This window comes from Rhinolophus sinicus, linkage group LG01 (assembly GCF_036562045.2).
Source record: "Rhinolophus sinicus isolate RSC01 linkage group LG01, ASM3656204v1, whole genome shotgun sequence".
NCBI classification, from domain to species: Eukaryota; Metazoa; Chordata; class Mammalia; order Chiroptera; family Rhinolophidae; genus Rhinolophus; species Rhinolophus sinicus.
In genome coordinates, this window is record NC_133751.1 from 109,188,768 (window position 1) to 109,432,560 (window position 243,793).

Sequence of the window (243,793 nt, forward strand, 5' to 3'; positions counted from 1 at the left end):
AGGAAATATTTTATAATTTTCTAAATTTTTGATCTATGAACACATATTATGTTTATTAAATAAATCCAATTTGGTTATGCCCTCAGTTATTTTTTTTAATGTATTGGGGTGACAATTGTTAGTAAAATTACGTAGATTTCAGGTGTACAATTCTGTATTACATCATCTACAGCTACCGTTGTGTGTTCAGGACCCAGAGTCAGTTCTCCTTCCATCACCATGTATTTGATCCCCCTTACCCTCATCTCCCACCCCGCTCCCCCTTACCCTCTGGTAACCACTAAACTATTGTCTGTGTCTATGAGTTTTTGTTTCTCATTTGTTTGTCTTGTTCTTTTGTTGCTTTTGGTTTATATACCACATATCAGTGAAATCATATGGTTCTCTGCTTTTTCTGTCTGACTTGTTTCACTTAGCATTATACTCTCAAGATCCGTCCATGTTGTCACAAATGTTCCTATATCATCTTCTCTTACCGCCGAATAGTATTCCATTGTGTATATATACCACAACCTCTTCATCCATTCATCTATAGAAGGACATTTTGGTTGTTTCCATGTCTTGGTCACCGTAAACAAAGCAGCAATGAACATTGGAGCACACGTGTCTTTATGTATAAATGTTTTCAGATTTTTTGGGTAGATACCCAGGAGAGGGATTGCTGGGTCATATGGCAATTCTATTCGTAATTCTTTGAGGAACCTCCACACTGCCTTCCATAACGGCTGCACCAGTCTGCATTCCCACCAACAGTGTAAGAGGGTTCCTTTTTCTCCACAGCCTCTCCAACATTTGATACTATTTGTCTTGATGATAGCCATTCTGACTGGGGTGAGGTGATATCTCATTGTGGTTTTTATTTGCATTTCTCTGATGATTAGTGATGTTGAGCACTTTTTCATATGTCTATTTGCCATTTGTGTGTCCTCTTTGGAGAAATGTCTCTTCAGGTCGTCTGCCCATTTTTCAATTCGGTTTCTTTTGGTTGTTGAGTTGCATGAGTTCCTTGTATATCCTGGATATTAGCCCCTTATCGAGGCACTGTCTGCAAAAATCTTCACCCATTCAGTTGGTGGCCTCTTTATTTTGTCCATGGTTTCTTTTGCTGTGCAGAAGCTTTCAAGTTTCATATAGTCCCATTCGTTTATTTTAGCTTTTACTTCCATTGCCTTTGGAGTCAAATTCATAAAATGCTCTTTGAACCCAAGGTCCATAAGTTTAGTACCTATGTTTTCTTCTATGCAGTTTATTGTGTCAGGTCTTATGCTTAAGTCTTTGATCCATTTTGAATTAATTTTGGTACATGGTGACAGATAGCAGTCCAGTTTCATTCTTTTGCACGTGGCTATCCAATTCTCCCAGCACCATTTATTGAAGAGGCTGTCTATCCTCCATTGTATGTTTTTGCTTCTTTGTCAAAAATTATCTGTCCATATTTATGTGGTTTTATTTCTGGGTTCTCAATTCTATTCCATTGGTCTATATGTCTGTTTTTCTGCCAATACCATGCTGTTTTGATTATTGTAGGCCTGTAGTACAAGCTAACGTCAGGGAGTGTGATACCTCCATTATTGTTCTTTTTTCTTAAGATTGCTTTGGCTATTCGGGGTCTTTTGTGGTTCCAAACAAATCTGATGATTTTTTGTTCTATTTCTTTAAAATATGCCATTGGGATTTTGATGGGGATTGCATTAAATCTGTATATTGCTTTGGGTAATATGGCCATTTTAACTATGTTGATTCTTCCAATCCATGAGCACGGAATGTCTTTCCATTTCTTTGTGTCTTCTTCAATTTCTTTCAAAAATGTCTTATACGTTTCAGCATATAGGTCTTTCACATTCTTGGTTAAGTTTATTCCTAGGTATTTTATCCTTTTTGCCGCAATTGCAAAAGGAATTGTTTTTTTTTTTATTATTTCTTTTTCTGAGATTTCATTGTTAGTATATAGGAATGCAATGGACTTTTGTACGTTGATTTTGCAGCCGGCAAATTTACTGTATTCGTTGATTATTTCTAATAGCTTTTTGGTGGAGTCTTTAGGGTTTTCTATATATAGCATCATGTCATCTGCAAAGAGTGACAAGTTAACTTCTTCATTCCCAATTTGGATGCCTTTTATTTCTTTCTCTTGCCTCATTGCTCTGGCAAGGACTTCCAACACTGTGTTGAAAAGCAGAGGTGATGGGGACATCCCTGTCGTGTTCCTGAACGTAGAGCAAAGGGCTTCAGTTTTTCTCCATTAATTATGAGATTAGCTGAGGGTTTGTCATATATGGCCTTTATTATGTTGAGGTATTTTCCTTCTATACCCATTTTATTAAGTGTTTTAATCATAAATGGATGCTGTATTTTGTCAAATGCTTTTTCTGCATCAATTGATATAATCATATGATTTTTGTCCTTTATTTTGTTTATGTGGTGTATCACATTGATGGATTTGCGTATGTTGAACCATCCTTGTGCCCCGGGGATGAACCCCACTTGGTCGTGATGAATAATCTTTTTAATGCATTGTTGTACTCAATTTGCTAAAATTTTGTTTAGGATTTTTGCATCGGTATTCATCAGAGATATTGGTCTGTAGTTTTTTTTTTTTTGTGCTGTGCTTACCAGGTTTTGGTATCAGGGTAATGTTGGCCTCATAAAATGAGTTAGGGAGTACTGTCTCTTCTTCAATTTTTTGGAAGAGTTTGAGCAGGATTGGTATTAGATCCTCTTTGAAGGTTTGGTAGAATTCACTAGTGAAGCCATCTGGTCCCGGACTTTTGCTTTTGGGAAGGTTTTGGATGACTGATTCAATTTCGTTACTGGTGATCGGTCTGTTTAGATTTTCCAGTTCTTCATGGTTCAGCCTTGGAAGGCTGTATGTTTCTAAGAACTTGTCCATTTCTTCTAGGTTGTTGAATTTGGTGGAATATAGTCCTTCATAGCATATTTGGATGATCCTTTGTATTTCTGTGGTGTCCGTGATAACTTCCCCTTTTTCGTTTCTGATTTTGTTAATTAGCATCTTCTTTCTTTTTATCTTAGTGAGTCTAGCCAAGGGTTTCTTAATTTTTTTTAATCTTTCAAAGAACCAGCTCTTTGTCACATTAATTTTTTCTATTGTCTTTTTGTTCTCTACTTCGTTTAGTTCTGCTCTAATTTTTTATTTCCTTTCTTCTTCTGACTTGTTTTTCATTTGTTCTTCTTTTTCTAGTTCTTTAAGGTGTAACATGAGGTTATGTTTTGGAATTTTTCTTGTTTCTTGAGATAGGCCTGTAATGATATAAATTTTCCTCTTAAAACTACTTTTGCTGCATCCCAAAAATTTTGGTAGGATGTATTTTCATTGTCATTTGTTTCTATGTATCTTTTGATTTCTCCCATAATTTCTTCTTTGACCTGGTCAATCTTTGCAGTTTAATCTCCATGTATTTGTGTTTTTTCCTGCTTTCCTTTTGCAGTTGATATCCAATTTCAAAGTCTTGTGATCAGAGAATATGCTTCGTATGATTTCAATCTTCTTAAATTTGCTGAGGCTGATTTTATGTCCCAATATATGGTCTATCCTTGAAATATTCTATGTACACTAGAAAAAAATGTATAGTCTGATGTTTTAGGATGAAGTGCTCTATATATATCAATTATGTCCATTTCATCTAATGTGTCATTTAGGGCTACTATTTCGTTATTTATTTTCTGTTTGGATGATCTATCCATAGCTGTCAATGATGTATTTAAGTCCCCTGGTATAATTGTGTTTTGGTCAATTTCTCCCTTTAGTTCTGTTAGTAGTTGCTTGGTATATTTCGGTGCTCCCCAATTGGGGGCATAAATATTGATGACTGTTATGTCTTCTTATTGTATAGTCCCCTTTACCATTATGAAATGTCCATCTTTGTCTCTTGTTACCTTTTTCACACTGAAGTTTGTTTCATCTGATATCAGTATGGCTACACCTGATTTTTTCTCTGGATACCGTTTGCTTGGAGTGTCAATTTCCACCCTTTCACTTTGAGTCTATGCTTGTCCTTGTAGCTGAGATGTGTGTCTTGGAGACAGCATATGGTTGGGTTTAGTTTTTTATCTAATCTGCTACTCTGCGACTTTTTATTGGTGAGTTCAGTCCATTTACGTTTAGGGTGATTATTGATATCTGAGGATTTCCTGCCATTCTATCTTTAGTTTTCTGGTAAGATTGTGTCTCCATTGTTTCTTTGCCTTTTTGTTGTTGTCTATTATTTCTGTGTGGTGGTATTCTATGCTGTTTCCCTCTGTTTCTTCTTTTATTACAATATATATTTCAGTTCTGGATTTTATTTTTTTGAGTGGTTACCCTTACTTACCCTTAAGTTTATGTAAAAGAAAGTTTGATATTTAGAGTATTCCATTTTCTTCAGCATGCTTACTTTCTCCATTCCCATATTCCGGTTCAGGCCTCTACTCTCCCCCTTTTTATGTTTTGGTTGCCACAAATTGTCCCTGTTGATGGTGGTCGAATAGCCTCCTTTAATATTTCTTGTAGTGCAGGTCGTGTATTAGAAAATTCCTGCAGCTTCTGTATGTCTGGAAAGGTCTTTATTCCTCCTTCATATCTAAAGGATATCTTTGCTGGATATATTATTCTTGCCTCATATGTTCTCTCTTTCAGTAGTTTGAATATTTGTTTCCACTCCCTCCTGGCTTGTAGAGTTTCTGCTGAGAAATCTGGTGATAATCTAATGGGCTTTTCTCTGTAGGTTACCGTCTTCTTTTCCCTGGCTGCCTTGAGCATTCTTTCTTTGTCCTGATTTTAGACAGCTTCAATACAATATGCCTTGGAGAAGGCCTGTTGGGGTTGAGGTAATTAGGTGTTCTATTTGCTTCTTGGATTCGAGGATCCAGTTCTTTCCACAAGGTTGGGAAGTTATCATCAACGATTTGTTTGAATATATTCTCTGTTCCCTTCCCTCTTTCTTCTCCTTCTGGTATACCCATTATTCTTATGTTGCTCTTTCTGATGGAGTCAGAAAGTTCTTGTAGAGTTCTTTCATTTCTTTTAAGTCTCAAGTCTCTTTCTTCTTCCATCTGTGTCATTTCCAGGTTTCTATCTTCGATGTCACTGATTCTTTCCTCCATCTGGTCAACTCTACTACCTAAGCTGGATATTTCATTCTTAATTTCTTCTATTGAGTTCTTAATCTCCAGAAATTCTATTTGGTTCTTTTTTAAAATTTCATTGTCTTTTGTAAAATGTTCATGTTGTTCTTTGATTGTGTTTTTGAGTTCATTAAACTGCCTGTCTGTGTTTTCTTGCATCTCATTGAGTTGTTTCAGAACTGCAATCTAGAGTTCTCTGTCATTTAAGGCACATATTGCCATATCTTTAAGTTCATTTTGTGGAGATTTTTCACTTTCTTTCTGAGCTGTCTTGTTGCCTTGGTTATTCATGGCAATTACTGATTTATTATTTCTCTTCCTAGACATCTACAGGAGTGGCTTCTGCAACAGGTTGATAGGAAGAGGTCTTTCTTTTGTTTTCCAGTACTTGTTGGTAGAATATTTTAGTTTGTCTCCAACTGCAGCCCTTTTTTTTCTCTCACACTGTAGTGCTATGTTTTCTCTGCACTATTCCAGCTTCTCACACAATGGGGGGATTCCCTGGGAGATGGCGTTCTCCTCTGTTAACAATTCTCCTGGGTCACAGGGTGCAGTGTCTGTGTGGGTATGCGGAGAGCTTTTGAAGTTTCAAAGCTCTTCCTGCACCAGATTCAGAGCCCATGTGTTTCAATACTTCTGTTTACTCTGCAGGGATCCGCCCAGATAGGTGGGGCCAGGGGTGGGGTGAATTGTGAGAGGTGGCCCAGAGCAATGGCACCGCCCACCACCACAGCCAGTCCTGCTTCCACAGCTCCCTCCCCTTTGCCAGAACTAGTTGGGCTGTGAATCTGTTTGCCCTCAGTTATTTTAATGTGTGCTTTCCTTTCTGTTTTTTTAATGTCGGGCTGTTAGGTGAATAAAAGTTCATAATTGTTATATCATTATGAAAATTTTTTCTTTATCTCTTTAAATGTTTGTTTACCTTGAATTCCATTTCTTTCTGACATTAATATCGTTCGACTTTCCTCCTTTTTTGTTAGCATATATTCAATATATCTTTTTCCACGCCTTCATTTTCAACTTTTCCATCATTTTGTTTTAGCTTTCTCTCTTAGAAACAGCAAGTAGTTAGATTTTGGAGATTTCCCTCTCCTTCTGATTTGCTGTCTTTCCATAAAGCAACTTAACCTGCTCACATTTATTGTGATTACTGATATGTGAAAGCTTGTTACTGCCATCTTATCTTGTGTTGTAAATTTACCATGCTTTCCATTTTCTCCCACCTTTTCCCTTTATGTCAATTGATTAGGTCTTCTTGATTTAATTTCTGATGTTCAACTGCTTACTTTTAAATTTTAGTTCCAATATCTGATTATTATCTTTATTTCCTTTCATAGCCTACACAAGTATAGTGCCTCTCATGATCACTCACTCAGCAAAGCATTGACCTTGGTCTACTTGCACTTCCTTCCTCTCCCTCTCTCCCCACCTGCAATGTTAATATTGTTTGGGATTTCAGTTCCAGATAGCAGATTTTTTCTTCACTTAACACTTATTTAGATATCAACAAATTCTACTGATTTCTTTATTCACCATTGTTTCTTGAATCCTGTAGATTTTTCTTTTGAATTTATTTTGATTGTGTTGGAATATATCCTCTTACAGGTACGATTGAACATGACTTATTTTATTATGTTTGATACCTGAAATTGTCTATATATTTTGCCCTCACACTTAAATGATAATTGTCTCATTCAAAATATTTTCCCTTGGATCTCTGAAGATACTTCAGCATGCAGTATTACAGTCAAATTTGATATTAATGTGCTTTCCTTTACGAGTAATCTGTTTTCCTTTTTTCTATACTTCATGTTCTAAATTTCACCATGGTATGCTTATTCATTTTCTTTTTTTCTTTTCCACTTGTCATGTGGTGGGCCCTTTCACTATAAGGACTTTTATCTTTCGTCACCTTGAGAAATTTTCTTCCCTATTTATTTCAGTATTCTTCACTTTCGTTCTCTTTATTTTCTTTCTGGAATTTTTATTTGGTAGATGTTGAAATCTATTCTTCATATATCCTAACTTTTATTTTATGCTTTCTATTTCTTTCTTTTCTTTTTTACTTTTGCAATGATTCCTAGAAGAAGTCCTCAATTTGATTTTCCAGCTCACTTACATGCTATTATTCATCTGTGTCCCATCTGTCCATAACCCATTTATTGAGGATGCTTTTGAGAATCTTATTTTTTATTTCTGAGATTTCAGACTGTTTCTTCTAAAAACTCTCTGAGGATGTTTATACTTATTCTAAATGTCTAGTCCATCTGCTCTGCTAATTCTCTTTCTTAAGTATCAGTGCTTCTGTTTATTGTACCCTGTGCCACTTTCATGTTAATGGTTTTTCTCAGTGCTTAATGACTCTTGGTTGTGTGCTCATCTTCAATTTGAGATTCCTAGTTATTCAATCTATGGATGATGTCTCCAGTCCTTGCATGGGAGGGATGATAGTGGGTAAGAAACAAACCAGTGGAAAAGGTGTGCCAATATCCACTATCCATTCTTCTTGGATGTTGTCTTTCCTATGTAACATACGTGCCCACATTTGCATGACAGAAGCAGGTATCCCTGCTTCTGCCATTTGGCTAAGCAGGGAAGGTGGGGTGGAGGAGTAGGTAGCTGATTGTCTCCAGTGTTCCTACTGCAATATCCCAACCCTTTGTCCTGTCAATTACTACCACCCCATCTACCGTCTTCAAGCTTGAAGCACCTTCAAAGTCACTCTCACTTTTCTCTGCAGGTCTCTCCTGCACACACTTAGGCAGTGGTTTCTTTCTTTCAACTCCACCTCCTTTCTTCTTTCAGGAATTCCTCACAATTTCAATTCACTGAGGTTACCCCTTTTTGTTTGCCAGAACATTTATGGAATGTTATAAATGTGTGTGTGTGTGTGTGTGTGTGTGTGTGTGTGTGTGTGTGTGTACACACACTGCAGGCACCAAGAACCAAGAAAGTTTAGGAAGCTCTGCTCTAGGATAAATTCCTATAATTGCATTTGCTGTATCAAACGGTAGGAGGACAGAAAAAGTTGAGAACTGTTTCACTGACATGTGGTATATAAAACTGAAAACAACAAAGGAACAAGACAAACAAATGAAGAAACAAAAACTCATAGACACAGACTACAGTTTAGTGGTTACCAGAGGGTAAGGGGGGTGGTAGATGAGGGTAAGGAGGATCAAATATATGGTGATGGAAGGAGAACTGACTCAGGGTGGTGAACATACAATGTGATATATATAGATGATGTAATACAGAATTGTACACCTGAAATCTATGTAACTTTACTAACAATTGTCACCCCAATAAACTTTTAAAAAAAGTAATAAATAAATAAACAAACAAAGGGTAGGCAGGCTTGGTTTTTTTGTGCATAAGTCCAAGTTGCCTTCCAGAAGGTTTTCATTTATAATGTAAACAACAGACTGAAAGTGAAAGACAGTTTAAAAACAACATTGATGTAGAGACACCAAATATCTTACTTCTTCCCTCCAGAAGACTGTACTGTAAAAAGAATCCAAGGACTTTCCCGGATTTACCACTTATTTCCATATATGCAAATTATGCATTTAAAAAAAAATCTGTGGATTTAAGGATTTGTTAAAAAGCATTATGATGATGGAAGGAGAACTGACTCTGGGTGGTGAACACACAATGGGATTTATAGATGATGTAATACAGAATTGTACACCTGAAATCTATGTAATTTTACTAACAATTGTCACCCCAATAAATTTTTTTAAAAAAGCATTAGAAGGAAATGCACCAACCTGCAAGTATTTCTCTTGGAATGAGTGATTTCCAGCAATTATTGCTTTCAGTATCATCTCATCTTTTTACAATGATTATATTCAAACCTTTTAATCAGAAAAAAACCTCAAATTAAAAAGCTTTGAATATTTGGATTAAATTTGTACCTAAATTCCATTAATAAGAACTAAGGACACAGTATTAAAATATCTGCCGCCTGTCATCCTCCTTTTGAGAAATGAAACCCCAGGCCATAAAAATAACCTTTGTGTGCAGTTAGAAGGGAGAGAGTCTAAAATGAAAAGGAAAGGAAAAGCAGAAGGAAATGGTCTGTTAGCAAGTCTAAATTCAAACAAACATCTGAGGGGCTGAAAGATGGAGATGGTCCAGGCCCAGCTCCCCCAGGTTCCCAAATCCTATGTGGGGTAAGGAGGGGCTGGTGACTTTATGCAAGGTGCTGATTTTAGATGTGGCTGCAGATTAATTTTAGAATTCTAGCTGAGTCATCCTGAGGTGGCCTGATTGGAACTAACTGGTCCGTCTTCTCAAGTGTCCCAGACCTTTGGGGCTCTGCCAGCTCCTGGAATTGGAAGGCCTTGTTCCCATCAGCAAGTGCCATCTCACCAATAGTGAGGTCGTGGATCACCAACTGAAAGAGCGGGACTATCTCAAAACACACACAGAGTCCTGGCAGCTCTATTTCTTTGTGGGTTTTTTTTTTTTTAATTAAAATTTATTGTGGTGACAATGGTCAACAAAACTACATAGGTTTCAAGTGTAAATTCTGTAATGCATCATCTATACATTGCATTATGTGTTTACCACCCAGTCAGTTTTCCTTCCATCGCCATATATTTGACCACTTTTACCCTCTTCTACCATCCCACCCTTACCCTCTGGTAACCACTAAACTGTTGTCTGTGTCTGTGAGTTTTTGTTTCTTTATTTGCTTATTTTACTGTTGCCTTCAGTTTTATATCCCACATATGAGTGAAGATATATGGTTCTCAACTTTTTCTGTCTGACTTATTTCACTTAGTATAATGTTCTCAAGATCCATCCATGTTGTCACAAATGGAACTATTTCATCCTTTTTTATGGCACAACATTCCATTGTGTATATATACCACATCTTCTTTATAAAATCACCTATGGAAGGACACTTTGGTTGTTTCCATGTCTTGGCCACCATATATAAAGCGGCAATGAACATTGGGGCACATATATCTTTGCGGATAAATGTTTTCAGATTTTTGGGGTATATACCCAGGAGAAGGATTGCTAGGTCATATGGTAATTCTATTCTTGATTTTTTGAGGAACCTCCATGCTGTTTTCCATAGCAGTATGTACCAATTTATATTCCCACCAACAGAGGGTTCCTTTTTCTCCTCAGCCTCTCCAACACTTGTTATTATTTGTCTTGGTTTTTTTGGTTATTTTTTTACTGAAAATATTTATAATGTATTTGTCTTGTTGATGGTAGCCATTCTAACCAGTGTGAGGTGAACATTTCCCTAATAGCTAATATTTGAGCATTTTTTCATATATCTGTTGGCCATTTGTATGTCTTCCTGGGAGAAGTTTCTGTTGGTGGCCTCTAACCGTTTTTTAATTGGATTTTTGTCTTTTTGTTGTTGAGTTGTGTGAGTTCCTTATGTTTTTCAGATATTAGTCCCTTATCAGAGGTGTTGTTTGCAAATATCTCCTCCCGTTAGGGTGTTTGCTTTTTTTGTTTTGTCAATGGTTGCTTTTGCTGACCAGAAGCTTTTTACTTTAATATAGTACATTCATTTATTTTAGCTTTCACTTTCCTTGATTTGAAGTCAAATTCCTAAAACCCTCTTTGAACCCAAGGTCGATAAATTTAGTATCTATGCTTTCTTCTATGCAGTTTATTGTTTCAGGTCTTATGTTTAGGTCTTTGATCTATTTGGGGTTCATTTTGGTGTATGGTGACAGACACCAGTTTAGTTTCATTCGTTTGCACGTGGCTTTCCAAATTTCCCAGCACAATTTATTGAAGCAGCTGTCTTTTCTTCATTGTACCTTTGTGGATCCTTTGTCGAAAATTATCTGTCCATATTTATGTGGGTTCATTTGTGGGTTTTCAATTCTATTCCATTGGTCTATGTGTCTGTTTTTCTACCCATACCATGCTGCTTTGATTATTACTGCGCTGTAGTACAAGCTGAAGTCAAGTAGTGTGATACCGTCAGCATTATTCTTTTTTCTGGGATTGCTTTCACCATTCTGGCTCTTTTGTGATACCATACAAAACTGATGAGTTTTTTCTTCTATTTCTTTCTTTTAAAAATGCCGATAAAAATGGCACATGAGATGAGCCTTTAAAATCTCCCCTGGAATTTACAACAAATTGAACAACTATAATTCCCAGCGCAGCAGACAGGCAAGACTAACAGGCACACTACAGAAATAACCTAAGGGTGGGCAAATTGCATGAGCGGGGGAGGAGGGAAGGGAGAAGTGCCAGGACAGGGTCGCTCAGGAGCAAGACTGCAGACCTAGCTCAGTGCTCCAAGCTTGCTGCATCCCGGAACTACCGTAGCTGTGCGAGAGGGAAGAAATCAGACAGCTAAGACTCCACTTACAGCCAACAGGGCTGAGGGGACAGCATATAACACGGCTGAACCCAACGCTCACGGCAGAGACCTCGGAGAAAAGTCTGAGGGAAGAAGGCTGAAAACGGTGGTCTAAGCACTCACTGCTGCAGAGAACGGAAGCCTTAGGCACTGAAACTAGCCACCCCCTCCCTACCCTCCCAGAGCTCGCCCCACCCCACCTGCCCAGTGCTAGAAGCAGAATTGTAGCAGTGTCAGATCAAAAGAACAGAATATTTGCAGTTCTGAGAACTGTGGACCGCAGACACAGATTTGCAGCCCAACTAGTTCCCGCAGAGGGGAGGGAGCTGTGGAAGCAGGACTGGTTGTGGTGGTGGTCGCCACCATCTCTCTGGGCTACTTTTCACAAACCACCCGCCCCTGTCCCCACCTATCTGGGCAGATCCCTGCAGGAGTGAACAGAACTGTTGAAACATACGGGCACTGAATCTGGTGCAGGAATAGCTTTGGAACTTCAAAAGCTCTTCGCATCCCCACACAAATGCAGCGCCCCAGATGAACTGTTAACAGACGAGAAACCTGTCTTCCAGGGAATCCCCCCATTGTGTGAGAAGTTGGACTAGTACAGAGAAAACATAAGACTACAGTGTGAAAGAGAAAAAAAGGCTGCAGTCAGAGAGAAAATAAAACACTCTACCAACACATACTGGAAAACAAAAGAAAGAACTCTTCCTGTCAACCTGTTGCAAAACCCACTCTGGAAATGTCTAGGAAGACAAATAATAAATCAGTAATTGCCATGAATAACCAAGGCAACAAGACAGCTCAGAAAGTGAAAAGTCTCCAGAAAATGAACTTAAAGATATGGCAATATGTGACTTAAATGACAGAGAACTCAAGATTGCAGTTCTGAAAAAACTCAACAAGATGCAAGAAAACACAGACAGGCAGTTTAATGAACTCAGAAACACAATCAAAGAACAACATGAATATTTTACAAAAAACATTGAATTTTTAAAAAGAACCAAATAGAATTTCTGGAGATTAAGAACTCAATAGTGAAATCACATGGTTCTCTGCTTTTTCTGTCTGACTTATTTCGCTCAGCATTACACTCTCAAGATCCATCCATGTTGTCACAAATGTTCCTATATCATCTTTTCTTACCGCCAAATAGTATTCCATTGTGTATATATACCACAACTTCTTCATCCATTCATCTATCGAAGGACATTTTGGTTGTTTCCATGTCTTGGCCACTGTAAACAAAGCTGCAATGAACATTGGAGCACATGTGTCTTTACTCTAAATGTTTTCAGATTTTTTGGGTAGATATCCAGGAGAGGGATTGCTGGGTCATATGGCATATAAACCAAAAGCAACAAAAGAACAAGACAAACAAATGAGAAACAGAAACTCATAGACACAGACAATGGTTTGGTGGTTGCCAGAGGGTAAGGGGGGTGGGGGGTGGGGGGTGGGAGATGAGGGTAAGGGGGATCGAATATATGGTGATGGAAGGAGAACTGACTCTGGGTGATGAACACACAATGGGATTTATAGATGATGTAATACAGAATTGTACACCTGAAATCTATGTAATTTTACTAACAATTGTCACCCCAATAAATTTAATAAAATAAAATTAAAAAAAAAAAATACATCCTACCAAAATGTTTGGGATGTAGCAAAAGCAGTTTTAAGAGGGAAATTTATGTCATTACAGGCCTATCTCAAGAAACGAGAAAACTCCCAAATAAATAACCTCATGTTACACCTTAAAGAACTAGAAAAAGGAGAACAAGTGAAACCCAAGGTCAGCAGAAGAAAGGAAATAACAAAAATTAGAGCAGAACTAAATGAAATAGAGAACAAAAAGACAATAGAAAAAATTAATGTGACAAAGAGCTGGTTCTTTGAAAAGATTAACAAAATTGACAAACCCTTGGCTAGACTTACTAAGATAAAAAGAGAGAAGACACTGATTAACAAAATCAGAAACGTAAAAGGGGAAGTTATCACGGACACCACAGAAATACAAAGGATCATCCAAGAATACTATGAAGGACTATATGCCACCAAATTCAACAACCTAGAAGAAATGGATAAGTTCTTACAAACATATAGCCTTCCAAGGCTGAACAATGAAGAACTGGAAAATCTAAACAGACCGATCACCAGTAACGAAATTGATTCAGTCATCCAAAACCTTCCAAAAAGCAAAAGTCCGGGACCAGATGGCTTCACTAGTGAATTTTACCAAACCTTCAAAGAGGATCTAATGCCAATCCTGCTCAAACTCTTCCAAAAAATTGAAGAAGAAACAGTACTCCCTAACTCATTTTATGAGGCCAACATTACCCTGATACCAAAACCTGGTAAGGACAGCACAAAAAAAGAAAAGTACAGACCAATATCTCTGATGAATACCGATGCAAAAATCCTAAATAAAATTCTAGCAAATCGAATACAACAAGGCATTAAAAAGATTATTCATCACGACCAAGTGGGGTTCATCCCCGGGACACAAGGATGGTTCAACATACGCAAATCCATCAATGTGATACATCACATAAACAAAATAAAGGACAAAAATCATATGATTATATCAATTGATGCAGAAAAAGCATTTGACAAGATACAACATCCATTTATGATTAAAACACTTAATAAAATGGGTATAGAAGGAAAATACCTTAACATAATAAAGGCCATATATGACAAGCCCTCTGCTAATCTCATAATTAATGGAGAAAAACTGAAGCCCTTTGCTCTACGTTCAGGAACACGACAGGGATGTCCCTATCACCTCTGCTTTTCAATATCGTGTTGGAAGTCCTTGCCAGAGCAATCAGGCAAGAGAAAGAAATAAAAGGCATCCAAATTGGGAATGAAGAAGTTAAATTATCACTCTTTGCAGATGACATGATGCTATATATAGAAAACCCTAAAGACTCCACCAAAAAGCTATTAGAAACAATCAATGAATACAGTAAAGTTACTGGCTACAAAATCAACGCACAAAAGTCCATTGCCTTCCTATATACTAACAATGAAATCTCAGAAAAAGAAATACAAAAAACAATTCCTTTTGCAATTGCAGCAAAAAGAATAAAATACCTAGGAATAAACTTAACCAAGGATGTGAAAGACCTATATGCTGAAAACTATAAGACATTTTAGAAAGAAATTGAAGAAGACACAAAGAAATGGAAAGACATTCCGTGCTCATGGATTGGAAGAATCAACATAGTTAAAATGGCCATATTACTCAAAGCAATATACAGATTCAATGCAATCCCCATCAAAATCCCAATGGCATATTTTAAAGAAATAGAACAAAAAATCATCAGATTTGTTTGGAACCACAAAAGACCCTGAATAGCCAAAGCAATCTTAAGAAAAAAGAACAATAATGGAGGTATCACACTTCCTGACTTTGGCTTGTACTACAGGGCTACAATAATCAAAACAGCATGGTATAGGCAGAAAAACAGACACATAGACCAATGGAACAGAATTGAGAACCCAGAAATAAAACCACAGAAATATGGACAGATAATTTTTGACAAAGAAGCTAAAAACATACAATGGAGCAAAGACAGCCTCTTCAATAAATGGTGCTGGGAGAATTGGATAGCCACGTGCAAAAGAATGAAACTGGACTGCTATTTGTCACCATGTACCAAAGTTAATTAAAATGGATCAAAGACTTAAGCATAAGACCTGACACAATAAACTGCATAGAAGAAAACATAGGTACTAAACTTATAGACCTTGAGTTCAAAGAACATTTTATGAACTTGACTCCAAAGGCAATGGAAGTAAAAGCTAAAATAAACGAATGGGTCTATATGATACTTAAAAGCTTCTGCACAGCAAAAGAAACCATTGACAAAATAAAGAGTCCACCAACTGAATGGGAGAAGATTTTTGCAAACAGTGCCTCCAATAAGGGGCTAGTATCCAGAATATACAAGGAACTCATGCAACTCAACAACAAAAAAACAAACAACCCAATTGAAAAATGGGCAGAGGACTTGAAGAGACATTTCTCCAAAGAGGACATACAAATGGCAAATAGACATATGAAAAAATGCTCAACATCACTAATCATCAGAGAAATGCAAATCAAAACCACAATGAGATATCACCTCACCCCAGTTAGAATGGCTATCATCAACAAGACAAATAGTAACAAGTGTTGGACAGGCTGTGGAGAAAAAGGAACCCTCATACACTGTTGGTGGGAATGCAGACTGGTGCAGCCGTTATGGAAGGCAGTGTGGAGGTTCCTCAAAAAATTAAGAATAGGATTAACATATGACCGAGCAATCCCTCTCCTGGGTATCTACCCAAAAAATCTGAAAACATTTATCTGTAAAGATATATGTGCTCCAATGTTCATTGCAGCTTTATTTACAATGACCAAGACATGGAAACAACCAAAGTGTCCTTTGATAGATGATTGGATGAAGATGTGGTATATATACACAATGGAATACTATTATGTCATAAGAAAAGGTGAAATAGTGCCATTTGTGACAACATGGATGGATCTTGAGATTATTATGCTAAACGAAATAAGTCAGACAGAAAAACTCGAGAACCATATGATTTCACTGATATGTGGTATATAAAACTGAAAACAACAAAGAAACAAGACAAATGAAGAAACAAAAACTCATAGACACAGACAATAGTTTAGTGGTTACCAGAGGGTAAGGGGGGAGGAGGGTGGGAGATGACGGTAAAGGGGATCAAATATATGGTGATGGAGGGAGAACTGATTCTAGGTGGTGAGCACACAATATGACATATGGATGACGTATTACAGATTTGTACACCTGAAATCTATGTAACTTTACTAACAATTGTCACCCCAATAAATTTTAATTTAAAAAAATTAAAATTAAATTAAATAAATGTTAATTTTTCTGATGTATAGCCACTCCATCTTTCTTTTCTTTACTGTTTGTATCATATATCTTTTGCCATTCTTTTACATTTGATCAGCTTGTATCTTTGAATCTACTTGAATCTACTCTGTTTTTATATTTTTATTAGTTTCAGGTGTACAAAACAATGTAATAATTAGACATTTATACCCCTCATAAAGTGGTAAACCCCCACAATCTAATACCCCTCTGACATTGTATATAGCTGTGTATAGCGCAGTGGTCAGGCATCTACACAGTCTATGACGTGATCCCCCTGATAAGTCCAGTGCCCATCTGGCACCTTACATAATCTTTACAGCATTGTTGATTATATTCCTCATATTGTATTTCACATCTCGATGACTATTATGTGACTACCAATTTGTACTTCTTAATCCCTTGACCTTCTCACTCATTGTCACCCCCTTCTCATCTAGCAACCATCAGGTTTTTTTTCTCTATATCTCTGCATCTATTTCTGTTGTGGTTGCTTATTTATTCTGTTCTTTCGATTCCATATATAAGTGAGATCATATGGTATTTGTCTTTCTCAGTCTGACTTATTTCACTTAATATAATATTCTCTAGGTCCATCCATGTTGTTGCAAATGGTAAGATTTCATTCTTCTTTATAGCCAAGTAATCCTCCACTGCATAAATGTACCACAGTTTCTTTATCCAGTTGTCTATTGATGGGCATTTCGGCTGCTTCCGTATCTTGGCTATTGTGAATAGCACTATAATAAACATAGGGGTGTGTATATTTTTTAGAATTAGTCTTTGGATAAATACCCAGGAGTGGAATTGCTGGGTCATAAGATAGTTCTATTTTTAACTTTTTGAGGTACTTCCATACTGTTTTCCATAGTGGCTGCACCAATATTCAATCTTACCAACAATACATGAGGGTTCCCTTTTCTCCACATCCTCACCAGCACTTGTTGTTTGTTGATTTATTAATGATAGCATTGTGACAGGAGTGAGGTGGTATATCATTGTGGTTTTTATTTTCATTTCTCTAATGATTAATGACATTGGGCATTTTTTCATGTCTGTTTGTCATCTGTATGTTCTCTAGAGAAATGTCTCTTCATGTCCTCTGCCCATTTTTTATTGGGTAGTTTGTTATTTTGGTGTTAAGTTGTATGAGTTTTTAAATAAATTTTGGATATTAACTCCTGATCAGATGTATCATTGGCAAATATCTTCTCCCATTCAGTAGGATGTCTTTTTGTTTTATTGATGGTTTCCTTTGCTGTGAAAAAAACATTTTAGTTTGATGTAGTTCCACATGTTTATTATTTCATTTGCTTCCCTTCTCTGAGGGGATATATCAGTAAAAATATTACTAAGGGTAATGTCTGAGAATTTATTTCCTATATTTTCTTCTAGGAGTTTTATGGTTTCAGGTCTTACATTTAAGTCTTCAATCCATTTTGAGTTTCTTCTTGTATATGGTGTAAAAAGGTGGTCCAGTTTCATTTTTTTGCATGTATCTGTCCAGTTTTCCCAGCACCCAGCATTTATTAAAAAGACTGTCTTTACTCCACTATAAATTCTTGCTTCCTTTGTCACACATTAAAAAACCATATAGGCTTGGATTTATTTCTTGGCTCTCTATTCTGTTCCATTGATCTGTGTGTCTGTTTTTATGCCAATACCATGCTGTTTTGATTACTGTAGCCTTGTAGTATGATTTGATGTCAGGTAACATTATACCTCACACTTTGTTCTTATTTCTCAAGGTTGCCATGGTTATTCGGGGTCTTTTATGGTTCCATATAAATTTTAGGATTATTTGTTCTAGTTCTGTGAAAAATGTCATTGGCAATTTGATAGGGCTTGCATTGAATCTATATATTGCATTAGGTAGTATGGTTATTTTAACTATATTAATTCTTCCTATCCATGAGTGTGGTATATGTTTCCATTTATTTGTATCTTCTTTAATTTCTCCCTTCAATGTCTTATAATTTTCTAAGTATAGGTCTTTTACTTCCTTGGTTAAATTCATTCCTAAGTATTTTATTGTTTTTCAAGCAATTGTCAATGGGATTGTTTTCTTAATTTCTCCTTCTGATAGTTTGTTATTGGTGTATAAAAATGCAATTGATTTCTGAATATTAATTTTGCATCCTGCTACTTTTCTAAATTGATTTATCAGTTCTAATAATTTTTTTGGTGGAATCTCTGTGAGTCCCTATATATAGTATCATGTCATCTGCAAATAACGACAATTATACTTCTTCCTTTCCAATTTGGATGCCTTGTATGTCTTTTTCTTGTCTGATTGGTGTTGCTAGAACTTCCAGCACTATGTTGAATAAAAGTGCTGAAAGTGTTCGTCCTTGTCTAGCTCCTGATCTTAAGGGGAATACTTTTAGCTTTTCCCCATTGAGTATGATGTTAGCTGTGGGTTTGTCACATATGGTCTTTATTATGTTGAGATATGTTCCCTGTATTCCCACTGTGCTGAGTTTTTATCATAAATGGACGTTAGATTTTGTCAAATGCTTTTTCTGCATCTGATGATATGACCATATGATTTTTATGTTTCATTTTGTTAATGTGGTGTATTTGATTTGTGGATATTGAACCTCATGAATTGAAATCTTGCATGAATCTCACTTGATCATGGTGTATGATCTTTTTAATGTATTGCTGAATTCGGTTTGCTAATACTTTGTTGAGGATTTTTGTGTCTATGTTTATTAGGGATATCGGCCTATAGTTTTCTTTTTTTGTAATGTCTTTGTCTGGTTTGGGGATCAGGGTAATAGTGGCCTCATAAAATGGGTTTGGGAGCCTTCCCTCTTTTTGGATTTTTTGAAATAGTTTAAGGAGAATAGGTATTAATTCTTTTTTGAATGTCTGGTAAAATTCACTGGTGAAGCCATCTGGTCCAGGACTTTTGTTTATTTGGAGCTTGTTGATTACTGATTCAATTTCGTTGGTAGAAATTGGTCTGTTCAGATTTCCTGTTTCTTCTTGATTTAGCTCTGGAAGAATTGTATGCTTCTGGGAAATTATCCATTTCTTCCAGATTGTCTAATTTGTTAGCATATAGTTGTTCATAGTATTTTCTTAAATTTGTTTGTATCTCTGTGGTGTCTGTTGTCACTTCTCCTCTTTCATTTCTGATATTGTTTATTTGATTCCTCTCTCTTTTTCTGATGAATGTGGATAAAGGTTAGTCAATTTTATCTTTTCAAAAAAAAAACCGCTCTTAGTTTCATTGATCTTTTGTATTTTTTTTTTTTTGTCTCTATTTTATTTCCTCTCTGACCTTTATTATTTTCTTCCTTGTACTCACTTTGGGCTTATTTTGCTGTTCTTTTTCCAGATCCCTTAGGTGTAAAGATAAACTGTTGATGAGAACTTTTTTGGTTGTTGTTCCTTTAAGTAGGCCTGCATTGCTATGAATTTCCCTCTTAGGACTACATTTGCTGCATCCATAGATTTTGGGTTGTTGTGTTTTTATTTTTGGTTGTCTCTAGATATCTTTTGATTTCTTCCTTGGTCTCATTGTTGACCGTGTCCTTATTTAGTAATATGTTATTCAGTTTCCATGTGTTTGTGTGTTTTTCAGTTTTTTTCTTGTAATTGATTTCTAGTTTCATAGCACTGTGGTCAGAGAAGATATTTGATGATTTCAATCTTCTTAAATTTATTGAGACTTGTTTTGTGGCCTAACATGTAATCTATCTTGGAAAATGTTTTATGTGCACCTCAAAAGAATATACAGAGGGTGCCAAAAAATGTATACACATTTTAAGAAAGGAAATACTGTGTTAAAATTGTAATACTCAATGTATACCAAGAACAAAAGATGAATACAAGTTACATTTGACTTCTGAAATTACAAGAGGTGCTCAAAGCTGTTACCATCAGCATAATTTTAATAGTTTTTTTTTCCTTTCTTAAAATGTGTATACATTTTTCTGGCACCCTCTGTATATTCTGTTGCTTTAGGGTTAAATGCTTTAAAAATGTTGATTAAATCTGTCTGGTCTAATGCGACATTTAAGGCCACTGTTTCTGTATTGATTTTCTGTCTGGAAGATCTGTCCATTGCTGTCAGTGGGGTGTTGAAGTCCCCTACTATGAATATGTTACTGTTGATCACTGTCTTTATGTCAGTCAGTATTTTTATGTATGTAGGTGCTCCTGTGTTGGGTGCATAGATGTCTACTAGGGTTATGTCCTCTTGTTGGATTGATCCCTTTATTATTGTATAATTTGTTTTTTATTATAATCTTCATTTTGAAGTCTATTTTGTCTGATATAAGTACTGCTACCTCAAATTTTTTTCTCATTTCCTTTACTTTCTATCCCTTTACTTTCAATCTTTGTGTGTCTTGATCTGAATTGGGTCTCTTGTAGATAGCATATGCATGGGTATTGTTTCTTATCCATTCAGCTACCCTATGTCTTTTGATTGGAGCATTTAATCCATTTACATTTAAAGTGATTATTGATAGGTACGTAGTTACTGCCATTTTATTACTCATATTTCTAGTCTTCATTAGTTAGTTTTCTCCTTTCTTCAGCTTAAAAAAATCCCTTTTAACATTTCCTGCAATACTGGCTTGGTGAAAATGAATGCCTTTAGCTCTTTCTTTGCTGGGAAGCTCCTTATCTCTCCTTCAATTTTAAATGACAGCCTTGCTGGGTAGATTCATTTTGTTTGTAGTCTCTTGTTTTTTATCACTTTGAATATTCCGTGCCAATCTCTTCAGGCCTGCAAATTTTCCATTGAGAAATTAGCTTATAGTCTTATGGGAGCTCCCTTGTAAGTAACTAGCTGTCTTTCTCTTGATGCTTTTAGGATTCTCTCTCTGTCTTTAACCTTTGCCATTTTAACTATGATGTGTCTTGGTGTGGTCCTGTTTGGGTTCATTTTGTTTGGGACTCTCTGTACTTCCGGGTCTTGTATGTCAATTTTCTTCATCAGGTTAGGGAAGTTTTTTGTCATTATTTCTTCACGTAGATCTTCAATCCCTTTGCTCCCTCTCTTCTCATTCTGGTATTCCTATGTATCGAATGTTATTGCCCTTGATGTCTCAGAGGTCTCGTAAATTATCTTTACTGGTTTTTATTCCTTTTTCTTTTTGTTGTTCCGATTGGATTTATTCTGCTGCTTTATCTTCTAAATCACTGATTTGATCCTCTGCTTCATCTAATCCACTGTTGATTCCTTCTAGTGTATTCTTCCTTTCAGTTATTGTATTCTTTATTTCTGACTGAGGTTTTTTTCATGGTTTTTATGTCCTTCTTTATGCTTACTATCTCTTTGTTGAAATTCTCACTAAGTTCCTTAAGCCTTCTTATAATCTGTGTTTTAAACTCTGTCTCTGGTAGGTTGGTTGCCTCCATTTCATTACTTCCATCTCTGGAGGTTTCTCCTGTTCTTTTATTTGGGACATGTTTCTTTCTTTCCTCATTCTGGTTGCCTCTGTGTGTTTGCTTCTACGTATTAGGTAAATTTCCTAAGTCGCTCAGTCTTTGCTAGGTGAACTTATGTAGTATGTGTCCTATGTAGTCAAATTACACAGTCTCCTTAGTCTCCTGTGTGTGTATTCCAGGAGTGTCTCTCTGTGTTGTGCATGTTCTTCTGTTGTAGTTGAGCCTTGATTGCTTTTGGTGTGTCAGTGGGTGGAATTGACTCCCAGGCTGACTGAGAACTGGTTATGCCCACAGTGTATGAGCTGCTGTGTGTTGGCTGACCCCTCCCTCAGAGGGGGCTTCACCTCTGTGTGCTCTTGTGCCTATTGAGACCCCCCTTAAGGTGTGTTGCTTGTGGTGCTAACCAGGTAGTTCTCTGGTGTGGTCTGAAGCTGGCCTCTGGGTGTGTTTTTTCTGGTGTCTTGTGGGTTGCGCTCCCATGCAGGGCAATTTCAGCCTTGCCTGTTATCATCCTGTGGCTACCTGGTAGAAGCCTTAAGGCTATATGTGGTTGGCTGCTGTGTGTTGGACCTAGAGGCATATGAGGGTGGCCTCGCTGTGTACTGTGGCTAGCTTCCACCACTAGTGGACCTGAGACTGCTTAGCAAAAGGCCCAGGGTCCCCTAAGCCCATTGTCACCCACCAGCTGCCTCTTTCAATGCTCAGGCATTGACAGAGGCTCCTCTTGTGTGTGTGTCTGGCTGGTTGACCCAGTGCTGAGAGTGCCAGTGGTGATGCCGCAACAGCTGGATGGGGTGGAGTTCAAGGGAGTCACAAGATGTGACTGGTGGTTTTTACAATGTTAATGCAGATTCAGTTTTTATACCAGTACCTCACCTGTGACCACCTTGCACAGCAACCCGAGAATACCGTAGTGAACCACCACCTCAGGCTTGTAAGTTCTCGAGAACTGCCTCTGACTGGGTGTGGTGCTGCTTTGGGGTCACTGGCCACCACCAAAATATCCTCAGGCTTTGTGGGGGTGGGGTCAGCCATCAGACACCCAGAGTGCCCCTGGCAAGGTAGCTCTAGGTGGGCTGGGCAGGTTTCCTAAGGTGTGGTCAGTGGTTTCTGCCAAATCAGTGCAGTTTCTGCTTCAGCACCAATAACCAGCCTGCAAAAAGGTGCTGAGAACTGCCTATCTACATTGCAGTGCAGGTCTTGGCCTAACGGCCTCCAGCAAACACCACCACAGGCCCTCCACCTCCCACCCACCCCCACCCCTCACCCCTCCACCCCTTGCTGCAATCCATAGCCCGTAGGGTGGGGCCAGCCGCCCAGCAGTAAAGAGTTTCCGGGCGAGATAGCACCAGCTGTGCAGAGGGTGGGGACCCAGGGAGTCACTGAGGCAGTGCATATGCGTGAATTCCACCAGACCAATGCACTCCCAGACTTTGCCCTGTGGGGGAGGGCTTAACACTGAAAAGATGGCCTCCCCTGTAGGCCACACGTGTGCAGACTCCACAGGGACAACAATGGCCCCAGTCCCTCCAGGTCCCATGCCAAACGCACTCAGTTCAGTCCTTCCCCACACATCCTTGGGCCTCCCGAGCTGCCACTCCCTCTGCCGGAGACCAGGTGGGTGCCCGCCAACGAGCAACTCCATGTGCCAGCTCTACAAGGGGGTGTCTGGGTTTCCAGCCACCTTCGGCCCCACCAGGAAGGGCAGACAGAGTCCTTGCTGATTTTCACTACCAGATGCTGTGGAAATTCCTCTTCCCAGCACAGGACCCCTGGGCTGGGGAGCCTGGCGTGGGGCTGGTGGGTCCCGCCCTCTTCAGGGGTGGTGTCTGCCACCGAGGTGTCCCTCCCAGCATTCAACCTCTCTCTGTGGGTTTGGGGTCAGCCTGTTTCGGTTCTCTGCCCCTCCTGCCACTCTCAACATGGCCTCTTCTTTAAATTGTTAGTATAGGGGCTCTGTTCAGCTAGTGTTCAGATGCATCTTGAGGTTGATTTTTCTATCATTTATTTGAAATTTTGGTGTGATCCTGGGATGCAGCAGGCATAGTATTTACCTAATCTGCCATCTTCCCTGTATACCTCCTGACATCTTTTCTGTTTTTAAATCCAGTCTGATAATCTGTCTTTTGATTGGATTACTTAATCCATTTAATATGATTAAATAATTAAATAATGTTATCATTGATATGGTTGGAATTACATCTGCCCTTTAATTCTTTGTTTCCAATATTTTTGCTCCTCTATCCTCTGCTACAGCCTTCTTTTGTATTTAATAGATATTTCCTAGTGTGCTATTTTTATTTTCTTAGTGTTCTTTTACTATATATTTTCAAAGTTTTTTCTTAATGGTTATCGGAGAGTTACAATCAAATTTATATCAATTTAGTTCAGATTAATATCAACTTAGTTTCAATAGTATACTTATACTTTATTTTAGTGTGATATGGTTTTCTTTAGTTCTTTGAACATATTTAAAATTGTTAATATAAACTCTTTGTCTAGTATGTCCAATTTCTGGGCTAACTTGGAGACAGTTTTTATGGATTGCTTTTTTTCCTGTGATGGGCTGTACTTTCTTGTTTTTCCAGTGTCTCACACTTTTATATTGAAAAGTGGACATTTCAAATAATATGCTGTGGCAATTCTGAAAATCATATTTTTCCTCTCCCCATGTTTTTTTGTGTTTGCTGTAGTTGGTTTTTGTTTTGTTTGTTTAGTGTCGTCTTTGAACTAATCCTACATAGCTGGTGTTCTTTGTCAGCTGTGGCCACTGAAGTCTCTGATCAGTCAGCCTAGTGGTCAGTTAATCATTGGACGGAGACTTCTTTAAACACCTTTGAACAAATAAGTCTCCCAGTCTTTGCTGAGGAGGGGTGTGTGTGTGTCTGTGTGTGTGTGTTGGGCGTGCATTCAACACTCAGCCAGGTTCTTCCTTAGCCTTCACTTCCTGTTTGCACAGAGCCTCAAGTTCAGACAGAGGTGAGATCTTAAGGCCCTCTCAGATCTTTCTAGAGTATGCATACACTCTGAGCATGCTCATAGCTCTATGCCTGAGCATGGCCTTCTAGAGTCCCAAGAATATTTCAGAGCTTTTTAATGCCCCTATGGACATATCGTTTCCCAGCTTTTCCTCTTAAGCTTTTTGATTAGTCTATTATTTGACCCAGCTCCTATTAATTGCCTATAATTTTTCTCAATAAACGCTCCCTGGGATATGGCTTTTCACACTACATGTGCTCAGAGTCTGGTCAAATATAGACAGCCTTGCAAGTAGGGTCTTCCAGGGAAACACCAGCAGTCAAATAATGACAGTTCTCTGGCAACAGGGCTTTGAAAGAACTCCAGGCCAGTTCTGCTCCCTTAAATAGCTACCAGGCTGCTGATTTTCACTGCAAATGTGAGTTGTTATTTTTCAAGTCTACCATGACTAGAACAAGATAAAATACTACCAAGCTCATCATTCTTACCAAGATTCAGCTGTTTCTCTTGAATAAGCCTTCCCCGGATTTCTGCAAGTCTTTGGTTAATTTCCAGAGTTCTAAAAAAGTTCATTCTGACAATATTTGCCAATTTTTTCATTGCTTTTATAGAGAGAAATTTCAGAAGTCCTTATGCTACCATTTTCACCAACAGCCACTTCATATTTTGCATTCTACTCCACAGTATATCCAAGTGTTTTAATATAACATTATTTGATTTTTAATTATTTAACATGGAATGAAATAGACTCTCTATGAAGATACACTGAGTCTATTCTGGGACTTCACACCCATCAGCATACTCCTAAGAAGCATAGCTCATTATAACATTCTAATTATATGTCTCCAGACTGTAACCTCCCTGGGTGTAGAACCAAGTAGCCTTCATGTCTGTCAACTATGCCTAGGGCAACGTTGAAGTAGAGTGATTGCAAATATGGAGCCAAATGAATGGTCCGTGTTCTTATTATTTATCTCAATGTCCCAACATTGGGAAGGATAGCCCAATAACACCTGAAGAGAATGCCCACATAACGCAACTAGACTCTGTTCAGTACTTATTCCAAGATCTGACATAAACCTCAGTCATTCCCAAAATGCACGTTCTCTGCCATGTGCTCAAGAGGCTTCCTAGTGGGAAACATCATCCTGAAATTCTAGGTTAACAGCCTCTGATGACACTAGAATGAATAAAAGCTTTCAAAATAAATAAAATTCAGTAGATTAGAGAATGACTATTTCCATAGGCATTTCTGTTACAGTATCATAGCTTCTTTCTCTGATCTCAAATAGAAACTGCTCAAAAGAACAATATGAATGGTGAACTCCAATGGCTTACCACAATGCAAATACATGTGTTTTTAAAGATTATAAAACCAGTGAGAACTGATCCTTTATGTTCAGCTTTGATGTTGTTGAACATTATACATATATATTAAATATATATAGTGCATATACATTATATATTATGCTATATATGCGGTGTGATAAAAAATACAGTGAATGGGTAGATACCCAGGAGAGGGATTGCTGGGTCATATGGCAATTCTATTTGTAATTTTTTGAGGAACCTCCACACAGCCTTCTATAGCGGCTGCACCAGTCTGCATTCCCACCAACAGTGTATAAGGGTTCCTTTTTCTCCACAGCCTCTCCAACACTTGTTACTATTTGTCTTGTTGATGATAGCCATTCTGACTGGGGTGAGGTGATAGCTCATTTTGGTTTACATTTGCATTTCTCTGATGATTAGTGATGTTGAGCATTTTTTCATATGTCTGTTGGCCATCTGTATGTCCAACAGAGAAATGTTTATTCAGGTCCTCTGCCCATTTTTTTAATTGGGTTGTTTGTGTTTTTGTTGTTGAGTTGTATGATTTTCTTATATGTTTTGGATATTAGCCCCTTATCAGAGGTGTTGTTTGCATAAATCTTCTCCCATTTGGTTGGTTGCCTCTTTATTTTGTCGATGGTTTCTTTTGCCATGCAGGAGCTTTCTAGTTTGATATAGTCACATTCATTTATTTTAGCTTTTACTTCCCTTGCCTTTGGAGTCAAATTCATAAAATGCTTTCTGAACCCAAGGTCCATAAGTTTAATACCTATGCTTTCTTCTATGCAGTTTATTGTTTCAGGTCTTATGTTTAGGTTTTTGATCCATTTTTATTTAATTCTGGTACACAGTGTCTAGTTTCTTTTTTTTTTTTCAGGTGGTTTTCCAATTCTCCCAGCACCATTTATTGAAGAGGCTGTCTATTCTCCATTGCATGTTTTGGCTCCTTTGTCGAAAATTATCTGTCCATATGTATGTGGGGTTATTTCTGGGTTCTCAATTCTATTCCTCTGGTCTGTGAGTCTGTTTTTCTGCCAACACCATGCTGTTTTGATTATTGTTGCCCAATAGCTGAAGTCAGGGAGTGTGATACCTCCAGCATTGTTCTTTTTTCTTAAGATTGCTTTGGCTATTTGAGGTCTTTTATGGTTCCCCCCTTGTTTCAGACACACTTATCCCATCATTCTTGTCACTTTCTGAAGCAGTTCTGGAAGTCTTCTTTCGTGAGTGTCTTTAGTTGTGCTGTCGTGGCTGCTTCGATGTCCTGAATTGATTCAAAATGTTTACCTTTCATGGTCATTTTGACTTTGGGGCAGAGCCAGAAGTCTCACAGTGCCAGATCCAGTGAACAAAGTGGATGAGGACACACCAAATGTTTTTATTTGACACAAATTTCTGTACCAGAAGCAATGTGTGACAGGGAGCCTTTCCATTGTGATCGCTAAATATGGTGAATGCTGCTGCTGAGTGCCATCCAACAGAAAGGCAGGGATATTCAATACGGGAAGCAGCATGTCAAACCTTAGTAACAGTGTGTGATAAGTTTCAACTTGTTTGGTGCTGTCCATCAGGTGTGAGCAATGGTTGAGATAAGGTGTGTTTTAAAGTGTGCCGTAAATCATCCTTCACCATGACAATGCTCTGTGTCACACATCGCTTCTGGTACAGCAATTTCTGTCGAATAAAAACATTATGATGTGTCCTCATCCACCTTATTCACCAGATCTGGCACCGTGTGACTTCTGGCTCCTCCCCAAAGTCAAAATGACCATGAAAGGTAAACGTTTTGAATCAATTCAGGACATTGATGCAGCCACGACAGCACAACAAAAGAGGACTTCTAGAACTGCTTCAGAAAGTGGCAAGAACGATGGGATAAGTGTGTTTGAAGCAAGGGGGAGTAGTTTGGATGGGATTAACAGCAATGTGTCTTTTACTGTAATACACTTTTTTGTTTAAACATTCACCGTATTGTTTGATCTCACCTCGTATAATGACAACATATATATATATATTTATTATACATATAAAATTCAACAACATATATACTCATACATACAGAGTTCTTTTACCAGTCATTTCAAATGCATGGTGGTTAATTATGGTTAAAATGTCACAGTTTCCTGACCACTGTAGTGGACAGGTTGGTATATGCGGTGACTCAACAAGGGGAGCTGTCTTCCTATCTGCCTGGTGGGAGTTAGGGTTTGCCTCCCACTACATGATGGAGGAGGCCCGGCCCTCTCCGTTCTCCCCCCTGGCAGCCAGGGAGGTTACGTAACTCAGGCTCAGCTGACTGTTTCTGCCCTTGTCACTGAACCAGGAGATGATCCCCAATGAGGAGCTGCTATCCCGCTACCATGGTAGTGGGTGTTTCCTGGCAGCAGTGTTAGAAGCGAAGCCTCTCGGGGTGGCTTCTGGGACAGGGCCCTTGATTCCTGCCCACTCTACTTGACGCCTTCCCAGCCTGCCCCTGCTACCTGCAGTACTCGCCAAACACACCCCCACATTCTTCCACAGCCAAGGCCACATGCACTCCATCCCTCTTGGAATTTTGACCAGTCATTTTTATTATAAACAATCTTATACATTTTCTTAGTGATTAAGAACCAAGAACCCACTTGAGTAGGATTTGTGATCAGAGTTTAAGTGGCAGTGATTTGAACCTTTGGAGAAAGTGAGTTCATGACAAGTTTCTGTGTAAACACCCCAACATACACATACATCTTCTAGATCCCAAAAGCTTTTCAGGACCCCAAATGCTTGCATCACTAGTCCCTGCCTGTGCTTATTCCTTCTGACCTTCCTCCACAGCTCAGGTGTCAAAGTCCTGCCTCAAGGAGACCTTGCAAACATCGCCACATCTGTCCACACTTGACAGTCATTGTGCTGCTGGGGGATGGGACCCTGGGGGACTCAGTGCTCATTGGGTGGCTGGGAACAAGCTGCTTTCCTGGATGCAAGAGAAAGCGTCTCCCTGATGCATGGTTATGAGATTTCCAAAGAAGAAAAGAGCTGATGATAGGAAAAATGAGCTTATTTATGTGCCTGCCCTTTCATACCCTCCAAGATCTAGTCCAGCGGTAGGTCAGCAGAGCCAGGACTGAGAAGGGAGGCCCAGGAGCTGTGAGGTCCTAGAGACCTTGATGTGAACCTGGAAGAGCTCTCCCGGGACTTGTCCTAAGGGTGGAGGTCAGAAGCTCTTGGTTCCTGAAGAGAGAGTTGAGCAGCAGAGGCCAGGAAGGCCAGCTGTCACCAAGATTCCAGGTAAAGGGAGCATGTCTCTGCAGTTAGCTTATGTGTTTCCAAACAGCAGGTTTTCTATTTCTATATTTTTATTTATTAAATTTATTGGGGTGACATTGTTTAGTAAAATTATATAGGTTTCACATGTACATTTCTATAATACATCATCTATATATTGCATTGTATGTTCACCACCCAGATGTGGGATATAAAACTGAAAGCAACAAATGAACAAGACAAATAAAAAAACAAAAACTCATAGATACAGACAACAGTTTAGTGGTTACCAAAGGGTAAGGGAAGGAGGAAAGGAAAAATGGTTTTCTATTTCATTCTCATCTTTTGCCTTAATAAAAAGCACAAGCAACAACCCCACACATACCGTCTGCCTGATCATGAAGATCACTGAGGAAGACACTGCCAAGAAATTCTGTAACCACTTGACTACTGTGAGTCATTCCAAAGACACAAGAAATGCTGCCAGGACCAAGCATGCCACACAAACCTCCAGTGCTCCTGAAATCTGCTTGAACACAAGCAAGTTTATGTTGCGGGGTGAGAGCTAAGAGACCTTGAGAAGTCAGAGATAGCACAGTTATAATGAAAAACTTTAGAAATCTTATATGAACCCCCAAAATAGAAAAACAGGAAAGAGCAACAAGACACTCAAATTTGATGAATTTAATACAATTTACAAGTTCAATTTGTAATATTTATTTATTGTGCTGCTGAAGTGGTGGGATCCTGGAGCCGTTGGTGGGAGGCCTACAAAAAGGTTACCAGGTGAGCCAGCTCAGCTGTGACCACAGAAATTGTGAGATAATAAAGGTGTGTTGTTTTAAGCTGCTATGTTTTGGCTTAATTTGTAACTCAGCAATAAAAAAAAAACTAATGCAGAGATAGTCTCTATTATGACCGTCATGCAAAATAATATTTTCTTTTTAATTTTTTCCATTGTTGAATTAATATACACTCTTTAAAAAAAATTTAGTATCAAAGACAAAATCACCAGTTTTGTCACCATGCAAATGCCATCATATTATAATTTGATCCTTTTTTTTTCTTCTACTTAGAGGGTTTTTTGCCTCGTTGTAATTAATCATTCAGTATATATCTTTTTCCCTATTTTTTCCCTTAACATTTTTGGGTTTTAATGTTCATCATTATTAATTTTACCCCAAATGCACCTATGAGGTGTTCTGAATTCAAGACAGATTTCTCATTAATGACCTTACAGCAAACCTGCTTGTGCCTGTTTGCCCTCCTTGCCCCAATTCTTACCCCTGAGGACATGACGAGAGCCAGATGGAAAACCTCCAGTGAGCAGAAAACCCTCCTGAGCCAAGCAATGGAGAACAATGGGTTTGGGACCCCTCCTCCCAGAAAGGAGAAGACACTTGCTCCTTGGAGACTATATGGCAAGAATCCTGGATTCACATTCTACCTTTCTGCAAAGTAAATAACTGAGGGTTAGTTGTCTCCAAGTCCCCAGGTCTCATCCCCCAATTGAAATGTAAACATAGAACTGTGGAGTTAAGTAAAACTCTCTAGAGTTCTCTCACTATCTTTACAGTTGTAAATTGACTTTTAAGGCCTGCTTTTAGCCCAGTGTTATGACTAAATGTTCGTTCTCCTCCAAAATTCACATGTTGAAAGTCCTAACCCACAATGTGATGGTATTTGGAGATGGGCCTTTGAGGGGTAATGAGGGTTAGATGAGGTCATGGGGATGGGGCCCTTGTGGTGGGATTGGAGCCCTTCTAAGAAGAGACACTAGAGTTTGCTCACTCTCTCTCTGTCTCTCTCTCCCCTCCGTGTGAGGACATGGCTGGAAGGTAACAATCTGTTAGCCAGGAAGCAGGCTCTCACTAGGAACCAAATCAGTCAGCACCTTGATCTTGAAATTCCAGCTTCCAGAATTGTGAGAAATAAATGTCTCTTGTTTAAGCCACCAAGCCTATGGCATTTTGTTATAGTAGTCCGAGCTGACTGAGACACACACGATTCCAAGTTTCAGCAAAATTTATTCAGAAAGTCTGCAAAAACATCAAATATTTTCTCTACATTCTACAATATTATAAAATAATGCTATTTTTCTTACAAGCCCATAGTGCTTTTGAGAAACTTGGTCTTCAAGATTTCAAATACTGGACAGCCAGTTAGCTTAGTGGTTAGAGCGCAGCGCTCATAACACCAAGGTCGCTGGTTGGATTCCCACATGGGGCAGTGAGAAACAACAGCTGAGCTGCTGGTGGCGGCCGGTTGTCTCAGTGGTTGGAGCACAGTGCTCATAACACCAAACTCACCGGTTTGATTCCCACACGGGCCAGTGAGCTGCGCCCTCCACAACTAGGTTGAAAATAACAACTTGACTTGGAGCTGATGGGTCCTGGTACAACATACTGTTCCCCAATATTCCCAAATAAAAATTAAAAAAAAAAAAAAAGATTTCAAATACCTCTTTAGAATTGACCAGAGAAACATAAACAGAACTAATAAAAGTTTACCAAATTTCAAAAACATGGCTTAATAATCTGTATATATGTAATCTACATAGAAACATACTGTTTTAAAAAGTTTCATAACTACATGTGGGGTACATATCATTACTTTCCACTTGGATGTCAAAATATCATCCCTGGTGTTGCTACTGAATAATCAGTGTTAAAGTATAAACAAATGAACAAAAATCAAATGAACAAAATGAGGTTCTCCCCTTGGCCATGCATTAGAATCACCTGGGGAGCTTCTTTTGGGACAAGTAGCTCTGGGGGTTGCTTTTCGGAGGGCAGAGGATGCTTGAAAAAAAAGGAAGTAATAGAACCTCCAGGAACCAGACAGCTTTGTCACTGGCACCTTCCACCTCTTCAAGGCCACAGAAAGATCCCAGGAGAGAGGCTCACAGATGGATGGTGAATCTTGCTGGGCTCCAAGCCTCAAGCACTGTGCCTGTACAGAGTGCTGGGGGGTGCAGGGCAGGGAGGGTGGGTTGGGTCAGCCTGCCTGGATAGGGCGTGGGACAGAGTGAGAATCACTCCCAGGAGGGAACAGTGGTGACTTGCTAAGAGTGCCCTGAGGAGAGAGGGCAATGGCAGTGTGGGAGACCGCTCTCAGAGTGAGAAGAGCAGGGAGCCCCTGACGGAGGGCAAGTGGCAGGCCTACATGAACACACCTCGCCTGGCAAGGCTCCAAAGCTCTGTAACAGAATAAAGGCATCTACACTGTGGTCCATCGCTGTGGATTCAGGAGCCCTTGGCTTTGTGCTTCCACTGGGGCCCAGAGATGCCAGTGATCGCAGTCCCCTCCTGGGCCCTGAGACCAACTTTCCCTGGCTTTTCCCACCCCATTCTGCAGGAGGGTTCTGGAAGCCCCCCAGCAAAGGAGCCCAGCCTGTAGTCCAGGTCAAAGTGCCCCATCGTGATTGTTTTAAGCAGAAGCCAAGAAAGCAGAGAGATGTCTGTGGGCTTCGGCCTCTGCAGTTAGGCCGCCTTTCTGCTCTTGGTCCGACAACCCTACAGTTAGTTTCCTTGTGGCAGAATTAAAAAATATTTTAAATATTCAAAAATTACCAACGTTGGGGATATAATGTACAGCATGGGGAATATAGTAAATAATATGGTGATAGCATGGTACAGTGTCAGATGGTTGCTGGACTCGTCATGGTGATCGCTCCTTTAGGTATGTGTAAATGTTGAATAACTATGGTGTACACCTGAAACTGATAAAATATTGTATATTAGCTGTATTTGAATACAAACCTTTAAAGAAATTATCAATGCCTGCGCATTGCCCAAAGCCAATCAGTCCCCAGGGAGCAGCCCCAGGCTCAAGCCATTAACTTCCCAACTCTATCCCCTAAACTTGCCTCACTGAGATGCCAACCATTCAGCCAGCAGGCATTCATGGAACGGCTAGGTGCCTAGCCCATGGGGACTTTGGACCCATACTTAGAAGAGATTGAGAGAACATACTAATCACTGGCTTAAGATAGTCCTACTACAGGTTTTCAAAGTATAGTCCAGGCCACCTGGAAATCCACAGACCCTTAGGGGAGCCCATGAGGTCAAAATTATTTTCAAAATAATACCAAAGTGTTACTTGCCTCTTTCATTTCATTGGCATTTGCACTGGTGGTACACAAACAGTGATGGGCATGGCCACTGGGCCTTTGCACGACTCACGCAGTGGCTCCAAACTGCAATAGTGCTTACTTGATTCAGTTCCTCTTAAGATTCTCCTTGATGAAGCAGTAAAAGAATATTAGTTGTATTAAGTTCAAGCTTGCATGGAGCCCCCTTTCGCACAGCCAAGTGTGATGGCTTCTCAAAGACGGTACCTGTGGGACTGGGTTGTGAGCCAAGCTGGACATTTCGTTTCATGGACTACCATTCTTCCTAGAAAGAATGAAATCCCAGTTTACTTGAGAGAATGACTGACAAACAAATGATGATTATTCAGATGGGTATTTGGCAGACATTTCTTCAAAAATGAACATGAGCCTGTCATTTCAAGAGTAACAATGGCAGTGTTTGCTGCCAATGATAAAATTCAAGCATTCAAGCAAAAATTAGAATTTGGAAAACTTGTATCTGCCATCCTGAGCTTGACAGCCTCTGAATATTTGAAGACTTTTCTGATGAGATCGGTGGCAATTATATCAAATTTGATCTTTTGATATTGTATGGTGACACATGCCAATATTTATATGAGTTTACTGGGAAGACTGCACAACACAGTGAATCATCCCAGTAACCCAGGCATGACATTATATGTGCGGGTAAGAGACCCATTCAAAATGCAGATTAGACCAGTCATTTAAGGACGAACAGAAGAAAATGATTTCAGCTCCCACACTGAAATTAACTTTTACAAGAAGAGAACTTGTCACACTTTGGTACAGTACAAACAAGCAGATCTACAGCTACCTGAAAAGACTGTGAAAGAAAACACACCACCCTATCCCAGCTACATATTTCTTCAGATACTTCATTCAGAACCACCTATGGCAACACCCTGACTGCACAGGCAGACAGGCCAGTCCAGCTCTTTCCAATATGCCAGACACTAGAGACGTGCAGAAATGTAAAACAATGCCACTCCTCTGACTACATTTATTTTTGAAATGTGGTTATTTTTCATATTATTAAAAACATGTTATTTATATTCACATGCAATGGCTTTATTTTTTAATGAATTAACAAATTCTGAAACTGAAAATTCTCAATTTCAAAGAGTTAAATATTGATAGATACAATCCACATCAACAGAAGCTCCTTGGGGTCCTCAATAACTTCAATGACTGAAAAGGGCTCCTGAGACCAGAGAGACTGAGACCTGCAGCTTTGATGCAGACACATCCATTAGGCTGGTATAGTTTGGCCTGCCTCACACAGGCCCTACTGCACCCTGCTGCTCTACTTTTTCCATTTGCTCAAGAGCTGTATGTTTGTGCCAACCTTGTGCCAAGCATGGTGCCGATGGCTGCACATCCATTCGTGACTACACACAGCAAGGGCTGGAAGCCCAGGTGGGCCATTTTAAGGGCTCAGAAATGGAAAAGTGGAAGCAGCTTGTCATGCAGGGTGTCATGTGGGGTCTCTGGCCCCCTCCCCACATAAGAACGCAGGATACGGTGAGGCCAAAAAGGAACACCCACGGAGCCATAGATAGGGGAGTCATATCACTATATTCTCGCTGGCGGCATCCGCCTCTCACAATCCATGCTTGCTAGCTCAGCCACCATCTTCTTGCTAGCCCCCACTTTTTCTCTTTCTGCTAGTGTAGCCACAGCAGTTATATTAGTGATCAGTGGCTCACTGGTTACAGCTGTGGCCAACTAGCCACAGCTGATGGCCATCCAATCAGTTGATGGCCATTTACTACCCGAGTGAGGACCTTTCCACGTGAGGGCGAGAGCCTGGAAACTGCACTCCTGGCTCTGTCCCCACAGACAGATAGGAAACCAGGAAGTGCTCAGACCCAGCTGGAGGTTGGGTGTAATGCAGGGACTCAGCTCCCGCTCCCCGCACAAGAACACAGGATATGGTGAGGCCAAAAAGGAACACCCACGGAGCCATAGGTAGGGGAGTCATACCACTATAGTCTCCCTGGCAGCTGGGTTGCAGACACAGGAAGCAGGAGCCACACTATCCACAACCTGCCATCCACTTCTCTCTCTGCCAACCAACCTCACTTGCTAGCTGCAATCCGCTGTGCTAACTGCAATCCGCTCTTGTTAGCTCAGCCACCATCTTCTTGCTAGCCCCCATTTGCTGCTAGCGTAGCCACAGCAGTTATATATTAGTGGCCAATGGCTCACTGGTTACAGCTGACGGCCAACTAGCCACAGCTGATGGCCACTCGATCACAGTTGATGGCCATTTACTACCTGAGCCAGCACATTTCCACGTGAGGTGGAGAACCTGGAAACTGCTCTCTGGGACTCTGTCCCCACACAGCTCTGAAGAGCAGTCTAGGAAACTTGAATGAAGGACTCCATGTTCACCCCCACAGGGTAGGTAACCTGCTCATTCTATTATCACTTTGCCAAAAAAGCCAAAGGGAAAGAGACTATTTGTATTAGCATGCCGCCTCTTCTGATCAGGTTTTCCTGGAAGCTGTGGGGCTTGCAGCAGTCATTTCCACTTTAGTGAGATATACTCAGGTAAACTCCTTATGGCTTTTTCTCCCGAGAGCAGCTGACTGGAGGAGTGGGTCTTTTGCTGCATGCACAGAAAGGTAGATCGCCTTAGAGACTGCAGCTCCTGAGGCGAAAGCAGAAGTGACAGGATGGTAGAGGACACACTTTGAAGCAGCTGAGGATACTAAGGGCCAAAGAATAAAAGCACTCAAAGAAAAGAATTAATGCTTTTAAAATTTCTGTTTTCATTTCTAACATGCTAAGTATCTATAGATATCACCCATATCAGCTAAAGTTATTTAGGGTCTCTTATAATTTTAGGAGTTTAATGAGCTCCTGAGACCAAAACATTAGAGAATCACTCCTCCATGCAGTGGCCAGGCACCCTCAGTCTCACTTTGGCACCGGGATTACTCATCACCTTCACCTTGAACATCTAAAGAGGGGAGATGTGCTGTTCTAGGTGTGACAGGCGAGTTGTCTGTCTGCCCCTGAATTCCATCATGACAGGCCCATCAAGGCACGGGTGCAGGAAAGCTGTTACTGAATTCCTGGCTGGTCTGGCTATCACATGTGGAGGGCAAGAGAGAACAGCAGTGTTTCCAAAGAAGTGAGGGCTGGGCTTGCAAAGGAAGGGACAACTGCTCTGCATCTTCAGGCTGTTTCTTACACAAAGGACCCCAGAAATGATCCTGCCTTCAGAGCACAGGTGACTTCACTGAAAAAAAAGAAAAAGAAAACTCACCAAGAGACCTGGGCCTGCATCCTAATCTAGCGTGTCCCAGGAGAAGGTAAAGGTGGTCCCTGTTCCCCTCACCTTGGAGAGGAGACCACCACAGGTGGGTCAGGGCACTTGAAAGGCTGTGAAATACAGCATATGCTCCAGGTGCCCCAGGGCATGGAAAAACCAGCCCCACTGAGCCGGGCATGCTGGGTTGGACTGACGCCACCGAGGCCGCTTCCCACCTCTGAGGTGTGAGATCTCTGCCAAAGATCAACGTCCAATTGGTTTGAAGAATTCCTGGAAGTTTTGTAAACCTGGGTACATGACTCGATGTACCTATGTATTCTTTCGTTTGTCTAGAACACTTTGTGTGTATCTTCCTCCCCTGTGTGGCAGGCCAAACTCAGCCCGGTCTGCATTCAAATACCAAATGTTTGAAAATCAGGCTTGGCTCCATGGTGTACGATCGAGAAGGACTGACCAGGACAGGTTGAAGGCGGCAGACAGAGACTCAGAGACAACTTTCAGAGGTCACTGAACATGCAGCAGCAACACAGACAGGGTTCCTGACTTCTCAAGGGCCTGCCTCCTACCCTCCATCCAGGCCCGGCTGTTAGAAGAGGCAGCCCCTTGGCCAGGGCAGTGCTCCAGGATGTGGCTCCTAGAAGCATCCACTCAAGCTGGGAACCACATGTGCTAAACAGTCTCCTTCTCCACAAACAGCAGCTCCTCGCAGCCCTCATGTATAGCCCAGCTTGAGCTGTGGTCTGGAACAGTGGGCCCTCAGCCTCGTTGTCTTTTCTTCTCCTCTTCCATCTTCTCCACAAGGAAATCTGGTTCAAAGGCCCTCTGCAGAGCTCTGGCTTCCCACTTTCTTTAAGCAGGGGCAATGCTTAGCACTCCCATGCTGCCCGCTAGCCACCCTTCCCAGCTCCCAGTTCTCTCATACGGAAATGGTCATTTTTCCAGTGCTCCGCCCAGCCACCGTGTGCTCTGAGAATCACCCTCCCAGGACCCTTTTCTGGAATCCTGGGCAGCAGAGCCTCTTCCCACTCTGGGCCAGCCTGGGCCGAGCCTGCATGCAGAAGCCCCTGGTGCTGGCCTCTGGGCTCGCTGGTCTGTGGCCTGGGCCTGTATGCCTGCCTTGCTCACAGCTCCTACCCAACCAAGCCCCGAGCTCTATCTTTTGTAAATTCACCTTTTGGTGGTGGGGGGGAGGCAGTCAGGCACAGGCCTGTCCTCAGGAGTGTCCAACATAGTCCACAGCCAAACCTAAACTTTTCTCAAAGCAAGTGAAAGAAGGCTGAATCTTTTAAACTGGCTTCTGAATGTTTTTATTATTGGCAACCAGATCTCACTGGCAATTTTTCAAGATCTTAAAGCCAAGTGCATTTTCCCTTCCATTCTTTTCTTAAAAATATCCCCAAGAACGGCACCATGGCGATGCAAGACAATGTCCTTGTTAGGAGATGCGTGCTGAAGTGCTCAGGGGAGAAGCATTGTGATGTCTGCAACTGATTTTCACCTGGCGCATGCGCGCGCGCGCACACACACACACACACACACACACACACACACACAATGAGAAAGAGCCAAGCACGTGTTAACTGGCAGTGGATCTAGGTGAGGTAGAAATAACTGTTCATTGTACTAGACTTTTAATGTTTCTGTAAGCTTGAAACTTTTCAAAATTAAATTTGAAGGGGAAAAAAAACTAAAAATGAATCCCACAGTTCCAAGATTATCTCTGCCAATCTCTTGCCAATAGAAGTTGGGCTCAGGGTCTATCCGCCAGTGTCTCTGTGAGCCCATCTGCCTCCTGGAGCCTTTCACAATTGCTCCACAATCATGTCATGAGACAGGGAACTCAAAGCCCTCTCAGTCTCCAGCTTTCCACAAGGCAGTAACTCTTTGGTGGCTTTAAAGTGCCTCCTCGATGGCTGGAGCTGTTCTGCTTACAATAACAATGTGGACTTAAGAGACTGACCAGGGCTGGATGACAGCTTACCCCAGCACTGGCCTGAGACGGCCCAGCCAGTAGCCCCATCTAGTGGTGGGACAGGGGCAGCAAGCAACTCCCCTATGGGCATTGTACCGCTGCCGTCCCCATTCTTTCCCACTTATCTCCCCCTCTAACCCACTCTTCGTCAGCAGTTTGAGAGACAACAGGCAACATAGAAAGAACATGGGCTTTGGAGGCAGCCAGTACACAGTAGGTGCTCAGTCAAACCTGTTGACTACATAGACGGCTCGGATCCAAACCTAGACGTGTGACTTATCGTCATATGGTTTTGAACAAGCTATGTAATATTTCTGAGACCCTGTTTTCTGATCTGAAAAGTGGGGATAATGAAAGCATACTGGGAGTGGTGGTGAAAAGGAAGACAGAGCACTGACGTGGAAGGTCCTGGAACACAGCAAGCCTCGTGAAGGCAGCCATTCCTCAGCCTCGGCTGTGGTTGCCCTGCAATACATGGATCAGAGAAGTCCCCAGGCCTCCAAGGAGACCGGGAAGTGGAAAGCATCGTGGCCCTGCCCTGTGCACAAAGACTCGGGGTGAGGGCTTCAGATGGGATCAGAGTGGGGAGAGCGGCGTTCTCCGCATTTCCACACCAAACCTGGCAGAGCTCCATACGAAGGGCAACAGGAATGCCGCAGGATTGGCAGCGGGGCCTTGAGCTCAGGCTGCCCACAGAGGCCCCACCTGAGGCAGAGATGGGGCTTGCTGTGCAACAGCAGCCCAGGCTGTGGGGAGCAGCCAGGTGGCGGTAAACCAAAACAAGGTGTCACGCTGGGGGGGGGGCATGCGGGGTCTCTGGTCCCGCTACACGCATAAGGATGCAGGATATGGTGAGGCCAAACAGGAACACCCACAGAGCCATAGATAGGGGAGCCATACCACTATAGTCTCACTGGCGGCTGGGTTGGAGACACAGGAAGCAGGAGCCACACCATCTGCAACCCGCCATCCACTTCTCTCTGCCAACCAACCTCACTTGCTAACTGCAATCCGCAATCCGCACTCCGCCACGCCACACCACACCACACTTTGCTAGCTTAGCCACGGCACTTATATCAGTGGCTAGTGGCCACAGCCGATGGCCAACTAGACACAGCTGATGATCATCTACTACCCGAGCCACCACCTTTCCATGTGAGGCCGAGAGCTTAGAAACTGCTCTGTGGGGCTCTGTCCCCACACAAGGCTTCAGGAGAGCAGCAATTCCAGAGGACTGCTGCAGGCACGTGTGCAGCCACCTAGGACACCTGTAGTAGGGAAAATGCCCACAGTCACAGGACGCTGAGCAGTGAAGTGTGAGGATCAAGGCTGGGTTGGTCTGAAGCTATCAGTTCCATACAGTTTTGCCAACAACTTGCATGAACATAGGAACTGTGGTTGTCAAAATTGTGACCCAGTCAACATACAAGTTAACAAAAGCAGGATATAAAAAAAGATTCAACTGGCAAAACAACAGGCAAACACCCACAAAGGTAAAATTTGCAGGGACAAAATGCAGGGGTGGAAGCATGATAGTAAAGGGTGGTTCGTGTGGGAGGAAAAGTGGGGTTAAATTTTTCTCAGGTTCCAAGAGAGCTAATGGGGTGCTGAGAAGGTTAATCACATCCTGGCTGGATCACTGAATATATAATGCCCATGACATGGGAACACTGGCCAACCTAACCTTAGAGCTGGCCACGTCACAGGATTTCCCTGTGTCCCAGGCCAGCTCTGTGGACCACACAGTAAGAGAACGTGGAGACAACAGGTGGAGCACATCCAAACGAAGAAACAAGAGGCCATGGTGGCGAAGGGTCTAAAAGACATAGCACAGGACTCATAGCTGATAGAACAAGGCTGTTTACCTTGGAAAGGAAAAGACTTGATGGCGACACAAGACAAGTATCTTCAACTGTTTACTGAGAGGTTGCCATGTGCCAAGGGAGGAGATCCACTCTAGGACACAAACTTGGCCTAGGTCAGGGGAGACTTTCTCTCAAGGGTTGTTCCAGGACAAAGAAGCTGGATTCCCTGGGTAGCCACAAGAAGGAAGCAGGTAAGCCACATACTTAGAGCTCAGAGGAGCCAGATGGGGCAGAGGTGGGACCAGACTCCCTCTGAGTCTTTCAGCTCTAACATCGCATCATTTTATGAGTCATGGAAGCTTAATCTAACCTATTTTAAAAGCCGATATTCTTTTTTTACATTTTGTTTCAATTACGTTGAGATACAATATTATATAAGTTTCAGGTATACAACATAGTGATTAGACATTTATATAACTGATGAAGTGATCACCCCAGTAAGACTAGTAGCCATCTGACACCACACATCATTATTACAATAATATTTCCTATATTCCCTATCCTGTACTTTACATTCTCATGACAATTTCTATAACCAGCAATTTGTACTTCTTAATCCCCTCCCCTTTTCAAAACCTATACTAACAATGTCCCTCCAACCTGGCAACCATCAATTTGTTCTCTGATCTACCAGTTTGCTTCTGTTTTGTTTGTTCATTTATTTTGTGTGTTTTTTTTACTCCACAAATAAGTGAAATCATATGATATTTGTCTTTCAGTCTGACTTATTTTATTTAACACAATACCTTCTAGTCCATTCATACTATTGCAAATGGCAAGAATTCATTATTTTTTATGGCCAAGTAATATTCCACTTATAGATGTACCACCGTTTCTTTTATTTTTAATTTATTTTTAAAATTTATTGGGGTGACAATTGTTAGTAAAACAGTAAAATTACACAGATTTCAGGTGTACAATTCTGTATTACATCATCTATAAATCCCATTGTGTGTTAACCACCCAGAGTCAATTCTCCTTCCATCACCATGTATTTGATCCCCCTTACCCTCATTTCCCACCCCCAACCCCCTTACCCTCTGGTAACCACTAAACTATTGTCTGTGTCTATGAGATTTTGTTTCTCATTTGTTTGTCTTGTTCTTTTGTTGTTTTTGGTTTATATATCATATCAGTGAAATCACATGGTTCTCTACTTTTTCTATCTGACTTATTTCGCTCAGCATTACACTCTCAAGATCCATCCATGTTGTCACAAATGTTCCTATTTCATCTTTTCTTACCGCCGAATAGTATTCCACTGTGTATATATACCACAACTTCTTTATCCATTCATCTATCGAAGGACATTTTGGTTGTTTCCATGTCTTGGCCACCGTAAACAAAGCTGCAATGAACATTGGAGCACACGTGTCTTTATCTCTAAATGTTTTCATATTTTTTGGGTAGATACCCAGGAGAGGGATTGCTGGGTCATATGGCAAGTCTATTCGTAATTCTTTGAGGAACCTCCACACTGCCTTCCATAACGGCTGCACCAGTCTGCATTCCCACCAACAGTGTATGAGGGTTCCTTTTTCTCCACAGCCTCTCCAACACTTGTTACTATTTGTCTTGTTGATGATAGCCATTCTGACTGGGGTGAGGTGATATCTCATTGTGGTTTTGATTTGCATTTCTCTGATGATTAGTGATGTTGAGCATTTTTCATATGTCTATTTGCCATTTGTATGTCCTCTTTGGAGAAATGTCTCTTCAAGTCCTCTGCCCATTTTCAATTGGGTTGTTTGGTTTTTTGTTGTTGAGTTGCATGAGTTCCTTGTATATTCTGGATATTAGCCCCTTATCGGAGGCACTGTTTGCAAAAATCTTCTCCCATTCAGTTGGTGGCCTCTTTATTTTGTCAATGGTTTCTTTTGCTGTGCAGAAGCTTTTAAGTTTCATATAGTCCCATTCGTTTATTTTAGCTTTTACTTCCATTGCCTTTGGAGTCAAGTTCATAAAATGCTCTTTGAACCCAAGGTCCATAAGTTTAGTACCTATGTTTTCTTCTATGCAGTTTATTGTGTCAGGTCTTATGCTTAAGTCTTTGATCCATTTTGAATTAACTTTGGTACATGGTGACAAATAGCAGTCCAGTTTCATTCTTTTGCACGTGGCTATCCAATTCTCCCAGCACCATTTATTGAAGAGGCTGTCTTTGCTCCATTGTATGTTTTAGCTTCTTTGTCAAAAATTATCTGTCCATATTTATGTGGTTTTATTTCTGGGTTCTCAATTCTATTCCATTGGTCTATGTGTCTGTTTTTCTGCCAATACCATGCTGTTTTGATTATTGTAGCCCTGTAGTACAAGCCAAAGTCAGGAAGTGTGATACCTCCATTATTGTTCTTTTTCCTTAAGATTGCTTTGGCTATTCGGGGTCTTTTGTGGTTCCAAACAAATCTGATGATCTTTTGTTCTATTTCTTTAAAATATGCCATTGGGATTTTGATGGGGATTGCATTGAATCTGTATATTGCTTTGGGTAATATGGCCATTTTAACTATGTTGATTCTTCCAATCCATGAGCATGGAATGTCTTTCCATTTCTTTGTGTCTTCTTCAATTTCTTTCAAAAATGTCTTATAGTTTTCAGCATATAGGTCTTTCACATCCTTGGTTAAGTTTATTCCTAGGTATTTTATTCTTTTTGCTGCAATTGCAAAAGGAATTGTTTTTTTGTATTTTTTTTCTGAGATTTCATTGTTAGTATATAGGAAAGCAATGGACTTTTGTACGTTTATTTTGTAGTCAGCAACTTTACTGTATTCGTTGATTGTTTCTAATAGCTTTTTGGTGGAATCTTTAGGGTTTTCTATATATAGCATCATGTCATCTGCAAAGAGTGATAATTTAACTTCTTCATTCCCAATTTGGATGCCTTTTATTTCTTTCTCTTGCCTGATTGCTCTGGCAAGGACTTCCAACACTATGTTGAAAAGCAGAGGTGATAGGGGACATCCCTGTCGTGTTCCTGAACGTAGAGCAAAGGGCTTCAGTTTTCTCCATTAATTATGAGATTAGCAGAGGGCTTGTCATATATGGCCTTTATTATGTTAAGGTATTTTCCTTCTATACCCATTTTATTAAGTGTTTTAATCATAAATGGATGTTGTATCTTGTCAAATGCTTTTCTGCATCAATTGATATAATCATATGATTTTTGTCCTTTATTTTGTTTATGTGATGTATCACATTGATGGATTTGCGTATGTTGAACCATCCTTGTGCCCCGGGGATGAACCCCACTTGGTCGTGATGAATAATCTTTTTAATGCATTGTTGTATTCGATTTGCTAGAATTTTATTTAGGATTTTTGCATCGGTATTCATCAGAGATATTGGTCTGTAGTTTTCTTTTTTTGTGCTGTCCTTACCAGGTTTTGGTATCAGGGTAATGTTGGCCTCATAAAATGAGTTAGGGAGTACTGTCTCGTCTTCAATTTTTTGGAAGAGTTTGTGCAAGATTGGTATTAGATCGTCTTTGAAGGTTTGGTAGAATTCACTAGTGAAGCCATCTGGTCCCGGACTTTTGCTTTTGGGAAGGTTTTGGATGACTGATTCAATTTCGTTACTGGTGATCGGTCTGTTTAGATTTTCCAGTTCTTCATGGTTCAGCCTTGGAAGGCTATATGTTTCTAAGAACTTGTCCATTTCTTCTAGGTTGTTGAATTTGGTGACATATAGTCCTTCATAGTATTTTTGGATGATCCTTTGTATTTCTGTGGTGTCCGTGATAACTTCCCCTTTTACGTTTCTGATTTTGTTAATCAGTGTCTTCTCTCTTTTTATCTTAGTAAGTCTAGCCAAGGGTTTGTCAATTTTGTTAATCTTTTCAAAGAACCAGCTCTTTGTCACATTAATTTTTTCTATTGTCTTTTTGTTCTCTATTTCATTTAGTTCTGCTCTAATTTTTGTTATTTCCTTTCTTCTGCTGACCTTGGGTTTTACTTGTTCTTCTTTTCTAGTTCTTTAAGGTGTAACATGAGGTTATTTATTTGGGAGTTTTCTTGTTTCTTGAGATAGGCCTGTAATGAGATAAATTTCCCTCTTAAAACTGCTTTCGCTGCATCCCAAAAATTTTGGTAGGATGTATTTTCATTGTCATTTGTTTCTATGTATCTTTTGATCTCTCCTCTAATTTCTTCTTTGACCCAGTCCTTCTTTAAAAGTATGTTGTTTAATCTCCATGTATTTGTGTTTTTCCTGCTTTCTTTTTGCAGTTGATATCAATTTCAAAGCCTTGTGATCAGAGAATATGCATGGTATGATTTCAATCTTCTTAAATTTGTTGAGACTGATTTTATGTCCCAATATATGGTCTATCCTTGAGAATGTTCCATGTACACTAGAAAAGAATGTATAGTCTGATGTTTTAGGATGAAGTGCTCTATAAATGTCAATTATGTCCATTTCATCTAATGTGTCATTTAGGGCTACTATTTCGTTATTTATTTTCTGTTTGGATGATCTATCCATAGCTGTCAATGATGTATTTAAGTCCCCTAGTATAATTGTGTTTTGGTCAATTTCTCCCTTTAGTTCTGTTAGTAGTTGCTTGGTATATTTAGGTGCTCCCTGATTGGGGGCATAAATATTGATGACTGTTATGTCTTCTTGTTGTACAGTCCCCTTCACCATTATGAAATGTCCATCTTTGTCTCTTGTTATCTTTTTCACCTTGAAGTCTGTTTCATCTGATATTATGGCTACACCTGATTTTCTCTGGGTACCATTTGCTTGGAATGTCAATTTCCACCCTTTCACTTTGAGTCTATGCTTGTCCTTGTGGCTGAGATGTGTGTCTTGGAGACAGCATATGGTTGGGTTTAGTTTTTTGATCCAATCTGCTACTCTGTGCCTTTTTATTGGTGAGTTCAGTCCATTTACATTTAGGGTGATTATTGTTATGTGAGGATATCCTGTCATTCTATCTTTAGTTTTCTGGTAAGGCTGTGTCTCCATTGTTTCTTTGCCTTTCTGTTGCTGTCCATTATTTCTGTGTGGTGGTATTCTATGATGTTTCCATTTCTTCTTTTATTACAGTATATATTTCAGTTCTGGATTTTTTTTTTTTTTTTTTTGAGTGGTTACCCTTTAGTTTATGTAAAAGAAAGTTTGACACAATATTCCGTTTTCTTCAGCACGCTTACTTTCTCCATTCCTATATTCCGGTTCAGGCCTTTACTCTCCCCTTTTTTATGTTTTGGTTGCCACAAATTGTCCCTGTTGATGGTGGTCGAATAGCCTCCTTTAGTATTTCTTGTAGTGCAGGTCGTGTATTAGAAAATTCCCTCAGCTTCTGTATGTCTGGAAAGGTCTTTATTCCTCCTTCATATCTAAAGGATAACTGCTGGATATATTATTCTTGGCTCATGATTTCTCTCTTTCAATAGTTTGAATATTTGGTTCCACTCCCTCCTGGCTTGTAGAGTTTCTGCTGAAAAATCTGATAATAATCTAATGGGCTTTCCTTTGTATGTTACCGTCTTCTTTTCCCTGGTTGCTTTGAGGATTCTTTCTTTGTCGTTGATTTTAGACAGCTTCAATACAATGTGCCTTGGAGAAGGCCTGTTGGGATTGAAGTAATTAGGTGTTCTATTTGCTTCTTGGATTCGAGGGTCCAGTTCTGTCCACAAGTTTGGGAAGTTCTCATCGACGATTTGTTTGAATATATTCTCTGTTCCCTTCTTTCTTTCTTCTCCTTCTGGTATGCCCATTATTCTTATATTGCTCTTTCTGATGGAGTCAGAAAGTTCTTGTAGAGTTCTTTCATTTCTTTTAAGTCTCAAGTCTCTTTCTTCTTCCATCTGTGTCATTTCCAGGTTTCTATCTTCGATGTCACTGATTCTTTCCTTCATCTGGTCAACTCTACTACCTAAGCTGGTTATTTCATTCTTAATTTCTTCTATTGAGTTCTTAATCTCCAGAAATTCTATTTGGTTCTTTTTTAAAATTTCAATCTCTTTCGTAAAATGCTCATGCTGTTCTTTGATTGAGTTTCTGAGTTCATTTAACTGCCTATCTGTGTTTTCTTGCATCTCGTTGAGTTTTTTCAGAACTGCAATCTTGAATTCTCTGTCATTTAAGTCACATATTTCTGTATGTTTAAGTGCCTTTTCTGGACATTTTTCACTTTCTTTCTGAGCTATCTTGTTGCCTTGGTTATTCATGGCAATTACTGATTTACTATTTCTCTTCCTAGACATCTACAGGAGTGGCTTCTGCAACAGGTTGATATCAAGCGGTCTTTCTTTTGTTTTCCAGTATTTGTTGGTAGAATGTTTTATTTTTTCTCCAACTGCAGCTTATTTTTCTTCTCCCACACGGTAGTGCTATGTTTTCCCTGCACTACACAGCTTCTCACACAATGGGGGGATTCCCTGGGAGACGGGCTTCTCCTCTGTTAATAGTTCATCTAGGTCACAGGGTGCAGTGTCCCGGTGGGTATGCGGAGAGCTTTTGATGTTCCAAAGCTCTTCCAGCTGCAGATTCAGAGCCCGTATGTTTCAGCAGTTCTGTTTACTCCTGCAGGGATCCGCCCAGATAGGTGGGGTCAGGGGCAGGGTGAGTTGTGAGAGGTGGCCCAGAGCAATGACGGGCGACCACCACTACAGCTGGTCCTGCTTCCACAGCTCCCTCCCCTTTGCCGGAACTAGTTGGGCTGTGAATCTGTCTGCGGTCCACAGTTCTTTGGATCTGACACTGCTACTGTTCCGCTTCTAGCACCGGGCCGGTGGGGGCGGGGCGAGCTCTGGAAGGGGAGGGAGGGGGCGGCTAGTCTCAGTGCCCAAGGCTTCTGTTCTCTGCTCGGCAGTGAGGGCTTAAACCACCGTTTTCAGCCTTCTTCCCTCAGACTTTTCTCCGAGGTCTCTGCTGTGAGCGTTGGGTTCAGCCGTGTTTTATGCTGCCCCCTGAGCCCTGTGGAGCCCTGGCGGAGCCCTAGCAGTCCGATCTCCCACCGCTGCGGTAGTTCCGGGAAGCAGCGAGCTCGGCGCACTGAGCTAGGTCTGTGTCCTGCACCCGCGCGGCTCCGTCTCCAGGCACTTCTCCCTTTCCTCCTCCCCCCACTCGCGTGAATCTCCCAGCTGTAGGTGATTTCAGTCGGTAGTGGGCCTCTTCGTCTTGCCTGTCTGCTGTGCAGGGAGTCTTTGTGGAGTTTTTGTTGTTCGATTCGTTGTAAATTCCAGGGGAGCTTTACAGAGGCTCACCTCACGCCGCCACTTTTCCTCTCTCCCAGATCACTATTCTTTTAATATCTGTAGAATTTGTAATAATGTCGCAGCTCTCATTCCTGATAGTGGTGATTTGTACCTTTTCTCTTTTTTTCTTGATCAGTCTGACTAAAAGTTTATCACTTTTCTTGATACTTCTTTCAAAGAAATAGTTTTCAGGTTGTTTTGGCTTCCTATAATGTTTTGTTTCCTATCTCACTGATTTTCTGCTTTGATTTTTATTTCCTTTCTTTTACTTGCTTTGTGCTTTATTTGCTTTTCTTGTTCTTAAATTGGAAGCTAAGGTCACTGATTTGAGATCTTTGTTCTTTTCTAATATCATCTAATTCTATACATTTTCCTCTAAGTACATCATTGGTTGCATCCCCCATATTTTGACATGTTGGTTTTTATTCTGTGTTCTTTTATGTGATGGTCAGTCAGGTGTTGCCACAAGAGGAGACACAGGAGAGGCTCATAAAAACAAGTTTATTTTGTTTCCTAGAAACAAAAGGCACATCACACCACACTATGCAGGGCCACATAGGGAAGTCTTAGGGTGGTCAGCGGGCAGAAAGTGGGAGGAAGGGGAAAGCTGAGGCTAGAAAATTTATTGGCGTTTTTGTGAGACAGGCAAGGTAGGGCAAGATGAACAATTTAGGATTTGCTAGTTTGACTAATTTCAGTTGGCCCTAAACTATAAGGGTGGTTTCTAATTGCCTGGTACCTGGCCCTGGAATGATTAAGGTGGAGGAATAGTGCCTCCTGGGATGTAAGAGCCAGATAGAAGTGTAGTTCTGGATTGGTTAGTTTGCAGATCGAAGTCATGCTCCTGACTGAGCACTTTGCTAGCTCAAGAATTGGCTAGCCCAAGGAGGGGCTGTCTCTCCCAAGCTAGAAAGGTTTCAAAATGTCAAAACATAATATACAGAAAATAAAAATATAAACAATTCAGTTTTCATTTTTACTCAGTTTAAAATATTAATTTCCCTTTTGTTTTTTCCTTTCTATTTAGAATTGTATTACTTAGTTTTCAAATATGTGTGGGTTTCCCAAAGATCGTTCTTTTATTGATTTTTAATTTAATTCCACTGTGGTAACAAAACATAGCTTGTATGACCTGAATCCTTTTAAATTTATTGGAAGTTGTTGTATAGCTCAGAATTCAATCTGCATTAGCAAATGCAGATATGAAGTTAAAAAGAATGTGCTCTGCCATTACTGGGTGGTGTTCTATAATGTCAATTACTGTGTTTCCCCAAAAATAAGACCTAGCTGAACAATCAGCTCTAATGTGTCTTTTGGAGCAAAAATTAATATAAGACCCTGTATTATATTATTATATATTATATTATATTAAATATTATATTAATTATATTATAAATACCCGGTGTTATATTATAGTAAAATAAGACTGGGTCTTATATTAATTTTTGCTCCAAAGGATGCATTAGAGCTGATTGTCTGGCTAGGTCTTATTTTGGGGGGAACACAGTAGCTCAAGTTGGTTGGTAGTGCTGTTCAAGTCTTCTATATCTTTAATGGTTTTTGGTCTACTTATTCTACCAATTATTGAGAAAAAGGTATTGCAATCTCTGAACATAATTATGAGTTTGTCTATTTCTTCTTTCAGGTCTATCAGGTTTTGCTTCATGCATTTTAAAATTATTATTAGGGACATACATGTTTAGAATTATTATTCTCTCCTTATGAATTGACCCCTTTATCATAATAAAATGACACTGGTAATTTCCCAGTATCAATACAGCCACTACAGATTTCTCTTGCTTAGTGTTAGAATAGTGTATATATATTTTCCTTTCTTTTTTTTTACTTTCAACCTATTTGCATCCTAATATTTAATTTTGTAGGCAGTATAATTTGGTTCTTCTTTTCAAAATCTGACATCTTTGCCTCCTAATTGAAGGTGTTTAGATCATTTCCTACTTATTCTCCATTTATTCCATTTGTTCTTTATTTCCTTCTTCCTCTTTTTCTGCCTTCTTTAGGGTTATTTTTCATGATTCCATTGTATCTCTTACATTAGCTTATTAGCCATAATTCTTTGTTGTTATTTTAGTGGTTGCTTTAGTGGTTGTTTTAACTTATCAAGGCTATTTTCAAGTCATATTACACCACTGCATGTATAACACAAGAACCTTAAACCAGTATACTTCCATTTCAACCCTCTTGGCTTTTATGCGATTGTTATTATATATTTTAGTTTTATAAACTCTACATTATCTTTACTTTAAAAAATTATCTTTTTTTACTGTAGTAAAATATACATAAAATTTACTATTTTAACCACTTTTAAGTGCACAATTCAGTGGCATTAAGTACATTCACACTCTTGTGCAACTATGATCACTATGTATCTTCAATTCTTCCTTTTAAAAAAAGATGTAAAAAATAATCTTTCATATTTACCTTTGAAAAAAGATGTAAAAAATAATCTTTTATATTTACCAGGGGTCATTTATTCCTTTGTGTAGATGTAGGTTTCTACATTTTCTTGAAGAATTTCCTTTAACATGACTTGTAGTGCAGTCTGCTAATGATGAAATCTTTCAGCAGTCCAATATCTGAAAAAGAATTTCACTTTTGTTTTTGAAAGATCTTTTTGCTGAGTATAGAGTTCTAGGTCATTATTTTTTTCTTTCATTTCTTAAACAGGTTGCTCCACTGTCTTCTGGCTTGCATGGTTCTTGATGAGAATTCTGCTGTCATATTTATCTATATTCCCCTGTACATAAAGTGTCCTCTCTTGCTCCTTTTTAAGGATTTTCTTTATATCACTGGTTTTAAGCAATTTGATTATGGTATACCTTTGAGTAGTTTCCCTTGTATTTCTTGTGCTTGGGGTTCAATGAGTTTCTTGGAAATGGGGGTTTATAGTTCTCATCAAGTTTGGAAAAATTACAGCCATTATTTCTTTTTTTTCTTTTTCTATTTTCCTTTCTCCCTCTTCTGCTTCAGGGACTCTGAATACATACATATTAGGCCACTTAAAGTTACCGAACAGCTCACCAATGTTTTGCTCATTTTCAGTCTTTTTTTGTGTGTGTTTCATTTTGGACATTGATATTGATATGTTTTAAAGTTCACTATTCTTTCCTTTTACAAAATATAATCTCCAACAATCCCACTGTTTTAGTTATCAGTCGCTGTTGAAAGAGACTGAAAAAAATTTTTAAACTATCAACAGAGTCCTTCTAAAAATCAGTTTGCCCTTCACTTTTTCTCTCTCCTTTTGCATTTTACTATATAAGCAGCAAGAAGAAATCAGATGGCCAGCAATCCCTCTCCTGGGTATCTACCCAAAAAATCTGAAAACATTTATTCATAAAGACAAGTGTGCACCAATGTTCATTGCAGCTTTACTTACAGTGGCCAAGACATGGAAACAACCAAGGTGTCCTTCAATAGATGAATGTATAAAGAAGTTGTGGTATATATTCACAATGGAATACTATTCAGCGGTAAGAAAAGATGAAATAGGACCATTTGTGACAACATGGATGGATCTTGAGATTATAATGCTGAGTGAAATAAGTCAGACAGAAAAAGCAGAGAACCACATGATTTCACTGATGTGTGGTATATAAACCGAAAATAACAAAGGAACAAGACAAACAAATGAGAAACAAACACTCGTACACACACACAATAGTTTAGTGGTTACCAGAGGGTAAGGGGGGAGGGGGTGGTAGATGAGGGTAAACGGGATCAAATATATGGTGATGGAAGGAGAACTGACTCTGGGTGGTGAACAAACAATGGGATTTATAGATGATGTAATACAGAATTGTATACCTGAAATCTATGTAACTTTACTAACAATTGTCACCCCAATAAACTTCAATTAAAAAGAAATATCAGATGGCACCTTGCACAATTTGCTTACAAATTTTAGCAAAGCTTGCAAATCTATATGACATGGTTCATTAAGCACATTTTGCTTTCCACAGAATTAAACATGATAGTGCCATGAATTTTGGGGGGCATGGTGTAACACAGTTCCCCCTTCCACCATTTTCCAATAACATGATTCTTACTTCCTTTTAAGCACTCACTGGTAGTATCTCTAAAGTCTGGGTTTCTACTAGTAGTCTGTTGAAGGCAATTTAGGCATTCTCTAACATGTTCCTCAAAATCCTTCCAGATTGAGACATAAGCATTATGGCAGAGTGAGAAGACTCCATTGTTTTTCCCCTTAAATTTACAACTTGTCACACAACTATAACTCAACAAAGGATTTCTTGCTCAACACAAACACACCTGAAGATACATACATAGAGGCATGTGAAGGTAGGCATATTGGAAAAAGCAGGGGAGGTAAGACAGGGGAAGGACAGGGATGGTGGCCACAGGTGCAGCTTGGCACCCACCCACTGTGGCACCAGTGAGTGTGGTAAGTAGTGGAGAAGTCAGGCTGAGGCCCTCACACTACTGCCTGGAGCTTAAAAGAGGTAGAAGCCATTTCCCTTTGGGAAAGAGTATTTCCCTTTTTCCCTCTCCATGGCACAACCATGGAGGTAGAGGTGGCTGGGAAACTTTAAACAAAATGGCAGAGCTACAAGATCAAGAATGTGCCCCTTTGCCCCACACCCCCCAGGTAGAGCCCAGTAAAGAAAGCAAGGAAGCTTTAAACAACACAGTGGGGCTGATAGCCTTCATAAGAATGGGGAAGAGCTGAGAGATCATGAATTTATATCCCCTGTCATGCACACCCTGACAGAGCCCAGTAAAAAAAGAAAAGAAAAAAAGCGAATAGAAAGTACACTACCTATCAACCTGCTATATTGAGAGGAAAATAGTATCCAAACAAAAAAAGAGTTTACTACCTCAAATGCAGAGGCAGAGAATCCATCAAATAACATGAAAAACCAAGGTAACATGGGGGCACACAAAAAATGAAAAGTCTCCAGAAATCAAACTCAGAGTCATGGAAGATGAAGACTTAAATGACAGAGAACTCAAGGCTGCAGTTATTAAGAAACTTAACGACATACAAGAAAACGTAGACCATTCAATGAGCTCAGACATAAAATTAATGAACAAAAGGAATACTTTATCAAAGAGAATGAAACTATAAAAAAAGAAACGAACAGAAATTCTGGAACTGAAGAACTCAATAAAGGAGACGAGGAAGGGACTACCGTGTCAGAAATAGAGCAAACCAAATGGAAGAGAGAAATAGAGAAGATAAAAACCTAGAAATGACCCAGGAGAAAGAAGAGAGAGAACTAAGAGGGGAGGGGAGGGGAGGGAAGGGGAGGGGAGGGGAGGGGAGGGGAGGGGAGGGGAGGGGAGGGAAGGGAAGGAGAAAGAAAGAAAGAAAGAACTGACTCTATGAGAACTATTTGACTACATTAGAAAGAGCAACATAAGGATAATTAAGTACACCAGAAGGAGGAGAGCGGAGAAGAGATCAGAGAGCCTACTCAAAGAAATAATTGATGAGAACTTCCCAAGCCTATAGAAAGAATTGGACTTTAGAACAGAGGAAGCTAACAGAACACCTAATTATATCAATGCAAAAAACACCCTCGCCATATTTTATTCAAACTGTCAACAATGACAAAGAAAGAATTCTAAGGCAGCCAGTGGTGGGAAAAAGACTGTACCCTGCAAAGGAAACGCCATTAGATTATCGTGAGATTTCTCAGTAGTACAATACAAGACAGGAGAGAATGGAAGGAAATATTCAAAATATTGAAAGAGTGGAACCATCAGCCAAAGATAACATACCCAGCAGTTACCCTTTAGATATGAAGAATAAAAGCATTCTCAGACAAACAAAAGCGGAGAGAATTTACCACAAGACCTGTATTACAAGTGTTGAAAGGAGCTCTTCTACCAAAAAGAAAAAGAAAAAAATATATAAAACTTTCAGTAAGATGACTAACCGACAGAGGAAGGAAACTGCAAATCTACTTCGGAACAGGATATTAAACAATTATAACATAAAAGCTAAAGGAGAAAAAAAGGGATCCTTAGAAAATAACTATAAATACTACAATTTTAAAGGCACAACATAAAAAAAGGATAATTTGTGACAACAAAATAATAAAAGGGGAGGAAGAAAAGGACTGAATGGGCACAAGTGAATGAAGACAAGAGGTAATTAGAAAGAAAAGGACTATTGTATGTATGTGACATTTTATACAAACCTAATGTTAACCACAAAACAGAATCCAGAGTTGACACGAAACACTAAAAAAAAGGGGGGGGGGGGAGTGGGGAACAGAGAAAAAAAATCATAGAAAACCACCAAACTAAAATGTCAGAAAGAATCACAAGGGAAACAATGGAGTTACAGAGCAACCAGAAAACAAAAGATACAATGGCTGTAGTAAGTGCGCATATACCAATAAGCACCCTAAATGTAAATGAATAGAACTCACCAATTGAAAGGCACAGAGTAGCAGGATGGATTAAAAACAACACCCAATTATATGTTGCTTACAGGAGACTCATCTCAGCTCCAAAGACCAAAACAGATCCAAAGTGAATAGGTGGAAGATGATAACCTCAAGCAATGGCAAGCAGAGAAAACAGGTGTAGCAGTACTTATATCAAAGAAATTTCAAGATAAAAAAACAGTAACAAGAGACAAAGATGGACATTTTATAATGCTAAAGGGAACAACTCATCAAGAGGATATAACACTTATCAATATATATGCACCCAACCTTAGAGTACCAAAATACATATATAAGCAAATACTAACAGACCTAAAGGGACAACATGACCAAAACACAATTGTAGGAGACCTGAATACCTCCATTGCATAGATTATCCAAACAGAAAGTCAATAAGGAAATAGTCTTAAATGACACATTATACCAAATGCACTTAATCAACAAATATTTTCCAACCACACTAGTATTAAACTGGAAATTAACTACAAGAAGAAATCTGGAAGAACCATTTCACTCATGTGGGATATAAAACTGATAGCAACAAGCAAACAAAACTCCTAGGCACAGACAACAATATGGTGGCTACCAGAAAGTAAGGAGGGGAGGGGGAAAGTAGAAAAGGGTAAAGGGGTCAAACATGGTGATAGACTGACTCTGTGTGGTGAATCACAATGTGATATATAGATGATGTATTACAGAATTGGACACCTGAAATCTATGTAATTTTATTAACCAATGTCACCCCAATAAATTTCATAAAATTTAAATTAAAAAGGCACTTGGCACATAGCAGGTGCCCGATTTTTTTTAAATGTAAAGAAAAATGCTTAAAATTTTAAATTGAGTAGTTTAAAATAACATTTATTATCTCACAGTTTCTGTGCATCAGCAATCCAGGTCCTTAGCTGGGTCCTCTGGTTGAGGGTCTCTCACAGGCTACAGTCAGAGGTTAGGTTAAGGCCACTGTTATCTGTCTCGCTGAATGAAGGGAGCATCCATCTCCCCACTCACTGTACGGCTGCTGACAGGATTCTGTCCACTGTGGGCTGTTGGAATGAGGCCCCCTCAGTACCTTGCCATGTGGGCCTGTCCACCAAGCAGTTTGCTTTATCAGAGCAAGCAAATGAGAAGTGTCAGAGTGTTGAAACAAGATGGAAGTCAGTCTTTTGTAACCTAATCCTGGATATCCCATTACTTTTGATTTTATCCAATAAAAGCAAGTCTGTACTTCCAGCTCGCACTCAAGGGAGGGGAATACACAGGGCCTGAGTACCAGAAGGTGGGATAACTGGAGCCATTTCAGAAGCTGTCCCAAACACCCACAAAGTATACTTTTCATTTTAGACATTGTAGTTTTCATCTCTAGAAGTTTTATGTGGGTCATTTTTATATTTTCCACGTCAACTTAATATTAAAAATCTTTCCTCTAGCTTTGTGAACATATGGAATGGTTACAACGTTTAATGCCCTGTGTACTAATTCTATTATCTGGATCATTTCTGAATCCATTTGATTTCTTTTTTTCATTGAATCGTATTTTCCAGGCTCTTTGCTTGCCTGGTAATTTCTGATTGGATGTCAGACATTGTACTTTATTGGTTGCTGGATACTTTTTGAATTGCAATAATTAGCTTTGCTCTGGGATGGTGTTAAGTTACTTGGAAACAGTTTGGTCCTTTCGGGTCTTGCTTTTAGACTTCATTCAACAGGACCGATGTAGCATTAGGTTAGGTCTAAGTTTCCACACTACTGAGGCAAACCTTCTAGAAACTATAAGATACCCTGTGGTTTATGGGGTTGTTCACTCTGGCTGGTGGGAACAGGAAAAGGCCAGGCCTTGGGTAAACTCCCTGATGTATGCGGTTTCTTCCCAGCCTCAGGTCCTTACATGCATGTGCTAACCCGTGCTCAAGGGAAGAATCAAGGGAACCTAAGCAAATCTCTAGTTTTTTATGCAGCTCTATTTGGTACTTTGTCCCTGCAAAAATCTTATATAGGGAGGAGGAAACAAGTAGAAAGAGGGTGTCAGGAAGTGGGATGAACGGGAATGGCATGGTCAGTCAGCAGATCATACAGTATTTTACCCTGAGTCTAGCCTGTTGTCAGGAGGGGCTGTCGCCTAAGAATGAGCCAAAACCCCGGGACCTGGGGGAAGGAGAATCTTAACCAAGGTTTGGGTAACAAGCATTTTGTTCTAACTGATCATGTCTTCATGACCTATGCCTGTGTGCCTTTCTTTTAGGGAGCAATCCTGCTTTGTCTCTTGCTTAACACCTTTTCTTTCGTATCAGCAATAATAGAAAAACAGTCCAAAGACATTTTTCAGAGTAAAGAAACTAGCCATTAAAGACCTAAGGGTCTTTAGACTAAGGAGATATTAGAAGAGGAATCCAGTCTCCCAGAAATACCAGAAACGTGTTTTGGAAGAGAAATAAGAGGTCATTCACTCAGAGATTATCTACCAGGAGCTATGTGCACTGGTTTCCTAAGGAGGTGATGAGCTTCAGGTGACTGAGAGGACTAAACGCAGTGGGTGCACACAGTGAAGGCAGCACTACAAATGTTCAATCTCATCCCTCTGCCTGGACTATCCACCCCCAGCTCCCGGGCCTGGCCTGTCAACAGCTCCACCAAGTGGCAATTCCTCTCTTCTCGTCGCCCCAGTCACTCCCTGGGGACATGTGGGCTCCATCTCACTCCTCCCCTGTTACAAAGCAGGGCCTCAATGGACGGTTGTCATCCAGACATGACCCCGCATATGACACGGTACAAGGACATCGATAATGAAGTGTAGTTAAATGGTCCATTTGTTAATTCAGGAGAACATTAAGATAAATACACCTTAAATATTACAAATTTTTATATACAGGAATGAACTCCCCTATATGACTACTCAAGTTTGAAAAGACCAAAAAATATAGTCCCACCTACTTTTTAAAACCCTGGATGACCCATGAAGACAGAACCAAGTTCTTGATGCATTTTATTCCACACAGTCAACAGATATTGAATCTACATCAATTTGGCCAATGCTAGAGGAAAGCACATGGATATAGAAATGGAAAGAAAATGTTACGCTGAAAATCCCTTTTCCAGTGTTGGTCTGAGCACCCAGCCTTCACCTGCATGATTCCATGGGCGTCACTTCCGGAAGCGCTTGAACAGTGGGTGCACGTGCTTAGTGGCAGTCCTGCTCCGAGCCGAGTGGTACTCCATGTACACGGTATCGTCGGCCCCAGACATGGAGCTCATTGTACCAAAGCGCCGAGACACCTGTGGGGGACCCGGCCCACTGTCAGTTTCCAGGGGGAAAGACATTCCTTTTATAACATTCATAATAAGTTTATAAAATTTATAAGTTTAACAAATTTTATTATTTTTTTATTAATATTTATTAACCACTTACTATGTCTCAGGTACGGTTCTAAGCAGTATTTACAACATATTAATTTATCTAATCCTCACAACCATTGTAATCTCCATCTTATAGAAGAGAAAACGGAAACACAGAGAGGTTAAATAGCTTGTATAAGATCACACAGCTCTTAAATAGATGGGACTTGAACCCAGGTGTTCTGGCTTCTGCCTCTCTTAATGAAAATTTCTGGAGAATTTTTTAACAATGAGGGCAGAAGCCCCTCAAAATTTCCTGAGACTCCGCCGTAAGTTTTTGAATCAGGTGGAACCTTGGGCACATAATGAATGCCCACACCTCAATGACATCAGCTGTGAAGTGGGGAGAACCACATCTGCCTGGACACAGGCTGTGAACAGAAACCCCTCAAGTCCAGGGTGTGACCCAGAGCCTGGCACAGCACTCACACCAGATCATAATGGGTACGCAGGCAGGCAGTGAGGCAATGCCTGCGACAGCCCCCTGTGAGGTGGGACCAACCAACCGCACCTCAGAACACAGTCAGAGGCAGGAAGTTTCTCTGGGGCTTCTGTGTCGGGTGCCAGAGAGAGATCAAGCCCCCACCCCAGGTCTGAGAGGAGAAAGGTGTCAGGGAGCAAGAATGGCAGCAGCCCCCAGGTGATGCTAGCTCTCTCTCCTTGCTCCAGTCATTGCTCACCTTTTGGCTCTAATACCGATTCGTTTCCAAAGCACCTAACTAAACTATATTTTTCTCCTTGGAGGGTCTGATAACTCCTCATAATGACACTTTCATTAATTATACCATATTGTACTGGCCTGGCATGTAGTAGGCATTCAATAAGTATTTGCAGAATAAATGAGAAGTTGAGTATTTTCAGAGAACTCTAAATTTTTCAAAGTGTTGAAACTACAATATGAGTTGATCATCAGACCCATCTTACAAGCTGGAGGCTCAGCCCAGTGACTGAGGAGGAAATCAAGACACAGCGATTTGCCCAGGCCCATCCCAGACCTTCCTGCAGCCACCCCAGTGAGAGCCTGCGGTCATATTTGTCCTCCTGGGCTCCTACATCATAATAGTACCACACTTACACCAGACTGTTACATGAACAGAGCAGGAGTCCATTTATAGAAACCGTGGGCTAAGCCATGTGAAACAGTATGTACAGAAGCAAGGACACACACGAACAGTTAACAGGTTGTTACTATCCTTTTCTCTACAGTTGCCTGTGTTTTCCAAGTTTTTCAGAAAATTGCACAGGTGCATGCACGCGCACACACAACCGCACGTCTGCGTGTCTAAGACTTTGGTCCTTCGGGAGAACTGACACCTGGAGCCACACCAACTCACCTGGCTGGATCTGGAGCCAAATTCTCCTGCCACCACCTCTTCTTCAGCATCCAAGTCGGTGGCTGCCAGGACTTTCTGTAAGAGCTGCTGTTGTTCCTCTTTTGTCGAAAATGCCAACTCTTCCTCCTCCATGCCAGCAAGCTTTGTGATCACCTGCGAAGCCAAAACCAGCAGGCAACATGTCCTCTTGTTTTCTCTCCCTTGGCCCTACCCCCTCTCCTCTGGGTTTCTTTCCTCAGGCCCGCAGAGCAGGGAGCTCATAGTGGAGAGCTCCTCTGGGCAGCCCAGACACCAGTTTCAGCAGCTGCTGTCAGCAAGGACGATTGTCAATGACTGTGAGGCAGGAAAGATTACAAAGATGCTAGAGAAATCTGCTCCCAACACACAGCCACTAAATGACCACTTATGGAAGATCCACAGGGATCTTGGTGATTTGGAAACACCCACTCTGGTAGTTTTCCCATCTTGCACCAGGGAAAGGAAGGTACCAGATATTGGACGGCACAGCCTGCTGCCCCGAAGAAGGGCCTTCCACCTCCCAGCTTGGACCCAGGGCTTCTAGCAGGAGGGAGCACTTACGAATAACAAAATGACGAGAACAGACTTACAAGGTTTTTTATAAAAGAGTAAGATGACAAAAGACCTGGTTTTCATTTCTTTGGGGATAATTTACTACTACAAGGCCTACTTATCCCTGCAGAAAGCTTGGATTGATTGTGTAAAGGGAACTTTTTTCCTCTCTTTAATTCTTCTCAGAGTTTTAATTAAAAGAATATTCCTAGAAGCAGGATCTGGCTGAGCTCTTCTAGTGGCCGCACATCTGCAGTACAGACATGGGACACCTCTGCCCTGGCCGGGCCTGGTCACCCCGCCCGGGTCATGACTCTGGGAATTCTAACCTGGCCGCTCTCAGCGGCACCACTGAAGGGAGGAAGATCTAAGCTGCTCCTGCAAACACAGACAGCTGGTGTTCAGGTGTCTTTTGTCGAGCTCACCCTTCAAGAACCCACCGCACCTCCTGACTCTGTGCTTCTCCCATACCTGTGACTGCCGGAGGCGTCAGGAAGCAGGAATGCTGTCATCAGCACCCACTTTTATACAGAAAAGTCACAATGCAAATCCTGCAAACACTGCCCTAAGAGTCCTATCCTCTAGCCCAGCATGAGGAGTCTGAGAGTGTCACTGCCTCTGGCTAAAAGAGGAGGTGTCAGACAACCAGTCTTCTTGTCTAAGGCTGACAGGCCCTCGTTAACTTACAGAAAGACCCACTCTGAAGTATCCGACAAGGCAGCCCAGTCTGCCTCAAATCAAGAATCCAGGAACCTGTATACACAAGTTCTAGTGAAGTTCTTTCAGTCCCCTGCTTCCAGCATCCTCCACCCACCCTTACAAATAAAAACCCTTGGGAACTAACTCCTGATATAAATTATTTGTGCCAGCAGGAAAGAAAGCAAAAGCCCCAGCCACTGAAAGCTAGACAAAGATTTAAAATTTCACAAGTCATTCAAATACCTGATTTGTACACTGAATAGTTCTAATGCCTGTGAGGCTCGGCTTACCACCTGGGAAGCGCTGTCCCAGCCGCCTGGAGGGGGCACCCCCTGACAAAGTAACCTGAGGGGCACAGACTTACATAGTGAGGGCCACAGTTTCAGACTTACATAGTGAGGGCCACCTCAAGTCCTGTGAGGTTTGCGCATGTCCCCCAACATCTAATGGTCTCTGCACAGGACAACTGTACCAAGTTCCCAGGCAGAGATTCCAGCCTCTTGCGTCAGAGGATCTCTCCTTTGACCATTCACTGTGGGAAGCTGGAGGTAGGAGGAGATCCTGCACTATGTTCTCCCTCAAATCGCCCTGCAATCATGCAGACAAAGGGAGTCTGCAGCAGGGCCTCCAGCCCCCTCAGTGCTGTGCCTGCCCAAGCTCCATCGCACACTGGTGCGAACAGTGGTCCCACTTCTCCTGGAGGCCTGGGTACAAAAAAAAAAAAGCCATGGTGCCACTCTGACCAGACACCAAATGGACACATACCTTAAAGCTATAGCCCTGGTCTACCAAGAACCTCTGCCGCTTGGTTGAGTAGGCCATTTCCTGTGTGTCCTGAGATACCAGCGAGTAGAAGAAGGCATTGTACTCCTCTGCAACCATCCCTGGGAAGAGAGCAGAAAGGACATTAGCTGTGAGAATGCGGGAACTAACGGTCAGGACTCAAAAGCAAGGAATGCAGTAGGAGAGCTTTGTAGTCAGGGGTGACCGGCCTGACTTTGTAGAGGGACTTCATCAAAAGTGAAAATCTGTGTGCTTCAAAGGACACATCAAGAAACTGAAAAGACAACCCAATTATAAAATGGGTTAAGGATCTGAATAGACATTTCTCTCAAGATATACAAACCCACTCCAACTCAATGAGGAGCCCCTTCAACAGCTTCCGAATCGGTCTCACCCCCATCAGCCCTTGTCCACAGTCTACCTAAGGAGTGGTGTTAAAAATGCAGACCTGAGGAGGTGAGTCGAAGATGGTGGATTCGATAAATACTATGCCTGCTGCCTCCCAGGATCACATCAAAACTACAACTAAATTATACAACAATCCACCTCAAGAATCATATGAAGACTGGTTGAGCAGAACTCCTACAATTAAGGATATAAAGAGGCCACATTGAGACTGGTAGGAGGGGCAGACACAAAACAGGCTGACCCTAAACCCACAGGTAGTGGATGAACGCTAGGAGGGACACCTCAATGGCAGAGGCACCCCCTGGATAGGGCGGGGCTCCCTAGACCAGAGGTCTTGCGCCAGGAAGAGGACTTCCCACAACATGTGGCACTGAAAATCAGAGAGGACTCTATCTCTCCATGCTGGTGAGATGGAAGGCAGCAGGAAACCCAGACGCGCTCTTATAGAGCCTGGACACAGACTCATTCGCCTGCAAAGACTCACATGGTCTCTGGTGGAGGGATAGCAACTCAAGAGGCCCAGAGACATACAGGGAAAGACTGAATTGTGTGACTTAGAAGAAAAGGCTGGAAGGACAGGAGCGATTATTATCCCTGTGTGGAGCCTGACACACGTGTAGCCTACAGAAGCACGCCATCTTTTCTGTGTTGAGCCCTCCCCAAAAGGGAAAAACCTGGGACTGCACTGGTCTGGCGAAACCTGCGTGTGTGCACTGCCTTGGTGATGCCCTGGGTCCCCAAGCCCCACACAGCTGGTGCTACATTAACTGGGACACTCTTCACTGCTGGACTGCTGGCTCCACCCCCACAGGCTGCGGAAGGCTTTAGGCAGTAATGGATGGCCCATGGTGGCCTGGGAAACGTTTGGTGATAGGCGGTAACCCAAGACCTGCGCTGCAGCCACTCTTGGGCAGCTCTCAGGGATTTGTGAGCCTGCAGCAAGGGGTGGCTGCCTGCAGTGTTCTAAGAGCATTTTGCAAAGTGGTCACAGGCCAGGAAGTGCTCCAAGGAGAGCAGTGGCTGGCTCTAGGGAGCTCTGCAAAGTGGTCACAGGACAGGCATTGGCGCAAGAAGTGACCTTGCATTAACTCTGTAAAAACTACCACTAGCAATTTTTGACTCCGAGACTCCACCCCGCCCAGGCAGGGCTGCATCACAGAAGGATACTCTCAACTCCGGGTCAAACAGCTGGCCCGCGCCCCAAAGGGTGCTCTTTCAATAGCTGAGCCTTACAGGTTCCTGACAGGTGGCAAATAGGACTAAAGGACGCTGAGCTTTTCCTAAGTGGCCCCACGTCCAGTATCAGTGGCAGCCAGCCTCGGTTCACATCGAGCCCAGCCCACATGACTCCAGGTCCAGCACAGGCAGCAGTCAACCACATACAGTTCTTTGGCTCCTACAAGATAGGCGCAGGTAAGTCACATGCATGGCTGAAACTGCCCTGCATGAGAGCCCCAGAAAACACACACAGAGGCCAGCCTCAGACTACACCACAGCACTGGTTAGCCCCACAAACGGCACACCCAAAGGGGGGTGTCAACAGGCACAAGAGCCCACAGAGGTGAAGCCCCCTCTGAGGAGTCAGCACCCACACAGCAGCTCATACACTGTGGGCGCAGCCAGTCCTCACAGTCAGTCAGCTGGGAGCCAATCCCACCCACTGATGAACCAAAAGCAATCAAGGCTCAACTACAACAGGAGAACACACACAACACAAGGGACACTCCTGGAACACACACACAGGAGATTATGGAGATTGTGCCATTGGACTACACAGTACACATACTACATAAGGGCATCCAGCAAAGACTTGAGAGACATAAATGACCTACGTAATACACAGAAGGAAACACAGAGCAGCAGCCAGAATAAGGAAAGAAAGAAACATATCCCAAATAAAGAACAGGAGAAACCTCCAGAAATACAACTAAATGAAATGGAGGCAAACAACCGACAAGAGACAGAGTTTCAAACACTGGTTATAAGAATCCTTAAGGAACTTACTGAGAATTTCAACAAAGAGATAGCAAACATAAAGAGAACACAGAAACCATAAAAAAGAACCAGTCAGAAATAAAGAATACAATAACTGAAAGGAAGAATACACTAGAAAAAAATCACCAGATTAGATAAAGCAGATCAAATCAGCGATTTAGAAGACAAGGTAGCAAAATACACCCACTGGAACAACAAAAAGAAAAAAAGAATGAAAAAAACAAAACAAATATAGCTTTGGTGACCTTTGGGACACGATCAAACGCAACAACATTCATTATAAAAGTACCAGAAGGACAAGACAAGAAGCAAGGGATTGAGAACCTATTTGAACAAATAATGACCGAAAACTTCCCTAACCTGATGAAGAAACTTGACATACAAGCCCAGGCAGTGCAGAGTCCCAACAAGATGAACCCAAACAGGTCCATACCAAGACACACCATAGTAAAAATGGCAAAGGTTAAAGACAAAGAGAATCCCAAAAGCATCAAGAGAAAGACAACTAGTTACTTACAAGGGAGTTCCCATATCAGCTCATTTCTCAATAGAACCTTTGCAGACCAGAAGGGAGTGGCAGAAAATATTCAAAGTAATGAAAAACAAGGGCCTACAAACCAAGACTCCTCTACCCAGCAAGGCTATCATTTAAAATTAAAGCACAGATAAAGCGCTTCCCAGATTAAGAAAAAGCTAAAGGAATTCATTACCACCAACCCAGTATTATAAGAAATGTTAAAAGGCCTCCGTTAAGCAGAAGAAAGGAAAAAACAAAGCACCAAGATCAGAAATATGAATAATAAAATGGCAATAACTATGTACCTATCAATAATCACTTTAAACATAAATGGATTAAATGCTCCAATCAAAAGACACAGGGATAGCTGAATAGATAAGAAAACAAGACCTACGCATATGCTGTCTACAAGAGACCCCCCACCCCACCCCGAGATCAAAAGAAACATAGATACTGACAGTAAAGGGATGGAAAAAGATATTTCACACAAATGGAAACAAAAAAAAAAGCTGGGCCAGCAATACTAATACCAGACAAAACAGGCTTTAAAATGAAGAATATAGTAAGAGGCAAAGAAGATATTACATAATAATAAAGGGACCAATCCAACAAGAGGACATCACCCTAGTAAACATTTATGCACCCAACATAGGAGGACCTAAATATATAAAAAACAGATATTGACCAACATAAAGACAGAGATCACCAGTACTGCATAGTAGGGGAATTTAACATGCCATTGACACCAACGGACAGATCTTCCAGACAGAACATCAACACGGAAACAGTGGCCTTAAATAACACAATACAGCAGATAGATTTCATTGTTATTTTTAGAGCATTTCACCACAAAACAGCAGAATATACATTCCTCTCAAGTGCACATAGAACATTTTTCCAAGACAGACCACATGCTAGGCCACAAAACAAGTCTCAACAAATTTAAGAAGATTGAAATCATATCAAGAGTGTTCTTTGACCACAGTTCTATGAAACTAGAAATCAATTACAAGGAAAATAAAAAAAGAAAAACACACAAACACATGAAGATTAAATAACATGCTACTAAATAATGAACGGCTCAACAATGAGATCAAGGAAGAAATCAAAAGATACCTTCAGACAAATGAAAATGAAAACACAATGACCCAAAATCTATGGGACACAATGAAAGCAGTCCTAAGAGGAAAATTCAAAGCAATGCAGGCCTACCTAAAAAAAACAAGAATAGTCTGAATTTATACCTAAGGGAACCAAAAAAAGAACAAACAAAGCCCAAAGTGAGCACAGGAGAAAATAAATATCAGAGTGGAAATAAATGAACTAGAAACTAAAAATATTTTAAAAATTAAAAAACAAACAAACACAATTCAAAAGATCAATGTAACCAACAGCTGGTTTTTTGAAAACATAAACAAAACTGACAAACCTTTAACCAGACTCATCAAGAAAAAAAGAGGGGACCCAAATAAATGAGAAGTGACAACCGACACCACAGAAATACAAAATTTTTAAAGAAAATACTACAAACAACTATATGCCAACAAATTGGACAAACTGGAAGAAATGGATAAATTCCTAGAAGCATACAATTTTTGAAGGCTGTTATCACGAAGAAACAGAAAATCTGAACAAACCAATTACTACCAATGAAATCGAATCAGTAATCAACAAGCTCCCAACTAACAAAAGATGAATTTTATCAAACATTAAAAAAAGAATTAACACCTATTCTCCTCAAACTATTCAAAAAAATCCAGAAGGAGGGAAGGCTCCCAAGCTCATTTTACGAGGCCACCATTACCCTGATTCTAAAACCAGACAAAGACATTATACAAAAAATTATAAGCCACTATCCCTAATGAATATATATGCAGAAATCCTCAACAAAGTATTAGCAAACCAAACTCAGCAATACATTAAAATGATCACACACCACGATCAAGTGGGATTCATGCCTGGTATGCAAGGTTAGTTCAATACCCACAAACCGATTAATGTGATACACCACATAAAATGAAAAATAAAAATCACATGGTCATATTAACAGATACAGAAAAAGCATCTGACAAGATCCAACATCCATTTATGATAAAAACTCTCAGCAAAGTGGGAATAGAGGGAACATACCTCAACATAATAAAGGCCATATATGACAAACCCAGAGCTAATATCATAATCAATGGGGAAAAGCTAAAAGCAATTCCCTTATGATCAGGAGTAAGACAAGCATGCCCACTTTCACCACTTTTACTCAACATAGTACTGAAAGTTCTAGTCACAGCAATCAGACAAATAAAAGAAATAAAAGGCATCCAAACTGGAAAGAAGGTAGGAAATCTGTCATTTGCAGATGACATGACACTATATATAGAGAACTCCAAAGATTCCACCAAAAAACAATTAGAATTGGTAAATGAATTCAGTAAAGTAGGAGGACACAAAATTAATACTCAAAAATCAGTTGCATTTTTATACACCAGTAACAAACTATCTGAAAGAGAAATTAAAAAAACAATTCCATTGACAATTGCATCCAAAAATAAATAAACATTTATGAATAAATTTAACCAAGGAAGTAAAAGACCTGTATTCAGATAATTATAAGGCATTGAAGAGATAAATTAAAGAAGATACAAATAAATGGAAACATATACCATGCTCATGAACAGGAAGAATTAATGTAGTTAAAATGTCCATACTACCCAAAGCAATATATACCGTGTTTCCCCCAAAATAAGACCTAACCGGAAAATAAACCCAGCATGATTTTTCAGGATGATATTCCCTGAACATAAGCCCTAATGTGTCTTTTGGAGCAAACTTTAATATAAGACCCAGTCTTATTTTGGGGGAAAACGTGGTAGATTCAAAGCAGTCCCTATCAAAATACCAATGGCATTTTTTACAGAACTAGAACAAATAATCCTAAAATTTATATAGAACAATAAAAGACTCTGAATAGCCATTGCAATCTTGAGAACTAAGAACAGGAGGTATCATCAAATTTACTACAAGGCCATAGTAATCAAAACAGTTTAAATACAGACACATAGATCAATGGAACAGAATAGAGAGCCCAGAAATAAACCCATGTCTATTTGATCACTTAATCCATGACAAAAGAAGCAAGAATTTACATTGGGGTAAAGAAAGTCTATTTAATAAATGACGCTGGGAAAACTAGACAGATACGTGCAAAAAAATGAAGCTGGACCACCTTCTTACGTCATATACAAGAGTAAACTCAAAATGAATTAAAGACTTAAATGTAAGACCTGAAACCATAAAACTCCTAGAAGAAAATATACGAAGTAAACTCTCAGACCTTACTCTTAGTAATATTTTTATTGATCTATCTCTCCTCGGGAAAGGGAAACAAAAAATAACAAATGGGAGTACATCAAACTAAAAACTTTGTGCACAGCAAAGCAAACATCAACAAAACAAAGACATTCTACTCAACTGGAGAAGATATTTGCCAATGATACATTTGATAAGGGATTAATATCCAATTTACTTTAAAAATCATACAATCCAACACCAAAACATCAAACAATACAATTTAAAAAATGGGCAGAGGACCTGAACAGACATTTCTCCAAAGAGGACATACAGATGGCCAACAGACATATGAAAAGATGCTCCACATCACCAATCATTACAGAAATGCAAATTAAAACCACAATGAGATACCACCTCATTCCTGTCAGAATGGCTATCATCAATAAATCAGCAAACAAGTCCTGGTGAGGATGTGGAGAAAAGGGAACCCTCATGCACTGTCGGTGGGATTGCAAATTGGTAAGCCACTATGGAAAACAGTATGGAGTTTCCTTAAAAACTTAAAAATAGAACAATCTTTTTCTATTGAGAAAAAGGAGAACAGTAATTCCACTCCTGGTAATTTATCCAAAGAAATCCAAAACACTAATTCAAAAAGATATATGCACCCCTATGTTTACTGCAGTGCTATTCACAACATCCAAGACACGGAAACAACCAAAATGCCCATCGGTAGATGACTGGATAAGAAATTGTGGGGGTGGCCGGATGGCTCAGTTGGTTAGAGCATGAGCTCTTAACAAGGTGGCTAGTTCGATTCCCACATAGGCCAGTGAACTGTGCCCTCCACAACTAGATTGAAACCAACGGCTTAAGCTTGGAGCTAAGCTGCAAGTAGGCGGCCAGTTGGCTCAGTAGTTAGAGTGCGGTGCTCATAACACCAAAGTCGCTGGTTCGAGTCCCAAATGGGCCAGTGAGCTGCACCTCCACAACTAGATTGAAAAACGACTTGACATCCTGGAAAAACACACTGCTCCCCAATATTCCCCAATAAAAAAAAAGAAATTGTGGTACATTTATACAATGGAGTATTACTCTGCCATAAAAAGGAATGAATCTTACCATTTTCAACAACATGAATATTATGCTAAGTGAAATAAGTCAGCTGAGAAAGACAAATACCATATAATCTCACTTATATGTGGAATCTAAAGAACAAAATAAACAAAGAAAATAGAAATAGGCATATAGATACAGAGAACAAACTGATGGTTCCTAGATGGAAGGGGGTTTAAGGGATGGGTGCAAAAGGTGAAGGATTAGGAAGTACAAGTTTGTAACCACAAAATAGTCACAGGGATGTGAAATATAGTGTGGGAAATATAGTCAATAATGTAAAGACTATGCAGGGTGTCAGACGGGTACTGGACTTATTGGGGGGATCATTTCATAGATTATATAAATGCCTAACCACTGTGCTATATACCTAAAACTAATCTAAAATAACAATTAATGTCAACAGTAATTAAAAATATAAATCTAGGGTGGCCAGATGGTTCAGTTGATTAGAGCGCGAGCTCTAAACAACAGGGTTGCTGGTTCGATTCCCACACGGGCCAGTGAACTGCGCCCTCCATAACTAGACTGAAGACAATGAGCTGTAAATGAGCTGTTGAGAGGAGCAGCCAGATGGCTCAGTTGGTTACGGCATGAGCTCTCAACAAAACGGTTGCTGGTTCAATTCCCACATGGGATGGTGGGCTGCATGCCCCTCAACTAAAGATTGAAAACGGCGACTAGACTTGGAGTTGAGCTCCACCCTCCACTAGATTGAAAAACAATAACCTGGAGCTGATGGGCCCTGGTGAAACACAGTGTTCCCCAATATTCCCTAATTGAAAAAAAAAAGAAAACATATATACATATATATACACACACACACACATATATACATATATATATATATATATATATATATATATATATATATATATATAAATCACGAGATGTAAAGTTCAGCATAGCTAATATAGTCAATGGTATTGTAACAGCTATGTACAGTGTCAGAGGGGTACCAGACTTGTTCAGGTTATCATTTGTGAGGGTTGTACATGTCTAATCATTATGTTGTTTTGTACACCTGTTAAATTAAAGAATAAAAAATTTTTAAATGTTTTAAAAGATATAGAAAGGGCCAATAAGCACACGAAAGATGCCCAGTATCATTAGTCATCAGGGGAGATACTATTTGGTACACATTAGGATAACTAGAATTCTTAAAAGACAGATAATTATAGTTGTTGCGAAGGATGTGCAGAGTTGGAATCCTCATACGTTGTTGGTGAGAACGTAAAATGGTGCAGCCACTTTGGAAACAACCTGGCAGTTTATTAAAATGTTGGAGTTAGACTATGACCCAACAATTCCACTCATACTGTGTTAATGAAAGACCAGATCTTACATTAAGTTTTGCTCCAAAAGACGCATTAGGGCTTATGTTCAGGGGATGTCCTCCTGAAAAATCATGCTAGGGCGTATTTTCCGGTTAGGTCTTATTTTCAGGGAAACACAGTAGATATATGCCATAGAGAACTGAAAATACGTCCCCACAAAATTTGCACATGAATTTCGTAACAGCATTATTCTAAGAGCCAAAACTAGAAACAATCCAAATATTAATTTATCAGATTATTTATTAGATGAATGGATAAATAAAATGTAGTGTGTTCATACAATGGAATATTATTCAGCAATAAAGAACAAAGTTCTAACACATGCTGCAATATGGATAACCCTTTTGAAAACACTATGGTAAGTGAAAGAAGACAGAAGAGGCCCAAATTATGATTTCATAGATTAGTCGTTGCCTGGTGTTGGGGTTTGGGAGGTAAAGGAAAATGAGTTACTGCTAATAGGTTAAGGGATTCTTTTGGGTGTGATGAGAATATTCTAAATATAGATTGTGGTCACTGGTGCAGATAAGCTAGCATGGTGACGTTAATTCTAAAAAACGTTTTTAATTTTCAGTCTGGTAGGCATAATATCTGCTTTCTTGTTGCTGCACAGTTCTTTGGGGCACAATGTTGCTTTAGATTCAGTCCAAAGATTATTTTGCCCCGCTTTAACATTCCAAAGTTTTGAGGCATAAACTGTGCAAGGCAGCTCTGGGAAGGCAGCTCCGACTCCATTTTAAAGTGGCTCCGTTTACACTATTTTTTTACAACTATAATCATCATGTTGTACATTACGTCCCCAGCATTTATTTACCTTGTAACTGGAAGTTTAACCCTTTTGAACACCTTTATCCAATGCCCCCACAGCTACCCTCTGCATCTGGCAACCACAAATTTGAACTCATTTTTTCTGGGTGTTTTTTTTTTTAAGATTTCACATATGAAATAAGGTATATGTCTTTCTCTGATTTACTTCACCTAGAATAATGCCCTAAAAGTCCATCCATGTTGTCGCAAAGGGCAGGATTTCATTTATTATCGGTGAATAAAAAAGGATATTGTAATAACATATATACCACATTCCAGTGTAATGTATACCACATTCTCTTTATATATTCACGTTTTGATGAGCACTAAGATGGTTCCCATATCTTGGCTATGGTAAATAATGCTGCAATTAACATGGGGGTGCAGATAATCTCTTTGACATAGTGATTTCATTTCTGTCACATATATACCCAGAAGTGGCATTGCTGGATGATATGGTAGTTCTATCTTTTTGAAGAATCTTTATACTGTTTTTCATAGAGGCTGTACCAATTTGCAATCCCATCACACAAGGGTTGTTTTTTGTTCACATACATGGCACCATTTATTTCTTCTTTTTGGTAATAGTCATTCTAACAGGCATGTGATGATATCTCGTTGTGGTTTTGATTTTCATTTCCCTCATGATCCGTGATGTTAACAATCTTTTCATGCACCTATTGGCTGGCCATTTGTATATCTTCTTTGGAAAAATATCCATTCAGCTCCTCTGCTCCTTTTAACTGGATTATTTGGGCTTTTTGCTATTGAGTTGTGTGAGGTTTTTACATATTTTGGATGTTAACCCCTTATTATGATTTGCAAGTATTTTCTCCCATTCCATATGTTACCTTTTCATTTTGTCAATCACTTCCTTTGCTGTGCAGAAGCTTTCTAGTTTCATGTAATCACGACTTGTTTATTTTTTATTTTATTTGTTGCTTTAGATGTCTTATCAAAAAATTCACTGCCAAGACCCACATCAGGGACCTTCTTCCTGTTTTCTTGCAGGAGTATTATATTTTCCAGTCTTACATTTAAGTCTTTAATCCATTCAGAGTTAATTTTGTGAGTGGTGTAAGATAGGGGTCTAGTTTCATTCTTTTGCATGCAAATATTCAATTTCCCCAGCACCATTTACCAAAGAGACTATCTTCTTTCCATTGATTATTCTTGGTTCCATTGAAAAATTAGTTGACTAAATGCTTGGGTTTCTTTCTGGGCTCTTGATTCTGTAACATTGGTCTATTTCTGTTTTTATGCCAGCACCACAGTTTTGATTACTATAGCCTTATAACATAGCTTGAAATCATAAAGTGTGATGCCTGCTTTGTTCTCCTTCTTTCTAAGGATTGCTTTGGTTATTTTGAGGACTTCTGCGACTCCATATAAATTTTAGGATTGTTTTTTTCTACCCTTGTAAAAAATGTTGCTGGAGTCTTGATAAGGATTGCATTGAATCTATAGAGGGCTTTGGGTAGTATGGACATTTCTACAGTAATAATTCTACCAATTTATTTACATAGAATATCTTTCCATTTACTGGTCTTTGATTTCTTTCATCAGTGTCTTGTACTTTTCAGTGTAGAGATCTTTTCACCTACTTGGTTAAATTTATTCTTAAGTATTTTACTGTATTTGATGCTATAGTAAATGGGATCATTTTATTTACCTTTCAGATAAATAATAGTGTATAAGAACACTACTGATTTTTTTTCTTTAAGTTTTGGGGGGAAACAATTGTTAGTAAAGTTACATAGATTTCAATTACATAGATGTACAATGTACATAGGTGTACTATTCTGTAATACATTAACTATATCTCACATTGTGTGTTCACCACCCAGTCAGTTCTCTTTCCATCACCATGTATTAAACCCCATTTGCCCTCTTCTATAACTCCCCTCCACCCTTGCCATCTGGGAACCCTGAAACAATTGCCTATGTCTATCAGTTTTTTTGTTTTTTTTTAAAGATTTTATTGGGGGAGGGGAACAGGACTTTATTGGGGAACAGTGTGTACTTCCAGGACTTTTTTCCAATTCAAGTTGTTGTCCTTTCACTCTTAGTTGTGGAGGGCGCAACTCATCTCCAGGTCCAGTTCCCGTTTCTAGTTGCAGGGGGCACAGCCCACCATCCCTTGCGGGACTCAAACCGGCAACCTTGTGGTTGAGAGGACACACTCCAACCAACTGAGCCACCTTGGAGCTCGGCAGCAGTTCAGTTCAAGGTGCCGTGTTCAATCTTACTTGCAGGGGGCACTGCCCACCATCCCTTGTGGGACTCAAGGAACTGAACTGGCAACCTTGTGGTTGAGAGCCCATGCTCCAACCAACTGGGCCATCTGGGAGGCAGCTCAACCTCAAGGTGCCGTGTTCAATCTTAGTTGCAGGGGGCGGAGCTCACCATCCCTTGCAGGACTCGAGGAGTTGAACGGGCAACCTTGTGGTTGAGAGCCCACTGGCCCATGTGGGAATCGAACTGGCAGCCTTCAGAGTTAGGAGCATGGAGCTCTAACCGCCTGAGCCACCAGGCCGGCCCCTATATCTACGAGTTTTTGTGCTTTCAGTTCTTTGTCTTGTTCTTTTGTTGTTTGCTGATTATATACAACATATCAGTGAAATCATATGGTTCTCTAGTTTTTCTGTCTGACTTATTTTGCTTAGCATTATAATCTCAAAATCCATCCATGTTGTCACAAATGGTATTATTTCATCTTTTCTTACCGCAAAATAGTATTCTATTGTGTGTATATACCACAACTTCTTTATCCATTCCTCTATCGAAATATTTAGGTTGTTTCTATGACTTGGCTGTAAATAAAGCTGCAATGAACATTGACGCACACATGTCTTCATTTCATGGACAAATGTTTCCAAACTTTTTGGGTAGATACACAGGAGAGGGATTGCTGGGTCATATGGTAATTCTATTTGTAATTTTTTGAGGAACTGCCACACTGCCTTCCATAGCAGCTGCACCATCTGCATTCCTGCCAACAGTGCATGAGGGTTCCTTTTTCTCCACAGCCTCTCCAACACTTAATATTTGTGTTGTTGATGACAGCCATTCTAACTGGGATAAGGTGATATCTCATTGTGTGTGTTTTTTTGTTTTGTCTTTTTTAATTTATTGGGGTGACAATTGTTAGGAAAATTATATAGATTTCAGGTGTACAATTCTGTATTACATCATCTATAAATCCCATTGTGTGTTCACCACCCAGAGTCAATTCTCCTTCCATCACCATATATTTGATCCCCCTTACCCTCATCTCCCACCCCCCCACCCCCCTTACCCTCTGGCAACCACTAAACTATTGTCTGTGTCTATGAGTTTCTGTTTCTCATTTGTTTGTCTTGTTCTTTTGTTGTTTTGGGTTTATATGCCACATATCAGAGAAATCACATGGTTCTCTGCTTTTTCTGTCTGACTTATTTCGCTCAGCATTACACTCTCAAGATCCATCCATGTTGTCACAAATGATCCTATATCATCTTTTCTTACCGCCGAACAGTATTCCATTGTGTATATATACCACAACTTCTTTATCCATTCATCTATCGAAGGACATTTTGGCTGTTTCCATGTCTTGGCCACCGTAAACAAAGCTGCAATGAACATTGGAACACACGTGTCTTTATCTATAAATGTTTTCAGATTTTTGGGGTAGATACCCAGGAGAGGGATTGCTCGGTCATATGGCAATTCTATTCGTAATTTTTTGAGGAACCTCCACACTGCCTTCCATAACGGCTGTACTAGTCTGCATTCCCGCCAACAGTGTATGAGGGTTCCTTTTTCTCCACAGCCTCTCCAACATTTGTTACTATTTGTCTTGTTGATGATAGCCATTCTGACTGGGGTGAGGTGATATCTCATTGTGGTTTTTATTTGCATTTCTCTGGTGATTAGTGATGTTGAGCATTTTTTCATACATCTATTTGGCATTTGTCTGTCCTTGTTGGAGAAATGTCTCTGCAGGTCCTCCGCCCATTTTTCAATTGGGTTGTTAGTGTTTTTGTTGTTGAGTTGTATGAGTTCCTTGTATATTTTGGATATTAGCTGCTTATAAAAGGCGTTGTTTGCAAAAAAAACTCCCATTCAGTTGGCTGACTCTTTATTTGTCGATGGTTTCTTTTGCTGTGCAGAAGAAGCTTTTAAGTTTGATATAGTCCCATTCATTCATTTTAGCTTTTACTTCCATTTCCTTCAGAGTTAAATTCATATAATGCTCACTGAACCCAAGGTCTACATGTTTAGTACCTAACTTTTATTTTATGCAGTTTACTGTTTCAGGTCTTCTGCTTAAGTCTTTGATCCATTTTGAATTACTTTTGGTACATGGTGACAGATAGCAGTCCAGTTTCATTCTTCTCCATGTGGCTTTCCAATTGTGCCAGCACCATTTACTGAAGAAGCTGCCTTTGCTCCATTGTATGTTTTTTGCTTCTTTATCAAAAATTATCTGTCTATATTTATGTGGTTTTATTTCTCGGTTCTCAATTCTATTCCATTGTTCCACGTGTCTCTTTTTCTACCAAAACCATGCTGTTTTCATTATTGTTGCCCTGTAGTACCAGCTAAAGTCAGGTAGTGTGACACCTCCGGCATTGTTCTTTTTTCTTGGTATTGCTTTGGCTATTCAGGGTCTTTTGGGGTTCCACACACATCTGATGATTTGTTGTTCCATTTCTTTAAAAAATGCCATTGGGATCTTGATGGGATTGCTTATCTGTACATTGCTTTGGGTAATACAGCCATTTTAACTATGTTGATTTTTCCATTCCACAAGCAAAAGAATGTCTTTTCATTTCGTGGTGTCTTCTTCACTTTCTTTTAAAAATGTCTTACAATTTTCAGCATATACATCTTTCACATCCTTGGCTAAGTTTATTCCTAGGTATTTTATTCTTTTGCTGCAATTGCAAAAGGAATTGGTCTTTTTAATTTCTTTTTCTGAGATTTCCTTTTTAGTATAAAGGAATGCGATGGACTTTTGTACGTTGATTTTGTAGTCAGCAACTTTACTGTATTCATTCATATTTCTCATAGCTTTTTGGTGGCGTCTTTAGGGTTTTCTATATAGATCATCATGTCATCAGCACAGAGTGACCATTTAACGTCTTCATTCCCAATTAGAATGCCTTTTATTTCTTTCTCTTGCCTGACTGCTCTGGCAAGGACTTCCAAAACTGTTCAAAAGCAGAAGTGATAGGGAACAGCCTTGTCATGTTCCTGAACGTAGAGCAAAGGGCTTCAGTTTCTCACTGTTAATTATGATATTGACTGAGGGTTTGACATATATGGCCTTTATTATGTTAAGGTATTTTACTTCTATACCTATTTTATTAAGAGTTTTAATCATAAATGGATGCTGTATCTTGTCAAACGCTTTTTCTGCATCAACTGATATAATCACGTGGTTTTTTTCCAATATTTTGTTTATGTGATGTGTCACATTGATGGATTTCCATATGTTGAACCATCCTTATGCCCCAGGGATGCACCCCACTTGGTCATCATGAATCATCTTTTTAATGTATTGTTGCATTCTATTTACTAGAATTTTGTTTAGGATTTTGGACTCTGTATACATCAGAGATATTGGTCTGTAGTTTTCTTTTTTTCTGTTGTCCTCACCAGGTTTGGGTATCAGGGTAATGTTGGCCTTATCAAATGAGTTAGGGAGTAGTGTCTCTTCTTCAATTTTTTGGAACAGTTTGAGCAGGATTGGTATTAGATCCTCTTTGAAGGTTTGATAGAATTCACTAGTGAAGCCATCTGGTCCCAACTTTTGCTTTTGGGAAGGTTTTCGATGACTGATTCCATTTCCTTACTGGTGATCGGTCTGTTTAGATTTTCCAGTTCTTCAAGGTTCAGCCTAGAAAGGCTATATGTTTCTAAGAACTTGTCCATTTCTTCCAGGTTATTGAATTTGGTGGCATAAAGTCCTTCACAGTATTCTTGGATGATCCTTTGTATTTCTGTGGTGTCCGTGATAACTTCCCCTTTTTCATTTCTGCTTTTATTAGTGTCCTCTCTCTTTTTATCCTACTGAGCCTACCCAAGGGCTTCTCAATTTTGTTAATCTTTTCAAAGAACCAGCTCTTTGTCACATTAATTCTTTCTGTTTACTTTTTGTTCTTCATTTCATTTAGTTCTGCTCTGATTTTTATTATTTCCTTTCTTCTTCTGACCTTGGGTTTCATTTTTCTTCTTTTTCTAGTTCTTTAAGTTGTAACATGCAGTTATTTATTTGGGATTTTTCTTGTTTCTTGAGATAGGCCTGTAATGATATAAATTTCCCTCTGAAAACTGCTTTTTCTGCATCCCAAACATTTTGGTAGGATGTATTTTCATTCTCATTTGTTTCTATGTATCTTTTGATCTCTCCTCTTATTTCTTCTTTCACCTGGTCATTCTTTAAAAGTATGTTGTTTAATCTCCACGTATTTGTAGTTTTTCCTGCTTTCTTTTGCAGTTGATATCCAATTCCAAAGCCTTGTGATCAGAGAATATGCTTGGTATGATTTCAATCTTCTTAAATTTGCTAAGGCTAGTTTTATGTCCCAATATATGCTCTATCCTTGAGAATGTTCCATGTACACTAGAAAAAAATATGTAGTCTGGACTGCTTGCGAAAAATGGCGGCGTGAGGTGAGCCTCTGTAAAGCTCCCCTGGAATTTACAACGAATCGAACAACAAAAACTCCACAAAGGACTCCCTGCACAACAGACAGGCAAGACGAAGAGGCCCACTACCGACTGAAATCACCTACAGGTGGGAGATTCGCGCGAGTGGAGGGAGGAGGAAAGGGAGACGTGCGCGGAGACGGAGCCGCGCGGGCGCAGGACGCAGACCCAGCTCAGTGCGCCGAGCTCGCTGCTTCCCGGAACTACCGCAGCTGTGAGTGAGGGAAGAACTCGGACTGCTAGAGCTCCGCTTGTGGCCCACAGGGCTGAGGGGACAGCATATACCATGGCTGAACCCAACGCTCACAGCAGAGACCTCGGAGAAAAGACTGAGGGAAAAAGGCTGAAAACGGTGCTTTAAGCCCGCACTGCCGAGCAGAGAACGGAGCCTTAGGCACTGAGACTAGCCGCCCCCTCCGACCCCTCCCAGAGCTCGCCCCGCCCCCACCTGCCCGGTGCTAGAAGCGAAACAGTAGCCGTGTCAGATCAAAACAACAGAAAATCTGCTGTTTTGAGAACTGTGGGCCGCAGACACAAATTCACAGCCCAACTAGTTCCGGCAAAGGGGAGGGAGCCGTGGAAGCAGGACCGGCTGTGGTGGTGGTTGCCGCCATTGCTCTGGGCCACCTCTCACAACTGCTCTGCCATTGCTCTGACCCCACCTATCTGGGTGGATCCCTGCAGGAGTAAACAGAACTGCTGAAACATACGGGCTCTGAATCAGGAGCTGGAAGAGCTTTGGAACATCAAAAGCTCTCCGCATACCCACTGGGACACTGTGCCCTGTGACCTAGACGAACTATTAACAGAGGAGAAGCCCGTCTCCCAGGGAATCCCCCCATTGTGTGAGAAGCAGGAATAGTGCAGAGAAAACAGCACTACCGTGTGGGACAAGAAAAATAAATTGCAGTTGGAGAAATAATAAGACATTCTACCAACAAGTACTGGAAAACAAAAGAAAGACCTCTTCCTATCAACCTGTTGCAGAAGTCACTCCTGTAGATGTCTAGGAAGAGAAATAGTAAACCAGTAATCGCCATGAATAACCAAGGCAACAAGATAGCTCAGAAAGAAAGTGAAAAATCTCCAGAGAAGGCACTTAAAGATACAGAAATATGTGACTTAAGTGACAGAGAATTCAAGATTGCAGTTCTGAAAAAACTCAACGAGATACAAGAAAACACAGATAGGCAGTTAAATGAACTCAGAAACTCAATCAAAGAACAGCATGAGCATTTTACGAAAGAGATTGAAATCTTAAAAAAGAACCAAATAGAATTTCTGGAGATTAAGAACTCAATAGAAGAAATTAAGAATGAAATAACCAGCTTAGGTAGTAGAGTTGACCAGATGGAGGAAAGAATCAGTGACATCGAAGATAGAAACCTGGAAATGACACAGAAGAAGAATGAGACTTGAGACTTAAAAGAAATGAAAGAACTCTACAAGAACTTTCTGACTCCATCAGAAAGAGCAATATAAGAATAATGGGCATACCAGAAGGAGAAGAAAGAGAGAAGGAACAGAGAATATATTCAAACAAATTGTCGATGAGAACTTCCCAAATTTGTGGACAGAACTGGACCCTCGAATCCAAGAAGCAAATAGAACACCTAGTTACCTCAATCCCAACAGGCCTTCTCCAAGGCACATTGTATTGAAGCTGTCTAAAATCAACGACAAAGAAAGAATCCTCAAGGCAGCCAGGGAAAAGAAGGCGGTAACTTACAAAGGAAAGCCCATTAGATTATCATCAGATTTTTCAGCAGAAACTCTACAAGCCAGGAGGAGTGGAACCAAATATTCAAACTATTGAAAGAGAGAAATCATGAGCCAAGAATAATATATCCAGCAAAGATATCCTTTAGATATGAAGGAGGAATAAAGACCTTTCCAGACATACAGAAGCTGAGGAATTTTCTAATACACGACCTGCACTACAAGAAATACTAAAGGAGGCTATTCGACCACCATCAACAGGGACAATTTGTGGCAACCAAAACTCAAAAAGGGGAGAGTAAAGGCCTGAACGGAATATGGGAATGGAGAAAGTAAGCGTGCTGAAGAAAATGGAATACTCTAAATATCAAACTTTCTTTTACATAAACTTAAGGGTAACCACTCAAAATAACGAAGAACTGAAATATATACTGAAATAAAAGAAGAAACAGAGGAAACATCATAGAATACCACCACACAGAAATAATAGACAACAACAAAAAGGCAAAGAAACAATGGAGACACAGCCTTACCAGAAAACTAAAGATAGAATGACAGGAAATCCTCACATATCAATAATCACCCTAAATGTAAATGGACTGAACTCACCAATAAAAAGTCACAGAGTAGCAGATTGGATCAAAAAACTAAACCCAATCATATGCTGTCTCCAAGAGACACATCTCAGCTACAAGGACAAGCATAGACTCAAAGTGAAAGGGTGGAAATTGACACTCCAAGCAAATGGTACCCAGAGAAAATCAGGTGTAGCCATAATGATATCAGATGAAACAGACTTCAAGGTGAAAAAGATAACAAGAGACAAAGATGGACATTTCATAATGGTGAAGGGGACTGTACAACAAGAAGACATAACAGTCATCAATATTTATGCCCCCAATCAGGGAGCACCGAAATACACCAAGCAACTACTAACAGAACTAAAGGGAGAAATTGACCAAAACACAATTATACTAGGGGACTTAAATACATCATTGACAGCTATGGATAGATCATCCAAACAGAAAATAAATAACGAAATAGTAGCCCTAAATGACACATTAGATGAAATGGACATAATTGACATTTATAGAGCACTTCATCCTAAAACATCAGACTATACATTCTTTTCTAGTGTACATGGAACATTCTCAAGGATAGACCATATATTGGGACATAAAATCAGTCTCAACAAATTTAAGAAGATTGAAATCATACCATGCATATTCTCTGATCACAAGGCTTTGAAATTGGATATCAACTGTAAAAAGAAAGCGGAAAAACACAAATACATGGAGATTAAACAACATACTTTTAAAGAAGGACTGGGTCAAAGAAGAAATTAGAGGAGAGATCAAAAGATACATAGAAACAAATGACAATGAAAATACATCCTACCAAAATTTTTGGGATGCAGCGAAAGCAGTTTTAAGAGGAAATTTATCTCATTACAGGCCTATCTCAAGAAACAAGAAAACTCCCAAATAAATAACCTCATGTTACACCTTAAAGAACTAGAAAAAGAAGAACAAGTAAAACCCAAGGTCAGCAGAAGAAAGGAAATAACAAAAATTAGAGCAGAACTAAATGAAATAGAGAACAAAAAGACAATAGAAAAAATTAATGTGACAAAGAGCTGGTTCTTTGAAAAGATTAACAAAATTGACAAACCCTTGGCTAGACTTACTAAGATAAAAGAGAAGACACTGATTAACAAAATCAGAAACGTAAAAGGGAAGTTATCACGGACACCACAGAAATACAAAGGATCATCCAAGAATACTATGAAGGACTATATGCCACCAAATTCAACAACCTAGAAGAAATGGACAAGTTCTTAGAAACATATAGCCTTCAAGGCTGAACCATGAAGAACTGGAAAATCTAAACAGACCGATCACCAGTGAAATTGAATCAGTCATCCAAAACCTTCCCAAAAGCAAAAGTCCGGGACCAGATGGCTTCACTAGTGAATTCTACCAAACCTTCAAAGAGGATCTAATACCAATTCTGCACAAACTCTTCCAAAAATTGAAGAAGAGACAGTACTCCCTAACTCATTTTATGAGGCCAACATTACCCTGATACCAAAACCTGGTAAGGACAGCACAAAAAAGAAAACTACAGACCAATATCTCTAATGAATACCGATGCAAAAATCCTAAATAAAATTCTAGCAAATCGAATACAACAATGCATTAAAAGATTATTCATCACGACCAAGTGGGGTTCATCCCGGGGCACAAGGATGGTTCAACATCAAATCCATCAATGTGATACATCACATAAACAAAATAAAGGACAAAAATCATATGATTATATCAATTGATGCAGAAAAAGCATTTGACAAGATACAACATCCATTTATGATTAAAACACTTAATAAAATGGGTATAGAAGGAAAATACCTTAACATAATAAAGGCCATATATGACAAGCCCTCTGCTAATCTCATAATTAATGGAGAAAAACTGAAGCCCTTTGCTCTACGTTCAGGAACACGACAGGGATGTCCCCTATCACCTCTGCTTTTCAACATAGTGTTGGAAGTCCTTGCCAGAGCAATCAGGCAAGAGAAAGAAATAAAAGGCATCCAAATTGGGAATGAAGAAGTTAAATTATCACTCTTTGCAGATGACATGATGCTATATATAGAAAACCCTAAAGACTCCACCAAAAAGCTATTAGAAACAATCAACGAATACAGTAAAGTTACTGGCTACAAAATCAACGCACAAAAGTCCATTGCCTTCCTATATACTAACAATGAAAGCTCAGAAAAAGAAATACAAAAAACAATTCCTTTTGCAATTGCAACAAAAAGAATAAAATACCTAGGAATAAACTTAACCAAGGATGTGAAAGACCTATATGCTGAAAACTATAAGACATTTTAGAAAGAAATTGAAGAAGACACAAAGAAATGGAAAGACATTCCGTGCTCATGGATTGGAAGAATCAACATAGTTAAAATGGCCATATTACCCAAAGCAATATACAGATTCAATGCAATCCCCATCAAAATCCCAATGGCATATTTTAAAGAAATAGAACAAAAAATCATCAGATTTGTTTGGAACCACAAAAGACCCGAATAGCCAAAGCAATCTTAAGAAAAAGAACAATAATGGAGGTATCACACTTCCTGACTTTGGCTTGTACTACAGGGCTACAATAATCAAAACAGCATGGTATTGGCAGAAAAACAGACACATAGACCAATGGAATAGAATTGAGAACCCAGAAATAAAACCACATAAATATGGACAGATAATTTTTGACAAAGAAGCTAAAACATACAATGGAGCAAAGACAGCCTCTTCAATAAATGGTGCTGGGAGAATTGGATAGCCACGTGCAAAAGAATGAAACTGGACTGCTATTTGTCACCATGTACCAAAGTTAATTCAAAATGGATCAAAGACTTAAGCATAAGACCTGACACAATAAACTGCATAGAAGAAAACATAGGTACTAAACTTATGGACCTTGGGTTCAAAGAGCATTTTATGAACTTGACTCCAAAGGCAATGGAAGTAAAAGCTAAAATAAACGAATGGGACTATATGAAACTTAAAAGCTTCTGCACAGCAAAAGAAACCATTGACAAAATAAAGAGGCCACCAACTGAATGGGAGAAGATTTTTGCAAACAGTGCCTCCGATAAGGGGCTAGTATCCAGAATATACAAGGAACTCATGCAACTCAACAACAAAAAACAAACAACCCAATTGAAAAATGGGCAGAGGACTTGAAGAGACATTTCTCCAAAGAGGACATACAAATGGCAAATAGACATATGAAAAAATGCTCAACATCACTAATCATCAGAGAAATGCAAATCAAAACCACAATGAGATATCACCTCACCCCAGTCAGAATGGCTATCATCAACAAGACAAATAGTAACAAATGTTGGAGAGGCTGTGGAGAAAAGGAACCCTCATACACTGTTGGTGGGAATGCAGACTGGTGCAGCCGTTATGGAAGGCAGTGTGGAGGTTCCTCAAAGAATTACGAATAGAATTGCCATATGACCCAGCAATCCCTCTCCTGGGTATCTACCCAAAAATCTGAAAACATTTAGAGATAAAGACACGTGTGCTCCAATGTTCATTGCAGCTTTGTTTACGTGGCCAAGACATGGAAACAACCAAAATGTCCTTCGATAGATGAATGGATAAAGAAGTTGTGGTATATATACACAATGGAATACTATTCGCAGTAAGAAAAGATGATATAGGAACATTTGTGACAACATGGATGGATCTTGAGAGAGTAATGCTGAGCGAAACAAGTCAGACAGAAAAAGCAGAGAACCATGTGATTTCACTGATATGTGGTATATAAACCAAAAACAACAAAAGAACAAGACAAACAAATGAGAAACAGAAACTCATAGACACAGACAATAGTTTAGTGGTTGCCAGAGGGTAAGGGGTCGGGGGGTGGGGGGTGGGAGATGAGGGTAAGGGGGATCGAATATATGGTGATGGAAGGAGAACTGACTCTGGGTGATGAACACACAATGGGATTTATAGATGATGTAATACAGAATTGTACACCTGAAATCTATGTAATTTTACTAACAATTGTCACCCCAATAAATTTAATAAAATAAAATTAAAAAAAAAAAAAATATGTAGTCTGACGTTCTAGGATGAAGTGCTCTATAAATGACATTTCATCGAATGTGTCATTTAGAGCTGCTGTTTCTTTCTTTTCTGTTTGATCTATCCATAACTGTCAATGACGCATTTAGGTCCCCTAGTATAACTGTGTTTTGGTCAATTTCTCCCTTTAGTTCTGTTAGTAGTTGCTTGGTATATTTCGATGCTCCCTGATTGGGGCCATAAATATTGCTGACTCTTATGTCTTCTTGTTGTATAGTCCCATTTACCATTATGAAATGTCCATCTTTGCCTCTTGTTACCTTTTTCACCCTGAAGTCTATTTCATCTGATATCAGTTAGGCTACACCTGATTTTCTCCGGATACCGTTTGCTTGGAGTGTCAATTTCCACCATTTCACTTTGAGTTTATGTTTGTCCTTGTAGCTGAGATGTGTCTCTTGGAGGCAGCATATGGTTGGGTTTAGTTTTTTGATCCAATCTGCTACTCTGTGCCTTTTTATTTGTGAGTTCAGTCCATTGACATTTAGGGTGATTATTGTTATGTGAGGATTTCCTATTATTCTACCATTAGTTTCCTGGTAACACTGTGTGTCCATTGTTTCTTTGCCTTTTTGTTGTTGTCTATTATTTCTGTGAGGTCGTATTCTATGATTTTTCCCTCTGTTTCTTCTTTTATTACGTTACATATTTCAGTTCTGGAGTTTTTTTGAGTGGTTACCATGATATTTATGAAAAAGAAAGTTTCATATTTAGAATATTCCGTTTTGTTCAGCATTCTTACCTTTTTCCATTCCCATATTCCGGTTCAGGCCTTTACTCTCCCCCCTTTGTTTTGGTTGCTACAAATTATCCCTATTGTTGCTGGTCCAATAGGCTCCTTCAGTATTTCTTGTAGTGCAGGTCGTGTGTTAGAAAATTCCCTCAGCTTCTGTATGTCTGGAAAGGTCTTTATTCCTCCTTCATATCTAAAGGATATCTTTGCTGGATATATTATTCTTGGCTCATAATTTCTCTTTCAATAGTTTAAATATTTGTTTCCACTCCCTCCTGGCTTGTAGAGTTTCTGCTGAAAAATCTGATAATAATCTAATGGGCTTTCCTTTGTAGGTTACCGTCTTCTTTTCCCTGGCTGCCTTGAGGATTCTTTCTTTGTCACTGATTTTTGACAGCTTCAGTACAATGTGCCTTGAGGAGAGGGCCTGTGTCCCAGGAGGATGTCATATCTTAGCAACCATGTCAGTATCTGCCATGCCCACAATTGAGGTCTGAGCTCTTTACCACAGTTAAGAAGCAGAGAATTCATGCCTTTTGCTTCCTCATTCACTGGGCCTGTGATGCCCCGTTGCAAGCTATAACTCAGGGCACCACATTTCACAAGTGAGAAGGGAGGTATACACCTGTGCTTGCCCAAACTGTTCCTAGCAGGCCCTCCCCTTACTCCTAACTGGAGGTCCAGGGGACAGCTTCCAGGCTTCCAGGTCTCACCCTTCCACTGGAGGCCCAGCTCTGCTTTCTCCCTTCTAGGTCCCCATCACTAAGCACTGCTATCCAGGCTCCTCTTACTGTCTACCAACACTCGTGCTCATCTTACTGTCTACCAACACTCGTGCTCATCTTAGAGAATATCCATGTGAGTTCCAGGCGGCTGCCATGGAAAACACCCACATAGTCACCCCCAAGGCATGAGAAATAACAAGGGCCCGGGAGACCTCGGTCCTTGCTTTGGGACCCCCTCCCCGAGAGTATACCTAGCCCAGGAGCTCAAGCTTGCCGTCATGAATGCACAAGCAGTTTTTCCCTACCCTCTTCCTGTCTGAGGTGGACCAAAAGGAGAGACCTCCTGGAACAAAATGGGGAAGACCGTCTTTACCTTTTTTGGCTCGGAGCACTCGCCCTAGCCTCTGAGCCTCCTGTCGCCGGGAGCCACCATGAGATGAGATCTGAATGAGAACATTTGCTTCTGGGAGATCAAATGATGTATCACCCACCTATAGAAATGAAGCAGCTATGTGTCTGGGAAGGTTTTTACATATGAGACAAAAAGAAAAAAAATTCATTCAACTGGCCTCAAATTTCAAATTTCAATTTAGAAAAACAATCACCATCCTCTTCTCTCTGTACCATGGTCTTTTGGAGGCAGGAGGCCTCCAAAGTGTGAATTCTCCTGAGAGCTGCCCTAAAGCTGTCAGGAGCCACAGTCACCACCATCTGTCTCAGCCACATTTCCAGTGTGGCTAGGGGCCCAAAGACAAGAGGACCCTATCAACAGAGGCTCTGTCAGTGATTCTTACTTTTTGCTATAGAATTAGGACTGCAGAAAACCATCCACACTATTAACTGGAGACCAGCAGCACATGTCAGACACATGACCTAGTGGGGGCCACTGCCTGCACTGGGTTGGATTCTGACTGGGAAGCTGCCTCAGCTTGGGGGCTCCAACCATCTAGGTTCCCCCACAGACGTCAAAGTTTGGTGCTGATAGACACAGCCATGATTACCTGAGGTAAACCTCATTTCTTTTGGACTCTGGGTCTGTTTTAATCTGAATGACTATTCTAAACAGTTGGGCCACAGCTTCTAATTGCAAATTAGAACCATCACCAAGCTGGCCGCATACAAGTTTGCACTGTGCTTAGCTTCACCACCACCAAGGCTCACCGGGAGCCTGGGCAAAGGCTGCCCATGACCCACAGGAATCTCCCAGCTCCACAAAAAGAACCTCATCCAAATACCTACTTCTGCCAAAGTAGGTAATGAACTTTTATCCTTTTTATAAAGTAAATACAACTTAAACTTCCTGTACGCCAAAAAGAGGTGGGAAAAACTTTAGTCAAGCAAAAGGACTTTATAGATTATGCATAATACATAAAACCCTAAATCTGCTTGTTCCATTCCCCAGATACTGAACATGTGAAAATGTAAACTGACACATGATGCTCCTTCAACAAACACCAATTCACTGCCCAGAAATTATCCAGTGTCTCCCAGATCCTGGGGTTGTTGGTAACTCACCACCACCCTGCATGCCACACGGACCTTAGATATGAAGATGGTGTTGATTTTGGGATTGTGCTTGAAATTCTGCAGAATCTGCATCCTTTCTCCCTGGGAGGTAGGACCATAGATATAGGGTCTAGAGAAGAACAAAGCTGTATTAGGAAGACCAAAGTATCATTTCTCGATCATCCTGAAAAACACATCGGGGAAAAAGAGCTCCTACAAAGTTCTCTCTCCCAGGAAGTCCCCTACTGTGCAAGAATATCAGGAGACCCATAAAAATGAGTGGCAATACGCCCTCCCAACCCCTCTTCCAACACACACACACAGACGCACACACACACACACTTCATCCCCTCCCCACTGAGCTGAGGTTCAAATTACCATTCCCTTTGGGATTCCCTTCTTTACATTTTTGTTTTTGGACTGTGCTCTTTCCTGCTTCAACGCCTTTAGCTCTAAGCTCAGCATCTATAAAAAGAGAATCCTCCAGATTTCATGAAGCCCAATGGGAGTGGCAAAGGCAATATTATTTGCAAACAAGTTTGGAAGCAACTGTTTCCTAATGACACAGGCATTCCTCAAGGCAGGAGTACAAAGGAACAAACTTTTCCCCACTGACCTCCTATAACACTAAGTTCACAACTCTTTAATTCCCAGCTCTCTGCCAAAGGGCACAACCCTATCTGATGGCCTCACTGGTCATCACCTCTTGGCACCTGGCAATGCCATTCTTCTGCCATTCATGGAATGACCTGGTTTCTGTAACTTCTCAGGGGTGATAACAGTGATTATGACGATGACAATGAAGAGAACAGCTATCAGGTCTACAGGTCCCATCCACACCAAACAGTGTCCAGGGAAGGATCAGAAGGCTCAAGTTTTGATCCTCCACACTACGCTTCCCACCAGTGTGCCAGAAACTGCTAACGGATGTACCTGAAATAGCAAACCCATTGCCTGTGGGGAAGTTGGGCAGGACCTTGGGATAGCTGGACACAAAAGGCTGATGTCCTCCTCAGTCACCCCAACCACTGCAAGCCTATTACACGAGTGTTCAGGACACCACACTAATCTTATTATTTTCTATGTGTCTTATGCTATGAAAAAGGTTGGGAAACTCCACTCTTCAGAAGAGCCTGTCTCTCGATATCCAGGTTTTTAGGTGTTTTTTCTCCCCCCCATCATCAGGAGAACACAACAGAGCCCTCAGTTTCTGAAGGTTTCCCACACAGGAAATGAAACAGAAGACGAACCATTCTTCAGAAGAGCACCTAACATCTGTTGAACACCTACTAGATGATAGGCACATGGATCTTCTGAGGTGGGTGGTGGAAAGTGCACCTGACAGAGCAAGAGGAGGCTGAGACAGGTGAACACTACTCTCGAGGTCACATAGCTAAGAGGAGTTGCTGGGAGTCACACCCAGCATGTCCGACTCCAAAGTAGGTGTCCCAGCCACTGCCTTACATACCACATCACCTAACAGGCCCTCCTGTGAAGTACTTGAGTGACACCTATTCCTTCTTATTAAGACAGGGAGGAACCCCAAGCTCAGAGACTCCCTGCTGCACAGGATCCACAGGATCATTTTAAAGCAAGAAAACAAGACAGAGAAGAACACTTCTTACATTTATAGGCCAGAGGTACACAAAACAAAGGTAAGTAAAAGCTGTAATGATCTTTCCGGCATCCATGAGACTGCCACGACCTGCTGCCCTTCACTATGCCAGACAGGCTCAGATTCCACAATGCTGGTAAAATCGGTGTCCCTGACCAGGCAGATACTCAGGAGGCTAAAACCAAGGGACAAGCCTCAGGTGTGTTCAAATGTAGGTGTGGGGACGAAACCTGAGGAAGAAGGCTCCAGGAAGAATCTGGACAGAGTACTAAAATCGGGGGTGCAGTGAGGGTGCTAAGGAGGGAATATGACAGAGTAAATATACGCACTGTCTTATTGCCCTCTCGAATTGACACTAATGTGGCAGTAAAGGACTGAAAAGACACAAATCCATTTCCAGTCAAGATTGCAGAGTAGGTCCACGCTGTGCTCACCTCCTATCAGGACATCAATTACAACGGAATTACAGAACAACCATCACTTAGAATCACCTGAAGTCTAGCTGAACCAAAGCACTACAATTACAGACATACAGAAGAAACCACCTCAAGACTGGGAGGAGGGGCAGAGACACAGAACAGTCTGGTCCCACACCCGCATGTCACCATTAAAAATCGGTATGGATGTCTCAGCTGTGGAGGTTCCCCCCAGAAAAGAGAAGGGTTCCCACCACATACCAGGCTCCCTAGCCCAGGGTTCCAGTGCTCGGAAGAAAAGTCCCCACACTTCTCACTGTGAAAACCAGTGGATATTGTGGCTGAGTGAGACAGAGGGCAGCTGGAGTCCCAGGCCCACCTCTTAAAGGGCCCGTGTACAAACTTACTTGCTGACGGACTCACTCACTCCGAACTACAATGCTGGGGCAGTAGCTCAAAAGGTGACAAGGACACACGGGAAGGAACTGAACAACCTGGCTTTAGTGAGGGCTAAAGGGGAAGCTTTCTTTAAGATGGAAGAGATGGCAGGAGTCATTGTTTTTTTGTTCAGCCCTCTCCTCTCCCGGTATGCAGATGCAGGCAGACCCCATATCTGAGTCTCCATTAAACTGGCTATCACCTTTCATCTGTCCTGCCCTAGTGATTCCAGGAGACCCCACTCCACCCAACTTTTGGGCAGCCCATGCCACTTCCAGTGGCTTTTCCGTACAATCTGTTTTAGCTCATGCTGCTAACTTTCCTAAAAATCTCTCAAAGGTTCGCAAAACCCAAACAAGCAGCATCTGGCTTCAGCATGACCCATACCTGTGGTGAGCAGCCCTAAGCCGGGCACTAGCAACAGGCAGACTTGCTTCTCAGATTAGGCTCTCGAGGCACCTCTATGCCCAGTGTGGGCAGTGGCCATCTGCGGGTTGCTATGTGGCTCATACCAGGTGGCCTCAGGCAGGGCACAGACTGCTGCTAAACTTGGCCTGCAGCAGGTTGCTCCCAGGAGTCTCCCGGGCTGGCACACTGGTGGCAACCTTCAGAATAAGCCAGAGAATCACCTGGCCGCATCCAACAATGAAACACCCAAAGAGCAAACGGCGCAGGCACCAGCACCCTGCTAAAGTGAACCCTGCTCTACCTGTAGTCAGCCCTTGCACTACAGCTGCTCCACTGTAGTCACGGCTAGTCCTCACAACCAATCAGCCTGAGGGCCAATCCCTCCCACTGACGTACGAACAGTGAGCAAGGCACAACTACAATAGGAGGGCACACAAAACCCATACAAGGGACACACACGGAGTACTCGGCTCTGGTGACAAGAAAGACTGTGCCACTGGGCCCCAAAGGACACCTACTACATAAGGCCACCTTGCCAACACTGGGAGACATAGCAGATTTATCTAATACATAGAAACAAACACAGGAGGCAGCCAAAATGGGGAGACAGAGAAACATGTCCCAAATAAAAGAACAAAACAGAGCTCCAGAAAAAGAGCTAACCAAAATGGAGACAAGCAATCTACCAGACAGGATGGGAAAAAGATAGTTCATGAAAATGGAAACAACAGCTGAGGTAGTAATGCTTATACCAGACAAAATAGACTTTAAATCAAAAACTATAACAAGAGACAAAGAAGGACCTGGTAATCCCACTTCTGGGTATTTATCTGAAGAAACCCAAAGTGCTATTTTGAGGGGACATGTGCATCCATATGTTCATTGCAGGATTGTTTAGAATGGCCAAGATGTGGAGGCAGCCTGGGTGTCTGTCAATAGAAGAACGGATAATGAGTAAGTGGTACACACGTACAATGGAATACTGCTCGGCCATAGATGGGAATGGGCTCTTGCCATCTGCGGCGGCATGGATGGACCTGGGGGGAAGGTGTTGTGCTGAGTGGAGTGTGTCAGACAGACAAAGACAGATGCAATGTGATTTTGCTTATATGCAGAATCTAAAGAACAAAAACCAAAACAGAAACAAACTCATAGATACAGAGAACATTTTGATAGTTTTCAGACTGGAGAGGGGTTGGGGGTGAGTGACAAAGGGGACGGGATTAAGAAGTGCAGATTGGCTGTTACACAGTAGTCATGGGGATGTAAAATACAGCATAAGAAATACAGTCAATAATGTTGTAATAACTATGTATGGGGTCAGATGGGTACTAGATTTGTTGGGGTGATAGATGGGAAGGGGTTGGGGGACAGGGTGAAAAAGGTGAAGTGATTAAGAAGTAGTTACAAAATTGGTAGTTACAAAACAGTCATGGGGCTGTAACTAAAACATGGAGAATACAGCCAGTAATATGGTAATAACTATGTACAGTGCCAGGTGGATACTAGATCACTTATTAAATTATACAAATGTCTAACCACTATGCTGTGCACCTGAAATTAATGTAATATTTAATGTCAAAATAAATAAATAAAGTGTGAAAAAGACGTAAACCCACAAGGGCAAAGATAACAGGAGAAGAAGTAACAGCAGAATAGGGGAGTAACACCAGGGAAGTCAAGAAGCAGATGGAGGCAAGCATGGTAAATGAGCTAGGGACTAGAGAAAGCAGAGCCCAAAGCTGGCAGGAGGGAAGGCCAACAGAAACCAGTGCACCTTCTATGCAGCACACAAGAGCATTTGGGAACTAGTCACCAGCTTCCTCTAAAGGAACGTGGTGAGGAGGCTGCAGACAGAGGACTGGCAGATGTGTGTATGAGGAATAGCAGCCAGGAGTACTTCCTTGCACCTGGAAAAAACCTAGAGGCTCACTTCCTGGACTCTGAGCAGCTCTGTACTTAGGGCTCTCAGGCACTGCTAAGGGCAGAGGCAATGAAAGTGAAGAATGAAGGGGACCCTCCCCCACCACATGAAAAATGAAGGGGACCCCCCACCACAAGAAGAATGAAGGGGATCCCCCACCACTTGAAGAATGAAGGGATCCCCGCACCACATGATGAAGGGGATCCCCCACACACATGCTGATAGCCAGGACACCAGAAGATACATGTCTGGAGAAACTGTCCCCCACAAGAGAAAAGACCCAGAGAGTTAGCACTTGGCAAGTTCTTAACAAATTGCCAGGTCCCTGCCCAGTCATGCCACGGTGAGGTGCACAGGTCCACAAACCCGCAAAGCTATGCAGGAAGGCCAATCGACTTTCTAGTGACCGGCTCTTAAACAAGAAAATACAACCAAGGGATACCAAAAATCCAAAGGGCTCTGAAGGTGAAACAATCAAAACAAACAAAAATTTGAAAAAAAGACAGACTGTGTAGGGAACAGAAGAAAGCTTTAAAAGCTTTAACAGCCGCCCCACCCAGAGAAGACACTGTACTCATGAAACAAGAACGGTTAGCAATAAAGAACACTTGGAAATTCACAAAAGCTTCAATAGAAGGGTTGGAAGACAAAAGGGTAAAAAATAGGAGAAAAAAGATCAATTTGGAGAAGCTGTTTAGAAGATATAATATCTTACCAGCAGGGATTCAAAAAAGAGAGACCAGAGAAAACAGCAGATGAGTAACAAAGAAAAGACAAACTCTTGACTGAAGCACATGAGTTTCCATACTGAAGGGGTCTACCGAGAGCCCACCACAAGAGGAATAAAAGACAACACTAGGAGACAATGTTTTGAAATCTCAAAAAAGAAAACAAAGATTCTGAAAGCTTCCTGAGAGGGGAGCACACAGGCACAAGCGATGACATGCAGAGAGGGAGGAGTCAGCAGGGCAGCCAGCTTCCCAGCAGCTGCACTGGGGTCCCGAGAGAAACGAGCTCTCCCTGTAACACTCGGAGGCCCAGCCAAACTACTGATCAAGTGTGATGCTGAATAAGGACATCTGCAAGCAAAGTCTTAAAAAATTTTCCTCCTACATGAGTTCTCTCCAGAATTTACTGGCGAATCAAGTCACTCATCAAAATGAGTGACCAAAAAGGAGGAAACGGGAGATACAGAAACAGGGGCGGGAGCACAGGGGATTCACAGGACGATGACAGAGGGGGGCCCAAAGATGATGGCTGGGCAGCATCTCTAGTCCTAGGGAGCAAGCAGGCCAGAGCGGAGCAGGACCAAGTGCGGCAGGGATCCTACCAGGGAAACAAAGAAGAAAGGGACTGAGAGACTAGCGGACAGGTCTGACCCTACTGAGAGGGAGTGTATGGCTGCATGAAGGGTCTGAAGAGGAGTAATTAAGTGGAGAGAAAACCAAACAAAAGCAATAATGAAGCAATTATTAACTCCAGAAAAAAACAAATGTTTACAAAAAAAGAACATGTAACCCTAGTACACTATATGCTTGGTTTGAACAATATTTACACCATAAAATAATGTAACACTGAATACTAACTTAACCCCAAACGTATTTGGGAACACAGGGGTCAAAGGAATGGTGTATGTAAGAGCTAAATTCTCAACTGCCGTAGTAGGAAGTTAACAGGTCGCTTCTATAATTAATAATCAAGAAATTGCTATATAAATTATTACTTAGCAATATGAAGGTAAACAGAGAAGAGCTGAAAGTGGCTACCTCTGGGGAACAGGAATTGTGGCTGGGAAGACAGGTACAAAGAACTCCTGTTTTTCATAACAATCTATGATACTCCGATAAAAAAATAGAATCTTTTCTAAATTAAAAAAGGTGCAATATCAGAAATTTAAGAAACTTAATTTTTCTGTGTCTGTTTTCTCATCTATAAAATGGGAATACAATGACCTCATACGCTGAGGTGAGGATTAAAGCACAGCTTGCTAAAGAGAAGGTGGTCTAAGTGCATTCTTCCCTCTGCATCCTACCCCACAAGAACGAAGGCCAGTCTCCAGAGGGCCGTGCCTTCTGCTCACAGCAGCTGAAGCCCTCTGTCAGTGCAGCAGGAAGGTTGGTCCTCTTCCTCCTCACCCTGGTGGGGCTACAGGCTGGCGAGGACTCTGGTGGGTGTTTCCTAAGAAGCTCTTTCTCAACGCCAGGCCACACCTGGATGCTGACCCAGTCTGCCTTGCTTCCTGGTCCCTGGCCCACCTAGAATGCTCATTTGGCCTGACACTCCCAATGACAACTCGTGCCCACCTTTGGAGCCCAGCTGTAAAGCAGCACGATTCTAGCCCCTAGTCCCTGGGCTCAGGGTGACCAAGCTCCCGTATCTACATGCTCTAACCTGACTCCGACCACCTGCTCCTCTGTCTTTCCTGGTTTCTGGGACGGGGGCCACAGGACCAGAACCTGTAGATCCTAGGAAGTTCCTGAGAGCTTCGAGAAAAAAACAGGCACCTTCTACACTCTCACATGGGGAGGTAAACTGGCTTTAGAAGCAACACCTAACTTCTACGCCCTTACTTGTTCAGCTGAATGGCGTACTCCTTCAGGGCAAACACGTTATCAGCGAAGACAATAATCTTGTCGTTCCTCCTTTCATGGAACTTGATCAGAAACTGGCAAGCTCTGAATTTGTTGGGATTCATCGTATACAGCAAGATGCGCTTCTTGGTTTTGATTGCCACGTACTCCCTGTAAAACTCAGGAGACATCGGGCACCAAACCTGTGATACAATAACCGGGGATCAGTTTGCAAGTTTAAACATCACCTGATTAGAAACTCCTGAAAGACCATTCATTTAGCAAAATTAACTTTAAAACAAATTAAAACAAAACCAATGGTATGTGAATTATCTCAGTATAACTGCAAACACACACACACTCACAAAACCAAACCTAGTACCTAATGCTGAACCAGTACACTCTTTCGTGTTAATCAGTTCACAAAGATTTTCAAATGTATCGATATCCAGGGAATTATTTTCATAGCAGCTCCAAGTGAGGGAAACCAGAACTCAACCAGTGATGCAAGCAATACTTCCCACTTAGATCACACCCCACACACAAGTCCACACACAGCACTGCATGCAGAACTGCACACACACATCTTGGCTCTGTCTGTTGAGTGAGCCTGGCAACGAACACACCTAGCACCCAGATCCTGGTGTGTAAATTACATTCTCTACTGAAAAGCTCCGTGGAGAAATGGCTGATTCCAGGGCCAGGGCAGGGCAAGTACCAGATGAGTCAGAAATATTTTGCTGGGCCACAAAGCAAGGAAGTGCTTAAAGAAGGATGGGACATAGAAGCCACCTTGAAGGTAGTCCCCCCACTGGTCACATCTGAGACAATCTCAGCATCCAAATCAGAATGGCAGTAACACTCCAGAGGGCCTCCTCTGTGCCAGGCTCTATGCTTGGGCTGCTGACAAGCTAAAGGAAGCTCAGGGAAGTATACTGAAGTGTTATGAGTTTTAAAGGTCTCAAGGCTGTGTACACATATAAAGAGCCCTCTGGGAGCTTTGCACTGGCATAGGCCACAAAGCCTCCACCAACGGACTCCGGTGCCACTTCTGTGTGATCACCACAAACCATTTCTTCATGCTGCCACCACTGTGGAATTATCTGCCATTACTATATGCCAAACTCGGTGCTGAGCTCAAATCATTAAGTTTTGCTGTTAATATTTTCTGGTTCCCTCTGGGTCATATCCTGTAATGACTCCTACTTCTTTATAACCAAAGCAATTCTCTTTCCACAGTAAAATCTTTAAAATCCTGCATTTCACAGACTATGAAACATAAATGGCCAAAAAACATATAAAAAAAATTCTCAATGTCATTAATAAAAAGGAAAATACAAATTAAGACCATAAAGGAATACCATTTCACACTTACGGGGTTAACAAAAATTAAAGGAAAACAATTCAATATTAGGTACTAGATAGAGATGGAGCGACCTCACTCGCCAGTGATCAGTGTTACTTGGTGCCGTCACTTTGGAAAACAGAGTTTCCCGTGACGTGACTAGGAAAGTGCACATCTGCAGAGTATATCTGCCAGAGCAGTGGCCTTCAATCTTGGATCACTCTATGTCACAAACTAAACATTCACACACACAGTTTTAGGAAATAACATATACCCTTAATACATATCATGCATTCTGTTAGATTCCATTCTATCCTGGTCATGACCCACCAAAGTGATGTCACCATCTACTACAGGGTCAGTCCACAGTGTGAACGAGTTTTAGAAAAACTCTGACACAAGGGTCCCAAGAAACAGATACAATATTTGCAGTAATATTGTCATTACAGCAAAAACACTAAGCTCCAAATTTAGAGAGACAGAAAATAAATCAGAGGCTAGCTAGGCGGGAGTAGAGGTGGGGACACATTGCAAATGGTCACTTCTGGGATAACGGAAATGTCCTAAAAGTGGGTTGTGGGGATAGCTACACAACTCTACATTTAATAAAAATCACAGAAGTTATAAATCACAGTATTTACTTACATAGGTGAATGTCATGGAATTTAAACTAAACCTTGGTAAAGCTGTTAAAAAACTTACCAACCCAAATGTGTGTCAACATTAGAAAAGATTTTTGTATTTTCACTGCTGTGTAATATTCCATTACATACCAAATTGTGGTATATTTGCACAATGGAATAATACAAAGCAATTCAAAGGAATGAATTACAGCTATGTTCATCATCAAAAAAAAAATGCATTGTGCAAAGAAAAAAAATACTTAGCAAACAAGTCACACAACATACATAACCCGTTTCTATTTGTACGAACAGAAAGATTAAAAAAGAAAAAAAGGCAAAGCGAAACAACATGTTTACGGAATTATACACAGGAGGTAAAATAATAAGGAAAAGCAACAGAATGACAAAGCTAAGCTCCAAGACACTGGTGCCCTGGCAGGGGTCCGCAACTAGAGAGGAACAGGGCCCCCAAGGTCCTGGCAGTGTTATCTCCTAAGATGGGTGGTGACTGCACAGATACAACTAAAGGGCAGGGAAGCTTTGCAACTGAGCTAGTCTCCTGCACAGGGTTGTCACACTGAGCTTTACCCACCCTTTCAGGACAAAGGCCACCCTACTAGTGCCATCAAGTGACAGGCATTTTAAGTTGCGAGAAAGGATTTCTGTTGTTGTTGCTTCTGAACATGTATTTTTAACATATACCTGTGCAGGTATTCGTTATACAACAATATTGGAAAAATGTCTTCTTAGAAATAATATAATCAAGGTCATAGGCACCTTCTGGGTGAATCAAAACCAACAGCTTTTGGCACGTGGGCATGGCCTGGGTGAAGGTGGGCAGGAACACGCTAAAGAGCTCACTTTCAGAAAGGAGAAGGAGCGTGGCCTTGGAGCTGGCCTAATTTGGATGAGCAACTTCCTTCACCGTTGACTGGGTGCCCTGACAGGGTTTTGTCTCATGTCTGGGCAGTGGCAGAACACCGCCGCTCACAGGGGCCTGAGAGGACTGCATGAGGGCCTGACTGTGGGTCTGAGTCATGTCCTGAGCTACCTCCGCACACTGGACTTTCGCGATGTAGCCGACATTCTGCAGCTCCATCCAGTTGGCTTCGTAGAGCTTGGGCCCGATCAGAAAATTTAAGTCGACAATTTTGTCATCTTCCCGGACCAGCGTTGCAGTCAATCCCAGCTTGCAGTGGGCCTGCACGATGGTGAGCACCCGCCGGAACATCCTGGCTGGGGAAACAATTGGCGAGTCACACTGTCACTTGTTTAAATGCTCAAGTACTACACAAAGCCTTGCAACGTACACTGGCCTGTGACATTACATGGGCTAAGCCCTGGATTTCTGGACCATAGGAAGCTGGCTCTAGAAAGGAATGACAGTATGGGAATGCCAAATCATCCCTGCTAGACCTCAGCAAAAGAAGGCAGGAAAGAGCAAGAGGACAAGAGGGAGAAGCTCCAAGTTAGTGAATCCCATGCTCTTCCCCCACTGAATCCCACTCCGCTAAACCCCATGCTCTCCCCACCACCGCAGACCTGTCAGCAGGAGTACCAACAGCAGCTTGAAACACAAACTACAACACTCAGCATGCCACTGAGCTCTGAATTATGCAAGGGATTTGTTCACACTGAAACCGGCACCTAGGACACCAGGGAGATGGCTGGGTATCTGGGAGGGTCAGAGGAACAAAACGATTTGCTCAGCTTCCTACCTTCCCAGAAACCAAGAAGAAAACAGTGAGAGTTGAACCCAGACCCCCCACCCACTTTAGGAAACTCCCTTCTCCACAGTCCTCCAATTAGTTTCATTTTGGTCCACCGGCAACTTCCTGTATTCATTTCTTTTGAAATGTTCTACTTCTTTTGATTTATCAAATTAAATAAACACATAAAAGTGCATGAGACATTAATTTTAAAAGACCTAATTTATGAGTTACCATGGCTCACCTTTTAAAAATTCTAATACTTGACTCTTGAACAACAGAACTTTGAACCGCATGGGAACATAAAGGTTAACTGTATTTCTGATCCAAGGTTGGGAATCTGCGTGATTCATAGGCTCACTGGTGTCCCTAACCCCCGAGTTGTCCAAGGCTCAACTGTACTCTGAAGGAAGGTTAAAATGTTTGAGTGATACTTACCTTGCAATACAATTAAATAAAGGTAAGGTTAATGATAACAGTGATTAACAATCTGACGAATGAGAGGTCAGACTGCACCAAAACACAAACCAAAAACGTAAGAACAGTGAAATGAGGGCTGGCTAACCCCAAGTAAATGTCCAGGTCTCATGGAATTTCACATACTGAGGCCTAATATGGTTTGCACACATGCTTGGAAGACAAACAAAAAACCAGTGTCAGGGTAGCCAAGGACCCCAGACCAGGACACCCGCATCAGAAAGACACGGTAGGCATGGCCCTCGAGACAACGACCTAACGTGGGTCCAGGGAGGCAGCACTGGGGAAAGCCCAAGGATCATGAACCCCAGGGAAGCACAAGTCAGACCCTGCCCGGTTACTGCAGACAGAAACAAGCCCTCCCTGGGGCATCACCCTGACGACGCTACACTGACAGCCATGATGGCCATCACAGGGAAAGAACATACATACAACGAAGGGCACAGCTTGATAAATTTTTCCAGATACATATGCATTACCTGTGGAACCACCCAGATAAAAACGAGTGTTCTTAACACCCCGAAGTCTCTGCTCTGACTCCTGTCAATACTAGCACTCTCCCTCAAGGACACCATGACTGACTTCAGGTACCAGCGAAGACGTCTGCCTCCTTTTTGAATTTCCTAAAAATGGCATCACAGTACGTACTTTTTGTGTGTCGTTTGTTTCACTGGACATGATGTCATGGTTGTCACCTGACATTTATTTGTGTGACTCTGTTTGTCCCTCCCACTTTTGCCAAGCACAGTGCCAGCTACTTAAAAGGTTCTCGATAAATACTTGTTAAAAGAATGAAATTGGGGGCCAGCCCGGTGGCTCAGGCGGTTAGAGCTCCATGCTCCTAACTCCGAAAGCTGCTGGTTCGATTCCCACATGGGCCAGTGGGTTCTCAACCACAAGGTTGCCACTTCAATTCCTCAAGTCCCGCAAGGGATGATGGGCTCTGCCCCCTGCAACTAAGATTGAACAAGGCACCTTGAGCTGAGCTGCCGCTGAGCTCCCAGATGGCTCAGTTGGTTGGAGCGCATCCTCTCAACCACAAGGTTGCCGGTTCGACTCCTGCAAGGGATGGTGGGCTGTGCCCCCTGCAACTAGAAATGGCAACTGGACCTGGAGCTGAGCTGCACCCTTGACAACTAAGACTGAAAGGACAACAACTTGAAGGTGAACATGCCACAACTAAGATCGAAAGGACAACTTGACTTGGAAAAAAGGCCTGGAAGTACACACTGTCCCCCAATAAAAGTCCTGTTCCCCTTCCCCGATAAAATCTTTAAAAAAAAAAAAGAATGAAATTGGCACAGTGCCTCCCATGCGTTAAGCGCTTAATATATGTCAAGTGCTTCTTGCCAATATATGCCAAGAACTTCTTATTAATATACAATGGCCTGACAGGGGTCCTATTGGAAGATCTGTAAAAGAACACAGCAGTCTTTATCTTTTGAGATAAATCTCAACAATGTGGTAAATATTTAACAGTCCAGGAACTTATTCTGATTTGCTAGAATTCCCTTATTTCGTATTTGCTCTGGTCTGGTGAGCGTGGTCAGGCCATGGGGCTTACAGGGCCTGAACTCAAAATTCCTTCAAAGCTGTTTGGTTTCACTCTTCTATCCAACCAGGGACAAGATGACCCAGGGGACCACAGGGAAGATAGAGACACACATGGCGAGTGTGAACTGTGGGGCACTCCGCTATAACCTCACTACCAGGTGACCAATCCCAAGCCTGGCTGCCACCTTCTGGGGCCTGGGACCCAGGTTAAAGAGGAACACCAACATATACTAACTACAGCCTCAAGCCTTCCTAAACTTCAAACACAGATGATACAATTTTCTGTATCATCAATTTCCAATCCAATCAGACCTAATATCCACCCTCTTCCAATTTATTTTTCTTTTAGTTTTTAAATTATTACACAGTAAAACTGACCTTTTCCTGGGGGGTAGGTGGGATCGGTTTTATAAATTTTAACACATGTACAGATTTGTGTAACCACGATTATCAGGATACAGACCAATCCATAACCCCAAAACCACCTGCATGCCCTCCATTTATAGCCACACCCTCCTCGCCCCACCCCTGGCACCCACTGATCTGTCCCCATCACTATAGTTTTCTTTTCAAGATGTCCCATCAAAGGCATCACACACTATGTAACCTTGGGGACTGGCCAACCCCACAGCGAGCGACTCTGCACACAAGTGTCTTCCTTCCCACTGTGGAGCAGCGCTCCCAGGGACAGACGCACCATTCAGTCACCCACTAACAGGCATGGCGCCTGCTGCTAGGTTTTGGAAATTATGACTAGAGCTGGAATAAACATTCACAAACAGGTTCTTGTGTGAACTGATTTTTCATTTCTCTAGGATGGACACCCAGGGGTAGGACTGTGGGGTCATGTGGTAATTTCCTAATAAACTGCCAAACTTTCCCAGAGCAACTGCACATTCTGCACTTCCTCTGGCAATGTGTACAAGTTCCAGTTGCTCCGTACTCTACCAGTACTGGGTATTGGCCATATTTTTCACTTTAACCACTCTAATAGGTGTATACTAGCATCTCACTGTGGTACTAATTTGCATTTCCCTGAGGGCTAATGATGCCACCTTTTCAAATACCTATTAGCATCTGTATATACTTTTTGGTGAAATGTCTATTCCTGTCTTCTGCCCATTTTCTAATGTTGCCATTGCCTGAATGTCTAATAGGCCATCAAATTAACACGTCTAAAGCCTAACTCCTCAATATCGTCCTCCAAACCTGCTCCTCCTATAGTTTTCCCCCTCTCTGTTAATGTCCACTCCCTCCTTCAAAGTGCTCAGGCCAAAAACCTTACAGTCATCCTATACTTCCGTCTCTCAGCTCCCACATCCACCCTGTCAGCCTCACCTTCACAACGCATCCAGAATTAGATCACCTTCGTTCTTACTGGGTCAAGCCTCTTCTTGGGGTTCCAACCCATGTAGCAGCTGCTACACTTGCTTCCTTCAGTCTATTCCAGCACAGCAGCCAGGGTGATAGTTTTCTAGCACTAAGTCAGACCACGTCACCTCTGCTCAAATTCCTCAAACGGCTCCCTACCACTCAGAGTATAAGCCTTACCATGACCTACGAGGTCTAACAGGATTTGCCCCAACACGCTACTGTCTGCCCCTCTCCAACCTCGGCTTTGCGTGCTCTCCTGTCTGTTCTCCTCTAGTCACAGGGCCACCATGCCAAGCACTTTCCCGCCTCAGAAAATTGCACCATATTCCTTCTACCTGAGAGGCCACTGATCTCTACCTGTGGCGTAGACATCTAGGTATACTGGGTATCTTCAGACACCCCAGATGTGCTATAGGAGCTCTCATTACACAGAAAAAACCAGATGCCAGAACCATTTCACAATATTTTGAATACTCCATGTGAAAATGCCTCTCATTTCATTTCATTCATAGTATCTCTAACTGACACTTCATTTACCAACAGTTTGTCTGATCAAGAAAGGTTTGCCTGGAATAAAAGTGTCAGGCGGGATCTCTGGTCCCGCTCCCCGCATAAGAATGCAGGATGTGGCTAGGCCAAAAAGGAACACCCACGGAGCCATAGATAGGGGAGTCACACCACTGTAGTCTCGCTGGTGGCTGGGTTAGAGATACAGGAGGCAGGAGCCACACGATCCACAATCCGCTCTCCACCACTTACTAGCTCAAACACCATCTTCTTGCCAGCCCCCTCGTTCTGTTAGCGTAGCCCCAGCAGTTATATCAGTGGCCAATGGCTCACTGGTTATAGCTGACGGCCATCCAATCACAGCTGACGGTCATCTACTACCCAAGCCAGCACCTTTCCACGTGAGGACGAGAGCCTGGAAACTGCACTCCTGGCTCTGTCCCCATAAAAAGAAACACACTATACATGCACGTTACAACGTGGATGAACCATTATGTGAAGTGAAAGAAGACAGATACAAGAAAATACACCTGATTCTGTTAATATGCCGGATGTTCCCAGAAACGGCTATGGAGTGAGAAAGCCATTTGGGGCTGCCTGGGGCCAGCGAGGAAAACAAGAACTACAAATGAGTATGAGGGAGAGATTCTAAAACCAGACCACGGTGACCGAGGGCTGCACAACTACATAAACTTACTAAAACTCTTGAGTTGTATCCTTATAGTGGGTGGATTCTAGAGTATATAAATCGCATCAATGTAGCTGTTTTAAATAAAAGGATTGCCTGCAATACTAGAAGGAGGGCTTCTGTAATATATTAAGAATCAAAAACCACAGCCTTCAAATAAAACAAACAACACTACCGCAAGGACTTTATAGTCGTTTCTGGAAGACCATAGGTTAAGGGCAAGCTGAACTACAGCAATAAGACAGAAAAAGAAAGATACCACTTTCTGAAGGACCACCTGGGCCAGTGATTATGGAAGCAGAGTGTGCACACCTGCCCACCACCCCCCTGACCCAGCCCCACATCTTAGGACTCATTTAGAAGCTTTACCCAGCAGGCCTCTCCAGCGAGGTGGGTGTACTGCCGAGTCCATCCCTCACCCCCCACTGGAAATCAGTGGGAGTCCTCACTGAGTGGGCAGCTCAGCTCCCACCCTGCTGACCTGGGATGGTGTGTACTTCGTCCAGGATCATGAGGCCCCACTCCTGAGTGCGGAGCCATTCCATGACCCGCTCCGCCTCCCAGGACCGCTTGGTGGTGTGGCCCAGCATGGAGTAGGTGCTAATGGCAACGGAGCAGCCTATGGGCTTGTCCTTGGCGTCCGAGGTGAAGCGGCAGATCTGGCTGTCGTCAATGGTGGACCACATCTTGAACTGGGCTTTCCACTGCTCCACAGACACAGCTGAGTTGCCCAACACTAGACAGCGTTTTCTGACAGTGCACGCAGCTGTCACACCAACCAGGGACTTGCCAGCACCTACAAGAAACCAGAGAATAATCCCACCCAAGGCCAGGTGGACATGAAGGACAGAGATACAGGGACTAGCAGCACACAAATCTGAGCAATTTGCACTGATCACAGCTGACACTGTGGGGTGTTTACTGCTCCAGACCATTTCTTCTCTAGAAAAACGAGACGTGCCACTTACATACAAATATAACAAGGAAAAGAGACAGGTGCTGCGGCATTTTACACGCATCTTGTTCAAATGCTAGAACCTCAAAACTAAGCAGAGATGAGAGACACTCCTATTGTTGCCATCTTCTGTGGGAAACTAAAGCCACAACATAACCTGCACGAGGCCATGGGCAGTGGTGCTGCTGGGTACAGTGTGCCCAGCGCACAGACTGCACAAAGGAGGGACCCAGGAAAAGACAGCTGTTGTGACTACACCACAAACTGGGCCAAGAGGCCAGAAACGCAGGAAGTGCGTACACTACTGACAAAGACAGACAGGCTGAAATTCCAGGAGCTTCCGCGTTCACTGCCATCCACCATCAGAAGATCAAGATAAAAACCAAGCTACTTCTTTAAACAGCAATTCTTCCTTTACCAGGAACATGCGTCAAAACAACTCATGGAGCTTTAAAAAAAAAAAACAGGAAGAAGAAAAAGGTGAAGGCACAGGCCCCTTCCCTGCAGACTGTGCCTCCTTAAATCGGGGACAGGGCCGCTGGTGAGTCTGTTGTCACTGCCAGCCAGGAACCTAGGACAGGAGCTGACACGACTGGTATCAAACAGGCGCCAAAGGGCCTGCTACTGCCCTTCTGTGGCTGTGCACAGTGTAAGCAGCTGCCCAGGAAGAAGGCAAGTGTCTGTGCCAGGGACCCACCCACGCACAGACTCCTAAGCCTGACTGCGAACAACCTCGCCAGGCTGTAAAATAACACAGCTCTCATCCCTCAGTTTTCCTTCATTCCCCTAGATTTTCACCTTGCTGAGATGACTTGTTTACCGTGTATCCCCGCCTCAGCAGGACGAGCCTGAGGTCAGGAGAGTTGTTCTGTCTACCACTACACCTCAGTGGGGGGTCAGGGCCCTGCATACAGCAAGCACTCAAGTTATCTGTCCAGTCATGAGTCAGAGTCACCTGACCTTGGCCGTCCCATGGTGTCATTTAGAGTGTGATTTAGAGAAAAGCGCAGAGAGAGAGCAGGAGGCAGCCTGGACATCCTCTTCATTCGGGTGTCACTTACCACAAGGAAGGACAATGACCCCTGACCGTGCACGCCCATTCCCAAACATCTTCCGCAAGCTCTTCTCCTGATAAGGTCTAAGGACAGCCGTGGGTTTCAGATCAATGTTGATATCAGGGTTGACAGAATCGTTCCGGAAGTCGTACTCTGCCAACAGAGGATACTCCAGGTGGATGCACCGCTTCTGGAGCTCCTCTATCATCTCCTGGGGGGTGAGCACAAAGGAGGTTTTACAACCTTGTTCACCCAAATGCGTGCTCATCAACAGAACACATTCTAAGGGACGCAGTGGTCAAAAGAATGGCAGTTTATCCACACTTTTGCAATTTTAGACCTTGCTTGATAACAACTGGGTTAAAACATAGAAAAACAACCCAAATTAAGGACACAGACAAAATTAAATCCAACCAGCCACCAAAAACGCCCCTCAGGCACCATTTCTCACACTCCCCAGGAGCTTGTGAAGGCTGACTCACCAGCCTAAGGAATGGGACACTCAGATCTCACTCAATTAGAAAAATGATGCTGTGGCCCACACACCAAGAAGGAGAAAGCAATTTGGGAGACCAGCATTACTTCCTCTCGCACAGACTGCAGAGTACATGCAGCGCTGGACCACCTTGACACTGGCTTACAGAGGGAATCAGGAGGGCGCTCATCCACTAACCTGCTTGACTTCAAAAGATACTGTCTGTGTCTCCTCTTCTTCTTCCTCATCCTTGTCCATTTGCTCATAGAAGTCAAATAGGTCTGTGGGGATGTCAGACTTGCCCTGTGGATCTGTCGCCCGGGAAGTGGAGGGCCCTCCACTGCCCTCAGCAGTCTTAGTAATCTATAAGAGAAAGACAAGGTCTGGGTTCACATATTTAAGCCCCATTAACAACATGAGCCGAAGGTGTAAGCAAGCTGGGGGACCAACAGGGTGCCAATGCTGGGCTAAAAGGCTGCGAGCTGCAGTCCTGACTGACTCGGGAGCCACATACAGCAGGTCTGCTTGTGAACGTCTCTGTGATGAGTTCAGTCGCCTCCCCCTCAGAACTCCTCAGGCGGCATTCCCGAATCACTGGATCCTGAAGAAGATGCTGGATGACATCGGGGTGGGAGCTTTCAACGAAATACCTACAAGAGATGAGGAAGGAGGTGCCTACTGACTGGTATACCATCTTCAGAAGGTTCCACTGCTCAATTAGATGGTCTGGAAACTATGGCCTCATCCCTCTCTTCTTTCTCATTCTCCCACAACCCTTTGCCAAATGTCAGCTAGGAGCTACTGGCCATGATATGACACATAAGAGTTGTGGGCAAAGACCAACTTTGAAGACAAATAAACAGGAGTCTGAGCCCCAGCTCCACTGCTCAGAACAGGTGGCCAGTGAACAAATTTTCAGATTTGGCCACATCACTTCGTTTATTCCTTTTATCACCTTCCTCAGGAGTAGGTGTTGGTGCAGAGCAGGCAGTCCACAAACATTAGCATCATAATGCCTGGTGTGCAGAGGGTGAAAGAGCCTCAGACGGGCCTGTCACAGAAACCCTTACCTGTTGTGCTTCAGGACCAGCTTGACCTTTCCGTAACTGACAGTACACAACTGCAAGGAGTGACAAATCAAACGGCAAAATTAGCAGTATGCAGCTTACTCATTCATTCATTCCTGGGCACGTCCCACAGCCTACCAGTGAAATGAAGAGTTCTGTTATGGTAAGAAAACCTCAAGGGCCAGATCTGCCTAACTGAGCTTTTCTATTAGCCTTTTCGAGAACAAAAGCTTCCTCTTGCCTGGCTAACCCCTTCATTAATAAAACACTGCTTACAAGTCTTCATTTACCCTTTCCCTTTCTTCGCTATACCCACAGGTTCATCCTGACACACCAGCATTACTCCAGCTCCCAGCACAAAGCTGGCCAGAGTGTGTGTTCAGTAATGGTTTGCTGAGTACATCATATGCCAAGCTTCCTGGCCTCCTCACAAACTTCCCCAACTAGCATGTGAACTTCGTGATGGTAAGGAATACAGCGTACATCCTCCCAGTTTCCCAACAACCTCTAGGATGGAATGCAGTAAGGTCGTGCGGTGGTGATGACAAGTCACCACTCAGCTCCACGCTGTATTCCTTACCATCACACTGCTGCCCCCTGGACATGCCCCTGCACCGACACCTACATCCCTGCAGGAAGCTCCCAGCCAGGACTGAACACAGAGGGAACACACGCAGGGTGCAGGCCCTTGTCCTACGTGGTCTTTCACATCACAAGATATAGGAACTCTCTGCAAGACTCCTGCCAGGTTCTCTGAGATGGGATGCATGGCTGTACTGGATGACTGTGGCACTCATCTTCTGCCATTCCAGATTTGGGAGTCAGCACAGGACTACAAAAGCCATTGTCCATCTGTTCTAAAAGGCATTCACCTATCTCTCAGAACAAACCCAAGCATGTTCAACTGCTCTTCACACGGAATGCTACCCACTTCAACATTAGAAGTTTTTTTGACTCCCCATAGTGGAAATTGTTGACTATTATCTGGTACAGGTATTCAGCCTTAGATTGCTGCATTAGTCTACTTGGGCTGCCAAACAGAACAGCATAGACTGGGTGGTTTAACAACAGAAACTTATTTCTAGAAGTCTACGATCAACATTTCTAGTAAAGGATGTCCTTCCGGCTTGTAAAGGGCCACTTTCTCACTGTATGCTCACGTGACCTCTTCCTTGTGTACAAACAGAAAGAGCACACAAGCCTTCTGATGTCTCTTCTTATAAGGACACTAATCCTGTTGGATCGCGGGCCCACTCTTGTGACCTCATTTAACCTTAATTACTTCCTTTCTCTAAATACAACGCATTAGAGGTTAAGGCTTCAAGATATAAATTTTGGAGGGAACACAATTCAGTCTATAACACCATTCACTTTGGGCTGCATTCCCAAATAAGCGTGGCCAGAATGGACCGGAATCACTACCCGCACTGTGGGAGTACCCCCTGGCTAAGAGCAGCTCATGACAAGTGTGGCCTTGGAAAGAACGCAACACTGGGTCCAGAGAAGCAGCTGGGGAATCGGTTAGTATGCTCCCCACACTAGGCCTGAACAGCATCTTCATGATGGCCACAGGTAACTGTGGAGTACCTGTCCCCACAGTACTACATTAGGAAGGACGATAAAACAGCCAGTCTTTACCCCACTTGCCTTAATAAACTGAATAATCCCATCGGGGACTCCCGTCTTGCTGAGCTTCCTGAGGTACTCAGTGATATCACTGGTTTGCAGCCCGACGCTGACAGCTGCATACAGGGAGTAGGCAGTCAGTTTGTACTCATGCACATGGGTTGGTCGGCACACTGGCTCTGCAATAGCTACCAGGAAGTCTTGAGCATATTTGTAAACTGGAGAGAAGGCTTCTAAGAAAATGTGGCCATCAGGAGCCTGCGAAACACCATACAGACACAACACACATGAGTTGCAGAGACTACTAGACTCTTTCTCATATCATTATCTGTAAAGGATAAGCTGCCCAAAAAGTGATCTCTTAAGCTATCCAATCCCAGGTCTATTTTTGTAAGCACTCCTTCAGCTAACTGTGGGGGCCTGTTACTTAAATCACATACAAGGAGTGGAGAAAATAGGTTTCCAAAGTCAGGGAAAGCCACCTTCCCAGCCAGTAAGTTACCTTTAGGCTAGATTTCAAATGAATGCAAAACATTAATTACCTCACGCTGAGCAAAAAAAGCTGCCTAGCAAATTGTCTTCCATTAATTTTAAAAAATGGGGAATTAAAATGTTACATAACAAAAGCCATTTATTCAGTAGATAAAAGTATTTCCAAACCTGTGGTGGAGTAGAGACAAAGGGGAGTAAAAGAGAGGGTTAGAGATGTAGAAAGCTCCCCGGCCAGCTTCGATGAGCAGCCTGCATTTGTTTTGGCTCCACAAACTCTCGCTGGGCCCTGCTCTGGCTGACGGTATGCTTACCACCCAGAGGGGCCTGGACACGTGGTCGTCCTTCAGTGGCATCTGCAGCCTGTAGTCCTTGGCTCCATACTCATCCAGTTTGGTGCTGGACTCATCCACCTGCTTCCCGGCCGCGGAGGGGACCGCCTCCTGGGAGTCGTTGCCAGGGACGTCGTCTTCATCTTCTTCCTCGTCCTCGTAGTGCCGCTTCTTGGACTTCTTCTTATCTGCAGAGAGCGACACAGATGTAAGCCCAACAGGAGCCCTGGTTTCCCTGCACCCTGTCCAGCGGCACAGCGGGGAAGCTGGCGGCAGCCTGACCCCACTAGCGCACACACTCCCGGGGTCCACCTCCGGCCGCCACTTTCGGCCGCGGCGTCCTCTCTCTGACTGTGCCCACCCGGCCCAGGACGCAGGGCTGCCCAAAGGTCAAGGATCGCCACCCGCCGGCGGTGCGTCGGGACCCGACGTGAAGGCCGCGAGAGACAGCGGGGTTGGCCACCGCCGAGGAGCCCGGAATGGCCCGGAGGGGACGATGGGCACGAGTGAGGGCAAGCCGAACGCGCCCACGCCACCTCTCACCGCGGTCCGCCCGGTCTCTTTTGCCCATGGCGCGGGTAGCCGCTAACAGCCCGTGCCGCCTCCCGCCGTGGCGGCAGCTCAGAGACTTCCGGTTCAACCCGGAAGTTTTTCTACATCCATACAGGAAGTCCCGCCTCTGGGCTTCGGGCAGCAGCTTGGGTGACTCAGCCGAGGCCCTTTTCTCCCCATTCTTTCTTTTAGGCAATGAGAGCTTGTTTTGATCGGCGGGCACAGTTTTAGCCGCTGTGGTAGTACAGAGAACAAAGTAAAGGCCTTGGCTTCCTGGGACTTAAATTCCACCACAGAGATGTGTTAAGTAAACAAATTTGGTGTTAAGAAATAAAACAGGGCCTAGAGTGACAGGCAATGCCATTCTTAATAGAATGGTCCAGGAATACTTCTTGCAGTGATGTTGACCCAAAGATCTGAAGAATCTGAAACTGTGTCCTCTGTAAACACTAAGGTGGTGCGGTGTGGGTGGGCCTAGGCCGCAGCCAGCACAAACATGATGGCAACACAGGTTTGGCAGTTAAGAATGTGGACTGAAAAGGGGCTACATGTTAAACCTGACAAGTTCAGGAGACTGAAAATAACCATATAGGATGGTGTAAACATAAAAATTCCTAACTAAGATGGGCCATGGTGGGAAGTCACATCCTTGGCCTGTAGCTTCCTTGACAAAGGTCAGTCTTTACCTTGAGTAAGTCTGTCTGTCGTCTTTTTGCATCTAAGATAACATACCCTTGGAATGTCAGAGTACTCCCTTTCCAGACAGCCCCCACCCTCCCCCCACTGCCACAGGGCACAACCCACACCAGAGCAGGAAACTACAAAATCCCTCATTGTTACCTTGTCCCCCAAATACTACTATCTCTACCGTAGGTGCTGTAAAATGCTAACTATCCTGTACCACCAATGTGAAAAAAAATGTGTCTCTCCACTTTACTTTTTATCCAATCCCAGAGATTTCCCCGCTTTGCTTTATCCCACTCCCTTAATCTACAACCAGTGGATTTCATGTAATCTCTTTCTTTGATTCAAATGTATAAAATAAGTTGTGCAACGGCGATTTTCTGGAGCATTTTCTCAATCTGTTGAGATTTTTCTTCCCGGCAATTGTCATCAGTTTGGCTCAAATAAAGTCTTACAAGCTTTCTCTAAGGCTGGATGTTTTTTCATCAACAAGACGAACAAAAAGGGGACTCTTTAATAAATACGACAAATATAGTGACAGAGAGACCTCACAGAGTGGTATGATCATAAATTCCTAACTGTACATCATGATGAGTAGTCATGCCCCAGGGCATATAACTTTTTTTTTTTTAGTAAAAGGCTTATTTTTGCCTTAAGCAAGCCCTGACCATTATTCTTTTTTTTTTAGGATTTTTTTTTGGGGGGTAGGGGAACAGTGTGTACTTCCAGGGCTTTTTTCCAAGTCAAGTTGTTGTCCTTCCAACCTTAGTTGCGGAGGGTGCTGTTCAGCTTCAAGTTGTTGTCCTTTCAGTCTTAGTTGTGGAGGGCGCAGCTCAGCTCCAGGTCCAGTTGCCGTTGCTGGTTGCACCATCCTTTGTGGGAGTCGAACCGGCAACCTTGCGGTTGAGGGGATGCGCTCCAACCAACTGAGTCATCCGGGAGGCAGCTACACAGCACCTTGAGCTGAGCTGCTGTGTTCAATCTTAGTTGCAGGGGAGCCCACCATCCCTTGCGGGACTCGAGGAATTGAACTGGCAACCTTGTGGTTGAGAGCCCACTGGCCCATATGGGAATCGAACCGGCAGCCTTCGGAGTTAGAGCATGGAGCTCTAACCACCTGAGCCACCGGGCCGGCCCCCTAACCATTATTATTATGCATCTAGGTTAACACGCCTCTGAAATGCCTCTTTTTCAGACCACTTGGAGAACCGCCCTAAAATAGAGGACATAATCTTGTTAACTATCCTGTAATCTAATCCCCGACTTGCTTTCTCCCACCTTTATGTAATCTTCCTTACATTCCCTCACTAATCTCCAATTTAAAAAAACTGTCATTCTGGGAAGGCTTTTTTTCAGTCCAGGCACATCGTCAGTTTGGCTCAAAGAAACTCAAATGAACTCATAAAAATTATCTACATAGACAAGTGGGGGAGAAGTATGGCTGGGACAGTGGGGAAGAGGACACAGTACAGTATGTGCAGAGTAGTGGTTCTCAAAATGGGGTCCCGTGGCTACAGCAACATCATATGGAAACTGGTTAAAACTAATTAGAAAGGCACAAAAGCAAAGTATTCGATACCACCCAGACCTACTGAATGATGAAATTTTGCAGGTGGGGCCTAACAATCTTGCCCTCCAGAAGATTCTGGTGCTCAAGTTTGAGAACCACTGATACAGAGCCTTGGAGGCCTTTGCAAAAACTTTGGATTTTATTATGAAATGGCAAACTACTGGAGAGTTTTGAGCAGAGAAATGACAATCTGATTTAGTATTAAAGAATCACTCTACACTAGCTGCTCTATTGAAGATAGACTTTACAAGGTGAAGGTCAGCTATTGCACCACTCCAGTTGAGAAATCATTGGCTTATCTACCCAAAGATGCCAACACCGAGACACATAATAATTAAAATGCCAAAGGTTTAAGACAAAGAGATAATCTTAAAAGCAGAGAGAAAAACAATTAGTTACCTACAAGGGAGCTGCCATAAGACTGTAAGCTAATTTCTCAACAGAAACTTTGTGGGCCAAAAGGGATTGGCATGAAATATTCAAAGTGATGAAAAGCAGGGATCTATAACCAAGATTACTCTACCCAGCAAAGATGTCACTTACAATCAAAGAAGAGAGAAAGAGCTTCCTATATGAGAAAAATATGGAGTTCATCACCACCAAACCAGTATTACGAGAAATATTAAAGGGACTTCTTTAAGAAGAAGAAAAAAATAAAAAATATGAACAAGAAAATATCACAAAGAAAAAAATTCTCACTGACAAAGGCAAACACATAATAAAAGCAGTGGATTAACCAACACTAAAGCTAGTGCAATGGTTAACAGATAAAAGTTGGAATATCAGGTATAATTACAACAGTAAATTAAGGGATACAAACAATACACACAAAAAAGATGTAATAATGACAAAAATATAAATGTGGAGGGAGTGAGTAAAAACTGGAAGTGATTTTAGAATGTTTGAACTTAAGCAACTTAAAATAGACTGCTATAAACATAGCTTGGTATATACAAAGCACATGCTAACCACAAATCAAAACTCCACAAGAGATGTACAAGAAGTAAAGAGAAAGGAATCCAAACACACCACTACAGAAAGCCATCAACCTACAAGAGAAAAGACCAAGAGAATAAGAAAGGTACAGAGAACTACAAAAAAAAAAAAAAATCAGAAAACAATAAAGTGGCAATAACTACATACTTATCAATAATTACTTTATATATGGATCAAATGCTCCAATCAAAAGACAAATTGATGAAGAAGTTGTGGTACATATGTACAGTGGAATATTACTTGGGCATAAAAAATGAAATCTTACAATTTGAGGCAACATTGATAGTCCGAAGGGTAATAAGCTAAGTGAAATAAGTCAGACAGAGAAAGACAAATACCATATGATTTCACTTATATGTGGAATCTAAAGAACAAATTAAACAAAACAGAAACAAACTCATAGAACAATCTGATGGTTGCCAGATGGGAGGAGGGTTAAGCAGCTGGATGAAAAAGGTGAAGGGATTTAGAAGTACAAATTGGCAGTTACAAAATAGTCATGAGGACATAAAAGTACAGCTTAGGGAATATAGTCAATAATATTGTAATAACTATGTATGTTGTCAGGTGGTTGCAAGACTTATGGGGGGGTCATTTCATAAGTTATATAAATGTCTAACCATTATTCTGTACACCTGAAACTAATATAATATTGAATGTCAACTGTAATTGAAAAAATTTTTAATTTTTTTTAAATCACTTGCTTTACTAGGGTAGTACAGGTGTAATGACCTCTAGTTTCATTGTGAATATATTTTAAAGCCAGAACTGGATTTGCTGACTGACTAGAAAATGAGAGAAATGAATAAAGGATAACTCCAAGATTTTTGGCCTGAGCAACTGCAAAAATGACATACCTTAGGGGATGTACAAATATGAAGGGTGGTTTTAGACACATTGAATGTGAGTGGCTGTATTAATCTGCTCCAGTGTAATAATAAAATACCACAGGTAGTGTGATTTTAGTGTGAAGTGTGAAAACAAAAGAAATTTATTTTCTCACAGTTATAGAGGCTGGAAGTACAAGATCAAGATCATGTTCCCCTTCTGGCTTGCAGATGGCTCCCTCTGGCTTTCTCACTGTATCCTCACATAGAGGTTGGGGAAAGGACAAGCTCTCTGGAGCCTCTTCCTCTTCACCTAAGGGTACCAGTTTTGGCAGATTAGGACCCCACCCTTATAACCTCGTTTAACATTTATCACCTCCTCACAGGCTCTATTTCCAAATACAGTCACATTATGGGTTAGGGCTTCAATATAGGAATTGTAGAGAGGATGCAATTCAATCCATAGAAGTGGCTTATTGGACAATCAAATGAAGTGTCAACAAAGAAGTTGGATAACCTGAAGTTCAGGGACCTAGAAATATGTTTGGGAATTGTCAACATATCTATGGTGTTGAAGCTGTAGAACTAATTGAGGTTACCTAGGGAATGACTGTAGGTAACAGAAAGGTCTGAGAACGTTTCAGTGAAGAGGCTGGAAGATGAGGGAGAACCGGGCAGCATCAGTTGGAGAGCAGCGAGACAGGAAAATCAGGGATCCTGGAAATCCTCATTTCATAACTTCATTTTGAGGTGGAGGAACTTATTGACTGTGTAAGATGCTGCTGATCAGCTAAGCAAATTGAAGACTGAGCCACAGAATTTGCAATTTAGAAATCAGTTCTCAGCTAAATGGCCTTCAGTATATTGGTTTGTGGTCCCTGCTCTAAATGAATTTCACTTACTCAAGAAGTGGAGGAACCACAACTTTAAAACTGGCTTTTGCATTTTAGTATTTTCTTTGATTAAAGTAATACATGTCATTCAAAAATCTTGGAACACAGAGAAACGCATAGCAAAGGCTATTTAAATCGTACGTAATACACTAGCTATCTACATTTTGGTTTATTTTCTTCCAGGCTTCCCCCCCCCCACCGTGAGTAGGTATTTTTACACCATGAAGATGTTACTTTGACATGATTTTATGTCCTCCTAACATAAGCTTTTTCACCTCTCATTAAAATGAATGTTTAATGACTAATTTGCCATTGCATGTCAGTATCATAATTTATTTACTGAAACCCTGATTTGGGGGCATTGGGATCATTTCAATTTATCTTATTATAAATAGCTCTATGATGAACAGCATTGAATATAAATGTTTAACTCTATCCTGGTTATTTTCTTAAGGCAAACTCCAAGAAATAGAAATACTGGGTTAAACACATGTCCTTTTTTTTAAGCTATTACTGCCAAATCTGGTTAATTTTACTGAAAGTTGTGATGAGGAAGAATGGCTAATATTTGCATAATTAAAAAAATATTTCTCTTTAATATATGTGTTCAGAAAAGTGGATAAACACATGCAGAAGAATGAAATTGGACCTCTACCGTACACCACTCCAAAAATTAACTCAAAATGGATTAAAAACTTAAATATAAAATCTGAAACCATATTAACTTGTAGAAGAAAATATAGGGAAAAGCCTCCTTGACATTGGTCTTTGCAATAGTTTTTCTGGATATGACAACGAAAGCACAAGGAACAAAGGCAAAAATAAATTGAATATTATATGAATATTAAAAGTTTTTGCACAACAAAATGAAAAGGCACTCTACAGAATGGGGATAAATATCTGCAAACCATATATCTGATAAGGGATTAATATCCAAAATATATATATTTAAAAACGTATACAACCCAATACTAAAAGAAATCCAACTAACAATTGGGCAGAGTTACTGAATAGACATTTCTCCAAAGAGGACATACAGATGGCCAACAGGTACATGAAAAAATTCTCAACATCACTAATCATCAGGGAAATGTAAATCAAAACCACAGGGAGATAACACCTCACATCTGGTAGAACGGCTATCATTAAAAATACAAGAGATAACAAATGTTAGCGAGGCTGTGGAGAAAAAGGAACCCTTGTGCAGTTGGTGGGATTGCAAATCGGTGAAGTCACTATGGAAAATAGTATGGATGTTCCTCAAAAAAATAAAAATAGAACTGCCTTATGACCCAGCAATCCCATGCCTCGGTGTTTATCCAAAGAAAATGAAAACAGGATATTGAAGAGATATCTGCACTCCCATGTTTACTGCCGCATTATTCACAACAGCCAAGATGTGAAAACAACCTGAGTGTCTGTCCGTGGGTGAATGGAAGAGACAGATGATAGATAGATAGATAAATAAATAGATATACAATGGAATAGTATTCGGCCAGGAGATAAAAGGAAATCCTGTTATTTGTTACTGTGAAGGTATTTTTTTAATATATAATTAACATTTACAATAAGTAGACTTTAAGTAAAGCAGAATACATTCAATAGTATGGGTGGGCCTCATCCAATCAGTTGAAGGCCTTAAGAGCAAAAACAGGTTTCCCAAGGAAAACAAAATTCTGCCTCCAGACTGCGATGCAGAAGTCCTGCCCCTCTGGAGAATGTTACCCCAGATTTCGTTAAAGGAAAGTGGGCTGCTGCTTTAATAAATACCCAAAAGTGTGAAAATGTCTTTGGAATTTGGTAATGGGTAGAGGCTAGAAGAGTTTTGAGATGCATGATAGAAAAAGCCTCGAGTGCCTTGAAGAGACTGTTGCTAGAAACATGGATTTTTTTTTAATTAAAATTTATTGGGGTGACAACTGTTAGTAAAGTTACATAGATTTCAGGTGTACAATTCTGTATTACATCATCTATAAATCCCATTGTGTGTTCATCACCAGGAGTTAGTTCGCTTTCCATCACCATATATTAGACCCCGTTTACCCTCTTCTAGAGCCCCCCTCCCCCCTTACCCTCTGGTAACCACTAAACTGTTGTCTGTGTCTATGAGTTTTTGTTCCTTCGTTTATCTTGTTCTTTTGTTGTTTTTGGTTCATATACCACATATCAGTGAAATCATATGGTTTTCTACTTTTTCAGTCTGACTTATTTCGCTTAGCATTATACTCTCAAGATCCATCCATGTTGTCACAAATGTTCCTATATCACCTTTTCTTACCGCCGAATAGTATTCCATTGTGTATATATACCACAACTTCTTTATCCATTCATTTGTCGAAGGACATTTTGGTTGTTTCCATGTGTTGGCCACCGTAAACAAAGCTGCAATGAACATTGGAGCACATGTGTCTTTATGTATAAATGTTTTCAGATTTTTTGGGGTAGATACCCAGGAGAGGGATTGCTGGGTCATATGGTAATTCTATTCTTAAGTTTTTAAGGAACCTCCATCCTGCCTTCCATAGTGGCTGCACCAATCTGCATTCCCACCAACAGTGCATGAGGGTTCCTTTTTCTCCACAGCCTCTCCAACACTTGTTACTATTTGTCTTGTTGATGATAGCCATTCTGACTGGGGTGAGGTGATATCTCATTGTGGTTTTTATTTGCATTTCTCTGATTAGTGATGTTGAGCATTTTTTCATGTTTATTCGCCATCTGTATGTCCTCTTTGGAGAAATGTCTCTTCAGGTCCTCTGCCCATTTTTCAATTGGGTTGTTACTTTGTTGTTGAATTGAAACATGGATATTAAAGGTGATTCTGCTGAGCACTCAGATGGAAATGAGAAATGTTATTGGAAACTAAAGGAGAGGTGATCCTTGTTATAAAGTGGCAGAGAATTTAGCTGAATTGTGTTCTGTTGCGTGGAAAGAACTTCTAAGGGATGAAATTGGATGTTTAGCTGAGATTTCTAAGCAAAAGCTGAAGGTTTGGCCTGATTTCTCGTTGCTACTATTAATAAAATGTGAGAGTAAAAAGATAAACTGAAGAAGAAATTGTTGAGCAAAAAGGAACCAGATTTTGAAGACTTGGAAAATTCTCAGCCTATCCATACAAGTAATGGGAAAGAAGGCTCTGGAGAAAAAAATGAGGGTGTGGCTGCAAACTATTTGCTAAACAGATTATTAGGCTTGGGATTTATGGATGCCATCAACTATGTCAGCAGAAACCCTGGCAGGTTGGCAGGGGACAGAGGTGAGACTAAATGAAGGAAGGTGTCAGACTTCTGGGACTCTGCAGGCAGGAAAGGGGCTGACAAGGCTATTTGGCTGCAGACATGTTACCCTTCAAGGAAAGGAAGAATGACTTCAGGGCAGGGCGGAGGCCGGCAGAGCTGTTGCTACCACCATGGTCCTGAAGGGACAGGCTCAGGGTGCAGGTCTGATGACTCTTTGGGCCATCACCTCAATGGGCTCCTCAGGACAGAGCACGGAGCCAATGAGGATTTTCCTCAAGTCTGAAAACCAAATGCAATCTGCCCTGTTAGGTTTTAGACTTGCTTGGGACCCAGTCCCCTTTTTTCCTTCTGATTTCTGTCTGCTAAGATGGACACCTATCCTACAGATTCACAAATGAAAAGGAGTTTTGCTCTAGCAAGAATCATACCCCAGATCTTACCTGTAATTGAGCTGAATGATTTAGATGATGGAGATTTGAGTTGATGACGTTTAGATGTAATGTTATAGAGCGATGCTGGAATGATTAAGACTGGACTATGGTGGGATGGGGTTAATGTATTTTGCATGTGGGAAGGGTGTGAGTTTTTAGGGGCCATTGGGCAAACTACTCGTACAATGCGTTTGTTATCCCCTAAAGATATTTCGAAGTACTAACCCCCAGTACTTCAGCATGTGACTTATTTGGACATAGGATCCGTACAGTCAAGTTAAAATGAGGTCATTGGGTGGGCCCTCATCCAGCGTGACTGGTGTCCTTATAAAAAAGAGACACACACACACAGAGGGAGAGTACCATGTGAAGACAGAAGCAGAGATTGGAGTTATGTTGCCATGAGCCAAGGAGCCTGGGGCGACCAGAAGTTGGAGGAAGAAAGAACGGATCCCCTCCATGTTTCAGAGGGAGCATTGGCCATGCCGACCCCTTAATTTTGGACCTCTGGCCTCGAGTTGAGACAATAAATTTCTGTTGTTATAAACCAACCAGTTTGCGCTCCTTTGTTACAATGGTCCCCATTGTTGGACATACAGAACATCAATTTGGGGCTTTTCTAACTGTATCTTAGGACCTCTGCAGCCATTTCCACAGAATTAATTCCTAGATACAGAATTGCTGGGTCAGAAGATACACAAGATTCTGAGGCTTTTGATTTGGCATTGCTAAATTGTCCTCTATCTGAAAATATTTAATGATCTCCAATGCTGTGGAAATATCCATGCCTTACACTTCGACAGTAGGCTTTGTTTTTGCTGCTTTTAATTTGGGTAATCAAAGCATCCAGAAAAAGATATGCCAGAGCATGTTGGGTAGGACATTACAGATTTATACCGTGGATTTAGTTGCAATGTTTCTAGACTAGTCTGTGCTTGATCTCCTAGAAAGTGATCAGTTCAGGCAAAGGAAGAACAACTGCAAAAGCACTGTGTCCAAGAACAGATCTGGAGAAACTAGTAACAGTGGAAATAAATACCAGCTTTATTAACACTCAAAGTGCCATTCATTTATATTCATTCCATAGTCCAGCAGGTTACTTAGAGTAACCCTTTGCACCAATCTTTCAAAAAATGAACTAACATGTAAGAAAAAGCAATTTTCATTGTGTTAATTATTGCAGGCCTTCATGCATGATAAATCTAAACAAAGATGTGTGCCAACAATATACAAATTTCCATATATAAACAAGGTCATTGATCACTAACAAAATATAAACATGGTTTCTTTCACGTTAGATTTTTTTTAAAAGCTATTTACCAGCAAGAAAAAACAAGTCCATAAAAACTGTAAAACTCAGAAATTTTATACATTTTTACAAGCACAATTTTGAATCAACAACACAAAGTCAAAATATGCATGATATGTGGCACAAACCACACTGTATGTGGCTTCTGGTAGGTTTTCCTAATCATACCGGCTCCTTGTAACATATTAAGCTTAGTGACATTCATTTCAACAGTGGACTTTATTCCTAACACAAGTAATTTCACATGGTACTGCATATTAAAAACAAGGTTTTCCTTAAGTACAATAACGTTGTCAGATCGGAAATGTAATTTCCTTTTTTTATTTTCTGCCAGTTACTTAAACATACACAGTACAGTGTAAAGACACACAATTATGTTTGGACATTCTTAAACCAATTTGTAGTCAATTACAGAGAATCACAATATATGAACGTATTGTTTTACACACGAGGTTTGACCTTGCCCAGTAAGAAAAAAACTGAGAGTTGAAATCTTTGGGGTAGAACAATAGAAACATTAAAAAACAACAGTAGGACCGGCCAACAGAAACTGGAGATATAAAAATCTTGTCTCTCTTCAAGACAACTCAGTTTCTCAAATTTTTTCATTGCTCTGAGAATTGAAAGGCCGTTTTAGTGGACAGTGTGTTTTTGCTACTGCTTAAAACCTATTTTTTTTCCTTTTAATTTGCATTTCAGAGAGTTCTCAAGAGAGAATTCATGCTCTTCCTTGCAAGAGTATGTTAATTACTATCTAAGTTTGCATCTAATTCTGGAAATACAAACACATTTTGAATGGTTAAAAACAAAATTAAAAAAATATTTTTGATCAGCCAGCTGAAAATATATTCATATAGTAAATAATCTCTCAGAAAGCTTTTGTATATATATTTAATTATTCTAACTAAACAGTGCCCTTATAAAACAAGTTCATAAAAATGTAGAAATTAAATGAAAATAAGAAATTACTGGGATATATACATGTGCCTACAGACAGAAAAAAGACATCTCCACACACACATCCCCCTGATAGGCAGTTGCAAGCATACTTTGAACTTAGTCGTGGAGTTTAGAATACCTAAAAATCAGAAAGTGATGTTGAACTCCTGAGTTCCTCCACAAAGAAAGAACCATAGATAAATATACTTTGTAAAAGCAAGAGGGTCCACTTAAGTCTGTAACAGCAGTGCAGTTATTGATGGCTACATCTTGAAGCGAAAACGTAGAGACAAGACAGTAGTTCAATGCACGCACTCAGGGTGCTCACACACCCACCAACAATTATTGGTCATAGTGAATCAGTGTACAAATTAAACATTTCCAAAACTGTGCAAAAAAGTCAACCTTGATAGGAAAGAAACACATTTGTACATAATTATACACTGCCCAGCATTCAACTGAGATTAAAAACATTTACAGGGAGAAACTAATAGGTTAAATATAAAGAATTTAATGGCTACATTAAAAAATGTACATTATTAGGTCAAGCGGTGAATTTACAAATTGACAATCACAGTTTGCAACAATTAAAGTTTATTCTCAAATTTACCCAAGTTTACTTTTATTTACAATGATATTTGAATAAAAAGAACCATGTGAAATGTAAGAGATGTTAGACATTAAAAGTATTTTTGGTATTAACTCTTTTATAATATTTCAGAATGCAGGGTAGCAAATTTTAAAACCAACAGCAATAGAAAAAATGTAAACCTTTTACTGATTAAGATTGTATTAAAAACAATCAGTTGTGTTTAAAGACGTGTTCTTATTCTTAGACACTGTACTTTCGCTTGAATAGGGTATATATTGCAAGGGTTTGGCCTACTCTCTTTTGCCCAAAAGCTTTTCAGCTCAAATAGAATAAGCCATCTCTACTTATTCTAGGAAGAAAAACAGTCTTTGGAAAAATGAGAATATGTCGAATTCATTTTGGAGCCTAAGTAACTACTAGAGTTTAAGATGTAATTTTGTTAACTTACCTCTCCACTCCAAGTAATGCTAATACTAAAATCACCACATATGCTTTTAAAAAATAACTTCTAAAAAGCAATAAATTAATGAACACAAAAGTGCTTTTCAGTACAGTCACAAACTTTACTGTTCTCAACTGGCATTAAGGGACTCAGAAATCCTTATTTGGAGATAAACTTTGCGTGTATACTGGAGAGCAGACTCTTCCTTATGTTCCAAAATGTCTATAGCACAAAGCAGACATGAATCTATAATTTGCTTTTCTTCACAGCCTTCCTGAAATGCCCCTCAAGTCAAGCACAAGTTCATAAACATTAAGACACTAGGAAGAAAGTACGCCAACAATCTGAAGCATCATATGTCAATGTATATGCATACGCACCCATGGACAACTGACGTTAACAAGACTGGCACACGTACAAGCTCAAGTTTGTAATGTCTGTATACGTCCATAATCACTGAAGCAAATTCTGTGTGTTTAATGCAAACACTGAGTACCTGTCCTTTTACTTGAAGGATAGATTAAGATACAGATTCTACTAGTACCCTCTTTATCATTTTATACTATTAGCTTAGAGCTGGGCAGAATGAACAATGCTAATCATTGTGGTGTGTGTGCACAGAATATGAAAGCTTTGGTTTGAAGTGATTCTGAGAATACAGCTTGTGAATACAAACCAGAAGTAATCAGACATAGGGAGTAAGAGTACTCACTGATTGAATGCCTTTGCTGTTATTAACAAAGATACATTACTTTAAATTAAAATGCAGAATTATGAAAAATATGAAGAATTACATAAAAGACTATATGCAGGCAACATATAAAATTCATTTTTTTCTTTATTGTAGCTATGACTACTCCCTCAACTTTCTCAAAGGAAACCAAAACCACCACGTCCGCTCTCACTGTGACTGAGCAGATTCTCTAGACTCCCCAGGAGCTCATTACCATCTACAGCTCTGAAATGGTTGGCTGGCTGACACTTCCCATGCCTACTGTCACATTCTCTCCAGCCTGTGGCAGAAGTCAAGTCTCAGCTAAAGACAACTGTGAAGTGGCAGCGGTGGCTTCATAGCACGCCTTCCCTAGCCAACCAAGAGGGATGAGATAGCTTCCTTTGAACTTGGTAAGCTAAGAAAGCTTGTTTGGATAACATCTGGTGAAATTTCTATTCCAAAGAGTTCATGAAGATCTACCGTGTTCCCCCCCAAATAAGACCAGGTCTTACATTAATTTTTGTTCCAAAAGACGCATGAGGGCTTATGTTCAGGGGATATCATCCTGAAAAATCACGCTAGGGCTTATTTCCTGGTTAGGTCTTATTTTCAGGGAAACACGGTATGCAAAATCAATTACTTTCTATTTAAGGGTTATATATAAGCTATTATACACACATACAAATTCAATTTTAATCTGCTTTTAGTAACCAAGAGCTTGGCCAAGTACAATAAATACCGTCATTAAACAATCACATTTGTACAAGTTACTGCTGGGAAATGTGCTGGCGTTCCTACCCGACGATTACACGCACCCATCATCAGTAGGTCATACACATGTGAGCTGTTCTTTCAAGGACACAGACTAATCTACCTGAACATTCGTACCTTTCCTTTCTTCCTTCCCTTGCCCCAACTACACACACACACACACACACACACACACACACTTCACAGAAAAGCTAGAGTTTCAGTCAAAATGTTAGGTTAGAATTTGCTGTCCCTGGCTTTCTTGTTCACTGCCCCAAGACTCATTGCCCTAACATTTGTAAACCATTTAAACAACTTCTTTAGGGCAAAAACAACCATTCTAGCTCTGCTATGAAATCATAACTGAACCGTGATATACAAAGAATCTGGGCAGTGTCCATGAGATTGAAAATCAAGTAATCAACCTGGAAAACAATTTACTGTGTCTCTTTAGAATCAGAATACCTCTTTCTATCCTCATCTTAGGAGTTCACATCTAATGGAGGCTGCCCTGTGCCTATCACAGACTATTGCTAACGTTTGTCTTCTAACAAAAAAAACAAAGAAAGAAAAAAAAAAGAGGTAGAAAAGGGTAGGAGGAAGCAGGCTTTAAGAAACGTTTAACGGCCAATACACAGTCTAAGGCCCAATCAACTCTTGAAGCTACTGATTTTGGGGAAAAACCTTCATTTAGGTGGGTAAGTTGAATTATTATTGATATAAAATAAAATTAAGGCATACAGAGAAAAAGGCACTACCAAAAATTAATAATAAATTGCTTTTCATTAACATTTAACCAATCTTAAAATTCAAATAAATATGAACATTACATTTGTAACAAAGATCAAACTTAATATTAAAAAATTAGGTCTCAAGAAATTGTCTTGATCTTAGTACAAATAACACTGGTGACAGAATTCAATTTCTATCAAATGTTTTGGGTATTTTAGCAATTTAGACCAAAAGACAGTATTTTTTTCCTTTAAAAAAAAAACAGCAGGAAAAAACACTGAAATAAAGAAAGGCTCCTCCACCACTGAAGCTCTTCAAGCTGAGGCTGGGTTTTGTAAGAGGCTGCCTGACCTACGGAGGTCCCTCTCATTTGGGGATACTTTTACCCCTGTTGTTATTGACATTTTAGTTTATAACAGCCAATAATTACCCAAAATTGCTTTCCCCTCACATCATAAAAAAAAAACAGTAACATTTTAAAACGTCAGTGCTGAACTTCCAGAGTTTGGGTATGCCATAAAATAAATGTCTGTTTACCCATGTTTCCTCCTACAGGTCACAACCTCCTTAAGGATAAGTTAATTTAGTGCCCAATACAATGAGCCACAATTGTGGCAAATGGAAAAGATTCAGCCTATTTTTACAAAAGAAATTGACATATTCCTATACATGAGAGGAAGTGCTTTTACATGAAGCTGCTGGTCCCTAATGACATGGCTGGCACAGAGCTCTGCCACGGGCCAATGGGAATGCACGTGGCACACATCCTGCTTCTGCACCCATGCCTGCTTGTCCCTTTGACTCTCTTAATGATTTCACGTATCTTATAACAACTCCATCTCAGAAATACTACAGACCAGACCTGACATATGGAAGAGGTGAAGCAGCAAAAAGCTACTCTAAACAAAGAATTTCACCTTTTTTTTTATGTAGTTTCTATTGAGAGTAACATAAAAACTTCAAGTGAAAGACAATTCAATTCACTCTAAAGTAAGTTTTAACTTTTATACTTCAGCCTGTGCATTTTGACCTCTTATATAAATATGTAAGGTTGATTATATTTTTTAAAACTTTCTAAGGCAACAGTCTTAAACCATTTTTTTAGTTAGAAACATGTTTTGTACATGAGGAAAATTGAAAAAATTTCCAGATAATCACACTGAAAATTTCAAAGGCTATATACTTTTAAATACATTTTAAAGAATTACCAACCATCAGCATTTCCATCAGTCATTATATTTTTCAACCTTTTATTCAATAAACTTTATTTGCAATGTAGAAGATCTTATATTGGCTCAAACCTAAGTGATGCCATTTTCAATCTCTCAAGGCCTAAGGAGGAGACTTCCTGCAAAGCACACGTGAGACTGCTGTGGACCTTCTCCAGCACCGAACGTCTGCCGCGGTCAAGCAGATGCGTATTAAAGGCACAAAGTCAGCAGTCTGGCCACTTGCCAGCCTCAGCAAAGAAACAGTACAGTATAGAACAATCATTTGTGCATTTAAAAAGTAAAACACATTTAGAGTCATCTTCAAAAGTTCAAATTTCATTTGTTGATCCATACCATTATTACAAAGAAAAAATTGGAGAGTTATATCAAACTGCCCCTGTGTTTCCTTTTAAAATTTTATATTTTAAATTTATTTTTGGTCTTCCACACCTCACCCCACTTCAAGCTTTTTGTTCTAGTAGTTTCTATATATATTAACTTCTATTGTGGTTTTTGGTACCATTACAACTTGTTTGAAATAAATTCACATCACATTTTATATAATAACTCTGTAAACTATTAGTCTTATTTTTAAGTCTTTATATAAAGAACAATATTTTCCCATAGCTAATAATATTTTTCTTATAAAACACAATTCTTCTGCAGCAGTGTTTAAGTAGTAGTTCCTTTTAAGGTGATTTTATTTTCTATAGCATTTAAAAAGAAGAGAGTGAAAAAAGCAAACAGTTTTGCTTTGGGTCATAGCCTCCCAAGGTGTCTCCCTAAAGAGCATCTGTCTCATATTCTGCACTGCTGGTTACCCTGCCAGACCAAAAATGAGCCAAAAGGAAATCACAACCACACAAGACAAAGAAACAAAGGAAAAGCCTACTGGTCCAGAGACCATGATCTTGTTCAAGTAGAAGAGATGCCTTCACTCATAAAAGATAAAGAAATTATAATAGATCCATATCCTTGGGGACTGTGTTTATGGCACAAAATGTGACAGTTGATTTTCCAGGGGAAGGGGGCCGTATGCTTCCTGGTGAACTGCTTCCTTTGATTCGAAGGGTATGGAAGAAGCTTTGACAACCATGTTTGTGCTGACTTCTTCTGAGACTATCTAGTGGAATTTCAAATTTCCTACGGGGAATGCCAGATAGGAACAGCAAACCAAGATCTACAGTATTTTACAAGAGTCCCCAAAGAGCATACCTTTTGGCAGGAAACAAAATACCCGAGTCTCCTGTGAATCCCATGAAAGACATCATATTTAGGGCCTCCAGGAAGACTACTGTTTTCTAGATTTTTAAAAATAAAGTACTTAGCACTTGCTTTAATATATTGAAAAACCGCAAGTGGCCGAATTACTGATATCATTCATGTTTTTCAGTAGCACAAGTCCATTAGAGATAGTGGAATTCTCCCAGCTGTCCCCTTCCATTCAATGTTCTTGCTCTCAGTGGATACATTATACTAGAAATTCCTGACAGTTTTTAACCTTCCTATAAGTAGTTAATACTTTGTTTTGATATGCTTTTCTTTCCCCACAATTATCAATTGACTATTGAGGAAAGAATACATACAGATGGCTGAGTTCAATAAGCTCCATGTTTAAATTCACTTTGTTTCTAAAATGGAAGTTACTGATTTGGGTGCAATATGGCTGCTAGTAAGAAATGGATTGCCATTTGCTGTTGAGATCATTCTCTCTTGACTTGAAATAATGCTGTATGCTCTTGTAAAACCCTCATTATGCATTACATTACTTTCTCTCTGAAATTTACTTTTTACAAGGAACTTGCTTTGTAAATGGCTATTATCAGTTTATAACTGGGGCTGCTCTTTACAGCAAGGTTTCTCAACTTTGGCACTTTTGACATTTGGGGCAGGATGATTCTTTGTTGGGGATGCTGGGGGTGGTGGGAGGTGCTGTCCTTGCACACAGTGTGTTGCTGAGCAACACCCCTGGCCTCTACTCACTAGATGCTACTAGCATCCTCCCACTTGTGACAACCAAAAATGCCTCCAAGTATTACCAAATGACAAGAGAAATTAGCCCCACACCACCTTTATGAAGCACTGTTTTACATAATAAGCTGTTTTTTTGTGTGTTTTTACGATGCTTTAGTATTCTGTGATCCCAAAACAAGGGTTTTTTTGTTTGTTTGTTTTTAAATTCACAGTAGCTTTATGGATACTCCAGGTTAAACTCTTAGTTCCTAAAAAAATGTCATCTATGGGGAATCGGGAGCTAGAAATAGGAAGATATAGTATACATTATTTTGATTATTTCTCCTTTCCCTTAATTTTAGGACTTTCTCCCTCAGGTAAAGAACATAGTTTAAAATACACTAAACAATACTTAGTTCTTCTTTTCATTATTTCCATTGATTGGCAAGCGTGGTCTCTTCTGTTCACACATTTAATTAGAGCAAACTCCTTTTGTCTTTTAATTTGGATTTGCTCAATTGACTTTCCGCATCTGTTTTAAAACAAGGTAGCATCTTTAAAAAAAACAAAAAACAAACCAGAAATCTATCCCTCAAGGTTTATAGATTCCAGTAACATGGATCTTCTATGGTATATTTGCTTTCTACACTGGTTAGGATTAACAAATAAACATACCTCTTAGAGATTCCTATTTGCTATCAAGATTCATACTGAGCAAAAAGCTTGGTAAACAGAGGTCAGGATCTAAAGAATACAGATATAAGAAGGAACCTATATTCTTCAAGTTGAGTACCTAGCCTAAACTGATGTTTAGGGCTCAACCCCACAAATGAGGATCTATTTTAAATACTATCACTAAAAACTACAAACTATGCATCATTTTGTTCTCCTTTTCCATGTCTCCCCATCACCACCAATCTGTGAGTGACACAGGGAAAGACTCTACAATCTTTAGGTATTCTAAATGATTTGTTTGTACTAAAAAGAGTGACTATGTACTAAAGTGCTTTATCTCTCTGAACCACATCAGTACATTATAAAAATTAAAAAAAAAAGTTTCAAGTTCTTGTAAGGGAAAATAAGATTAAATATAAAAAATTTAGGTTACTATCATTATTAAACAAATTTAACCAAGAATCAAGAGAAACATTTTCCCTCTTGTCTTTTTTCTCCCCCATCTCTCTTTTTTATAAAAAAGAAAAGTGCAGTCAGAGAGAAGGTGAATGAAGATGGGAGCTAGGTAGAGGCACAGGAGAGGTTACAGGCTGCTAGTGATAGTGCACAAACATGTGCCTTAAGAGTTCATCAGCTGAAGGTCTCAGTTTGGCCTCTACAAAGATCCGTTTGAGGAAATCTCGAGTATAGTCTGAGACATGAGGTGGCAGCTTTGGATTTGTTGGCTGAGTGGCAATTTTAAAGATGGCAGCCATTGCTTCAAATTCCGCCCAAGGAGGCTTTTCCATTAGCATTTCTACCACAGTACAGCCCACACTCCTAAAAAGAAATTTTATAAATACATTACATAAACAATATTACCATGAAAGAAAGCCAGTTAACTACAAAACAAGAATTAAGAGTGAGGTCTATATACACTTACGAGGTAAGACAATTAAGTTCGTGAACTCATCCTAGAAAAAGTACTACATGTCTCATTGCTGAGTATCACTACGGTCACTTTCAAAGTGCTCCCCTTGGGAAGCTATGCACTGATGCCGGTGCCTAGTCCACCCTTCAAAGCAATTTTGGAACTCTTTTTCTGGAATGGCCATCAGAGCTGTCAATGTATTACCCCTGATGTCCTCCTGAATGTCATCCAAATGCCTTCCTTTCAATATTTCCTTTATCTTCGGGTAAAGGAAGAAGACACTGGGGGCCAGATCAGGTGAGTAGGGAGGGTGTTTCAATACAGTTATTTGTCTACTGGCTAAAAACTCCCTCACAGACAGTGCCGTGTGAGTGGTGCATTGTCGTGATGTAAGAGCCATGAACTGTTGGACAAAATTTCAGGTCTAACTTTTTCACGCAGCCTTTTCAGCATTTCCAAATGGTAAACTTGGTTAACTGTTTGTCCTGCTGGTACAAATTCATAATGAATAATCCCTCTGATACCAAAAAAAGGTTAGCAACACTGTTGCAACAAGTTCACGAACATAACTGTCACACATCATAAACATGACTTGATTTCAAGCTTTGTTTCCTTAAAGGGCTGTAATTATATAAGATTGTAATTTAAATATAAAAATCAATGAAAATAAACCCCAATGTAAGACCTGACTCAAATGGTTAAGCAAAGAACATTATTCATTTTATAATTCTTACTTGTATGTAATTCTCTAACCTGACATTAAATATAATTCTTTTGTCTTTATCTTACAAATACAAACATAAGAAATTCTTGGTTTGCCTTTAGGTTCTAAAACGAGTATCTTAAATTAAAAACTTTTCTGGTGGGAAGTAAGAAATGCCCATTTTATGTTCTAACTTAAAATTATTAGGCAATTAAGATTAACTGAATTATAAGAGACTAACAGTAAAGATTAATTATTTTTAAAGTTCTTCAGGGAAATAAAATGAAGACAGTTTTCTAATGCTGAAGTTTGCTTAAGACGAAATCTTTCCTAAAGACGGAAGACAGGTTCAAGAACTATACTTATTCAGTCACTGATTAAGCTTCAAAGAGGCAGAATTACAATATTAATTCTTGTAATCCTGACACCCTATTTTAAAACTACAAAAGGCAGGTGAAATCTGGCTCAGTAATTTGCATCCTGGGTAGAAATAAGTAAGAAGGCAGGTGTTTTCAGGCAAAACCCGCATCAAAACCTACCAGATATCTGCTTTTCTGCCATAGCCTTCTCCACTAATTACTTCAGGGCTCATCCAGTATGGCGTGCCTGTGACAGACTTCATTCCCGTACCCGAAAGACAGATAGTTTGAAGCCGTTTGCTGGCCCCAAAATCTCCTAGTTTGACATTGCCTGTTGAATCTCGTAGAATATTTGCTCCTAAAAATAAGAAATACCTTCATTTCATTATTTTTGTTGGCAGTTTGGAATATAATATAAAAGAACAATGGCAGAGAACTAGATTTAGTAGACTCTTCAATCTGTCTCCAAAACTAGGCTGCTTTTCATCATCCGAACAGTACCTGTCACAATGCCAGTCACACAGTCAGAGCTCATTAGGGGTTTTACTACATGAACACTGAATTTTTAATCAGGTATGTGCTTTAGAACCGAAGAAGGTTCTCTCACTGAAAAGGACTGGTGTGGTGGGAGGTGAGAATGAAAAAAAAGAGACAGGGGAAAGGGCCAAGAATTTAAAGCCCAGAGAAGAATGGGGAGCAACAGCAGACTCTCGGGCCCAGTTTTTCTGTCATAAAGCAAGAAGCTCATGGTTGAAGCTGATTCCCATGAGAAGGAACTTCCTGAGGGACCTTAATAATCAAAACTTTCACCAGTAATATTTTTTTGGATATGTCTCTTCGGGCAAGGGAAACAAAAGAAAAATAAACAAATGGGACTATATTAAACTAAAAACTTTTGCTCCAGCAAAGGAAACCATCAACAAAATTAAAAGGCATCCTACTGAATGAAATATTCACCAATGATACATCTGATAAGGGGTTAATATCCAAAATTTATAAAGAACTCAACAACTTAACACCAAAAAACAAACAATCCAATTAAAATATGGACAGATGACCTGAATAAACATTTCTCCAAAGAGGACATACAGATGGTCAATAGACATGAAAAGATGCTCCACATCACTAATCATCACAGAAATGGAAATTAAAACCACGATATACCACCTCTCCCCCTGTCAGAATGGCCACCATAAATAAATCAACAAGTGTTGGAGATGCTGTGGAGAAAAGGGAGCCCTCGTGTACTGTGGGTGGGATTGCAGATTGGTGCAGCCACTATGGAAAACAGTATGGAGGTTCCTCAAAAAATTAAAAATAGAACTGCCTTATGACCCACCAATTAAGTCCACTTTTGGGTATTTACCCAAAGAAATCCAAAACACTAATTTGAAAAGATATATGCACCACTATGTTCACTGCAGCGCTATTCACAATAGCCAAGATATGGAAGCAACCTAAGTGCCCATCAATGGAAGACTGGATAAAGAAAAAGTGGTACATATATACAACGGAATACCACTCAGCCATAAAATCTTACTATTTGCTGCAACATGGATGGACCTAGAGGGTATTACGCTAAGTGAAATAAGTCAGACAGAGACAAATACCAAATGATTTTACTTATATGTGAAATCTGAAAAACAAAATAAAGGTACAAACAAAACAGAAATAGACTTATACAGAGAACAAACGGATGCTTGCTAGATGGGAGGGGGTTGGGGAGAAAGGGGAAGGGATTAAGAAGTACACATTGGCAGTTACAAAACAGTCACAGGGATGTAAAGTACAGCATGGCGAATATAGTCAATAATATGGTAATAACTGTGTATAGTTCCAGGTAGGTACTAGACTTATTGGGCCATCACTTCATAAGTTATATAAATGTGTAACCACTGCTATATACCTGAAACTACGTAATATAATACTGAATATCAACTGTAATTAAAAAAAAGAAATAAAGTTCTAGTATTTCCCCCCATGCTATAACTTAGTTACCTTACATTTTACAGTTTTTCTTAATATTGGGTTTTGCTTTATATTAATTTTACTTCTCAATTTCTATATATTTTAAATCTCTTCTAAGCAAGTTTGAGCTGTTTTAAAATTTCATTTACTTTGATAATAAACTTTTAATTTTATTTATTATAAACTGACCTTGATCGTCTGGCTTTTAGTGTTTGCTGAATTCTCCACTGTGAAGTTCCTCTACTCCCTTCCATGCTGTGCTCTAGGAGAAGTTCACTCTGTGCAGCCCACAGTTAAGGAGTCAGGAGTTATGCCCCATGCTGTTTGGAATGATTCTGCCCAGGAGATTTGTCTTCTCTCTTCCATTTATTTATTCAACCATTCATTTATGAGTATGAACATGGATATTTATTTTATATCTTGGGTTATAAAACAATATCATTGCTTTGTTTTTTTTGCTAAAGTTCCAGCTTTAGCCATTGAGAACTCTTTCTATTGGCTCCTGTGTCCCTTCGTTATACCCCAATCGCTGTGTTCTTCTTTGGTTTTGTTTTTTGTTTGTTTAGCATTTGCTTATTTTCATCACTATTAGATGCTTCAGGCTCAACTTGTGTATTTCCTGCCCCAATCCTAGAATCAGCCATTTCTCCAAGGAGCCCTAGCTCCCTTTAATGGAGAATGGTATCAGAAACGAAGGTCCAGGCACTAAGTTCATTTATTTTTTATTCTCTACTTTCCTCTATCATTTTTTAAACTCAATCTTTTTTTCTGGGATTATAAGTCTAGTTTCTGTCTTATATAAATTATTTCTAGTCTCTCCTTTTAAAAAAGAAATAAATTTTATTGGGGAATATTGGGGAACAGTGTGTCCCTCCAGGGCCCATGAGCTCCAAGTCATTGTCCTTCAGTCTAGTTGCGGAGGGCACAGCTCAGCTCCAAGTCCAGTCAGCGTTTTCAATCTTAGTTGCAGGGGGAGCAGCCCATCATCTCATGCAGGAATAACCGGCAACCTTATTGTTGAGAGCTTGTGCTCTCATCAACTGAACCATCTGGCCACCCCTCTATGCTGATTTTTAACTTTTCCTATAAACTACCTGTTTTTAAAAAAGTAATTTATATTAACTTATCTAATTTTAATTTTTAAACTTTAATTCTTTTTTTTTTAAAGATTTTATTGGGGAAGGGGAACTGGACTTTATTGGGGAATCGCGTGCACCCCCAGGCCTTTTCTTCCAAGTCAAGTTGTTGTCCCTTCAATCTCAGTTGTGGAGGGTGCCGTTCAGCTTTAAATTGTCCTTTCAGTCTTAGCAGTGGAGGGCGCAGCTCAGTTCCAGGTCCAGCTGCTGTTTTTCTAGTTGCAGGGGGCACAGCCCACCATCCCTTGAGCGAGTCTAACCGGCAACCTTGTGGTTGAGAGGACGCACCCCAACCAATTGAGCCATCTGGGAGCTCAGCAGCAGCTCAGCTCAAGGTGCCGTGTTCAATTTTAGTTGCAGGGGGCGCTGCCCACCATCCCAAGTGGGAGTCGAGGAATCGAACTGGCAACGTTGTGGTTGAGAGGATGCGCTCCAACCAACTGAGCCACCCGGAGGCAGCTCAGTTCACGGGGCTGTGGGGAGCCATGGTTACAGCTAATTGCAAGCCTTAATGGCTCAGTTAATGTATAACCGGTTTTTGCTCCTGCGGCATTGTTTTTGCCTGCACCTGGAGGGTGCTTACAAACCATTTGAGGTATGAAGTGGGAACGGCCAGTTTCAAGACATAGTGATGCTAATCAGGATAATTGATGGATTCTGTCATGGGACAATCGTTTTGGGGAGTTTCAATGATTATGTAAGTTTCTGGGAAAAAGTTAAAAATCACCTGTTAATGATGTAATGCATTTTTGTGATTGTGAGCTTGCACGTACTCAAAAGGTATAAATTCAGCAGAGAAAATAAACCTGGTGCTTCAGGACCACTGAAGATCGGCCGCATTAGCATATGTGTGAGTGCCTCCTTTCATTCCCACTCCCCTTTTCAGGAACCGTTCGACTCGTGGCGGCTGGCTCGCCACACGGGGCCACGTTCAATCCTAGTTGAAGGGGGCAGAGCCCACCATCCCTTGCGGGACTCGAGGAATCGAACTGGCAACCTTGTGGTTGAGAGCCCACTGGCCCATGTGGGAATCGAACTGGCAGCCTTCGGAGTTAGGAGCATGGAGCTCCAACCGCCTGAGCAACCGGGCAGGCCCCCAATTCTTATTTTTAAGTCTTCTGTAACCTTAACCATGTTTTTGTTTTTGTTTTTAAATCCTTGTTTGTCCTATTTTTTTTTTTTTAATGGTCTCTAAGAAGAAGAGTGAATAGTGGAGAGAGGCTACATTATAGACTGGAGAGACTATGGACTGTCCATCCCCACCGTGAGCTTCTGTACTTGGCATTCAGTTCTCCCAAAAAACTCCTGAGCCTCTCTCCAAGGGAGGGCACAGGATCTATTCTCTGTATGCCACAAGCCTAAGGGAGACACAGTACCAGTGTCTTTAAAACAATACCTCCGTGTTTCCCCGAAAATAAGACCTAACCGGACCATTAGCTTGAATGTGTCTTTTGGAGCAAAAATTAGTAAGAGACCCGGTATTATATTATGTTATATTATATATTATATTATACCTGGTATTATATATTATTATATTATATTATTATGTGTGTTTTGGAGCAAATATTAATAAGATTCGGTATTACATATTATATTATATTATATTATATTATATTATATTATATTATATTATATTATATTTTATTTTATTATAAAGACCTGGTCTTATAACACCCAGTATTATATTAAAATAAGACTGGGTCTTATATTAATTTTTGCTCCAAAAGATGCATTTAGAGCTGATGGTCTGGCTGGGTCTTACTTTCGGGGAAACACGGTTATCTACCCTATTTAACATCTCCCACTGAGCAACACTTAAAGAAGGACTCTGTCAAAAAACAAAAACAAAACATTATCTCTAAAATATTTAACCAGGGAAGGACAACAAACAAGCCAGATTTTACTGGCTAGGAGCTGGGAAGGAACAGTCCAGGCAGGTCACAGATAGGGGAAGCTATCCTGCAGAGTAATCACCAATGTTGAACCAATGCCCATCCATACAAAGGTCTGAAGAGAAAATGTGTAGCCAGGTTCCCAATACAATTTTCTAATTTTTTTTAAATTAAAGTTTATTGGGTTGACAATTTTTAGTAAACTTACATAGATTTCAGGTGTACAATTCTATAATACATTATCTATATCTCACATTGTGTGTTCACCACCCAGAGCAATTTTCTAATTTTTTAAAACTTATTTTGGGGGCAGCCAGATGGCTCAGTTGGTTGGAGTGCCAGCTCTGAACAAGAGGGTTGCTGTTTCGATTCCCACATAGGCCAGTAAGCTGCGCCCTCCACGACTAGATTGAAGACAACGAGCTGCTAGAGGGGCGGCTGGATGGCTCAGGTGGTTGGAGCGCAAGTTCTCAACAACAAGGTTGACGGTTCAATTCCCACATGGGATGGTGGGCTGAGCCACCTGCAAGTAAAGATTGAAAATGGCAACTGGACTTGGAACTGAGCTGTGCCCTCTACAACTGGATTGAAGGATGACAGAGCTAATGGGTCCTAGAGAAACACACTGTTCCCCAATATTCCCGAATAAAATTAAAAAACAACAACAAACAAACAAAAAACTTATTTTGGATACCTTAAAAGGAAGCTATTAGGGAGATTTTTCAAACATACACAAAAGCAGGTAGAATAGGATAATACCCATTCCCCAGCCCCAACAACCATCTGGAAAATCGTCCCCAACCACTCTGCCAACCACTCCATCCTTCCCGCCTCACATACTAGAAGCAAATTCAAGCCATCATGATCAGTAGATAGTTCAGTACATATCTTTAAAAGGACTCTTGCCTTTTCATGAAGATGGCGCTGAATGCGAAGAAGGAAGCCCCTGTCTTTCCCAAAGCCAAAGCCGAAGCCGAAGCAAAGGCTTTGGAAGCAAAGAGAACAGTGCTGACAGGCATCCACAGCCACAGAAAGAAAAGACCCCCACATCACCCACCTTCTGAGGGCCCAAGGCACTGCGGCTCCGAAGGCAGCCCAGATATCCTGGGAAGGGCGCCCCCGGGAGAAACAAGCCTGATCACTGTACATCAGCAAGGTCCCCCCTAACTACAGAGTCGGCCGTGAAGAAGATAAAAAGACAACACACTTGTGTTCACTGTGGGTGTCGAGGTCAACACCCTGATCAGGCCTGATGGAGACAGAAGGCATATGTTCGACTGGCTCCTGACTATGATGCTTTGGATGTTGCCAACAAAACTGAGATCATCTAAATTGAGTCCAGCTGGCTAATTCTAAACATAAAAATTTTTCACTGTAAAAAAATAAATAAGGACTCTTCCTATACCTAAGAGGATGGATACATAACTCCTTAATAAGGTTAAGTATATATTCAGAGTTTACAGTTTTTTAAAATACATCCGAGTCCAAATAACGTCCATATGTTGAGACTCAATGATATCTTTTATGTCTTTCCTAGAGTTCCCTCTAATCTTTTTTATTTTCCTTTGCAACTTATGAAAAAAATCTAAGTTGTTGGCCTGTAGCTTTCGCTTTCATATGATCTAGATTAGCTGCCTCCACCCCCAGGCGGCATATTTAACATGCTCACCTGTCTGATACATATTTTCTATAATTCTAAAATGTGGTAGCTGAATCTACATGCTTGATCAGACTCAGGTTCGTTCTCTTTCTTTTCTTTTGCAAAACTATTTCATAGATGATAATATATTCTAAGGATAGAAAGTATGTAATGCTAGACTGTCCTTGTTTTAGTGACGTCAGTAGCTCTCAATATTTAATGCTTATACCTATTAATTCCTTAGTGGTTATAAAATGGAACTAGTCCATCATCCTTTCTTCATTTGTTAGCCAAAATACTTTCACAAAGATCAATTTCCTTTCATCCACTATTTGGTTCTCAATGGTGCAGTTTATTTAAAAAGGGCAGAATAAAGAAACCTTATTATAAAATGAGTTGGGTCCCAAGTGACAATGATCAATTAGTTTTTATCCTAAGTTGCACTATGAACTCCTGAGTTTAAACTTAAAAGTAAACAACTATCTTTGTTTTTCCCTCACAATTTAAAAATTGCTCATTATAAAAATTTGGAAAATACAGAAAAAGTAAAAAGTGTGCCAAAGAAAATGATTATCACTCATCCTGCCATTTGGAAACACCCACTGTTAATCATATGGAAATTTTTCTTCTAAGTCATACTTTAATTTTATAAACCTAAGATCACGTTGCATATCCAATTTTATATCTTATTTTTCTCCTAGCAATACATTTGTCCTATGATGCTTTTAAGTCAGCTTGTTTGCAACCTCCTCATTTTACCAATATGATTCATCACTATTTCTGGCAAGGTTAAAAGGATCCGCTTGGGGGTAGCTCCCCCCAGCTCCTTCACCTTGTCTCCTTATGAATGCTAGAGAACTGGCTTGAACAGAGATCATTCCTAATCAAGTAATTCACATTCAAATAATTTCCGTGTGGTTTCTTAAACTATCAGCTTTTGTACTTGACCTTTGAGGTCTGCCTAAGCTGGATAGATCTTGAAATAAAGACAACTCCTATTCTTTTAGATAATGAGCCATGAGTGTCCTCACATTCTCTTCGCCTCCCCAGGAAGCCCCATCCTAGGACATGTGACCTGGCTCAGGCATCCTGCAGCACATCCTACTCCAGCACCAGAAACGGGAACGTTCCCTTCAGCCTGAACACGGCCATATTCAGGGTGTGGCTCACCACAGGAAGGAAGGAGCTGGTGACTCGTAAGAGCCCCCAGAAAGACCAATAAAAAATAATTTTTTATTTATTATTTATGTATGTCTGCGTGTATTGATTATTCTTATCAATTGATTGAAGTGATTTGGGATCACAACCTAATTTTTACAGAACCAAACTTCAGTTTTTATAGAATCAAACCCCCAAGTATGCTTTACAGTACAGAGTTTTAACCACTCTCAAATTTTACACATCTCTACCACTCGCTTTTGTCTTTCTTCATGCACTTACCTTACATACCTGATCCCTAAAAACAGGTGAGTTTTAAACAGCGAGTTTAACTGAGTTGAAGTTCATCAAAGCTCAGTCTTAGGCTCTCTTCTCTCTTCTTACTCCCTCCCTAGGTAATGACATCCATTCCAATGGCTTTAGTTAAATATAATCTCAACATAAAATATGTTGTCATCATAATTAACTTTTGAATGCTTTCTAGGTACCAGGCACTGTTTCAAGCATATTATATACATTAACTCATTTAGTCCTTACAAGAATCTTATGTGTTAGATACTATTATCAGCCTCCCTAACGAGGAGGAACTGAGGCATAGAGAAATCATGTGTCTTGTCCAAGGTCACACCATTACTGACAGATAAAGCCCAAATTGGAATCAGGCCACCTGGAGTCACAACCCCTTCTTTTAACCACTATATTCTAATGCTTATGCTCTGTACATGGAAACATGGTCTCATTTTTATGACCATTTGAACTTTATTGATTCCCACAGGGGACCTACTCAGTTGTGGAGAACTGAACATCAGGACTAATTGGAAAATTGACTGAGTCACTGATAAAGCAGAATTGTTTTCCTATGGTATTTTAAAGGTAGATGTATTAATTTAAATGTTAAATTTCTTAATCATATCACTTGTCTCATCCACATTCACAAAAAGCTGTGAACTTAAAAAAAAACACCTCATTACTTACCTTTGATATCTCTATGAACAATCATATTACTGTGCAAATAATGAACACCCTCAAGAATCTGACGGGTGTATTTCCTAGTGACATTCTCAGTAAGAGCTCCATATGCTTTTAATTGGTCCTTAATTGATCCCTAAAAGAAAACAAAAGAAAACTATGGTATGGTTTGAAATGAAAACCATTATTAAATCTGTTTTTGGGGGGAGGGGGGCAGGAGATGAGGGTAAGGGGGATCAAATATATGGTGATGGAAGGAGAACTGACTCTGGGTGGTGAACACACAATGGGATTTATAGATGACGTAATACAGAATTGTACATCTGAAAGCTATGTAATTTTACTAACAATTTTCACCCCAATAAACTTTTAAAAAAAAGAAAATCACAAAGCATAAAAAAAAAAAAATCTGAGTTTTTAAAAGAATCCTAGTTCAAGAGTGGGAGGTTTTAGTTGGGAAGCACAGGAATTCTCAGTAAGGACGTTATATGCCATACTCATACAACTCTACTATATTCCATGATTAGAACTGTGGAACAGTATGGGTCACAGCTGAAGGAAGTCTTTGAAACTATTTTTTGACAGATACCCTGTTTCTATGACTATGTTGGTTCTATCTCCTATTCCTTACAACTGTGTTTTTAAAAATTCTCCAGTACTTTTACACTGGTTCTTTTTTGCCCTGAATATATTTTTGTTTTTCCTACTGGCTCTTCTACATATGTCCTACTTTACTTTTATGTAGTATTTTCTTATTCTGTTTTTAAAACAGTTTTATTGATATCTGCTAATTTACTTCTCAGGAAAAAGAATGGGTATGTTGGAAAATCAGAACACATATGAGATTTTTAAGATTTTCCTTTATATACTCAACATTCTAGTTCAAAACATAAGAAAATACATTAAAGAGGAATTTCAAATTTTCTTAAGTATTTTTAAGGCAGAATGAGGTGCCATCTCTGAGAATGCTGAAATCAGGCTGAGATAAGACACAAGCACTTGAATTTTGCAAAAGCTTCCCTGATTCCAGTGTGCAAATCTGATGAATAAGCAACCACTTTAAAAGATGGAAATAAAATGCTTCCTGAGGGACAAAATCTTCCTTTTAAACAGCAATATATTCAAATGTTTCTGTGTTTCCTTGAATTTCAGTAAACTGTGTACTTTGTCATATAAAGTAGGTCCTTGGATTTTACATATTTAACCACTTGCTATGTCCACTATGCATGAGCCATCCCTGAAGGGACAGCAAGCTGCATCCTGCTGACCCAAACTTGCAAACACATACAGAAAGCCTTCAGCAGTGAGGGAACCCAGCAGCCAACCACCCACATCTATTAGTCGATGTGGCTTGTTTGCTCAGTCTACTTATTGTGCCTCTCCTTGTAGTAATACACAAAATAACATAGCCAGAACTGAGCTCTCCAACCAATAAGCCCCAAATACTTGCAGGCTGCAAATGAGTGATGGACTTATGGACCTTCTAAGCCCTCAGGGAGCAGGACCAGTGGCCTATGGTTCTAACAGATCCAACAGTATAGTCTGTTCCCCTCTGTGTACCATAAAATGTTATCTTCGTCAGCGTGAACAACTGGAATGTGTTGGGAAGCACTGTGCCAGCTAAGAAGTGTGTGTGTGTGTGTGTGTGTGTGTGTGTGTAAAAGTAATAGAGAAATCAACTGCTAGTTCGGGTACTGAAAATAAAAGAAAGTTATGGTTCTAGTCTGAAACTACTTCTAGATAAACTAAGGAATAGAATGCTACACTTGGGAAAACTGAAGAATGGAAATGACAATGTTGGCAAAGCTTGAATCTAAGGCATAAAGGGGTCCATCACACTAAATTTAATAAGAGAAATTATATAACATCATTCATAAACTTGCAGATTCAAGAAAATCTAGGAACATGTATGCCCAGTCCACATATGCCACAGGCTTGCCATATATACAATTCATTTAGATCAATAAACTATTATTAATCTGGTAACATGCTTTTCAAATTTAAGGAATGACAATCCTTTGAAATCATAGCTGCCTTTACAAAACCAAGTGTAGCTAATGAGAAACATAATCTAACATCTCTTTCCTAGTAGCCCAGGTTTACTCTTAGATTGCTAAATATATAAGGATTATTCATCTCCATTTGTAATATAAATCAGTTGTAACCAATTAACCATTTTAAATAATCTTATTTTCAACAATCTGAGTCTCTAGTCACACTTATTCATAATCATTTTCTATTTAATTTAAATATGTATTGCATAAACAGTAATGGAATCTGAATGAAAGAGAAAAATTGGTCACAACTCCAACATAACATTTTCATTTTCTAAGTTTCTTCTGCCCTTGTGCAGATACAGATACTTCTTAAACATCATAATCATTATTAAAAAGCATTTTATATCCTTTTTCTTTTTTTCTAAGTACTTCCTCCAACTTTGCTACGCAGCCTTCACAATTTTAATTTTTAACATATATTCTCTTGGACAATGCCATCATAATTTACTTCCACCGCAGGCAATGAATTTCCCTTTTTTTCCATCACAGGTAATACTAAAATAAATGTATGCTGCTCTTTCCTTCTTTTGGATTACTTCTATAGAACAAATTTCTGTGAGATTACCAGGTCAAAAGGCTTCAATATTTTTATGGTCTTTAATACATCCCACCAATTTGTTTTCCAAAAGGGGATTTTTAAAAACCAATTTAAACTGCAAACAGAATCTTTGAAAATAAAAAGCAGCAATTATGAATAAGTAGCAATGATGAATAACAGTGGTGTCACTATAAACAATTAGTAATTCAGGATGAAAAGAAACAAAGTTTACTGTTGCTCTTGTGAAACTGAGGATAGTTACGACCATTCATATTGGATGCTGATTCACAGTTTTATTTATCCATAAGCTTGAAGTACATACAACCTTGTACATTCTATATACAATTCTAGTAAGCTACTCCCTTAAAGAGCCATAAATCAAACTTTTTTTCAAACATATACTGCCTATCAAATTATGGGAATGCATGTATTTTTAAATGAGTAAATAGACCACCATCTTGAAAATCATTAGTATTAGAATGTACCGTACAAATACTAAAAATAATATAGAAGGAATGACAGAGTTTACAAATCACATTTTGCAGCTCCTAATGAAATTGACTTAGGTAACGATTATCAATCATTGTTCAAAACATTAGATGACTGGCTGAAAAGGAACTGGCTATCCTAGGTGCCACTGCGATAGCTCATACTATTTTCTGGTCTTCAGGAAAAAACAAAACTTTACAATGGGAGGACCGGGATGAGACGCACCCTGATCTGGCATCAGTCTCAGCATCATGACAATGGAACAGCCAGACACTCTGTGTCTCCTGACGGGATGCAATGTGAAGTGCACAGCACCATCTCTGACGCTTTCTAATAAACAAGGTTGGATTTGAATCTAATTTAGACTTTAGATCTTACTTGGAGTATATAGGAAATAAAGGGATAAAGGAACAGATTATACAACAGCATGAGGATGCAATTGGAGAAATCTATGAGATGAAATTGTCAACAGAACTAGCCTGGTCTATTTGTCAAATCTATGTCATGTAAAAACTGCTCTAGATTAAAAGAGAAGTAAGGAATATAACAGCTGAATATAATGTGTGGTCCTTGACTGGATCCTGCTTTGGATAAACCAAGCATTATGGATATTTTTAAGGCATGCAGAGAAATCTGAGTATGGGCTGCTATGACATCTGTAAGCTACTTTTGTATATTTCAGCATTTTTAAAAAATTAGTTGAAAAATACACAGATAGAGGAAGAAGATAAAAAATAAAACTGTATTACCCAGCTCTGATTTAAAACTCTTCCAAAATGTCCTTAACTCGGTATAACATTTTATAATCAAAGTTTTACTGTTTTTCTTTCCTCAACTAAGACTTCAAATAGAGTGTGTCTATTTTCAAAGGATATACTAACTTACCCCTGGCATATATTCCATAAATATGGAAAGCGTTTTTTCCTGGGGATCCCTCAAACAGCCATAATACTGAACAATTCGCTCATGCAGCAAGTTTTTCAACAACTGAATTTCACACTCAAGTGCATTTACTTCCTGAAAGACAAAACTCACTGTGAAGTCTTTACAGTACTGTTAGTAAAAGCAAAAAATTCAAATTTCATGGATCATCAAGGTGACTTCATTCTGGAATTTTTCTTTCTAAGGAATAAATATTTTAAAGTCTCTAAACAATAACATGTATAATAGTCCTTGACGGTATGCTAAAGCAACACTAAATCAGATTAGGAACATAACTGAGTATTAAAAGAGAAAAATCCACAATACGAAGTAGATAAATATATCTAATTATCTATTTGTTTTGCAAATAATTTGTATTAAGGAAAAATAAAAATTCTATTGTGTGTTACATTTATTTTAGTAAAAATGCTTTTTTTGTGTGTATAATGATTCTTACCTTGCTGGTCTCAGGGCTATCGGGATCAAACTGAACTTGCTTCACAGCAAGCTCTCTTCCTGTATCCACATCATAACAGAGGTAGACCCTGCCAAAGGCTCCCTGACCAAGCAGTTTGCCCAGTCTCCAGTTGGTTGGAGCCCGCGGTGCTGAAAAAGAACATTTTCTTAAAATGGAATAGCCAGATGGCACAAAAATGGTTAAGGCCTAAATGACTATTGCATTAGTGATATCCTTAACTGCACATATTCGGATATAAGGAAAAATCATGATCATCCAAAGTTCATAATGATCATCATCTTTGAAAATTTTTCTCTTCAGTCAATTTTCTAAGAATTCTAAACCCAAACAAGGTTCATAATTCCATAAATCATTTTTCCACTGAGATTATTTTTTTATGGTTACAAATGTAATGATATCTTTGACTCAATCTAAGATGCCACTGATTTGCGATGTCCTATTTCTAATCTTTATTGTAGCAACATATATAATTAGTTTCCCGTCTGCCTATGATGTAGAAAGCTGGAAAGAACATCACTGTCATTCTAACAAGAAAAAAACATGAAAGCAGCCAGAGAGGAAACAATCAAACTACAGAGAGAGGAACAAAGATAAGAATTATAGCATACTCTCGAAAAGCATGCAAGCCAGAACAATGGAGAAATTGCTTTAACGTGCTGAAAGAAAAAAAAAATGCCCTGAAACCTACACCCAGAAAAAAAACTTTCAAAAATAAAGGAGAAATAAAGACCTTTTTCAAACAAACAAAAGCTGAAAAAATTTATTACCAGCAGAGCAGTATTACAAGAAAAGTTAAAGTAATTATTCAGGCAGAAGGAATTTGACACCTGACAGAATCTTGGATCTACATATATAAAGATCCACAGAAATAGATAAACTATACGTATACGTATAAAAGACATTTCTTATTTTTAATCACTTTAAAAGATAGCTATCTAAAGCAAAAACAGCCGCAATGTACTGTGAATTCACAGATGTAAAAGTAAAATATGACAACACTAGCCCAAAGGGAAGAAGTCAGAGTGTACAGATACTGCTCCAGTCTGCATGCGTGGCTGACATGATACTTCACAATCTGGCCTTAGTTACCATTCTAGTCCTATTCCCACTCTTTCAAGTAAAATATCCTCCATTTCAGCCCAAAATGAACTATTACCCAATTTCAGAACATGCCATGGCCTCCTGCACCTGTTACCTCCTTAACTAGTAAAACCTACTCACATTCAAGATCTAGACTAAATGCTGTAATACAATTATTTCTCCACCCGCCATTCTCCTACATCTTAGAGATTGCATTTGAAATCTCAGTGTAGGAACTCAACAAAGATATATGAAATGAACGAATGGATGACTAATTGGTAACAATTTTCCTAATAAAAGTGAAAGACAGAACAATCTAAAGTAACTAGCAGTAATGCTATGCTTATTCCTGACATTCCAACCACCTTTGGAAATACCATTTTTACCCCTTTTGAGAAGCTGGTCTCACTGAGGCCTGCATGGCTTGGTATTTATTCCTTTTGATACTGTAAAATTCCACGAAGGTTCTGTTGCATATTTCACTATACCAATTTCTATTACTTACAGCGGCTGGGTGGGCTGATGTCCATTACAGTCAAAGTAGGATTGTCTATGTCACTTCCCTTTCTTCTTACTCGACTATCATCATACTCTGGGGTAAAGATACTGCTTCCACTACTAGTGCTTAAGGAGTGATCAGTAGGACTGAAGCTCACAGGAGACCGGAAGCTTGTCCCTTGGGTCCTTCTAGCTCTTGGAAAAGTTTTACGACCTACACATGAAAATATAATTATGTTAAAACTTTTATTAATATGCTGTAATGGAATGTATTTAAAATTTGTAACATAAGGAACAGAAATTTCTCCTGTGACTAGGCAAAGAAACCAAAATAGGAATGATCATTTGATTGTATGTTTTAAACCTAAGAACAGTATTTTTTTTAAGTTCAAGGAAATATCCTTGTTAATTCTGAGTCATGAAGTCAATAATGAAAATACAAGGAAGAAAATAAGTGAAAACAGAAATGAAAAGTAGGGAAAAAACAAACAGGCTCTGAATATAAATTCACATAATCTCTTATGTTAAAACATACACTTATAAAATCATACACTTATTAAAACATACATTTATAAAATCATAGAACTCCCTCACTTTGAGATAAAAAGGAGAAAAAACATATTTTACTCTCATTTCCAATAATGATTTAAAATATAAAACAAAAATTGGGAAGTTTATAGGTTACAATATTCTGAATTTCATCCAGGAGTAACTTTCTAATTAATATCATTTATAAATTACTCGTCTCCTAAGGGAAAGAGAAACATTATGAGGTAAACTGGCACAAAGATGTTAGTATAGTTTTAGTTAGGACCCAATTTCTTTAAAAAAATTTTAGATAGAAAACTAAGTGATTCAGGAACAAATTTATTTCTAATGGTATTTAAATATGCAATGTTTATTTTCATTGAGAATTTTTGAGAGTTTTCACAAACTGTTCTTGTGGTCTAATTGCCAGCACTTACCATCATTATAGTCTTGATGGCGATATGAAACATGATACCTTCTTGGATATGTCCCTCCTTTTCCATATTTCTCAAAGATAGGGTTATCATAGTCTATTAAGACACATAAGAAACTTATATGTTACTAAAAAAAAGTCAAATATCTGTAATGATGAAAAACACATTTACACATTTTTATTTGATTTAAAAAGAAACTTCCCTTTCCCCATCAGCTAAAACATTATTCAATGACATAAACATTAAAACATTTAGAATGTAGGCAGTCTAACCTGAAAATTCCTGATGATTATCTGGGTAGCTCTGTGCCCTAGGCATTCGTGATTTTGGATAGCTTTCTCTAAAAGTAGAAAATATCACATTAAATTAAGAGAAAATATGCAAATAAGATATTAAAAAGTATTTATGCAATAACAATATCTATCTGTACGTATGTATGGAGACATTACACATACATGCACAAATACACACAGAGGCATTCACTCTGAAATGTTAACATAAATGAAAAAAGAGAAATTTCTTAAACATTTATTTGGTATATGCAGGCAAAAAGCCTGGCTTTTAAAATTAACTCGTAGAGTATAGTGGTAAAAATGATACACTTTGCAATTACAGGTGTTTGGAAATACCTGTGTTTCAGTCCTAGCTCTGCAACTTAACTAGCCGTTGCAATCTTGGCAAATCACCTTTCTAAGACTGTTTCCACATTTATACAAAGGAGATAATTTCCAACTCAAGTATATTTATTTCACTCACATTACTCTTTCCCTGAATTTCCTGAATGTTTTAAAAGTCTATCTTGAGGTAGACATGGGCAACGACAAAGGTTTCATGTATATGGTAACAGAAAAGTCAGTGCATGTCCCCATACAACATTAGTCACATTTTCACAATTTGCTTTCATAGAGCAATCCCAGAGGACATTAAACAGGTAAAGACTAATAAATATATTGACTGTGTGCTACAGCTGAACACTGTCCTGAGACCAGGAGAAAGGGACAAGCGCGCGCATAACAATTCAGTTGCAACTTGACCCACCTTACATTCCTGAACAGCTATTTCACAAAACAGAAGCACTTAAATTTTAAATCACAACCAACACATTGGGCCACAACTGCCAAACATGTAAGTTATTTATAACTGGGTGCCAGAGTGAACATAATCCTCAATAGGTGAAACAACTCAAAAAATCTCCAAAACCAAACATATTAATAAAAAATTTGATAGTTTTGCCAACAGTTTTAAAAGTAAACTTATATAAATAAATTCTAAGCTTGCACTTAGCTTCAAACACATAATTTTGGCAAGCAGAAATACTCAAAATATTTTATTCAGATACCATTTTAACTAACAATGATACTAAGCCCCATGAAGTTAAGGGATTTATCCAAATTGTTAAAAGAATTCATTTGTACTAAGTATAGGCAAGTATCAATTACACTCCTCTGAATGTAGCACAAGAGTTGATAATTCAACATACTATATATACATATATGTGTGTGTGTGTGTGTGTGTGTGTGTGTATGCATATTTATCCACATGTATTAAAAAACAAAAGGTGCAATCAATATTACCCATCCAAAGGACTATCAAGTGATGGACAACTTCCTGAGCCAGAATTTTCAGGGCTGCTTAAAGATAATGGGTCCAGCATCTGGAAAAGTAAGAGTTCCACCATGATTTGATGTGATATAACCAGAAGTTACTGTTTTAAAAACAGCTTTATTGAGCTATGATTGTAGCTTAATACAGCTACATGTAACATAAAATTCACCGATTTAAAGTGTACAAATCAATGGTTTTTAGTATATTGAGGGTTGTGCAACCCTCACCACCCTCAGAACACTTGTAGTACCCAAACAGAAACTCCATATCCAACAGCAGGCACCCCCCAGTTACTCATGTTTAAATGTCTAAAATGTAGTTGTCCCTTGTAGGTATGCTACAACGTCAAATTTTTTAAGAGAAAAATATTCTTTCTCTATGGACTATTAGCTAAATAATTTCACAGAATTTTGCTTACTGAAAATTGAACAAAGGGCCTACCCAAATTGAGACTAATGACACCATGACGGCTACATTATTAGGAAATGAAACTGCAATAGTATAAGCAGCCAATGTAACATTAAGGAAACAACAGCAACTCTATGGAAACATTTCAATACTACAAAACTTTTTTAAATGTTTTAGAAAGTTGATAAACCTCACTTTCACGAAGTTACATATTTGTAGTTTTACTGTATCTTTCAAATGTTAATTTAAAAATCTAAATTAATCCCAGGATTACAAATACACGCATTCATTCAGTAATGGATGAGCAACATGTCGGTCTCATTCCAGCTTTCTTTATACATGAATGCACACAGGCACATGGAAATTAGTGGGCATTTTCCTACACTTTTTACAATTTTGTTCACTTAAGAAGGAAGATATGGGGTTAGAGAAGAGGTCACACACACACACACACACACACACACACACACACACACACACACCTGCCAAACGACAATGACCTTGACAACATCCCTTTAAATGAAATGAAAAGCCACCTCCAACTTTTGCTTACTTGGTCCATGCTCTCTGGAATGAACTCTCCTTCACTGTTAATACTGGTGAATGACCCATTCCGGGCAACCTGGTGTAATTCATCTGGAATGTATCCTGGGGGAGGGGAGCTTCGATCTCTACTAGTGGGACCTAAAAGGAGGAAATTACATACTTTTATAAATATCAGCATGGAGCACATTTTTGTTTTAATGAAATATACCCACAGTATTTCTAGACAACTTTACCAGTAATTTTAGCAACTAAAACCCAGGTTTTACTAAAATTTATCACAACATTCGTGTCTGTAAAGCTTAAAATGTTTTTATAACTTTCTGAAGTCTCACCTTATTATAATCACTAACCTCACTGTAATATTCATTTACACTTATTAGGTGATATGTTCTTCTGACTGCTGACAACTGCATTATAGAGTTGATAATACAATAAAGATTTTTAGATAGATGCCACTGCTTCTCAATTTCCAGAGGTCATTTGTACCCAGGTATGTTACCCTTTAACGTAATTTACAGAAGGCATCATGATGCACTGGAAAGAATATGGGCTTTAGAGTCAGACCTAAGTTTAAATCCCCGTTCTAGTTACTTATCATCTGTGTGTCTTTGGGAAAGTTATCCAATCTCCATGACCTGTTTCCACACCTGTACACATGCAACTAAATGCCTTCTTTGCGAGGGTAGTGATGGTGAAATGATTCACAATGACCATATGCTCTGTAAACTGGGTGCCATGATGTCCTTTCCAGTCCTATTCACGATTCTTGGAAACCTGAGGTAAGACAGCTGCCTAATCCTTTAGTCCATACTGAAAGTGCGTTCAATTTGGAGTCCTGCATTTTATTCTTGGGTACTTAAAATTAGGTTTTCGTGGCAAGCCACATTCCTGAAATTTAATTTCTTCCTAGTTTAGAAAATCAGAGCATCTAACATAGTTCATCTAATCAATCACTTAATTTCTCATTAGGCTATAATCCACTGTATTTTTACCTGGTTTTACAGAAATAATGCTATGTTTATTAACACAATTCCTCCTCTTTTCTCCTAATTTTTTGAAATTAAACTATAAAAAAGATCGAGAGAAGGTATGTGAGCATTGAAAGTTCAGGTCAGGTTTAAAGCAAAAAAGGTTTCTGCCTTAGGTAAAGGAGTCATTGTATGTATATGCCAGCATTTGTTAGTGATAAGATAGGGAGAAAGAGAATAAAATGATTACCAAGAAGTGTGCATAAAAGATTATTTTCTACACTTGCCTCTAAAATGATTAAGGACTCAACTGCAAGCCAGGCATTGCTTTAGGCTTTGTAAACACTATGGTTCACATTGTCCCTAGTGGTTTTATTCCTTCCATAGAGCCTTCTTTAAAAAAGAAAACCAATGTATTCATTACTAATGGGAGATAGGGTAGAAAAAGGCTATGAAAATTTCTTCATCTCCTTACTTGATAACCTATATTTTTAAGAATGGTCAAGACCTCCATGCCAGCATATACTCCTACCCCAAAGGAAGTTTTTCCTCCCGCTATCTCTTATGAAACTAATTAAAAGGAATAACTGTCAGTAGATAAGGAAAAAAGATAACGGTCATATCTATCAAAGCCATTTCAAGTTTAGAGAGGTGCCAATAGAAGTCCAGTAATTTTATACTTTACAATTTCCAGTTTCTTCTTACCCTGGCAGTGAAGTCAAACAACAAGAATATTAGTAGAACAAGAGTGAGGCATTCAATACAATTTTAATTCAAAATAAATTTAAAATGTCAATTTAACTAGTGCATTTAGCTTGTTGTGTCTAATGTAACTAAAATGAATTGGCAATTTTTTACTTTAAAATGATAGTATGTACTATAATGTGATAAGAAAAGGGAATAGAGTGTCTAATTAATAACAGTCATGCTTTCTAGTTTGAAAAGCAAAATGTACTTTAAAAGCATTCTCTCAATTTATTGCTACAACAACCTAATGATTTAAAGATGAGGGCAAAGTTACAATCCCAGGTTAGAGAGCTGGAATTGGAATTCAAGTATCTCTAATGTTCTCTCACCAATTTTTAAATATATCAAAATATATCCTAATGAAGACAATTAATTTTTATTTTACTTGTATATTATCTCCATTGCTCACATTTTCAGTATTTCTAAAACCAAAAGTAGAACATATGTAAGACTGACACTTAGAAGGAAAGTCATAGAGGAAGTTTTTCCAAAACAAAAGATAACAGACTGTTTTGGTGGTCCACAGGCTAATTTAATCTTTTCTTTCATTATAACAGTCCTCTTGTTACCATCTTAGATTCCCACTCACATCTCTTACTCTGCTCCACTCTCCTGCTTCCTTCCTGTTCCCTGTTGTGCCTCCTTTTCTACTCCCCCCTGGGAATCCATCACTCAAGTATGTTTTCACGCTATCTTTAATAACCACATTCACTGCCCCATGTGTTAAAAACATTTATACCAGTGGTTTTTGAGCAATATAATGCTCTTATCATATAAAAATGTACATTATCAATGTTTTACACAAATGGAAGAAGATACACAGAACTGGGGAGTTTGGAGCACCTTTGCCCAGCCCAGACCCTTCTAACAGGCCTTCTTTAAAACAACAGCACACAGGATCCATTTCTCTTCATACCATAAGCTTAATTATAACAGTATACTATTAATGACAGAACTGAATACTAATTAATAATAAAGCATAATCTTTTATTAAAGCATAATACTTTTTTTTTTCCCTTTCTTCCGCCTCCCTCCCCCCTCCCTGCAATCCGGTAGCCATTGTTTCTCAGTGTAGTTGTGTAGGACCCAGCTCCCTTGCCCATGCTGGTATTATGAGCCTTGCACTCCCTGGCTGAGGCAGTCGGCCAACTGTCCTCGGTCAGCCGCTCACAGCAGCTCTCACAGGCTGACTGACGGCCACTCACGATGGCTGCTGGCCGCTCATGGCCACACACAGTAGCCCATGGTAGCACACAGCAGCGGAGCTCCAGGGAGAGCCATTGTTCACAATCTTAGCTGTAGAGGGCGCCGCTCACTGGCCCATGTGGGAATCAAACTGGCAACCCCAGCATTAGCAGCACTGCACTGTGCTCCCACCAAGTGAGCCACAGGGCCAGCCCCATCTGGATACTTTTAGCAATGCATATTCTGATAACATGCTTGGCATTAACTAAAACTTAGCAAAAGGCTTATGAACTTAGTCCATCCATTAACTTTAATATATTAAAATACTTCTTTTAAGTTTTTCCCTCCAGTTTATTTGTATAGTTAAAATTTCTTTCAGTAATTTGAATTTGTTAAGCATTAAAATACCCTGGAGGTATATAAAGAAAAAAATAAGCTGGAGATTGCTAATCCTATAAAACTTGACATAACTTTTCAAGGAACAGATACTAAAACATAATTAACCAAAATAAATTACAAAGTATAGAGATAGGCTGCTATTTATCAGGGTTATGTTCAGGTGTTAAAGGATGGAGAAGAAACCCATTTCATGATTCAGACACTAGCTTTCTTACCTATTATAGAAAGCCGTTTTTTCCTCTCTGCTCCAAATACTGTGTTATCTAAATCTTCTAATGATGGCAATGGTTCTAAATTAGCAGCCTACAAAGGAAAAAAGGATGATTAATGCTATTCTTCCTCTTTAAGGCTTGAAACAGAATCCTCTCGCCTACCAAAAACAACTGAGATATTCTTACCGTTTGTGGGTCTTAATAAATCTACTCGGAAATTTTAGAATAATTCTTCCCAAGATCTGTTTTTATTAGTTTCATATGTATGGTACTTGTAATTTTGCATATACAGTTTTGAGAAGCAAGGATATTAAACTACAGCAATTACAATGTGTAAATTTACATTTAATCATATGAAAATATCAATGATTATAGAATGTAACTATGTTTCATATATTGATTTTTACAAGCATACAGGCATAAATACTATAATCCTTACTGAAACAATCCCAATTCATACCTGTGTACTTCCATTTATTACAAGCAATATCTTGAGGCTCTTCATATGAATACTACGATCCAGCAGTTCCACAGCTTTGTCCAAGTCATCTTGAGTAGTTAATGGAATTACCAACTAAACAAAAAAGGACATTAGGAATCATGCAGCCATCTCACCAGACCCATCCCTTCCAGGAGCATCTCCATTACTGTGGAATTATAAATCTTAAAATACCTTGCTCTTTGACTTGTCAGTATAATGAAATTCTGAATGAATATATGTATCTAGATTGTTTTGTTCTTCTGATCCTACCACTACTAAAATCACAGAATAAATATGAACTTTTTTTGCATAATTGATCATTAAATTTTTCTGGAAAACACATTTAAAGGTTTTCTAGGGTATTTCCATAATATTGCTAAACTTAAGTTATAGTATCTTTACCTCCAAACTGCATTAAGGAGGACACACAAAAAATAAAAGGTATAATCTATAAAATAAAAGGTACAATCTTTCATCTGCACTGATGAAACTTTCATTTTTTTTCAGTAGTAACCACTGATTTGCATTCTCACTAGGTGTGCTTATCAACATACCAGATACAATGATCACCTGTGACAGACACAATGGAGGGGCTCAAATCCCTGACCCTGGTGACCACTACACTCTAAAACAAATAAGCTAAATGAGTCAGTCATCCATGGTGAATGCTGAATGTGGAAATCTGCTTTCATTAGTCCTCTCACAGATCAGACATTATAAAGGATAAAAGTACCTGGGAAGTCTATGACAGCAAGCATGATTCATACAATTTAACAAAATCAAAATACATTTTTTTAAATGTAGAATTACTAGTTTAAGATGACTCTGTCAATAATCTTCAAAGTACATTCCATTTCATTGAAAGGACAAAATGAAAACAAGTGAACTCATACCCCACACTTGTTAGCCTGCCCCAATTAACGCAGTACACAAGCCATTCAAATGCAAAGGCCTATGATTTTATGTCAGGTATCGTGATACCTCTCACTTTGTTCTTATTTCTCAAGTTGCCGAGGCTTTCGGGGTCTTTTATGGTTCCATATAAATTTTAGGATTATATGTTCTATTTCTGAAAAAAATGTCATTGGTAGTTTGATAGGAATTGCATTGAATCTATGTATTGCCTTAGGCAGTATGGACATTTTAACTATATTAATTCTTATCCATGAGCATGGTATGTGTTTCCATCTATTTGTACCTTCTTTAATCTCTCTCTTCAGTGTCTTGTAATTTTCTGAGTACAGGTCTTTCATTTCTTTGGTTAAATGTATTCCTAGGCATTTTATAGTCTTTGAAGCAATAGTAAATGGGATTGTTTTCTTAATTTCTCCTTCTAATAGTTTATTATTGGTGTATACAAGTGCAACTGATTTCTGAATATTAATTTTGTATCCTACTACTTTACTAAATTCATTTATCAGTCTAATAGTTTTTTGATAGAATCTTTGGGGTTCTCTATATATAGTATCAGGTTATCTGCATATAATGATAATTTTACTTCCTCCTTTCCAATTTGGATGCTTTTTATTTCCTTTTCTTGTCTGACTTCTGTGGCTGGAATTTCCAGAACTGTTAAATAAAAGTGATGAAAGTGGGCAACCTTGTCTTGATCCTCATCTTAAGGGAAAAGGTTTTAGCTTTTCCCCATTGAGTATGACTTAGCTGTGGGTTTATCATATATGGCCTTTATTATGTTGAGATACGATCCCTCTATTCCCACTTTGCTAAAAGTTGTTACCATAAATGTATGCTGGATTTTATCAAATGATTTTTCCGCACCTACTGATATGACCATATCATTTTTATTTTTCATTTTGTTAATGTGGTGAGTCACGTTAATTGATGTGCTAGCGGATGTTGAACCACCCTTGCATACCAGGGATGAATCCTACTTGATCGTGGTACATGATCTTTTTAATATATTGCTGAATCGGTTTGCTAATATCTTGCTGAGAATTTCTGCATCTCTATTCATTATGGATATCGCCTGTAGTTTTCTTTTTTTTGTAATGTCTTTGTCTGGTTTTAGGATCAGAATAATAGTGGCCTCATAAAATGTGCTTGGGAATCTTCCCTTCTTCTGGATTTTTTGGAATAGTTTGAGGAGAGGTTGGTGCAGCCACTATGGAAATCAGTATCTAAAAAAACTGGAAATGGAAATACCTTATGACCCAATAATTCCACTCTTGGGTATCTATCCAGAGAAATCCAAAACGCTAATTCGAAAAAATATATGCACCCCTATGTTTACTGCAGCACTATTCACAATAGCCAAGACATGGGAACAACCAAAATGCCCATTGGTAGACAACTGGATTAAGAAATTGTGGTACCTTTATACAATGGAGTATTACTCAGCCATAAAGAAGGAAATTTTACCATTTGCAATGATATGGATGGACCCAGAGAACATTATGCTAAGTGAAATAAGTCAGACGGAGAAAGACAAATGCCATATGATCTCACTTATATGTGGAATCGAAAGAACTGAATAAATGAGCAAACTAAACAGACATAGTCTCAGAGATATAAAGGAAAAACTGATGGTTGCTATTTGTGAGGGGGGTGGGGATGAGGGAGAAGGTGAGGGGATTAGAAAGCACAAATTGGTAGTCACAATATTGCCCCGGGGATATGAAAGACAGTTTGGGGGATATAATCAATAATGTTGCAAAGATTTTGTAGGGTGTCAGATGGGCACATGTCTTATTAGGGAGACCACTTCATGGACGGGGTAGATGCCTGACCACTGCGCTGTACACCTGAAGCAGAAGCTAAGTAATACTGACTGTATAGTCACAGGATGTGGATGGAGTACAGCATAGGAAATAGAGTCAATGGAATTGTAACAGCTATATATGATGTCAGAGGGATAATAGATTTGGGAGAGGGGGGTTATCACTTGGTGAGGGGTATAAATGTCTAACTAGTACATTGTTTTGTACACCTGAAACTAATAAAAAAAAAAAAGTAAAAAAAAAAAATGCAAAGGCCTAGGTACTGTGTTTCCTCGAAAATAAGACCTAGCTGGACAATCAGCTCTAATGCGCCTTTTGGAGCAAAAATTAATATAAGACCCAATCTTATTTTACTATAAGACCAGAATGTAAGATAAGACCGGGTCTTACATTAATTTTTGCTCCAAAAGACGCATTAGAGCTGACTGTCCGGCTAGGTCTTATTTTTGGGGAAACATGGTAGTTTTGGGTCTTCTTTAGTAAAAATGCCTCAAAGACAAGAACCCCCCCACCACCACACACACACACATATCAGCAATTAACAGGAGCACAGCAAAGAGCAACATTTGAAAATACTGTTTAATAAGTATCACAGGATGAAAACTTCATCTGAAACACACACCCTAGCTGACATGGTGTGCATTCAATTCTCTGCAGATTTCTTTATGAAAAAGATTCCTTGTTTTATGAAAGGCTGTCAGACACAAATACAGCAGGTCCTGATGCCATGGAAACTTACTCTTGTTTATATCAATTAGTCTATGGTAAAACTGGTTTCATTTTAAGTTGTTTTGCACCTGTCGACAACATTAAGAGAGGACTCGCTGTATGAAATAGAACTAATGTGAATTTCATCATACACTTTTTACATCTACTCACTCTGTACTTGAAATTATATTCCCAATTTCTGTGTGCAGTTAATTTTATACTATTACAACTTACCAGCTAACCAGACCTTTTTCCTCTATGAAGAAAATTTTCTAATTAAAAAAAAAAAAAGAATATTAACTGTTTGGTATCATAGAACAAGCCTGATCTACTTAACTGTTTTCATTATCCTATCAATTATGAACTATATTGGTACATTTTGTTCCTATCTTTAATATTCTTTTTAATTATATTTTAAGTACTAAAAAGCATTTCAAAGCAATGACAAGGATTGTTCTGCCAATATTTCATTTAAAGGGAAAACCCTGAGTATTTACTTTTATTACATACTTATTTATAATGGGAATGTTAACTTCTCTGAGATACTGTTGCTCTCAGGAGAAAAGACACTAGTTTAAATCCAGTAACAAAATATTACTATATATGATTTTGCTCTTCTTCAGTCGGCTATCGTAAAATCTGAACATTCTGGAGGAATGCCTGGAGCGATAGCTTGGACTACTGTCTATGGTTCTGATCAGATCCCGTGTTTGTTCTAAGGTCACTCACGTATTACAAATTTTAAAATGAGAACTAAAAGTCAATTAAGTCCCAGCTTGTCTAAATTATACTAAATAAACCACACAATGTTTTCCTGCTTGATGGAATTCACTTTAGCCTCATTCATGAAATTGATTTCCCTCTGGCTTATTATTGATAAATCAGTTACATGTTAATATAAATCCTTTCTGGAAAGGAAACTAAAATTTGAGTTTGAAAACCCACTAAATAGAACCTAAGTTTGAAAGAAGTGAATTATCTTCCTGACTTTACACAGTGAAACATGAAAATAGTCCATAAAAAGGTTTTCCTCCTCCCATCTAAACGGGAACACCTGAGAAAACCCACTTACTTTGCCTGCACACCCCCGCCTCTCTCCCCAACCTAACACACACATTGACACATACACACGTGACACTTTATTAAATAAACAGGAGCCCAACTGACAAATCCAACCAATCCCAGCTTAAATTTCCTGGTGTTTCAATTCTGGAAAACTAGAAGTTTATAGAATAACGGTTATTTTAGAAAAGAAAAATTTATATGCACTAGAAAAAGATACTGAGAGAACTGGAATAACAAGCAGTATAAATTTTTTGCTTGTCCACAGGTCCACAACACTAATATTCTTTATAAGTTATTTTCTAGTACCCCCAGTGCCTAAGGGCACGCACTGAGTGGGTCACGATGTGAATTAAGACATAGTTAATTCACAGAATCACACATTCTCACAAAATCTCTGTAATTTCACCTTAATGCCTCCTATACCACTGTGGGGACAGAGTCGCAGAAGGCGGTTTCCAGGCTCTTGGCCTGGCATGGGGAGGTGCTGGCTCGGGTAGTGAATGACCATCGACTGTGATTGGTTGGCCATCAGCTGTAACCGGTTAGCCAATTGGCTATTGATGTAACTGTGGGGTTGCGTTGATTGGTTGGTTGGTTGGCAGGCAGAGAAGTGAATGGCGGACTGCGGATCGGACTGCGGATCGTGTGGCTACTACTGCGTGTGTCTCCCCCTGGCCGCCAGAGAGACTATAGTGGTATGACTCCCCTACCTATGGCTCCATGGGTGTTCCTTTTTGGCCTCACCATATCCTGCGTTCGTATGTGGGGAGCGGGACCAGAAGCCCCGCAGGCTGCCCCGCAAAACAAATGGCGCAGTGAGCAGGGTCCCCCACACGACAACCACATTCCTGCCAAAAGGCCAAAGATATAATGGGAGAACCACTTCCAGAAATCCTTCAGAAAGCATGAGACAAACAAACTGAAAATGGAGACATTTTTCTATTTTTAGAAATGGGAGAGGGTTCCTGAAACTACAGATCAAACAGTTTGATGTCAGTCCTCAAGAAAATCCTACTAAAAACTATATAAACAAATTGGGAGAACTCAGCAAACAAACTGTAATTCTAGAATTAGAACAGGTACAGTATGAACACAAATGTCAAACTAACATCATTTTTCTTGATAGACCTACTTAGGCTGGTAGATCAAGGCAATATTGTAGTCTTAGTATATGCTGGCATTTGAAAGTTGTCCATGATACAATTTTAGACCAAACAAAAACAAAAATGTATCTGGGTTCCCCTAGAATCGTACCATGAGATAGAGATTCAAGTTCAAGTCTGTTTATATGGAAAGAGACACTAGAAAATAGTGGAAGGGAATGGGGAAGACAGGGAAGAGAAGGAGACCCATAAAGAATGTATTATCCAGAAAGTTATTGCTGTGGCAAGTGAAGCCTGTCCATCCCCACCTCCCACCCCATCCAGAGCTTCATCTCACAGCCACTCCCCACCCCCAATATGTACTTCTGCCTGGATCCTAGAAGCCATTCCCCTAAAAAGCCATCAGTCTCACGGCAGTTAGTTGTAAATCAGGCCAGCACAAACAGAAATAGTAAGTGCCAAGGTGAGGCCAGACAAGAGGGGTTCACGGTTAACTGAAAGGCCAAAAAGTATTTGAAAAATAAAATTTTAAGGTATTACTATAGTATAGTACTGATCATTTTGTTCAGGGGTATTATTTATTTGAATACGGAATTTTTATCAAAATATTTTGTTTTCAGCTGCAAGTGGTTTCTTTAGACAAGCTATATTAGCATATTCTTTTGCTTTAAATTAACAATTCATTTGAAAATCTAGTATTTTCAAATATTTGTATTTGTACAATGCTCTACATTTGCAAAGCAATTTCACATTTTCTAAACTTAATTTTCACTCAGTTTTGCACTGTCACTCCATTCCCACTGGCACTTTTTCTACTCCTGAAACACAGAAATTTTTTCCATCTTAGGACCTCTGCACTGCTCTCTAGCTGCTTTTTCTATCAGGAATGTTCATCCCCTCAAACTCTGCCAAGTTGGCTTTTCATGCTTTAAGTCTCAGTATCAGACGTCACCACCTCAGTCAGCCCTTTCTTAGTACTATCGAAATAGAAGGCCTGCTGTCCTTGCCTTTCTTCTTTATCACAATACTTTATGCATTTCCTTCAAAAACTTAATATATTTGAACAATTCATGTATTAAGTGTCTCACGACTGTCTATAAAGTCCATGAGGGGCTGCAATTCCTAAATCATAGCATTATAACCAGCAAATTCAACAAGTTATTTTCTGAGGGGGGAAAGCAGTAACAAATTAACCAGTTACCTAAATTGTCCTGCAAAATTTTAAGACCTCAAGACCTTGCTATCTCACAGGATCTGAAAGAAACTTCAGACATCATCTAATCCAATCCACATTTTACAGAAGATTCAAAAGGGGTTTCCCCAGAACACAGAGCTCCCCAGGGCTAGGGCGAGCCCTTAAGATCCTGTACTAACTCCCAAACATAAACATAATGATCTAGTCATGTCTTAACCAACATGAAAATAATCCTGTAAGTTTTAACTAAACTATCTCACTGCTAAAGCTCTATTGTCTCTGTAGCCAAGTATAGAGCATGAGAAAAGACAGTTTATCAAAAAAGTACACAAAGTAAAAATAAAACATAAATAAGCAGCAAACTTCTAAGTAACACATATATTTCTTCATTTAATAGATTTTCATTCAATTATTTTCACAATAGCACCTTTTAATATTTTCAACAATGGAAAAAAAATCCATTTTAATCAGTTAAAATTTACGAATTTAATTGTGCTTATTCCTCTAACATACCATATCCTTATCAATTCCCGAACAAAAGCACAACAATCCTAAAACCTCTGAAATGAACGTACTACTTTCCAAAACAAGAACTATTGAAAGTTAAACGTTATATGTTTACCTCATTATTGGTATAATGTAGATCCATAGGCTGTCCAAAGGCAATTTTAGCTTTAGACCTCAGATCTTCCAGTTTAACTGGTCTGGGGAACTGGAGGATTCTATATAGACAAAATTTTTAAGTATTTTATTGTCTTGGGCATAAATAACATACTTGCAAAAGTTATCTCTTGGGTAGAGAAATTAAAAATTAACTAAAAATGTAAATAATCACTTGGCTTGAATACTACACAATGGCTTTTTGATCAAGTGTACTAATTCTCAACACAAAGTTCAAAAACTCTGAAGTTTGTTCTACTAAAAATTATAAAAAGCAAATTCTCAAAACATTCTTCAATGTAATGCAATGAAACTATTAAAAGGTATAAAGTCATTCTTTGGGGATTCAAATTTTGATTTCTGTACCCTTATCAACTCAACATTTTTGAGTTCATATATATCATACCTCCCATATATGAGCATACCCCCAATATAAATATTTTTACAGGATTAAAATTTTTAAATTTCAGTATTTTCTTCCCATATCACAAAGGACTGGCCTGTGCTGCCCCTGGAAGCAGACATCTAAGCTTGGAGACTACTATACCAGACTGTAAGCTCTTTAAGAGGAGGGACCATCTGTTTCACTCACTTTATTCTTTCACGGGCCAGCAGTTAGAAAGTACTAAATAAACAGTGCTCCATGAATGAAAAAACAAAACAAAACAAAAAAAAAAACTGAGAAATTATCCATAAAAGAATTGTAAATAGAAAACAACTAGACTGGACAGCACTTCTATGGTATATCTGGTATATCCCATCTTCTTAACATCTCTGTGTAAAATATTTTTACATTTCAGGTTATATGATTTGTGGGTCGTCTTTAAAGCCCTTAAAACTGGATAGATCTTTCACCAAATTAATTTGGAGACACAAATAACAGAAATGAAATCCCATAATCTCTAACTCCTATTAGGCCTTGATAGCAATTCTGTGGTTAACCACAGCTACCCATCCCACTGTTGTACTGAGATACAAATGCCAATGGAAAGCTAGGTTTACACCTCTCTAAATGATTTACAGTCCCCATTCTAACTCACTGTCCTCAATGTTACTAACTCAATACATGGCATATGATTGCAGTCTCTAGAAAATAATCAAAATTGTGAATATTAAGTCCACATACATAAATTCTGTATAGTATCCGAAGCAATGATATAATTATGAAATAGAGAAATGTATTTCATTTCCACTGAGTAAAAATAAAAGAAATTGTAATATTTAAAGGCTGCATTATCCAGGGATCTTATTTATTTCCTAATATTGCGAAGTAAATAACATTTATCATTTCTAATGCTTAGCCTGAATTTTGACAGATTCTATCTTAAATCTAAATACATGTTACACATTACCAAGGACTATTCTATTCTCAATTTGTAAGCCATTAACCTTCATTAAAATATAGAAAGAACCTCTAATGGCTTTAACAAGGAACACATTTAATTAAATCAATAAACTGAAATGTATGTTTCTTTCCTTACCGTTTTTCTCCTCTGTGTTCAAATTTGACTCGGACATCATTCTGTAATGAAATGATAAACCTTTTCAGAGATCAGATAAAATTTCTAGAATTTCTAAATCATTTTTTTCTTTGTCATTTAAAATACAGCAGAAGTGGAAGGAGGTTTCATTTTCAGAGTTAACTACAATCAATTGACAGTGTCTGCCAAAGAGCTGAGTTGAGAATTACATTGCTGAATCTGGGTTCAATAGGAAAGATCCACCCCTATCTATGACTGATGGCATCATGGGTATGAGACATTTGCTAATCTTATTTCAGGGAAATATAGAATACTGTATTTCCATTTTTCATTCCAAAAAGCTTTTATCTATAAGAATCAAAATGATCCTCGTTTGTAAGTATACAGATTGTTTTAAATAAAAATAATTTGCTTATCTTAAGTGCTTTAAGAATGGATGAAATATCAGCTTCAGAGAGCAGTTACCACATTAAAGGAAACTACCATTTTTTTAAAACACATGACCTTATGGAAAAAATTATAACAAACAACAAAATATTTGATTCAGTAGTGTAAAAGCTAAACACTTTAAGCAAACCCTCTATAAGATCAGAATACTCAAAGGAAATAAATCATAGAACAACAATATGTATTTATTAAAATATTATTGAAACAAGTACCTGCTTTTTTGGTGATAATGACTTTGTTTTTCTTGTTTCCTGTAAGGATAATGCTGGTCGACTGGCCTTATGAAGAACAGCCAAATCTTGCATGATTGAGTTCAAAGCTTGCTGATCATCTAGGTTTTTAAAAAATAACATATACACAGAATTGCAATTTCAATGTATATTTATTATAGACATCAAACACAAAACTTATAATGAAATTTAATGCAAAAATTCATCTAGAACATTGTCAGTGCCTACATGTGTTATTTTTGTGAAAAATTTTAATTATTTAAAAGCTGAAGGGGCGGCCAGATGGCTCAGTTGGTTAGAGTGCAAGCTCTTAACAGGGCTGCCAGTTCGATTCCCACATAAGCCAGTGCTCTCCACAACTAGACTGAAGGACAACGACTTGGAGCTGATGGGCCCTGGAAAAACACACTGTTTCCCAATATCCCACCTCCCTCCAAAAAAATCTCTTTTAAAAACAGAAACAAAACTAAGTGAAAGAATCATTAACCATAAACTTTTAATCTCTTCCAAATATATCAATCAAAGATTTCTTTCCAGCCTATAAGCATGAGCCTCCTACTAATGCCAATTATATGCTCTCTGGAAAACTTCAGGGACAATGTAACTGATTTTCACTAGTAAATCAATTTCACTAATAATAATCAACAATTGGTAAGTAAAGGAATTGAGGGACATTTTAAAATGTAGCCATTTTGATAAGTAATGGTTTATGTTCCAGAGTAGTAATAATTAAAACATGCTTTATCCTATAAGGAAAAATCATTAAAAAGAAAGTGGAAATTCCATGGCTTCATCGGTCTTTCAAACATGCAAACAGCTGACTTCGCTAATGTATTAATCTTTTATAACAATATATTCTGTTCTATAGTAAAACTACTTGCATATTAAAATGAAAATTAATGGCTCCATGGGTTTATATTAATAAATTCCAGGTTTAGAGAAAATGTTATAATCTTTCACAAAGCATCCTTTGTAAAATAAAATTTCATCATAATGTTAGGTTAGCTGAACAGTAGTAAGTGAGCTGTTGGGCATAATATAATCACATGTGTGCTGTCCATGGGTCCAAGCCAGACTATGCCATTAATTGATAAAAATAAATCTTTCCTTGGCAAACAATAAGGTGAGAATGATCTCAACTAGATTAAAATTGTCTGATGTAACCTTCCTGAGAAAGGTAAGAGCCTTAATTCTACACTGGGGAGAGAGGAGCTCTAATACTTAAATGTATCTATGTTTCATTTTCTTAATTAGAAAAAAACGTAAAAATTTGAATTTAGGCATTTTCACGTTTAATATCACAATACCAAAATCAATAAATGCCTGGGAAGGATTTGGCTTAAAATTTTATCACATTTACATAATACTATTTTCCTTGTTTTAAAAAAACAAAACTGAGTACTGTTCTCTAGCTATTGTAGATATATAAAAATAAAGAGGGCCATTTGAATAAAAGTAACTCCTTAGAGAGATGACATACTAATAAAGGGCAATTTAATTGAGTGCCTTCTTCTTCTGGCTTGAAGAAGAATCACATAGTAGATAAGTACCCAATAGGAAACTTACTTTGAGGAGGCTGACAAGATGTAAGCTAAGAAATGCACAGAAGATCAAGCCAACTGGTGTGCTGAGATACACCACACCCCACGAGCACTATGCTAACAATTCTTATGCTGTTTTACTCTATTAAGAATCTCTGTGGTGGCCATAGGTACTAGCCAGATTAGACAGGTTATAAATGCTTTAGGATCATGAGTTGATCCAATAGGCAGTAAGGATGACCAGAGTCTGACCTATAGTTGAACAGAAGCAGTAATGGGTTTCTGAGGACATGTTAAAAGGACATTTAGCTGAGCACAAAAACAGAAAATATTTGGAAAACAATTTCAAATAAAACCTTTTATTAGACATGTTTAATTAGATACCTTATATGCTTATTCATTATACTTGAAAAATAATGACAAGAGAACATCCTAAATCAAAAATTCAAATATCTGTGACTCACACTTTTAAATAGTATGGTTTTCTGTGACTACCTCTGTACATGTTTTTAAGCAATGGCTGTTCTTTGTTTTGTTATTTACTGTAGTGAAGTATTTGAGTAGTATTGTAGAAATCAATTTGAATAACACACAGTTCAGATTGCAAATAAGAGCGACTAACATGAAAAGTAGAAAGGAGTTCCCTAAAAGGATAGCCAGTTTGGAACTGGAGGTGAAGCTGGCAAGAAAGAAGAACGATGGCACTGCAGTCATGGTTACTCAGAGAAAGTGGAAGAGAAATTTACAAAGTGGAAAGGTGGAGTTTTGGCTTACACGCTTGCCACAAGTAAACTCTGAAAGTGTGCTGGCACACTGAAGAACATAGACAAATTTAAGCTCTTTGGCCTATAATGTCACACACACACTCACACACATACATACACACGTATGTGTGTGTGTGTGTGTATACATATATATATGAATGAATACTACAACTTTTAAGGAAGCAATAGGAAAACTGTGACAAGACAAACATGGGCAAGTATACGTCAGAATTAAGATATCAGTATCAGTCTAAATTTACAAACTTAACTTCCAACTACTTGTCAGTCCATTTTCCCCCATTAGGGATAGGGTGGGCCATTCGCGCCATTTCTTCCTAGTATTTCCCCGTTCAATCCCTGCCTCACATTAGAATCCTCAATAGCAAGGAGAAAAGGAAAAAAGAAAATGGAGGTAAGGAAGAAAACAAATTAATATGTAAACTGAACACCCATAATCCATTCCTATTATTTAGTCTCCCTTTCCATTAACATTGTAATACCACAGGATATTCACAAGAGTTGTAAAACATATCCTCCCTGAGCACCAATGATTTGCTGCTCTATTCTGTTATAAAAAATTTTTATTTTTATGCTGCTACTCTTTTTAGTCTATCTATATTATTACATTGTTGGGTAATCATAACAATTAATTCCCAAGGACTTATTCAACCTTTAAAACTCAGGATAATTTATCAAGTATTCTTTCTGGCCATCAGACTCTAAGAAAATCACAATCCATCTTAATAGTTTATTTTAAATGTCCCATCTATCACCTACATAAAATGGTCATTCCAAAACAGTAACAGTTAACACAAGTGCTTTAAATGAAAATCTATTAAATAAATATAAAAAATTACATAAATCTATATCATAAAAAAGTTTGTCATACACACACAAAAACATTTTTCTCCCTCATTTTTTCCCCCTTTTTCTACCTCCCCCCCCACCCACTCTGGTTCAAGCTGTTGTTTCTCTGTCTAGTTGTGTAGGACAGTTCCCTGACCCATGCTGGTATTATGAGCCTTGTGCTACCCCCCACTGAGGCAGTCAGTTGGTAGAGGGCACAGCTCACTGGCCCATGTGGGAATCGAACTGGCAACCTCGGTGTTAGGAACACGGTGCTCCAACCACCCGAGACACCGGGCCGGCCCTTTCTCCCCATTTTATCCTTTAATTGTGGACAAAAAATTCCTTTAGTTTGAACTCACCCATCATGGCAACCAGTTCAACAATCTGAAAATTAGGGAAATGGTTCTCCCATCAGCATTCTTTACTGCCTGAGTAGGTAAAAAGACACACATGTCAATAAATAAAAAGAAACAGAAGAAGCAACCACACACATAAAGTCAGTTAAAAAAATACTAAATTGTTATTTTATGTTAAATTTAACTCAGTATTTTTCAGGTTCCTGTCTATCTAAGATAGAAAAAAGAACCAGAATTTTTGAAAGTCAGAAAGCTTAAGAGATAATCTAATAAACTCATTCTTACAGAACAATGGCAGATACAATGATGAATAAAAAGGGACATGTTCAGAATCAAAAGTGAAGACGTCAACAAAAACAAACAAACAAAAAAAATCAACAAAAATTCTCTCTTCCATAAAAGAAAAAATTGCCAGAATCAACTTTTTTAGAACTCTGAAATTAACCAAAGCCTTGCAGCAATCTAGGCAGCATTTAAGAATCTCAATAAAAAGAGTCTTGGGGTGTTCTGACTTTCCCTATTATACTTAACTCTCCCCACCCCTACTCCCAGCTCCAAAGTATTAACAGCAATGTAAACCAACAGCCAACAGTCACCGTTACAGTCACCTGTAAATCACTGGAGAGGGCAGAATGGGACTGGAATGCCTTCAAAGTCCAATTCCCCTGAAACTGTCATACTTTACCTCTCTAGCAGTTGGATGGTAGACCCCACTTAAAAGACTGTCTTTATTTTACCTGATTCAAAGTTCTTACAGTTCTTGGGGTGTTTGTTGAAACCTATCAGGCACTTATTGCATTACCTCAACCGTCTGAAGAAGGGGAAAACAGTTGGGACAAACACTAGGTTAATAAAATTTTTCTTTTTTTTTAGAAAAGCTGAGGAATGAGATGTCAATAGATAGCTTTGAAAAGCTCCAAGATTCCTGGGGATCGAGAAGTCACACAAATATCCAGGCCACAGCATAGTCAAGAAAGGCCTAGTCTTTCATCTCTGGCTAACCTGAGGGGACTGAGCAGCAGTAAGTGAAGACTAGGTGTAGCTGTAAATGCCTGGAATGATGCTGAAGGCCGGCCGCAACAACACACACACACAGAACCTCTCAAAGAAGACTGTGAGACTTACTGATTCCAGGCATCTAAGGAAATCTCTGTCTAAACTAACTGAGCAGTCTTCATGATCACACACAACAAAAAACACAGACTTTAACTAAAGACATTAAATCAGCTATTTTAAGTATGTTCAAAGACTAAGAAAGCCATGTCTAAGAAACTAAACAATGTATGAGAATGAAGTCTCATCAAACAGAATACCAATAAAGAAACAAAAATTATAAAAGGAAACCAGATAGAAATTTTGGAGTTGGAAAGTAACTGAAACTATCAAACACACCAACAAATGCATGATAGTAGTGGAGAAAAAGAAGGGAGCAGAAAGAATATTTCAAGAAATAATGCATGGATGCCGGGCCAGCTGCGGTCCGTGAGGAGGCAGAGCCGGCTGCGGGCACAACTGGAGGCAGTCATTGCTATTCTGCTTTTATGACTTGGAGATTTTGGTAACGGTTCTGTAGATTCTTCAGCAGTCCTGGAGACACATTTCCATTACTATGGCAATGACGGCAGGGACAACAACCACCTTTCCTATGAGCAATCATACCCGGGAAAGAGCGACTGTGGCCAAGCTCACGCGGGATAATTTTTACAGCAACCTAATTTTACCACATGAAGAGAGAGAAACCAGAAGAAATTAGAAGTGGCCATGGAAGAAGGATTAGCAGATGAAGAGAAAAGTTATGCCGATCACAGCATGCTCACAAGGAAACAGAGTTCTTACAGCTCAAGAGGACCAGATGTGGCTTGGATGACTTTGAGTCTCTGAAAGTTATAGGAAGAGGAGCGTTTGGAGAGGTGCGACTGGTCCAGAAGAAAGATACAGGCCATATCTATGCAATGAAGATACTGAGAAAAACTGATATGCTTGAAAAAGAAGAGGTGGCTCATATCCGAGCAGAAAAAGATATTTTGGTAGGAGCAGATGGTGCCTGGGTGGTGAAGATGTTTTATAGTTTTCAAGATAAGAGAAATCTTTATCTAATCATGGAATTTCTTCCTGGAGGTGACATGACGACATTGCTAATGAAGAAAGATACCTTGACAGAAGAGGAAACAGTTTTACATTTCAGAGACTGTTCTAGCAATAGATATGATACACCAGTTGGGTTTCATCCATTGGGATATTAAATCAGACAAACTTTTATTGAATGTCAAGGGTCATGTGCAATTATATGATTTTGGGATTAAAGAAAGCTCACAGGACTGAATTCTACAGAAACTTTACATACAATCCATCAAGTGACTTCTCATTTCAGAACACAAACTCAGAGGAAAGCAGAAACATGGAAGAAGAACAGGAGACAACTGGCATATTCCACAGTTGGGACGCCAGATTACATTGCACCAGAAGTATTCATGCAGACTGGATACAATAAATTGTGCAACTGGTGGTCACTGGGAGCGATTATGTATGAAATGCTAATAAGCTATCCACCTTTCTGCTCTGAAACACCTCAAGAAACATATAGAAAAGTGATGAACTGAAAAGAAACTCTGGTATTTCCTCCAGAGGTTCCTATATCTGAGAAAGCCAAGGATTTAATTCTTAGATTTTATATTGATTCTGAAAATAGAACTGGAAATAGTGGAATACAAGAAATAAAAGGTCATCCCTTTTTTGAAGCTGTAGACTGGGGGCACACCAGGGAAAGGCCAGCAGCAATCCCTATAGAAATCAAGAGCATTGATGATACTTCAAATTTTGATGACTTTCCTGAATCTGGTATTTTACAACCAGTGCCAAACACCACAGAACCAGCCTACAAATCCAAAGACTGGGTTTTTCTCAATTTACACCTATTAAAGGTTTGAAGGGTTGACTCAGCATGCCACTATCCCCACATAAATGAAAGCTGGGCAATTATGAGTTGTGGTCACCCAGCAGCCTAGCCGTCTGTCCCCCCCAACCTTTCTCTAAGGAAAGAAGTTGTGGGGCTGTGCCTCTCTGGGATTGAGTTTATAATATCCTGAGTCTCTCCACCTGGTCTTCAAGAGAAGGGTCTGTGGTCAAAGACAAGTAAGATTCCTCGCGGGAGGGACAACTCAAGCCTGACGGGACCCCGTTGAGACCCCAATGAGCTGTAATAAGAAAAAATAAAAAGGAGCCTTGCCCCTCCTTCCTCTTGTTCTTGTGGGAAGCTGCTGCTTGCCTCTGCTACTCCCTCTCGCCTTATTGTGAGAGAGGCCCATTAGGGCGATAAGATTAAGCTCTTTCTGCTCAGCTCATGGGACAGTTTCTCCGCGAGAGACTCTCTCCCCCAGGGTGGTGCATACCGCACCTTAGTCATCTTGGGATGACATGCTTCGGCTGCTTTGGGATAAATAATTGGGTACTGAAATCATTTTTTGAATTGGTGTGAGAGTTTCACAGACCCTGCCTCTAATCATGTGATGCTCATTGTCTGTAATCAATAAATACTATCAGTGACCCGATTCGGGGCTCCAGTCTCTTGAGGCTGCAAGTCCCTTGGTCCTCTGTTATTTAACTGTATATGAGTCTCTGTCTCTTTATTATAGTCTAACCCTCGCCGCCTCCCTCGCCTTCCCACGGCTTGTGTTGTGCAGGTTGCAACAATGAGTGAAGATCACATTCGTCCACAACCAAGAGAACTTGGGTAGCTGTATCACCAGGCTTGCTTGGCGTAGGTAATAATACACTGAAATACTCCTGAGATGGTGGTGCTTACGACTACAAGAGGAAATTCTACAGAACTAGGATTTCTAAGACTACTACAGGAATTGGTTGGCAGGGCCAGCTGGCTTTTTTTTTAAAATATTTATTATTTTTGCTAACTTTATTTATTAATTTACTTTTTTTTTTTTTATTGGGGAAGGGGAACAGGATTTTATTGGGGAACAGTGTGTACTTCCAGGATTTTTTTTTTTCCCAAGTCAAGCTGTTGTCCTTTCAATCTCAGTTGTGGAAGGTGCAGCTCAGCTCCAGGTCCAGTTGCCATTGCTAGTTGCAGGGGGCGCAGTCCACCATCCCTTGCGGGAGTCGAGGAATTGAACTGGCAACCTTGTGGTTGAGAGCCCAGTGGCCCATGGTTGAGAGCCCAGTGGCCCATGTGGGAATCGAACTGGCAGCCTTCAGAGTTAGGAGCAGAGAGCTCCAACTGCCTGAGCCACCAGGCTGACCCCGGTTAACTTTATTATATGAAGGTACTGGAATAAAAGAAACGTACATCCCTTTCTAATTGCACTGCCTACATGCGTATTAAAGTCCATTCTGCCTGTGTGTGCTGTGGCTTTGTACTGTAACACCTCTAATCAATTCAGGAGAAACACATATCATTTTAAGCAACATAGGCTAACCTGCAGGTAATACTGCAGTATTGCTGTTTTACTGCAAATCTTCTGGGTCTCGATAATCAATAAAAGCCATCTTCCATAGTTGGTGTTAAGAAGACTTGTCCTATTGGCTTGGACACCTATAAAATATATATGAAGACAATTTCTATCATGGTTTTAAGAAATTTAAAAAAGAAAATAAACTGGTTATTTAAAAAATAGAATTGATCATCATGTTATAACATAAACTCCACAGTAGGGAGTGACATGTTTATAAGGAGGAGGAAGTTTAACACCTTCACTCAAGCACTCCACTAATATATTTACTTTGCATTCAGAGATACTGGTGACCTTTATATATGCAGTCTGTATACTCATAGGGGAGGTGTACCGTATTATATAAAATGTAAAGTTGCTTTTCTTGTGACAACAGGACTTCTTTTTTAACAAGAGGACATGACATTATTTTAATTTGATTAAAATAATGTTGAATATAAGAAATGACCATGAAGGCTGCTTGTAGAACTAGTGTATTTTTATTAAACTATTTTTTTAAATGTCAAAAAAAAAAAAGAAAGAATGGATGCTAATAATAACACCAAGGTTGTGGGTTTGATCCCTGCATGGGCCACTGTGAGCTGTGCCATCCTTGTAAAAAAAAAAAAAAAAAGATATAATGGCCCAAAATTTCCCAAATTTGATGAAAAATAATCGGTACATCCCAGCTCAAGAAACTCCAAGTAGGATAAATTCAAAGAGATCCACACCTAGACACATCATAATCACCTAGACACATCATAATCAACTATTGAAAGACAAAGAATCTTAAGAACAGCGAAAGAGAAGGAAATCATCATGTACAAGAGATGCTCAACTGATTTATCACTGGTAACCTAGGAGACCAGGAGGCAGGAGAACGACATGTTCAAAGTGCTGAAACAAAAAGACTTTCAAACAAGAATCCTATATCCAGCAAAACCATCCTGCAAAACTGAAGCCGATATTAAGACATTCCTAGACAAACAAGGACAGAGAATTCATCACAACAAGACTTGCCCTACATGATATATAAAAGAAGTCCTTCAGGCTGAAATGAAAGGACACTAGACAGTAAGTCCAATCCACAGGCAGACCTGTGGATAATTGGTTCTGAGGGGAATTAAGTGTGTCCTATGTGACTCTATGAAAAAAGGATCCGTAGGGATAATTACATAAGATAAAAGACAGAATAAATGCATTCTTTGTTTCTAACTCTTTATTTCTCCTGATTGTGATAGCTACAAAAATGGTCCACCCCAAAGATGTCCACACCCCAACTCCTAGAACCTCAGCAGATACATTATTTTTCATGACAAAAGGGAGTTTGCAGATATGATAAAATAAGAAATTTAAAATGGGAAGATTATCCTGGATTATTTGGTTGGACCCCACATAATCACAGGGCTCCTTATAAATGAAAGGGACAAGCAGGAAAGTGAGTGTCAAAGTGATGCCGCATAAGAAAGGCTTAACCAGTCATTGTTAGCTTTGCAGATAGAATGAGGTGACCATGAGCCAATGAATACAGGAAACTTCTAGAAGGGAACAGACAAGAAAATGGATTCTCCCCTAGAACCTCTAAAGGGAACACAACAATGCTGACACCTTGATTTGAGCTCAGTGAGACTCATTTCAGACTCCTTACACCCGAAACTGTAAGATAATAAACTTACTTAGTTTTAAGTCACCCAATTTGTGGGAATCTGTTACAGAGTATGTAGGGAGTATCAAGACTACCCCAGTTTTAATGACTTGCTAGAAGACTCACAGGACTCAGCATTACAGTCTTACTGACAGCTGCAATTTATTATGACAAAAGGATACAAAGCAAAATAAGCACATGGGACAAAGTCCAGAGGAGGCCAAGGCAAGCCCCTATGGATCCTTTTTTCATAGAGTCACACAGGACACACTTAATTCCCCTCAGAACCAAATGTCACCAACCAGGAAAGACCATTAGAGACTCAGCACCCCGAGTTTTTATTAGGGGCTTATACAGGCATCCTCTGCCTAGCACATACCAAAATTCCAGATTCCCAGAAGAAAAGCAGGTGTTCAGCATAAATTATACTGTTTGTAAGCATCTTAAGCATAGTGAACCGTTCTTATCAGTTAGGTAGGTTGGAACCTTCCTGAATTCCAAGTTCTCAGATGCCAGCCAAGGGTGGACCTCATAAGCAGTTCATTCTAAGAATAAGCAGTGAGGCCTGTCATGTTGACTTTTTTCTATGCAAGCAGCAACAGGGAACTAATACACAAGTTTAAAGAAACTGAATAAAGCAATAATCACAAAGCAATATTGCGCATAAAGATATAATTTGTATAACAATAACAGCACTAAGCAAAGGGGAGAGATGGAGTTATATAAAAGTGTTTGTATACCACTGTTATTAAGTTGGTATTAACCTAAACTACATTGTTTTAAGTTGAGATGTTAATTTTAATCCCTAGGTCAACCACTAAAAAATGAATTTTAAAATAATAGCAAAGGAAACAAGAGAATTAAAATAGCACAGAAAATATCAATTTAACACAAAAGAAGGCAGTAATGAATGAATGAGGTACAAAAAAAGACATAACACATAAAACACAAATACAAAATGGCAGATGTAACCCTACCACACGTGTAATTACATTAAATATAAGTAGAATGAACAGACCAGTTAAAAGATAGAGATTAGCACAAAAAATTAGAAAACAGACCCAACTATATGCTATCTACAACACACTTACTTTAGATTCAAAGACAAAATAGGTTGAAAGTAAAAGTATGGGAAAAGATATACCATGCAAACAGTAGCCCAAAGGTAGCTGGAGTGGCAATACTAATAGCAGACAAAATGGAACATAGCATAAAAATTTGTTATTAGAGACAAAGAAACATATTTATAATAAAAATGGCCAACTCATCAACAAGATGTAGTAATTATAAACATATGTACACATAACAAGATTCACAAATAAGAATAAAATGATAGAACTGAAAGAAGTAGACAATTCAAAAATAATAGCTGGAGATTTTAATGTCCCATTTTCAATAATGAATAAACCAAGCAGACAGAAAATCAATGAGAAAACAGAAGAACTGAATAACACTATAAAACTACTAGACTTACTAGACACCTATAGCATTCAAACCCCAAAACAGCATAATACACATTCTTCTCAAATACACTTTCCACTTAGCACACTTGCCCAGGGCAGACCATATGTTAAGACAATAAAACCAATCACAGTAAGTATAAGTGGACTGGAGTCATATGAAGTATGTTCCCTGGCAACAATGTAATGAAATTTGGAACTGATAACAGAAGGAAATTTGGGAAATTCACAAATGTTGGACTTTAAAAAACACACTCCTAATGAACCAATGGGTCAAAAAAGAAATCAGGAGGGAAGTTAGAAAGTACTTTGAGGTGAATAAAAATACAAACAAAACATACTGAAACTTACTGCATGCACCTAAAGTACAACTTAGAAATTTATAGCAGTAAATGTTTACGGTAAGAGGGGCCGAAGGCAGGGGTCGTGCAGCTTTCCTCCCCTTGGGTCTGGCAAATCAGGTCTCATAAGTTGATGCCAGCGACCAGAGGAGTCCGCGGCAGCAAGCGGGTTCCTGCAGCCTAGAAAAAATCCTGCAAAAATATCTCTGTACCCATCTCTTGAAGACTTAAAGGTAGACAAAGTAATTCAGGCCTTTTCCAAAAACCCTGCCAACCCAGCAATTTTGTCTGCTTCTGCTCCCATCTCTCAAGATGGAAATCTCTATCCTAAATTGTATCCAGAGCTCTCTCAGTACATGGGCCTGAGTTTAAATGAAGAAGAAATACATGCAAATGTGGCCACAGACCCTGAAGCACCAACCCAGGGGCCGGTAGCAAGACCTTCCAGTATGAACAATATGGTGGTGGCTCCTGCACCTGGTAATGATGCTGTAATTCTGGAGCAGAAAGTAAGCAACTGATTTGTGGAGTCATTCTGTGTAAGGATCAACATAGAAAAACTGGGTTCAGGCTTCAATCAGTAGATAATGATACGTTTGTTCAGCTAGTCCAGGCAAATTCTGCAGCCTGGCCGGTTGGTCTGAGATTGAGGACCAAGTACTCCGGATCAATAGGGAGAACTGTGCAGGCTGGAGCTCTGATAAAGCACACAGGTGCTAAGACAGGCTTTTGGAGAGAAGATTACTAGGACTATTCGTGACCAGCCTTTGAACACACAATTATTATGCATAAGGACATACTGGACATGTTGGTTTTATCTTTAAAAATGGAAAAATAACATCATCCATAGTGAACGACAGTTCTGCAGCCAGAAGCAGTCTTCTCACAGAACATAACATCTGTGAAATTAACAGACAGAATGTCATTGGATTGAAGGACTCTCAAACTGCAGACATACTGTCAACATTTGGGACTACAGTTAGTCCTAAAAATCATGTCTGCTTTTATCTTTGAACACATTATTAAACAGTTGGCACCAAGCATTATGCAAAGCCTGACGGACCACACCATTCCTGAGGTTTAAAAGTCATGGCACGATGGAAACTTTGCTGAACTTCTCCACTTTACTTCTTTGGCATCGTAACTTTACTATTATGCACATGAAGCTTTCAAGGGGCCAGAAAGCATATGCTGCATGAGGACCTTACATTATGGCTGGAAATCTTGCTATCTATTCACACTTTAGATAGTTATAGCCTTATTCTGGTTTTATAGGTGTGAAACTTTGAAAAGATTTACTGACATTCATAGAACAATTTCTCTACTGGAAACCTGATGCTTTTACAAGCCATTATGATTACAACGACTGATGCAGGCTTAGCTTTGTGTTAGAAGTCACCTTTATCCTAGGTATTAATAGTACTGTTCATATAACTAGTTCCATGGTATATTTTTACTGTGTTACCATAGTACATTTAGAATGATTGCTTTTGATAGGTTTTTTATTTGTTTGTTTTCTGTTGTTTTTTTCAGTTCTCTGTGTGTATGTGTGTGTGTGTCTGTAAAACACCAATTAAATAACACTGGTTTCATTCCATGTATTATACAGTGTTTTGTAGGTTGCATGAGATTGTGTTGACTATCATTACATTTTAACTATGTTCAATTAATATGCTTTAATTGTGGCCTTAACTATGTCAAGCATCTAGAATAAAAGCCAAAATATATAACTATTGCTGCCTTTCTAAAGACCGCAAATGAAGTTCTATGTTAAACTGAAATGTACACTAACCCAGAACAATTTAATGATACATACTGAGCTATAGCATAGCTGCTTAGTTGCATTTGAGATTTTCTAGTTATTGTGTAATGGAAACTTCTTTCTTCTACAAGTGACTAGTATCGGGCCGGCCCGGTGGTTCAGGCGGTTGGAGCTCCATGCTCATAACACCGAAGGGTGCCGGTTTGATTCCTACACGGGCCACTGGGCTCTCAACCACAAGGTTGCCGGTTCGACTCCTCGAGTCCCGCAAGGGATGGTGAGCTCCGCCCCCTGCAACTAAGATTGAACACGGCACCTTGAGCTGAGCTGCCGCTGAGCTCCCGGATGGCTCAAGTGGTTGGAGCGCGTCCTCTCAACCACAACAACTACGATCGAAAGGACAACAACTTGACTTGGAAAAAATCCTGGAAGTATGCACTGTTTCCCAATAAAGTCATTTTCCCCTTTCCCAATAAAATCTTAAAAAATAAAGTGACTAATATCATTTTCTGAGAAACGAACCACTATACAGATTTAATGTAAAAATTCTTTTACTAAGTAGGATACATTTTGACTCCCATTTTTCATTTGTAGATTAAGTGGGATAATACCTAATTTTGACATTTTACTCTTACTATTATGTAACCTAGCTACTTTGGGATGGTCTGTAGAATGTTGTCCTGGTAATTTCTTCCATTTCCTGACTCCTCCCTACAAAGAAAACGGCATTGACACTTTATCCTGCTTTATTTTTCTTCTTTTTGATTTATGCCTATTCCAATTAAATATGTACAAATAAAGTTAAATCTTGGTCTGTAAAAAAAACAAAAACAAAAGAAAGGTCTCAAAACAAAAACCTAATCCTATACTATAAGACAGACTAGAAAAAGAGCATTTAAACACAATGCAAACCAAAAAAAGGACACAATAAAGATTAGAATGGAAATAAACTATAAAATGAAAACAACAGAAATATTTTTAAAAATCAATGAAACAAAAAATTAGTTTCTTAACAACTCTCACCCCAATAAACTTTAAAGATAATTACACACACTCAATTAGTTCTTTGAAAAGATCAATAAAATCAACAAACTTTTAGCTAGATCAACCAAGAAAAAGAGCAAAGACACAAATAACTAAACTCAGAAATTAAAGAAGGTGCCAACTTTACAGAAATAAAAATAAGAGAATACTATGAACAACTCAAATTATATCACCTAGATGAAAAAGACAAATTACTAGAAAGAAACAAACTACCAAAAACAACTCAAGAAGAAAATTAAAAATCTGAATGGAACTATAAAAAGAGATTGAATTAGAAATGAAAAGCTTTCCACAAATAAAAAAGTCCCTGACCAGATGGCTTCAAACATTTAAGAATTACTACCAATTATTTTTTTTAAAGAAAATACTGAAGCCATTACTCTGATAACCAAACCAGACAAAGACATTACAAAAAGAGAAAAACTATGGTTTGATACCCTTGTAACACAGATACAAAAAATCCTCAACAAAATATTAGCAAACCTAATCCAGAAAATAAAAAAGGGATTAAATACAATGCACCTATGGGATATATCCCACAAAAGCAAGGCAGGTTCTGCATACAAAAATCAATCAATGTAATAAACCACATTGATAGAATAAAAGACAAAAACCATATGATAATCTCAAAAGGCACAGAAAATGTATGTGCCAAAACTAACTGCCTTTAATACTCAAAAAGACTATGAATAGAGGGGAATTTCCTTAAGTTGATAAAGGGCATCCACCCACAGCTAACATCATACTTAATGGTGAAATTTTGGATGCATGCCCCCTAAGATCAGGATCAAGACAAGGATGTCCAGTCTAGCCACTCCTGTTTTGAAACAGATGTAAATATACGGACACATCTCATGTTCGGGGATGAAAGACAATATTTTTAAGACAGCAGTACTCTTAAAGTGATTTATAGATTCAATGCAATCTCTATCAAAATTCCAATGGGTATTTTGTTGTTGTTTTTTTATTTTTGCAAAAATGGAAAAGCTAATCCTTAATATGGAACTACAAGGGGCCCAGAATATCCAAAACAATATTGGGGGCGGGGGGAAGCTGGAGGATTCACACTTCCTGATTTCAGAACTTTCCACAAAGCCACACAGCAATCAAAACAGTGAGGGTACTAACTAACTTAAGAATAGAGACTGGTGGAACATAACTGAAAGTCCAGAAATAAACCCAAACATCTATGGTCAAATGATTTTACACAAGAGAGTGCCAAGACAACTGATAAAGGAGTCTTCAATAAGTGGTCCTGGACAACTGGATATCCACATGCCAAAACATGAAGTTGGATCCCGACCTCACACAGTATGTGAAAACTAATTCAAAATGGATTGAAGACCTAGATGTAAAAGCTAAATCTATAAAACCCTTAGAAGGGAACAGAGGTGTAAACATTCATGACCTTGGATTAGGCAATAATTTCTTAAATGTGACACCAAAAGCACAGCCAACAAATGAAAAATAAACAAGACTTCATCAGAATTAAAGATAGTGAAAAGACAACCCACAAAATAGGAGAAAATATTTACAAATCATTTATCTGCAAATAAATAAGGGTTTAGTATACAGAATACATGAAGAACTATTACAACCCAACAATAAGACAACTAACCCAATTATAAAATGGGCAAAGGATTTCAGTAGACACTTTTCCAAAGAAGTTATAAAAATGGCTAATAAGCAATTGATAAGATGCTTAATATCATGAGTCATAAGAAAATGCAAATCAAAACCACAATGAGATACCACTTCACACCCAGTAGGCTGGCTATCATCAAAATGACAGACAATGACAAGTGTTGGCGAAGATGTGGAGAAACTGGAACCATTATGAATCACTATTTCCACTCCGAGGTTTATACCCAAGAGAATTGAAAACACAAATAACCACACAAAAACGCGTACACTAATATTGGATGTAGCATTATTTGTAAGAGCTGAAAAGTGGAAACTCAAATGTCCATCAACTGGTAAATGGATAAACAACAAGTAGTATGTATCCATTCAATACAACAGTAATTAAAAGGAATGAAATCCTGATGCCTGCTCCAACATGGATGAACCTTGAAATCACCATGCTAAGTGAAATAAAGCCAGAACAAAGGCCACATACTTTTGACTGCATTTATATGAAATATCCAGGTAGGCAAATCTGTAAATACAGAAAGTAGATCAGTAGTTTCCTAGGGCCAGGGTATGGGAAATAAGGAATGACTGCAAACAGGTACACAAGGTGATGAAATGTTTTGGAATTAGATAATGGTAATGGCTGCACAATTCTTTGAATATACTAAAAACAACTAAATTGCATACTTTAAAAAGTGAATTTCATGGTATATGAATTATATCTCTGGAGGAAAGAAGAGGGAAGGAGGAAGGAAGAAAAAAGAAAGGGAGGGAGGAAGAAAGGGAGGGAAGAGATAACAGAAGTGACAGAGTCTATGAATAGAGATCATTTGCCATCTAGAGGAGCAACAGCTTCCTATAGGAATTCAGGCTTGGTTATTAGCAGATCAACTGAATTTTCAAAAAGCTCCAAGTTTTAATGTGATATCTCCTCATTTTCAAATATTGCAACTAATTCAAATTTTTACAACACCGCTGTATGTATTTCCCTTTCATGCTGCCACTTACAACCACTGACATAGTCTAGTAATTCTTTCCTGGGGGATGACATATATAGAATTTGAGAAAAACAAATTCAACATTATAACTATTTAATTTTTTTCAGTCGTAATATTATTTTGAAATGTCAAATAATATTAAAGAATTATCAAAGACAAAATTTAAATATATGAATACATGGAATATAACATAAATAAAACATGAAAATGCTCCTTTCGTCAACCTATCAGTACTACAACCAAGGTCAATCACCCATGACACTCCCTTAGTTTTTAGGGCTTATTAATCAAGGCAAGTACAGGGCTAATTCTTAAATAGTTGAAAAACAAAGATCTAATAAGAAATCTGAGGGCCAAAAAGATAATTTACTCAAGGCCGTAAAGTTGGGCAACATTGGGACCTAATAATACCTCTTTCTTATTCCTCACTCAAGTGCACTTTCTAGAATACTGTATGTCACTCCAGTTGAACTTTTGGGAAAACAGCTAGCATGAGAAGTTCTCCTACCATACCATATACACACAGAGGGTGCCACAAAGTGGCTGAGGAAGTTTTTATTCGGTGCATTCTCTTTCTACAAATGTAAAGCTTCAACTGAGTTTTTCAAAGTTTTTAAGACAAATCTTGACCAATCTCAAAATAAAGTACTGTGAAAAGGAAAATATTTTCCAATTAAACAAATCAATAACATCTCTTTCAGGAAAAGCAATAGCAACTCCCCAAACCACACGTTAAATCAAAGAAGTATATACGAATCTAATGAAAATCAGCTCAACACTACATTTATAAAAACAGCTGCAATACTTTTACGAATATTATGAGGCTAAAATTGGCAAAACATGAAAAAAACCCAAAATTAAGTGTACAATTAATAGGAAAAAACTAAGCAAAGGTGAATCACATCAGTACCTGGAAGGTCTTACCCACACACTTATTTTACTTTTTTGTCAACCGTCTGTGGGTAAATAGTCCAACTGCAACACATGTAGGAATATCATACTTTTAAATTCACTGCCAGTGCCTACTCAGTTATTCTGTCAGCACTCCCGTCACCTGAGAGGACATACGTTGTCAATGACTTGCTTTATTGATCCCTGGCCCTCTTCTGTTTTGCTGTTTTTCCTTGAAGCTTGCACCTAGCCCCCACCAACTACCTAGCATGCGCGTACATATGCACACAAGCACCGGGTTCATATGCAGGAAAACCTTGGGAACAAAAACACCTATTCCCATCTTTCTTTGGAGAAAGATATGAGGGAGATTATTTAAATATTCAAGAGCTCAGGTGCTCTTGAATATTTAGGTAACCTACGAAAAAAATGAAATAGCCAGGACAGGCCAAGAAACACAGTGCACCTCTTTGAACAACTAACTGTTGTTGTTCTGGATTGAAACACATCTCAAGCCTACACAATAAGAGCACATTCCAAAGCCAAAAAAGTACTTGATTATTACCATGTCTTTTCATAAATCATATCTGTTTTCTATTCCTTTTGAGTCAAGAATTCACATTACAATTGTATTAATTTACTTAATTACAAAATATTTCAAGTATATAGAAAATGACAGAAGACATTTTCTACCTACCACTCCAATTTTTTGAATGCAGAAGTTATCTAGTGTAAAGTGCAGAAATTTTAAATATACATTTTACAGACGCATTCACTCATCTCACCACCAGATAAAAATAGACATTTCCAGCACCCATGAAGGCTCCCTTGTATCCAGACCCAGTTCACCCTTTCCCCACAAGAGGAACCACCTTTTTGACATTATCAAAAATCAATTTTGCCCGTTATTACATTTCATATTAACTGAATCATAAGACACACTCTTTTATATTTATTTTCACTCAACATCTATTATGTCTCGGAAATCTTTCCACATTATCTGTGTATTTTGTTTATATTTATTGCTGTGTAATAGTCTATTACAGGCACATCTCATTTTATTGCACTTTGCTTTACTGTGTTTCACAGACATTGCGTTTTTACAAATTGAAAGCACAACCCTCCACCAGTAAAAAGATTATGACTCGCTTTATAGCGATACTTGTTTTACTGCGATAGTCGGGAACCGAACCCTGCAATATCTCCAAGGTGAGCCTGTACATGACTATAAACTCAATTAATTTACCCATTCCACCACTGATGGGCATGAAGGCTGTTTCCAGGTTTGGCCTATTACAAATAAAGGTTCTAATGAACCTCCCTGAACATGTCTTTTGGTAAACACAAACACGTATTTCTCTTCGATATGTACCCAGGAAAGAATAGCTAGGTTTCTACAACACATGCTTAGTTGGCTTTAGCAGATATGGCCAAACATTTTTTTCAAAGTGGCTGTATCAATTGCTTTACTCCACCAGCAATGTAACAAAGTTACAGTTCTTCCACATCCCCACGACACCTATTAGTCATTCTGTTGGTTGTGTAATATTTCGCTAGAGTTTTAATTTACATTTATCTGACGATTAATGATGTTAAATACTATCTCACTGGCTTGCTGGCCATCCTCTTTTGTAATGTTATTGTTTAAGTCATTGACGCATTTTAAAATTTTCAATACAAAAATCTTTGTTGTATATATTCATATAGTCTAAATTTCATCCCTACACTTTATCGTATTTTAACTCAAATTTAATGCGGTCACTAAGTATACTGTGGAGCATTTGGGACACTCCTTAATGAAGTGATCAAAATTAACATCACATATGAAGGGGATATAGACATCCTGTGTCTCCAGGTATGATACCCTGGAAAGGACACAATGTCATTTATGAACAGTTTTCAGAGACTGTATAACCTAAGTACAATTATAAATGAACTTCAGACAAACACAGAATGGGAAACATATTTAAACAAAAAGGGAGATTCCATTCTTCAAAAAATGTCAATAAAAGGGGCCGGCCCGGTGGCTCAGGCTGTTAGAGCTCCATGGTCCTAGCTCTGAAGGCTGCCAGTTCGATTCCCACATGGGCCAGTGGGCTCTCAACCACAAGGCTGCCAGTTCAATTCCTCGACTCCCGCAAGGGATGGTGGACTGCGCCCCCTGCAACTAGCAACGGCAACTGATCCTGGAGCTGAGCTGCGCCCTCCACAACTAAGACTGAAAGGACAATGACTTGACTTGGGGGGGGGGGGGGAGTCCTGGAATTACACACTGTTCCCCAATAAAGTCCTGTTCCCCTTCCCTAATAAATTAGAAAAAAAATATTAAAAAAAAAAAAAAGGTCAATCAGAGGGGGACATCACAGGAATGGCGGCAGCGAGGCGGACTTACTGAACATCTAAAAAGCATCAGGGGACTCTCTGCTCATCACACAGAACAGCTAAGAGACTCGTAGAGGATTACTTGAAGGTGGGCAAACTGGGCAAGCAGGGGAAGAGGGAGGGGAGCAGAGAGGAGATGCGGCCTGCATCCACTGCTGCGGAGACACAGGGCGTCCCAGGACAGAACAGACACCACAAAAGCCAGGAGGTGGGCTCTTTCCCTGCGTCCCACAGCTGATCTCTCCTGCCCAGAGAGCAGTATATCCAGCATTTGAGGCAGTAACTTCAGCTGAGACCTCCAGCTGGGCCCTAGGTCAGACAAAGGATGAACACTCCATACCTGGGCCGCCCCTACACTCTCCCAATCTTACCCCTACCCTTCCAGAGACTTAAGTTGGCCCCTGAACTGAGGAGTAGTGTCATATTACAGAGGAGCCATAGGGCTCAGGATCTGGGAGGATCCCGTTTGCAGCTCTGACCCAGGGAAGAGGCTGGGAAGAGTGTGACACTGCTGGGCTGGGAGAGAGGAGACCCCTCCATCCCCAGACTCCATCCTTTCTGGCCTGCCTTGGGCAGGGCAATTACAACTGCAGAGATACTCCCATGGGTCAGCAGTAGGCGGCAGACACAGCTCTGGGCTTTCAGCAGCTCAGAAATCTCCCACCCTACACACACACACACACACACACACACACACACACACACACATGTGCGCGCGCGCGGGCGCGCGCGGAAGAAGGGCCCTAAGACTCAGGAAAACTGGACTCAGGGTTGGTGGTGTTACTCTCAGTGCGCATATGTGCAGGCAAAAGCAGAAACTGCACTGACTTTGTAGAAACTACCATCCAGACCCCACAGACCCACTCATCTAGAACTGCAGTCCCAAGGTCACTCTGGGCACCAGGTGACCTTCTCTGCCTGCATAATATGCCGAGGATTCTTTGGTACAGCAGAGGACAACCTGGAGATTACTTGGTGGGCTTAAGCCAAGACTGGCGCTGCTTTTCCTGTTCTGTTTTGTTTTTATATCTTTGATATTTTTCCTGTGTTGAGTGTGGGTTATCGATTGTTTTCACATGTGAATGTATTTGGTTTTTTCTTTCTTGTTGTTGTTGTTGTGCTTGGTGATTTGCTTTGTTCTGAAATCGCCCTACACCAGGGCCCAGCTTAAGAGGCACAAGATTCAACACACCCAGAGGCCAACTCCAGACCAAACCAGAGTACTACCGGGTTTGACCTACAAGTGACACACCCAGAGGGAATTCTCTACAGGCATAAGAGCCCTGAGGCCAAACCACATTTGAGCGATCAACCCTCACCCAGCAAAACATCCTGCTGTGGGCAGAGCCAAGTCTCACAACTAGTCAGCCTAGGAGTCAATCCCACCTACTGACAAGCCCAAAGGAGTTAAAGATCAAATTTAACAGGACAATATACACAACACAAGCGTCACCTTTGGAGCACATGCACAGGAGAATAGGGAAGTGGTGCAAGTCAAATATAAAGGACACATACTACATAAGATAACCCAGCAAAAATCAAGAACCCTAGGGGATCTACCAAATACATCGAAGCAAACACAGAGAGTCAGCCAGAATGGGGAAACAAAGAAACATGTCCCAAATAAAAGAACAGAAGAAACCTCCAAAATTGGAAACAAATGAAATAGAGGTAACCAACCTATCAGAGACAGAGTTCAAAACACTGATAATAAGAATGTTTAAGGAGCTTAGTGACGACATAAAGGATAGAGAAATCATAATGAACAACCAGGTAGAACTAAAGAATACAATAACTGAAATAAAGAACCCACTTGAAGGAATTCCCAGCAGGTTAGATGACGCAGAGGATCGAATCAGCGACTTAGAAGACAGGTTAGCAGAGATCAACCAAACGGAAAAACAAAACGAAAAAAGAATAAAAAACAATGAAGATGGTTTAAGAGACCTCTGGGATAACAACAAGCGCAACAACATGCGCATCATAGGAATACCAGAAGGCGAAGAGAGGAAGCAAGGGATTGAGAACATATTTGAAGTAATAATGTCCAAAAACTTTCCTAACCTGGTGAAAGAAACCGACATACAGCCCAGGAAGTGCAGAGAGTTCCAACTAGGATAAACTCAAACAGGCCCACAGCAAGGCACATTATAGTTAAAATGGCAAAGGTTAAAGACAAAGAGAGAATCCTAAAAGCAGCAAGAGAAAGACAGCAGGTTACATACAAGGGAACTCCTGTAAGACTATCAAATGACTTTTCTACAGAAACTTTCCAGGCCAGGAAGGAGTGGCAGGAGGTACTCAAAGTGATGAAAAACAAAAGCCTACAACCCAGATTGCTTTATCCAGCAATTTGATCATTTAAAATTGAAGGAGAGATAAAGAGCTTCCCAGAAAAGAATAAGCTAAAGGAATTTATTAGCACCAAGCCAGCAAAGCAGGAAATATCAAAAGGGCTTCTGTAAACAGAAGAAAGATGAAAACAATCTTACTACAAATGTAAAAAATGCCAATAACTAAGTACCTATCAATAATCACTTTAAAAGTAAATGGATTAAATGTTCCAATCAAAAGACATAGGGTGGGGCTGGCCCAGTGGCTCAGGCAGTTAGAGCTCCATGCTCCTAACTCCGAAGGCTGCCGGTTCGATTCCCACATGGGCCAGTGGGCTCTCAAACACAAGGTTGCCAGTTCAACTCCTCGAGTCCTGCAAGGGATGGTGGGCAGTGGCCCCTGCAACTGAGATTGAACACGTCACCTTGAGCTGAGCTGCCGCTGAGCTCCCGGATGGCTCAGTTGGTTGGAATGCGACCTCTCAACCACAAGGTTGCCGGTTCAACTCCCGCAACGGATGGTGGGCTGTGCTCCCTGCAACTAGAAAAACGACAACTGGAGCTGGAGCTGAGCTGCACCCTCCACAACTAAGACTGAAGGGTTGGAGTGAGACATTTCATGCAAATGGAAACGAGAAAAAAAGCTGGAGTTGCAACACGTATACCTGACAAAATAGACTTTAAAATGAAGAACATATTAAAAGACAAAGATAGGCACTATATGATAATAAAGGGATCGATCTGACAAGAGGACATAACCCTAGTAAATATCTATGCACCCAACATAGGAGCACCTAAATATATAAAACAGATATTTACTGACAAAGACAGAGATCAACAGTAACACTATCATAGCAGGGGACTTCACACACCTCTGACAACAAGGGACAGCACTTCCAGACAGAAAATCAATATGGAAACAACGGCCTTACATGACAGATTGGACCACTTGTATTTAGTTGATATTTTCAGAGCATTTCACCCCAAAGCTGCAGAATACACGTGCTTCTCAAGTGCACATGGAACATTTTCCAAGATAGACCACATGTTACGCCACAAAATGAGTCTTGATAAATTTAAGAAAATTGAAATCATACCAATTGTCTTCTCTGACTACAGTGCTATGAAATTAGAAATGAACTACAGGAAAAAAACTGGAAGACACACCAATTCATGGAGGCTGAATAACGTGTTACTAAATAATGAATGGGTCAACAATGAAATCAAGGAAGAAATCAAAAGATACCTAGAGACAAACGAAAATGAAAACATGACGACCCAAAATCTATGGGATGCAATGAAAGCAGTCCTAAAGAGGGAAATTCACAGCATTGCAGGCCTACCTAAAGAAACAAGAAAAAATCACTAATCAACAGTTTATCTTCACACTTAAGGGATTTGGCAAAAGAACAGCAAAATAAGCCCCAACGGAATACAAGGAAGGAGATAATAAAGATGAGAGCGGAAATAAATGGAATAGAAACCAGAAAAACAATACAAAAGATCAATGAATCCAAGAGTTGGTTTTCAGAGAAGATAGACAAAATCGACATAACTTCTGCCAGACTCATCAAAAAAAGAGAGAGGACCCAAATTAATAAAATCAGAAATGAAAGAGGAGAAATGACAACAGACGCCAAAGAAATACAAAAAAATTCAAGAAATTACTATGAGCAACTATATGCCAACAAATTTGACAATCTGGAAGAAATGGACAATATTCTAGAAGCATACAACCTTCCAAGGCTAACTCAAGAAGAAACAGAAAACCTGAATAGACTGATTACCACCAGGGAAATTGAATCAGTAATCAACAATCTCCCAACAAACAAAAGGCCTGGACCAGACGGGTTTACAGGCGAATTTTATAAAACATTCAAAAAAGAATTATCACCTATTCTCCTCAAGCTCTTCCACAAAATCCAGAAAGAGGGAAGTCTGCCAAACACTTTTTATGAGGCCACTATCATCCTGATCCCAAAATTAGACAAAGACACTACAAAAAAAGAAAACTACAGGCCAATATCTTTAATGAACATAGATGCAAAAATCCTCAACAAAATATTAGTGAACAGAACTCAGCAATACATTAAAAAGATCATATACGATGATCAAGTGGGATTCATCCCTGGTATGCAAGGGTGGCTCAACATCCGCAAATCAATTAATGTGATACACCACATTAACAAAATGAAAAATAAAAATCATATGATCATATCAATAGATGCAGAAAAAGCATTTGACGAAGTCCAGCAGCCATTTATGATTAAAAAAAAACCTTAAGAAAGTGGGAATAGAGGGATCATATCTCAACATAATAAAGGCCATATATGATAAACCCACGGCTAACATCATGCTCAATTGGGGAAAGCTAAAACCATTCCCCTTAAGATCAGGAACAAGGCAAGGTTGCCTACTTTCTCCACTTCTATTCAACATAGTGCTGGAAGTTCTAGCCACAGCAATCAGACAAGAAAAAGAAATAAAAGGCATCCAAATCGGTAAGGAGGAAGTAAAATTGTCATCATATGTAGATGACATGGTACTATAGGTACTATATATAGAGAACCCCAAAGACTCCACCAAGAAACTATTAGAGCTGATAAATGAATTTAGTAAAGTAGCAGCATACACAATATTCAGAAATCAGTTGCATTTGTATATACAAATAATAAAATATCAGAAGGAGAAATTAAGAAAGTATCCCATTTACAATTGCTTCAAAGACTATAAAATACCTGGGAATAAATTTAACCAAAGAAGTAAAAGATCTATACTCAGACAATTATAAGATACTGAAGAAAAAAATTAAAGAAGATACAAATGGAAACACATACCATGTCCATGGATAGGAAGAATTAATATAGTTAAAATGTCCATACTGCCTAAGGCAATGTACATATTCAATGCAATTCCTATCAAACTACCAAGGACTTTTTTTCACAGAAATAGAACATATAACCCTAAAATTTATACGGAACCATAAAAGACCCTGGATAGCCTCGGCAATCTTGAGAAATAAGAACAAAGTGGGAGGTATAACGATACCTGACATCAAATTATACTACAAGCCTACAGTAATCAAAACAGCATGGTACTGGCCTAAAAACAGACACATAGATCAATGGAACAGAATAGAGAGCTCAGAAATAAATCCATGCCTATATGGTCATTTAATCTACGACAATGGAAGCAAGAATTTACGGTGGGGTAAAGACAGTCTACTCAATAAATGGTGTTGGGAAACCTGGACAGACACATGCAAAAAAATTAAGCTGGACCACCTCCTTATACCATACACAAAAATAAATTCAAAATGGCTTAAAGACTTAAATGTAAGATCTGAAACCATAAAATTCCTAGAAGACATACGGGAAGAAACTTTACAGACATTACCTGGAGTAAGACTGTTACTGACATATCCCCTCGGACAAGGGAAGTAAGAGAAAAAATAAACATGTGGGATTACATCAAACTAAAAAGTTTTTTCACAGCAAAGGAAACCATCAATAAAACAAAAAGAGATCCTACTGAATGGGAAAAGATATTTGCCAATGATAAGGGGTTTCGATAAGGGGTTAATATCCCAAATTTATAAAAAACTCACTGAACTCCAAAAAACAAACAGCCAATTAAAAAATGGGCAGAGGACATGAAGACACATTTTTCTAAAAAGGACGTATAGATGGCAGACATATGAAAAAATGCTCAAGTCACTAACCATCAGAGAAATGCAAATAAAAACCACAATGAGATACCACCTCCCCCCAGTCAAAATGGTTATCATCAATAAATCAACAAACAACAAGTGCTGGCGAGGATGTGGAGAAAAGAGAACGCTTGTGCACTGTTGGTGGGATTGCAGATTGGTGCAGCCACTATGGAAAACAGTATGGAGGTATCTAGAAAATCTGAAAATGGAACTACCTTATGACCCAGCAATTCCACTCCTAGGGATCTGTCTGGAGAAATCCAAAACTCTAATTCAAAAAAATTTATTGCAGCACTATACACAACAGCCAAGACATGGAAACAACCAAAATGCCCATTGGTAGATGACTGGATTAAGAAACTGTGGTACATTTATACAATGGAGTATTATGCAGCCATAAAGAAGAAATCTTACCATTTGCAATAACATGGATGGACCTAGAGAACATTATGTTAAGCGAAATAAGTCAGACAGAGAAAGACAAATACCATATGATCTCACTTATATGTGGAATCTAAAGAAAATAAATGAATAAACTAATCAGAAACAGTTTCAGAGACAGAGGAAAAACTGAGGGTTGCTACATGGGAGCAGGGTGGGGATAAGGGGGAAGGTGAGGGAATTAGAAAGCACAGTTATTAACTACAAGATTGCCACGGGGTCACAAAAGTTAATTTGGGGAATGTAATCAATAATGTTGTAAAGATTCTGTAGGGTATCCAATGGACACTTGTCTCGTCAGGGAGACCACCTCAGGGAAGATGTAGATGGCTGATCACTGCACTGTACACCTGAAGCTGAACAATAATGAATGTCAACTACAAGTATATATATATATATTTATATGTGTGTGTGTGTATATATATATATGTATTATGTATATAGTTACAAGAAGTGGAGTACAGCATTAGGAATAGAGACAGTGGAAATGTAATGGCTGTGTACGATGTCAGAGGGATAGTGGATGGGGGAGGGGATTTGACATAGTGTGAGGAATATAAATGATAAATGTCTATTATATTGTTTTGTGCACGTGAAGCTAATAAAAAAATAATAATAAACAAAAATGTCAATGAGATAAAAGTCAAAGAAAGGCTATGGAAATGTTGCAGATTAAAGGAGAGAGAAGAGACATGGTTCCAGACCCTCGACTGTATCTTGTACTAGACAGAAATAATGCTATATAGGCCATGATTAGGTCAACTGATAATACTGGGATACGGACAGTTATTCTTTATTCAGAAAGGCTACATTCCAGTTACCACTCTTTCTGCTATCTTTATTCCCTTTAATCCAATATAAGAGTCTTTCTTATTTGCGTAATGAATGATAAAATATGTGCATGTTTTATAGGTTATTGGCTGACATGAAATATATTAAAAATGAGTTTTTCATTCATGTAAATTGGTGGGGTTCAAATATATGAATTGCCTAAATTACCATAGGAACACTGTTCTGCCGTTGTATAAACAGAGTATAAAGGCCTATATATTTTTTAAGATAAGGATTGTTTTTATTAACATGACCACAATACCATTCTCGTATCTTTAAAAAACAATGACTCCTTAATATCACCAAATAATCATTCAGTGTTCAAATATCCAATTGCTTCACAAATGCCATAAATATATATAGTTTAAATAAGGTTCACACTTAGCAATTAGTTAAAAAGTCTCATAAGTCTCTTTTAATATATAGGTCCTCCTTTCTAAAGGCCTATATTTTTTTTTTTAGTTTCATGTATACAAAACAATGCAATAGTTAGACGTTTCACTGCTCACAAAGTGATAACCTCCCTCCCCCATCCAATCTATTGCCCCTCGGACATCGTATGTATCTATTACAATTCCACTGACTCTATTCCCTATGCTGTACTCCATATCCCATGACTACATATATATTAAATTATAGTTGACATACAATATTATTCAGCTTCAGGTGTACAGTGCAGTGGTCAGGTATCTACATCGTCCATGAAGCAGTCTCCCTAATCAGATATGAGTCCATCTGACACCCTATAAAATCTTTACATTATTGATTATATTCCCCAAACTGTCTTTCATATCCCCGTGATAATATTGTAGTTACCAATTTATGCTGTCTAACCCCTTCCCCTTCTCCCTCATCCCCACACTCCTCTGACCCAGCAACCATCAGTTTTTCCTCTATATCTCTGACTACTTGTTTACTTTGCTCATTTATTCTGTTCTTTAGATTCCACATATAAGTGAGATCATATGGTATATGTCTTTCTCCAACTGACTTATTTCACATAGCATAATGTTCTCTAGGTCCAGATTTCATTTTTTTATGGCTCCGTAATACTCCACTGCATAAATATACCACAGTTTCTTAATCCAGTCAATTACCGATGGACATTTCGGTTGTTTCCATGTCTTGGCTATTGTGTATAGTGCTGCAATAAACATGGGGTGCATACATTTTTTCAAATTAGGGCTTTGGATTTCTCCAGATAGATACCTAGGAGTGGAATTGTTGGGTCATAAGGTAGTTCCATTTCCAGTTTTTTGAGATACCTCCATACTGTGTTCCATAGTGGCTGCACCAATCTGCAATCCCACCAACAGTGCATGACGGCTCCGTTTTCTCCACATCCTCTCCAACAATTGCTGTTTGGTTTTTTTTGGTTGGGGGTTTTGTTTTGTTTTGTCAATTTCTTGATTTTGTTTTGTTTTGTTTCAGGTGTACAAAACAATGTAATAGACATTTATCATTTCTACCCCTCACAAAGTGACAACCCCCCACCCCCAATCTACTACCTTTCTGACATTGCATATATCCGTTACGTTTCCACTGTCTCTATTCCTTATGCTGTACTCCACTTATTACTCCACTTATTGTGACCATATATATATGGTATATTATTTATAGTTTCATTATAAACTAATGAAATGTGGTTTTTACTTGCATTTCTCTATATATAAAATTATAGTTGACATTCATTATTGTTCAGCTTCAGCTTCAGGTGTACAGTGCAGTGATCAGGCATCTACACCATCCCCGAAGTGGTCTCCCTATAAGACAAGTGTTCCTGGGATACCTACAAAATCTTTACATTATTGATTATATTCCCCCAAATGACTTTTATATCCCCGTGGCCATCTTGTGGTTACTGATGGCGCTTTCTAATTCCCTCATCTTCCCCCTTATCCCCACCCCCCTCCCATCTAGCAACCCTCAGTTTTTCCTCTATATCTCTGAGGCTGTTTCTGATTGGTTCATTCATTTATTCTTTTCTTTAGATTCCACATATAAGTGAGATCATGTGATATTTGTCTTCCTCTGTCTGGCTTATTTCACTTAGCATAATGTTCTCTAGGTCCATCCATATAGTTGCAAATGGTAAGATTTCATCCTTCTTTATGGCTGCGTAATACTCCATTGTATAAATGTACCACAGTTTCTTAATCTAGTCGTCTACCAATGGGCATTTCTGTTGTTTCCACGTTTTGGCTATTGTGAATAGTGCTGCAATAAACATACAGGTGCATACATTTTTTCAGATTAGTGTTTTGGATTTCTTTGGATAGATACCAAGGAGTGGAACTGCTAGGTCATAAGGTAGTTCCATTTCCAGTTTGTTGAGATACCTCCATACTGATTTCCACAATGGCTGCACCAATCTGTAATCCCACCAACAGTACACAAGCGTTCCCTTTTCTCCACAGCCTCTCCAGCACTTGTTGTTTGTTGATTTATTGATGATAGCCATTCTGACCAGAGTGAGGTGGTATCTCATTGTGGTTTTTACTTGCATTTCTCTAATGATTAGTGAGGTTGAGCATTTTTTCATACGTCTGTTGGCCATCTGTATGCCCTCTTTAGAGAAATGCCTCTTCATGTCCTCTGCCCATTTTTTAATTGGGTTGCTTGTTTTTTTTGGTGTTGAGCTGAATGAGCATTTTATAAATTTTGGATATTAACCCCTTATCAGATGTATCATTGACAAATACCTTCTCCCATTCAGTAGGCTGTAAAGGGCTATATTCTTAAAGACAGTGCCTAAAGCCAGTCACTCGTTTTGAGGATTGTGGTCATTTGTTGCCACTTATAAGGTTATCCAACTCTTGCCTCTAGAATTTTGTTGCATCTGTATATCAAGTGAACATTTCAGGTAGGTATGGATGGCTGAAGTGCCTAGGGATAGCAAGTGGGGTAGTTATATTTACAAAATAGATGGCACTTATTATTTTTGGACTTACTTGCTAATAAATGTTGGTAAAATGTCTATTATATTTGGTAGAATTTGGTCTCTAAGGTTTAGTTTCATTATAAACTAATGATTACAAGGACGCAGCTTATTTTCACTTAACTTTATCTGTTGTTAAGTGAAAGAACATAATAATTATGCATGACAAATATGACTTAGTTCAATTCATGATGTCCACCTTAGGACCTCTGCAACTAGCTTTCTCTACATCTAACAATATTCCAAGTCTTTAAATGCACGTTCAGATGTCCAGAACTTCCCTGACCATCCAATCTAAAACATTTTCCCCACTCACTTTATTAATTTTGTTATATCATCCTATTTTTCCTTCTTCAAAGTACCTACCATGATATAAAAATACTTTTAATGTAATTAATTTACTTATTTATTGTGGTTCTACCCCATAGGCACGTGAGTTTAACAGCAGAGACTTTGTTAATTTGGTTCATCACTGCACCTGGCTCATAGACTGTGCTGAGTATTTTAGAATGAATGATAGAAAACAAAAAAGTGGGAGGAGGATTGGGGATGGGAATCAGGAGAGAGAAAATAGCTTACAACGATAAAAAACTAAATCTAAAAGAACAAGGAGAAAAGGTCCACACAAAGACCGTTTCTTATAGTGTACTATAATTAGTAAGACATAAGTAAAACAGCACTCCACAGTCAAATAGACTAATAAACCGAAAAAGAAGACACTGCTGTAGTGTCATGATAATTAATAGAGATATGTCATTAAAATATCAGTAAGACATACCCAGCTGTGTGAGGGCATTTACCATACTGTACTAAAAAGATTTTATTAAAATAGGTGTATTTCATTATAATCAAGCCTTCCTCATCCACAAGTAGAATGAAATCACTGAGATCAAACAAAACTTTATGTATCTCTTTGTCTTCAAATGAGTCAAACTTAGTACTCAATCTAAATTTGCTAAACTGTTCTAACAAGTTATTAATGACTTTCACATTTATACTAAGGTAATAATAATTGGAAGGTCATTCCATTCTATCGATGTGAATAAATTACAAGTTAAAAGAGATACATGAAAGTGCTCTATGAGAAATCAATACTAAATTGAGTTTCTCGTACCATTTCAGCCTATAAAAATCCATTCTAAAGGAAAGGTGACCTACATTTTATGAATCATGTTAAGCTTTTAAAAATTTTGATTATATGTGGTTTTATTTTCTGAAATGTTATCTTTTGTCTAACAATCATTCTCATTCCACGATCTAATCAAAAAACACTTAAAACAAAGTAACCTATTTCTGAAACTCAGAGTAATCTCAACAACTTTCTAAAATATTAAGCTCGCAAAAACATATACTCTAAAAATGAAAACTATACTTTATAGTGAAATATCATCAAAACTCCAAAATCTTTTGTAGATTCAAGAGAAAATAATTTACACCAACCACATATTTTCATGCAATCCTGTAACATTAATCTGAGATTATTTAGGTTTTGACTAAAAAGAAGACTTTGTATCACAATGTTCCTTTTTGGCCATAAACTCAATTGTAAGCATTCATTTCAACAAGGTGGTGTACTGAAAACTTACAGAAGGCATGGTAGGCAGCTTCTGAAATGGCCCCTAATGATCCTATCTCCTAGTATTCATGTTCTTGTGCAATATCCTCCTGTTAAGTGTAGCTAGGACTAGTGACTCGCTTCTAAAAAAAGAAAAACACAAAAGGGATCAAATATATGGTGATGGAAGAAGAAGTGACTCTGGGTGGTGAACACGCAACATGATATATAGATGATTACAGAATTGTACACTTTAAAACTATGTAACTTTACTAACCATTGTCACCCCAATAAACTTTAAAAAAAGAAGAAAAAAAAGAAAAAAAGGATCAGATGTCATCTCTGAAATTAGGTTACAAAAAGCCTAACTTTCCACCTCGCTCTCGCTCTCTCTCTCTCTCACTGACACACTCTGAAGAAAGCCAGACAGTGTTGTAAACTGTCCCACGGAAAGGGTCACATGGAAGGGGCCAGCCTGGTGGCTCAGACGGTTGGAGCTCCGTGCTCCTAATGCCGAAGGCTGCCAGTTCAATTCCCACATAGGCCAGTGGACTCTCAATCACAAGGTTGCCGATTCCTCGACTCCAGCAAGGGATGGTGTGCTCCGCCCCCTGCAACTAAGATTGAACTCGGCACCTTGAGCTGAGCTGCTGCTGAGCTCCCAGATGGCTCAGTTGGTTGGAGCACGTCCTCCCAACCACAAGGTTGCCAGTTCGACTCCCGCAAAGGATGGTGGGCTGCGCCCCCTGCAACTAACAACAGCAACTGGACCTGGAGCTGAGCTGCGCCCTCCACAACTAAGATCGAAAGGACAACAACTTGACTTGGACAAAGCCCTGGAAGTACACACTGTTCCCCAATGAAGTCCTGTTTCCCTTCCCCAATAAAATCTTAAAAAAAAAAAAAAGGGGGGGGTCACATGGCAAAATATCTGTATCTCAGCCAATGTCTAACTGGGACTTAAGACTGTAAACAGCCAAATGAATGAGCTAGGAAGCAGATCGTGCCCCAGTTGAGCCTTAAAATGACTGCAGCCAGGCTGACAACTTCATTGCAGCCTTATGAGAAATCCTGAGCCAAAGGCACACCCCAATTCATACTCCACATAAACTGTGAGATAATAAATGCTGGCTGTTTTAAACCCCTGAATTTTGGGGAAACTTGTTATACTGTTATAGATAATGAGTGCAGAGAGCAACAAATTAACTTTTTATACAGCTGTAAACGCTGATTGGTATTACCAGAGAAAATTAAAGTACTAACTAAACAAAGATACATGTGCTACAAAGCAATGCAATTCTAAGAACAACATAATGCCATTCTGCCAATGCACTATTAAATATATACAAATATATTTACACATTTAAATTTTTTATTTTAAAATACATGTTTATACTTAAGCTTCATAAAATGGAGAAAGCATTTTTGATGAAGAAGGTATTTTCCCCTCAACTGAATGGAATCATTGCATCATTATTTATAAGAGCCAAAAAGTGAAACTCAAATGTCCATCAACTGAGGAACTGATAAGCAAAATGTGGTATATCTATACAGTAGAGTATAATGAGGCAATATAAAGAAATGAGACACTCAGGAGTGACACCAGCAACACGAAACTCCAAGTCCTCACTCCCCCACAGAAACATTTAAAAACAACCAGAAGCTGACAAAAATAACCTTGTGTGGGCTCTGAAAATAGCCAAATGATTATAACAAACAAGTGAATATCCATCCAATCAAGTAAAAGCTACATTTTTGAATAGGAGTAAGTTTGGGGGCATTTTTGCTTGAACCTGCTCTACCCACTTCTGTACACAACCTTGAACTGGAGGAAGCAGCAGCCCAGTCCCCAATTCCTTCCCTCCCAAACTAAAGGGAACAAAGCAAACCTTTGCAATGTTCTAAGCTGCTGGAGGCTGCTCTCTGTTTTACCTAACTCAGAGCTCAGATGGAAAAGATGCTCAAGAGAACTGTAGGGGGCTCACAGACCTGCAGATGCCTGGAACAAAAGATTTTAGGTACAGACACATACAACAGACCACCTAGGGCCCCAAGGAGAAGCTAAGGTAATATTCTTTGGGAATTCAAGGTCTTTAAGAGCAGTTGTATATGTGGGGAATCAAAAAAGCCACACAGAGATTTGGTAAGAGGCATGCCCAAAAAAGGCCTGAGACCAGAAATCTTAACACTGGACTGATCCTACATCCCAGAGCACACCCAGCTAGTAAGTGAAGAACTGGTTCAACAAAGAACCAGTGTACAAAGATGGGGAGTGTGATGTTTTCTCAAATTATCAATTTTCAACAACAAAAAAAGTTACACATACAAAAAACAAAAAAAGGAAAACATGACTCATTCAAAGGAAGGAAATAAACTGGCAGAAACCAGTCCTACAGACGCATAGGCAATGGACTTACTAAATACTTTAAAACAACTGTGCTAAATATGCTTAAAGAGCTAAAAGAAAACACAAATAAAAAAGGAAATAAGGGAAGCAATATACAACAAAATGAAATTATCAACAAAAAGAAATTATAAAAAGGAACCAAACAATAATTCTGGGGCTGAAAAAACAAACTAAAAGGATCAACAGCAGATCTGAACAGAAAGATGCATCAGCAAACTTAAAGATAGGACATTTGCAATTATCAAGGCTGAGGAAGAGAAAGAAAACATAATGAAGAAAAGTAAACAGAGTCTAAGGAACTTATGGGACACCATCAAACAGAACAATATAAGCATTATAGGAGACCAAGAAGGAGAAGAGAAAGTTAAAGGGGCAGAGAGATTATCTACAGAAAGAATGACCACAAATTTCCCAAGTTTGATAAAATACATAAATTTACAAGTCCAAAAATTCAATAAATTCTAAGTAGGACAAACATAAACAGATCCACACCAAAATACAATATAATCAAATTGTTGAAAGACAGAGAATTTTGAAAGGAGCCAAAGAAAAAACACTCATCAAATATAGTGGATCATCAAAAAGATTATCAGCAGAAAACCTGGAGGCCACAAGGAACTGGGATAATACATTAAAAGTGCTGAAAGAAAAAAATTACCAACCAAGAATTGTATATCTACCAAAAGTTGAGGGAATTCATTACCATTAGAAATGTCCTACAAGAAATCCCAAAAGGAATTCTTCAAGTTGAAATGAAAGAACATCAGACAGTAACTGACATATATTAAGATATAAAGATCTCCATCCAGTAAAGGTAAATACATGAGCAAACATAAAAACCAGCATTAGTATTATACAGTATTGGTTTGTAACTCCATTGTTAATTTTCTACAGGATATAAAAGAAAAATGTGCAAAAATAATTATAAATCTACATTAATGGGTACACAATGTATAAAAATGTAACTTGTGACATTGCTAATAGACGGGTGAACAGACAAAACTGTGTCACTATAAAAAACTAACTAAACACAAAGAAAAGCAGTAATAGAGCGAAAAGGGGACAAAAATGTGACATACAGAAAACAAATAAAATGGCAAAAGTCCTTTGCAATCAGTAACTACTGTAAATGTAAATGAACTAAACATTCCAATTAAATGGCACAGATTGGCAGAAAGGATTTTAAAAGCATGATCCTACTACATATGCTGTCTACATGACATATTTTATTTAGGTCTAAGGACAGAATAGGCTGAAAGTGAAAGCACAGAAAGATATTCTATACATATAGTAACCAGACAAGAACTGGAGTGCCTATACTAATATCAAACAAAATAGACCATAAATCAAAAACTGTTACAAGAAACAAAGGACATTAAATATCAACAGAAAGGTCAATTCATGAAGAAAATATAACAATTATAAACATATACGCACCAAACATCAGGGCTCCAAAATATATGAAGCAAACACTGACAAAATTAGAGACAGAAATAGACATACCTACACAATAACAATAGGGGACTCGATACTCCACTTTCAGTAATGGATAGAACAACCACACAGATAAAAAAGGAAATAGAGGACTTGAACAACACTAAATACCCACTAAACCTAATAGATATATACAGAACACTCCACCGAAAAACAACAGAATACATATTCTCAAGTCCGCATGGGACATTCTCCAGAATAGACTATATGTTAGGTCACAAAAAAGTCTCAATAAATTTAATGCGGTTGAAATCAGATAAAGTATCTTTTCCATTTGCAATGGAATGAAACTAGAAATTAACAGTACAAGCAAAACTGGAAAATTCACAAATATTTACAAATTGAACAACAAATTCTTAACCAATGAGTCAAATAAGAAATCACACGGGAAATTAGAAAATCTTGAAAGAAATAAAAATGAAAACACAACATACCTAAACTTACGGGATAGAGCAAAAGCACTGCTAAGAGAGAAATTTATAGATGTAAATGCTTACATTGAAAAAGATTTCAAATCACCCTCACTGTACATCTTAAGAAACTAGAAAAATAACAAACTAAACCCAAGGCTAGCAGAAAAAAATAAAGATTAACACAGTGATAGAGAAAAATCAATAAAAGGAAGAGTTGGTTCTTCAAAAAGATAAAAAAAATTGACAACTTTTAGCAAGACTAAGAAAAAAGGAAAGATTCAAATAACAAAAAATCAAAAATAAAAGAGGGAACATTATAGAAATAAAAAGGACCATATGGGATTAATGTGAACAATTGTACATGAACAAAATATATGATGTAAATGAAATGGACACATTTCTAGAAACACAAAACTTGCTAAGACTGAATAATGAAGAAACAGAAAATCTGAACAGACCTATAATTAACAAGGATAATGAATCAGTAATCAAAAACTTCCCAACAAGAAAAGCCCAGGGCCAGATGGTTTCACTGGTGAATTCTACCAAACATTTAAAGAAACTCTATCAAAAAAAAAAAAAAAAAAAGGAAGAGTAAGGAACACACTGTAACTCACTGGACAAAGCCAACATTACCCTAACACCAAACCCAGAGAAAGACATTACAAGTAAACCATAAACTAATTATTCCTTATGAATACTAACGCAAAAAATCCTCAAAAAGTAGTAGCAAACCAAATTCAGCAGCATATTAAAAAAAGTACTGAGTGTTCCGGAAAAATGGCGGCGTGAGGTGAGCCTCTGTAAAGCTCCCCTGGAATTTACAAAGAATCGAACAACAAAAACTCCACAAAGGATTCCCTGCACAGCAGGCAGGCAAGACGAAGAGGCCCACTACGGACTGAAATCACCTACAGGTGGGAGATTCGCGCGACTGGGGGAAGGAGGAAAGGGAGAAGCGCGCGGAGACGGACCCGCGCGGGCGCAGGACGCAGACCTAGCTCAGTGCGCCGAGCTCGCTGCTTCCCGGAACTACCGCAGCTGCGGGAGAGGGAAGAACTCAGACTGCTGGAGCTCCGCTTGTGGCCCACAGGGCTGAGGGGGCAGCATATAACACGGCTGAACCCAACGCTCACGGGAGAGACCCTGGAGAAAAGACTGAGAGAAGAAGGCTGAAAACGGTGGTTTAAGCCCGCACTGCCGAGCAGAGAACGGAGCTTTAGGCACTGAGACTAGCCGCCCCCTCCCTCCCCTCCCAGAGCTCGCCCCGCCCCCACCTGCCCGGTGCTAGAGGCGAAACAGTAGCAGTGTCAGATCAAAACAACCGAAAATTTGCTGTTTTGAGAACTGTGGTCCGCAGACACAAACTCACAGCCCAACTACTTCCGGCAAAAGGGAGGGAGCTGTGGAAGCAGGACCGGCTGTGGTGGTGGTCACTGCCATTGCTCTGGGCCACCTCTCACAACTCACCCTGCCTCTGACCCCACCTATCTGGGTGGACCCTGCAGGAGTAAACAGAACTGCTGAAACGTATGGGCTCTGAATCAGGAGCTGGAAGAGAATTGGAACATCAAAAGCTCTCCGCATACCCACGGGCACACTGCGCCCTGTGACCTAGACGAACTATTAACAGAGGAGAAGCCCATCTCCCAGGGAATCCCCCCATTGTGTGAGAAGCCAGAATAGTGCAGAGAAAACATAGCACTGCCGTGTGGGAGAAGAAAAATAAATTGCAGTTGGAGAAATAATAAAACATTCTACCAACAAGTACTGGAAAACAAAAGAAAGACCTCTTCCTATCAACTTGTTGCAGAAGTCACTCCTGTAGATGTCTAGAAAGAGAAATAGTAAACCAGTAATCGCCATGAATAACCAAGGCAACAAGATAGCTCAGAAAGAAAGTGAAAAATCTCCAGAAAAGGCACTTAAAGATACAGAAATATGTGACTTAAATGACAGAGAATTCAAGACTGCAGTTCTGAAAAAACTCAACGAGATACAAGAAAACACAGATAGGCAGTTAAAGGAACTCAAAAACTCAAAGAACAGCATGCGCATTTTACGAAAGAGATTGAAATTTTAAAAAAGAACCAAATAGAATTTCTGGAGATTAAGAACTCAATAGAACAAATTAAGAATGAAATAACCAGCTTAGGTAGTAGAGTTGACCAGATGGAGGAAAGAATCAGTGACATCGAAGATAGAAACCTGGAAATGACACAGATAGAAGAAAGAGACTTGAGACTTAAAAGAAATGAAAGAACTCTACAAGAACTTTCTGACTCCATCAGAAAGAGCAATATAAGAATAATGGGCATACCAGAAGGAGAAGAAAGAGAGAAGGGAACAGAGAATATATTCAAACAAATTGTCGATGAGAACTTCCCAAATTTGTGGACAGAACTGGACCCTCGAATCCAAGAAGCAAATAGAACACCTAGTTACCTCAATCCCAACAGGCCTTCTCCAAGGCACATTGTATTGAAGCTGTCTAAAATCAACGACAAAGAAAGAATCCTCAAGGCAGCCAGGGAAAAGAAGACGGTAACTTACAAAGGAAAGCCCATTAGATTATCATCAGATTTTTCAGCAGAAACTCTACAAGCCAGGAGGAGTGGAACCAAATATTCAAACTATTTAAAGAGAGAAACCATGAGCCAAGAATAATATATCCAGCAAAGATATCCTTTAGATATGAAGGAGGAATAAAGACATTTCCAGACATACAGAAGCTGAGGGACTTTTCTAATACACGACCTGCACTACAATAAACACTAAAGGAGGCTATTCGACCACCATCAACAGAAACAATCTGTGGCAACCAAAACTCAAAAAGGGGGAGAGTAAAGGCCTGAACAGGAATATAGGAATGGAGAAAGTAAGCGTGCTGAAGAAAATGGAATACTCTAAATATCAAAATTTCTTTTACATAAACTAAGGGTAACCACTCAAAAGAAAATACAGAACTGAAATATATACTGTAGTAAAAGAAGAAACAGAGGGAAACATCATAGAATACCACCACAAAGAAATAATAGACAACAACAAAAAGGCAAAGAAACAATGGAGACACAGCCTTACCAGAAAACTAAAGATAGAATGACAGGAAATCCTCACATATCAATAATCACCCTAAATGTAAATGGACTGAACTCACCAATAAAAAGGCACAGAGTAGCAGATTGGATCAAAAAACTAAACCCAACCATATGCTGTCTCCAAGAGACACATCTCAGCTACAAGGACAAGCATAGACTCAAAGTGAAAGGGTGGAAATTGACACTCCAAGCAAATGGTACCCAGAGAAAATCAGGTGTAGCCATAATGATATCAGATGAAACAGACTTCAAGGTGAAAAAGATAACAAGAGACAAAGATGGACATTTCATAATGGTGAAGGGGACTGTACAACAAGAAGACATAACAGTCATCAATATTTATGCTCCCAATCAGGGAGCACCGAAATACACCAAGCAACTACTAACAGAACTAAAGGGAGAAATTGACCAAAACACAATTATACTAGGGGACTTAAATACATCATTGACAGCTATGGATAGATCATCCAAACAGAAAATAAATAACGAAATAGTAGCCCTAAATGACACATTAGATGAAATGGACATAATTGACATTTATAGAGCACTTCATCCTAAAACATCAGACTATACATTCTTTTCTAGTGTACATGGAACATTCTCAAGGATAGACCATATATTGGGACATAAAATCAGTCTCAACAAATTTAAGAAGATTGAAATCATACCATGCATATTCTCTGATCACAAGGCTTTGAAATTGGATATCAACTGTAAAAAGAAAGCGGAAAAACACAAATACATGGAGATTAAACAACATACTTTTAAAGAAGGACTGGGTCAAAGAAGAAATTAGAGGAGAGATCAAAAGATACATAGAAACAAATGACAATGAAAATACATCCTACCAAAATTTTTGGGATGCAGCGAAAGCAGTTTTAAGAGGGAAATTTATCTCATTACAGGCCTATCTCAAGAAACAAGAAAACTCCCAAATAACCTCATGTTACACCTTAAAGAACTAGAAAAAGAAGAACAAGTAAAACCCAAGGTCAGCAGAAGAAAGGAAATAACAAAAATTAGAGCAGAACTAAATGAAATAGAGAACAAAAAGACAATAGACAAAATTAATGTGACAAAGAGCTGGTTCTTTGAAAAGATTAACAAAATTGACAAACCCTTGGCTAGACTTACTAAGATAAAAACAGAGAAGACACTGATTAACAAAATCAGAAACGTAAAAGGGAAGTTATCACGGACACCACAGAAATACAAAGGATCATCCAAGAATACTATGAAGGACTATATGCCACCAAATTCAACAACCTAGAAGAAATGGACAAGTTCTTAGAAACATATAGCCTTCAAGGCTGAACCATGAAGAACTGGAAAATCTAAACAGACCGATCACCAGTAACGAAATTGAATCAGTCATCCAAAACCTTCCCAAAAGCAAAAGTCCGGGACCAGATGGCTTCACTAGTGAATTCTACCAAACCTTCAAAGAGGATCTAATACCAATTCTGCACAAACTCTTCCAAAAATTGAAGAAGAGACAGTACTCCCTAACTCATTTTATGAGGCCAACATTACCCTGATACCAAAACCTGGTAAGGACAGCACAAAAAAGAAAACTACAGACCAATATCTCTAATGAATACCGATGCAAAAATCCTAAATAAAATTCTAGCAAATCGAATACAACAATGCATTAAAAAGATTATTCATCACGACCAAGTGGGGTTCATCCCGGGGCACAAGGATGGTTCAACATCCATAAATCCATCAATGTGATACATCACATAAACAAAATAAAGGACAAAAATCGTATGATTATATCAATTGATGCAGAAAAAGCATTTGATAAGATGCAACATACATTTATGATTAAAACACTTAATAAAATGGGTATAGAAGGAAAATACCTTAACATAATAAAGGCCATATATGACAAGCCCTTTGCTAATCTCATAATTAATGGAGAAAAACTGAAGCCCTTTGCTCTACGTTCAGGAACATGACAGAGATTTCCCCTATCACCTCTGCTTTTCAACATAGTGTTGGAAGTCCTTGCCAGAGCAATCAGGCAAGAGAAAGAAATAAAAGGCATCCAAATTGGGAATGAAGAAGTTAAATTATCACTCTTTGCAGATGACATGATGCTATATATAGAAAACCCTAAAGACTCCACCAAAAAGCTATTAGAAACAATCAACGAATACAGTAAAGTTGCCGGCTACAAAATCAACACACAGAAGTCCATTGCCTTCCTATATACTAACAATGAAGTCTCAGAAAAATAAATACAAAAAACAATTCCTTTTGCAATTGCGGCAAAAAGAATAAAATACCTAGGAATAAACTTAACCAAGGATGTGAAAGACCTATATGCTGAAAACTATAAGACATTTTTGGAAGAAATTGAAGAAGACACAAAGAAATGGAAAGACATTCCGTGCTCATGGATTGGAAGAATCAACATAGTTAAAATGGCCATATTACCCAAAGCAATATACAGATTCAATGCAATCCCCATCAAAATCCCAATGGCATATTTTAAAGAAATAGAACAAAAAATCATCAGATTTGTTTGGAACCACAAAAGACCCCGAATAGCCAAAGCAATCTTAAGAAAAAAGAACAATAATGGAGGTATCACACTTCCTGACTTTGGCTTGTACTACAGGGCTACAATAATCAAAACAGCATGGTATTGGCAGAAAAACAGACACATAGACCAATGGAATAGAATTGAGAACCCAGAAATAAAACCACATAAATATGGACAGATAATTTTTGACAAAGAAGCTAAAACATACAATGGAGCAAAGACAGCCTCTTCAATAAATGGTGCTGGGAGAATTGGATAGCCACGTGCAAAAGAATGAAACTGGACTGCTATTTGTCACCATGTACCAAAGTTAATTCAAAATGGATCAAAGACTTAAGCATAAGACCTGACACAATAAACTGCATAGAAGAAAACATAGGTACTAAACTTATGGACCTTGGGTTCAAAGAGCATTTTATGAACTTGACTCCAAAGGCAATGGAAGTAAAAGCTAAAATAAACGAATGGGACTATATGAAACTTAAAAGCTTCTGCACAGCAAAAGAAACCATTGACAAAATAAAGAGGCCACCAACTGAATGGGAGAAGATTTTTGCAAACAGTGCCTCCGATAAGGGGCTAGTATCCAGAATATACAAGGAACTCATGCAACTCAACAACAAAAAAACAAACAACCCAATTGAAAAATGGGCAGAGGACTTGAAGAGACATTTCTCCAAAGAGGACATACAAATGGCAAATAGACATATGAAAAAATGCTCAACATCACTAATCATCAGAGAAATGCAAATCAAAACCACAATGAGATATCACCTCACCCCAGTCAGAATGGCTATCATCAACAAGACAAATAATAACAAGTGTTGGAGAGGCTGTGGAGAAAAGGAACCCTCATACACTGTTGGTGGGAATGCAGACTGGTGCAGCCGTTATGGAAGGCAGTGTGGAGGTTCCTCAAAAAATTACGAATAGAATTGCCATATGACCCAGCAATCCCTCTCCTGGGTATCTACCCAAAAAATCTGAAAACATTTAGAGATAAAGACACGTGTGCTCCAATGTTCATTGCAGCTTTGTTTACGGTGGCCAAGACATGGAAACAACCAAAATGTCCTTCGATAGAGGAATGGATAAAGAAGTTGTGGTATATATACACAATGGAATACTATTCGGCGGTTAGAAAAGATGATATAGGAACATTTGTGACAACATGGATGGATCTTGAGAGAGTAATGCTGAGCGAAATAAGTCAGACAGAAAAAGGAGAAAACCATGTGATTTCACTGATATGTGGTATATAATCCAAAAGCAACAAAAGAACAAGACAAACAAATGAGAAACAGAAACTCATAGACACAGACATTAGTTTAGTGGTTGCCAGAGGGTAAGGGGGGTGGGGGGTGGGGGGTGGGAGATGAGGGTAAGGGGTATCGAATATATGTTGATTGAAGGAGAACTGACTCTGGGTGATGAACACACAATGGGATTTATAGATGATGTAATACAGAATTTTACACCTGAAATCTATGTAATTTTACTAACAATTGTCACCCCAATAAATTTAATAAAATAAAATTAAAAAAAAAAAAAGTACTATACACCACAACCAAGTATGATTGATTATTTAAATACAAGAATGGTTCAAGAAATTAAAATCCCAATGTAATATATCACATTAACAAAATGAAAGAGAAAAAAGACACAATTTCAATTAATGCAGAAAAGGCATTTGAAAAAATTTAACACCCTTTCATGATAAAAACACTCAACAAACTAGCAACAGAAGGAAAATTCATAAACATATTAAAGACTTTATAGAGAAAGCCTACACCTAACATAATACTCAATGGTAAAGACTGTCCTTGTTCAGATTAGAAAGAAGACATGGATGCCCACTTTGCCACTTCTACTGAACATAGTATTCTAAGTTCTAGTAAGAGTAATTAGACAAGAAAAGAAATAGGCATCCAAATTGAATGACAGAAATAAAACTCTGTTTGCAGGTGACATGAAATGTATATGTAGAAATGCCTAAAAATTCCATACAAACTAAGAAACAAACAAACACTGTTGGAACTAATAAATTCAGTAAAGTTGCAGGATTCGAAATCCACATATAAAATCACTTAATTTATACACTAACTCTAAACAACCTGAAAGTAAAATTAAGAAAACAACTACATTTATAATAGCCTCAAAAAGAATTAAATGCTTAGGAATTAACTTAACCAAGGAATAAAAAGACTTGTACAATGAAAACTAAAAAGCACTGCTGCAAAAAACTAAAAAGACATTAACTGGAAACACATCTCATGTTCATGAATTAGAAGACTTAATATTGTTAAGATGGCAATACTACCCAAAGTGACCTACAGACTCAATGTAATCCCTATCAAAATTCAAATGACTTTTTTGCAGAAATAGAAAATCCATCCAAACATTCATTCAGAATCTCAAGGGATCCTGAATAGCCAAAGCAATCCTGAAAAAGAACAAAACAGGACTCATACTTCCTGACTTGATTACTGTAACTTACAAAGTTACAATAATGAAAACAGCATGGTACTGGCATAAAGGCAAACATACAGACCTATAGAATAAAGTCCAGAACTAAAATAAACCCTTGCGTATGTAGTCAAATGATTTTTGACAATGGTGCCAATACTGTTTAACAGGGAAAAGACAGTTTTGTAAACATATAGTGATGAGAAAACTGGATATCCACATGCAAAAAAAAAAAAAAAGAATGAAGTTAGACTATACCTTACATCAAATACAAAAATTACCTCAAAGTGGATCTTAAACCTAAATATAAGAGCTAAAACTGTAAAACTCTTTGAAAAATATAGGGGGAAAGCTTTATGATATGGGATTTTTGCAACAATGTCTTGGACGTGGTACTGAAAGTACAATCAACAAAAGAAAACATAGGTAAACTGCTATTTATCACAATTTAAAACTTCTCATGGATGAACCAGGAGGACATTATGTTAAGTTAAATAATCCAGTCATAGAAAGGCAAGTACCACATGATTCAACTTGGTATATGAGGTATCTAAAGTAGTCAAACTCTTAGAAGCAAAGAATAAGATGGTGGTTGCTAGGGGCTAGAGGACGGGAAAAATGGAGAGTTGATATTCAACGAGTATGAACTATCAGTTATGCTAGATGATTAAGTTCTACAGATCTGTTGTACATCACAGTGCCTACAGTTAACAATACAGTGTTGTGCACTTACAATTTCGTTAAGGAGGTAGATCTCATGTTTTAGGGTTCACACCACCACACGTTAAAAAAGGAGTGGACACAAGGAATCTTTGGGAAGTGTTGGATATGTCTATTACCTTGACTGTGGTGATGGTATCATGAGTGTCTGTGTATGTCCAAACACAAAATTGTACACGTTAAATGTGTTCTTTTTATATCAATTATACCTCAATAATAATGTTATTAAAAAAAAAACAACTGATGAACATGACTCCACAAATAGGAAACCTCAACCAAGAAAGAGAAACTTATAGACATACCTCTGAGATATTATGAGTTTGGTTCCAGATCATCCCCATAAAGCAAGTATCACAATAAAGCAAGTTGTAATCCTTTTGCTGGTAAAGGGTCTTGCTGCCAATTTGTAAAACATACAGAGAGACAACAAAGACACCTGTGAAGCACAATAAAGTGCTATAAAACAATATATGCCTATATAAAAAATGAACTAAAATGGAAATTTTAGAGTTGAAAAGTACAATATCCAAATGTAAAAAGCAACAGATTCAACAGTAGATCTGGGTGGCAGAAAAATGAATTAAACTCAACAAAAAGATCAATAGCAATTATCCAATTTTAAGAACAGAGAAAAAAAGACTGAAAGAAAATGAACAAGATCTCAGAAACCTGAGACACAGTAAGCAGGCCAACACATTTTAATGGGTGTCCCAAAAGGAGGGCAGAAAAATTATCTAAAGAATGGCTGAAAACTTCCAAAATTTCATGAATAATATCAATCTATGAATCCAAGAAGCTCAATAAATCCTAAACACAATAAACATCAGGAGATCTACACCTAGACATATCACAGTCAAACTGCAGAAAGTCAAATATAATCTTAACAGCTGAAAGAGAAAAATGATTCCTGTTGTAGAGAGGAATATATTAATGGACTGACTTCTATCAGAAATAATAGTGGCAGAAGGAGGTGGAATGATATATTAAGTGACAAAAATAAAACAAAAAAATGTCAAGCAACTATCATATATGAGGTAACACAATTAAGTTCACAAACTCATCCTAGAAAAAGTGTTACATGTGAAAAGGTCAGGCAATTAAGTTCGCGAACTCATACTAGAAAAAGTCCTACATACTGAATATCACTTATGGTCACCTTCAAAGTACTCCCCTTGGGAAGCTATGCACTGATGCCAGCGCCTAGTCTACGCTTCAAAACAATGTTGGAACTCTTTATCTGGAATGGCCATCAGAGCTGTCGTCGTATTACCCTTGATGTCCTGAATGTCATCAAAATGTCTTCCTTTCAATATTTCCTTTATCTTCAGGTAAACAAAGAAGTCATTGGGGGCCAGATCAGGTGAGTAGGGAGGGTGTTCCAATACAGTTATTGTTTACAGGCTAAAAACTCCCTCACAGACAGTGCTGTGTGAGCTGGTGCCTTGCCGTGATGCAAGAGCCATGAATTGGCGAAAGGTTTAGGTCGTCTAACTTTTTCATGCAGCCTTTTTCAGCACTTCCAAATAGTAAAATTGGTCAACTGTTTGTCCAGTTGGTATAAATTTATAATGAATAATTCCTCTGATATCAAAAAAGGTTACCAGCATGGTTGCAACAAGTCTGCAAACTTAACTGTCACACAGTATTCTGCAACACTCTGGTTCAAGATAGAGGTGAAATAAAGACATTCCTAGATAAGGCTAAGAAAATAAGCTGCAAAAACCGCCTTATAAGAAACACTAAGGGGAGTTCTTTAGACTGAGAAGTGACATTAGATAGGGTAAGTCGAATCCAGTAAACAAAATGAAGAACACTGGAAATGGTAAATAGGAGAATAAGTTTAAAAAGTGATTAAAATGTTTTCTTTTTGCTTCTCTTAGGCTCCTTAAAAAAACATGTATGCTGTATAAAGCTAATTCACATGTGCGCGCACATACACACACCCCATTTCACCCAATAAAAACGGAACACAACATCTTTTCTAGCACACAAGATAAACCTTGGCCATACCCTGGGCCACAAAATAAATCTCAAAACATCTAAAAGAACTGAAATCATAGAAAGTATGTTTTCACCACAATGGAAGCAACCTAGGAAGTAAAAATAGAAAGACAACAGGAAAATCTCCAAACGTTTAGAAATAAAACAACATACTTCAAAATAATCCACAACTAAAAGAGAAAGTTTCAAGAAAATTTTAAATGTACAGAACTAAATGGAAATACAATCATGCAAAACACAGATAAAGAAGCAGTGAGAGGAAAAATTATAGTACCATGCTGTACCATCTCCCCCAACAGATGCCCCATCTAATGTCCTTTGAGCTCTTGCAAACATGGAAAGGGTAAAGCAAGAATAACCCCTGCAGTTTTGGACTGGGATTGGTGGTATCATTATGAAATCATGTTTTTTAATATGTATGGATAAAAAATATATATAGATGTGCATGTTCACGTGCATATATTTGTGTGCACATGTACACATACACACATGTATGTACCTATGCACGTTTTATAGCTTTGGCTACTGAGACCTGGGAACAGTAACATCCTACTCACGAGTACACCTGCTAATTGGTAGTTTCTAAATAACAACCTTCACAAAAAGGAACCAGGGCTCCTTGAAAACATGGGTTATTTCCAGGAATGAAGCAGGTAACTTGCAAGATGAGCCTAGAACATCTCACTACGCCAGAAAAAAAACATACAAGTAATCATGGGACATATCAAAAATACACAAAAACCAGTCTGGAGGGGCTCTCACTCACTAGCCAAATAAAGGAAAATGTGAGCATTAAAATAATCAAAGGTTACAATCCATTGAATATAAAAGGAATTCATGCGTTCAGACAAATTATAAGTAGATGAATCAATAAACTAAAGAACAGGGCTGGCCCGGTGGCTCAGGCAGTTGGAGCTCCGTGCTCCTAACGCCGAAGACTGCTGGTTCGATTCCCACATGGGCCAGTGGGCTCTCAACCACAAGGTTGATGGTTCGACTCCTCAACTCCTGCAAGGGATAGTGGCTTGCACCCCATGAAACTAACATTGAACAGGCACCTTGAGCTGAGCTGCCGCTGAGCTCCCAGATGGCTCGGTTGGTTGGAGCATTGTCCTCTCAACCACAAGGTTGCCGGTTGGACTCCCGCAAGGGATGCTGGGCTTCGCCCTCTGCAACTAGCAACGGCAACTGGACCTGGAGCTGAGCTGCGCCCTCCACAACTACAATTTAAAAGACAACAACTTGACTTGGAAAAAGTCCTGGAAATACACACTGCTCCCCAATACAAAGTCCTGTTCCCTTTCCCCAATAAAATCTTTAAAAAAATAAAAATAAAGAACAGGGACCTTTTCCTTTTTTGACATTGAAAGCATGGGTGCTTGAATGTAATTTTATTATAATACTGTAATAAAATTACAAAATAACCATTTGGCAATCATCAGTAGTAATAACTCAGTCAATAAAAATATCAATGAATGCTAAAACTAGTGGTTCAAAATATCCAATAATTATAAAGAAAAAAAGAGTACCTTTTTAAGTGTAGAAATCTGTCAGAAAGCTTAGTCAAGTGATTAATATTAAGATCACTGGTAATGGGCAAATTAAAATCATTTACTACCTGATAGGATGCATTGAGAAGAATATCACATCACCTCTTGTGATGTTCCTGCCAAAAATATACGTATAACCTAAACTGAATCATGAGGAAGCAATGACAAACCCCCCAACTGACGGATATTCTAAAAGTTAACTTCTCTCTAAATTTCAAAACTGTCAAGATCATGAAAGTCAAAAAGCACAGAAATATTGTTCCAGAGAGAAAAAATAACTAAAGATAAAACTAGATATAAAATACGATCGTAAGTGAATTACTTTGCTAAAAAGGACATTAATGAGACGACTGGCAAAATCTGAATGGGTTCTGTAGATTAGATACTATTCTGTCAATGTTAACTTCTTGAAAAGAATTCCTTCAGTCTCTAGACTGATTATATGAAAAATTCAGTCTCTAGACGGATTACATGAAAAAATGCATTCCCTTATTTGGTAACCCGTTGTATTTACTACACACAATGAAATAAATTCCCTGATATAACAAGATACAGAGAAGATGAAGCTCTGGGCAATCGCTCCCAGATTTACCCTTTCATAAATGGGATTCCCTCATAAGATCACCAGACTGTCAGACGGAAAACCTTGTAATTCACAGGGCAATGGGTAAAGTATTCAAAAGGTTTCAGCCTCAACAGTGGAAATGGCACTAAACTAATCGATGTTCTAGTTCCATCTGGCAAAGATTAAAAGGAAGACACAAAGGATCTATTTCTGAATAACTTACTTGCATCATGGAACAAAGAATATTTATAGGAATACAAAAGTTGAGTGCCCAAGAAGGTAAAATTCGTATGTGGTACCAAATAAAAAAGTATCAAGTGTGAAAAACAGAAAAATATGACTCAATCAATAGAGACACAGAAATGACACAAATATTACTACACAAGGTCATTAAATATACTTGTCATAGCTAGATTACATCTATTCAAGGACGTAGAAGAAAGATGTTAAGTAGAGGCTTGGCAAGTATTTCCCTAATTTTCATTTTCATTTATTTTTTTAAATTAAAGTTTAGTGGGGTTACAACGGTTACTAAAATTACATAGGTTACAGGTGTACAATTCTGTAACACATCATCTATTTATCACATTTTGTGTTCACCCCAGTCAGTTCTCCCTCCATCACCATATATTTTATCCCAATTACCCTCATCTACCAACCCCCTCTCCTCTTACCCTCTGGTAACCACTAACCTATTGTCTGTGTCTATGAGTTTTTGTTTCTTCACTGGTTTGTCTTGTTCCTTTGTTATTTTCAGTTTTATATACCACGTATCAGTGAAATCATATGGTTCTCGACTTTTTCTGACTTATTTCACTTAGCATAACAATCTCCAGATCCATCCATGTTGTCAGAAATGGCACTATTTCATCTTTTCTTACCACAGAGTAGTATTCCACTGTGTATATATACCACAACTTCTTCATCCAATCATCTGTCAAAGGACACTGATTGTTTCCATGTCTTGGCCATTGTAAATAAAGAAATAAGAAAAACAGCACATATATCTTTATGGATAAATGTATTCAGATATTTGGGGTAGCTATCCACGGGAGAGGGATTGCTGGGTCATATGCTAATTCTTTTTTTTTTTTTTTTTAAGACTTTATTGGGGAAGGAGAACAGGACTTTATTGGGGAACAGCGTGTACTTCCAGGACTTTTCCAAGTCAAGTTGCTGTCCTTTCAATCTTAGTTGTGGAGGGCACAGCTCAGCTCCAGGTCCAGCTGCCGTTGTTAGTTTCAAGGGGCACTGCCCACCATCCCTTGCAGGAGTCAAACAGGCAAACTTGTGGTTGAGAGGACACGCTCCAACCAACTGAGCCATCCGGGAGCTCAGCTGCAACTCAGCTCAAGGTGCCGTGTTCAATCTTAGTTGCAGGGGGCAGAGCCAAGGAGTCGAACCAGCAACCTTGTGGTTGAGAGCCCCCTGGCCCGCGTGGGAATCGAACCAGCAGCCATCGGTATTAGGAGCACAGAGTTCCAACCACCTGAGCCACCGGGCCGGCCGTGGTAATTCATTCTTAATTTTTTTGAGGAACCTCCACACTGCCTTCCATAGCAGTGGCACCAATCTGCATTCCCACCAAGAGTGTATGAGGGTTCCAATTCTCCACAGCCTCTCCGACACTTTTTATTATTTGTCTTGATGATAGCCATTCTAACTGGGGTGAGGTGAGGTGATATCTCATTGTGGTTTTTATTTGCATTTCTCTGATGATTAATGATGTTGAGCACTTTTTCACATGTCTATTGCCCATTTATTTGTATGTCCTCTTTGGAGAACTATCTATTCAGGTCCTCTGCCCATTTTTTAATTGGATTGTTTGTTTTCTTTGTTTTTGAATTGTATGAGTTCCGTATATACTTTGGATATTAGCCCCTTATCAAAGGCATTGTTTGCAAAATTCCCATTCGGTTGGTTGCCTTTTTATTTTGTCGATTTTTCTTTTGCTGTGCAGTAGCTTTTTAGTTTGATACAGTTCCAATGATTTATTTCAGCTTTTACTTCCCTTGCATTTGAAGTCAAATTCATAAAATCCACTTTGAACCCAAGGTCCATAAATTAGTACCTATGTTTTCTTCTATGCATTTTATTTTCAGGTCTTATATTTACATCTTTCATCTATTTTGAGTTAATTTTGGTACATGGTGACAGATAGCAGTCTAGTTTCATTCCTTCGCAACCTGGCTTTCCAATTCTCCCAGCACCATTTATTGAAGAGGCTGTCTCTTCTCCATTGTTATGTTTTTGGCTTCTTTGCCAAAAATTATCTGTCCATATTTATGTGGGTTTATTTCTGGGTTCTCAACTCTATTCCATTGATCTGTGTGTCTGTTTTTCTGCCAATACCACACTGTATTGATTATTGTTTCCCTGTAGTACAAGCTAAAGTCAGAGAGTATGATAACTCCAGCTTTTTTCTCAGGACTGCTTTGGCTATTCAGAGTCTTTTGCGGTTCCATACAAAGCTGATGATTTTTTTGTTCTATTTCTTTAAAAAATGCCATTGGGATTTTGATGAACATAGCATTAAATCTGTGTATTGCTTTAGGTAATATGCCCATTTTATCTATGTTGATTCTTCCAAACCATGAACACGGAATGTCTTTCCATTTCTTTGTGTCCTCTTCCAATTTCTTTAAAAATGTCATAGTTTTCAGTATATAGGTCTTTCCCATCCTTGGTTAAGTTTATTCCTAGCTATTTTATTCTTTTTGTTGCAATTGCAAAAGGAATTGCTTCTTAATATTTTTTTCTGAGATGTCATTGTTAGTATATAGGAATACAATAGACTTTTGTATTACCATGTTTCCCCGAAAATAAAACCTAGCCAATCAGCTCTAATGCGTCTTTTGCAGCAAAAATTAATATAAGACCCAGTCTTATTTTACTATAAGAACCAGTCTTTATTTTACTATAGTAAATTAAGTCTTATTTTACTATAGTCTTATTTTACTATAAGAAAACCAAATAGAATTTCTAGAGATTAAGAACGTAATAAAAGATATGAAGAATGAAATAGCCAGCCTAGGTAGTAGAGTTGACCAGATGGAGGAAAGAATCAGTGACATTGAGATAGGAATCTGGAAATGCCACAGATAGAAGAGACACTTGAGAGTTAAAAGACATGAAAGAACTCAGCAAGAACTTTTTGACTCCATCAGAAAAAGCAATATAATAATGGGCATACCAGAAGAAGAAGAAAGAGAGAAGGGAACAGAGAGTTATTCAAACAACTAGTTGACGAGAACTTCCCAAACTTGTGGAAAGAACTGGATCTTCGAATCCAAACGGCAAATAGAAGACCTAATTACCTCAATCCCAACAGGCCTTCTCCAAGGCACATTATATTGAAGCTTTCAAAAATCAACGACAAAGAAAGAATCCTCAAGGCAGCCAGGGAAAAGAAGACGGTAACCTACAAAGGAAAACCCATTAGATTATCATCAGATTTCTCAGCAGAAACTCTAAAAAACCAGGAGGGAGTGGAATAAAATATTCAAACTATTGAAAGAGAGAAATTACGAGCCAAGAATAATATATCAAGAAAAGACATCGTTTAGCTATGAAGAAGGAATAAAGAACCTTTCTAGACATACAGAAGCTGAAGGAATTTTCTAACACATGACCTGCACTACAGGAAACACTGAGGGAGGCTATTCGACCTGAAACAAAAAAACCAAAAGAATACAAAACCATGAGTAGTATTATATACAGACAGAAGCAGGAAATCGCAACCCCCTACACCAAATAGGACACTGTACATTTAAACATAACATACGGGGGAGGGGGGGACTTCTAAAAAAGGAGGAAAAAGACAATTTACTTCTGCAGCACACAAATCAACTCACAGCATAAACAGGGACAATTTGTGACAACAAAAACATAAAGGGGAGAGAGTAAAGGTCTAAATGAGCACAACAGAAAAAAAGGCGTACTGAAGAAAATGGAATACTCTAAACATCAATCTTTCTTTTACAGAACTTAATGGTAACCACTCAAAAAAATCCAGAACTGAAATATATAACACACAAAAAGAAGAAATACAGGAGAAAATCATAGCATACTACCACACTAAAATAACAGACAGCAACAAAAAGACAAAGAAACAAGGGAGACACCACCCGACAAGAAAACCAGAAATAGAATGATAGAAAATTCGCATATATCAATAAGCACCCCAAATGTAAATGGATGGAACTCACCAATAAAGAGACACAGAATAGCAGATTGGATCACAGATGTAAACCCAACCATATGCTGCCTCCAAGAGACACATCTCAGCTACAAGGACAAGCATAGACTCAAAGTGAAAGGGTGGAAATTGACACTCCAAGCAAATGGTATCCAGAGAACATCAGATGTAGCCATAATGATATCAGATTAAACAGACTTTAGGATAAAAAAGGTATCAAGAGACAAAGATGGACATTTCATAATGGTAAAGGGGACTACACAACAGGAAGACATAACAGTCAGCAATATTTACCCCCAACCAGGGAGCACTGAAATACACTAAGCAAGTACTAACAGAACTAAAGGGGAAAATTGACCAAAACACAATTATAGCAGGGGACCAAAATACATCATTGAAAGCTATGGATAGATCATCCAAACAGAAAATAATGAAACAGCAGCCCTAAATGACATATTACATGAAACGGACATAATTGACATTTATAGAGCACTTCATCCTAAAACATCAGACTATACATTCTTTTCTAGTGTACATGGAACATTCTCAAGGATAGACCATATATTGGGACATAAAACTAGCCTCAGCAAATTTAAGACGACTGAAATCATCCCAAGCATATTCTCTGATCACAAGGCTTTGAAATTGGATATCAACTGCAAAAAGAAAGCAGGAAAAACCACAAATACACGGAGATCAAACAACATACTTTTAAAGAACGTCCTTGGGTCAAAGAAGAAATTAGAGGAGAGATCAAAAGATACACAGAAACAAATGAGAATGAAAATACATCCTACCAAAAATTTTGAGATACAGGAAAAGCAGTTTTAAGAGGGAAATTTATATCATTACAGGCCTATCTCAAGAAACAAGAAAAATCCCAGATAAACAACCTCACGTTACACCTTAAAGACCTAGAAAATGAAGAACAAACGAAACCCAAAGTCAGCAGAAGGAAAGAAATAATAAAAATCAGAGCAGAACTAAATGAAATAGAGAACAAAAAGACAAAAGAAAAAAATTAATGCAACAAAGAGCGGGTTCTTTGAAAAGATTAATAAAATTGACAAACCCTTAGCTAGACTCACTAAGATAAAAAGAGAAAAGACACAAATAAAGAAAATCAGAAATGAAAGAGGGGAAGTTATCACAGATGCCACAGAAATACAAAGGATCACCCAAGAATACTATGAAGGACTATATACCACCAAATTCAATAACCTAGAAGAAATGGACATGTTCTTAGAAACATATAGCCTTCTTAGGCTAAATCACAAATTGGAAAAAGTAAACAGACCGATCACCAGTACGGAAATTGAATCAGTCATCCAAAACCTTCCCAAAAGCAAAAGTCCGGGACACATGGCTTCACTAGTGAATTCTACCAAACCTTCAAAGAGGATCTAATACCAATCCTGCTCAAACTCTTGCAAAAAATTGAAGAAGAGAGAATACGCCCTAACTCACTTTATGAGGTCAACATTACCCTGATACCAAAACCTGGTAATAACACAAAATAAGAAAATTATCCCAATATCTCTGACGAACACAGATGCAGAAATCCTACACCAAATTCTAGCAAATCGAATGCAACAATGCATTAAAAAGATTATACATCACGACCAAGTGGGGTTCATCCCGGGGGCACAAGGATGGTTCAACATCCACAAATCCATCAATGTGATACATCACATAAACAAAATAAAGGACAAAAATCATATGATTGTATCAATTGATGCAGAAAAAGCATTTGACAAGATACAACATCCATTTATGATTAAAACACTTAATAAAACAGGTATAGAAGGAAAATACCTTAACACAATAAAGGCCATATACGACAAACCCTCAGCTAATCTCATAATTAATGGTGAAAAACTGAAGCCCTTTGCTCTACATTCAGGAAAACGACAGGACTGTCCCCTATCACCTCTGTTTTTCAACAGTGTTGGAAGTCCTTGCCAGAGCAATCAGGCAAAAGAAAGAAATAAAAGGCATCCAAATTGGGAATGAAGAAGTTAAATTATCACTCTTTGCAGATGACATGATGCTATATATAGAAAACCCTAAAGACTCCACCAAAAAACTATCAGAAACAATAAATGAATACAGTAACGTTTCCGGCTACAAAATCAACATACACAATCCGTTACATTCCTATAGACTAACAATGAAATCTCAGAAAAAGAAATTAAAAAAACAATTCCTTTTGCAATTGCAACAAAAAGAATAAAATACCTAGGAATAAACTTAACCAAGGATGTGAAAGACTAATACACTGAAAACTATGAGACATTTTAAAAAGAAATTGAAGAAGATACAAAGAAATGGAAAGACATTCCGTGTTCATGCATTGGAAGAATCAACATAGTTAAAATGGGCATATTACCCAAAACAATATAAAGATTTAGTGCAATTCCCATCAAAATCCCAATGGCAATTTTTAAAGAAATAGAAAGAATCATCAGATTTGTATGGAACCACAAATACCCCGAATAGCCAAAGCAATCTTAAGAATAAAGAACAATACTGGAGGTATCACACTCCCTGACTTTAGCTTGTACTACAGGGCAACAATAATCAAAACAACATGGTATTGGCAGAAAAACAGACAAACAGATCAATGTGAATTGAGAACCCAGAAATAAACCCACATAAATATGGACAGATAATTTTTGACAAAGAAGACAAAAACATACAATGTAGAAAAGACAGCCTCTTCAATAAATGGTGCTGGCAGAATTGGATAGCCATGTGCAAAAGAATGAAAGTGGACTGCTATCTGTCACCGTGTACCAAAATTAATTCAAAATGGATCAAAGACGTAAATGTAAGACCTGAAACAAAAAAAATGCATAGAAGAAAATATAGGTATAAACTTACAAACCTTGGGTTCAAAGAGCATTTTTATGAATTGGACCCCAAAGGCAAGGGAAGTAAAAGCTAAAATAAATGAATGGGACTATATCAAACAAAAAAGCTTCTGCACAGCACAAGAAAACATCGACAAAATAAAGAGGCAACCAACTGAATGGGAGATTTTTGTAAACAACGCCTTTGATAAGGGGCTAATACCAAAAGTATGTAAGGAACTCATACAACTCAACAACAAAAAACACACAATCCAATTAAAACATGGGCAGAGGACCTGAACAGATATTTCTCCAAAGAGGACATACAAATGGGCAATAGACATATGAAAAAATGCTCAACATCACTAATCATCAGGGAAATGCAAATAAAAACCACAATGAGATGTCACCTCACCCCAGTCAGAATGGCGATCATCAACAAGACAAATAGTAACTAGTGTTGGAGAGGCTGTGGAGAAAAAGGAACCCTCATACACTGTTGGTGGGAATGCAGACTGGTGCAGCCGTTATGGAAGGCAGTGTGGAGGTTCCTCAAAAAATTAAGAATAGAATTACCCTATGACCCAGCAATCCCTGTCCAAAAAATCTGAAAACATTTATCCATAAAGATGTGCCCCAATGTTCATTGCAGCTTTATTTTCGGTGGCTGAGACATGGAAACAACCAAAGTGTCATTCAATAGATTATTTGATAAAGACGCTGTGGTATATATACACAATGGAATACTAGTCTGCCATAAGAAAAGATGAAATAGGACCATTTGTGACAACATGGATGGATCTTGAGATTATAATGCTAAGCGAAATAAGTCAGACAGAAAAAGCAGAGAACCATATGATTTCACTGATAGGTGGTATATAAACCAAAAACAAAAGAACCAGACAAACAAATGAGAAACAAAAACTCATAGACACAGACAACAGTTTAGTGGGTACCAGAGGGTAAGGGGGAGGGAGGTGGTAGATGAGGGTAAAGCGGATCAAATATATGGTGATGGAAGGAGAACTGACTCTGGGTGGTGAACACGCAATGTGACATATAAATGATGTATTATAGAATTGTACACCTGAAATCTATGTAACTTTACTAACAATTGTCACCCCAATAAACTTTAAAAAAAAAAAGAAAGAAATCCCTCAGGCGCATCCCTGAGTAAACCTTACAACCTTAACGCAGAATGCAGCAGTCCATGACTATGGGAATAACTGGCTGATGCTGATTCATATACTTGACATGATCTCAGAACACATAACTAATCTAATCTTTCTCAAGTCATGGAAAAAATTATACATGCAGGGACATGGCAGAATGTGGGTGAAGTCAGTAGAATGTAGCCGTGTACCACTCACGACTGGAAAGTCACTGTTGCACCATTTTTAGAGTAGATTTGTATCAACACTAAGGGTATTTTCTTCTTTTATTTCCTCAGAGTGTCTGAGCAACTTAGGTATTTTGTAAATACTGACGTACTGTTCGTACACATTTTAAGTCCTATTATACAATAAAATTACTAATTTTAAAAAGGAGTCAATAGGTTACTTAAAAATGCCTAAACTGGGGCCGCTGGATGGCTCAGCTGGTTAGAGCACGACCTCTTAATGACAGGGTTGCCGGTTCAATTCCCCCATGGGATGGTGGGCTGCGCCCCTTGCAACTAAAGATTGAAAATGGCTACTGGACTTGGAGCTGAGCTGTGCCCTCCACCATTAGATTGAAGGACAATGACTTGACTTGCATCTGATGGGCCCTGGAGAAACACAGTTCCCTAATAGTCCCCAATAAAAAATTTTTTTAAAAAGTGCCTAAATGGATTTATAAATACACTGAATCCATCACATAAATCATGATATTAACCTCCTTAAACTGAATCAGAGGACATTGGTCTCATTTCTTTATATTAAAATGAACAAAATATTTTGGATTAAAAGTCCACAAATGCCATTAAAATGTAGCCAAGTCAGCCAAACTTAGAGTAATCACAAACTTAACAAATAATGACAATGAAGTATCTTTAAGGCACAAATCTAAATTAAAACTTGAGAGCATTTAGCTTTTATTAAAAAATAGCACAGAAACAATTTAAAATTGATTTCACCTTAGATTGCAGATCTGTTCCCAAAGGCTTATAAAAAATAATAAATGTCAACCCACATTTTCCCAGTGCCTATTAGTTTTCAAAAATAATTTTCAAAAACTTCTTCACAGCATTGCCTCTGTGGTAGGGCTGTTCACAAATAAAGTTGACTCTTGAATAATACAGGTTTGAACTGCAGGGGTCTACTTATGTGGATTTTTCAATAAATACCTATACTGTTATCAAACTGCAGCTGGAGCCATGGAGGCGGAGAGTCGGCTGCATGCACTGCTCTACACCATCTTCCACGGGGGAGTTGAGCATCCACGGGTTTTGGTATCTGAGAATTGGATACCAATTCCCCACGGATATTTAAGGATGTAGACAAAAAGGAATCACATACTAAACCTGACAAGCTCAGGGGAGGCCAGCATGGCGGGCCCTACAAACTCAGAGCCCGAAAGTAACCACAGGATGGTGGGAACATAAAACTTCCTAACTACAAGTGGGTCATGGCAGGCAGTCACATCATTGGCCTGCAGCTTCCTTGACAAAAGTCACTCTCTACTTTAAGAAAGCCTGGCTATTGTCTTCTTGCATCTAAGATAAAATACCCTTGGAATGTCAGAGTAATCCCTTTTTCTGGAGCCCCCAGGGGGCACAACCCCTTGCACCAGAGCACGAGACCACAGAACCCCTTATTCTTACCTTGTTCCCTGAATACCACCTCTATGTGCTATAAATGTTAATTATTAAGCATCCTGCTCCCATCAACATAAAAGATGTCTCTCCATTTTCTTATCCAATCTCAGAGATTTCTCCATTTTGCTTTCTCCCACCCCCTTATTTATCATCAATGGATTTCACGTAAACCTATGTCTCCTCCTTTAATTCTAATGTATAAAATAAGCTGCAAAAGTGCCATTCTGTGGAGCATTTTCTTAATCTGTTGAAAATTTGCTTGCCCACAATAGTTGGTTTGGCTAAAATAAACTCATTAAAGTTCTCTTCAGGTTTGGACATTTCCTACCTTGACAGGGACAACTAAGCTTTTGCGCAGTCAGAAGTTATACATAGATTTTTCACTGTGCAAGACTGGCACCCCTAACCCCATGCTGTTCCAGGGTCATCTGTACTTGATTTTCCCCTTCTGAGCGTATGGAACTATTAAACTTCCCTACCTTGTTCAACTCAGATACAAGCATTAGACTTCCTGTGGCCAACACATGCAGGTGAAAGTGTCAATGTTTCTTCCAAGTAAAAGCTTTAAAAGCCACAGTGTGCTTTGACACATTCCATTTTTTCCTTCTGTCCTTGGTATGACATTGTGATTTATAAAAAAATATATTTGAATATTGAACAGCAACTGTTATTGAAAATAAATACATATTTGGTCTTCAATCCCATTTCTGGCACAGAGATCCTAAAACCCTTGGAATTTCCTAAAATAACAACAATGTGCCTTTTGATATTCAAAACAAATCCCTTTAAACCACACCTGAGCTGAGTTTATGTTAATGAGATCACTTTTAAAAAGCACCTACAAATAGAGGCTGGTAGCCAGTGGGAACCAATCAGGTGATACTGTAAGAGGTTTGCAACTTTCAGCCCCATCCCCTTGGCCTCTGGGAAGAAGAGGGGCTGGAAATTAAGTTCAACTTCCAAAGGCTAATTATTTAATTGATCATACCTAGGTAATGAAGCCTCCATTTTAATGATTTTTTTTTCCCCCAACCCAAAAGGATAGGGTTAGAGAGCTTCTGGATTGGTAGACACCTCGAGGTGCTGGGAGAGTGATATACTCAGGAGTTTCAGGATATGGCTGCCTTTTCTTTATTTCACCAGGGACCTCCCTGTTTACTAACAACATGCTAACTAACCTGTCTCACCACTACCTGGAACATTACTGGTTGCCAAGTGTAAAGAAAAAACACTATATTTTCCTTTATATTGCACTCAATACTTCTCACACTTAGGGTCACTGTGTGTGTGTGGTTTTCAGAGAATGAAATATACTCAGAGAATGAAAGCTCCACACCCCCAACCCCCGCTTTCCCCATATCTTGCCCTATGCATCTCTTCCATTTAGCTGTGCCTGAGTTATACTCTTTTATAACCGGTAATCTAGTAAGTAAAATGTTTCCTGAATTCTGTGAGCCAAAATTAATTGAACCAAAGAAGAGGTGACAGGAACCTCTAATTTGTAGTCATTTGGTCAGAAGCTTAGGTTAACTACCTGGCCTTGCAACTGGGTCTAAAAAGGAAGGGAAGTCTTATAGGACTGAGCCCTTCACCTGTGGGATCTGACACTATCTCCAGAAAGATAGTGTCAGAACTGAGTTAAACTGTAGCACACCCAGCTGGTATCTCAGAGTTGCTGGGTGTGGGGAAAACCACACACACACAATGACCCTAAGTGTGAGAAGTATTGAGTGCAATATAAAGGAAAATATAGTGTTTTTTCTTTACACTTGGCAACCAGTAATGTTCCAAGTAGTGGTAAGACAGGTTGGTTAGCATGTTGTTAGTAAACAGGGAGGTCCCTGGTGAAATAAAGAAAAGGCAGCCATATCCTGCAACTCCAGGTTCTGGAATGTCTCCTTCACTCCAGGACAAAGCCATGAGAACGCACCTTGAGGTTAATAAATTATCTCATAAATCCCTTTTGGCCCAACAAAGGAGCAGATCTGACAAATACGGATGGGTTAGTTAATCCCTTTACGGTGGGCAAACAGGACAAGTCTGATAGATGAATCCCATTAGAAGGAACCAGCCCCCTTCCCCAGGTAGGCAAGGGGAGGCATAAAAGTAAGAACTTTTGCCTCAATCTCTGGGCAACCTGGTGGGGACCCCCTCTCATTCCAAGACCTACAACTCTTTATTCTTTACTTTTAATAAACTATCCTCTTTTACAACTCTTTGCCTCTCCTTGGTCCGTGCTTCCATTCTTCAGTTTCACAAGACACAATCACGGCAAAAAGAAAATATTCTACATCAGTGGCTCCAAAGTGAGGCTCCAAAGCAGGACCCAAAATAAGAATGACAATATTGAGCAGAAGTCCCCCACAGACCCTCAATGAACACACAGTAAGACAGAACAGGGACACGGCTCGGCTCTATTCCCTTAACCACCAGATCCCACACCACCCAGCTCAGATACTCTTGGGAGGCCAAGAAAAGCAACTTTCCATACATAAAACTTCCTCAAAGTAGTGGACCCCACATCCACCTGCACACACAATCTAGAGTTGACCGCTATAGAACCTTCCTGGGGTGGCAGCAATGAGCACCACCGCCATCTTGAGCCTACCAGGCATGCGCCAGGACCTCAGCATCAGCTACGTCTGCACAAGCAGCATAACCAGGAAGAAAGCAGAGGATCACCCCAGCTGATGCCAAGCCCTCCTTAACTCCGCCCTGTATAAAGCCTCGGCACTCCCTTCCGGGAGCAGCTGCAGAACTCCTCTCACAGGCTCTCTCCCCCGAGCTCCAGCACAGGCCCCAATAAATCTTGTCTGAGCTTCTGCTTTGGCCTCTTGTCACTTCCTAGAGAGCCTAAGAACCCAAGGTGGGTAACCACAGAATGAGCAAAACACCAACCTTTGTTGTTTTAAGCCACTGAGATTTGGGGGACACTGTTCAAAGCCTGTTCAGAATGACAGAGTCTAAAACCGAATTTAAAATCACAGTGAAAATTCCTAATGGGCATTCTATTCATTTCAAGAAATGTTGTGAACTCTCTCACGAAGCACATCATACTCTCCCACACTACTTCTCCTAAGTACCATTATGTTTTTAGAATACACTGTTTATTTTCATCCCACTGAAAAGTGTACATAACACAAATAAAGAAACCGTACAAGGCAGAACTCTTTAACTTAGAGATTATAAAGGATGAGCGGTGATAATAGCTGAATTTGACTGTGTTTTTTAAAACCATGTTTGCACTACCCCCAGAAGATTCCAGTGCACATACTCCCATGAAGAGTCCTCATGTAACGAGAGCGTATACGTAGTGGGGAGGCAGAGAAGGTAAGGAACCCTTGTTCTCAGTAGAAGAGTCAGATAAAATCCCCCAACTCTACTATGTGACTTTGAGCAAGATTCTTAACACCTCTGAGCCTGTTTCTTCACCTGTAAAATTAGGATAATATGATCTACCACAGTTACGGAGAAATTAAAGTGTTAAGTGTCTGGCACATAATAGACAAATATTACTTCTTCCTCCCAAGACACAGTTTGAAATTTATAGGAAATTGTGTGGTACCCTAAGTGCCAGAAGATATGCCTTTCTGAAACAAATATGTAAAGCTAAAGGAGATACCAGACCCAGATGCAAAACAGGATGAAAGAAAAAAGGAAATGGGTGAGATCAAGGATTCCCAAATAGATTCAACTGCAGAATTGAAATACTCATGAAAGATATGTTTAATACATATGGAAGGCACAAAGAACAGAACTGTCAATGTGGCTATGGAGGTCAAACCCAAGTTCTCTTAGAATGCAAAGCAACAAAGACATGAAAATATCGAGACAATGACAAATATGAAGGATGGAGGATGGACATCTCATCTAAAAACTATACACATTGCCAAGGAACCAGAATACAAAGAACGAAAAAAATAAAGACAAATGAAGGGGGAAAAAAACAACCCCGAAGGAACTGAAATAAAATTGAGATATTATGACTTGCTTTGAATCCTTCATTTAAATATCTGTTTAATACATACATCCACATACTCAAACACAGAAGGCAAGGAAACAATATTTTCTCTTATCCAACTGCCTTAAACCAATTTGGCAAATTAACATTCTCCTCTCTCTAAAAAGCCTTCTGATAAACTGCTGAGCATTCACCACTAGTTAAGCTTATTTTTTTAACAAACCAGTACACTTCTGCTATCAACTTACCAAGAATTAAATATGTAATTAAATATGTTTATGAACTTATAATTACATACTTTAATATTACATAAACCAATGAAAATGTGAATGTGAAAAGGGAGTTGTTTCTATGAAAACCATTAAGTGTTTAGAAAGATTCAAAGGCTAATTACAAAAACAAAATTGTTAAAATAGTTATAGCTGAATAAACTGTAAAAGACTAGGGGGGGATCAGACAACTCTAGATGGATCATGTATTCAGATTTCTTTACAACCGTTTTCATAGATAAAGTATTTAAGGTAAAAAACATCATTTTTATTCCCCTTATATTTTTAAAAATTAAACTGACCACGACCAGTCCTAATCACATTAACTAAAAGGGCGTCTGCGTACATCAAAAGACATGACCTGTGTGTACCCCCAAAAAGATTCATTTGATGTAAACTCCAAGAAGAAATTTATCTGCCAAGATGGACTCCCTTTTGTCAACCAAGGGCCCACATTTTACAAATAATAAGAGCCTAGTGGCCATTTGCTGACAGGGGCTCCTCCCATACTTTACACCAGGTAGAAGCTCAGACTGAACCTGGGCTTCCCACACTATGCCCTGCTTGTTTATGCCGCCTGGCCAACCACTGCAGGGAAACCCTGGTTTCATCTTTCTATCAACGGACTGAGACCTGTCCCCTCCAATCAGAACTGCACAACGTGATGCCTCATTTACATGAGACAGACCTAATTGGGAACCTGGGTGGGAACTTTCACTATAAAAGGCGGCCTCCCCTTTGATTCCGGGGAACACAATTTAGGTTGCTACCTGAATCTGTGTCTCCTGGGCTGCAGCTCCTTTACTAAAATAAATGTTTTTTATTTTTATTACAGTTTAAAATTAATTTTGATTTACACCCGTGTGGATTATAAATTTCTACAATAACTAATAATGTTTTTTGAACAGTCATCATATGCTAGGCTAAACATATTATCTCATTTAAATCTCATTAACAAACCTATGAGTCAAGTAGTATTATCTCTGCAGATAAAGAAAATGAGGGTTAGAGAAGTTAAACAATAAAGCTAGAACTCACATTCAGGTCTGACTCTCAAGTTCACACTCTTAACTGTTTACTACTTTTATTTTCTTCCTTATCTTTTATGTATTTAAATTTTTTAATTAAACATTATAATCACAATCAGTTAACGTAGGGTTTGCTGATTTAGTTAATTTAGTTTAACTGTCGCCTCATCCTCAAGGCCTTCTAGAAGTGCCCTCCCCATCCCGGTACACAGTAGGTACTCCATGAATGATAATATTACTTTGGTAAAGCAAATCCAATTTCCTGGTTGCCCCAATAAAGCAGACAGACATCATGGTGTGATTGTTCAGAGCACAGATTCTGGAGCCAGACCGCCTGTGTGCAAGTCCCAGCTCTATCCCACACAAGAAGTGTGAACTTACTGGCTCTATGCTTCACTTCCCTCATCTTTAATATGAGTATAATCATACCTAATGTATTCAGTTAACAGGGATTAAATGATTATCTTTAATGTAATATCGTGTTTCACTGAAAATAAGACCTAGCCAGACAATCAGCTCTAATGCGTCTTTTGGAGCAAAAATTAATATAAGATCCGGTCTTATATAAGACCGGGTCTTAAATTATATCATATCATATCATATAAGAACCAGTATTATATAGTATATTATATTATATTGTATTAGACCTAGTCTTATGTTACGTAAGACCCGGTCTTATTTTACTATAAGACCGGGTCTTATAGTAATTTTTGCTCCAAAAGACGCATTAGAGCTGATTGTCCGGCTAGGGTCTTATTTTCGGGAAAACGCAGTATTTAAATTAAATCAGTGTCTAGAATGTAAATTGTTTTAAGTTTTTTAATAAAATGAAATACCACAAAAGAACAAAGAAAACTTGTAAATTATCAGTGATTTGGTTGGCATCACCTTGTAAGAATTTTAGAACACTGTAAAGTGAGGCCCCTTCTGTCTGTCATTTCTCTTTTTAATAAACATTTGGCTCCAAGCACTATGCTAGGTGTTGGAGCACTAAAATCAACAAAACACTGCCTCTGCCCTTGAAGAACTAACTTCCAAGTGGAGGACACAGACAAGATTCCAGTGCGGTGTGGTAAGTACAATGGCAGAGGCAGATGCAGAGCGCTCCAGGAGCATCTGCCAAAGGTAGTGTGATCAGGGGTCTGAATTTTCAAGAGTACTGATAAAACCACACCTTAAACTATTCTTTTGGTTTGTCATTATTAATTATTAAGGTCCACACTAAATGACTAACTGCACAAATGGGAGAAAAAATACCTCTAGAAAAAACTTCCAGTTTATAAACCACACAGTGCTTTTTAAATTTATTGTATTAATGAATCTCAAAACACTCTTGAGCACCCATAAGAAAGGCAGTGTGCTAGTAACAAAAGGGACTCCAAAGAAGATTCTATCCCTATCTTCCCATCAGTTGGGAAGATAACGTACAGTACAACAAAAAAAACTAAGAAACAGTCTAAGAGTTAAATATTAGGTTGGTGCAAAAGTAATTGTGATTTTTGCAATTTTTAACTTTTAAACTGCAATTACTTTTGCACCAACCTAATAACAATAAAGGCAACAATACAAGAGATGTTACAAAGCAATTATGTGATTAACCACCATGAGAAACAAAGTCAACAAATCCCAGGGATAGACAAAAGACAAAGTTATACACATATTTTCTTAAAACTATGTGTGTATATAGATATAGGTATATCTCACACAACATTTGAGTATAAGGAAGTTTTATTTCCATATATACAGTTCATTTCTGATTTACAAGAGTTGTGTAGAAAAACTTCACATAAACTGTTTCACGAATTAAATCATATCATTAATGAGAGAATGTGTTACTTAAGTAAATCCTATTATAAACCCTTCTTTAAAACAATTACCTACAAAGTGTCAATTAATTAGTTGGGAAATTCAACTTTATATTACATACATTTGATATATTTCTATCTGGCTTAATTAAAGTGAAGTTCACCTCTAAATGTAAACAACATACCTCATTATCAGAAATTCCTAAGTGTCCAGTAACGTATTCATTATGAAATGAGGACAGAGTGAAGTTAAAAAAAACCTTATAATTCTTGAACGTCACATAGCGGTAGAATTAAGACAAGATTTTGGATCATCTTCCTCTCAGTCCAGTGTTCCTTCCATTACACCAGCAAATAGGCAGTTTTCTCAAAATGTTTTTTAGTAAATCCAGTATTCCTTTATTGTATTTCTGGCTATTTCTGTGCAATAAATATTGGCTTTAAAAATTTTTTTTTAAAAACACTCCTTGAGTGAGAGCACAGGAAAAAATAGCCATTGAGTTTTTCCCATTTTTCTCAAGCCAGGTTTATTTTTATGCATAACAGGAAACATCTAGAATTCATAATTAAAATCTTTAAAAATCCACAAAAATCAATCTGATTAATACATATAGTTGCACAGGATATTTTACAACTCCTGTGATTTTGTTTCTGTCTATAGACCAACAAAAGATGAACACTGAAATTGAAACGTTAGCCTGACAAAGATCAGCAATAAATACTACAACTACACATATTAGGTGAAAAGTTAATGGAGAACAGGCTAGCACTACAGTGCTAATTTACCACATGGATATTACATGTTAATTGCATGTAATTACCTTATCCCCCATAGCAAGTGATCAAACACAGCATCACAAATAATGTCTCTTAATAGGAAGCAATATGAAGTACACAGCATCACTTAGCAGTTATTCTTGTCCAAAAATATTTAATTTGAAATAAATCAACCCTTTAAATCTACAGTTAGCTAATATTGGGGAATAGGAGGCTGCTCTAAATGACACCCTGAGGGGAAAAAGATCAGACAGATTGAGAATGTGACTCACTTCATAAGACAACTGGCTTGTTCTCTTTTTAAAACAATCATCTTTTTTAAAAAGGGGGAGATGAGGCTGTTCTAGATTAGAAGAGATAAAAAAATATTAACAACCAAATGCAGTGAATAAACCTTGATGGGCTCCTGGTTTGGTGGGATTGGCTGTATAAAACTGTGAAAGATTTTTCAGTACAATTGGGGAAATTTAAATATGGATGGATATTAGATTACAGTAAGAAATTAGCAATAAGAAACTGTTAACTAATTATCAACAAGAAAATATAAACTAAGAAAATTAATAATAATGGTATTTTGGCTGTATAAGAAAATGTCCTTATCTTTGAAGATGCATGATGACATCTTTAGGTGTAAAGTGTCATGATGTCTACAGCTTAGTTTCAAACGGTTCAGCCAAAAGTAATATGCACATATTTATAGATAAAATAAATATGGCAAGATGCCAACAAATGCTGAACCTAGAGGGTCATCATATGGATGTTCACTATTAGCAATTTTCTGGATGCTTAAAATTATTTCATAATAAAACATCGGGTGGGGGGATGTTTTATTATGATCTCCAATTTTACAAAGGAAAAAAAAAAATCAACCTGAAATCAAAGCTGTAGAAACTGTCAAGAACCAAACACGACTTCATTTTAATACAGCATCTGTGAAATATAGTTTATCTCTTTGGTAACAATAAGGTTAACTAGAAATGAAAGCTCCACCTAAACCACCCCTTAAAAGATTGAGTCTATAATGCAATCGAATTATTTGCGATAAGCCTTTAACAGCTAGTTCTCTCAAAAAGACATACAGAGAGCATGACTAGATAACCATTCTTTTAATGGTATCATATTCAACATAATTCAACAAGGCTCAACATGTTTATATTTTAACCAAACAACAAATCAATCTGTGAACTATCCACTTCTTAACTCTACAATTTGATATTTTCTCTACATTCAAGTACAAATTTTCTTAAACATGATAATATACTAGAGAAAATTATAGAGTACTATAATTGTGCATTAACAGATTTCTCAAACATTTAAAACTATGCATGACATTTCAGATACTCAAAGAAATGTATCAACATTTTCTTCTGTAAAGAGAAATGTAAAGGCTCTTTACTTTTTTAATAACCATAATCAAAGAAATAGTACAGGCCAATACTAAAATGAGAGTTTTCAATTATTTTATGAACACCGATTAGTGGCCACACAGAAATGAAAGGGGGAAAAAAAATCACACCATTAAAATACAACTTTCTACCATATTCTACACATTAAATTTTGACACTCAACTCAGAAATATTGCATAAGACAATGCAAATTACTACGTGTGTTGCCACTGCCACATAATCCAGCAACACATTTTGCAATAAGGAAATCTCAAATAACTGCGAGTTCGCTGTATGCATCAAGAATAAACTGCACAAGTAAAATTGTACCTTTTCAAGAAATACGCAGTTTTACCAAATATATTTCTTCTTTTTGATAAGAGGGGAAATTTTTTTCTGTTCAGGCGAACTGCAAAAGAGGTAAAGGTGCCAGAGCCACCTTTTAAAAAGTAATTTTTTTTAAAGCCAAGAAAATTATTTGGCTAGGCTGCAGCAAAACACATCAAACATCCTATGTTAGAGCAAGTAAACTATATGTACCTATATATTCAGAATTTACACCCAGGGAGAAACTCTCCGGTTATTCTCATTTTCCTTAAATATATTTTTGCAAGACACAGAAATACAATCCTACAGACATATTCCAATCAAGGATCGCAAATTACCAGCTGCATGACCTTGGCAAGTTCCTTGACCTGAGCCTCAATCTGATCACCTGTAGAGTGGGAGACACGTACCCACCTCACTGGGCTGAGCCGATGAAGTGAGATAATGCACGACAGTTGCCTGGCGCACAGTAAGTGTTAAGTGTTAGCTAAATGTTCCCTAAAGAGAGAAGGGGGAATCCACCCTCATCAACAGATTACCACAACGTGGCAGTGCAAAGACAAGCACTTTTTCCCTTACTGCATGTAACATTTCAGCTTCTCCCAGGGTCCAGCTGCAATCTTCCAAAATCCCTGCGGAGTACGTGTCTGACAGCTACAGAGCCCAGCAGTCTACTTCGCTCAAACCTGGGCTTCAGGACAGAACGCAGAGGGTCCGAGATCCGCCCACCGGGAGCAGGGCCACCACCTAGCGAAATCCCCGCCCCAGGAACATGCACAGGCCGGCTGAGGCCCCCTCCCCGCGGCCCCTGCCCGCGCGCGCGCGCGGCGCGCCCACACATTCACACTCACAGAAGCACGTACCGGCCACTCCGCGGGGACGTGGGGAGGGAGCCGCAGGCCGCACGAAGGGCCTGCGCCGGCCTCTTAGCCCGCCCCTCCGCCCCGCGCGGCCTGTCACCGCGCCCCCCGGTCGGGGAGGCCGCGGACCCCCGGGGGTCGGAGGGGCGCGCGAGGAGTCAGGCGCGGGCCGGGGAGCCAGGCCCGTCCCTCCTTCACATGGAGCCCGGGCCGGGTGACGGGCGCGCGGCCCTTCGCGGGAGGCGGGAGTCGCTCAGCGCCCCTCGGTGCTTCTCTCTCGCGCGGCCCCGAGGCCCGCGGGAAGCTGGGCAGGAAAGGAGGAAGCCGCGGACCGGGCGCCGCCAGAGGCCGGAGAAGGGCCAGGAGTGGCGACTCCTCGGCTAGGGGTGCCGGGCCTCCAGGTCGTCGTCCTCGTCGTCGACGCGCGGGCCGCGCGACCCCCGAACGCCGCAACCAGCGGCCGCACCACCCTCGTCAGGCGCCGCCGCTGAGGGGAGCCCGGCCGCCACTACACACGGACCAGTGACGTAGGGCGTAGCGCGGCGGACGTCACGGCCGGCTCGCTCGTGCGCGCTCAGCCCTCCGCCCGCCGGAGCAAGCCGCTGCGGGCGCGCGCCCAGTTCAGAGCGTAGAGCGGAGGCCGAGGGGAGCGTGCACGCGCCTGCTCCGTGTCCGGCTGTGCCCACGCACGCCCGTTGTCCCCGCCCTCTCTGCGTGCTGGGATTCCCAGCCCGGGCTTGGCCCCGCGCGGGCCCCGCCTCTGGCTCCCGGCGGTCTCTCTCGGCTGGGAGCTGGGCGCGCTCGGGCACGCCTGCACACACCGACCTCCGTCCTCCAGCGTCTGCGGGAGTCCTTGGTGCCTCGGCTTCAAAGCAAGTCCCCCCAAAAGTCTCCGCGTGCACTGCGGGCCTAGCCCCAAGCCGCTAGGTGAAGCTGTGGTCGACTTCTAGTATATGACAAATGGTTAGTAGGCTTCTTAATTTTGGGGTCTCGTTTCATAATTTTTTTCTAAAGGACAGAAATTATCTTTGTGTGGGGACAGAGTCCCAGAGAGCAGTTTCCAGGCTCTCGACCTCACGTGGAAAGGTGCTGGCTCTGGTGGTGGATGGCCCTAAGCTGTAACCAGTTCACCATTAGCCACTAATATAACTGCCGAGGCTACGTTGGGGGATTGGTTGGTTGGCAGAGAAGTGGAGGGTGGATTGCGCATCCTGTGGCGCCTGCTTCCTGTGTCTCCAACCAGCCTCCAGCGAGAACATAGTGGTATGATTCCCCTACCTATGGCTCTGTGGGTGTTCCTTTTTGACCTCACCAAATCCTGTGTTCTTATGCGGGGAGCAGGACCGGAGACCCTACATGACACGTCATCAGTCACCTAACGGTAAACCTGGAGACCGACTAAGTTGTACAGGGTTCTGTTTAATTCTCATCATTCTAGCTGAAAGCTGATGAGACTTTGGTCCAGACAGCTGAGTGACTCGCACCACCTAGTGGCAGAATTTAACACCCGAATTTCTCAATGAATCCTTCCTTCTCTCCCCACCCCATCACCCACAGGAGATAATACAGATTCATCCTGCTGGCGTTGGAGGCCCTGTGGGATGTGACTAACCTGCATTCGATGTTTTCACCCCATGCTTCTCTGATCCAAAAAGCACCTTTCTTTCCCTCCCCAGGTCTCCTTTCCTAAACAACTTTCCCTTACAACTTGCAGTAGCGTTCTTTCCCTCATTCAATGTCTACTTGGTTTCTCAGTACATTATGGATCACACCCCCTTCCTGCCGATACCAGACCACATTTCCACTCCAGCAGTTGAAATGAGACAGAGGGAACGGCACCCACCATGCCCCTAGGTAAGCAGCTGCCCCAAGTCAGAGGCCTTAGCTGGTCAGAGGAGCTAGAGGTGGCATCTGTCTGTAAGGCAGGGACTGAGGGAGAGCACGTTGTGTAATGCCAAAATATCTGGGTCTCCTTCCTGGAATTTTTATTACAGACCCATTAGCAGAGGTATCAAAAGCTGAGGAACAAAGATGTCCATTGACAGTTGTTTGTCATATGAAAACAATCTAATTGACTATCAGACTGAGCTGATGCTTTGCAGAGACTCAGGCAGCCAACACAAAGGTATTTTTGGAAGGACCTCAAAAATACAGAGCTAAATGGAAAATCACTTTGCTCCCACTTGTTCAAAAAGTGGAGTACTTTTTAGGTTATGCATGCATGAAATCAAGGTATTTAAGATTCCTTTGGGTTCTAACATTCTAAGCCTGGTGTGCCCCAGAAAGGAAGATCTCAATATCCTTGAGGGTGGAATTTAAATCAATCTTCTACCTTATTGTCCATGGTTCCTGACCTGACCCACATAGCAGAAATTCAATAATTACTTGTTTACTAAGTAATCTAGAGATGGACTTTTCCTTATACCTCTGCTCACTCCTTCCCTCACCTACCACACCTGGGGACTGGTTCCTTAGAAGCACCCCACATGTATATCAATAATAGTCTCTATTTTTTTCTTCATTCTCTTTTTACACTGGTGACTTTTCCTCTTGCTTAGTAAATCTCTGGCATCTTTGCTATTTTCATATATATGATTACAAATGAATGATCTTGGAATTTCTTTTTCTTGGTGAAACTTTCATTCAACAAGCATTTTTTGCCTTCCTGCTCTGTGCCTGGGGTTGCAGTGATGGAATAGTAGTCTCTGTTACCTCTCAGGAACTCAGAATCTTGTGAGGAGAGCAGACTGGTAAATGGATCATTGTCAAACCTGGCGATGCCTGTACCAGGGATGTGTATGAAGCGTGGCAGCAGCACAGAGGAAGGTGTCACAGGTGTGCGGGAAAAGAAGGAAGACTTCAGAGAGGCTGCTGTGTTCGTTTCCGATTGCTGCACAGCCAGCTGCCACAGATCCAGTGGCTAGAAATAACACCTGTTTATTAGCTCACAGCTCTGTAGGTCAGAAGTGCATGGCGTCACAACTGTGTTCTCTATTTGGTGTCACAAGGCTGAAATCAAGATGTCAAATGGCCCTGGAAAAGATCTGTTCCCAGCCTTATTCTTGGCAGAATTCAGTCTCTTGTTGTGGTAGGGTTGTGGTCCCCATTTCCTTGTGGGCAGTCAGCCAGGGTCTGCTGTCGACCTCTAGAGCCCACCATCTTCATAGCCAGCAACAGAATTTCCTGCACATCAAATCCCCATACATGTTAAATATCTGTCTGACTTCCTCTTTTGCTACCAGCCATAAAAAACTCGCTCCTTTTAAAGAGTTCATATGATTATGATTAAATCAGGCCCACCCAGATAATCTGTCCTAAAGTCAACTGTGTTGCACAACATAACCTAATCACAGGAGAACAACTGATATTCACAGCACTGAGGGTTATGCAGGCTATGTCCCCCAGTGGGCAAGGATCTTCAGGAACATGGGGCTGCACCCTCCCCAACTAGATTGAAAACAATGACTGGACTTGGAACTGAGCTGCGCCCTCCACAACTACATTGAAAATGACTTAACTTGGAGCTAATGGGTCCTGGAAAAACACTGTTCCCCAATATTCCCCAATAAAAAAAAAATTTTATTACAGTAGAAGACACATTGCCATTAATCCCCCTCAAAATACTCCCCTCACTTCGAATACACTTATCCCATGTGTTCTTGCCGCTTTCTGAAGCAGTTCTGGAAGTCCTCTTTCGAGGGTGTCTTAGTTGCTCTGTCATAGCTGCCTCCATGTCCTGAATCGATTCAAAATGATTACCTTTCATAGTCATTTTGACTTTGGGGATGAACCAGAAGCTGCATGGTACCAGACCCGGTGAATAAGGTGGATGAGGACACACTGTAATGTTTTTATTTGACAGAAATTGCCTTATACCAGAAGTGATGTGTGACACAGAGCATTGTCATGGAGGACGAGGTAAAGACACAAAAGGACTTCTAGATCTACTTCAGAAAGTGGCAAGAATGATGGGGTAACTGTTCTTATTGAGGGGGAGTATTTTGAGGGGGATTCATGGCAATGTGTCTTTTACTGTAATCAATATTTTATTTAAACATTGACTATGTGTTTTGATCACGCTGCGTATGCTCATAGCTGCTTTTTTCAGAACAGCCCCAAACTGGAAACAACCCAAATATTCATCAGCTGGTTAGCAAAGAAAGGAACAAACCATTGATAACATGAATAAATTTGAAAAGCAGTATGTTAAGTGAAAGAAGCCAGATAACAGAGTACGTATTATATGATTCCATTTATATGAAAGTCTAGAAAAGGTAAGACTACAGTAGTCAGTGCTTGCCAGGTGCCAGGGTAGAGGACTGTCTGCAGAGGGGCAGGTGGGAACTTTCTTGGGTGAGGGGAAAGTTCAGTCATGAACATTGTGGTGGTAGATGTAAGACTATATTTTTGTCTAAGCTCATCAAATTGTCCACCTGAAATTGGTGAATTTTATTGTATGTAAATGAAGCAGATAAAAGAATAATGCATACATTACAGTGGCATTTTGAGGATTAATGGGATGATAAAAATGCAGCCCCAAGTTCAATGCCTGACCACAAGAGGGATCCTAAATAATAGCTGTTATGATGCACACAGGCTTTGGCATGAGGAGGTCATGCATAAGGCAAGAGGCCTACCCAGGGGAGTGCCCTCTCAAGATGTTCTGCAGCTAAACTGAGTAAGCAGGTGGTTCGAGGTGCAATGAGGAAAGTGCTGATTCGAGGAGAAGTGTCACAGAGGCGGGGCACCAGAGCAGCAGAAGCCCCTCCTGCCCCTGGGAAATGGGTGTGTACCCCCATCCACAAGAGCCTTCTTCCTCATTCTGTCACAGGAAGGCCTGCCTGGCATGTCCAGCCTTCCCCTACCTGAGTGATGAAAGTCCATCCTGCCTGCTGTGTCCACACCTCCTTCCGCACCTCCCATGTGACCCTGCAGCCTTGTCCCAAATGTCTCCCAGGCAGAGCCCCACATGCAGTCTTGGAGTCCATGCTCCCAAGTCTGCACTCACTCTGGTCTGGAGGCTCTTAGCCAAGGAGGAGCAAACCTCGGCCCCAGAAGAAGCTGGACGGAATGCTGAGAGCTGGGGGAGAAGCAGGGGAAAGACAGCAAGCAGCCTGCAAAGCGAAGCAGGCCTCACTGTCACAGCAAGAGGCTCCTTGTATTTATATGTTGTGCCTCATTGCTTGGCAACCAGGTCTCCGCCTGCGGGGCTGCGGGGGCCACCCAGAAAGGAGTCTCCTTTTTGGAGTGGCTTGGCTGACTCCTGCACAAGCCAGCCCCTGAGACTAGTTTACAGGTAGTGACTTCAGGCTATGGGTGCTGGCAGCCCGTTTGTCCTGGTCGTGTCATCATGGTATGCAGCAGTGCCAGCGCCCCAGTCAGACCAGCGCTGCACTGCTGGGCCTGCCAGCTGTGTGGCCTCAGGCAACTCAACCTCCCTGACCTGACCTCCTCATCTGTAAAAGAATATGAGATCAAGTTAAGGGTGACTCCTTATTGGGGCTTACAACAGACTTTAAACACATAACTTGTAACACACACCCCTCCCCCCCCATTTGACAATGAAACTATAGTCTAGGGCAGAGTTAAGTCTCCTAAAGTCACCCAATTTGTAAATGGAGAAGGCAGGATTGGAACTCCAGTCTGTGGTGCAGAGCCTTGTATGTCTTTTCACCCAACACCCCACCTCTTGTGCCCACCTGAGGGGTTCAAGGACTGAAGTTCAGCCTGGTGTGGTTCTCTAAGGGCCATCCCTCTGAGGACAGAGGACTGCAGAATACTCTCTGATGTAAGGGCTATCTCTGTCTACCAATTGGAAAAGCCAGTGGTTCCGCACAGGAAGGGTAGGGGGCAGCTGCCTTCGTGCCTCAGCCTGCCTGCTCTTGCTGTCATCCATTCACCGGAGACTCCAGCTTGCTTTTTCTATTCCTGAGTCACCTCTCAGGGTGTATGTCTTCCAAGTGCTGATTTTGACCACCAGTTTCCTTATGGATGTAGGACTCCTTTGTTTGAATCAGCATGAAGGATATAAATCTGGCCATGTCAATCCCCTTCTCAGAACACTTCTCCACAAGGTGAAGTTAAAACTGTTGTGTGGCAGGCTGAAAAGCCCTCCATCATGGGGCCTCTGCTTCCCCAGCCCTTCCTTGTCATTCTCATCAGCCCCTGTGTTCCGGGCCCCAAATCCTCATCCAGTTCTACCTGGGGAGCTCCTTGGGTCTTCCCAGGCCCACAGGTCGAATGCAGGTCCTCTTGCACTTATTCTGCAGGCTTCCAGCAATGCTCTCTTCAGGCCCTCGCTGCCTCACTGTGCTGGGTGCTGCCCAGCACTGACTCAGGGAGGCAGGTCTTATCCTCCCCCATTTCACAGGGGAGGAAACTGAGTCTCAGGAAGATGACTCTCCTAGGGTCACACTTCCACCCTGACAGACTGACAGCCCTCATGCTTTCCTCAGTGCCCCCACCCCCTGGGCACCCATGTTAATGCACGTTCCTCTGTGGACGCTTGTACAAGGCCTGACAATTAGGTTTGCAAACTCATTCTAGAAAAAGTGCTACATACCTCATTTTTTAATATCACTATGGTCACCTTTGAAGTGCTCCCCTTAGGAAGCTATGCACTGACGCCCGCGTCTAGTCCACCCTTCAAAGCAATTTTGGAACTTTTTCTGGAACAGCCATCAGAGCTATTGTCATATTAACCTTGATGTCCTGAATGTCATCAAAATGTTTTCCTTTCAATATTTCCTTTATCTTCAGGTAAAGAAAGAAGTCATTGGGGGCCAGATCAGGTGAGTAGGGAGGGTGTTCCAATATAGTTATTTGTTTACTGGCTAAGAACTCCCTCACAGACAGTGCCGTGTGAGCTGGTGCACTGTCGTGATGCAAGAGACATGAATTGCTGGCAAAAAGTTCAGGTCGTCTAACTTTTTCACCAGCCTTTTCAGCACTTCCTAATAGTAAACTTGGTTAACTGTTCATCTAGTTGGTACAAATTCATAATGAATAATCCCTCTGATACCAAAAAAGTTTAGCAATATAGTTTTGACTCGTGATTTTGACTGACAGAACTCTTTTGGTCATGGAGAATTGGCTGAGTTCCATTGTACGCTTTGACGCTTTGTTTCAGGGTCATATTGGTACACCCACCTTTCATCACCAGTGATAACACGGCCCAAAACATCATCTTGCCTCCCCAAAAGGTCTTGGCAAACTTGGACTCTCCCTTGCTTTTGTTCATTGGTGAGCTCCTTGAGGACTATTTTTGTACACACCTTTTTCATGCCAAGATTTTACTTTCAGTTAAGATTTTCCTGTTTCTCTATAGATGTTTACTTGGTCTGCTATGCTTCTCACAGTCAGCCAACGATTCTGACGCACAATTCGACAAATTTTTGCAATGTTTTCATCAGTTCTGCCTGTTACTGGCCGCCCTGACCTCTCTTCATCAGTGATACATTCTCTCCCCTCAGAAAAACATTTAATCCATTTGTACACCGCCATTTTCTTCATGGCATTATCCCCATAAACTTGGACTAATAATGTCCCTGATTTCACCTCCACTCTTGCCAAGTTTAACAAGAAATTTAATGTTTGTTCATTGCTTTAATTCACAAAAAAATGCAACAGTAAACGCTACTCAGCAAGACACTGCCACACGTCAACACGAACACAGCTGAGAAACACTGACATACCAAGGTTATGAAACCTTACCGAGCTGTTTGTGCAGTGCTGCCAATGTAAGCGCATGATGGCAAGTTCGCAAACTTAATTGTCAGACCTTGTGTATCTTCTTCGTAAGGAGACTGAAAATACCTGAGGGCAAGGCCCTCACACTTTCATCCTGCATGCCTGCTTCTGCACGGTACCATGTGGACTGTTTGCTGAGGAAGGGGATGAATAGACAGGTGATAGACAAAACATTTATTTAGGCCTCTAACTTTAGGAATTTGGGACTATTGAATAAGGGCAGGAAATCTCTGGTGCGCAAGATCCTTAACCCAATTTCATCCAGCTCTTGAAACTTGAAAAAAATCTACTCTTATTATTCAGACCTGTTTCTTCCCAGTATCTATAAAAATGTAACATTGTTTTAAAGGTTATAAGTAAATGTATCCTGAAAAGCCACAGCATTTTGAGCACTCACTCCCTTTCTTAGGCCCTCAAGTTCCCTGTGGACATGGTGAGAGACCAGCCCAGACCGGTGTTTTTCAAACTGCAGGTCCTGATCCATTCATTAGTATGTTGTGAAGTCAAACTGGCAGGAAATAACCTCTACTGAATAGAAAACAGAAATGTGTCACACATAATAAGAATGAATGTTGTATTGTGAAATTTTAAGTTGAATATGTGTCTGTATGGCAGGTCATTTTGTAAAACATTTTTTACTGTGGTGACAATCAGGAGTGTTTGAAAGCCCCTCTCCCTCTCAGCTTCAAGGATGTCGTGATTTGGAAATGGAGTTCAGCTGTACCCCTGAACAAAGACCCATTTGTGGTAGGTGAGCTCCATTTCAACAGTCCATCCACATTTCTTCCACTGTTCTTTAGTTTGAGAAAAGGAAACAATAAATATAAACATTGTTAAAGAAAAAAATAGAAAAGTAGACTTTATCCGTACTATTTTAAAACTAATAAACGCTATGGTTTTTTTTTTGTGTTTTTTTTTTTTGGTGTTTTTAATCATTATGCAAGGGAGAAAATGAAAGTCATCCTCTCTCTCCCAACCCCCACCCCCAGGCGCACCCCATAGGCAAGCTCTGCATGGTGCCCCAAAGGAACCATGGGAGAGAAATCACCATTTGTTAAAAACCACTGTGATAACTTGCATTTAAAATTGATGGGGAAAAATATGATGAGAAACAAGATATTTACATAGTAATAAAGCATCTCCCCACAGGACATTTATTAATTCGAAGGAAAAAAGAAACTTTACAGTGGAGAAACCTCAGAGAGACACTGCCTAAATGAATCAAGTGATCCAAGTTAACTATGACCAGTATTAAATACACCAACAACACCTGGCAAGGTGTCCTGAGACCGCACATCACTTCTGTGGTATTCTTGCCAAAAATGCTTAACCTCAACCTAGTAATGAGAAAACATCAGACAACCCAAAGTGAGATTTATCCCATAAAACAACTGGCCAAAGTGTCACAGTGACAAGAAAAGACTGAGGAGCCATCCCAGATTGGAGGAGATAAAGGAGACTTGACAACTAAATGCCATGTATGATTCTGAATGGGATCCTGGACCAGAAATAGGCTGTTACTGGGACATCTGGCAAAATTCAAATAAGTTCAGTAGATGAATTAATAGTATTATATTATTAATTCCTTGGCTTTGATCTTGATACTGTGTGTCGACCTAAGAATGTCCAAACCTGTAGAAAATGTTCGTAAAACTTTGAACCCAACAGAGGATACACCTGGAAGCAAGATCTCAAAAGACTGAGATGAATGCTTCTGGGAATAAGTTTGCAGTTGCTGTTATGCATTTGATATTAAGGAGAAAATGTAAGGATGATTACATGGAGGTGGGAGACAGCAAGGTGGCATTTCAAAGGTGTGTTAACCTAGATGCACAATAATGATGGACAGAGGTTAGGGCAATGATAAGCCTTTTACTAAGGAAGTTACAAGGCCCAGGGCGTGACCACCCACCATAACCTGCCCAGTTAGGAATTTATGGTCAGATCACTGTGTGAAGTTAACTCTCCATAGAACCCCTTTTATGTCTGCATGTGGTTATATGAGATGTTAACTGTTAGGTCTCTGAATGTGAGAGAGCTTGACTTAATGTTAGGTCTCAGAGACCTTGACTTACAGACAGCCATGTCCGCTGGCCTGTACCTGCAGACAGAGCCAAAGTTGTGATAACAGAAAACGCCACAAAACAGCTAGTGGCTTACAGGCAGTCAGCATTTTCTGTTCAAACAATGTTACCTTTTCAGCACAGCCCCTGTAAAACCCTCCTCACCCCCTCCTTCGGGGCTGCAAGTCTCCTTTAGGCGCGCAGCCCAGGCTGTAGCCATCCTTGTTCAGCCTGATAGACTTTCTCTTAATAAAACAGACTTTCTTTTAATAAACTTTCTTAACTTGCCTGGCCATGTGTGTTCCTTTACCGGCCGACCTATCATTTGGTGCTGAAACCCAGGAGGGTTTAGGCCGAAGAACGCAGGATCGCCCCTTGTCGTCACCCTTCCCCCTCCCCCCTTCCCCGCCCCCAGGCTTGATACTCTCTCTGGCTACCCTCCCAAACCTGCCAGAAGGATGCACTCAGGACTCTCTCCCTTCCGTTGCTGACATCCCAGACAACATCAGGCCAGACTCTCGCCGGGTGAGGGAAACCTATTCGTGTCTCGGACCTTCTAACTCTCTCTCACTGTTCTACGGTTCCACGAAAGTCCTAGCTGGGCCAGAATGCTCCTCTTGCCCCAGGGGCCCAGATCCTCCCAGTCTTGGGTACGCCCAATCTGAGAGTGATCTCTTCTACTCGTACTCGCGGGCGTTGAACTCCATAACTCCATAACTCACTGAATAACTCCGTTTTCAGCCTCTCATTTCTAGTCCTCCCCAGGTGTCCCACTCCTATATTAGGGTGAGACATTCCCTCCAAATTCAGAGTCTCCTTCCAATTTCATCCACCCGGTCCTGAACCCATCCTGCTCCTTGCACTCTTCCCCTCTGACACTCCGATAGAGATCCCCTTACAGTGTTTGGGACAGCTCCACCCCTTCTATCACTACACACCACTGTCCTGCCAAGATCAAGCTGTGTGATCCATCCTTGTTTCCAAACCAACCCCAATACCCCACCTTTCTCACTCATCAAAAGGGCCTACATCGACTAACTTCTAGCTAGGGGGTCCTCTCAAGCCTACCCCATATAACATGTCTATCTTGCCCGTCAAAAAACCCGATTGATCCTATAGATTCGTTCAAGATCTTAAAATAATCCATAAAGCTGTTCTCCCAACACACCCATCGTCCCCAACCCCTATACCCTTCTTTCTCATCCCCCCGATACCACTCACTTCACTGTCCTGGACCTCAAAGACGCCATCTTTACCATTCCCTTACATCTTCACTCCCAAGACCTCTTCACCTGTACCTGGACTAACCCTAACACCCTACATTCCAGACAACTAACATAGACAGTCATTCCCAAGAGTTCAGGGACAGCCCCCATTTCTTCGGCCAGGCCCTAGGTTCTCCTGACCCCATAATATTACTCTTCCCTCTCATAACACTCTGAAAATACCCCTACAATAGGTGGATGATCTCCTTTTGTGCAGTCTGTCTCACTCACTACTGGAATATACCGCTACCCTTCTTCCTTGGTAGCAAGGGCTACCGGGGATCCCCACACAAGGCACAACTCTCTACCTCCTCAGTTATCTACTTGGGTGTCCAACTTACCCCCACACACAGGTCTATCACAGCCAACCGTATCTCCCTTATTAAATCCATACCACCCCTCAAGTCCCCCTCTTCCTCAGTCTTTTCGAGCTCATGTATGGCAGACCCTTCCTCCTAGACAACCTCCCTCCTAACAACTCACCAGTGGGAGCCTACCTCCCAGCCCTTAGCCTCGTTTGGCAGATCCTTAGGGAACATGCAGATCACATTCTTCCTAGATCCCAAGACACTTCCTCCCACTTTTCCTAGCCCCAGGAGATTGGGTCCTTTTCAAAGACCTCAACCCCTCAGACTTACGACAATAGGGGAAAGGGCCCTTCCAGCTCCTTCACACCACCCCCACTGCAGCCAAGCTGCTGGCTCACTCCTGGTTTCACCTGCCTCGGCTGAAGAAACAGCTGACCCACCTGTCCTGCCACTCCATAGGACGGCCCAGGCTCCACAATATCGCAGCTCAGTCCTGAGCCCCACTTGGTTCGACTTCACCAGATCCCTGAGGAAAAACCAGGAGACTCATGATTGGTGATCCCTACCCTAACCCTTGTCCTCGCTGCATGAACCAAATACCTCACTCCCGGCTCCTGTGCTCACCTCCAAATCCTCTCAGTTATCTCCACCCTTTCCCTAAGCTCCGCAGACGACACCATCACCGATCTTCTTAACCCCAGAGGGGACATAAGTCCTCCGATGGTTGTCTTCATAATATTACTCTTCCCTCTCATAACACTTTCCCTACCATTACCCCCTTATCTCCTCCAGACCCTCAACCTAACTCATCATTGTCTAAACCAATCATCCCCCTTACTCGCTCAAGACTGCTGGCTCTGCCTAGCTACCTCTACTCAACTCTTCGCTGCTGTCCCCGTAACAGCTCAAGTATGGACTAATACTTCTGCCTTCATTTTCTACAAAGTCCAACACGGACCTGCCTTTCATTCTAAATCCACCACTCGCTACAACTCCTTCCCAAGCCAATACCAGATCAAAGCAACACAATACTGAAAACCTTCACCGATGCTCTAGATAAGACCTATGGCAAATTCAGGCCCATCGTCGGCCCTCTAAGCACATCCACACCGCAGCCCCCCTCTACATCTCCCACTCACAGACCACTGGCAGCCCCGTGGGCACCTTAGACCCCAATCTCTCTAATACCACCATCACTATCTCACCCTCTCTTACTCATTACACTTCCTCCACAGATTCCTTCTTCCAACAACCCCTCTGCTCTTCCTCCTGTCCCAGCCTCAGCTCTACTGGAACAACTAACATCAACACCCCTACTGTCAGGAGAGGCCTCAGACCCCAATTAGAGCTCCCTGCTGGTTCCTCCATACCAGCTAAACGGGATCACCTGTCTTAAGCTACCTATTCCATCTGACCCAGCTGACTTTTACCTCAATACACTCAAACTCTCTCTCTTTAGACATCCAAACTTTACACCCAACATTCCCTACAGCCCCTCACGGGGGCCACAGTGTCGAGCACGTTCGATATTTGGGACAAAGAAGGCTCCCAATAAAATACATGGGAACCCTAACCCCTTTCTTCTCCCTCAACATCTTCACCTGCCTTGGTCCCTCTGGCCTCTTCTGCGGAACCTCCACATAAGTCTGCCTCCCCACCAACTGGACAGGCACCTGTTTTACTTTCTCCAGATATTCAGATCGCCCCCAATAATCAATCTCTACCTGTCCCCAAATACACTCTCACGCGCAGAAAAGGGCCATCTCCCTCATTCCACTCCTAGTGTCACTGGGCATCTTTGCAGGAGTAGCGACAAGGACAGCAGAGCTAGGAGTCTCCTTACACCACTTACAGGACCTTGCCCAAGCTCAGAAAAACAGAGACCGCCTCAAGAATCAATGGAGCTCCTGGTTTATGGGTAACTGGGGCCCTTGGCTTCTCCCCTCGTAGGGCCTCTAATCATTATCATTTTTGGTCCTAGCCTTCGGTCCCTGCCTCCTCCGCCTTTTCTCCCAATTCCTGTACAGCAGACTCCAGGTGTTCACAAATGGAGCTGTCTATGAGATGCTTCTCCTACAACAACATTACCAGCCCCTTCCACAATGTCCCCTCCTCTCGCCACCCCCGTTCAGCCTGAAGCAGCTACAGAAGAGAGACATGATAGCCCCTCTCCTTTTTATTAACAAACAAGGCTGGAATGTTAGGTCTCTGAATGTTAGGTCTCAGAGACCTTGACTTACAGACAGAGCCATGTCTGCAAAAAAACAAGAAAATGTCTGTTGGCCTGCACCTGTAGACAGAGCCAAACTTGCGAAAACAGAAAACGTCACAAAACAGCTAGTGGCTTA

General features: G+C 39.7%; 2 protein-coding genes, 1 long non-coding RNA gene and 2 pseudogenes across 17 annotated transcripts; 3 read left to right on the plus strand and 2 right to left on the minus strand.

Annotated features, from left to right (window-relative positions):
- Nucleotides 1–31,362: 31,362 nt before the first annotated feature.
- Nucleotides 31,363–108,821, minus strand: ERCC3 (ERCC excision repair 3, TFIIH core complex helicase subunit). 11 transcript variants are annotated; one of them, XR_012497183.1, is made up of 21 exons: nt 108,718–108,821; nt 108,157–108,362; nt 107,375–107,611; nt 105,731–105,780; nt 105,160–105,310; nt 104,859–105,023; nt 104,192–104,396; nt 102,657–102,971; nt 96,918–97,102; nt 93,899–94,101; nt 86,561–86,657; nt 85,395–85,512; nt 60,993–61,111; nt 58,959–59,111; nt 57,354–57,504; nt 55,105–55,336; nt 50,273–50,388; nt 40,587–40,752; nt 33,695–33,752; nt 33,461–33,595; nt 31,363–33,076 (listed from the first exon to the last, which is right to left on the minus strand). XR_012497183.1 is itself a non-coding variant. In XM_019717981.2 (15 exons), exons 1-15 carry the CDS (start codon nt 108,743–108,745, stop codon nt 57,373–57,375), a joined length of 2,349 nt encoding a protein of 782 aa, XP_019573540.2. In that variant the 5' UTR covers nt 108,746–108,821; the 3' UTR covers nt 57,198–57,372. The 11 variants fall into 11 exon arrangements, 3 of the variants coding, with proteins under 3 accessions (XP_019573540.2, XP_074190566.1, XP_074190588.1); XR_012497178.1 differs by lacking the exon at nt 40,587–40,752; XR_012497177.1 differs by having other exon boundaries at nt 33,461–33,752.
- A 9,565-nt stretch (nt 108,822–118,386) lies between these two features.
- On the minus strand, nt 118,387–230,582 carry MAP3K2 (mitogen-activated protein kinase kinase kinase 2). 5 transcript variants are annotated; one of them, XM_019718001.2, is made up of 18 exons: nt 230,064–230,582; nt 168,560–168,675; nt 164,133–164,201; nt 160,602–160,720; nt 159,943–159,983; nt 158,424–158,523; nt 150,972–151,085; nt 150,515–150,602; nt 147,008–147,138; nt 146,016–146,095; nt 144,714–144,781; nt 144,445–144,537; nt 143,487–143,693; nt 141,881–142,029; nt 141,388–141,519; nt 137,425–137,554; nt 128,837–129,014; nt 118,387–127,503 (listed from the first exon to the last, which is right to left on the minus strand). In XM_019718001.2, the coding sequence occupies exons 3-18, from the start codon at nt 164,137–164,139 to the stop codon at nt 127,278–127,280; spliced, it is 1,863 nt and encodes a 620-aa protein (XP_019573560.2). In that variant the 5' UTR covers nt 164,140–164,201; nt 168,560–168,675; nt 230,064–230,582; the 3' UTR covers nt 118,387–127,277. The 5 variants fall into 5 exon arrangements, with proteins under 5 accessions (XP_019573560.2, XP_019573559.2, XP_074190608.1 ...); XM_019718000.2 differs by lacking the exon at nt 168,560–168,675 and having other exon boundaries at nt 230,064–230,576; XM_074334507.1 differs by lacking the exon at nt 164,133–164,201 and having other exon boundaries at nt 230,064–230,228.
- On the plus strand, nt 165,184–167,111 carry LOC109438243 (serine/threonine-protein kinase 38-like; annotated as a pseudogene).
- On the plus strand, nt 170,415–173,101 carry LOC109438225 (syntenin-1; annotated as a pseudogene).
- Nucleotides 230,583–230,801: 219 nt separating the features above from the next.
- LOC141572083 (uncharacterized) lies at nt 230,802–240,160 on the plus strand. The gene is made up of 2 exons (XR_012497193.1): nt 230,802–231,023; nt 231,816–240,160. It is a non-coding gene; the product is annotated as an uncharacterized LOC141572083 (long non-coding RNA).
- The last annotated feature ends 3,633 nt before the right edge of the window (nt 240,161–243,793 follow it).

Bases quoted from the DNA above. Each gene is read 5' to 3' on its own strand.
- ERCC3 (XM_074334465.1), bottom strand. From the start codon at position 108,745: ATGGGCAAAAGAGACCGGGCGGACCGCG. The intron at 94,102-96,917 runs GTAGCTCAGGAC...ATTGTATCACAG, and splicing joins CGAAAGTCCAGTGTGCGGAG to GTTTGGTGCCCGATGTCTCC. The intron at 57,505-58,958 runs GTGAGTTGGTGT...GGTCCCCCACAG, and splicing joins TTGGCTCCAGATCCAGCCAG to GTGTCTCGGCGCTTTGGTAC.
- MAP3K2 (XM_019718001.2), bottom strand. The intron at 151,086-158,423 runs GTAAACATATAA...TTTTTTGTTTAG, and splicing joins TACATTATACCAATAATGAG to TTGGTAATTCCATTAACTAC. The intron at 129,015-137,424 runs GTAAGTAATGAG...TCTTATTTTTAG, and splicing joins TGTTCATAGAGATATCAAAG to GAGCAAATATTCTACGAGAT.